This window comes from Caloenas nicobarica, chromosome 5 (assembly GCF_036013445.1).
Source record: "Caloenas nicobarica isolate bCalNic1 chromosome 5, bCalNic1.hap1, whole genome shotgun sequence".
NCBI lineage: Eukaryota > Metazoa > Chordata > Aves > Columbiformes > Columbidae > Caloenas > Caloenas nicobarica.
Genome location: NC_088249.1, coordinates 3,344,997 through 3,631,818, shown reverse-complemented (window position 1 = coordinate 3,631,818; position 286,822 = coordinate 3,344,997). Strand labels below are relative to the sequence as shown.

The following is a 286,822-nucleotide window of genomic DNA, read 5'->3' as shown; positions in this document are numbered from 1 at the left end:
TGCAACGTTCTCCAGGAGAAGAAAGGAAATTCTGCTCTTTGGGAAAAATGTCAGATGACTTTGGATACAATAGTTAACTTTCCTCATGGCCAGAGAAAAAAACAGTTCCTGGCTTGACTGGAATTGTCCATATGTGTTGATACATGTGTTAATCTTAAATCACTGGTTGGATGAGCTTCCCCTGGTGACCTGGAGTAACTGTAGAAGCCATTTTGACTCTTCTTTGATTTTCATGGCCATTCTATTGCTTGCTCTAATTGCTTCCAACATAGAGCCAGGCTTTCGCTAACCTGCAGACACATCATTGTAGCTACTACTTTTCACCGGTCTCTTAAGCATTAGGAAGAAAACAGTTAAAATGTAGAAGCAGTGGTAGTTGCGATATTTTTGTATACTACAGGTCCAGGGCTCCTGGTTACTGCTGCCTTCTGTTTATGTGACTTTTGATCTGCTGAGCAAGTATTTGTCAAATGCTATTTCAGCCCCTGCACGTTTGAAGCGCCGTGGTCTTGGGCAGTTGTGCAGCAGATGGGTTCAGTGACACAGCGATGTGCTGCGACCACTGAAGAAATGAAAACACCAGCTTTATTTTACAACGAAATGAGAAAAAATCATTTTGAAAATAACAAAATGCAAGCTTGCACAGCCATATTGCTGTAATTCTGAAAGAGAGGTGCTTTTCATGACTGAAGGCCTTATCTGTGTTCCTGGGTAGAAAGCTCTCCTTACTAGACAAGTGCTTTCGATGTCAGATTTTGTGTTCTTCTGCCACTGTTCCATGGTGATCCCCTTCACCCCTGTGGTGAGGTTCCCAAACATGTATAAATGGGGAAGGATCACAAGTATGCCAATGTAGCGCATATTTCTAACCTGACAGGAATTTCTGAAAATGCCAACCTGTGTAGCTAACGTTTACTCACTCTTCCAACTGCTGCTTCCTCTCCCCTTCTCTTCCCATGGCTACATGTGATATTTTTTATCTAAGAATCACAGTGATCGCAGCCTCTGAGGTTAGTACCTACAGACTCCTTTGCTGTTCTTTCCAAAAGTCTTCTTCAGCCTCTTCACTGACAGAATAGAAAAGTAGCAAGGGAAGGTTTGCTTGGCTTTTGCAATCTTCTAGTCTTTGGGAGTTATGGAGGTGTTGACTGTACAGCTTATCAGAGAGCTGCAAACATGAAAAGGAAGCAGTTGCATGATTTTATAAGTGTAGTTTGGAAAATAAAACAAAAATACCTGGTGAGCACTTAAAAAACAAGACTCATGAGATCGGCTTATTCCCCTGTGTCTTTGGGAAGCATGGATGCATAAGCCTCCTAAATTTTATCATTGCCATTATACTGAGGCATTCACATTAACACAAATTAACAAAGTCAATCATAACAATTCCTTAGTAATTACAGCAATTTCCTTAAAAGGAAAATAATTCTATTATCTTGGCAATGAAAGAGGAAATTTTAAATAAAGTCAACTCTTATGTATCCAGTGAGCATGCTACAAAAAAATCACAGACCTTTCTAGTCCACTGGAAAAATGATCCAGATAAAATGTATTCATATTCCCTAAGCATGAAAACACCGATAGCATCATAACTAAACTGTTGCACTCTCAGGTTCAGCCTCATGAAATTCTCGCCTACCTACTTGTGTTATTGCTCACTATCATTGCATGTAGAATTTCCCATCAAATTTCTCATTGAAAATCATGATGCTCTAACCACAAAACCAACACAGAACAAACCAAGCAGCATCTAGGATCTAGTGTAACAGTATTTATCTATCCAGCCTGTGGATCCATAGTGTCAAAGTAATATACAGAAAGCAGACGACAGCTCCTGCCCCCCACCATCCCTCTGAAAGCAAATGACCTTACAGGAATATTTCAGTGAGCAGCCCAGAAGCCATATAGTTTTATTTGTTCAATATTACACATGCAAAATCACGAGAATCTCTCTTCTTTCCTTCTCACTCATGTCTCCAGTTTGCAGGATGAATACTCACAGGGCTGTAGATATAAACACGTTATGTGAGGCTGAGGAGCGGCTGAGGGAGCTGGGGGTTTCAGCCTGGAGAACAGGAGCTGAGGGGAAACCTTCTGATCTCTGAACTGCCTGAAAGGAGCTTGGAGCATGGAGGGGTTTTGGTCTCTTCTCCCAAGTCCCAAGTGATGGAACGAGAGGAAACGGCCTCAAGTTGCACCAGAGGAAGTTGAGGTTGGATCTTGGGAACAATTTCTACCCAGAAAGGGCTGTCGGGCATTGGAACAGGCTGCCCAGGGCAGTGGTGGAGCCACCATCCCTGGAGGGGTTGGACAGACGTGGAGATGAGGTTCTCAGGGACATGGGTTAGAGGTGGACTTGGCAGTGCTGGGTTAACAGTTGGACTCAATGATCTTAAAGGCCTTTTCCAACCAAAACGATTCTATGTTTATATGCTTTGCTGAATCAGGATGAGCAGCACCCTCAGACCAGCTCTGACACCTCTATGACAATCTAGCAGTGGGAGACAGAAGAAGCCTTAAAGTTTAATAAAAGGTTGTCATCTCAACTTTCCTTTTTCAAGTCAGAACCCAAGAACAAAAACGGCAGTGAGAAGGAAAACACTGAAACACCCGGACAAGGCACTTGGCAAACAGACAGCCCGAGGCATTCTGTAGAGACAGGACAGACGAGCAGTGCCGTGATTTCCCTGGGGACATGGACAACTTTACTCACAGCCCTGCATACCCCTGTCCCATGCTACCACCACCCTATGCAGAATCAACCTGAGTTCATCCAGGTCAATAGCAAGCCCCTGCCCACCCGCATCACCCAGCAGGATCAGGCTGTGGCTGGTTGGGAAGCTCGTTACACGTGTGTGGTCAGACTTGCAAAGAGAACATCACAGTAAGACTGTAAAAGATATATTGACCTAAATTTTTCCAAGGATGATCTAACTGGGTGGGGGCACTACCAGGCTCACAATAAGCTAACGATAGCTGAAATAAAACATTTGCATATAAATTTTCGCTCCTAAAATTTATTAGCAGCAGAGTGATAATGGTGTAACTCATTGATGAAGAGTCACTATGAGATCATATTTGACTTAATGTGAAGCTTGTAGGCATTGTTTCTTGGAGGAAGTACTCATTGTGTGTAGTACAATAAAAACTGTGTTTTAAAACAAAGAGATAACATAGTTGCCTTAACACAGCAGCAGCGTTGTCATTGTAAATCTGCTGTGCCACATATCTTGTTACATTTTCATAGCAGAAGAGGGAATTTATGATGTGATACTAGAAGCTCCGCCAGCCTTCTTCTGTCAGTGGGGTACCTCTCTTAACTCACATCTAAAATATTTGCTGAAACTGAAACGTGACTGTGAGATACAAAAACAGTCTTTTACAATTCACAAGAACATTATATTCATCTAGCTTAGAGCAAAAAGAAGAAAAACAAATAGCTTGAGCATTAGTTTCTGCAAAGAGTGGACACTGTTCTGCAAATGCTTCTGTTCTATGGGAAGAACAAAGAGAGGGAACTGCTGCTGAGCCCATGCGGCTTTTGTGGGTGAAGCGGTGACACAAAGATCTTATTACTGTTACTACCACATTCAAAATTGATGCCAAGGCTGTATGCGAGAGGCTCACCTTTACCATTACCTTTTGGGGTAAGATTCACTGCACGTAAACAGTCTTTGGGCTTGAATCTCCTGTAGCCAAGTAACAACAGCAATGGGGTCAGGGCATTATATTTATTCTTTCTGGCTCATACTAAGCTGCAATATGCTCCACGTGGTCAAGGATTGAGCATTTACTTTCTTTCTGGGGACCAGTTGCAGTATATTTCAAATATGCTAGCCTAGATACAATTGTTACTTAAGCATGACAGGGCCAGGTCCGTTCTCAGCACAAGCAAAGTCTTATGATACTAAAGGTTCAGTATTGAGAACTCCCATTGATGAATTAGAAAAAGGTACGGGTGATACTGTAAATTTAATTTGACCAAAGTATTAGAGAGGTTTCTGTTTACCTTAGCAGATAAAGAACTTGGTGTCAAGAAAATCCTCTTTGGGCAAAAGAACTAAGAGAAAGAGCAACTTGGTGCGTAGCTTATCGATAATGCACTAGCAAGAAAAATCTAGTAGGTTGGTTCGAGTCAAGAGGGAAATAATAAGAAAAAGAACTTCAAAAGCATTCAGAGGGACGAACATTCCACCAAGACAAAGTCATCTGTCCTTACTTTCCCAAAAGCAGCACGATCAACACTGATTATGGGATTTCAAGCCCTGGATGTTTCTTTGCATTGCCCAAGCAGAGAATGAAAATGCTTTTGATACCAAAAGGACACAAGGAAGATCCTCAGATATTACAAAGCAGAGACCAGGATTTAATGCCTTTAAAAAAGATCTGTGCCTGCATCCCGCCCGCATGATGACGTGAGACACAGCCCATCACAGTTATGACTGGTCGTGTAGTTTTAGGTAATGCACTGATATAATACTAAACAACAACATATGCACGGCATTTGTAATGAGATTGGACTTTTAACCTTCTGAAGCAGCAAGAAACAATGGAGCTTTTAAAAATACCAGCTCAGAGGTAAGGAGAGGGTCAGCCCAATACAATATATAAATATAGAACCAGTTGCATAGCTGAGTTTCACTTTAAAACATAAATTATTTGAAAGAGTAAGAGGAAATCGGAGGAGGAGGGAGAAAAATAAAGCTGGCACATGGGGAAGAACTAGAAGACAACACAAGAGAGGAGGCATGTACAGCCCCTCACAAACAAGCCAACTACCTCTGGGGCTCAAACTCACACCCTGACACAAGAGACTCCTTGTCCATAGGCCTGAGGAGCAAACTCTGAACGCCGAAGTCTGAGGGGTGACTTCTGCTCCTCACGCACACTGAAATGCAACCCAGTGTTTGTTCCTTTCAAGTAATGACTGCTCTGTCTGGATTGATGAGCCAGATGAGACCGAAGGCAGACCCGCGGCTGCTGTGAATGGGACTAGGGAGGATCCAGCTGATTGACGCTAACCTAATGAACTTGGTGAACCTGAAGATTGTGACGTTCAAGCTCTGAGTGCCCACAGTGCCACCGAAAAAAGTTAAAAATCACTGTTGTCCTTTGCCAGTGCAGGCTGTGTTAGTGCCCTACGGATACACGGATCCACCTCACGAAGTTCATGGCTACCATGACATGCTCCTGCCGTGTCACCAAGAGGAAGATGTTTTCTGTCAGACAGGGAGTAAATCACAGGATAGGATGAGCAGGCAGCTGCCATCCTGTGACCCAGAGTGTGCACAATCCTCTCCTGCGACTGGTGATGCTCTCTTTAAATGATCTGAGTTTTGGTTACATCATGGGCCATATTTTGTGAGTGATACACGGCAAGGGAGAGACTTTGGGGACCACGCAGAAAATACCAGCAAGCGATGAACCACTATAGCAAAAGATAAGAGTCTGAAACTCACTTTCTGCCTCAAACCAACCTTGGAAAACGAGCAGGGAGTGAGCCCCATAGCAGAAGATGAGTGGATTGGGTCTGAGCTGTGGGCTGAGCTTCAGCATCAGCGTGTGCTGAAACAAGAGCTCCCCTGGGGACATGGGGACAGCAGCCAGTTCTTCCCAATTCTTCCGTTGTGCTGTCACTCCTCCTGCCTCCCCTGAGCCCATCTCTCCAAGTCAATCCCCTACAACCCTGAGATCGGTCTAAGTGATTGGCTTTGACCATGTTCTCACTTGCCAGGGCAGGGGCCTTTTTACCATGTTTCTCCCACACCAAACAAACAGGGGCAAAGCCAAGAAGGGTTAAAGCAAAGAACTCCTGTTGGACACGAGCCTTCAAATCATCAAATTCTGGCACCATTTTTGATAGAAATATTGGACTAGACAGGATCACACTGAACTTACATCTCTGCGATCTCAGCCAGCCACATAGCACCATCTATTTCAGGAGAGCATTTGCTTCACATATCATCAAACAGTACAGGCCACTCAACGTACCTAATTACCCAGTATCCTACTGAACCAACATCAGTCTCCTAGGAAAAAACCAATAGCTACAGCTCTGACTTGCCTCAGGAAGAGTAGAACAGATCACTAACGCAGCCATGGGAACTTGTTAAATCAAAGAACCGAGGAAATACATAATCTCAGACACTCTAAGTCTCCTGGGAAATGGAAGCGGGGGGTGCTTAGGGAAGGGCAGCTTCCCCAGCTTCTGTTCAAGAGCTCCCTGGTATCCTCACTACAATGACTTGTATGGCCCTGCTGTTCTCCTACAATGCCATATTGCCCAGGCAGTTACAGATTTGCAGACAGACCTGGCACCTCTCCTAGACACCTATCAGACACGGCGGGGAAAGGACTGTTGGTTTGTGATAACAACCTGGAATCCATGTCCGAGCTGCCAGCCTTGCCACCTCTACCATATTCCCATCTTGGTGCCGTCTCAGACGGTGGCGGTTTTACCGAAGAGAACTCCAGTTCTCCAAGGCTTACACACTCATTTCAGAATGCATGTCCAGAAACCTCTTCTTTCCCATTAGGCTTAGAGTTCAGGATTTTACTTCATTCGGCCTCTCCACTTCCCTTTCCTGGACCTGATTTTTAAGGGCACTTTTTGCTTTCAAATGATGGCACCTGCAACAGTGATGTGAAAGCCAGTCTGCCTCCAGCTCCCGACCAAGAAATGACTCCTGTCACCGCTACGGCACTCAGAACGTGGCACCTCCCATTCACAAGGCTGAGCAGCACTGGAAGTAGCTCAGCACTGTAGTCTCTCATCAAGCAAAATGACTCAAGGAGGACTTGGCAGGAGAAAAAGCAGCAAAATCTGACCTGAGTCAAATGCAGCTCTCCAAGAAATTCCTTTTTTACTTGCAAGCGACGTGCAGACTGGAACTGCCTTCCTGTGACTTACCACCACAGCATTAGAAAGGAGCCTGTCACCCAGGGATGTTTTTCAACAATACTTCATGTCCTCTTTTTACTGTCTTCTTTTTAAGCCACTTCTAAACTCTGTTCCCTTTGCTCCCTACTCAGATCAGACTAATAAGAACATCACCTCAGGGAAAAAGACTTGCACACAGACAGACTTCCTCTTCAGAGGATCAAACAGACCAGACTGTTCCTTTTCAAGTTTTATTAATCCTGGTTCATAATTTCCACCACATCATTAGTCATTTCCTATTATTGAAAAGCTGGTAGCAGCATCATCGCACAGTAAACAGCAAGATAACCGTGCCACCTGCAATTTCTTGGCCGATACCTACCCACAACCACATCTGGGTAAAAGATGAAGAGGTAGAATTAAAAGCCAAACCATGTAGACTTTTTTGATCTGTGGCTCATTTCTTTCATTCACATCATCTGCTCAGCTGGCTACATAAGCTGCTGCAGACCTTGTTTAAAAACAACTCCAGAAGATTAACGCTAAAACAAGCAGTTTGGAAACGTGGCGATTTTCACTGGAATTCCCCTTCCTGAGGCATGCAGGGTCTTTGGGGAGCTTGCTGGTGATCAGGGTTTATTATTCTTTTGGTTTCCTAAGCTTTTCCAAGTTTGTCGACACCCTTTAGGTAATTTTGACACCAAAAATGGGCAGAGAATTCAAGCGCCTTGAGACAATCTGTTTTCTATTCAGGTTTTCTTGCCCCTCTGATAAACCTCATTTATCTAATAATATCCTTCTTCTTTCTACCATCTGGCCCAGGAGACAAATTGGGAGAGAGTACCCTGGTCTTTTCAGTGTCATATCTACATACCTGAATTTCTGGAGTGTCCTCTTGGACACTCTTCGTTTTTCCCATGCCAAAAGGGTCTCCACATGCAAGTTGCGGGTCAGGGTCTCAGTGTGGTTCACTTTGTTCTGCAGAGCAGTACAGAGTCCCACGTCAGAAGCGTGGAGCTGTTAGAAGAGAAGGGAACGTTCTCCACCCAAGCAGCAGTGCTTCTCCTCTCTCCTTCTTCCCATTATCTCAGGAAATGTCCTTCCTCTGGCCTGCTGTTTCCCCACGTGCTCTGCAGGAGAGCTTCATGATGGCTCCATGCCAAGTTTGCAGAAGACAATCGAGTCTTTCCACCATCTCCAAGGCAAGGGATGGAGCCTCCAGTTCCCAGGACTGTGAAAGGATTTCCTTCTTTTCACTTGTCCTCGTGAGCGCATGATCACTCAGGCTGAAGTGTGACTCCAGCAGCAAGGAACGGCTTTGGGTTTATCGGAGAGGAGGTTCCTGCATGACCTCAGGCAAGAAGCCACTTGCCATTAGACTTTCTCAGCCTTGTTTCAATTCATCCACATTGTTCCAAATGCAAATATTGGTCATTAGAGGTCAGCTGAGTCCTAGGTGAAAAGAGGTAATTAAATGCCTAATGACTAATGTGTTTAACAGGCTTTTGGGGAGCACAGCACTGCACCTGCAGCACGGCTGCCTTTATCAGGGCTGTCCAAAAGTGTGATGATCCACCAACCCTGCACGGAACAGTGCTCAGGCCTGCAGACCTCTCTGACCTCTGTGGCACAGAATCACAGAGTGGTTGGGGTTGAAGGAACCTCTGGAGATCACCCAGTCCAACCTACCTGCTAACGCAGGGTCACCAGAGCAGATCACACAGGTCAGTCCAGGCGGGTTTGAATGTCTCAGAGAAGGAGACTCCACACCCGCTCTGGGCAGCGTGGTCCAGGCTCTGGCACCTCCCAGCAAAGAAGTTTCTCCTCATGTTCAGATGGAACCTACCGTGTTTCAGTCTGTGCCTGTTGCCCCTCAACCTGTCGTTTGGCACCACTGAACAGAGTCTGGTTCATCCTCTTGACACCCACCCTGGAGATATTGATCAGCGTCGATCAGATCCCTCTCAGCTTCTCTTCTCCGGCTGAACAGCCCCAGCTCTCAGTCTCTCTTCATAAGAAAGGTGCTCTAGGCACTTTCAGGTGGAGCTTGGTAAATCTAGGAGCAGGATTACATGACTTGGCTGCACAAGGCTGTGGTAACATCACAAGGAACACCCTCCCTGAGTATCTTCTGGCACTTCCTTGGCAGTGTACAGGTCCTTGACTGTGACCTGCCATCACTTTTTTCTTCAATCTGGACATGAGAAGTAGCAGGAGCTGGCAATGCCTGTCATTGCAGTTTCTCCCGTAATGCACAGAGCACAAGAATTGCTTGGGCTGTGGACTTCCTTACACACCCATCAAACACCCAGCTGTCAAACTCTCATTGTTTTCTTTTTCTTTGACCCATCATTCTAATTCCACACAAGCTTTTTGCAGCTCTGTCTCCTCTGTGGTATAAACAGAATTATTCCTCTCTTCAGCATGAGTAAATGATATCATCACACATCAAAACCACTGCATGTCCAGGGCTTGATATTTCAAAGTACTTTTCATTTTACAGCATTTTTCATGTCCTCTTGGAGTTTGGAGCTCGAAGCTCACCTGCAATTCAGATGGAGCTGAGATGATCGTCCAGAAACAGAAAGCCAGGCCTTTAGGGCTTCCAGTCCAAAGAACAATAAAAGCATCTCACTTCACACCAGACCACTGTGATAGCATCAGAGATGCATCTCACTGCCTAAATCCCCAGACCACCTTTTCTTTTCCCACTTCTCCACGTCTCACTGAGACTCCCGTTCCCCCTCTTGGTTTGGACAGTACATACCTACCCCAGAGTTACTCCACCTCTCCGCTCTCCTGGCTCCTCACAGCCAGCGAAGCACAGTTGGGGTGAGGTGGCCTCAGTTCAGCTTCACCTCATTTAACTATAGTATTAATAACTTGCCAGCAGCACCTTCATTAGGGTCCTTGAAATTTGCTTTTAGCGAGTGGAAGCGTGGATGTTCGGTAGGTTGAGTTGCCACCTGGAGGTACCTTTTTCTCTGCTCCTTGGATAAGCCAAGGGAGATGAATCAGGCAACAAAGCCACGGGGGAGTCCCTGAACTCCTTAAATTTCTCACTGTCATGCAGGCAAGCGACTTAACTCCCTACTCCCCTCCTAGTGAGTGTGAGTTGATCCTGCACAATAAAATCTTCCGTCCTTCCAGGAGTGATGAAAAGCTCTAATTAGTGTTCCTAAAGACCTCAGACTATAAAAGTGTAAAAGGCTTGTCTTCTTAATAATAGTAATGAAATCCTGGAATCAGTAACTTTGCAATAATTGTTATGTGGGTATAATAAATTGCTTTTGCCACCTCAAAATGAATTTTCATGAATTGAGGCTTTTGTTTTCACGGTCACCAAGTTATTTTTTGCCCTCCTGATGAAATTCCTGTGATAATGATGGGAGAAGCATATAATGGAGAATGATGGGCGCCTTTATAAACAAATTTGGTCACATTGAGCCATAGATCTGAGGAATGGGATTTCTGGTACAGTAACATCTCAATATCTCAACTTAAGACAGGCAAAAGCCTGTTGACCTTGATATTCTGTACAGATGACAGAGTCTTTATCTTAAGATCCTATAATCCTTAGAGTTGGCCAAAAGGAGAAAACATTTCCATTCACATTTAACAAATGGGAAATAAGGGCAGTGAGCGACTGATTAAAACCGAGGACTCTGAGGGAGGACTGGAAGCTGAGCCAGGTTTGCTTGGACCCTGATCAGGGCTTGATCTACAGGCTCCCCTTTTTTTTTCCGGTCCTTAAGGCAACCTGTGCCTTTGTCAGGATCGCAGCGCAGAGCTGCTGTGTAACTCCTCTGCGATACTGAGTGCTGCTGAACTCCTGCACACAGCACCAGCATCCAAGGGTTCAGCCCCTACCACGGTCATCGCAGGATCCGACCCTGACATCCCCATTCCGAAAGCTCAGCATCTCACGTTCCCTCGCAGATCCGAACAACATGTCTCAGTTCAAGGGAAGATCAGGCTCTGTAAAATGAACAGGGGGAAGGGCAAGGTTTATAATGGGACATAATTATTTAGCAGTGCATTGAAAAGCTCCCTGGCATAGTCTGCCCTTGCAGACAGCACTTCCTCCTCTAATAGCGATCCCGATAGCTGGAGCTGTCATGACTTTTATCAGCAGGGCAGCCTTGCACTCTGCTCGGACCCAAATGATCAAGTGGCCTTCACAGCTGCCACCACTTCCTATTAAAAGACTACAAGAGGCCTGTGAGATTAAGAAAGGATAAAAACAAGTACTTATCATTTGGGAAGTAATGTTGCTGGTTATCTACAGCAACGTAATTATATCACAAGCTTTATCTGTGAGTGGCTTTTTCCTTCCAGGGGGTAGGAATAGAAGAAGTTTTCACTTCATAATGAGTCCTATTGAAACTCCATTTTGCCCTTGGCAAAAGGCCATTATCCAGCAGAAACATGTAATCATCCTAAAAATGCATAATGGCATGGAAAACAGACAAGTAGTTTCTTGAAATATTGTTTGTAAAAGGCCTAATTTATAATGGGGATTGTTTGTGTTAGGGCCTTTTGGCATGTATGGTTAACAAGAACTTGCTGTTCTGCTGCCAGTTCGTTTAATCAAGAAGGCCTTGTGTTGGCTTCGGTCGATATGGCTGTGGAAACAAAAGGAGCTTTTTCCCCATAACTTCCCCATCATGATCGAGAGGGCACGCTGCTATTTAATCTGTTGTTGTTCTTCTTGATAGACACTGCTGCTGCCAATGCACCACATCAAAACATACACACCATCAGATTCATTGCACTGCTGGGCCTATCTAAAAAAAAATATTAGGAATGACCTGGCAGCATCGCTAATTGAGGACAATCGTACAACTATAGCTTCTTTGTAATGATGCAATTGTATGAACCGCGCCTTCCATCCAGAAGTGCAGTGGTTCACGCACAGGCAAGGAATGAAACCGCTCGGTCGGGCACTCATCTGTGCTAAGAGTTGGATCACGTGCAGGAGAAAACATTCCCCGAAAGGAAATGAGAAAGGCTGCAGTAAACACTCTTCACCTGCTTGGTTATCGGAGTCTGAGTACACTTTGATCTACAAAATAGGAGTAGAAATGGCACCATCATATCTGGTTATACTTTTGTCACACGTATTATAATAACAAATACATAGATGCACCAGGCACCCTGGTCCATGGTGCACAGAAACATCTCTCTGGTTTGCAACCTCTGCAGAAGCACAATATATTAATGCCTTTGTAATCCCTGCAAGCATCTTTCTGTTAGCAAAAGCTCGTGTTGAAGTTCTACGTATCATTTACGGCAGATCCAGCGCTTGGCCCAGATACCAGGTCATAGGAAACTTATTCGAAAGCAGAACTAAAACTATACATAACAGGCCTAGATATTCCTGCCCTGAACCTCGTGTGTGGTTGTTCACGCTAAGCAAAGTCCACAAGGTAGAGGAATCACAACGTGTTAGATGATCACTGAATCACGTGGCGGGGCTGGCTGGCTGCTCGTTAGCGTGATGTACGTAGCGTGATAATGCCACCGTGGAAGGAAAGGAGGAATCATGGATTTCAAGAGTCATAGCGCCGAGATCTAGACCTGAAAAGTCGCATCTCGTTAGGCAAACCAGCTATTTGCTGTATATATGGCAGTTCTGCCTCAAGGTCTCGGGCACAGACAAGGCCCATTGTGCCTGGCACTGTACATGCATTTATTTTAAGACAGTCCTTGCTACCGAGAGCTTAGAATGGACACAGAATGGTATTTTTAACAAAAGCACAATAATTGCCACAACTAAAATGAAAACAAAGCTATAATTTGGCAGATTGACACGGCATGAAGGCCTTCTGTAGAGAAACGTAATGCGAAGAATTTTTGTCTTTTGGGGGTTTCTGCTGAATCCATGGGTATCTCCCTAATACATAGAAAAAAGAACCTTCTTTATTTGCTCCAAAGCTGTGTTTGTACAGTAAGTGCTGAAGAAAGACTTTCTTCCTTCCATAACCAAATAAAATTATCCCTTTTGGTTATTTATAGTCCTCACGGCCCAAAGACATCACTTGGCTCCCTACCACAAGCCCAGCCGTGTGTTACTATATTAAAAAATGCAAAAATGTAATTACGGGGTACTCAAGCCAGTGTCTCAGACAAAACCTGCCAGGAGCAGAGAGACAGGAAACATGTGCCCTTCGGAGCTGCACGTGGCCTTCCCCTCCTCGGGACTCTGCCAGGACCGAAAGAGGAGGGATGGGGGCTGGCGTCGCAGGATGGCCAAGTCACATCCACCTTCCAGCAGAAAGCAGGCTGCTGTAAGCTGCAAGTGCAATTCTGGCCCAGAAAATAAAATAAAATTTCTCCTTGCCAATTCCGAGAGCCGCACCATTTATTCTGGTCACCCTGTGAGCCACGCTGTCTGCCCATGGAGGGGAAAAGGGAGAAGGGTAGGATGCAGCAGACCTCACCTCCCCTGCACAAGCCTCTTGCATCTGTCTGGGAGCTTTGCCCTTTGGGGTGAAGCAATTTCTTACGCCTTCGTACAGAGAGCAGGGCACAGAGCCTGGGTTATTTCCCTCTTGCAGCACAACACTCATGCGGGTAAAGGGCTGATGTTCCTGGGCCAAAACACTGATTTTCATTTCTTTCCTCAGCTTTTGTGTATCTTGTGTATCTGTAACCTCATCTAGATGTTCCTGCTCTGGCAGGGGGATTGGACTAGATGATCTTTCGAGGTCCCTTCCAATTCCCAACATTCTGTGATTCCTCATTTGCAAGTCTCTTCTCTCCAGCTGCTTATTACTGTCCCAGAGCTGGCAGGTACTGTCCCAGAGCTGGCAGGTACTGTCCCAGAGCTGGCAGGTACTGCCCACAGCAGGACAGCAGAAAGAAAAGCTGCCACCCTTCATGATTTAATCCAGCTGGTCCCTAGAGAGACGCAAGCTCTAGGTATCCCCATGTAGGCTCAGTTCTGCTCCTGAGCTGGGCACCATAGCCAGGCACAAATCCTGGCCAGCCTGGACCCAACCCAGGATGACTGCTCACAAGGGCTGGCAGGTTTAGGAGCCAGAGATGCTCATTCTCTTGTCACCTGTACCGGTGTCTCCACGTGGCAGAGGAGGGGGAGCAGCTGAGAGATGCTCTGGCGAAGGCTCAAGCCCCCACTCGACAGATGTGTCCGCTAAGTCTGTCCATGAGTGGATCATCATTAACTTTGTGACTCCAGATTTGCACTGGGGTGGATGGAAACCGAGTGGAGTTAAGCTGAGACAAATCCAGGCACAGCATCACTTTCTCTGAGACCTCGGGACACCCACACAAGTAGCTAGTGAAGAGTGAAGGAATGAAAAAAGCAAAAGCACTTTTCCTCAGGGCACATGGGCTCTGACAGGAAACTTTAGAGTAACTTTGGGGGAGGGATAAGTCGTTTGGATGATGAATCGTCCACTGGCCTTCCAGAGTCACTTCCAATCAAACTGTCTTTAGGAGGGTTTCCTCAGAGCTGAGCACAAAATCCTCTTCAAAATATACACAGGGAAGAAGCTGGGTGTACAACCCCAGAGATGAGCTCGGGATTAGCAAAGAGCTCACAGCCGGTCGTTCACCTGCTCCTTCCTCCCGATGTCAGTCTCTTGTTTCAACAAAACCAAACTCCATCAGTTTGTCCCCCACTACTGAATAGTCATTGACAAAAAGGTGATTATTTACTGACAGAAAGAAATGCAAGAGGGAGGAGTGGTTCTCTCAACCCAGCACTGCCAAATCAGCCACAGAAGGGCTAAAAAGGCAAAGTTTTGCCCATTTTCAGCTCAAAACAACCAAACCTTCCATCCTGTCCAGCCAAAGCTGAGAACCCCTCTGCAATGCTCACTCCGTAAATCTCCTGCCAATCTCATTCGCTTTGGGAGTTCGCAATAAAACTGTAAGTTTCAACATTTTGCACAGTCTGATTCTGCAATTAGTAAGATCAAAATCTCGCAAGTGGAAGATTAACTACCGGAATGTTCCCTGTACCCTCACACATTCACATCCAAACTGTTGTCTGGTCCACTCCTGCTGCTTGCTTTAAGCTCTCAGACCCCTGTTACCCACATAATTGGGTTTACAGTGTCTCCTAACTGTAGGATTTCCCCCACTTTCCTTCTCGGAACCTCTCCATTGCAGTATCGGCAGTGCCACCTTCTGGCCTGCGACATGAATCCCAGCCACCCAGCAAGTCCTCGCTGCACAAGGACTTGCCAACCCGCCCGTCCTTGCTGTGGCTACCAGCTGGCACGGCCACACGCCAAATCACATTTTAAGATGGTCTCCAAGGAACGCCAACTGCACCGTTTTAGACCTGCAGACTGCAGGGCTCAGAGCACTTTAGTCCTTACCTTGTGCTCAACACAAGCGACAGGACACGGGTCACTCCTCCTCTAACACACTGCACTCCTTGCTGCGGCATAACCAAGGGCCACCCTTTTCTCCAGCTCCACGCAGACCAGCTGGGGAATCCTCACATTGTTTTTCTCCGCAGGAAGATATAGAAGCACAGGGAGGCTGAGGGGAGACCTTCTCGCTCTCTATGTCTACCTGAAAGGAGGTTGTAGCCAGGGGGGTGTTGGTCTCTTCTCACAGGTAACAAGTGACAGGACAAGAAGAAGCGGCCTCAAGTTGCGCCAGGGGAGGGTGAGGTTGGATATTGGGAAAAATTTCTTCCCAGAAAGGGCTGTCGGGCATTGGAACAGGCTGCCCAGGGCAGTGGTGGAGTCACCATCCCCGGAGGGGTTGAAAAGAGATGAGGTTCTCAGGGACACGGGTTAGTGGCCAGGGTTGGGTTAACGGTTGGACTCCATGATCTTAAAGGTCTTTTCCAACCATAATGATTCTATGGGTAACCGCCAATTCTCTGCACTATTTTCTTGGCCTGGTGTCCCAGGATCTAGCAACAGGCTGCTTCTGTTGCTGCAAGCAGCTGTGTGCGAGCTACGCTCTAGTATCAGTTTAGTGTGTCCTGAAAGGAGCAGCCACACTGCAAACAGCAGTGGCTTTGCAGTCGTTTTACACATGTCAAGCTCTCACCTGGTCTGCAGAAGCTCCTCAGCTACTTCCCACCCTCTGCACATCAACAGGTGCATTTCTGTCGAGGAGAATCCCTGCTCTGGATCGCGACGTGCAGCACCATCAGCTACAAAGGAGGGTGCAAACACATTGTCAGGAGCATGTCTCTAGTATATTCACTGGACTTCAGCATTAATTCTCTACAATGTTATTTACAGCCATACTACAAAAATAAAGTGCTTTATGGAGCTTCTCTGTGGGTTTTGGCCACATGGAACAGATGCGATTTCCTGATGCTTATATCGTATTGGCAGCATTTCAGCAATTTCAGTGCATCTCTCTAAATAAGGACTTAATGCTCATTCATTATAGGCCCCATTACACCACTGCCAGTGGCTAAAGGGGCCTTGATTTTTGGCAGAAATGTCATTTACGCCCACTCTATGTCTTTTTTACAGTATTCTGATCTGGTATAAAAGAAAGAGAAGCGGCATACTGTACAGCTCCAGCTTGCATCCTGGAAGCCAGTTTTCCACTGGCCCCAGCTTTGGTGAACCAGAAAGACGTTCCAAATCAAGAGCCTAGCCTCCACTAACACACTTATTTTTCACTTTCTTGCACCTATCAAGCCCTATATGAACCTATATTAGAATAACAAGGGAAAACAATAGAGCAGAAGCAGATCTTGTTCAGATGGAAGCTCTCCAAGGCAGGGATTGCCTCCTGTGCACATGGACCGTGCCTGGGACAGCGGACTCTGATCTTGGCCGGCCACTACTACAACACACAATAATATTTGGATGAGGAGAGTTTACACACGTGGGAAATCCCACTGGCTTCTAGAAGATGTTTCCCGACGCAGCCTGGGAACTGGGATTGGGAGATGTAATCATAACAAAACTCGGCCTTTTATCTCCCAGTGGGAATCCTTCCAACTTCCATTTTTCTTAAACCTTACTCATTCCTTTGTAAAATACACATATTTAAAAAATGACGAACTTTCCAACTGAACTCACATTTCTAAATATGATCTTTAAATTCATGCACAATTTTGGAGGTAAATTGGCAAAATTCCCATGAAGCTATCACCACTGCAATTAAAGTGATTTTTCCATCTGAATATATCCCTGACATGGAAAGAAATTACACTATCACTGTATAAAGCTGTTTTGATAGATCAGTTCCTTCACTGAGCGTATTTTATACTCATCAAAACTATTTATACATCCTCACATATCAGAGCTATTCTAGGAATTTCAGATCTCAATAATAATATTAGTCATTCTTGAAAGAACAAACACATGCAGTATCCTTAGCAATGCAAAGTACAAACACCTCAGAAGAAACCGATTCCCTTTTTTTGCTTGTTCTCGTGTACACATGCACATACACGCATACACGCCTGGATCACGCATCCCAGTGGAACCCAAGATTCCACTAAGCTTAATTAAAGAGCAACAAAAGAAAGCCGTTTCGGTCTATTTTTAAACACGCGTGTTCTAAACACGCACCAAATCAAACCTCCTTAACATACGCCCCTAAGAGCTTTTGTAAAATCCAGCTTAAGGGAATTAGGCACTCGGATCTAATTGAATTTCAGTGCGATCTGGACACCTAAGTCCTTGAAGCTCCTTTGGAAACTCCTGTCTTATCCAATATAGAGTTCATTTTCCAGCTGAGAAATACCTTAGTAATGGTACACTTAACACTCAACAGTCATTTGACCTATTTTACTAATGTGTTTGGGAAGGAGGTTAATTAACAGTGGATAGCTATATCCTTAAGCTTAATTTTTCCAACAACCCTGCTCATAAAAGGAAAAATTGAGTACATATTAAAGGAAGCAAGCAATTAAGTTGCACAAATAGTGAGCTCATTGAACTGCAGCTGACTTCTATCATGTCAAAGAACAACTAAACACAGAAGCAATGAAAAGATTGTTGCCACGACCACCACTGAGAACTGCCTGGCAATAAAGATGAATAACTTCCTACTTGAAGATTACTGATTAAAGCTCTTAGAAACCAAAAGGTTAGACATAGGCATATCTGGAGCAAAATATTTTAATGCATGTTTGGCAGATGCTGTAACGTGTTTACAGTGGATTTAAAGCAAAGATTTACACAACTCCAGTAAACTCTGCTTTAAGCAGCCTTTAAAATCGTGGCCGTTCCAAACATCACAAGTACAGGGGTAACCGATTCGTTTTGATGCCTTAGGGAAGGAGCTTTCCCTTCCGTTTCCTAAAGACAGAGGTAGGGAAATGAGTTTTCCTAGGCCTGAGCATGCTGTGGAAGGGGACTGGGCTTAGTGGGATGAACGGTGGACAGAAAACACCAGGCCAGCACAGGCTGGACCATTTCCATCGAGCTCCCTGGCAGAATTTATTAATTACAAGGCAACGCAAAGATATGCAGCCCTAGAGCCTCACTGTGACTAAAGAAATCGTATCTTGGTCCTCGATTCAGCGTGACCTAAGGATGAGGAATTAATAACAACCCCCTGTGTGGCACAGTTTACTGCACTGGCTGAGCTATTGCTGGGGAACAGGAGAACAACTGGCTCTGGTCCTCACTTCCAGGGCGGAGAGGACAACCAGCCTGCCTTACACCCCAACATCCACACTTGGGATGCTTCGGCTGGTGCATTTGTTTGTCTTGCAACAGATCTCACCATCATGTGTGTCGAAAAATAATGCGTCACTGAACGGAGGACAATCTGGACAGTGCAGAGGCATCACAAATTTTTTGGGCTAATCCCCTGCTGATAGCAGCGAGTAGGAGCAGGGAAAGAACTGTAATTGTGGAACTGGAACAGAAAATGGAGTATTCATTAGTCAGAAAGGTCCTTTTTGACAGCCAGTACAATGTGATGTTAGTTACAATGACTGGGCATCCAAATGAAAGTCAAATAATCAGGTGTAGTGGCTGCAGGGAGCTAGTGCTTTGCATTGTGCATTTGCAAAGCAGCAGCGGAGCCCAAAGCCAGAAGATAAGGGGATTCCTGCAGAGCTGTCACTCTTAGCTCATGAAAATTCTGCTCCACAGTATGTATAAATACAGTTAACCAAGATCAGGAGGGCTTGTCCCCATTTCTCCCTTAACTATACCAGGAAGATCAGAAATTTGGTGGTGGAGTCACCATCCCTGGAGGGGTTTAAAAGACACGGAGATGAAGCTCTTAAGGGACATGGGTTAGTGCTAGATTTAGGTTATGGTTGAACTCAATGATCTTAATGGTCTCTTCCAACCAAAATGATTCTATGATTTTATGATTCTCTGAACTTGGGGAGCAGAATTCCCCTGCATATTCTTTCAGACACTTTTTAACTTTTTCTTGCTATGCTTCCTTGGAGTGTTTCCCCAGTAAGAAATGCTGGTTGCTTGAAAATGAATTCTGGTTTTAACGCTGATATTGCACAGTGTGTCCCTGATGTAAATGCTCAGCTTGGAGTTTCTGCTTCACCTGGCCCACCAAGGCTTTAACAGCCAAAATCCAGTGCCCCACAACAACTACTGTGATAGGAAATCTAAATTTAATGACAACACCTGTGCTTTTCCTAGTGACATCTAGAATTGTATTGAGGTAAACTGCAGTGACCTCCTCTTGCCGCACAGCGAGACTCCCGGCGTCGTGGTCTGAAAGCCACTGGCCCAAGCAGATGTGTAGAGACAACAGACATCAAACAAAGCCGTTGGGCCGCGGTGGTGGAATGAGGGCAATGAACTGTGCAGAAATGTCGGGAAAAGAGCTGGAAAGGCAGTTTGGCTGGGAACAGACAGTGAGAACATTCAGGCAGAAGACTCAGGAAAATTTTATTCAGATAAGTTCTGATTATTTGCTGTCTGTGACTAAATATGAGGCACCTGCAAATGCAATAGAGCAAAAATCTACAAAGCAGAAAGCTACATCATCCAGTGTCCCGGGAACAACTGGCTCTGTCTAGCAAAGACACTTCATTTTAGGTAGGTTAGATAGAGAATCTGTATGCAGGTCCATGACAAATGACATTAAATATGATTATTACTCTCTTAGCTCTCACTGTAAAATACTTCTGTGCATCAAAGACATGAATTTTGAGCTCACATTTTTAAAGAGCAGATCCAAAACCAGCCCATTGGCTTTTAAGTGCTTGACCTTCATTTGTCTCACATGCCTCCCCTTACTAACTCCTTGAAGTCAATTGGCATCTTCTGCCAAGTTAGGGGGCTTCTGATAATGCCCAAGAGCAAATATCTTATTATTTCCAATCACTGCGTGCTGATGGAAGCAAGACTTGCTCTTGTAGTTTTTTTAAATGTGACTTGGAAATAAATAACTTGGAATAAGACTTCCATTTCCACTTACTTGCTCCTCTGACTTGTATTCTTTTGCCCTGGAAAATTTTCTGAATCCACTTTCCCTGCAGTGCATCACATGAGGAAGTAAAAATCTGAATTGTAACACAAAAAGTTAAACAACAAGACATTACTTCATTACAGTGGAGATAAAAGGGCAAAGGATTGCTGGCATTTGCACCTCATCTTAACTCACAGGGTTTCTTGGGATTGATACAATACAAGCACATGGGAGTGCAGGGAAGAATTCTCTTTTTAATGGTTTTCTCTTAGTGCCTTTCCCTGCCTAGCTCCCTCAGCTGCAACCTTGAGTTTTGGGAAAATAGGGACACACTGACACCACGTTACCAACACAAAGCACAGAAATAAAATGACGTGTTGATTCAGACCAGGTAAGACTTGTAGAGCCAATGCGCCCACTTACCTATACTAAGGTAACAACAAGTGTTTAATTAGCCAAGGAGTGTCTCATTAGCGTGAAGGTGATAGTGAGACACCGAAACATGAAAGAGGCGCAAGACAAAAGGACAGTAGTGGGAAATATGTGAACTCTAATTACATTAACAGCAGGAAAAAGAAACCCGAGTGGTTTGCAGTGACTGTGTTATATGTTGAGTGTGTGCCATATGTTCCAGCTCCGTCCAACGCCATTGATTATAGTCCTGCCACCACCCACCCTGGCTCAAGCTGTAGGTTTCCCTGTATCTAATTTCAGAAATACCCAATATTGGCCAACATGCTACATTTTAGAAACAGCATGTCCCCTGAGTGTCCCTTCTAGCCTTAAGATCTATGAATCCTCCCGATGTTTATAGGGAGGAAGCAGTTTTTCAATAGTTAAGCCTTACTCTGATAAGGCTAATTTATAGTCTCCCCCCACCAAATGCATTAAATTGTTTAAAAAAAATTCTGCTTTGCATTTAGCATCAGCATTCACTGGCTAGTGGGTATTTTGGACAAAATAAAGACTAACATAAGGCATTTCCTATCTACGGGTGTTCAAAAAAGTAAATAGTGGTATTTTAAACAGCTTTTGCATTTTCTTTTTCATAAATAGTTTAGCCTAGAAACTTCAAATATGCCTTATATTTGTGGGGGTTTTCCAGTCTATTTAAGCTCATGTCTTCAGATGATGCATATCGACAATTTAAATTCTATTCCTATTTGTCAATACGTTAAACTGCATTTGTCTATGCAGCACTCAGTTTTGTCACAGCAATTCACTCAGTTCATCCTTACAAGAGCGTTGGAGCAAACTGATTCCTGGGATGTACCTGCTGGGACGAGAAGGGCTGGGAGGAAACAAAAGGCATCGACGCACATCACATTTTCTTTTTGGAAAATACACGATATCTCAGAACCTACAGATACTTTTCACTTGGAGTGTTCTAAGTGCACGAACAGCTACTTTTGTGCAGAACTTTCTGATTAAAAAATGTCATACTGATATAGAAAGGCAGGAAAGCCAATAAGGGTAAATGAAATATACTTCTTAGGAGGTTTTCGTGCTCCTTAAATCACATAGGCTTTCAAGTCTGCTTGCGTAGGCTCGGCTTTTCATGTCTTACTAGTTTGACAATGTTGTGAAATCCACTTGGAGCAGATAAAAATTCAAGGGGGAACCATAAAAATTGACATTAAAATAAATGAAAGGAAAAACACTGCGTACTACCTTGACCAATGGTGTTCACATGAACAGCATTTCTGGAGACCCTGCGGGATGGTGGAAGCTCCACAAAGTCAGGCAAGGACAGATCTCAGACACCTTCCATTTAGCAAACTGGTTATTGTTTGTGCTGAAATTTCAGCTAAAGCTTCCAGTCAAGGATCGGGCTTCTAGGGCTAAGGCACACACTGTTTCATCCATCGCAACGCTACAGCAATTTGATGAAAGAAAGATGAAGAGAGGTCTCTTAGGTATTCGGTATCCCGCTGATGACGAAGCCTGTCCAAAGGCCATCGGAGTGGCTGTGCTACTTTTATGATTATTCCTGAGGAGGTTTTAATCAATGGCATCTGCAGAAAGTGACACAAGTACATGAAAATTATTTTATCGCTGAGAAAACTAATTCTGTGCTGAGATAACATGGCACAAGCGGGTTCCCAGCAGACAAGACTTCTACACGAACCGGAAGGTATTTTGCAGAGCCAGATGACTTTCTGCAGCTGTTTATTTTGCCTACGATAAAGCTTCAGTTTAAAGATGTGGATTTCTGATGGAGACCTAAACTTGATCTTGTTGTTTTCCACGTAACAGCCCTCTTATCATGAAAAAGAAAAGAGTGAACTGATATACCTTAGCATAGGGGAAGAATATCACACTATACTGAAAACTGTGTCTGACTCTTTGACACTGGAAAACTCAGTGGCAAAAGTTCTGCTTACTGAGCAAGCCCGTTATCCAGCTAATTCAGGTAGAATCTGGAACAGCAGATGCAATTTTTTAAGATGGAATATAAATCATGTTTATATAATCACCCACCACATCAGCATTCCTGGCAAACAAAGGCCATCAACACCACCTTCCTCGCCAGCTCACTCTTGGAGAGGGATGAGAGACAACTCGACTGCTGCGGGTGCTTCTCACCTCCAGGAAAGCAGAATGGAAAGAAATATGAAGTATCTGCTTGTCACACTAGAAACTGAAGGGGGTGAGGGGGTAAAAGTAAAATTAATGTGATTACTGCAAAGTAACTCTTTTTGGTATAGGCCTTAGTCCTGGGCTCGTTACGGGGAACTATGAACTCAGTTTGACCACTGTGTTGGCGGGAGTTTCTGCAGGAGTGGGGGGAACTGAAGGGGAAAAAGGATATTAAATATACAGGATTACGATAATAAACAGTAAGGTTATTTTAATGCTATTCTAGGATGTTTTTTCAAGCCATTTTAAAATTCATACGAAAAATACATGCACAAAAGGAATTTCGGGTTAGATTTCTTCTTTCTCCACCCCCCCTGCCTGCAGCTACTCAGTTTCTCCTGGCCGAGCACCGTCAGTTGTGAGCGGTCTATCTTCATAGCTGTTTTGCCGGTTTGTTTGTGTTTAGCTGAAGTTTTGATCCTTTCTGGTTAGCATCTTTCACTGGTAATTACAGGCAGTGTACCGTGAAAAGGTTAGTTTGGTCAGCGGAGTGGAGGGTTGGGCGGGGGGGAGAGGGTTAGGAGAGTTTATCAAGCAATCAGAGATGCCTTGTTTGCGCTCATCCTTTGTAAACAATAAGAAATGTCAGCGTTGCTGGTTGCTGTCACTGCTGACAGTATAAAGCAGCGAGTGCAGCATTCTTTTGGAAAGCTGGTTTACTGGGAGAGGAAACAAGGCTGTGGGATGAAGGCACTTGGTGGATATCCGAGTACCTTGGGAAAAGAGAGGAGTTTGGGCTTCTCACTCAGCAACCTAATGAAAACTAGACAAATAGTCTTGCATTTAATATATAGTTTCCACCAATTCATGCTTCTTTTGTTAGGAACAATTCTAGTCTGTATTGGAAAGAGACAGTTAAATATAAAGAAATCATTTCACACTGACAAGCAAGTTTCAGATTAAGAAGCCAAAGGAAGTTTATGAAAGAGCTGTATTCGGAAAGGTAAATTTCCACTGCCTGACCTCGCATTCCTTCAACTTTGCAACAAAAAGAGAAAAAAAAATCTGAGGCCTGAACAAATAATCAAATGGTAATCAGGAAAACTAAATAAGCGGTCTGCATTACGAAACGTTGGGATACAAACAGCCACACGTAAACCAGAAACTTTTAAGCTTCTGTGAAATAGGAACTGCAGCAGAAATAGGACCAACATGAAACAATTTACAAACACAAAGTTATACCTGCAGGCAAACATTTATCTAAAGGAACAGAATGTTCTGCTATTCAGGATCTCATAGGAGAATGTGTTCTGTAAAAACACAGATACATTGCCAGGATTCAACTGGATCAGTAAATCCAACCCACTGTATTATGCAGCATTTATTATACATGGTTGATGTTCTTAAAGAAAACAATGTAAAATAAAGGCAGATTTCCTCCAAGAAAACAAATTACATGTGTTGAATTGGACTAAACAACACACTGTCAAAACAGCATTATTTCAAACAACTGACAACACTCCATATTCACTGTTGATTTGACACACAAAGTACTGAATGGATTTTGAGAGTTATCAGTCTGTCAGTCACCCTGGGAGATTTATTGCACCGGAGTCAAATAAAACTCACAGAACTGTTTAACTCCTGATCTTCGAGGCTCCGTAAAAGGAAAAGAATGAAATTAGTCTGGGAAAACAGGTAGACTCTGCGAAGCAGAACTTCAGCTGGTGTTAACAGGCACAGCGCCATTACACTCCACTCATATATCCATGGAGATAGTCCATATACCTCCACAGTCCATAAAGATGGCACTGCCACATACGTGTGCTTATAAAGCCACATAGTAAATACGCTCATATACCTGAAACACAGACATTCTGAGGCTCAGAGGTGGTAACATTGTCAAAAGTTTCGTGATTCTCAACTCCAAACTTGGGAAACCTGCTGCCGGAGCCACTATCCTCTGAAAATCACAACCCCGTCAGGTGCCCTAAACCGGGCACCAACACCGCTGTGCTTCACATGTGCCGCTGTGAAAACGTGCTTGACGCTTGTCACCGTGAAAACGATGTTGGATATCTGTCAGGGACGCTGGAGTAGAGCCCCAGTGACCCCAGCAGCCTGGAATTTTCCCCTTTATTCAGAAATGCTGTTCTGAGTCACCGTGGTTAGAGGGCACTTAAATATGCCGATGAGGCCTCTCCGCACTGACCGCTGGTTCAGGCCCCTGAAGGCAGCAACCGTGCCATGAACCGCACTGGGCGCAGGATCAGGCCCACATCTCTCTTACCCAAAAAGTGCCTTTTTTTTTCCTGAGAAATCCCACAGCCAGTGAAATCAACGGGAGTTTCACCTAAAAACTGAACAACTTATTTTAGTTTCTATTCCACAATTATAATCTCAAAACAAAGCGAGCATTATCAGCGGCCTAGTGCTGCGAAGGGGTAAGTGGAACTCTAAAATATTTCTTTTCCTTGTTCTTTTTTAATTGCAAAGTCACAAAAGGTACTCTGGCTGTTTGGATCACTTTACATGAAGTGAATCTACAGACCCAGTCTGAAGAAACAATTGTTCCTGAACTGCTTTCTGAACTAACAAATAGTAAAAATGAAATAAAATAAAAAAGATTTGCCTGTCATGGGAGTTGGTCAATAAAATGCAACAGTGTTTATTACAACATTTAAAGTCTGTGATTAAGAACACCAAAAGGCCTAAACTAGAAAGGGCTTTAGCCTGTAATTTCCCTACAGTCCTGGTTTGTACTTCCTTATGAGCTCGCTCAGCAGGGCTTTTCTTCCATGTCCATCATCAGCTTGTAATTATTGCCATTCTCAAAGCTATGCCAGATGGGCTCTTTAGAAGCCGGCATGCAGCTTGTTTATGAGAGAGTGAGCTGTAATATTACTCTACACAGAGACCTATCTGGTCCTAGTCAAAGAACCATCGTGTTCCCCCCTCCCTGGCCCTCCCCGCGCTCCCCGCTTCCCTGGACAAGCCGAGGATGGCGTGGGGGACACTGTGACCCAGAAGATGGAGGGTGATCTCCATCTCTCTATTAATTCCTCCAAAAAAAGGTATATTGAACCGGTGCAGACCAGACACCAACTTTGGGGAGATTTCCTTCATTCTCCCGCTTCCTTCCTCCCCTCTGAGCTTGTTTCTCCCTTCGAGCGAGCGCCGAAGTTTGGGGACTGAGTCTCCCACCTCGCAGAGGACAAACAGCCGAAGTTTGGGGACCGAGTCTCCCACCTCGCAGAGGACAAACAGCCGAGGTTCCGCAGCCGTGCACAGCGCCAGAGGGAGCGGCGAGAGGGAATAACCCCGAGTTCAGCTCCTTCTAGGCGGTCAGTGTTACATATCTCGGAAGGCCAAGACAGCGCTTCTATCAGTAGTTAATGAGGCAGGACTTGCAACAGATAGCCACTTTCAACTTACAAAAGCTCTTAGATGCCTCTGTTTACTTTGATCCATTTCAGTTCATTTGAGCCTTTTTTTTTTCCTTTTTTTTAAACCTTCCCCCCTCCCCACACCACCCCAGAAAAAGTGCCTTTCCCCTTTCTCCCCCCACCCTTAACTCAAACAATAGTATCATTTACCAACTTTTATACTTAACAAGTTTGAAGATCTTTAGTCAAGTTCTGCTACAATGGCATAAAGAAAAAACGTGGCTCTTGAGAACACCACCATAAAGAGAGAGGGAGGGGAATCTGGCTGCAGAAACGTAATTAAAAAATCCAACTGCCGAAAGATAAATGAAAGGAAGGGGGGGTGGGAATAACAGGAAAGGCTGCATTTTCAGGAGAGATTTAAAGTTATTTGTTCCTGATTGGGGGAACTGCTCATTCTTTTATCCCTTGTTATTTTATCCATGTGATGCCAAAAGAACTTTCTTTGTTAAAATGTTCTCAGAACGGATAAAACTAATTTGCTGGAATGTGAAATAATCCAGAAAGTAAGAGGACTGTGCCTAATGTTCACAGACTGAGAATGGCAAATTAACCGGCCATGGTTTCCAGTCCCTGGGGCACAGGGCTGGAATTTAAAGCTTCCGAAGAGAGCCCTGGTGCTAATGGATTTGCATGAAACTTGGCATGCTAATGGAGATTGTCTCTTGTAATGAGCTTTTAATTAGGTCTGCTTGGTGCTTGACCTTCTTGTAATATGGGGCCACTCCTCAGATGACAGCATTTCTAACCCACAGGTGTGGAGAACCAGAGCTCGGAAACAGACAGGACTTCCCTGGCATTTTCCAAATCTGGCTACTTCTTTCTCTCAAATTGCTCGCCTCTTCATCGGTTATTATTCCTCTTCTCCTGTGAACATCCTTGCCTCCTTGATTATTATTTTGAAAGAGGTTTTATGTCAGTTGTTTTCATTTTCTCGCCTGTTTAAAAATAATATTCCCACCCAATTGGAAAACAAAACCAAACCAGCAACGGGAACCTGATGTTGTAAGTACACATGGGCAGCCCCAGCATGGCACAAGGCTCTGAGTTCTGATTCCCACTGTCCTTCCAGAAAATAAATGTGGGGAAAAGCCTTACTTTGGTAAACAAGCAGCCAAAACAGCCATCTTTAAACACAAATGAGCCCAGTTGCTGAGGGCTGCACCTCCCTTGCTAGTCTGAATAGCCCTGAACACAAGCAGTATCTGTATTTTCGTATTCCACCAAAAAAGGATTTCTTCCCACTCACTGTGGCTCTCTGAATCATCGCTTCTGCCTTTCATGCTCGCAGGGTGCCCTTCAAATGCTGCCAAGATGTGGTAACAGGCTGGAAGGCAGCGGCGCCTTTTGGGAAATGTGTGAATCACTTCTCACGGCACCAAATTCTCACAGCGGAGCTACCAGAGACCTTCCTTTCCCAAATGCTCCAGCTCCTCTCGCAGACCTGAAAAACAAAAAACAAAAGGAAAATTTAAGAAAAGAAAAAATAAGCTGGGTGCGAACCATCTGAATATGTAGCTAAAAAACAATGGATACCAGTAAATAAATTTAAGTCCTTCTTTTGAAGCAGCCTCTGCCTACTCCCCTGTTTAGGAATATAATTAGCAGTCAACCTCAGAGGATACATATTCATAGATTCATAGAGTGTGAGGCCAGCAGAAACCATTAGATCATCTAGTGTGATTTCCTATATATCACAGGTCATTAACTTTCACTGGGTTACCCCTCTGCTGAACCCAATAATTTGTGTTTGACCGGAGTGTCACTTGTAGCTGGCTGACACGTACCTTGCACAAAGGCAGCCAGGCTTGATGTGATGACATCAAAAGATAGAGAATATATCAGTTCTTTTGCTACAATCTTTGGGTTGCTTTAATGACTAAGTTTCCCTTTCATTAAAAAAAAAAAAGTCTCATGTTCAGTTCAAATATATGTCTAGCTTCTAGCAGGTTTCAATATGCATTTCTCCAATAGAAGAAAAACCCACTACTAAGTATTTTATACCTTTGAAGGTATTTATACTTTGAGACAATTTGCTATCAATCTTATTTTGACAAGTTAATTTAATTGAAATTAGGAAGTCCTTGCTTAATTTATACCTACTGGGAAAGACCGCAGAGCTCCCTCCCAGCAGTGAGAGTGAAAAGGCTCTGAGGGACAAAATACACCAAACCCATAACCGAGGAAGGTTACTGAAGTCACTTTAGATACCTACATAGGAGACACCTACCTCTGAGCTTGTCAGGAAAACAAATGAAATACAGACAATTTAAGGAACAGATAGTCTGAGTTGTTTTAGGCAACTACTAATGAAAGAGACTGATACACTTTAATTCTCTTCATCCATTATTCTGGAAGCTGGACAAGTAGCTCAGGTGTAGACAACTCACTGTTAACATCTGCATGTGGCTTCATTTGTAAGTATTAACATGCAAGTAAAAATGACATCTCTTCATGCAGAAGCTAATTCATATCAACCTAAAACTGAATAAAAACGCTTCCCTCTTTAAACCTTCTTCACAAAGGTAGAAAAGCCTGAAGTGCCTTCCTAAATGCCCTGGCTCTATCCAAAACAACTCTTAAAACCTTATTACTGCTGCAATATGAAGCATCCTTCCTCTTTCTGGAGCAAAGGCTTCAGATGGAAAATCTGAAATTTAATACTATAATTTCAGCAAAATTCGGACACTCCTCTTGGCAAATACTTAGAATGAAGATAAAGGACAAACAGAAGACAAGTTTGTCTTTGTGGAATGAGTCACGGGAAGATCAGCTGTCAAGGCCTACAACTCATCCAGTTCTTCTTACAGATGTTTTTACGATTAAGAAAAGTGACTCGAGTGTCAAGTGGGAAAAAGAGTATTCCCCCCAGATTCATTCATTAACTCTGTCAGCAATACCCCAAGCGTCCACATCAGAGCAGGTTCCTTGACTGTTGACAATACAATAAAGAATGACTATTTACCATATGGTGATTATAGTTCAAGATGTGTTGTCCACATGGATTCTACTTTTGCTTCTTACGTATCCATACAGGCAGTTGAGGTCTCCTGGACAGCAGTGCCTATGGAAATATCTTTATGGCTGGATCTGTATTTCTTGTCTCCTCAGATGAGCTACCATGACCACCAAATCCTCGGTGAATGCCCCAGGGCTGTGAAAAGGTCAAAGAGAAAAACCCATTCTAGAATCCTAGTGAGATATCCTGACAGAGAACTCGAGGTACTTGCTGTAAAGTGAATGAATGAGCAGATGAAAGACGGTATCTTGCCACCAACTCTGTAATGAGGTATTAGGGAGGAGCATTGAAAAGACGTGGAAAGTTGTTGAGATATTCAAAACCCAGGCAGGGATGATAAATCTTCTTTTGGGGGGGGTGAAAAAAATAGCAGGAATGAAAAAAAAAAAAAAAAAAGTGGCCTTATTGTGAACTCCAAGGGCACCTCCTCTAGATCTATAAGCTTTAGTAGAATGTACAGCGGAGACAACGGAGAGTGAGCTATAGAGAGATCTTTTGTGTGAGAGTAACAGTTACTGTGCAAGTAAGGAACTGTTTCTACAATCACAAATCTATTCCTCTGCCTACTCCCAAGTGTTACCATGGCTGTAAAACTTTCTGTAGCAGCTTGGAGGCTTTGATGATGATAAGACATATTTGAATGTATTAAAATTGACAAATTATCAAAATAAGAATCTTCCTCCATAATTTTTCACCGCAGATATAAGCTCTCCAAGTATCAATGTTCCCTGGATGCCTGGAAGTCTGACAGGTAACGTCCACTCTAGATACATATGGAAGCCAAAATCGAGGTTCTCTGTACTGAAAAGTTTTGATTTCTCTTATTTTCCAATAGGCAACATGGACAGGATCTAAACTGCATAATCCAGTTAATTAAAGTGATGGTGTCTCATATATATCCAGTGTATTAAACTTGTTCCTGTCCTCGATGTTTCACAGTTCCAGCAAAAATAACTGACACACTTCCTTAAATACTAGGTGGAAATCTGTTAATTTGTTGGGCAGGAATTCAGGATGAGTCTTAATAAAATGTCTTCCCTGTAAAAAATAGAAATAAAGAGATCTACCACTACTGGTTTTCCCTCCACCCTTCCTCATCATTGCTTATAAGAAATTAGAATTTCTGGACAATTGAAAAAGAGAACAGAAGGGTAACAAGTACAAAAAGGTCTCATGAGTACTGTCAGAATTCAAGTAAAGCTCAGAAGACAACAATTCCTTTGCAGGTAAGTCAGTCCTCTTTAAGCCTTTTTTGACCTTTTTAACCGAAGTGTGAAAATATTGAGCATTTCTCAAGGAGCTGCCAGCTGAAGCTGTACTGAATTCACCAAAGGCTCATTTCCATTTCAGCAGCTATTCTCAAATGTTTTGAATCTGCCTTCTAGATGGAAACAGCAGATGACAACAGGCCTGGATAGAAAATTTCTTTTTTTTGTCTTCAAGGTTCTAATGGTTCCAGCTAAGGAGGATATTTTATGCACTTCAAGAACAGTCCCACTTTGCCTCAATGGAATTAGCGGCTTACTGGCTAAATTGTGGAGCAGAAACAGTGCAAATGGAGATCCGAAGTCCAACTATGTTATGGTGATATCACACCTTCGATGAAAAGAGCCAGCATTAGATGGATTGTCGCTTTTTGCAGATCAGAAAACCAATACTGTTTGGGCTAACAAAGACCCTCCAAATCTTCTTAATGTGTTCTTATGCCAGCTTTCTGAATTAAGAGGGGTTGGAGGGAATGTGGATAGCATTTCCAGTCTCCATAGGGAGAAGTCTCCAGTCTCCCCTGGTGAAAGAAGCCAGGATACAACCAGCTAGAAATTTAGAACTGAAACAAAATCAGTGATATTTTCTGTTACTTCAATTGCATCAAGAAACTGCTATTTCAAGAATATTGACCATACTCTCTACTTTCTCAGGAACAACATCCTTTGACCTTCTTTATGAGGTGATCTGTAGGGAGACCTTCTACCCTAGAAAGGTGAGAAACTTCAGAGATTATGCTGGTTGGAGTTTAAGATCCAGAGCTGAACTGCCTCCTCATCACAGAGATTAGACCTTGTTCTACTAAAGTACGACACTGTATGTGAATCTGAACATCCAGTGGACGGTTGCCGATAAAGCACATACCGGTGAGAAAATGAATCATTGTACTGGGTCAAATCACGCATCAATATTCAGAACTCGATACGACAGCAAATAAACAGGTAATAAATTGATTTATATAACAGTGTAAGGATCTTCTCTTTTCATCTCCACTCCCTTCCTAGTAATTCCTAACATATGATTTGGGGGGGGGTTGGGTGCTATTGGGCATATTGACATTTTCACAGAAGCATCCAAGAAATTTAGTGATTGTATCTCAGTCCTGAGTGGTAGTGGTCAGCTTAAAGCTCCTCACTTTAAATGGAAAGCCTAGCTCATTTCTCCCAGAGTGCATCTGTTCACAGTTATGTCTGTTGAATTTCACCCTCTGTTTTGTTGACCAGTCACTCAGTCTCACAAGCTCTTTTACATTCTTTCACTATCTATCAACAACCTTATTCCCCTGACTAAATCCTGCCTCGCCACCAGATTTTCTCACTGTTTGTTCTCTCTTCCTCTGACCACTTATGAATATGTTGAACAGCACAGGCACCAGCTCAGGACCCCACTAATGAAATTTTCTCTCTGCAAGAACCAATATTTTATTTCAACTTTCTGTATCCTGTTGTTTTAAGCTGGTTATTTATCCATGCAAAGATCTCCTCTCCTACCCCATGGTTGCTAAGTTGCATTCAAAGCCTTTGGTGGGAAATTTTGTGTCAATTTTGGAATTCCCTCAAGCACATTTTATCTATCAGATCACTCTTATTCACTTGTTCATTGATCCCAAAGAACTCCAAGACATTTGTACAACAGGACTTCACAGGTACCAGGTTGACTCTTCCCAAATAAGTCATATTTATGCACGTGTCCATTATTCTTTATAAATTTCCCCATACAAACATCTGTATTACACTTCTGTAGTTCCCTGAATCCTGGCTGGAGCCTTTTGAAAGACTGGTGTCCTATGCTGGAAAAGACTGGTAAAGCTGGAAGCTATGAGGCTCACACAAGTGCCCATGGAGCACTTGATAAGAGACTGTTTTGTCTTTACAGCCCACAGAGATGGCCAGAGCTCAGCCAAACGGCTCAGTTCAGGCACCAGAGATCTTAATTGTCATGATTACTGTTGCTATCTGTGTTGTAACTTTATTTACAAACACTGCACAACATCCAAAACCATAAACTCACTGCTCTACCCGGACACTGCCTGTTTACACCCTAAAATATTTAGATTTTGTAAAAGCAGACAATGAGGACTTTGTTCAAGAAAAATGTAAGGAAATCAACAAATAAACAAGACAAAGATAGACCCTGGGGACAAACAGTTCAGTCTGGGACATTTACAGCATCGCTTCAGTCACCAAGCCCAAGTGATGCTGGTGAGCAGGGCAGGAAATCTTCAGCATGCAGAGGGAGGGCAGCCGCCAAGCCCACAACACCCTTCTGTTCTTCATCCATTTCTAGGTGCTCAAAATAGTGTCCTAGAATGATACAGTTTCTCTTCAAAAATTAGGGTTTTTTTTCTAGGGGGCATTATACACCTCCTGCTCTCCCACCCGTTCCCTTCCTATGACTCCAGTTCCAACACCCTCATGTTCCTTCCACATCTGCCAAACATTTTCCAGCAAGCACATCTACCTGCCCCACCTTGGCCGTACCTCTACCCCTCTGATCCCCAAACCTAAACTACCTCATCCATTGACTTTAGTCCTTCCCAATTAGTTCATCTCCTTGGGCTCGATACTCCTTTCCCTTGGGCTCTTAAGATAATAATGGCTGACACTTCGCATTACTTTAATTCATTTTCTTTCATGTGCGTTGGTGATGAAAGGTCAGGCTATCGCCACTATTTTACATCTGACACTGAATCACAGAGAGTGTAAGTTACTTTCTGAGGTTCACAGAGAAAACCTGTAACAGCAGAAAACTGAACCCATGTCTACCAGGTTCAAAGGAAATGCACTTATCATGGACCAGCCCTCCTCGCTCAGGTGGTGACCCCGCTGTGATGGCACGTGACAGAAAAAGAATATTCCAAATTCACATACTTCACCCTGGTCTACGTCCGTTCGCATACAACACTGGTCCACGCTCAGAGCTCTGGAGTGGTCACATCCGAGATCTCTTCAAGCATGCACAAAAGTAGGAAAAATGAAGCAGTTGCAGCCGCATCCTGAGATAAACCGCTCTCAGTAGTCTGGAGCTCAGCTAAATGAAGGCATCCAAAAGAAATACATTTACCAGCAGAGCAGGGCAGTGATTTGGGATAGAATGAGTCTCAGCAGTGAGTAGCCCAGCAGCTCTGGCAGCACCAGCCTGTTTGTGCTAATGATGACAGCTGCACAGAAGAACTGGGAAAGTTTTTCACTTTGCATGTTTCCAGCTCGTCTAGTTGCCCTTTTTCAGGAGTCCCGTCCAACTGGAATGGCCCGAGGCCTCGTCTCACCCCTTCCTGAAAATGGAGAGGCAGCTGCTATATTCCACACTGTGTACCAACGGCCTGTAAAAATTAATGTTATCCAGCTGGCCACAAACAGGATGACTTTCTAAAGCAGGAGTCACGCTCTGGGACTGGTGCGTTTGCCTTGTGCCCGTGCAATGAAAAGAAGATGGGTCTCAGCCCCTGGACTCTGCTCCTGCTCATGGGTCCCATGCCCAGGGACCACTTGTTGTGCAAGCATTCCCAGACAGATCAGCGAACAAAGTGTCAGACTTCCTTAGATTACTCACATGAGCCAAACAAGCAGGATTTGGCCTGAATACAGGAATCAGTCAGTTATCCACTGCTGAAATATAGTGGATAATTGAAGATGAAAGGCAGCTGTAGACAAACAGCGGACCAGAATATTACACTATTTAAGAACACTAGGACTGAGCAGTGCGTGGAAAAGTACATTCCTATCCATATGAAATGGCAGGATAAACTTTGATAAACAGGACGTCATTGTCAAATCATGAGTCCGATAGAGTGTCCTCCACCACCCAGATGAGAGTGAATGTTGTCAGCCATAGAGGAGGCTATGCCAGGAACTCGTGCCTCTTGCCTGGAAATGGAGGTAGAGCTGAAAGTCAGGGAGAAAGGGAAAGGGAAAAGAGCTGTGAAGAATGTGGTTTGCTTCTCCTGGTGCTGGGGGAAAAGGAGAGGACAACAAGAGAGCTGCTGCTGGGAAGGGCCACCTCCTCCACACACCCCAACTTCTCCGCTCAAGCAGCAGCAGAAGAGACGGATTCCCAGAGACCTGGCACGCACCGAGTGGGCAGCAGAGCCAAGGACTCCGCCAGCTCCAGGGCAACTGCTTTGCCCAGAACTACAACCTGCCCTGGTGCAATTCAGAATTCACACAAGATGCTTGGGGATGCTGAGGAACACATCCTGCCCTTGGTTTTTCATCTCACCAACAGAGAGTCACAGCCAGAATTAAATACTGGGGAGTCCCCACTTCTCCATTTGCCCACTCACACACTGGATTTCACCCCATTTTTGGACGCCATGGGCTCAGGTGATCACTGCAGCTGCTTGCCTTGACAGCACGTCCAGAACAACGAAAATACCTCCTGTGCTGACATCCCTGTGCTGAGCCACGGCACTGAGCATCTGCTAAAAAATAGCATCCTGCCACACGTGCACCTCCCAGCTGGGCAGCTCTAAAGACCAGCCCTGGTCCGGCACAACCCTGGCTGCAAAGCGACGGATCTGAAGAGGAAAGGTGTCAGTCTCATTTACTACGAATGGCACGGCCAGCAGGGTGAGACTGAGTTGTGGCTCGAAGCCTTGAGTGTGGTCATTCCTGCACCACCCCCAAGGAGCTGAGAGAATAAAGAATGAGCTCTTCCCTGCTGCCCACCTGGGGGGAAACACAGCGGCCAGAACAGCTTGGTTTTCTCTCATTCCAGCTGAGCTCCCCTGGCTGGCACACTGTGGGAGAAATGAAATAATAAATGAAATAAATGGGAGAAATGAAGAGATTAATTTCTTCATGGCCTTCTCCACCACTTGCCTGCTTCATTTAGGTTGGACTGGATGATCTCCAGAGGTCCCTTCCCATTGCAACCATTCTGCGATTGATTCTGTGATCTCTGTGCGCCATCTCTCCTGTCCCCTCATCTCTGGGTGCAGAGAACCAGGGGCTGACACACTGGGTGGGAACATCTCACAGCTCCGAGCAGCTGCGCTACGGCTGCTCTGCTGGAGCACATACTGCAGAGATGATTCAGTCACAATAGACTCACCACAATCTGTCTTTTCCTTTTTTAAACATTATCGTTCAGTTTCCAAGAACAGACTAATAGCTTTTATAAGACCTGCAAATATTCACCTTTAAAAATACTCTCCTTCTTTCTGGAGAAATTACTTTTATGTCTATTTTTGAAATACAAAGGAGTTGTGGTTCTCCAGTTCTCCATGCGGTTTTACAGCTTATGATCCCACACATTTTGCAAACTGTAAAACATGGATGTTTCCCTAGTGGAAAAATTTCACTGTAAAAAATTCATGGAGTTTCCTGTTTTCACATGGGGCTTCAGTATTTTCTCTTAAAAAAAATATCACTCCTATGGAAGAATCTCATAGAGCTTAATGGCAAAGAAGCAGCATGCTACAGATGTGGTAAGTGTCCGACAAAACGCAATGGAAAATTATAACCTCTGTTAAGAAAACCATAGAGTAATTCAGAAGTCCCTATTACAGTTTTCATTTACTGATCTGAACAGTTCTATAGGACGTTATTTTTCTCTATGAACTGACTGGTTTCAACGTTCTTACATCTCATTTTCCACTGAGGTAGGACAGGGTACGGTACAGAACAGCATATGCAGCCCAGGGTTGCTCTGGGACACCGGCACACACAGAGATCACCCCAAAAGCTGCTCTGTGCCAGCATCCTGGTGTGTGCAGGACGTATGACAGTGACTTCACAGAGTGGGGATGACAAGAGGGACCGGGACAGTCTGTGGGAAAGGGATCAGCAGGACGCTAAGTGTACAGGAGGCTTTTGACCCACAGCACATGCTGCACAGGGTCGTGTTAGCAGAGGGATTGAAACATCTTCCCCCTCCTCTGTAAATCTCCCCTTGGTAGCACTGCCTGGAGGAGCCTCTGAGGACCAAAGGGAAAAAATATCCCACAGAACAGTAATTGAGGACCTCAGGGGTCCCCTAGGATGTCTGGGTGGCTGATGTAACTGAGATATCACTCCTTAGTCGGGGCTTAAAGTGCTTAAAGGCAAACCCTCTCCCTCCTCAACTGCTCCTTTCTGCCCTTCACTCTTCACGTGCACCCAAAAGTGGCATTTGCACTGGGGGCAGCAGCAGGATGGCTGTCCACAGCCACGGGAAGAGCAATTTGTGCAAGATGAGGACTGAGGAACAGTCTGCCTACGGTCCGGGGTGGGAACCCCTCACCTCTCTCCCTCCTGGGAAGCAAAATCCCAGATTACAGTAGTGACAGCAACAGCAGTAATACCTCCATCGTGCCTTCAAAGGCTGGGCCATTTTTTTTCTAGCTGTACAAATCGGCCTGTTGACAAATAGCACTGCTTCGCACAGACTTTGCTTCCCTTGTGTCAGTAAATCATGACAGCTGCAGCAAAGCTACAAGTGTTTGCCTCACAATACATACAGTTGTGATCTGAGCTCTCACAGCCTTTTTCGCTGTTTATTTTGATTTCAGCAACTCAGGGATACCTGTACAAACTTATGGCCTTGCTTATCACATACTTACCACATAATGCTGATCACATAATGCTGTCAGTATTTGCAGTGTAACTCATAGGGGAAGCCCACCAGCTGGGTAAGAAATCTTTTCTAGAACGTTTTGCACCTGGAATAATATCTCCAAACCTCTTTTACAAAACCTTGTGAAAGGGATTCTTTTGTCACAGAAACAGCAATTTTTTGGCTGTCACCTCTGTCATGAATTTGCCAAATCAGAAAATCTAGTACTGTCAATGGAGATCTTTGCAGTTCATGTCAAGATTTTCAATCTAGCATCAGTTGTTCAAATCTGCAAATAACATGAGGCTGCCTGCAGTACTTCAGGGGACCCAGAGCCACACTGAAATATCTCCCTTCACTACACTAGACCTCTGGAAATTCAGGTAAGGGAAGAGAGAAGTACAAAGACTTACTATAACCACACAGCCAGGCAGCGCAGAGCCAGCAAATCAGCTATTATATTTTCTTCTTTTTTTTTTTTTCTTTTTCTTTTTTTTTTTTAATTTTTGGAATTATTCCCTGCATGGCTGATCAGAGCTGGGGACAAGCAATTCTCTGTAGGCTCTTCTGTATATCTGAGCAGGACTGTGGTGCATGAGCTGGTAACACAAATCTCCACAGCCAAGGCCTCTACAAGCTCTTCTCCTTGAGCTGTGAAACAGCAGAGCTTCACATCCCAGAACTCAAACTCAATTTGCTTCCTACTGCCCCTCTATATTCATCCTCCTTTTTTTATTTTCTTTCTCTCTCTCTTTTTTTTTTTTTTAGCTGAATGGCCATAAACTTCACCACCAGATTCCATACGGGTTATGTTACACCATCACCTGACTCCAAATCAATTACAGTCCAAAGGGATAGAGTTGCAGAGAGTCTGTGAAGCCCAGCCCTGGGGTTTCCATGAGGGACAGAGAAACTACAGTGCTAAGAACAGAGCCTGGAGATCCAGCTGAAAGAACTGAGTGATTTCATGATGAAAGCATGGGACTAGGAGGCAAGAGACCCAGGTCACTGTGATCGCTGCAAACGGCCTATGCGAGATTGATCTCTTTTTTTTGTGTTTCCTCACACACCAGAGTTCCCATCCTCAGGGCTTCTCAGTGCTACCATAACACTGAAGTTTCATGATAAAGATGCAGAATGTTTTCTGGGAGACTAAGGCACTGTGAGGGTCTGAGGTTCTGTTTCAACACAATAGCACACCACTGTAGTTCTAAGAAATATGAGCACGCTGTTCAGTAAGAACTACCAGAATAAACCGTGTACTTCTCTGACATCCATCATTAGAAGGGAAATCACAGGAAGATGAAGAGGGAAGGGACTCAATTCACTAAGTTTTGTTTCCTGCTACTACAAGCAAACATGTCATGTAATCCTTTTGATCAGTCACAAGCGTTTGTTTGTCAGGTGTACCTTACTGGCCTGAGCTTAAGGTGTAACACAAGAAAGCAAACAACACTTTCTCTGCAAGCAACAGCTGTGAAGGATACAGCCACAGAGATAAGAGATTAGGCAGGTTGTGGCTGCTGTAAAACTCACGAATAAGGCTCTCTACCATCTACATGGGACGGTGAGCTCTGTTCCACACCAGCGAAGAGACGCAGAGGACATAGGGCACGTGGCTTTGTCACTTACAGAATCATAGAATCATTTCAGTTGGAAGAGACCCTCAGGATCATCGCGTCCAACCATAACATAACTCTGCCACTAAACCATGTCCCTAAGAACCTCGTCTAAACGCCTTTAAAACCCCTCCAGGGATGGTGACTCCACCACTGCCCTGAGCAGCCTGTTCCAATGCCCGACAGCCCTTTCTGGGAAGAATCTTTTCCTAATTTCCAATTTAAACCTCCCCTGGTGCAACTTGAGGCTGTTTTCTCTTGTCCTATCACTTGCTACAGGGAAAGCTGAGCACAGGGATTGCTCATCTCTCCTTCTGTCTTCTCAAGAGAGACTGGGAAAGGGTTAGAAAAGACAGTATTTCTTACAACCCTGGTACGGCACAGCACCACGCAACACCACGCTGAGATAGCAAAGATGCCTCTGAAAGAGAAGCAGGATCTGTGCAACCAAGGCAGAGCCCTCCTGCATTCGAGCCACCTCACTGGAAGTGCTCTGGGCACTGCACTCTCCAGCAAAGAGAAAATATTTTGAAGGCTGCTGCCCAACAGGGACAACTATTACAAATAGCTGCTTTGCAGTGTCTGAGACATGCGCATGTCTTAGACCTGTTGTCTGGGCAAAAATACTTCCAGGACAGCAACTGCAGCTTTTAAAAGTGGTGTAGAGAAGTCACACTGTGCAGCAGCTGTGAACAACCTGCACCACTGCTGCCTATCGGCTCAGGTCTGAAACCTTTGGGGCTCATTTGTTTTTTGCAGATCTCAGCAGAAGCTGGAACATTTCTAAGGAAATGAGGTTCAACTCCTTACCACTGAAGTCCTCTTCAGCTGCTTTAGCTTACGGTTGAACCTCCCAAGTCCAGAAAAAATCTCTGAGACTCACAGCTCTTTATCCTTCATTTATCTCACTGAATTGAGAAAAACAGCAATTACCAGGCACAGTTGTAAGAAAGAAATGGATACAGGGCCTGGTGAAATGCGCTGCGTACCTCCGTGGCCCAGTGGGGCACAGCCTGAAGTCTTGGCTCAGTTTTTAACTCAGCACAACTTGGAAGGATATTAAAGAACGGATAATGAAAGAAAGAAGTGAAGATTTCTGGATTAACCAGTGGAAGATGCTGTTGCTAAGCACCTGTTTGATAAGTTAAATAAAGAAACACGACCCATCATCCGAAAGCCTGAAGCCAAATTTCTCTCTGGCGTAACTCTACTAAATCAATCAAATTACAGAAGGAATGAACTTAGTTCAACACACCTCTGCCTAGCAGCCACTCAGTATTTGCCCTTCCCAGTTTTAGCACTGTTTCTCCAAAAGAATTGCGATGTAGGGCAGGGAGTTCACCGGCAAGTCAGCCTTTGTAGATCTGAAGTTATGTGGAGGGGAAGGGGGGTTACTGTTCCTCCCTTACCTAACCTGCCTTGAACTTCTCTGCTGCAGGAACTCAGAGATCAGCACATATGTTAGCGCCTTTCAGCGCATTCATACCAACATAAGCTCAGTAAGAAAAAAAATTCTTTACTTGCCATCTTTTGATACAAGCTGGAAAAGAAGCAGCTTGGAAGAGTTCCTTTTTCCTCAGCAGTGAAAATCGTGGTAAAGCACCATCTTGATAGTTCCCAAAGAGATTCATTTACAAAGATCAGTATAGGGGAGGCTTGTTTGGTCTCCCGAGATGTATCTCATCCTCTGACAATTCACTGAGACCTTTGCTGTATCTAGCTATATGTGTATAATTATCTGCTCTGATACCTGAGCTTCTATGCAACAGCCTTACTCCAAGTAATCCAAACTATCCCCAAGGCATGGCACACACAGAATGGTCAGGGGATGGGGGGTGGGGCAGCGGACTTCCCTCGTTTGCCACTGGAAATCGGCATTTTAGGGCCTTGTAGTCATTTCCTTGCTAGTGTGAGGAAACTTTTTTGTACATTTATATAAAATAGGAGGCCAGAAGTGCACACCCCCATCTTACTTCCTAATATATTATGTCCTCCCCTGCCGAGTCCTGGGACTTAGTCTGGATTTGGTAACTAAAGTAATATAAATGTTAGCTAAGAAGTATTCCAGCAATATGGTTCCAATTTAAGCTTGTTTTGAAGTCTAAAGGACTAATATGTCTCAGAGATTCTTCACTGGACGTTCAGCTCTAATGTAATTTGTGCAGGAGCACACGCTGCTCTCTAGAAGCCCTTCTGCAATGCTCCAGAAAACAGGTTCCTTCCCAAGCGGGATGCAGAGCAACCACGAGCCCTGGCCCTTGCCGATAACTCTCTCACCTCTTCTGAATTTTGGGGCTTTGTGGATAAACGAAAGCAAGCGGGCAGCGCCGATCACCGCTGGTTTCACTCCCTTTTTGCTCTCGCTTTTTGGGGGCGAAGCGAGTCACCTCGGAAGGAAACCGTGCCCTGCAAGCGGTTTGCACTTTCCTTCAATAACATGCTTCTTGCAAGGCTGCCTTTATTTGTGTAGACATGCATTCTCCAGGTTTGCCTGCCCCCTTTTCCTCCCTCACACCCCTACGGAGCCCCTGCCTGAATCCAAGTAATGAGCTAACCCATGGAACTCGTTGCCCTTTATCTTGCTGGGGAACGTGCACCTTTTGAACTGCCATCTGCAGATTGTGTTGATGCACTGACTTGTTAACTGTGCCATACTGTGAAGGAAATGGCATGATTTAGATCAAGTGCTCTGGACGGCTGTTCATAAGAAACACTTGAGCCAAGCTGTTACTGCTCAGGATGTGCCCTGGGGAGAGGGGTTTCGTTTCGGGTCATGCTCTTGCCTTGTATAAGGGCAGGCGCAAAGTACTGAAATCACAGTCCTTCCCTGAAGCTGAGGGGAGGGGGGAGGAGAAACATTATGAAACCATAGAAGCGAAGCTGCCAAATTAACTTCTCACCCTTTCAATCACACTCCAGAGGATAAAAGCCTAACATTTCTGCCTCAGAAACAGGCTCAGTTTACACCAAACAAGTTATTTCTCTAATTTATCAGACTTGCCAGCTATCATTCTAATTATTGGAAACCTCAGACTTTTTATGAAGTCAGATGTACAGCATTATTTGCATGGTTGTAACCTATCACTAGATATATAAGTCTTGGGGAAAGAAAGGCTTTTTAGAAAGGAATCTGCAGGTTTCTTTACGCAGGTCGGGGTTTACAAACACTATCACTGGAAAAAAAAAGAAAACAATGGTTTTGGATTTAATTTTCTTTAGAAAAAAAATGCAACTATAAACATAATGTAACATAGTTCAAGTCAACATGAGAGGAGGAGACTACGACAGAAAGCTCACCAAAAGACTCCCACTGACTTTCAGTGGCTCTGGATCAGCCCTTAATTCTTTATCTTTATTTGCATAGTAGCATAATCACGAAAAGAAGCTCCCAGCCAGCAGGCAGGCCAGGCTGGGGGAGTTGTCAGAAAGCCGTCAGACAGGCCGCTCGCCCAGCCTTTCCAAACGCAAACACTGATTTGTCCATTATATGTAAATGGATGATTAGAGTCATTCTCTAAGACAAATTTACTTTTCTGCACACTCTAAATCTGTTTAGTCACTTTCAAGGCGTCAATTATTGGAGCATGCTAAGACTATGAATTTCTTAGTAATAGCTTTAATAACATTTTGAAATGAAAAGCAGATACCTTGAAGTTGGCTTACTTTGAAAAGACATATGAGTAGATCTGGTTTTAATTTATGACCTATTCTACATCTGGAATCCCTTATAATTAAAACTAAAAGCTGGACTACTACTTCCACCTGTCAAATGATGAAAAGATGAATGCACTAATAGCTTACTAAATAGCCCAACATGATAGAGTTTACTTTCCCGTTCTATACAGTAAAAAAGGATTTTGGACAGGAGGCTAAAGGTCTTTGGTCATTACTAATAACATGCTTTCAGTATTAACCTACGTACCCCACTACCACCACCACGGGTGCCTTTTAGCCCTGAGATCTCGAAGCTGCACTTTGCATTTCGATTAGACGTGTGTTTTCACCTCAGCTGCGGCGCTTCAAGCTGCCCCAATCCACAGTTCCCCTGCCAGGTGGATTCTCTCTCCTAAAACTATTTTCAACTGCTCCACATTTTTCTTCTTCTCATGTTATTCTCTCGTTAACCACTTTAATCCCTCAAGTTTTCTATCTATATTTCTGAAGCACTCTTAGCCCAAATGACAGTTTTCCCATTGATGGGACTATCCGGACTCTATTTTTGCATGTTCTTGTGCCATTCCTTTACCATCCTGTCCCCTCCTGCTCCTGTCCATCCACCTGTCTCATCCTACTACCCTGCCTGACTCCAGAGAATTTCGGCCCATGCATTTGTACAGAATCAAACACAACCAGACCCTCAAAAGCTAAGTAGGCCCTTGAGGTACAGACAACATGAATAAAATGACAGCTGTTGGATTCACAGGTTAAAGCACAACAAAAATATTCTACAGAAATACTGAGCACTTTTTCCCTAATGTGTTGATACATGACACATGAATAGTCAGATTATGAACCTTTTATGGGAATCTATGAGATTCCAGCTCTCTAACGTGAGCCTATAGCCCCTTTTGGCCCTTCAGAGCCATTCTTTCCAAGCTTGCCCATTTATCTTTAAAGCTGCTGAAAAACAACCAAAAAAAGAACCAAAAACCAACAGAGGTGTGAATCCATTTGCAATACCATATGTTAATTTTAAAAATAAATGAAGAGCAAAGGAGTTAGTTTCGAAAGGAAAACTCTTGTTGCGTCCTTGCAGCAGCCAGCCAGCTGTGTGGGCAGTCTCTGAAGATTCATTGGCTCATCACCTGCTGTTGTTTCCTCTGTTCATAGAAATAAGAAAATATCCGATCTGGAAAACAGGACTTTGCTTCAAAAATAGTTTGGGGTAGTTCAAAATGTGAAGGTGTCTACTCTAAATAAAGCAGTCTTATTAACACTGCTGTTGGTATTACTGCTATCCTCACAGCTATTTCTATTTCCAATAAACAAAAAATAAATCCAGTAGTTCTTAAAGTCCTGAATATTCTCATACAACTGTGTTATTCAAAGGAAAATAAAAGTCTTGTCTCCTGAGTTGCTAGACAGCTGCCCAAATGCCTCCTTGGCATTTGATGCCAAGAGACGTGAATATTCCAGCAAAATGTTTTAGCTCAGACAGGGAGTTATGGAAAAAGCCGTCCCAAATATTACAAATGCGCGGCACTCAACTTCTTACGTCAAAGCAAAGAGTAATGTTTCAACTGCCCTAGCAAGTAGGAAATGATGCAGGTATTAAACATTATTACGAGAACAGAGACACATTAGTTACTGCTTATGCAGTAGGACTGTGAATGGAGCTTTTTGTTGTGAAGGATTTTCATGGGGAAAGTTAATACACTTTGTCCAGACCATGAGATGGTACAAATCAGTGTAGTTCCATCTAAATCAATGGATCAGTGTTGATTTACAGCAGCTGAGGATCAACCCCCTCCTTTTTGGCCTGCTGAGGATTGTATAACATATACTGCCTAGAAACACCGATGACAAATTTGAAACTGTGTAGGGATATGCTGAACCAAAAGCCTGATTCAAACCCAAGCTGGCTACTCTCCTTTTAAATCACTACGAGCTGCTGTCTTAAACGTTACTGTCAAACGAACATTTTTAAACATGTCTCAAAAGCCAGTGGCTGCACCCGCCGGTCTGTGCCACGATGCTGCATTCCATACAAACTCCAACCCGCCCAGTGCCGATGCATAAATGATGTGTTGGTTTAATCTATTTTTCACAGGGGGTGTTTCAGAGCAGGAAAATTAGAAACAGGTAGAAGGGACTATTATTACTGTCTCATAGTGTGCTCTTGTACATGAGGATTGGATTAAGATAACATCTGGTCCATATTTCTTGAACTATTTCCCTTTTATCACAAGAAAATCGGCAACCCATCTCACAACTGCTCCTAATTTAGATCTAAATATCACTGATGAAACATTGTACAACATGCTGTTATCTATTAAAATGATTTCCCTGAAGGAACAGTGGATACTTTTATATTTTCCAGCAAAGCCAACCATATTCCCCCTCAGCACCTACTAGTTACCTTATAGTCATGTACTCAAATGGTAAAAGCAAAATCACTTTGGAAGAAACAAATGAGCCCCCACCAAATCTTGAGCTGGTGTAAATTAACGAATGGTCACTGATTGCAGTGAAGCGAGGTCCATTTATTAATACACCATCCTCCTTATGACAATGGCTTTGATTCACATACGCTCCAAACCTGCAAGGTGCTCAGGATCTTCTGCACTAGTTGCTTTTAAGAGGACCTGATTAAAGCAAAGTCCAGGCTCAAACGCATAATTTAGCAAAGTTTTTAAGCGTGTGCTTTGGGGCTTGACTTTTACGCACACAGCAGAGGAACAATAAACAGCCCTGAGATTTTCTTTGGGAAGGAGAAAGGCAGAGCGCAGCGTACTGTCATCCCTCCCATGTGGTTCAAACAGAAAAATTGTCAGTGGAATGCAGTAATCTTTTTTTCAGCACTTCGCAGAGTTCAAGTCCCCAGAAAGCAGCCTATTGAGTCCAGCAAATAAAAACTTCTGTTTTCTTCACGAGTCTATAATTCATTTTCATGGACAGTAAATCAGAAACAGGGGGGAGAAAAAAAGTATTTTACAATCTCAAACTATTTTGCATACCTTCGCTGCACATCAGTTTTACCCATTTCCATCATATCGTTACCACTTAAAAACAGGGGAATTAGATAAGCATACGTGCCCTGTATTAACTGGTTTAATTTAAAAGTAATTTCTACCATCTGGAATTACTATTTACTGTTGTTTGGAGGAGGAAAAAATAAAAAAGAATCTGAAACTGTAGAAAAGATCATCACCGTTTCTTTCAAAGAATAACCAGTCTGAGGGAGGGAGAAGCATACGAGGAATGTATTATAATTGATCGTCCACCAGTCCCCTTGTATATTTTGGAGGGAATTCTGAGAATAAAAAGTCTCTAGCAGTTATCAGCGGTCAGACTGGAGCCATTCATTTTTCACCTGCTTGTGTTTGTTGTCTGGCAACCAGTCAAGGGTGCTATTAGCAGAATTAAGCTCCAGAAGAAAAGATTACCCTGTAGGAGGGAAGATAAAGGCTGGAAAGTGTGGCTTGTTATCAGTATCACAATAAGGACCGGGTCAGAAAGGATTCAGTGTGGGTTTCATTTCAAACAGGTAATCTCTGCTGAAATAATAGAGTAATTGTTGCTTTGAAACCTTTATGTGCTGCAGCACACTACAGCTCATTTGATACCGATTCTGGATTTAATGACGAACTCCAACAAGGCTGAAATGGACACACACAGAAAGCAAGAAAAGAACAGTGCACTAGTAGAAAATGTCTTTATCCTCTAATTCCAGGTCAATATAGTGAAACGTAAAATATTATTCAGGGCAGTTTTATACTTTGATTTATGTCTCCCCTCCTTCTCAGGCTGCTTTCTATCTGTCTATAAAGTTTTGGTCTATAAACATGCAGTAACGTAATACAAAATATTGCAAGAGTAATAACATATGTAATTATAGTACATCTCACAAATCCTGAACACAAGCAATGAATCAAAGCTTTCCAGGACTATTCCTTGAAATACAACTTTTTCTAGGTTTTATTCAAAGGTTTGCAAGCAGTCACAGGGACAAGCTGCAAGATGCACATCGCAGACAACGGACAGCATTTTATGTTTTTCTGGCAAATTGCCTAAATGTTTGTCTTGAAAAGTAATTGTTGAGTGGGCTTTTCCTGTTTTTTTCATTATGAAGATAATGCACCTTTCTCTCAGTTGTGTCCTCTAGAAACATCCATTAACTGTTTGGTGTTTAATCTGCACTTTGGTTTCTTACCGTCTGCAGAAAGCACTAACCCACGAAACTTCCAGGAGCTGAACCTCTACGTCTCGAAATACAAAGGATAAGCTGGTAAACACTGCCAAAACACAAAGGAAAAACAGGAAGGAATTCTCTCATCTATAGGCTCTAACCTTAGGACAATCCTTGGTTTCCAAGCTTTGGAGGCATTTAAAGAAAGCTCCACTTTGGTGTGGACTCTGTCAGTCTTATGCACAGTCCTTTTCAAGCCATGGCACAAGTAGGGGATTTGCAGAAAATAATTTAGGTACCAACCTTTCTATAAAACTAGGGAACTGTGGGTAACTACAAAGGGGTCAACACAACATCAGTTCCAGATAAGACTATTATAAGGCTGTGATGAGATGCAATCAGTTATAAAGCCAAAGGCTCACAACCCAGACAGTATCAGTTCTCTTGATGAAATGGAATACAAGTCTTAAATGCTTGAAATATTTTAATGATGATAATGTGGTTTTTGGTAAAAAGTAGTGGAGGTGACAGAATCCATCAAAAACACCTGCAGGATACACATCGCAAAATTACAATTTTAAACTCGTACTTTATAAGAACTAATTCATTGTCCGGTCTATGGCTTGAACATGGCAAAGAAACCACTCTGTACAGAAAATGGAGTCCAAAGGTGCAAAGAACAGAGTCTGGGAGCTCCAAGAGGCACGGCACAGGTCGTAGCATGGGGATCTCACTGTGGACAGTGCCATTTGATAATATACCAGAGTGCAGAGGAAGAGACAGTACTGCTGCTGATAAAGTTTGCAGATGACACAAAGTTGGGTGAAGGAATGAATAACAACAAGGACACATCGATTCTTCAGTTTCATCTGGGCTGTTAGGTAGGTGGACCTCATTCGCTTACACATAGAACCACAGAGTCGTTTTGGTTGGAAAAGACCTTTAAGATCATCAAGTGCAACCATTAACCCAGCACTGCCAAATCCACCTCTAACCATTGTCCCTGAGAACCTCATCTCCGCGTCTGTTCAACCCCTCCAGGGATGGCGACTCCAGCACTGCCCTGGGCAGCCTGTTCCAATGCCCCACAGCCCTTTGGGGAAGAAATTGTTCCCAAGATCCAATCTAAACTTCACAATACAACCAGATGCAGGGTCATGGCTTGGCAAGGTCAGTACAAGGCTGGCTGGCCATTAAGAGCTATTTGCTTCTTGTTTGGGACATATTAGCTAAGATTTTGCCTACTGAGCAAGACCAGTCGCTCCAAACCTGTGGAAACGTTAACGCTGTCCTAACACTGCACTGCCTACAGATAACAGATCTAAATCCAGGGAGGAGAAGGGAACCAGCCTTGAAAGAAACTCAGGCTTCCAGCCTTTTAAAGTTCATTACCAAAGAAATTACTTGCTTGTGCCTTGCATTTTGCTAACCTATTCCAACTACTTCTTTTACTTCTGTTATACCTGAGAGGCAACAAAATCACCACACAGACCATAAAAAAAAAAAAAAAAAGACAGAAAGCTCCTCATTGATAATAAAACTTAGATTCTAGAATGATCTCCGCAGGAGCAGCCTCTGGGCTCTCCTGGCTCCACTGAAGTCACTGGGGAGCACTCGGGTTTGCCCACGGAAGGCTCATGGCAGATTCCAGCGTATGAGCTGAGAGGGCTGATCCTGCTAACACTTCATACCAGGCACAGAGCCAGGTGCACAGAGATAGTCAAACTAAACCCTAATTAAGTGTCTGAATTCCCACTGAAATCCATGGGTAGTTGGATGCCTAAATATCGATGTGGATATTGATCCAGCTGCTTATCATTGTGAGTACACCACTGATTTCTAGAACAGATGATGGCATTTGCTGTTTTGTTCTAATTTCTCTTTTCTCCTTGGATGTGAGAGAAGTAAACTCTGAGGATGGCTGCACTATCATTAACTCCAACTAGCATTTTCTCAAAGGAAAAAAATTACTCTTATACCTAAGTATGAACTCGAGTGTGCGCAACACAGAGAGAAAAGTAGAACATCACTGGAAAGCACGAGACTTGAAAGTTTTGGAGAATATATACTATAAAGGCTTATAAAAGAGCTAGAAGACCTTACAGAGATTTATATAGCCTGAAACATAATGACCTATTATGCTTTTTGCTACATTACCATTGAAATTAGCTGATAAAAATATTTGGTGAATAATGCAAAATGAAAATATTCTGATTTCACACCAAAGGTATGCTCAGCTTTAACAGGAAATAAGAACCCTGCACCTATTAGATCATATCTTTGCTACCCACTCAGAGTAAATGATTGATATAACAGACATGTTGAATCAAGATGCGAGTTCATTCTTTTCTTTTCCTACACAGTCACTTTCCGCCAACAGATTTTTTTTCCCCCCAGAATATCTGTGATTCCTTAGATTCTTTGAGGTTATTCCCTTACTAATCAGAGGAGCTGCCTGAGCAAAGAGCTGCAGCACGACGCTTTCTCTCCGTTGTAAGAGGGTCAGAGGCAGAACACAGCCCGGTTGCACTGCTGCCATCAAACCAGCCCAGCTGGAGAAAACATAAACACAGTGGTGGGCAGAATAGCCAAAAGTAGGGGGCCAGGAGGGAAACCAGTCATGTCACTTATTTCTTTAACAGATTAGGGCCTGATCCAGGTCCCACTGAAGTCAGTGACACAGTTGCTAGCAAGTTCAACAGAAGGGATCTTTAAGAGCGTGTTTTCTTGCCAACTATCTGAGTAATATGGCTGGGCCCTGCAGGTTTCTGTGGCAAAGAAAGTAATCCTTCCCCACCTCCACAGTTCTTCAGAGCAGACCTTCTTTAAAAGAGCAGCTTCTTCAGGAGGTGGGATCCCTTTAGCATAAATATTCCTCCTGTCCCCAGTCACCTTCCTCTTCTTTGCACACAATCGCACAGCAGGGGATTTGATATTTTTTTCAGATGTGGGGCAGACCTTTAAAGAAAGCAGCTACTCTTCTCCACTTTGTATTTACATGTATTCACCATCCTGTGATTCTGCTACTCATACCTGGAGACAAGAGAATCTGCAGAATAATGACTAGAAAGTTATTTATCTCTGCAGAGTTTAGCAGGTGAGAATAGCTACACCAGACAGACTTCTGCAAACCATGAATAGATCCTCACAAGACACAACTTTTTTAACCTTTGGTTAACACATCCCCTAACTCCTGGCATCCTGGCTCTCCCAAACTGTGCCCAAACACGGGAAGCAGTTCTGAGCTATTTGCACTTGACGGTACTCGTGCACATGCGTCAGACGAAGGTGGGTGGGAAGTGATTTGGAGCTGTTGCTGAGGTAGAGCCCAGAAAACATGGAGACGTTTTGAGCTCATGTTGGTAGCACAGCTGTTAAATGGACTTTATACGCCAAGTTCCTACTTGTCAAAAGTCAGAGGTAAAACCTTACTTACTATTTTATTAAATTACTTGGGATACAACAAAATAGAATTGTTTCTTGTTCTTTGTGTTCCTTCACATCTTAAGGGAAGAAATGAGGTTTTATCGAATAGTAAGCGTAACGAGAATGATGCATTTGAGGAAACAAGTACCAATATCATTAGTATCAGGAAATGTGGTACATTAAGAATGTGGGAAGAAATTTCTTAACAGTGTAAAAGAGAGGGTTTATTAGTTTGGATTATCCCAAGGGGTGTTTGTTTCTCACAAGACTGCAGCAAACTCTTTTCCTCTTTCAACTCCCAAATCAGTATTACCTTCAGGAAACACCCCAGTTACTTTCTCCTACCTCTAATGCGTTCTTACCCTGAGGAGCCTGCTCTTTCTTCAGAATAAATCCTATATTTGTGAGGACTTAGTATGGATGAAAATGAATGAAACAAATAGAACAGCAGAAACAAAGGCAATGCTGTTTTCTATTGCGTATATGCCGGCTGCATATTCAGCATGTATTATCACCAATAATATTTATTCTTGACAGATTCCTGAAATCACTCCACATACTGTTGTCCTATCGCACCATGTGTTAAACAAATGTCACTCACCTGAGCGCATGCTTAAATTTACAATTTATGCTGGATCTGTGTGGATGAAGAGATAGATGGATACATGAACTGTGGGCAAAGCTGTGAGACCTCACTGTAGTTTTGAAAAATTGGATGTGGAAGACAATAATTTTTTTAAGTTAGAAAAATAATATTTGATCCACAGATGATTTTTCAACACAGACTCATGTTCTCACTAAAAATACTTTGCTCCAAGGATGCTATTTGTTTTCTACCACTGTCTGTGTGAAAAGCTTAGATCTACAGAATCTGGGCAGATCCTATAACCAAACTATTCTGAGAAAACAAATCTTAAAAACAATATAGGCAATACAGCTGTTTAGTCGTTCCCCAGGGCTCACTGGTGCTTACTGTCAGCTCTCAGCTCTTTTGCTTTAAGCAAGGAGGGCCGATCTCTTCAGATTACCTTATAGAGTATGTACGTCTCTGGTGTCTGTGCTCCATGCTTCACCCTACATGGCTCTAACAAGTCTCCCGCTGCCACATTCTTGTTCTCAGGAAGATCTGTTAACATTTTGGTCTCCTTTTGATCTCTGGACCCTTCCCCTGACACTTTTTGCAGCCACCTGAAAATGGGATTCCTAAAGTCAATAATTTGCTTATTGTCTCTCTAGTGTAAACTGAAATGTTTTTCATCTCAGAAGCTATTTTCTTGTGTGTTCTTTTCACATTTCCTATTGGATTCAAGTGATCTGGGATTTAATAACCATTTTACCACCTGAAATGAAGACTAGCACCTGCCTACTGCTCAGTAACTATCGGTATTCTGGGATTTAGATCTGATAGCTCCTTTCCTTTATAGCGTTTAATCAGTTTAAGTATATGGACGTGCTACGGCTGACAGTGGATTTTACACGCTTAAGGATGTGATAGTAGAGGAGACCTTTTCTATTCAGAGAGAGTCCCACCGGGCCTGTAAAGGTCCATGTCCTCAGACCCTGTTGCAGGACAGAAGCCTAAAGAAACCATCTAGCACAGTAAGAAAATACTTCTCAGCCTATTATATTCCCTCCCCACCCAGCACCACCACCCCTCCAATCGGTTAAAATAGGACGGTATTCTGTACCACAAAAGACTGTAATTTGTAAGGAATGCTGAGCACTTGGAAAGCACAAGGGGACACTGAGAGTGGGGAGGTCCTACCCCATAGACACTCCGTCCCTTTCAGACCATGGGAACACAGGCTGCCTCCCTAGACATGAAACGCAGCCTTAAGAGATGAATGCTGTTCTTAGCCTGGACAAAAAAATAAAAAAAAAGATGTTTCCAAAACTGCACAGCTCGCCTTTAGCCCAGAATCTTTCTTTTAAAACAATGAAGCCTTTTAGAGGTTGCATACAAAGGAGGAACATGGAAGATAAGTTTACTCTTGCTCCACAAATGAAATCTGATTATATACCAGTGCTCAGCCATATGGAATAGAGAATGTCTCAGCTCTAGGGACATGAGACCACCACCTCCCACCCTATGTGGCATTGAAGGAAGACAAAAGAAATAAGATGGTCTGAATCTCTGGTTGATAAGAACAGGAACAATCAACACAAGGACCTCTGGACATTCAGGCATTGTCCTCACGAACCACCTGCAGGAGAGCCAGCATGCATGATCATCCACAGTTTTCCAATGGTTTCCACTTGTCTCACACTATTTTAATGGTTGAACTGGGTTTAAAACCATCAAAACCAGTTTTATTCCAGACAAAATTCTGTTTCAGATGACAGAGAAGCAAAATACCAAAAGAATTAATGATGTCTGCTATTACTCATTGTACCTCTCCCTCATAAGGAAAGAAAAATGGTACAGTCACCACAGACACAGGTGAAATCAGTCCTGGTACCTTTGAGAAATTCCATCAGATTTCATGAGCTATGCAGGTCAGGCAGGACCAGGTCAGTATTTTAGGCAGCAACCTCTGAAGAACATCTGAACTGCTGTATGTGATACTGCTGCGCCAGTAGCTGCATCCTACGTTCTAAATCACTGCAGAGCAGATGACCCAAAATGGTATTAATGGCAGGTGCTGACAGAGATACTACCTTTCACATGGCATGTAAAATCCATGTACTTAACACAGCTGGTGATTAGAGTCAGAAGGTATCTCTTGCAGGAAAATAGAACACTAGTTGCACTGTTTCAGCCAAATTCCAACACATTTAGGTTGTGCCGTCCTGGGAGCAGGGGCTTGCACAGCTCTGGGAGCTTCACCTTCAGTTGTTTTGAGGCCCATGGAAAAACACCCCTGCCCAGAAGAACTCCAAAGAAACCGTATGTCTGCAATTCTTCCAGGGATAACATGAGGTAAGACTCGCACGCTGTGAAGTCTTGTGCTGTGATCTTTGGCCTTTTGGAAAACACAAAGTCAGACAAATTTCTGAGGTGAGTCTGCCAGAAGGAAAGAATCCTTCACGTCGCAATATTCTTTATTCCCTGGGACTCCCCTGACCCCAATGTGATTCACTCAGCCTGCAGGAAAGTTTTTGCTCCACCTGATCAAAGAAAAAGGGTAATTTTGTTCCAGATTGGTGAGTTGGTTCAGCTTTTACTCTGCAGTCAGGCAAGCATGAGAGCTGCTGCCCCAGAGGAAAATGATCCACATAGTTGGGAAGAAGGGTGAGGAAGAGGAGTGAGACTGTGTCCTTCACCTGAAATGAGCTGTTGGACCCGTTCAGTCTTATCATGCACCTTCCTAGAGAGAGAGAAGATGGCTCAATGTACAGATGACCTGAAGTACCATCTAGAGGAACCTCTCATCCTCGGAGGAGAGAGTAAGCCTAGTGCAATGTTCCTGACCTAAGACTGTACTTAAATCTTTTGCCTAATAAGGACAGAATTAAAGCATCTCCATTAGATGAGGAAAATATGGGCCATGGTATCTGTGCCTGAATTCACTCTTGCCAAAAGGTCGACGCAGATGGACCCAGAGGGAGGACTGCGTTATACATCTCGGCCGAAACAAAAATCCTGCTTTTCCCGGGAATACAAGTGTTCTGCTCTTCTGACCAGGCACACCTGTTTTCTCTACTAACTCACATCCTTGCAGCCACGTGTGCCCAGGGGAAGGGGGGGAGTGTCATAAATAGCAGAAGCAAATAATTTACCCAGGGAAGAGCATTCCATGCTTTCTGTATGCAAATTCTGCATAAAAATTCTACATATATGGTGCAGAACTGCTCTGAACCGAACTCTAAAAATGTTTAATGCAAACACAGCTGTTATCAAGTGTTGTTCTTTCCAAGACTCCATTCAGTTTGATAGTTATCACTATGCCAACGGCATTCCCAGTACAAATCTCTCTGAGACTTAATAACTGCTTCACACACAAGAAGTTCGCTTCACCCTGAAACTCAGTGCTCCGGATCTCTACCAAATGTGTGTTTCTCCCTTCTAAGGGTACCAAGTGATCCCAAATCAACCCTAACAGATACTGATCAAAGATATTTAACTAATTTAGGTTTTTAAGGACTACAAATATTTTTAATTTAAGGACACACTTTATAACATCTCTGTTCAGCAAAATGTTGCAGTGCCTTTGAGTACATATTCAAATCTCATTGGTGTCAGAAGAGATAGGATATATATGTTTAAACCACAGTATCTGGTAAAATTCACTGAAGTGTTTTGAATTGTAATAACAGTTTATTCAAATATCAGTTTATCAGGGCTGAGGTAGAGCGGAGAATTCCAATAAAATGTTAATGCAGCATTTTAGTTGACTGGTTAGATAGTTATTGACATTAGCTTTTAGAAAAGGCATATTTTTAATCCAGCTATAAAAGAGGTTTTTTAAGAATCAAGTCTTTTAAATTCTACAAGACTAAAGGACACAGCACTTCACTTATACTTCTTTCAGGGGGCTGATCATAGGATCTAGCTGTGCATTGTGTTCTTGAGAAAACATCCAAAATGACTCAGCGGCTGGCATTTTCAAATGTCATAGGGACAGTAAGGTCAGTCTCTTTAACCCAAATCAGGACCTGAACTGTTGATTATAGAATATGGATTAATATTATATGCATGTATGTGATTTAAAAAATCTGAGCTGGAATGTTCTTATTCATTTCACTGAATGCCTACAAGGGATGCTCCGTTGCATCCCTCATCAAATTGATTCCCGTGTAGGAAGCAGAGATGGCAGCTCTGTCAGGACAGCCGCTCTTCATCCCTTTCAGCTGGGTGGATCTTACAGGATCGGCTTTCCCAGTACACCAACCAGCACTGCAGAGCTAATGAGGTGGAGCAGGTCATCTACACACACACAGAAAAAAAGAATGGGAACAGACCTCCTTCTGCTCTGAAGCAAAGACAAGCACATGCTGCAACGTGTAGTAGTTAAATGTAGCATTAGTAGCATATCTAACACTAAATCGTGAGAAAAAGTAATTCACAGAGTGTCATAAGAGCATATATCAGTATTATTGTTGTAAACCCCAACCTTAGGTTATGGTTGGACTCACTGATGCTGAGGGTCTCTTCCAACTGAAATGATTCTATGATTCTTACAGTTCAAACTCCAGAGTGGAGTAAAGACTCCCCTCAGGACAGCTTCTTCCTACAGCTCATCCTCTCTCCCTCATTAGCTCACCAAGCAGCAGCATCAGAAGCAACTGGGGGTTAGTGACACATTGTAATTATCAACTGATAGTCTGTCCCTGGGAAAAGCAGAAGAGAAGTCTCTAATTAACGTGGGCCAGTTACTTTCCTCTCTTAATGCTTCCTTTGCTGAAGCACAAGGCGGAGCGATGGTGAGGAAGCCCAATAAAAAGCCTGATGGCTACTTGTATCTCTATGCCTGGCAGGAATTTAAGCAGGTTTGACTCCATCTGGGCACAGATATAGCTTTGAGACAAGCAGGAAACAAAGACATATGGGCCTGTCCTCTAGAAATCAACGTATCAACCTCTGATTCCTCATGGTACATGCAAATAGCCATGATTCAGGAGTCCTGGTCTGACCTGGCAGTGGGCTGAGTTCCATGATGTCCCTGCCCTCAGTATCACATATGGAGACCATGTAAACCCACCCTGAGGGTCTGTTGGGGTTCAGGGGATTGCTTTTAGGATTCTTGAGTAGTTTGCATCAGGTACAAGGAGATGCTGTAGGTTCTGACTTTGATTTCCTAAGGTTATTTGTAACCCTTGCCAATGGGATGGTGCTGAGGGAATACAAACTGGGAAAAGCAAGTGGCTGGCAGTGCAATTTCTGAGAATATTCCCAGAGTTGAGCCTGAGGCTTTGCTTTGTGGTACAGTTTCCCATCAGCGACACAGATGGACAGAGGGGTTTCAGCTCTATGCCACTACACTGGATGTGCCCAATTTTGGTTCTTCTCTCAAAAGAGACATATTTTTGCCTTTATGAGGTACAAGCTCAGGTGGAGGAGAAAGTTTATGACTGAGAGAAACATCTTTTCTCAACAGACTGGTCCAAATCACTCCACAGGGACTCCCACACTCTCCCAGAGGAATCACATAAAAAGCACAAACAAGAAAACAAAAGAAAACACGTCACAGCAAGAAGGAAGCCAAAAATCTTTACCCCTGGGTGTATTTAATTGTACCTGACATTGTAGACATATGAAGAGACCAACTTGCAAGACGAAGCTGGAGGAATCCATTGAGAATTGCCACTGGCTCAAACCAGACAGATTTCAGAGGTCGAAGACAACCCTCAGCTTGCCAAAGTCAATAGACAGTCCTGTCTGAGACCTCCGTGAAGGAAACTGATTAAGATGACCTGCAAGAGACAAAAGACAGACAAGAGAAAAGCTAGTAGTTTTCCAGGAACGAAGGCCACATATTATCACCATGAACATGGAAGATTCCAAGTTCAGGAAGGACTTCTTTGGTTACAATCCACATTGACATCCATGATGTTACACCAGGCACCAGCCCAGAGCTCTTGACAGACTGCAGAAAAGGGTTTTTAATTATCTTTTCAGAAAACTTTCCAAGCTAGGAAAAGAAGAGTAAGTGAAAGTTTAGCTCATTAAGTAAGCAGTGAAGGAGGGGAAATTTTTTTTTTTTTTTTAGCAGCAGAACAGCTTTTACAGAGAACAGGGTTTTAGTCTCACACAGAGGATTAACAGCCTCCTGAAAGATAGGCTAAAAATCTCTTATCAAACTGTGTAAATGGAGGTTGAAAATGAGATAATGATGCTTCAAATGCCTAAACGTGTATGTAATTGGACAAGGGTTCAATCAGCAAATGGCACTGCGACTTGAGGCATTATCTGGCCACCAATGTGCCACCGCTCCTTTGCTGCGGGTTACAAAATCACAGCTCAGCCAGCAAGAGATCAGGCACTTCCAAACACAGACTAAAAGGCTGGTTCACCCTCTCTCGTGCCACAGCTGGTGCTCATCTACCTGCAGGGTGAGCTGGTTTGGGGTGCAGTTACACAAGACAGCTATTTAGCTGCTGAAAAAGAGTGACAGGACTGGATAGCAGGAAATAGGGAGGAGCAGAACTACCTCTTTCAACAGAAGGTCAAGATGTTAGATCAGCTCAACTGTATCATATAACTTTATCCTCAGATTTCCTAAAAGGAGAGGAGGGAAATCAGAATTTAGGTGGTCTGAATTACTCTCTAGAGATTTCTCCCTAAATTATAAAAGGAACCTAATGTGATTGCATCTTAACTCCAAGAAAAAGTAATTTTCAATGGTTTTGCCTTCTCCAAGCTGCCTCACTACAGAGTCTGATGACTACTATAGTTTGTGGGAAGAAGGGAGTAGGAAAAGCAGAGGTGAGCCTGATGCTGAGGCAGTTCTGGTTTAGAGAGCCTAAAACTGTTGCAGACACACACTCTGATTTCATCTGGCTGATTTTTGAAGAGCTGAGGAAGAAATCTTTACATTCTAGAGGTGAAGAATAGCTAAGGATAATAATATCTAAAACTGGCACAGCTAGACCTAGAAGACAATGTCTAAAGGCATTTTAAGGTATTGTGATTTGAGAGAGACTAAGTTTAAAAACTTCTGTGTTGTAGTAGGAGGAGAAGTAGTAAAAAGGAAGTGTCAGAGACCTCCTCTTCTTTCCTTCTCTCCTTGAAGAATAAATAATTATATGGTTGAAACTTGGGGATAAGTCACTTAACCTGAATGTTAAAATCACAGTTTACATCTTATGTAAAGAAAGGAGAAAACAGAGAGCGCTTGATTTTTTCCAAGACACCTGCTAGGCTGTCAGAGATCGCACAGGAACACACAAGCCTGAATGCTTCAAAACGTTGAAGTGAGCAGTAACACGCAACCATTCAGTTGTCATCAGGGTAGGAGATAACCCGCTTGCAAGCCTTTGTCTGTAATGGAGAGAAAGAAAAACTGTATTATCATGGATGGATCACTCGGCCATTTTAAAACATATTGAAACATAACATGTAGGTTTTGCCAGGAGGATCGAAGATTGACTCAGACAGCAGTAAGGATTCCGGGGGCAATGGACAAACACAAATATCTGAGAAGCTGTGGCAAAAAAAAAAAGTTCATTTGACCGTAAGATGTCTATGAAGTAGAAGCAGAGATGCAACACCACCTCTGTACACAGATGAGACATCTATTAGAGTTGTCAGTCGGTTCTGATGCCCATTCTTTGAAGAAGGTTGGACTATTCCTCAAGTATTCAAAGTAAGGCTACAAAAAATATTGAGATCTTGAAAAGGAAAGCTTACAGCGTGAGGCTTAAGGAGTTCAGTATATTGAGCTTAATACATGGAGAAGAGACTTGACAACAAGGAATGTCTTGACCTAACAAAAGTATAACAAAATCCTGGAGCTGGATGGAGTGGAGACAGATGAATTCAACTCTAAAATAAAAAACTAATTTCCTTGTAATAAGCATTATTAAATATCAGAACATCTTAGTACAGGATTTGGCTGACTTTGTTCTTCTTAGCCTTTAAGCAAGACCAGATACAGTTGTAGTTTAATGCTTTAATCCAGCTTCCAGAAAATGCCTCATGGCCTATGGAAACGGGGTTGGAAATAGATGATCGGTGGGGTGGTCCCTTCTGCCCTGAGTGCCTATGTACAGGTAGCAGGTACTTCTTTAAGAAAATAAACAAAGACCCGCTTTAAAAGCCAGAGTGTAAACTGATCTGACTGATGTGGTCTGATGCAACAGACTACACTTTATTGGATTAACTAGCAAACTTTATCAGCTTCCCAAGAGTCCCATGAAAACATTCTAGTGCTCGCTCTTTCAAGACTGTTGCTTAAAAAGGACTTGAACATGAGCAACTGCAAAAAAGGTGGATCGAGAGATCAGAGTTGTTAACCTTTGCACACAATAGTTAAAATACATAGTTTATGGATGTACATTCACATGTATGAAGCCAATATAAGTTCATTTATAAAAGTCTGCTGCTCCTATGTGAAAGAACAACCCTTCAAGGAAATAAGCAGCAAGGAGCAAAAGTAAAACTTAAGTAAAACTTGACTTTGCGACAATAACCAGTCATTTACCTTCATTACTGAATTTCAACCTGTGATCAACAGACAAGTTTTAAGGAGTCAGCAGCATAGCAATAAAAGACACCCTATTTGCCACGGTCTTAAACTCACTGTGCAAGAGTCTGCACCTCCTCTGAGAGACTTTTCAGAGTCTGCGAGCCAAAATGTTCAGAAACCTCTAGCTTCAATTTTCAGAGGCCAACAAATGCATTTTGGATGCCTTAATTTTTAACAGCATTCTTGTGATTTTTTTTCTGGAGACAGACCAGTAGAAATATTCAAAGTTTGCTGGAAACTACACTCCTCTGAAGAGTCTTAAACACAAAAATTGAAAAATGAAAAAAATCAGTTGCTCTTTTCGTCCTAGCTAATTGTCTTTCTGTTTGGTTTTCTTTTTGTTTTCTTCCTTTGTTTTTTCTAAGGCCTGTGAATAAATCAGAAAAGCTGTCATATCGTATTTGACAAACAAGTTCTCTAAGAATGAAGGCATATGACCCCAAAAAGCAAGGTGCAAAATCTCTAACAACTGGCTCTCCTTGAGGCTGGTACATCTGCACTGTCAGCTATTCTCCAAACCGGGCAGGTTTGAAGATTTCTGCGTGCACAACACACCATGTGGGCTCCAAGCCTACAGTACAGCTCCCAAAAGGAGATTTTGATGGGTCAAAGCCATTTTATTGAATTAGCCCTTTATTGTTTACATTAAATCCAAGTGAGCTCAGAAATACTGACTTATCCTTCTGAAAGACTGGATTATACCGCGTGGCTCGGATGCAAAAAAAGATTAGGGTTTTTATACTAATTACTTCCAGCATGAGAAGTGCACGGACCAGAAGAGCGCCGACTTCGGAGACATTCTGCTGGGCATTTCAGCACAGGAATATTTGCCACCTTGTCTTGCCACAAGTAAAATAACTGCCGCTCCATAGTGTAATTTGGAATGCCACATTGTCATTAAACCTTATGTATGAGAATTGCCGTGTCTGGGACAGAGGGTAGTGACAACCCTTTCTGCTTGTTTCTGGTTGTTTTATCCGTTTTTCCACAGTCACTGTTGCTGTGAAGTACAGTGTAGCACCACCTCCTCCTACTGTACATCACTCTCTCAGAAAATCAGAGAATAGAAAAAGATTATCTCATGATTACTGAGTTTTCATTCATTTATACTTACTCAGCTAAGCAATCCATCAACAAGCAAAGTTTCCCAGACTACAAAACCCAAGGTATTTTCAGCAGTTTGAAAAATCAGAGCTGAGTATAGATGTGAGTATGTTGGGAACATGATATGCCAGGTCACTGTCATTACTGTAAATCACAAGCGCTGCACGGTCAGACAAGACGGACAGACACAAAACATCCAGAAGACTCTTTCACATAATGTGTGTTCTTCCCTAAACGAACTCTTATATTCCTCATAATCAAATGGGCACCTGCCTACACAAACAGACATTCAGCTTCTGGGCAGCTTTCGTGGCCAAAACCAGAAATCACTCACAGGTAAATCAAAATTAGCAGGGAGTTTAATAATTCGTATGGGCAAAACAGATGTCCCAGAAGCGTCCACAGCTTTCACTGAATGACTTTGCACACAGTGACATCAGATCTTCTCACCACACAAATTACTACTTGGGGCTTGAGGTCTGTTGGTATTTGTTTGAGTGATGATACTCGGTGCAGCTTGTGAAAACAGAACAAACAGAAGGCTTAAATGAGACCAAAGATTTGTGAACTCCTGATCCTACAGAAGGACACTCTATATTGCTTTAACATCCAGCAGTACCCAGTACATGGGTTTTTTACGATAGTTTTTATATATCAAGCAAAACGTGCTCAAACTCTAAGTTACAGTAAGGAAATCTCCAGATCTTTAAACTCACACAAGCTGAGATGTGGAAGGTAAGGCTCACAAAAGGGTCTTGTTTTAAATCTTGCATTCAATAAACTGCTAGAAGAACAAAATGAAAACAAGCTATTGTGTTAATCTCCAGATTAGCCCTCATAGTCTGTCAATTTAATACTGATTAGTAAACAATGTCCATAATTAAGCTGTTGTTGGAGACACAAATGCCCCACGAGCCCGAACTAATGCGTAGTATTCAATCCTTTTACAAAGGATGGCAGATACAATTCCAGGAATGTTAATGCTGTCAAGTATCCATGATGTACATAACAAAAGAGAAGGCAGAGAGTTGAGGTAATTAAGCTCACACTAGACCTTCTCTCCAACCTGTACGTGTTTATTGACTAAACGTTATGAGGTGTAGTAAATAAAATGCCACTGAGTCGTGGGAGCTGGGACCAAAAATGGTACGAGGTTTATGGGGCCGTCAAACTCTGGATTCCCCTGGCATCAAAGCACACACATACCCTGTGCTAAGGGTAGTGACATTAATGTGCATGACAGGGGTCCATGGGGCCGTGGTCCCCTAATTGTTTAGGAGACCTTTTAGTCTGGTTGCAGACTGCATGTCTTGGTATTTGTGGAGCTAATTGCACTAAAATCCGCCAGCACAGTGTTTGCGGTGATGGGTTAACTCATTTATCCTCAGGATAATACTCAGCTCTTTGTCAACCTGCTCTTCCAGCAGTGCTGCCGATGGAAACTCCCTGATCGCCCATGTGCAAGAACATAAACATTAAAATGTGAAACAATACCAATTTTTCTGAGTGTTTTCATTACTGGTAACCTGTTCGACTTCTCTCATGAGGGTCACAGAGCCAAGTCTGGAGTTTAGTCCCTGATAAACTCCAACAGTTGGGACCAGCAGAAGTGCTTGGCCTGGGCTCCTCTTATCAGTTTATTTTTCTATACTGAACCTCACAGATTTTCAGTTTTGAACTAACCTCGTGCAGCAGAGCCCAGACACACTAATGCTCTGGGTTCCCTGTGACATTCTTTTTATCCTCTCAAGAAAAGAATGAAGGTGGATGTAATTATAAGCAATCTTTTATTCTGATCTCAGTATTTTCTACATGAGGACAAAGTGGCACAAGCCATAGTCTGAAAAGTGACATAATGCAGAAAAATATTTTTTCCTAATATGGACTCTGAGATTTACAAACTTCAGAGTGAGAGGAACTAAATATTCTTTTTCATGTTTTTCCAGAGTTTTTGATTTATGGTATTTCCCCAGACTTCTTGCCCCATGTTTACAAATATGCAACTAACAAAATCATAATTATAGCAATTCAGATGGGTGGAGAACTTTCTGTCCAAGGATCTCAAACAGCTCGGCTCACACAGAGCAGCACCGTGCAAGTTTCCTATGGGATCGAATGTGTTGATAACTCCATTGTACAGTTTGGACATCCACAAATTCAGCTGTTTTGCCAAAGGTCAGAAAGAGTGTAAATTAGTGGTAGAACTAGGAAAAATACTCGATAGTATCTTCCCCACTTTCCATCCTAGACTACCCACTTAAATGCAGAACAGCACGGAGTGGCTTCTTGTTTGGACATGTGGATTTGATTAAGGCAGGCCACAAGTTCCCAGAATTTTTTGGCCAGGTGGTGACTTCGTTTCTTGGGTGTTAGAGAAACACAGCATCTCTGCCATTCCAGCCTGCAAACCCCAGCACGCAGGGAGCAGCCTCGTCCACGCTGACCGTGCACAGAAAGGAGAGGGGAGGAGATGGGAGGGGGAATGTGCGAGTAGAAGTTAGGGGTAGCAATAGAGCACACTGATTTATTTTGGCTTAAACTGCTATGGAATCACAGGCTCAGTGGAAAATGCTCCTTCTAGAAATAGTGCCAACCAGCCAGTATCCCTTGAACTGACTCACAACTAACGTTACTGAGACGCAGTGTTTTAACCTATGTATTAAACTCCCCTGCAACACCCAAAAATACTTTTTTTCCTTATGTAAGGAAAAAGATTTGCTGCCTTCACAAAACCTACAGGTTTCTGCAGAAGCTTGTTTGGAGTGGCTGTCACGTAACATGCTGGAGGCAGAAAGTGTCCGTGTCCCAGTGAGCCTGTTGGACACACAAAAAGGGTTGCTGTACCTCAGTGTCATTTCAGAGCACCTGGTGGTCCCTCAGCCCCCAGGGACATGTGGCCTTGCCAAGCAGCTCAGCAGTCACTGTATCACTGCCGAGCAGTGCTGCAGGTTTCCAAAGTTTGAGCCTTTCCAGAAAGCTGCTGGCCTGCCTCGTTCGCCCATTCTGAGCTGTCAAAACAAGAGCAGGTGAGACAACAAAGCACAAATATGCAGCTCAAATCTCACTGGGTCACACAACCGTTCATCAAAGGGAACAAAGGCAGCAGCTGACAGAGAAGGAAATTTGGGGCTGAGACTGAAGTACAGAAGTGAGAACTAGAAGGTATAAAAGTTTTTCCTATTTGATGCAGAGGAGTCACACAAGAGACTGACAGATCTTTTATTGAGCCATGCAGGAGATCAGTAGAGGAACAACCTCCTTCTCCACTTACTATCCTCCTTAGATGGGGAAAGGCTGTTTGAAGGCTCCAGTTCTGCTGAAAAAAGCATAATTGCCACATAAACCCCATTTTGAGCACATTAACAGAAAAAACAGGACTATAGATAAACTGTAGTTCCACTTCGCTTTTGAAGCTGATCAGAATAAAACAAGAATTTCTCATTGCTCAGCAGGAAAGGAATATGTGCTTGTCTCTGGATTCATAAAAGAAATGGAAGCTGATCTCACACTCCCCCGTATTCTTTTATAATAATTGTCTCGTCATGCAACATACAACTGATTTGATCACGGTTTGCAGAGAACTTGAATGTACTTAGACAAGAGATGCAACAGAAGCACTCAGCATATTTTAAAAAAATATTACCCCCTTTCTATATAAGAATATGGATAAGCACAAGAAAATTGCTGTCTCTTTTTCCTACAGGTCACAGCCAATAGCTAATGATCCATATGTAAAAGCAAAAATGTCATAATGCACTTAACCAGATGTGAAAAGCTGGAAATAGAGGTGTCGGTGGATAGCTGTCCTTAGCTCCTTACTGTTGCAATAATTTTTTTCCTTCAGACCTGAAGTAGAAGAGTTTGAAACTTCTCCATACCAAAAAAGACAGAGAATCAGTAAGAGAATTAGTACTTTTCAAAAATAAATTGTTAGCTGGAATACGCTCTAGACTAGCTGTATGCTGTTTGAAAACCTGCTCTTTAACATTCACAGAAACCAGAGCTTTCATACTGCCAAGTGTACCAGGAGGCAAATAATTACCCAAAGCACACTTCACCGATACACGCCACTGAGTTCCTCAAGCAAAGTCTCAGCACCGGAGCAAATTCTGCTAACAGTAGCTTTTTCTTGACTCTCCAACCACAGAGTGTTCAGGCCGAATGGAAATGTGTAAAGTTACTTACACTACAAACATCCTCTCCCGGATCCAGCAACACCTGTGGAAAATGGGACAGCCTCTAGCCCTGTTAGTTTCCGAGGAAAATTGTTCCTGGAAGCACTGTATCACACACAAAATTAGTGAAAGCCTGCTGTTTGCATCACTTAAACTAGCCCTGCTCCTTTAGTCTGAAACAGGGCTCACAGGAGCAGCCGTGTTGGTACAGCTGGGGTGGCACTAAACCCCTTCCCCAGCACAGCATCTGTCTCCATCCAAAGGAACCACAGAGTGGCTGGGGCTGAAGGGACCTCTGGAGATCACCCAGTCCAACCCACCTGCTAACGCAGGGTCACCAGAGCAGATCACACAGGTCAGTCCAGGCGGGTTTGAATGTCTCCAGAGAAGGAGACTCCACACCCGCTCTGGGCAGCCTGGTCCAGGCTCTGGCACCTCCCAGCAAAGAAGTTTCTCCTCATGTTCACATGGAACCTCCTGTGTTTCAGTCTGTGCCCGTTGCCCCTTATCCTGTCATTTGGCACCACTGAACAGAGTCTGGTCCATCCTCTTGACACCCACCCTGGACATATTGATCAGATCTCTCTCAGCTTCTCTTCTCCAGCTGAACAGCCCCAGCTCTCTCAGTATCTCCTCATCAGAAAGATGCTCCAGACTCCTCACCATCTTTGTAGCCTGTTGACCAGAGTACACCAGGCAGAGGGAAGTCAAGCCTCGCTGCTCTGTGACACCATTTCAGCATCGTCTTGGGCAAACTCCTTGGATCCAGGTCATTCAGGGGACTATTTTTGCAGAGCCTTAAGTTCCTATTAGGAATTAGATGCTTAAATAGCTTTGTCATCTTGGTCAAGGTTCCTTTGTGTTCCAGTTGTCCAAGTGAAAAATAAGACAGCAACCCTTCCTTGCTTCCCAGGAATTTTGTAGGTGTAAAGACAAGTCTCTGAGGTGCTAGGGTAAGTACCTACAGAAAGAGACACTTAAGAAAGTTAACAGAGCTTGTATTAAAACCTAATTTGAAAAACAGAGGGTTTAGCCCGGTTTTCTGATCATGCAGTGTCTGTTTGTCTGTCCCCTCCACGAACATCCCCACTTGCCAATTTCAGTCATATGTGACTGGACTGAGAGGTAGAGGCTTCAGGTGAATTAAAGACTTTTAAATTCTTAAAAGCAGGTACCTCTCCTCCATTATATTACAGCAGAGAGAGCCCAGTGGTGTATCCCACACTGAGGGAAACCTCGTGTACCAAGCTCAGCCCTCAGCAGGGATCAGGAACCTCCAGAGCAAAGAGCCTTTGATCTGCCCCAAAGACAGAAAAACTTCAATCAGAACATCTAACCATGAGACACATCAATACAGAAACCATGGTCAACTGTTCCACTCGTTGCTGAACTTCTTATTTAAAAATCCTTTTTGCTGCTTCAGCCTTTATCACTTTGCCTGGTGCTGGCCTCTCTTTTGTGAGCATCTACCGCTTCGTCTACATTTCATCCAGGGTGACCAGACTACAGAGGTAAATCTCCCCTTTTTCTTGGTCCACCAGTTAGCAGTAACAAGGATGCTGAACTATTTGGTGTCTACAGTCTCACATTCACTGTGCACTGGTCCCTGCCTCCTTGCCCGCTACCACCCATATCTCCTCTCCCACCCAGGCCAACCAAGGTTCCTACCCCGTGGTCTTTAATCTGGGAGGAGTCTCTACAGCCCTTCCTGGTGGATTGGAACAGTTCTACAGGATTGTTATTTTAAAAAATTAAAGTGCATTTGGCACCTTCTAGTATTGCTTTGTTTGATGAGCCAAGGTGCTACAGTTACTAGTTCAATAATTTGTTGCAAAAGAGAGAGGAAATTATTTCTGTCACTGTCCAATGCAGAGGATATGGTCTATGTGACTATTAATGGAAGAGTGTTTTTACACACATGCCTCCAAAAACCTAAAACAGCGTGATAGCCAACAATTAAAATTAAGGACAAGCAGCTCAGCATTTAAGCACAGAAGAAACAGCTTAGAAACTGGCCGCTGGGTCGGAACTAAAACCGGCTGAGTTTAGCCTGGTCTCTGGGAGGAGGAGAAGAGGGACAGTAGCAGATATTGAAGGAGGAATATCAGATACAGGCCAAATACTGTACAATTCATCTGACTGAACTGCACTGGTTTCCAGCAATCAAAGGGATGTGGGGTTTCTGGGCCAGGGTTGCACCGGAACTCTATGAATTTGTCTAAGTTCTTCAACTGATTTTCACTTTTTTCTTTCTTAAGCTGGTGGAAGGTCTGCTGTGATAAAATGTTCTCTAGCAATTCACAATTATGTTATTTGCTAAAGTTACTTCAGAAAAGGTGAATTGCCTTATTTCACGTCATTCAGTAGTTCCCAAGCAGCATGTCATCTGCATTCTGATTAGCTGTACTGAATCACTGGCTTTCACACAGTTAAGGCAAACCGATTTGAATAATTTTTTAATAATTTAGTTCCCCCTTTGCAAATTAAGATCCAGCCTTACTTCACCTTCTGTTCTAGAAGCTTCTAAGAACCGACTGTTGTTGGGTTAGCTGTAGGGCTGATCGCCCCATAAATCACAGTTACTCATTTCTCCCGCGATTGCAGAGGCAGAATTCCCAGCCTGTCCAGAGAAGTGTCTGCTCGATTGCCGGCTCACCCTTCAAACCTGACTGCTCCTCCTTCCCCAAATACACGGACATGGGAGATGCCCGGAAGGAGAAAGGAGGAGGAAACACACTACCTGTAACTTTCGGAAGCTTAGCTGGAATTAAAACTTGTAAGCAGAGGCCCGGTTAAAAGTTTCGTTATGCCAATGAGAGTTTTTCTAACAACTTCAAGGGACTTTTTAGACCACTTCACAAGAGAAATGAGCTGAAACTTTTGTGTCAGTTCTCGTTTACCAGGCAACAATCACAACAGAGGCAGCAGTCACACCCTGGAAGGGTTGAGAATGGGGGTTACAGAGCAGAGGTTTCACAGCAAGTGTCACCGAGCCCATCACCTCTGCTGACGGTTCCAGCTATTAGAAACCAAGAATGCCATGGAAAATCATACTGCATTTCCTCCTGAAGGCATTCCCTAAGGCAGAAGGAAAGTAGGTTATAATTTGCTGCTAGAAAACTGGGCGTTACTCCATTAAGACAGAAAAAAAAAAAAAGTGATATTTTAAAAGAAGATTATGAAATCAGATGCCATCTTGTGGCCAAAACCCGTGAAATTGCTATGGTAAATACAACACAGTATGCAAAACACACAATAAATACACAGACAAATGAAAACAAATAAAAGCTTAAAAGATTGGTGACCTACTATCGAGACTTTCAATCTCCAAGTCTGTAGTTCTGTGTTTAGTGTGTCTGTGTCCACAGGTGTAGAACCAACTCCTCCACACTTCTGACAGTTAAACTCCATTAAAAGACAGCTCTAATTATTGAAACTTTCCCCCACATGAGTTTTCTGTGCAAATAATTTCTGTGCATCCTCTACAAGTTTGCCCAAGTTCTGACTGAACTGAAGCAGGAGGAAATGCCGATCATAAACAACGAGGTCAGTGAGTGTTGTCACTGCCTGACATAAAATAAGTGCCTTTCCCATAAGACAAATGCTCCAAGTAGGACCTACCTGCAGACTAAGACCTAAATGCTTATCTGTTTGTAAAGATGAAAACGGCTGCACAGAGGAAACAAGGATAGTGATGATAGCAAGAGTATAAGATGGTAAATGTAAAAAGACTACCTAAAAGTCAGCTGTATAGGTTATGGAGGGAACAGAAAACACTCTGCCAGTCAGGGGTGGGAAGCAGGAACTTCTTCAAGGTCCCTCGTGTGTTACACGACCAAAGGCATGGAGTCGGTAGCTCTGCCCCAGCCCTTCTCCTGTTGAATAACTCTTTTTTCAGACCCCTCCTCCACGTTTTCTTTCTCCTTTCCAGCTGTCAACCTGTCCAAATCTCTGGATGAAGATCACTTACTCCCACAGCAGCGAGAGCTTTACAACCCGTTATCTCACACCTTCCACAGCAGGCAATGATAGGCTGACACCATTGCTAGGGAACAAGAAGAAAAGTCGCTGTTAGCTCTTCCACAACTTGAAAATTATCACATATCTATGCATAGAAAAGCTACTTTTGGCCTTTTAGGTGGTTACAGAGCAGCTTTCATGTCCCGTATGGCTGGCTGTAACTAAGGTACCTGTGTGGTCTATGCAGAATATAAAACCATCACATGCCCAGGTAAAGCCTTAATTGGCACATGTTTGAACAACTCGTCCCTGTTTCATGGTTTTGCCAGCCTTACATTGCACTGTGGGAGGACCCCAATTCCTGACTGTTCTCATCACAAATATAGAAATAAGTTTCTAATAGAAACATAGGCATCTAATGACACTGAAAATACCTTACAGAATGTGAGACATCTGCACAACAAGATGCAACTAAGGATTCGGAGGAGACCTGTGACACCTTACAACATGTCAAATGGTGTTGGGTGTCCAGGTTTAGGCAAATGAACTGTTCCCGCTCCATGAAAACATACAGGACTATCCACTCGAACATATAAAGAAATGCATTTGAGCTGGTAAAAGCAGCAGTTGTAAGGGGTTAACCAGCAGCCATTATTCTAGTGAGGAAATTGCCCCAACAGAAGTATAATCCACATGGCAGAAGACAAGTGTTATTCACAAGTTATTAATAAAAGAGACCAAAAAGAAGGCAATGGTATACTGTTCTGTTAATCTCATAAGCCCAGATGTTCATGAAATGAAAAACAGCCCAAGTACATGACCTTTCAAACTGATGTAAAGGAATGTTTAAGATATGATGGGATGTTATATATCGCAGGTTGTTAAAAGCATCGTGGAAAAAATTCAATATGGATAGCAAAAATTTGAAGAATTGAATACTTACAAAAAGATATATCTGATAAGACGCAAAAAAATCAAATCAGATTATACGATCCCACAATCACTTTTATAGACATCAATGTTTATACAATGCCAAAGTGCAGTAACAGCAGGAATCACTATGGCACAGGATTGCTGCCGTTTCTTGCACACTTCTCTAAGCGTGAAAGAAACTGCTCATTCTTGGGAAGACATGCCATGTTCTGATCTTACGCACAATAAAACATTATGCAGAAAGCACTCTGTGTGCAAAAAAAAGATCAAATAAAAATATCTATGGACTTTACTGCAGTGTGCTCTATGGACTTTACTGCAGTGTGCTCTTGGAGTCTGTTCTTGAGGTGATCATTTTATTTGGAAACAAATTAATTTGGAGAAGTGAGAAAATAAAATTTTCTCTGGGTGCTGGTCACCCTTTTCTGCTCTAGCATCAGTGAATGAGGGCGACTGGAGAACCGCAGGTATTGTGGGGAGATGAGGAGAAGTCTGTGTGTGCAGACAGCAAAGAATTCAGACATAATCCCTTGGTCTTCCCCCTTGTTTCTTTTCTTTTCAGCGTAAAACGTGTGGTTTACACTCATCTTTGTGTAAACTTCGCCGCGGTGAGTTTCAGACAGAGGGCAGTCCCTTTGTAAACAAGATGGACAAAGCTGAGACTCAGAATGTGTGGGAACATGTGTCTATTGTAGCTTTTTATTAATAACACCACCTGGTCGATGTGGATTCTGCGGCTGCAGATCAGCACGGGCCTATTGGAAGCAATGGAATAAAGGAAAAGAAACGCACCAAAATTGAACATTTTGTCCCCCACTCCCTGCATCCCCACCCCTTGCTGACATTGAAACAATCTGACCTAGACAGGGGGAGCGTGGGGCAAGTTTGGGAGGTCAGTTTACACACAGGTCAGCTTATATGTGAGTGTATACAGTATCGGGGTCTGTTTTCTATTTGCTTGTCAAATACCAACACCATAAAGAAAGGAATAGTACTAAATCCACCATTTTAACCTTACACATACCCACAATTACAGCTGAAATAACTCAGCAATTTTTGAGTTATATGAGTGCAAAGAAAGCATCTGTAACCAATCACCTATTTTTTGTTGCCTTTTTTTTTTGTTTGTTTTTGGCAATTCTATATCTTAAAAATTGTGAATGCAGTTCTATTTTTTTAAAAAAGAAAACTTGTTAAAAAAAAAAACAACACGTGCTCTCAGGCTGAAAACACACATGCCAAATTCAGCCTGGAGAGAATTTTTACGGCTGAGTTATAAAACCTTGAAAATAGGGATTTATAATGGAAATGCTGACAGACCATTAACTACAATAATAACATAAACGGAGCAATAGAATTTCCAAGTTATCTCCTTTTTGTTTGTGTCAGCATTCCTGCCCCAAGGCACACGCAGCATTCGCAGCACATCACTTGGGGTTCTCTCCCATGGCGTTCACAGAACACAGAGGAAGACCCAGCAGAGGAAGCAGCGAGGCATAATGTATGTAATGTATGTAACGTATATCTCTGGGTGCATCACATCCCTTCAAGCAACTCTAATCATGGGCTTTTTGGATGGTTTGTGAGGAATCCTGCCAGCGAGCAAAGGCAAATAGCAGCATCGCAGTTCACCTGTTTTGCTCGGTGCTTTATCAACAGGAGATCACGCCGCTGCTCGCTCAGCCCACACAAAACTTTTTGCTGCCCAACATGGGATTTGCTTCGAGTTTTCTGCGTGACCCGCAAAAGAAAGAGGGGGATGATAACCACTTACTATTAAAGATTATAACACACATCACGTGCTCTTGCTTTAAAAGCTCAAGCTACGACTTCTCTAGAAAGATGAATACACAGAAAATATGTAAACTGTCAAGCTGCTCAATATAATTTGCTCCCTATTACAGATGAGGACGAGTTGTTTAAAAATAAAATAAGCAACAGCTAATGCTACAGAATCTGTACATTCTTTGCCCTTACAAGAAAAATGTTCTTACTGGCGAAGATGTGTTTAGCCCATTGCTAGTTTATGACAAAGTACATATTCCTAATTAAAACAGAATTTCAAATTATTCTGCATGGAGTTGGCATTGGGAATGAAAGGGAATGACAGATCCTCATACAGTTGGGATTTTGTCAGATTCAGTTGGCTTCTGACTCGTTCTCTGGCTCGTTTGTCCCATGCATTTTCTACAACACCTGACATAACATGGCCAGTATTGTTATTCCCATTTTACAGATGGTTAAAGAAAGGCACAGCAGTGAAATAAACTCCTAGTTAATACATATCAGGTTTCTTCCAAAACCCAGGAAGAGAACCAAGTTCCTTCCTTGTTTTAGTAATGTCTGTTGTACAAAACAATCAATCTTTTCATTCTTTTTCATTTTAAAGGCAAAAAGGCTAAAGATGACCCATGAGTTAACATCACTCATCTGCTTCAGAAAAGCCCTGGTTCACTCCAGCAGCAGATAGCAAGTTCCAACATCACAAAAAAAAAATTTTTTTTCACAAAAATCCTGAGATTTATACAAAAAGTGCAAGTTTAAACAAAAGAAGAGCACAAAGCAGCAAAAGTCTTTTCCTGCTAACATTGTCAATGCCCCCTGGCAGTCCCTGCTACCAGCCTCTTCTGACATTCACCAGCTCCCTCAAAGGCGAACCACTCTCTTAAAAACCACTATTCTCTTCACTTATCTGCATGGAAAGAAAGAAACTAGTGGCCGAAACAACTCAAGCTGCTTTGCTAAGTACTTCTGCCACTATTGCTCTGCTTTTGTCCAACACATGTGTCTAAGCCTCGTCTATGCTCGGAATATTTGGCACGCTGACCATCCTTTGTCCCCCTAGCATGCCTAACACGCTACAAAAATGATCCCAACGGTGCACAGGCACTCACGCCACTGTTTGGATTGAAGTGCTTGTAGATGACACATAGCTCTGTCTGTTGTTTACAGCCCAGGATAATACAACAGACAGTCAGTTGTCCCAGTGTCTCGCCAAGATTAGCACGTGGAAGCGCAGGAGCTGGCTGAAGCAGAGGCTCAGCAGGAGAGGGCTTGTGGGCAGAGGGAAACGCTCCAAGGAGTGCTGCGGTTCCCTCGCAGTGAGGACACATGCTCACAGATACCAAGAGAATCCGCGTTCTGGAAGCTTTCTTGTCTCCTCATTGATACTGTGCTCTCATACAGTAACATCTGTGAGAAATGCTTTTTACCGTCCCTGAGAAGCCAAGAGTCTGCGCTACATCCGTGTGGTGACCTGGCCTCAAGAACAAATGCCTTCCTCACTTCCCATCTGCCTATGGCACTAGAGTCCATTTGGACTTCAAGTGTCGGCACCAAGAAACCTAGAATCATAGAATCATTTCAGTTGGAAGAGACCCTCAGGATCATCAACTCCAACCATAACCTAACTCTAGCACTAAATCATGTCCCTGAGAACCTCGTCTAAAAGCCTTTTGAACCCCTCCAGGGATGGTGACTCCACCACTGCTCTGGGCAGCCTGTTCCAATGCCCGACAGCCCTTTCTGTGAAGAATTTTTTCCTAGTATCCCATCTAAATCTCCCCTGGCACAACTTGAGGCCATTTCCTCCCGTCCTATCACTAGGACACCAGCTGGTACCATAGGCTGCAGTGCACCTTCCTACCCACAGTGACCGCAGGCAGATTGTGTCCTTGCTATTACACTGGCTAACCACAAAATACTTGCTTAAGTTCTCACCGTTATTTTTAAGAGACCAAAATGGCCTAAATAGAAATGGTCTACAAGACAGCCCACTACTCCCTGAAGAGCTGGGTCGCTGTTCCCAGAGGGACAACATCCCTCAGCGTCCCCAGCCTTGCTGGCACTGCACAGCAACGGGTGGCATCTCGGAGCCTGATAATATGGTATTAATTGTGTTTCTTGTCCTGCGTACTCATCGTCAAAATCAAACAGCAGTACTATTCAATATATTCATCAACAACTTGAATGAGGGAATAGAGTGCACTGCTGGAGAGAGTCCAGCGCAGAGCCACGAAGATGATGAAGGAAGTGGAGCATCTCCCGTGTGAGGAAAGGCTGAGGGAGCTGGGGCTCTTCAGCTTGGAGGAGACTGAGGGGCGACCTCATTAATGTTTATAAATATGTAAAGGATAGGTGTCAGGAGGATGGAGCCAGGCTCTTCTCAGTGACAGCCAATGATAAGACAAGGGGCAATGAGTATAAACTGGAACACAGGAGGTTCCACTTAAATATGAGAAGAAACTTCTCCACAGTGAGGGTGCCAGAGCCTGGCCCAGGCTGCCCAGGGAGGTTGTAGAGTCTCCTTCTCTGCAGACATTCCAACCCGCCTGGACACCTTCCTGTGTAACCTCATCTGGGTGTTCCTGCTCCGGCGAGGGGTATTGGACTGGATGAGCTTTCCAAGTCCCTTCCAATCCCTGACATTCTGTGATTCTGTGAAACTGGAAGAACAGGAAATGCTGCATTAAGGTAACACTTCCCCCACACAAACCACCGCAGAGTCCTGATTCTGTCCCTGTAGCAACGCCAGCCCTTGGAAATGAGATGACTCCTGGAGCTGTTTGAAGTCCTGAGCAGCCAGCTCCAAAGTGAGGAGTCGGTTCATGGCTTCCAGCCACATCTGCAACACCTCCCGCCAGTTCCTGGCTTGTACTTCACGCTCCCCAGATGCAGGTTCATGAGCCATGACAAAATTTGGGGGCAAAGTAGAACAGATGCACAGATTCATTCTCCTGGTTTGAGGTTTCGAGAGGAATGTTCCAGATGGCTTTGGGCAGCATTGAAGAGACCAGGCGGTGCTGGGCAGTGAGCAGGGCCCGGCACCTGCCCTCACCCACCACACACTCCCTGCTTTCACTGCCTCATGTTGAGAAGAACAAATATTTTCAAGTTATAGAACTATTTCTAAGTGATTTATAAGGTGCTATTATAAAGTCGCTTGAATTTCTGAAAAATAGAAGGGTTAGATTTTTTTTACATTTATTTAGTGCTTAATTGGTTTGGTTATTTGTTTCATTACAGGAGATCAAAAATAATACCGGTATTCACAATGAGCCGTAAAGGCCATTCAAATATGTTGGAATAACTTTAAAAGCAGGTGGTTACGTTATTAAGTGTTAAATATCTAGAGTTGAAATATGAGTCTGCTTCCGTCTGGGGCATGCAGTAAATGGCTTCCACATATGCATAACAGACCATTAGCACAATAAAAAAAAATTAGTTAACCAGTTGAAATTAGAGCAAACATGTACTAAATGCAAGAATTTCAAAGATTCAGTTTCATTTTATAAGCCATTGCTCCAGCTGAAGAGCCATGGCTCCCCTGATCTAAACAAATACCGCAAAATATAAATGATTCTTTTGAATTCTTTTACCCACAGTTCAGTATTGGTGGGAGGGGAGGTGGGGGGGTCAGAGAGGTTTGGACTCATCAGGTACATGACAGAGGACCTTCGAATTTCTATTTAGTAAAGAGTTCAGAGATTCCACAGGCAGCAAAGCAGCTTGCCAGGACAAGGTACTTGCTTGAATCTGCAACACGAATATAATTCTCTCCTGAAACCCAGTTTAGTGAAGCAAACTAAGATTGCTCTCAACATTTGAATGGCATACTAGCAGGTCTCACCTCTGCATGAGCAACCCATGGCAAAATTAATTTGTTGAACTTTAACTGATTCTTTTGGAGTGAAATATTCATTGGCAGGTGGGCTCTAAAGGCCTGAGTATCCAAGGTTAATAAACACGCGGTCTATCAGCTTGTATAACCGCAACAATTCCGTAGGTATTCAAAAAACGCAAAATAATTTTATTTTTATAACAACCTGTGGCAAGTCAAATAGCAAATAGAGCAGTCTAATGCTAAAGTAAATGTCCATAAACTTTTAGCCACATATGCAAAAAAATAAAATCGTTACAATAAAAGCAGTTTAGTAGTCCCCATGCATACATTGCAGCCAAAGGTAACTCTTTCAGTCACATGTTCTTTTTCTCTTGAGAGTTATGTTTTGTATTCTACACTAAATACTGGCATTATTTTTCACTTGTTAATCGAAAACCACAATCACTTCTCCAGTATTTTACTCTGTTTTCTGTATTTGCGATTTGCACTAACCGTTAAATCTTTAATGGTGGCGAAAAACCATCTCTAGATGCTGCTCAGAAAGCCCGATGGCTGTTGTGACAAGTGCAATGGCTCCGATGAGAGCGTAGCTGTCCCAGCTCTCCTCAAAGCTGATCTGCCAGAAATCTGAGTCCTGGCTGCCAGATGTAGCACACGGGTAGTTACTAGAAAGAGAAAACCTAAATTCTACAACCTGCGTGAGAACAAGAGTCCAGTGATGGCAACAGCAACATGTCTGTTCACGCCAGGGGAGAATTTAGCAGTCAGATTTATCAAAATGTGTGCATTTCGTACTCAAAGGGAAAAAATTTAGAAATAGATGCAAATCTTCTACATGACAGGTCAACGTTAAGTTTCTGGTTAAGCAGGTACTACTCCCAGGCTTGTCATAGAATACAAAACCCACTGCATAATATAAAACTTTACCGTCAAGATTGTTATCGTGAACATTGTTAAAAGCAACATTAGTTACAATGACTGCGGGACTGTGAGATTCTCTCATACACACACACACGTCTCTGTGTGTGTGTATATATATATATATGAATGTATTAATATATTGCAGTTATTGTCACATCTCAGCAACACAACTCCGATTTTAAATACCACCTCTACAAACTTGTAATATTTAATCCCATGGGAAAAGCCACCAATGCTTTCCCAAATCATATTTGGCTGCTTCAACCATTCCAGTAAGCAGCTCTTTAAAAGTTTCCATGAATAAGCCTCGTTTTGATTCTGTATCTATGGTAAAAGTACAGGACATTCCAGCCCTACCTCCCCCACCATTTAAGTGCACCAAAAGATCACCAAATGTCCTTTATCCAGGACAGCTTCCTCCATAGCCTCAAAGAATCTGCTCAGTTTCAGTTGTAGCTTTACCTTTTTTGTCCACCAGGAACCCCACCCTCCCAGTTACTCCAACAGCATGCAGGGACATCTAGTGACCAAAGAAGATATTGCACATAAATATATCATTACATCTATTAACTACACTGCCTATTCTGTTAAAAATCAAAGGAGCAAAATTAAGTGCTTGGAAATTAAGAAAAAACACGGTTTCTTTTTTGTTGTTGTTGAGATATTTTCTAGCCAGTAAACCAGCCAAGACTATGTCCGCTCATCCACTGTCTTCACTTGGTTTAACCCTCATCAGAGAAAAATGGCAGGCAAATTATTTATTTTTTAATTTCACTTTAGAAAAATATTTCATTTTCCTCCAAGGAAGACCGCAACAGAAGAAAGTTGCCTACCAAAAAGAGTTTTCTTCTTTGCACTCATCAGGCTGAATTCTGAACTCATTAAGGGGACATTCACAAGTTTTGTTTCATTACACATTTCTTATTCTTCAAATAACACAAAAAGCAACATTCTACATCACTATCGTCCTTCTTTTTCCTCCACATCTATAGAAACTGCCATGGAAATAGCACTGGTAAGTAAACCCATATTTCTGGCCTGCTGCATGTTTAACATTTCTTCTTTAATAACTCCACGAGCATGGCAGGCTCTTCCTATTAACTACATGACATCACTATTATCAAAGACGAAAGGAAATTAATTTTGTTTTCCAAAGACTTGGCAATAAGTCGGTTCTTTACTTCATCAGACATCTGCTGTTTTTCTACGTATGTCATTTGTGAAGCAGAGTTTTCCTTATGACTTTATTCTCCTAACAGTTTATCATGCGACACGGTTTACCCGTGAAATAAAGTGGAGCAGGATTTCTCATTTGCCCTGTAAAAGTGTAAAGCAAACTTAAAGCCAACATTCTAATCTTTATTTCAGTTTCAAAGACTTTTTTTTTCTGGTTTAAAATAAAGCTCAGCAAAGACAGTCATGCAAAAATAACCTCTCATGGTCTTTGCCTGAAATTTATTACTAGTGCAGCGGTACTTTGTTTTAACAGATGGGACTTTATCAGCAAATTAAACGGGCAGGCCACCAACTTCCCTCAGGAATGGAGGAGTGCTAGTATTTACTTGGGCTTTATCTATGCACTTAAAGCCATATTCTAACCACAAAATTCTATTTTCATTTATTGATATAAAAGACAAAACACAGAGAATCTTCTGTTCTGAAGCATGCTGCATTCCTAACCTTTGTCGTTCCCATGTACGTCATAGGTACCTGCTGTCAGATATTTCACAGGAGCAAAATTGCTTCTCTTTTCCTTTCTAAAGTTGAACAAACTTTGTTTTCATGTTCACCACATAACTGCATTAATGTCATGCGAAAGCAGACAATTTACATCACTCTTCAATATATTCATTTTGCTAAATAACTTGTTGTGGTTTTGTTTGGAGTTTTTTCCCTACTTAGCTACACTGTAATTTACTCTGGAAATAGTATTCTAAAATTCTGGAAATAGTATTCTAAAATTCTGATTTTGCTGATGACAAGTACTTCTAAACTACAGCCACCAGCACATCAGAAACCAGAAGAGCAAGTGAATGTATCTGGAGAGGAGCGGCCCCCACGCCATCCCTCGTGCCAGCCACTTTGTGCTATTCCAGCAGCACAGAAGGGCTCAAAACCAAAAATCTGGGTATTTTGAGCAGACAGGAGAGGGTGCAGCACTAAATACACCCCCGGCCAGGCAGTGGAATGGGAGGGGATACAAGTGTGGAGCAATCCACTCACTTCACAGCCAGCCTGGCTCGCGACTGCTCTGCGGTGTCACCTGTATGGCTGTGAGCTCCTGCTGATGCTCTGCGCGAGAAACAGAAAAACTAAATAAATAATAACTCTGCGGAAAGAAAGAAATCATGAGAAGCACAGAGCGCCACACTAGCTGCCAGTTGCTTTGCCCCATTACAGCACCTGACGTTTATTCTTATTTCTAATCAAGATCTAAATGGATCAGAATTTCTTTCTGAAGTGCAAATATCATCCTAAAAGAAGCTCTTTTGGAAATAATTTTGAAAATGTGCATCCTTTATCTGACATGACTCCATTCAGCAGTGCACTCTAAAAGGTATGGTATTCTGAAAAATATGGCACTTAGCTTATTTCAACATTTTCCTAATGAAACACTCCTTAACAAGAGTTTGAATTAATAGAAAGGATGCAAAGTAACTTATTTCAAATGGGAAAGAAAATTTTAATAGAAAACCATGTAAAAACTTGCAAAAAATCCACTGAAACATTGCAAGTGCTTTGTTCCAAATTATTGAAAATATCATTAAAACTAAATCATGCTTTCCTGTTCAGTGTAATTCTTTCCATATGGTTTTATTTGTATATGTCTGTTATAGAATCTATACTGCAGGACCCGATCCTGTAATGACTCCTATGTAGCTGTTGCTTATTACTTAACATGGTGTTCTACATTCCACCCACTTTTGCCTCTTTATTTTGCTTGTTGTTTCTACAAAGATGCTTTTACTGCCTTTTTTTTTTTTGCTATATCCTTTATAGTACCTATCCATAAAAGCAATAAAATGACTCTGAAAACATATTGGAATATTGGTCTATATTGGACTACTGGAATTTTTTCATGATACCCACCTATGAATATTAGAGCAACGCATTTAAGACTCATTGTTCAGCTAGAATAGGCTCTTTTGTTGTAGAAAGATTGTAAGTTAATTGTCAACTATAAAATTCAGAATCCAGCACAGAAATATTGTTCTGAGATACAGTTAAACTATTTTAACTACAGATAAACACAATTTGTTTTAGTTCTTACTCCTGACTACTCGGTCGTCCTCTTTTTCAACCACATACAAGGCCCTGCTAAACAATGAGACCTCCACTGCGCTCCAAAGGTATTAAACCAGATCTTGATGGCCGAAGTCTGCTTTTTTATCCCCAGAATGAATAGCTCCTATTCCTATACTCCATGGGGGACTCCCCACAAAACATGGGTGTTACTTACTGCAAGAAAATGTATCAAAAAGCAGACCTCAGAGAGTAACTTAATAATACACTCCTAGCAGAGAAAGTTTGAAAATATGCTTACTACAAAAGTAAGAGGATTTGTAGAGCAACACTGTGAAAATCTGTTAACGGTTCTGGCCAAACAATCCATAGCTGAATTCCAAATACTCCAGAGTTTGCAGATAGACATATAAACCAAACAGTGTGGTAGGCACCACCATAAGGATAAGCGTTATTTGCTAAACAATAGCTAATATAGTGCTTAGAGGCAATAAATGATTGCCAGAGCTGTAACTTGTCTGAGAGCAGTTAAGGCAAATTCCAAGGTATTTTAGCTGAATATTGCATTCAAATTCTGACACAGGAGGATAGGAACTCATGTGAAATGTGGACTTGGATTTAAATTTTTAACTTCTTGCCATTATAGTTCAGGGTACTTTTGGATCGCACAGCTCAATGCGGGTTTAGATCTCTACAGAATATCAAGTTTTTAAAGATACTTTTCATTTTCAGATGTGACAGTTAAAAAATCCTCGGTACAATAAACCATTTGACTTGGGGAAAAAAAGTTGAGCTATAAACTGAAACCAAAGTAGCTCAACTTGGGAGTGTCCCAGCTGCAGAAACCTCTTAATTTTAAAACACTTCGATTGATCCCCAATCTCTTCAAATTACAGTGCAGTAAGGACTGTGCGCCCTTCTGAAATCAGGTTATGCTTCAATTACTTCATCTGCGTATAAATTTCATTGTTATTTGAAACATATGCAAAACGCAGATACCAGTATACCCTAAAATTGATTAAATATCTACCTCATTAAAGTACAAACCCTACAGTATAAGAGGCCCTACTATGAGGGTTCACTTTGCATTAAGAATGCTAAACCTTGCCAGTGAAATACCATTCTGGATCAATCCAGTTTAGCTGTACAACATCTGTATTTTAGCAGCTGGACACTTACACTAATGAGAGCCTCACTAAGGTTTTCAATGAGTATCTGCTGACAGAGTAAATACAAACTGACTCCTAAAATGCAAGTTCGCTCTCCTCATTCACTCAGGCTGCCCCAGTGAGAAAGGTGAAGGGAAGCCTCAGGTTAAAATCTTCATCTCATGAGCCGACATTTTGGAGAACCAAATTTGGATTGGAGTATTTAGTGAATTCAAAAATGATTTAGGGAAACATGAAACCTGACAGACTATTAATCCATTCTGGGGGACTATTACCTTCCAGACAATTATTTTCAACATACAGTTCTGAGGTTTGGAAAACCCTTGTGCGTCTTCCCATGAGGATTCACAGTCTGTTGGCCAAATGTGTCTCTGCACTGTGGTACTAAGAACATACACAGCAATACTGTGTTTGCTGCCCTTGACTCAATACACCAGCAGGAGGTAAAATTCATACCTTTGATCTGAGACACTATTAAAAAAGGCAATAATTATTTTAAAATGACAGAAAAAAACTGTAAAGAAAAACGTAGGTATAGTCGATCTTGGCAAGGTAACAAACTAGGGGAGTAGTATTTAGACATTCTGGATGGACGGACCACTTTTTCCTGTCCTTCCCCTATAATCTGATGAGATTTGAGGTGCCCACATAGCAGGAACAGCACTTCCTGGGGTCTCTTGTTTTTCCAGGCACGCACACGTGTGCAGAAAAGCCTCTGATCATCCCAGTTTACCCTTGGAAAAAACAAAGTCATAGATGTGCTGCTCGATCAGTTTGCACAGCCCACCCCTGGCACCGTGCCCCACATGCAATGCAAGCTCAGGAATCCCACAAGGAAAACAAGAGCCACAATCATGGATTTTCCACCACTCAACTTCTGAAGTCAACAGTCCACCCTTAAAGCGCTCCTGAGTTGCTACCTGAAAAGGATTAATTGGTTTAATTCTTTGAGTGAGCAATATGCAACCTATGGATCACAGGCTGAGCACCATTGCAATCAAGAATTCCAGGTGTCTTGCAGCCCTATTTTTCTACTATTCTGTGAGACATGGAACAGCTCCACATTGCTGCTGCTCAAAGCAATATCTAGAAGGTGTAAACCAGCCCTTCAGTTAAGTAAGGAATTTGAATGGGTACTTGATCAACAGGATGAGTTACAGAGTTGTACCAGGTTTAAATCAATCCCTTTTCAACAGAGCACTTAAGTATGTGATTACCTTTAAAGATGTATGTTCCTCATTAAGTTGGCGGGGTTAAGTATGCCCTTAATGATATAAGAACGATTAAGAATATGCTGAACTACTTTACAGATTTACAGATGGCAAGCTCCTCTGAACAGGACCCTCATTAGTGTTCCCACTGAACTGACAAAGGGACTGGTTGTTTTTACTACACAGGAAATGGGATGTGGTCTTTCGTAATATTTCAAGTATTAAATGCAAATGCAGTCTCCAGAAGAAAGCCACTCAAATCCATGTGGACATCCAAGCTATGGTACCATACACCTTCCTGAGCATTCCAGGCAAATGTCTTCTGAGCGTGCAAGTGGCTGCAGGGGCAAGATGCACAATGTGCATTCTCGGAAGATCATTTATAAGTTTGGCATGAGGTTCGTTTTTCTAAAATGCTGCTGCAAACAATTTGTCACTGACTCTGACAAACAAGCCCCTTTAGGCTCATTCGGATAAAGATTAGCAACGCTTCACTGGAGCTAAGGATGAAATACAGGCTTCGAAGGCGTTTTTACTTATGACATCCAAAAACTACATTAAAATAACACCGACAATGCAATGCCAAGATTTCAAAAGTTGGGAAATGCCAAAATTAAGGCTTCCTGTATGAACTTCGTGAAGCCCTTTTCTGAGGGCACTTCGTGACACAGGTTTTCATTACATGATCACGCACAATTTTGTTCCACCAAACCACTGTCTCATTCATCCTGAGGTAAGGAACAGCTTGAGGAAAGAATTAGGGTTATCAAGGAGATAGCTGTCTGTAGAAACTCTCGCCCATTCAGAAAACAAGGAGTTATTCAATACTTTCTATTTTTCCATTCAACATGTAGCCCTCAGTTTTATCTTATACATGGCCTTTAAACTCCACATTTAATACAGAATTATTCATTTCCTCACAGGTATTCCTATTGTCCTATAGGCACAGCATCCAAGCGCTTCACATAGGGAAAGAAGTTTGTCTTTTGCAACAGATACATAAGAACAGAATCAACATCCTCCTCTCAGATAAGTTATTTCCTGCTGCCTTCACTTTCTATTTTCCTTCCATCTTTTCCGTTGAAATTCCCATCGGGTGCTTCTTCCATTTCTTTATCCTGCTCATACACTTCAGAGGCAGCACTAGTGGCAAAGAAAAAGAATGATGAGAAAACTGAATTTGTTCAGATGGAAACTTCAGAGAATTTAGCTGCCAAACTCTAACAAAACTCAAACATCTGGAACTGAAAGTTTTGAGCGCCATACAGCTTGGCCAGCTTTGGGAAAAATTTTATAGGGTGGCCAAGAGATCTCCCTCTGATATCAGAACAACTTCCACTCCAGATTTCAAGTGTTTGTCCAAAGCATAATTTAAAAAATATTTTTAATATTAGCAATAACAAAAATGTATCTTTCTCTAATCTCATAAACAGTGCAGCTGGGTTTAGCTATTCCTTCCAAATAGTTGAAGAATGACAATGAGAGAACCAACTGGTAACACAGTGTTATAATGTAAAGCAACAGATAACACCACAGATAGCGTTACTTATTTTGCATGTAGTTAACGCACCATAACGCTAGAATCACTGGCAAGTACACCATCGATATCTTCCAGGTATTTTTAACAATACCAGAATTAATAGATGAGAAGAATTGTTTGCCTACCTATACAGGATAACTCTTAACAGAAATAAATACAGCAACCACTAAGAGCAAAGCTCAGTATAGCACATACAGGCAGCAGTTCTGTGCCACTTTGCAAAAGTTATTAACACGTATTAGCACTCTCTCAAATTAGTGTCTTTGGGGAGAGCCTCAGCTGAGATCAATTGGAGAAGCCCCACAGAACACATGCCAGTTTATATTTAGTAAGGTTATGACCACAGTCTGCTTGAGCTAAGTTTTCTTCCAAATAAACAGAGAGGGAGCCACCAGACTCTTCTTTATGGGTATCCTCGGTTTTTCAATTCATTTCCCACTTTGGCCCACCAGTACATGAATTAGCCTCCCATGTCCCCTATTATTAATAATTTCACCTTTGCTCAGGTTGTTGAGAAAAGACTGGCCTGCCTGGGCTGATGGTGAGAATGGACAAACCTTTGGCTTGTTGGGCAGATTTGTTTGTTTTAAATAATATCTGGTTTTATGAATGCCTTTGTATTAGAGTGAATGGAGTACTACTAATTAAAACAAGTTTAAAAGTTGGGACAGATTCAGTGCAATATGTACTTAGAGCATTTGGGTTCTTCTGGGGATTTCAATTCAGATTTAAACTAATAAAAATTTCAGAGTAAGGTTTCTTGAATTTAAGGGTAAATAACATGGACAAATAGGCTAAGGTACATTAGACCTTGCAGTGATTCACGGAGTCAAGGCTTTAAGAGCCATACTAAATTATATGTGCCTTGTGATACCAAGTCTGTCTCCTCTGGTTTGTGCAGAGAAAACTGAGGAAATTCACTGACATTTTTTACCTTCAGCCTTTTGCCTCTGCAGAACTTTTATTAAAATGAAAGGAGGCAAAGCAGTCTAATCACAGGGTGTGACTCCAAGACCTCAGCAGTCTTTGTTTCCTTTCACTTTTAATCATGGTTTTGGCCCATATAAATTTCCTTTTCCATCTTAGCATCCTAAATTAATCGAAACATTGCTGGAGATCAGCTTAGGTCTGATCATTTGGCAGGACTCACTACACACTTGAGAAATGGATTTCAAGCAATAAAAGGACACAAATACAAGATGGTTTGGGACAACGTTTGCCTTAACGTTGGGCACTTTCCAAGCATAAAATTGCTGTGGAGCACCAATGAGATTCGACAACCACCTCCTGGCAGCTGAGCTTCAGCTCCATTTAGCTAGAGAACTTCACAGAGGAAACCTCGGGATAGCTGGAAAATGACAGAAAAAAAAATAGCACAATTTGAGTACCTAGTTCTTCCCTCATACCCCAAACTTCTGGGTGGCAATGAAAACATAAAAGCTAAAAAGTAATGAGTATGCCAAGAAAGCATTAGAAGCTTATTAAAGCTACTGGCAAAATGGTTAATGTTTTCCCCTTCCTGAAAATGTCAAGGACAGGTAGTCATTTCTGATGAATCTCCAGTAGAAAAATAATTACTTTTTATCAATAATCCCACTAATGATATAAAAATTAAAAATTTTCAGCATAAAAATATCTTCTGAGTTTTAGTAAAAAATTTCCATGAAAGCAGATATTTTCTACATACAGAAAGTCCATATGTTTTATCAAAAAAGAGTCAACAGCAAATTTATGACCAATGGCTACTCTTTGAGGGACCTCTTTATCTTATCAGCGCAGTTTCCTTCTGGTCGCTTTTCCAAGTAAATCCTCGTGGGCCACAAAGAACAGGACCTTTGTGATTCCTTTCACAAGAGTGACCCCAGAGGGCACCCAGGGCCCAGGATACATTAAGGTTGTTATAATTTCTTAAGGCTCTCTGGATTTATTAGTGGGGATTTCTGTCCACTGGCTCCCAAAGGCTGTTCTTGAGTATGATTCCTCCACTCAGGAAGTGAAGGTTTCATCCTTTAGGACAGATGCACACAAAGGAAAATAGGAATACTATTTTAAATACAAAGGAAGATGAAACAGTAATTTTAAGTACGCTTCTCATTAGCTTAACAATTCCTTTTAAAATTAATACATTAATTTCTTATGCTTTCTTAGAAATGAGCATTTGTGGGGAGGGCTACAGCTGAGAGACACACTGATATGAATGCAGATGCTGCTATCTAAACATATAAATCACTAAGTGTTACAAAGTACCTTCTTCCCACCTTTTAAATGGACTATTTAATCCAACTAATTAGTTTTTCGTTTATCAATCACCCCAAGTAAGCACAAGATTCCTCCCTTTCTTCTGCATTCACTAATTTAGCCAGGAATAAGGTCCCACATCCATGGCCACACACGTGGCAGGGATTTCCATTGCAAGGCCCCAATGTGGAAAATAGCCTTTCAGCAGCAACAGCAGCATCTGGCTTCTTGGCTTGTTGCACACAGTTGTGCTAACAGGTCTGGAGTTGCCTTTTGCAGTGTCACACAGTCAGGCTGCTAATGCAACGTCCCTCCCCACTTGTCCTCCTCCATGTCGTTTTTATTCTTCGACTCATTTTTAGCTCTGACAAAGCTGTGCGTGTTCGTCCCTACAGACCGATGGGCCCATATCCCCTCTATGCCTTGCAGCAAACTCAGCCAAACATCCATACTGAGGCAGCCTTCTATACGGGATTTCCTTAGAGGGTTCTGGGACTCATCCAAAACCCAGCCCTACGAAGCAACACACTTTCTCCCACACCTTCATATCAGAGGACCTTAATTCCAGCCCAGCATCACTGCCACCTCATTAAGCAGACAAGGGAGGTGCCAAGAAAGTGGTGTCCTGCCCCAGAACTCCAGTTTGTCACCACCTCAGTGTGAGTCAGTGCCATTTTGTATTATTTCCACAGATCTCTAGTGTGTGAATCTGGGACGCGAGCTGTAAACATAACTCACAAAGCTGCACTGATAAAGTATTTTTCTTACTTGTTTAAACATTCAACACACTAAATACATAAAACATCTTGTATATGAGCCTCTTCCTGTGTGGACAGACCCACTCTAGAGAATAAGCCCATTTTCTTTATGTCACACAAATGAACATCAACACTGCATGACAATCTACTGTGGACCCATTTATAATGATTTACTGAAGCATAGGACAGTGCTTTCAAAACTTATTTGATGTAACCCACCCAAGAGTCTGACCATCTGGTTAAATATTATTTTTCTAATAGATTTCAGAATGTTGCTGCACTTGGCCTGTAGATATTAATGATAAATACCTCATCAAAAAAGAAAAAAGTCCAATTACAAAAGGGCATAAAGAATTCCTGAACGAAACCCTGCAGCGTATCCTCCACTGCTATAAATTGGCATGAAGCAACTTACAGAGGGGAAGAATCTGGTGAGCTATTTAGAAATGAATGACCATAATTCCATAGCATCTGAAATTATTTTTCTAGAAGAACTCAAGCAAGCAGAGTTCAGCAGATTGAAATGAGTATGTCACAGGCATGATGCTCCAAGATAATAAGTATGCTGGCCGTTTTCCAACAAGGAACTTGAGCATGTGCTTATCTTTAAGCTTACGAGCAGTGTCCCACTTAAGTCCCATGCTTTGTGCCTGAAATGAAACATTAACTCAAATATTTTGCCGGATCAGGGCTAATGCAAATTTAAAAGCGTCAACTCCAACAGCAGGGATTGTTTTTGTACTCAGGTACAAAAACATGAGCTGACCATTGCAGGAAGGGATGAAAACACTGTTACTTTTCTGCTTTCCAGTAATCTGAGAGTATAAATTAGAGTAGATTCAGGACTATGTGAGTTTATGCTGGTTAAAATTCCAGCTTCTCTGACACTTACTGTTTTGAACAACCCCGGCCGATCGTCTCCATCCCACACATGCCTAAATGGGAGGGAATCCTCAACTGCAGAGATTTTTGCAGAGCAGCACAGAGTTCTTGGTCTTAACGAGTAAACAGCAAACACCAGACAGTCACTAGATATTCTGGATCTGTAGAGGAGCGTTAACATCCATGATGCTAATCACCCACCAGAAAAGAGCAAAAACCCCGGCTTCCTACAAATCAGGGAAAAGGAGCTTAAAGTATTAATATTTCTGTCATTTTCAGCTTTTTCACTAATAAAGTAAATGTTTTCAAGTTACTAAATGACTATCAAGGTTAATAATAATTTGCCTTGCAAATTGTAGCATATCTAACACTTTATCTCAGTCATCCAAAATAAAAATAAAGTTCTAAAAATCTGGCACAAAGGTTTAAATTGTTTTGTCAGTAACTGACTATTTTGCAGCATTAACCTGCAACTTCAGCTATTAAAGTGAATCAAAGAGAGGAGGCAGAGATGGAAATCAGAAAGAAGAATAAGAGCTACAAAATTAAACTGTTCTCTTTCACATGTGAAATTCAGTATAAAATACTTCCCCATAAATAGTTGTCAATAAACACAACTGCTGCAAATGTATTTGGTAAATGTTGAGGTCAAAGGCCTCAACTGTTTATTGCCTTGTAAACTCAAAGGCAAGTAAATTTATTGCCTGAACGAGTTTCAGAGTATTGGCCATCATAAAAACTCTGCATCCGAGGTACAAAATAGCCCATCAGCTCACACTGCCGCTATTCCACACGTAACTCAGGGGCACCGCCTGTATCATAATTCAAAGTATTAGAAAGTATATTGTTGCCATGCTGAATATACACTGCCACGGGTTAGTGCTGAACTGTCACTACTATTGGAACTACCACTTGGTGAAATTATGACATTTTCAGAATCCCTAATTGAAGCTGGAGCAGCAGCAGACTAAGCGCTGTGCAAACGCAGTGAGCAGCAGCTTTACCCCAAATGTTTGCAATCTAAGTGAAAGCTTACAGACAGAAGGGAAATATTTCCCTCTGCACTTTACAGCTGGAAGAACGAATCTCAGAATTTATGAGATTTAGGTCTTGCAGACAGAAGAAAATTACATTAATGTACCTCTTTTCCTTAATTTTAAAAAGGTTGAATTGGTTCTATAGCGTTCTATAAAATCATTAGAACCATGGTTAGTGTTTAGTGCCAAATCCTGTCCTCGGATCCATTATTCATGACTATACTTCCAAGATTAATGTGTTGAGAATCTTATTCTCTTCCAGCTCCAAAACATAAAAGGGCCAGTTCAGGAAATAAAGTGTATATATATATATGTTTTCTTGAACAGAACTCTATTCAGAAAACATTATTTTCTGTCCTCCACAGTTAGAGCTCAAGAACATTCAGCATCCTTTCTCACATGTTCCTTTCTCAAGCACTGTGTGATTATTAATGTAAATCAACAGAGAACAGGTATGAATCTGTACAAATTGGCTCAAGAAAAGATTCCAGGCTCAAACTAATATGGCATACGGTATAAAATATTACACAATCAGACTTTGTAATCCAGACTGTAAACTCCTCATGGCAAGCCTGCTGTGATCATGGAACCTGCAGCCAGTGTTAGTAACTTTGGGGATAATTCAAATTTTTTTATCCTCTTCAGTTGTGTGGTCAAAGGGAGCTGTCTGGCTGCCCAAAACTCTGCTTGCCAATTTAAATGGAACTGCATCCTGCCTTTGCTCTTTGAGTGCATTCTTGAGTAGCTTATAGTATCTGCAGATAAAGTTTTGCAGGGTGTTATTTGAGAATGAAACTGCTGACAGAGAACGAAGCACCTGACTGCATCTGCCAGTCAGCAGCCTAACTATTTACACACTTCAACGGAGAACTTATACACACAGATAGGCACATATCAATACGTGCACATATCCAGTATCCCACGCAGACGAGACACCCATAAAACAATAAAACGACAGCCACACTTCCAAAGAAAAACAAACAAACAAACATAATCTACCTCCACAGCACTGCAAGGTGAAGTAAAACAAAAATCTAAATACAAAACATTCCTGAACATGGATAGGTACCTCTCATTTCCTAGAGAACTATGGCACCAGTAAAGTAAGGTATGGAGATTTTTGTTTTTACTCTAGACAAATCTGTTTTCCAATATTGTTCCCACCAAAGAAAACTGTCTCAACTTCCCTCCAGCCATTCCTCTGAAATGTTATATGATAAAAAACAGTGCTCCATCTGAGAAACCTACCCCAGTAAATTCCATTCGCTGCCAACCTAAGTCAAAGGCACAAACATCTTGTCAAATTCAGCAAACCAAAACTTAAAATGTACCGGGCAAGGCGCTGTCATGCTGACCCTCCTTTTTCTGTTTATAGTTTTTATAAATACACAAGTAATCCAAGACACACGCAGCATATGACAAGCATAATAGTGTGATATGGTTATTTATAAGTGGGCAAATCAGAAAATTTAACACTTTTTTCCATGTTCCCAGAACAGCTTTATCTTGTGATGCTGACATCCAGGAGGCCAACACTTGTGACTGAAGCCTTCACTGGAGTAAACTCTTTCTATCTCCAATAAATTCAGTGGGGACTCTGTGCCCTTGTTGTCAAAAGGAAATGAAAATGGAAGAGACATCCATCTCAAAGAGTTAACTAGCAGCATCCCATTGCAAAACACAAAGATGCACAGGTACAGCTTTGGATCCTACAGACACAGCACAGGAAACCCAAATAGCCAGAGAGAAATGTTATTTTCTACTACCTGCAGCTGAGCAGGTAGTTGTCCTCAATTCTAGCACAGGGGCCCCTCAGTTTCTGTTTGCATGATGGCATACACCACAGTGACCTTGATTTAGAGAATCCATCACATCTATAGGATGTGATGGAAGCAGTTCTATAGGTTTGCTGTTCCTGCTTATTAAACACATGGCTCCTTTCCACGCCAGGACCAGCCTTGAACTGTAACTCCTTATTAGACCCACTGTCTCACTGCCCTCAGTAACAAGCATATAACTCATCTCCCTGCCTTTGCCCTCCCTCAAGAAGAGTAACAACACAACACCCACACAAAATGGTCATTTAGTTTGTTACGAAAAAAGATCTTTTGGAAAAGACATCCATTTTTTTAATCCTGGATGAAATTCTCCATTCATTTGTGCTGTATTGTCCAGTAAATACCAAGCTATTCTACAAACAAATTTATTCTCATGCCTGTGCTTGGTATTTGATGCCAAATGGAGAATTAGTGCCTCAGCATCAGCTGAAAACAGCAGATGATGGGAATAAAATCAGAACAAATATACTAGTTATAGTAGTTCCACTAAGGTCAGTGGAAATATTTAGTAGAATGGCTGAGGTGAAGGAGAAAGAGTTCAAATTACCAGGGAAAAAACAAGCCAAACAATAATAATGCACAAATATCAAACATTAAACACTTCTAGCTACTTCCGTCCTGTAAGTCTGTTTAGTAACAGTTAATGGAATAACAAATAAGTAATATTATGTTACCCATCCAGCACACTTTCACTCAAGAAACAATGCAGCCATGAACTTTTCTCAGCATAACATTGGATATGAATGGGGTACTGTTGCTTAATCATTCTCCTAAATGTTTATAGGATGGAAATAAGATCTTAATATAACTAGAGAGGCCACAGGAGGGACACTTTAAAGGCTGCACTACCATGTGTGTCAATACCAAGACCTCAGTAACATCTGGTTTAATTCATTTTTTGAACTGTTTACTAACTGTAGACTAGGTGTTATTTCCTCTTTGAGACAGGAAATGCCTTTAATTGATGCCAGTGCATCTCCCTCGTGCCAAACGGGCACTCATGAGACACCACGAAAACCAATTTAGCAGTTGTGGTAGAAACTGGGGCTGGGATTTGCCTGTTGTGTCCCTCTAGATCGCAGGCCCTTGGAACAAAGGTGGTTTCTTACGGTGCACGTCAGCACAGCATTTGGTCCTATAGAGCCTGAATCTGGACAAGGCTTCTCGGTGTTTCTGGAACACAAATGTATAAGAAGATGGCCATTTCCAAAATCTATACTCTCCTTTGTACAAAGAACATGTATCACTTTAGCGTCATGTTTTCGAAAACACCTTCCAAGACAAGGTACGGCCTTTAAGGAACTCTACCCACCAGTCATTTTTAGAAAGGCATTTTTTAAAAACAATCACCTGTTAGCTAGACTGTTTTGGGGAGACCTTTTGATCAGTTGGACTCAGTTGGTCTTGCAAAAATTAGTTAAACATCAGCAAAGCCACTCATGTATAATTTTTCAGAAAAACCTGTTTTGGTTTGTTTCGGTTTTTTTGTTGTTGTTGTTGGGGTTTTTTTTCACATCTGTGTTTGGCTTTGTGGTCACAAAAAGAGAAAGCAGAAACAATTTGAGGCTGTTAGAGGAAGATCAAACTCTCCTCAGATCACCTGTATCAGCTAACACATTTAAAGCGCAGCTGCAGTTTGGCTGTGTAGATCAGCTCTCTGTGCATTCGCACAAGACATCAAACCACGTTAATAGCCAGATGAACATGCCAGAAAAGGTCATTTGAAAATCATTATGCATTCATTTCTAAGAGTAACACCTTGAGGCCCCCACTGCTAACATGGCTGTACTGCAGCCATTTCTTTTCATGTCAGAAATGGTTTTTTGGAAGTTTGGCATAAGGATCACACTGATATTTTTGTTAAGAAAAATTTCACGTTCTGCAGCAGGTCCTTGAAAACAGCAGTGCAATGCAAGTCTTTGGATTTTTATCATTTGCAACCCAATTTCAACTTTGCCTTACATCACAATAAAATTGCTTCAAAGCTCATTTCAGTCTGGTCCCAAGAGAGCATTTGTCCATATCATGAAAACCAGTATTTAATTTAATACGATTACATACACATGCTCATGCAGTCAGATGCCCGACTGCAACCGCAGAGTTAAGACAGGTCAGGACAAAGGTGCATGGTGGGGCTTGGCAGGGAACCTGCTTTTAGTGCTTTTGGCTCTAGTTAAGAACATCAGTTTCTCGTTGGTGAGTTTTGACAACAAAGTGCTTTCCAAAGCAAAAAAAAAAAAAAAAAAAAAAAAAGAACAGAAATAAAAGAAATCCCTTCACAAATTCTACTTTGGGCAATCGTGTATCGCTGTCATAACTTAAAATCAAACCACACAAAGGAGGTGAATCAAAGTTAAACACATATGTGGCCTTTACATTCTTTGGTTCTATTTCTTACACCTACTTTTGCAAACAGACTTCTGATGCACCAGACTCAGCTGGCAGAAGCATTTTATTCAAGTTCTCCCAGCCAGTGCTCCTCCACAGGTATTAACTCCCCCTGGGGAATGCAGGCACAGAGGTAATAAACATATTCGTTTCATTACGACATCTTAAAAAATGTAAAAATTCTAAAAAACCAACTGTAAGCTGACCTCCAGCCAAAGTACACATTAATTATACAGCTTAAGTCAGGCGGATGCTCAAGGAAAAGAGATATAATGTTACACCCAGCTGGATACTTTGTAGTTAGCACAAATGTAATATAAAGCGTACCAGAGTTTGTCAAGTGTCTGTCTGGATTTTCAGTTTTCATTAGTACTATAATTAAAACCACATTTTCAGCTATATTACCTATAACAAGAAAGGAATGAGAAATGAGGTTGTCAAGGTCAGTCTCTTTCTGCTCTTTATACCGAGTATCTGCAGGCCACAAGTTGTTGAATTTGGTGTAAACCAGAGTAATAGGATGGAATGTCACGTTACAACCAAACCTTTGTGGTTGAAAAGACAAACTCATGAGGTCACTTCCTTCTAATTGCCAATGGAGCATATTTATCAACAGCCGTATAAGGCAGGAAGACAGGCAGGCAGATGACAGACAGACTGACAGATATATGGAAATACAAACACTCCAAACGCAGATACGACAGAGCTGATGCGCAGACACATTCCTTTTCGGAAAGCTGCGTCTCATCTTATGCTGTCATAGTCCTTCCCATTGCTAAATGACACCACTGTAAACGCTTTTTATGTCCTTTCTACGGCTTGCGACAGAGGACACGGCAAAGATGAGGAAAATATGAACAACTGATAACTTGGACAAGAACAAGATAAGAACAGTTAGACCCAGATTGCCTTTTTTATTTTTCCCCCCACTTTCAGAAAGTTCACAATTTCGCTTCAGACCTGTAAGACAAAGGGACCAGATAGCAGATGGTAAACTTCCTAGCATGGTGACATATTGTTCCAATCATTAGTGGATACCTTAATTAGAGACTGGTGGTGAAAAGCAGCATAGCTTCATCGAACTCAGCAGAGGTCAACACCTTACTAAGGATCTGGCCTATAAATTTTAGTATTAAAAAATGCAATTTTTTTGTATTCAAGTGCAAATAAATACTTGAGGCATCCAAGGCACCAGTGAGCATGTAGTCTGGAAAGCAAATACGATTTTAGCTTTCAGGAGAACACAGACAAAAAGAAAAAAAAAAGGCAGCAAAGCAGCTGATAAGTCATGTTAAATACAAATGACAGTTTGTTTGTGATACTAAAAAGGGATTTTAGCTTCATTTAAAAAAACTGCTATGAAGGAGATGAGTGAACCATTACAACACTGAAAGACTTAAAAACGATACCCCAAAAGATAACACTCTGACAATAAAGTGAAAGAGCTCACATAAAATACAAAAGGTGTGTTGTAAAGAAGGATCAGAAGGGCAGACTTTGAGCTTCATCTAGTCATAAATCAAAAGCTTGTTCTCCATCATTCTTGTCTATGAGGTCAGCTTTGATTCCCAAGCTACAATTCCCAAAGGATGGAGGTATTTCTATTGGCAAGTATGTGTCTGTCTTCCCCCGGGCGGGCTCTGCCAGCCCTGCTGTCACCATGGACTGTCATTATCTCAATCTCTTTACTGCCCAGGATTGTTCCAACCTGGAGCCACAGGGAACTATCACCAGGCTGTGAGAGGAAAACTCGGTTGGAAGGCGAAGGGCATTTGCAACAGATTAATTGACAAAGAAGTTTATCAAGACAGGCCATCTACAAGAGTTGTCATTCTCCTTCACCATGGCCAAATGCTTTAGCACGCTAGTCTGCAGGAGACATGACACGTTAGGAATACAAAATGTTACACAAAATAAAAATAAATGTGTTTAAGAAAAACCTACAGCTTAAAAACTCTACCACCAAAAAAAAACCACAACCAGAAGTACAACTTTCTACTCAGTCAAGTGCTTCATATATTTTGTGTCCAAGTAACTTAAGCATTAGTCTTTTAGCTTTTACTCATGTGGACTGTCCCTACTCATAAGAACAGTTTGTGTAAAAAGAACTACCCATCTGAATACTAGTGCCTCAATCTGCAGTCAGCTGTCTCCATGTTTACAGGTAACAGACAAACACCTTCCATACAGAAACATTTACAAAATACATTTAGAATTGTGTTTCCCTCATTTTCATGTACTGTACTAAATCAAATAATAATTAGCAGTTTTATCTACTTTTCATGAATCACAATGTTCCAATATTTTTTTATCCTAAGCCTAAAAAAAAAGTTTATTTCAGAATACTTCTTGGGTCTTACTCCATTAAAGCAGACTTTTATAGTGTTCTTGCACAGTGGATTCTATTATTTGCTCCATTAGTATTACAGTGGTTTTACTTCGGTAATTCTCACTTAATATAGAGAAACATTCCTGTGTGGTGTAAAACCTGATAGTTACTGCAAGTATCTTTAACAAAAGATAACATCTACAGAGAACAATACAGACATCTGATCCTGTAGGTTTCTAGAGATAAAAACCTTCATTCTTTTGGAAACAATTCATAAAGCAAAGGCATGGAGAGGTGAAAATTCTAAATTTTTAAGACAAGATCGCCCTCTACTGCTTAGGATACATTAAAACCAGGGAGGCTTAGCCTCACCTGCGTGGTCTTCACACAACACAGACATGAAGAAGCTCCTGACTCAGAGATGCTTTACAAACCTTGGTGGCTTCACAGCCTGGGAGTTGTTTCCCTCCCACACAAGCTGAGCTAACTCAGCGAGGGCAGAGCAAGAACTCTAGGGCGAGACATTGCCAAGGATGGGAGAAAGATTATTTACACATCCTCTCTCTGAAATCAGTACACAGCTCCCTCGAGCGCAGGGAAGCTGATGTAGGTACGTTTGCATGGTAGTCAAGCCCTACGCATAGGTCTTGTTCGTCCCTGCCCTGGTAGTCAGTGTCTTCCAGACTCATATGAAAAGGTACAGATTGCTCAACGGGATAATGTCCTTAAGTATTATCATACATACAAAAGCATCTTTACCTTAAGCGTTCTAAACTTCCTTACAAACGATAACCCCATAAGTCCAAAATCACATGGTGGAATGATAGTATACACTAAGCCAACAAGGGGGCTAGGTCAAAATTGTTCTTGTAACCAAGAGAATTGCACCAAAAGAGTGCAATTTCTTTATTGTTTCCAAAAACGATTATTACATTGGTGCAAAAGTAATTGCAGTTTCGCATCGTGAATTTTCAATAATTATAATTAGGTTAAAATACATCTTTTTTAATCAAAATAGGAACCTTTACAAGCAACACAGTTTTGCCAATGAGAAATAAATTTTTTTAATTCCTGTAGTGTAAAAATCCATGCTTCGGGATTCAACGAACTCTTGGAAAGCCTTTTCTGCATCCTGCTGGTTGTGGAAGCGTTTTCCCTGCAAAAAGCTGTCAAGATGCTTGAAGAAGTGGTAATCGGTTGGTGAGAGGTCAGGTGAACATGGCAGATGAAGCAAAACTTCATAGCCCAATTCATTCAACTATGGAAGCATTGGTTGTGCAATGTGTGGTCGGATGTTGTTGTGGAGAAGAATTGGGCTCTTTCTGTTGACCAATGCTGGCTGCAGGCGTTGCAGTTTCTGGTGTACGTCACCGATTTGCTGAGCACACTTCTCAGATGTGATTGTTTCACTGAGATTCAGAGAGCTGTAGTGGATCAGACTGGCAGCAGACCACCAAACCTTTTTTGGTGCAAGTTTGGCTTTGAGAAGTGCTTTGGAGGTTTTCTTCTCAGTCCAGCCGCTGAGCTGATCATCACCAGTTGTCGTATACAATCCACTTTTCATCACACGTCACAATCCAATCAAGAAATGGTTCATTGTTCTTGTGTAGAATAAGATGACGCTTCAAAATGACGATTTCTTTGATTTTCAGTCAGCTCACGAGGCATCCACTTTTTCACCTTTCTAATTTGCTTCAAACGCCAAACAACCATAGAATGGTCAACACTGAGTTCTTCAGCAACTTCTTGGGTAGTTGTAAGAGGATCAGTTTTGATGATTGCTCTCAATTGGTTGTCATCAACTTCCAATGCCCACCACTACACTCCTTATCTTCAAGGTTCTCATCTCCTCTGCAAAACTTCTGGAACCACCACTGCACTGGATGTTCGTTACCAGTTCCTGGGCCAAATGCGTTGTTGATCTTGCGAGTTGTTTCCACTGCTTTACAACCCATCTTGGACTTGAATAAGAAAATCACTCAAATTTGCTTTTTGTCTAACATCATTTCCATAGTCTAAAATAAATATAAAATAAACAGCAAGTAATAAGCCAGCAGAAAAAAAAAGTGAGAAAAGTGCATTAAAATGATGTATAACATAACCACGTTTATTTAAGAATGTATTCCAATATTAAACGGCAAATTTCAACAATGCAAAAACAGCAATTCCTTTTGCACCAACAAATCTTTGAGACCTGATTTCCCTCTACAAAAGCAGTGTTTACTCTTTGTCATTATAGCTTAATTACTCAAGTGCCTATTACTTCTATTTTTATTATAGCTTTGACCAATGTAATATGGTAGTCAAGCCCACATAAGGTTCTTGGATTCTTGCTAGCACTCTTCTAAAAACAGGCTTAGCATCTGTCACTTGCCACCCAGTTACCTCCATTCCATTTCAAGAAAGCAAGCTGTTTGGTGAACTTGTTATCAGATGCCTTTGAAATCGAGCGAACACCTGCTTCTACCCATTTATTCTTCATTTTCATTTCGTTGGTTGTTTGGTTGGTTTTGATGTTTGTTTTCATTCTACTGACACTATAATTTGTCAGTCAGTGAGTCACTTCCTCAGAGACATCTTAAAGAGACATCTTAAAGACATACTCCAGTCATGGAAGATTCCCAAGCTACTCTGCAAAGAACATTGATTTAAATAATTCATTTAGTCTTCAGCTTCAACCTTAACTTCATTAAGGATTCCTCTTACACCACTATCAATAGGCCATAAAAATTCTGCTTCCAATATGACTGGAAAAAGCACATTAGTAGTTTTGCATCTCCAGGGAGTTTGCTCCTCAAAATCTTTTTATCTGTGTAACTATCATATTACATTTAACTTTGGATTTTTATTCTCATAACCTAAATATGACAGCATCTTTGATGGATGTCTATTAAATTCAAATAGTGTTATCTTCTCTACTGCTTAAGTAATACATCCTTTTTCTTTTGTTGTTTTAGTTCTTCAAATGTTTCCTTACTGTCACAGACTCCATGTAACCTGCACCATAAGACCTGGAAGATGACACTTAGAGCTAAATTTTGCTGAGTGAATCACAAATTACTGTGTGCAGGATTTGGGTTTAAGAAAAAATAGTGACTGGAAGATTGCAAGGCTTATCTCCCCAGAAGTTTGCTACTGAGGTGATATCAATGCCTCTGTGAAGCACCGAACACAGCTGGAGATGGAACTTCAGAGAGGCTGGATGAGGTGCTCGGGTGATGTATTTTGCTTGCAGATATTATGATCACCACATTTTGAGCCAGGATGATTTTAAGCAGAATCCTAAATTACTCCCCTGCGACAAATGATTCTCTCTGAAGTGAAATGAATAGACATCCAGCAAAATAAATTATAAACCTGCTGGCAGTGTGTAGGTAGAGTCCATCCACTCCTTTTCCTTCCAGTGCACAAGCTTCAGGCACATATGGCGCTTTGATCTCTCTGCCGTCACCACCCAACCTCAGCTCCTGACCATTGCCATCCTTTCGTCTGTTCACAGGCTTCAACAATACTATGAAGACGGCTCAGTGAAATTCATTAGCTTGTCTTATACAGGAGATTTAAGGAGATAACTTGAAAACCCTATTGCTCCTAGATTCCCAAATATAAAAGTAAGGTTTAGGAGACAAAAAGGACTTACTACTTCTGATACTTCTTACTACACCAGCTGGGCAACCTAGATTCTTCTTAATCAAACTCCATTTATATATATACTTTTAATATTTATATATATGTAAATGAGATAACTGTGATAAACGAAAGGCAGACAAGAAACATGTACCATCTTGTGTCAGCTGCACACAATGGCACAATTCTCAACTATAAATAGCACTAGATCTTCTTTATCACTATAAAAGGCTCCACATTTCAATCCAGAATAAACAGGGATTTGTTGAAAACTGCAAGTCAAAATACCCTGATTCCAGTGACACTTACATAATAAGTTTCAATATAAGCAGGGCTGCACCTTGCCTAGAAATGTAGAAGTTCATCTCCATTAACAATTGCCAGTAACTACTATAAAACTGCACAGACTACTATTTTATTCACCTGTGTCCTCAGCAGTTACTCTTTGACACTGTTTTTCATCACCAGTTTTAGGGCCAAATCTCGGTTCTGGTTTTAATTCCATTGACAAGTAGGATTTATAGAGCTAGACAGAGCTTAAGCCTCTCTTTCTTTCAACTCTTCACTCCATGGTACCATCCTGGCAAAACAATCCATAAATCCAGCCCTATGGTGGCAGCAGCAGCATATAACACCATATTCACAAGCAAGTTGCTCCGCAAACCAACGGCTGTTCTCAGTACATAGGGTGTCTTTGTTCAGAGCTACAGAAAAATGACAGTTTTGAAGCTTTATTGACAGAAAAGACAGCCAATCCCTGAGCTTTACACTTCCAGTCTGCTGTCTGCCACAAATGTATTTGGGTTGTGATGGAAAGCAAAGAAAAACCACATGCAAGGGAAGGAAAAAAAAAAAGTTCTCTCAAAAAATTTGGAGTAGGAGGGTAGACGCTTGTTATTCTGAAATAACACAGCTTGCAAAGAATCTCCCTTCAACAAACACTTGGAGCAGATAATCACCATTCACAAATATTTCTGTCAGTGTTTTTTTGGCACAGTTTTAGAATAAAACCCCAACAAAAATATACTCAAGTGTAGCTGAAGAACTAAGTAACAATGTGGAAAACCGATGGAATCTCCCAAAATTGTGCTTGCAATTCTAAAATTTTCTTTGTTATCTCAAGTTAGAACTATTTCTCCAAACATTATGCATTTTTATCTCGTGCAGCAAGAATTTTCCATTCATATCCTCATTGGGAGGTGCAACGTAAAGTTCGTAATGTAGTGGCATTAAGTTTTCTACAAATACACAGTTTAAAGCCAAGGGTGGAAAAAAACAGGAGATGCTTGAAAATGTTGAAACTCTGTTCCATCTGTTATTTTTTACCCTCCAAAAACAACAATCTGAAAAACTGAAATTATGTCACAGGATCTTCTGGTGATATAACCAGTGGATTGTTCCCAAAGACATTACAGTACATCTCTTGGAACACTATGCATATTAATTAGTCTTACTAAAATACAACCTCCAGAAAATGAGATATGAAAAGAGAGGTGACTAAGAAGTCTTTGGCATTACATACGTTTGTTTGGAATAATCAGTTACCAATGATTTTTAAATTATTTTGATAGTTTGGACATTTCAGATTTCATTTTGGCTCCTTGCAGGAAAAGAACCTAGCTTGTTGATTAAAGGTTTATTTTCGAAAATACATCCTAAGACTATATACCATCAAGTTCATTCTCCCCTTTTTCCACACTGGTCCCTGGCTGTCTCCACTCCATACACACCAGTTCACTCCCAGGCTTTTACCCGAAGAAAATCAATTATTTATCTATCTCTGGGAAACCTGACTGCAGAACAGCAGGTAGAAGACATTACATGTATGAACCACTCCCCTGACCCCAGGACAGCAAAACCAGGTCAGGCTTAACTCTATCAGAATTTTAACACTTCACTGGTATGACAAGCAATGCACTTGGGGTGTGAAGATCTTCACTTTGTCTTTGGTTTGGTGCACATAGACTTGAGTCAGGTATAACCAGAGTAACATTTGAAAGCCAGCTGGCTTTCAGGAGCTTGACCGTTTGCTGAAAAAAAAAAGTGAGAAATAAAAATGACCCAAAAACTTTACAGGTTTGAATTTGACTGCTTTCGCAGGACTCACGATTGGGTCCATGAGAAAATTCTCAGCTGACGCACCAGACCTGTCTTGATTTTCATACACCACTTGCTTACATTCCAAATTTTGTATACAGATTTTGCTGCCAGACCATTAACCTGTTCTACGCATGTGTATTTAAAGCCTAGGAGATAGGAAAACCTTGCTGTTTGACTCAACTCACTGTAAATTATTTCTAATATTTCTGGAAGGATATTTATTACTGCATTAAAGGCATAAGTGTCTATGTCAAGTAACATAATTATCTCTCAACAAAAAAAAGGCAACCAAAAAACATAAGTCCAAGCAGCTCCCATGTAAACACAAACTTACCACTCAAATTGTTATTGATTGTTGTCACCACTCACAGTAAGCAATTATTTTCTTATATGAAGTAGAGATTTCCCATGTTCTAACTTCTGTCCATTGTCTCTTTCTGCTACACGCCTCTAAGAGGAGCATGTCTCCATGTTTTTTAGACCCTCACATTAGGTATTTGTAGACAGCAGTTCCCGGTCCAACCATTTATCTGGTTATTAACCAAAATTCTGGTTAAATCATACCTTCTTCATCACCTCTCTCACCAATGAAATAAGTCTTCCAAACTATGTATTTCAGCCCATGCCCGTGACTGTTTTTTCTTCTCTTTGCACAGGCCTCCCATCTATAAACTAACAAAAATTTCCAGAAGATAAAGCCTTGATGTTGATGCGTTCCTTTTTATATGCCAAAAGGACACTTTCTGGCAGACCAAGACAAGCATGATGATCTAGATGCTTTAGCACATTACAATTTGACATGCTGGACAACAGCTTAATTTAAGAAATAAACAATCCTAATAGGTACCGAGCTAATAAACATAATATTTGCCATTTAATGCTGCAAGATACCTAGAGTAATAAGGAATCTCACAGGACCTACCCAGGTTTGTTTCGTTGTTTGTTTTCCCAACCTTTTTCCTCCATTTACTTCAGATTTCACACTTACTACTATAACTATACATTTCTGCCACAACAGAAGCTTTAGCTGCCACAACAAGCTTTAGCCTCGCATTTTGCAGAGTCCTTGGTATTACCAGCTCTTATTATCATTTCAGATCCCATACTGACTTCTACCACATGAAGGCAGCCAAACTCCAGAGAATCCCTTTGTTCTTCTCAAAGGACAACCAGGAGCATTATCATCATTGCTATTTTTTTTTTTTTTTACCTTTATCCATCTCATGTCACTGCTTCCATAATGATATAACCCGCAGAGTTAAAATCTGCAATACCTTTCACATGAATAGGCAAAAATCAATCACAGGGGAAAAAATACAGTTAATTTCGCATCTATATCAAACAGTACAAGTGTTCCACATAATCTGCAGGGGGACAAGGGCTAAAAAGACACTGAACAGAAGCAAACAACATACCTGATCCTTCATGTAGCAGCTGCAGGAGTTAAAGTGATGTTTGCAGCTACAGTGGCTGGCTGTCCTCATGTTGCCTCAATTCTTCAGACATATTTCTTCCTGTTTCTCATCTTAGTCATCACCATCTGCAGTGTTTTAATTCTCCATTATGCTCAGTAATGTAATTTTTGTACATCTGCTATCATATTCTGGGGTTTAATAAACTGGTCTCCTCCTTGATCCCCTCATCATCTGCTTCTTCATTCCCTGAATTTACCCTAAATCCTGCAATATCAAGCAATTTGTTCCTACAATCCTTCTCAGGTAGGTTTCATTAAGACCTCCAGCTGTGGAACTAATACTATGAGTGTGGAACTAAAAACCTGTAATCTCCACACCTGGAGAACTTGCGCTGGCACTACCGGGAAGCGCTCCAAACTCAAACCATTTAAGGAATTCGCATACAACCATACTTTTGACTTTAAAAAACATCTTTGAAAGTCTCCATGACCATATTTTATCCTCTAGATCTCTGTCAAAAATCACTGTTCGTGCCTGGCTCCTTCACAACACAGTTCTACACATGTCTAAGCACAGACTGTAGAAATGCCTTAATCCAATTTTTAAAATCCAAATTCCTCACTAACAATTTATGCATTTCTTCCTATTAATTAATGGTCAGAGTTACTGGCATGATAAACCAGAAATGCTGCAACAAGAGCTCTACTAAAATGCACTAAGCACAGGCAGCAGCCTAGCTCTTAAAAATCAGGCAGCCAGAATCTTTTTTTTCCCCCTGGAGCTTTCATGTTAGTTAGGCTCAGAGAAAAACTCCGTGTAATACACTTAAAGCCTATGTGCACAAAATGTTAGAAAAGAGGCACACACGAAGAGGAGGATGTGCACACACCAAATTGCTTTAAGCCTGAGTTTTCCCAGGAGATCTCACCAGAGGATGTGCTGCAGCCGCCTTCACTTTCCTTTGCATGGAGCTGAGGAATCTGCCCGAGCAGCTGTGCGAAGGGCATGTCTGTGAGTTCTGAACACTCTCAAGAGCTGCATGTCCTACTGCTGCCACAATATTTGACACCAAGTTTAACAGAGCAAGCATTGCTCATTTTCTGCTTTTAAAAAGTCCCATTTTCTCCCCACACAGAACTGACCACCCGAAACCTCCACAGGGCACCTGTGAGTCCGTCAGAAACTCCCCTGCAGCCACAAAAACCACACTACTGCCAAAAAGGCCAACAAACTGCACCCCAAGCCACTAAACTCAAGCACATCCCTGCTGCCATGTGCACCATAAGGGAGGCCTGCATGGCTGTAGATTCTTCATCCCACAGACCCATTTTTCAAGAACACCCCTTCCCTTCAACTTCTCCCTCCCACTCCACAGCAGATTTATGACCAACAGAGCCAAATGGAAACCAAAGGCCGGCGCTGCAGGAGCTGAGGAGCACTCCGTGCTCACTGCATGCTTTCCAGCACCACACTGACCTCGGGAACAGCCTCCCAAACAAAAAGGGCTCGGGCAACCTGGAAGCGATTCACAGCCAACTAACAAAAGCCCGTCCCCAGCCCTTTTCCAGTCAGAAACCGCCTTTAAAAAGGAATTAAGTGAAGGGGGAGCCGCGCGTGCTGCCGCCCACACCGACCACCCGGGGCTCGAGACACAGCCTCTTCCCGCCACACCGTCCCAGCCAATCAGCGCAAAGATCACCACCACCCCCTCTGTTTTTTTCTTTTAAGCCCGCCTCTCCTTCACCGCCCACCAATCAGAGCGCTCCTCGCGTGAAGCGCGGCAGCTTCTCATTGGACGAAGGGGGAGAAGGGCTCTGCCAATGCGGTGGGTCGGGTGGGCGGGGCCAGTTCGAACGGGCGGCGGTGGGGGAGCGGCGCCATGGTGAAGCCGGTGAGGGGCGGGGATCGCGACAGGGAGCGGGATCCCCGGGGTCACCTCAGCCGGGGGCAGGGCGGGCCCCGGCCCCCAGGTGAGTTCCTCGCTCTTGTCCCGCCGCAGGCCTGCGCGACGCCAGCGGGAGACTTTGACTCCTCGGATGAAGAGGCCGCTGAGGGGGACCCGAGGCCTCTGCCCATCTCCTGGTGAGACGCGCCCTCGGGAAATGACCGGGAGTTGAACATTAAAGGGCGTTTGCTCTGCAAAACGAGAGCTTTTTCCCGGAGAAAACTGTGGTGACCGGTCAGAGCGGGGAGAGGGGCTGTGGCTGAACTGCTGGTGCCCCCGCAAAGGGATTCCCTGGGCTGGAGGTGGGGCCGGGGCCGCTTTTGGAAGCGTTTGCAGGTCACTGTCGGTCACACTTGATAGATTTTTTTTTCTGACAAATCTCGTGGGGATTTGTCAGCACTTTTCTCCACTTGGGCAGGGATATGTGATGAAGTACGTGGCCACATGTGAGATTCCCTTGTCTGGTTTATTCTTAAAAGTGAATTATAGGTAGGTAACTCTTCCCCCCACTAAAGGGGACCTGCAAGAAAGCTGGAGAGGGGCTTTTTTAAGGGCCTGTAGTGACAGAACAAGAGATAATGGCTTAAAACTGAAAGAAGGGAGGTTTAGATTAGATATAAGGAAGAAATTATTTCCCATGTGGGTGGTGAGAGCCTGGCCCAGGCTGGCCAGAGAGGTGGTGGATGAACCATCCCTGGAGACATCCCAGGCCAGGCTGGAGGGGGCTCTGAGCAACCTGAGCTGGTGCAGATGTCCCTGGTCGTGGCAGCGGTGAGACTGGATGGGCTTTGAAGGTCCCTTCCAACCTAAATCATTGTGTGATTCTCATAGTCCCACAGAAAAGCAATGTCTGGCAGTGAGTTTTCTGTATTCAAATAACAAAAATGTTCTGGGTTGGTTTTTGTTGGTTTTTGGGGCTTTTTTAAATTATATTTTTTATTTCCTGGTAGGTTGACTTTGTCTCCTGTCTACTCTTCTAAATTCCTGGGATTATGTTCCCTTCCAGGTAAGAAGCATTCACTGAAATTTGCAGGCATGTTTGAAGCTGAAGAGAGGTAATATCTTGTACCCCAAAATTCTGTGTTCCATTTAGTTGTTGGAGTGACTTGATTTATAATCTACCACTGGAATAATTGTTTCAAAAATACCAAGACAATTGAGAGAATATCTTAACACAAGATAATTTGGCAGAGTTTACTATTACTGGTTTACTATTTATAACAAGCAACAACATAAGTGAAACAAGACTGCTTTGACAATTAATTCCTTTATAAGATACATTTGGCTCAAATTACACTCACTCGCTCTGCTGACAGTTCTGCACTGCTCTCCCTTAGCATCTGGGTTGTACTACCATGACCAAGATATAAAAATAAACATATAAGCTTTCACTGTATTTTTAACTACCAAAACTGCAGCCATGGTGAATCTCCTGTGGTCACAGAAGAGATAGAACTGCTGGTGGTGACATTGTGAACTTTCCGTGTTTCATTCAAAGCAGTTACTTGACTTTCATCAGCCAACTGAGAAGTACAAGCTTGGGACTAACACCACATTGAAGAACTAGAAAAGAAGTGATGAATAATATTTGAATTTAAGGTATCTTGAAGTGGATGATGGCCAGTGCTGGTGAAAATCCCACTACCGCTCGAACACTGGTTAATATATATATGCCAAAAAATAGCTGCATTATGTTTTTAAGCTACCTGAGCTGTTTAATCTTCAGATGCATCCAGTCGTAGCCCTGCTGATACAGCTCTTGATCTGCAGGATTCTGCTGACTTGTTTTCAAAAGGTGTTTCAAGATACACACAATCCTGAGTGTTGTCAGGGTAGACCCGAAGATTCTGTGCCTACGGGGCTGTAAGTAAAGGAGAGGAGACAGAGGGAAGATGCAGCGCAAATATTCTGAGCAGTTACATCTCGAACCGAACAATAGCTGTGAGTATTGCAGTGCAGTATTCTGTAGGGGCTGCAAAAATGCCTTGGTAGTGTGATCTGAGAAAAAAAACAGAAGTGGGGGATACACTGAAGATTGGATAATAAGGATTTTTAATGTAATTTATGCTGACTATTACAGGACGGGGAACTTACTTTCCTACAAGTCAACCAGATAACTCTGAAGTGATCTCTGTCCAGCCCTTTTATTTGTTGGGGTTTTTTGTTTTGTGGGTTTTTTGTTCGTGGTGTTGGTTTTTGGGGATTTTTTTTGAGCTGTACCCTGATTTATAATATCCAAAACTCTTCATCTGGAAAATGCATAGCAGCTTAAACTTGGGCAGGTTTGGTTTTTTTTTAATCCTATTACATTGCAGTATTAAGCAGATAACAGAGTTTAAACTGTCTTCTGCGCTAGTGATCTATTTGCAGAAATAAGAATTGTGTTTCATATGGGGTGTGGTTTTGGCTTTTGCTTTCATTTTGGTGGTGAGTTTGTCTGTGCCCTATACTTCAGCTGTAGCAGCCATTCCATAAATGTCATTTGCCTAGAGTGGTAATTGTCATTCATAATTTGCTTTAGGTTGCAAGTTTAAGGATATTAGAAGAAATCTTCAGAAAGATATAGGTGAGTCTTCTGGCCAGTATATAAAGGCAGTAGATGCAGCAAATATCTTATATCTTAGTACTGTCACCATTATGAGCACTAGATACGACTTTCAAGTGTGCAGTGCTGCTTTCTCTGTGGCTTCTCTACCAAATATTGAATAAGTAGTCAGATAATTTCCAGGCGGGAGCTGTACAGGCTTATCTTTTGCAGTAACCACGAGCTCTGCTAAGTCACGTGCAGGAGAATCCGTCTTTAAAGCAGCTAAGACCGAGATAAATTACAAACTTGTAATCTCCTTTTCCCACAGAAAAGTGAGATTGGGATAGAAAAGGTGAAATAATGCCAAGATTTTGCTCAGTATTCATCTGTAAACACTAGTAGAGGAGAGATTAATACCAACAGCAAAACCCCACCGTGTTTGGACAAGTCGCAGCTGGAGATGGGACAGACCTGTGCTTAAGCTGGCAGCAATTAGCTGAGTGTTGATGTGCTTTTTAATGAGGCTCATCTCGAGATTCCCTCTGAACCCAGAAAAATGCTCTCAGGGGTTACCTGAAGGCAAATGTGGGTAAGACTCAGCAGAAGTAAATGCTGTTCAAAGAAATATTGCTAACTCCTATTGTCTTAACCTCAAAGATTAAACAAGAGAACCGGTACCAAGTAGCTTATCTGTTTATCCGTAAGCTTCATAGGCTTTTGTTTATTTGCAAGTGTCTTAATTTGTTGGCAGAAGAACTAAAGAACTACGGGACCCAGGATATATTTGTGCTTTGTACCAGAGGAGAGCTCTTAAAATACCGAGTACCAAACCTTATAGACACCTACCAACAGCATGGGATCTGCGTGCACCACTATCCTATTCCTGACGGGGACACTCCTGACATTGCCAACTGCTGTAAAATTCTGGAAGAGCTCAAAAACTGGCTGGAAAGTAACCGGAAAACGATCATACAGTAGGTTCTGGTTGTCTCCCTTTCACCCCACATTCCTGTAAAAGATACCAGCTTCTTTCTAGGTGCATGACCAGCTGAAAATGAACCCTGTCGAATGACAGTTGCATTCTTTAGAGTTAGTTCAAGCTGTGAAAAGCTGCCTGTTTCTCCTCGTGCAACTTTTGGAGCTAACTTGTCTTTTGTAAGATCCAAATCTCCCGTTTCCCCTTGTTCTCTCCAGCAAACACTTCACAGCGTGTGTTGAATGGTGCCACACGACTCCTCGCTGCCAGCCTCATTGGATATTGGGTGTACGATATGAGTTGCAAGCTAAAGCAGCTGTTGTTAGAGGATAACACACCCCTGGGCTCTTTATCAAGCAGTCAATGGGTTCCAGCAGTGCAAAATTCACTTGTAATTTGCCTGAGACAGGTTTAAAATAATTTCTTTAGACAGTCATAGCGGAGCTTGGGGTAGAGGGGGGGAAACTTTGCAAGTTCCGTGTTCCCTGAATGATCCTGTTGACAGCTCCCTACACAGACACCCACTGAGTCCTTGGGCTCCCTACTGACACAGAACCCTGCTGCCATCAGCAGCTCACAACTGTCATCAAAGCCTGAATCTGGAGTAGAATTTAAAGAAAACCGAGATTTTCCGTTTTTATGCTCTTTTCTGTCCTCCTGTGCCTTTGGGACTATTACCATAAATGAGGGGGAACTTTAAAATTGCAGTTTCTCTAGAAAGACGCTTAAGGAAGGTGTGAAGAATAAATACGAGATAGCCTTGTGGGTATATTCCAACTCTCTTGTACCACTGCTCCTCTTGATTAAATTAAGGCAAGAATTGTGTGGGTATATTTACGTATCAAGGCGCTCTGGGTGTTGCAGCGTAGTACAGCTCGGTACAACCAAACATTTTTATTCTCTTTTCAGCTGTTACGGCGGCCTCGGACGTTCATGTCTCAGTAAGCAGTTACCTTCCCTTTCTCAATGCCTGACTAACCCACCCCACACACCTGTTTTTGGGAGACAGCACTGTCTAAAGGAGCCAAATTCTGCTCGAAGCTTAACTGGTTACAATGCAAAGTGCCCCTGCAGGTAGCAGGCTAGGTATTATAATATATTTGGGCCCGTTTCTTGAGAAAGGTGTTGTCAAATGGTAGGAACATGAGCTGCCTGTATAAAAACTGTTTGCAGTGAGTGACATAAGTATGTCATGGTATAGCTCTGAGTGTGTAGGTGAGAGGATGGAGGGTCAGGCAGGGTCAGTCTTTCAGTGAGGCTGATAGAAAGTTCTCTCTTATTTTCTCACCATTTACACTGCAAATTTTAGTCTCTTCTGACCGATGGGATTGCACTTTCCCCTCTTCCCTGAACAACTCCTCAAGAAAAGGAGATGAACCTGTTCTTCTGCATCTTTCTTCAGCCCTAAAGCTTGCAGGGGCATTAGTTATTGTGTGTGCCCCAGAAGGTGATATTGCCAAAAAAGAAAATGCAATCAGAAGACACAAAGGGGAACTAACTGGGTGTACTGGGACTCATTCTTCAAAAGCCTAGAATTTGCCTCCTAGATGCTGCTGGAAAGGCAGAGGGGAAACTGGGAGGGTTTTCACCTGTTTCCAAAGCCTGTGGGCTCGGGCAGGAGCAGTGGGCAGATGGGACCAGGGCCAACAAATAGTATTCAGCAAAAGATCCAACAGATCTGTGACCCCCATATGACGAGTTGAGTTTTACTGGAGTGGTTTTCACAGAAGAAGCCTATTACCGCACAAAAACGGTGTATTTACTTCTCCTTTACAGTAGCTGCGTGTCTCCTGCTTTGGCTTTCGGACACACTGGCACCTCAGCAAGCAATAGACAGCCTGAGAAACCTGAGAGGATCTGGGGCAATACAGACCATCAAGGTAATGAGGCTACCACAGGTAAAATACGTGTGGAAACAAGCGCGGAGAGCTCGGACGGTTGTCTCCTTCCTTCCCAAAGGGATCCCACTGTCTTTCTGAGAAGTTCCCCTGCTGCTCTCCAGCTTCGAGCCAACTACCTTGTTCTGTCTCCTCTCAGTTCAGCAGTTGTTCTCCCTGCCTGCTCTTCGCCATCATTAGTAACTAGTTGCTTTCTCCTCCTTATCCCAGTTCATCACTCACTATTGTCGCTTTTTCTGTTGCTCACGTTCTCCTCACAACTTCTACTTGATTTTTCTGCCTTGGTTTTGTTCTGTCTCGCTAACCGGTGTAGCTGTGTTCATGTTGCGTAGCCGTGTTCACGTTGCATAGCCATCACATCCATACACTGGCAGCCTTCATTTAAGAAGCATCCCTGGCACTAGTGTTAAAACCTACATGGAGGGAGGCCTAAGTTGCTGAACATAATTTTTTTTTCTTATTTTGGTGGGATTTTTAGCTACTCTGTGTACATATTTCTGTTGTCATGAGTCTTAAACGTTACACTCTTAAAACAGTTCTATGTACAGGAAAGAGGAGCTGACATTTAAAAATTTAACAAGATAATAATTTCTGAGGGGAAAGTGCTGCCCAAAGACTGTTTCTCTGTTAGCTCTAAGCTTCTCTGGAAGGCAAATCTTGGTTAAACTACTTGTTGAGAATCAGTTTTCAACAAACCAAAGGGGCAGGTGGGGAGCAGCTTGCATCTCTGGTTGAAGAAACGGGGAATGACTGAAAAAATGTTCTAACGAGAAGCCCTCAGAGCCGCTCAGGGTGGATGATCTGTCCTTTAGCCCCTGCTGACCGACATTTTTATCTCATTTTGAACACTTGCATCTTAATACTCCATATGATGTACAAGTTGACCTAAGAACTCTTAGTGCAAACTGTTGTACATCATCACAATAACTCAAGGCTCTATTCTGCACCATGGACTCCTTACGGAGAGAGTAATGGTGATCCAAATAAAGCAGCTTGGAATTCTGACATGAAACTTCCACCTATGAGGACCGTGGTTTGCGTTAGCTTGAGCTCACATGTGCCCTTTATGAGGAGCCACATGATCCAAGCTCGGATCCATGGTGAGAAATTCCAGGGGCTTTGGAATAAGCACAAGAACAAATAAACGGATTAGAGGGTGCAGTTTTAATTCTGGGCTATCGAACAGCTTTTTAAGATGGGTAATGCCTTTTCCCGAAGTACAGAGCGCTCATTACAAATCCAATTGTGCTTTTGCAGCAATACAATTACCTCCATGACTTTCGAGAGAACCTGGCTGCACATCTGGCAACAAAGGACACGGTATTAAGATCAGTATCGCGCTAACTAATACTGGCATGGTGCATCTTTGTGTCTACCTGGCTGATGGACACCTGGACAAAACATCTCTCTCCCAACCCTTGCAGTTTCCCATCGCTCCTGCCCGTGCCACGCAGCCGCTCGCTTTAACATCTGTGTGTAAAATGTTGGGGGTGGGGAAGGAAATCTTACAGGACACACAGCATCTTCCTTAATTTAATACTCACCACCTTAAAAATACGTGGAAGTGTATTGGTGTTCATTACTGCTCTGCCAGTGGCCTGCACGCCTAACAAGCTCGTTTTCCACAGAATAATTACTCTTACACAATGTTAACCTCACGTTTAACACCACAGATATGCGTGTGCTGCCGTTTAGCTGATGTTTTAACGTTGACATCCTACGCGCTGCTTCAGTGAACTTACCAAGTGGAGGGGAGGCTGGGCTGTCAAAGCAGCGACCAGATTTCATTTTTACTTCATCTCTGTTCCATGTAGCATGAGAATTGGGATGAGCGCTTGGACATGAAGGCAAAATATGGGAGGAAAGCGAATAGTCTGTAAGTCCTCACAGCTAAGTGCGGACTTCAGCACCAACAGGCTGGCTTCTGCTCCGTGTGCAGGGGAACAACAAGGGGGAAGAGGTGAAAGAGAACTCCTTATCCACCGCCTTCGTAAGAGCCACGCTGGGAAAATGTAGCGAGGTAAAAATTACATCGAAAAAAAACTCTGCTCTAGTTCTAACTGGAGGAAAATCAAGCGTGAAAATTTTCACACTGGAGCGCTCGCGCCTTATGAACTAGTAAGAGCTTTCTGAAATGTCATGGTTCTGCTTAGTGTGTTCAGTGATATTTAGGAATGAGATCCCCTCGTTCCAACAGGAGGAGGTTTTATACTGTGCTAAACCAAGCAGGCAGGTTTTCTATGAATGTGGTAGGACGAGACACTCTGCCGTAGCTGCGTGGGTGAGTCTGGCACAGCCCTTCTGTGGACTCACACCAGAGAAAGTAAATAAACAACCCACTGTGGGCTGGAGAGAATCTCACAGCAACATCTCTTTAACAGTTCACGTCCCTCCTGTTTATATCCACTCACGAAGACCAGAGAAGATGATCAGACTCCTGAAGAAAACGTTTAAACTAGTTCTGTACTATTTGGAGGAAGCGATGATCGTCCGCTCCAGTGCCCAGGGGTCCTGGGACCCCCTGTGAGGTCAGTTTTGGCTCTGGGGAGACAGCCTGTGTCACCCACACTCTGCCTTTTGTTGTGAGACAAACCAACGGAGTCAGAGGAACTGTTGCCTGTGGGCTGAAGTTGCTGTCAGCTGTATTGGTGTCCTGTCCTCCTGCCTTGTCACCATCTGTTTCCTTGTAGTTAATGCTGTCACTCCTTCTAGGTGACACTTTTTTTCCCTAGTGCTTCAAGAAACCAGCTGGTTACGTGTCCAGCACTGAGATGGGGCGGTGTCCTGTCACTCTGAAGGCAGACAACAGGAACTCTTCCACTTTCCACAGCACAGAGTCACTTACAGAGAACATTTCACTCAAAACTTGTATTGTTCTGTCCCTGACACTATTCTCCGACACAAATCAGAAAAACAAAAGCACTGTCTATCTGTCTGTCCCTTCCCCCTTGCAACTGGAGGTATTCAGGTATTAAATATATGTCAGATGGCTGGAAACTTTCTGACAGGGAGAGAGAAATGTTCCTTATTTTCTCCATAACCTTTTGCCTCCTGGCACTCCCAAAATCAATTAATACCACAGCCACATTTTGAATGTGAAATGACTGGTACTCCAGCAAGGCATCACGGGTGCTTCTCCACGTGCTCTCACAAGGATAAAGCCAGGGTGCGAGGCGCGCGTCGCTGGGTGCGGAGGACAAGGTTCACTTCGCAGCTGGGTGGGTGCTGGCAGACATTAGCCTTTTTTTTAAACAAAAATGCTGAAACTGGTTCCTAAGCAGCATTCTCTGAAGGACTCTGCTGGGTAGTCCTCACACTTGACACACTCTGTTCTTACAGGAATTTTTAACTTGCCCTTCTGACCTTTCTCTGTGATGTTTTGACAGTTTAAAGACCTTTGAAATACGATTAAATTCTTGAGTTCTGATGTATTTAACCAGGACAGAACGCAAACAAGCATTTTGTTCTGGGGTCAGTGGTGAATTCAGCTCACCAGAACTGCACTGGGAAGCTGCTGGGCTGCTTTCACCTCTGAATTCCCCTGCTCAGGAACACTCAGATGCATTTTTATGTCGATGTGTAAAGCTGATCCTTGACAGGACAGTGCAAGTGTTGCAAACATTTTGCTAAATATTCCTGGCTAAAGCTGCTCCACAGCTGGAGGGAGTTTTCAGAAGAGGTGGTTTCCCAAAAATTTTTTTTTTCAGTTGAACTCAGGAAATCCTGCATTTATTCTGGTGTGTAACTTGGTTTAAATCAGCCCAAGTACCAAAGGAGTGAGAGGACTCAAAGGCCAAGGGGCTATGCACCAGTAAGACTCATTTCTGAAACAGATTAATAAATATACAAACATACGAAAGGGTGAATTAAATTTGCTTACGCAGGCTGAAGTTATAATCTCACTGCAGTGTCTGAAGGCCCTAAGCAGCAGGAAAATAAACATGATCCAACAGGAACAATATTCCCAAGTTTCCAAAAAGCTTTTCGAAACTTCTTTAGCTAAAAGCTCAAAATGATGATTGTGCAAGGAAGAAAATCCTCTTGTCAAACTAACAGCGGATCGACAGGGATTGCAGAACGGGAGTGATGAGTTTTTCGTGAGTCGGGGCTCCTGGCGGAGCTGCGGATGTGAGGAGGTTGGAACCCACGGCTTTGCACAGAAAACAAGGGCTGGGAGGTAACACCCGCAACTGCTGCAAAAGATCTGGGACTGTCAGGACAAAAAAAAAGACAAAAAAAAAGAATGCTTGAGCCAAAAGGGCATGAGAAATTAAATGTCAATAAATGCAAAAAAGAAACACATGAGAAAAACTATTCTATGTACGTAGTAATAAGCTGGTGAGTATTTATTATTACTCAGTAAGCAGAATTTGAAGTTATCGGAGCCTGAATTCTCACACCCCCAGTACATTATAAAAAGAAGCGAGGAATTCAGAAAAAGAGAGCAGGAAACTGCTGCTCTAAAGCCCCTGGGCACCCAAATCTCATCTGATGACAACAGTTCTGGTCTCCTCCCGCTCAGAAAAGGGAAATTTGCAGCAGAGAAAGGGTAATGACAAAGCTACAGAAGATGTTCCACTCAAAAAGAGATTAAATAGACTTGGACAAATGACATGATGGTCTATTCAAATCACCCCCAGCATAAATAAGGTGAAAAGGGGGAAATTTTCAGTATCTTAAAAAAAATAAGAGCTTAGAAGCACCAAATGAAGTCAGCAGAACTTTTCAACGAATTTTTTGGTTTGGGTTTTTTTACACATGGCAGAACTCACTGTCTCAGCACATCGTCCACCCTGGGTTATAAAAGTGCTCAAAAAGCAACTGAATTAATGGAAGAAAAATCTATTCAAGGGCTGTTCAAGATGCCAAACCTCCTGCTCAGGACACCTGTAACGTGGATTTCCAAACATCCTCCCACTATCCCAGCAGAGATGTTTGATACCTGCCCAGTGTCATCGTCTTGTTCCTCATTGTTGCCTCTGCCCACCCCAGTATCGCAATATTTGGGTTTCTGGTCGAACCCAGCGCAGCCGTTCACAACATTTTAACACCCAAGAGACCCAAAGTGAACAAAAAAACCCAGTTTATACAAAAGTGTTTTACTAGAACTGGGAAACTATTATTCTCCAGCACCAGTAAACAAACAAACAAAAATCATAATTATTACTCCTAAATTAAGCAGCTGTTGCAGTCACAATTTACAAAGCGGTATTATCAGTTTAGCTGAAACATCTTCCCCCTGCCCCATCTACGGTTTATCTGCAGACCCATAAAAAACCCCAAACCCAGGAAATCAGAGCTTCCCTTTGCCAGACATTATATGATTCAGTGCTCTATTTTTAAAAGGTAACACAATTATCCATCATAAAACAAACAGCTGAATACAGCAGGTATCTGTTCAACTTACAAACAAAACAAGGCACCAGGTAAAAAGTGTTTCTGAATTTGAGATTTTTTTTTTATTATTATTTTTTATTGCACTAAGGAACAGCAGGGCAGTTTCACAAGCTCACTTTCTGCTTTGAAAAGTTCTGTCGTTATTACTCAAACTCAGGAGTATTTTCATCATTGGACTTTACCATTGTTGTAGGTTTGTCCATTTGTTAATAAGACAGCACAGACATTAAAAAAAAAATCATTTCAATTCATTCCTTCGTGGACAATTCAACTTCTACCACAATGACACGCGCTTGAGATTAAAGCAAGGTTAATGTTTGGAGAAAATACAGAAAACTCTGAACTATGCATATACAGGAAAGATTAACCATAAAAAAAAATAAAACAAAATAGAAGTATTTTTGCAATTGTGTCCGTGAATTCACCTCTTTAAGACCAACGTCGCTTCCAGGTAAATCCCCCAGCACCTCCGCTCCTCCCCACGCGCTCAGCAGCTATGGCTGATTTACAGAGCGGGATACGCGAGTCCAAACGAGCTGCTACAAAGCCCGGCCTAAAGAAACTCCCTAGTGTACTAAGGCTGGTAGTAACAAATACCTACTTGAAGGTTACGGCTGTTCCTTATGGAGTGCAAAGTCAAAACTTCTCGAAACCTGGTAATCTTTATATTAATTGACATGTACTTCTTTAATTTCAGTGTCCCAGTAAAATGTAAGAAAAGAGTCTTTCCACAAGTATAAAATGTGGAAATATTTTAAAAATTAGGGAGTCGTCGTTTTCTAACGCAAATGTGATCATCAGATTCCGTATTTAATCTTGGTAAGAGGTTCTCGTTGTAAAGAATCCATGGTTTGTGGCTTTTGCATGCACTTAACTGGAACAAAGCTTGTCGAACGTCTTCTTAAGAGCTCACCAGAACATAAATCATGCTGGAAAACCAAAGAAAAATATGAAGATGCACCATTTATACATTTAATTATACAGTCATGAGTTTTAAGGAACAAATCTGTGTGAGGTAGATGGGTTGTGACTGAAATTTTACACAAAACACGTCAGAAGGGCTTTTTTATAAAAAGTACGACGCAAACTGATGCACCAACCAGTTGGCACTAGACCAAGGCAGACTCTTGTACCTTTGACTTCAACAAAAAGCACATTTCCTTACTCTAAAAACATCATTGTTGCAGCTTCTTAATGAAAATACTGCGGGGGGTTTGTTATATTATGCTTAAAAGAAGAAAAGCTTGAAGCTTTCAAGTCTCCAGTCATGGTAAACAGATTCAAAATAGTAATTCCGACCAAATTAAGAGTTGTGTTTTAAACCAGAATAAATGGTGATTGTGGATTCTCTTTCCGAAAAGTTTGCGCTATATTTAATCTTATCTATGAAATTTCTCTTGTACGCTGAGCCCAATTTAAAAAAAAAAAAAAAAAAAAAAATCAGACTGAAGATGAGATGAGAGACAGAGGAAATAAAAACTTACCCATATAGGTAGTAAAAAAATGATAGAAGGTAGAACGCTAATTTGCACCATCCTTCTTTCTGGCAATAGGCTAAAATATCTGCATTCATGATGGTTGTGGGATCGTACAGCCCAGGGCCGCTCATCACGGGTCTGCTCATGTACCTGGAAGCAACGCACGGTTAGTTTTGTGAGGCCGGCAATGGGAAACATCGGGTCCTGTCCCCCCCCACAACACCAGAACCAAGACACGGAGCCGCCCCCTTCCAGAAAATTCCACCAGCTCCGTGCAGGAGACGGTGAATTGCGGGAGCAACGGGAAGCACAGCACAGAAAAATAACAAAAAGAACAGAGAAAGCAAAGTGATGGGGCTCGTTTTATAGCCACGACGTCAACTTTCTTGATGTCGTCTCAAAAAGCATCTTTATTTGCCCCCAAAGACACCGAACACTTAACAGGAAGCGCTGCAACAAGAGAATGAGTAACAATTAATGTAACGAGACACCAGGCTCGTCAATATTACCTCCAAATATGATAAGCCAACAAAGGCATATTGAGACCCAGCGTAAGCCACTCTGCTGCACAGAGAAACATGACACAGAAGAAGGCGTGGATGAGGTACTCGGGAAGGACAAGCTGGAAAAGAAAAATAGGAGTTAGACATCTTGATTATCCAAAGCAAAATGTATGGTTTAATCTATTTTGGAGGTAAGCTATTGTTTAAAAATTATTATTATTAAAACACAACACTACCAAGATTACAGGAAGTGAAAACAGCAACCAGCGGTGTGTGCCTTGCTGTTTTCACGTGGTATTCATGAACCAAGAAGAAAAGAGTAAACAATTAAATGCTCAGATCAATAGTTTTTCATTGCTTCTATTAAATTAAGTGCACTGTTAACAGATTCCACGCTTTAGGTATGACCTTCATAGCAGATCAGCAAGATATTTCTGCTCATGCAACAGAGAAATATCAGTAGGAAACATGCTCCAGATAATGGCTTATAGGCAAAAAGATGTTTCATGTTTTCCTGGTTTACAGTTTTGGTTTGGCATTCGCAAATCCGTCATTTTTCCAATTCAAAGGATTTGCCGGATCCTTTCTCAAGCCCGCTCGGCGGTGACGCCGCTTGGCACGTGCGGTTTCGGGGGTTCCGGCCACCCCCGTTTCCCGTCCCCCCCGCATGCGTTACAGCCTCATGCTGCCCAGCACAGGCCCGCCAAGCCGATTGTCGGTGTACTACGAAATCACAGAAAGCATGAAATGCCAGGTAATATTAGTGTTATTAATAGGAGAAATATGGAGAGATACACAGATTAAACGCATGCAGAGAGCCAGCAAAATCTCACACCTGCCGCAAGAGGAAAATGTTCTGAAACGAGTCACCCCCCCCAGTGACATCGTTTACTCCTTTATCACATAATTCGGGAAGAAGAAAACCCATAAGCTTTTTGCTTCTCAACTCAGGACCACTAAAACTTCTCCTCTTGAAAACAGCTCAATTTCTGCCTAAAGATTTAAACTGTGTGCGCACACACATACAAACACTGCTTCTCTTTTTTGTGTGATTAACGTTGCATAGGATGACTACACTGAAATCTCAGTGTTTTCTCATTTCTTTCATTCTCTCCAAGCAGACGCTTCTTTTAAATCCCAAGAAGATCTTTCTAGAAATCTAAAAACTACCAACAAACAGACATTCTCACCACCTACTTCACTGCAACATTCTGCTTCTAGAAATGAAGAATATCAAAGCAAACTTGCATCAACATCAACAAAAATAACCTGTCATACATGAAATGTTTCGAGTAAATATTTTTCTCCAGATCCTTCTTTATATACTTACCATTTACAAACTGGCAATTATTTCTAGTGGAACAACAGCCCTATCCAAAACACCAAGCATTTGGCAGCCTGCTGAGACACATTCACCAGGTCTGAAAATCTGCAGTTTATTGAACTACACATCTCCAAACACGTTTTCTTTTATCTTGTTTATCACACCCTACTCCCACACCAGAATACCTGTCTCTTTCAAATCTACCACATCTTATCCTGCCTGGCTCTCCCAGAGAAAAATTAATTACAGCATGTTCTACTGTGATATTTATCAGAGAAGCAAGGAGGAAAGAAATCGCATTGCCAAGAAGAGATACAACTATAATAGGAGCAGGGAAGACATCAAGAGGGTACTAAGCAGTTACTATTTTGGGCTAATCTGCCTACTCAGGTGTCTCAATTCCTACCAGAGTTTTTCATTCTTTGTACAGGAAAAAACACTTCAGAGTGTTTGTCCAGAGTCATCTACCAGATCCCCTCAAGAGCGTGGATCTTAACTTCACCTTTAGTGGCTACTCTACTTTCACAATGACAGCAAATATTATGAATTGAAGATGTTCAGTCACTTATCAATAAACACTGCATGCACGTGGGTTAACAGGTTAATATTTGCATTAAACATGCACATTGTGATACTTCCCAGGTTGCGATAAGATCATAATGCATAAATGTAATGAGAATTTCCCTTCCCCGTACTGCAGCAGAAATGACCGTAGAACAGACCAAGCAAGGGAAACTGTTAGATGCAAACCTCTGAGATCCAGCCTCTGCCTCTCCCCACCTCTTCTCTTGCTGTAAAACTCGCTGTCAAGTTATGTGACGTATGTCTAACATACATTTCCCTCCCCAGCTGCTGTCAATTCATTTTTCATTTGCAACATTTACTTAATTCTTCAAAAAGTTACAGTCCAGGCCGCGCTGCTGTGCTGCCCCTGCGTCCTACATCAGCCTGGGCACACCAAGCCAAAGTAAAACCCATGAGAATAGCACAAAAAACCTGCTGTATCGAACTATATGCTTTTTAACAAGCATCCCTTTTACTATCGGTGTGTTGCAGGTGTAAGCAAATAGTTTTTCTCAAATTATTTTCATAAACCAAGTAGCGTCAGAGTCGCATCCATGAGCAGCCACCAAGAAACACCCCTGATGCTGGAACATAAAGCAAAGAAGTGAAGATAACACCTGTCACATTATACCCACCTAAATCCTCAAACGAGATCAGAATTTACTCAGTCAATGCTTAAAAATCAACTGGTCTCCTATAATCTCAGACTTAAATAAATCTCGCTTGAAAAGTTCTATTTATTTCTCTCCGAACTCACTTCAGCTAATGAAAAGGACGTGTAACAGGCATGTAACAGTTTTCCCCGCTTCACTGGGTGCGCAAGCAAAATTGTTTTGTGCAAAATATGGAAAATCCATGAAGTTGTTGTTATATCAACCCCAACAAACAGATAACGAGCAGATGAACAGGCACACTAAACAAAACAGCTTAATAGTATTACAAATGTTCCTAACAAAATGAAAGTGGCATTAAAAACATGAAACTGAAAAGCAGTACACACCTTCAATGCAATTTTGACTCTTTTAATCTTTTTGACCTTTTCAACTGTCTTTGTGCCGAAAACGTAGAAAGCAGATTGAAAGAATGTTAGTATGACAGCTGACGAGATCACCGGCAGATTAATAACAGTCAGAATATTCAATTTGAAAGTAAAGAATCAGACATTTTCCCTAGAACTTCTGCGAAACAACTAGGTTTTGTCCACCCAGATGCAATTCTGTCGCCTATTTTATCAAGATGACATCAAAACTAACGACTTTACATGTATTTCTTTTAAAAAGTGTTTAGCATGCAACTTACAGGATTGAGTGTATTACATTGGTCTATTGGATTCTTGTAATCAGTCTTCAGTTCATCAAATGCTATGATCTAGAAAAAAAAAAAGAAAAGGAAACAGTTCGATTCTTCAATCCAGGAGCAACAATGTATTTTATCCATGAACAATAACATTTTGGTACAGAGCCAAAAGTCCAACTGCTGCCACCACATTCAGGAACATAATTTCTCCCGAGGAAGTCCTAAGGTCATAAACCCACAGGTGAGACACATCTCAAACGGGTTATAAAACAAGAAAGAGAAGATACTTCAGGCATTCACATCTCTGCCCACACTCTCTATTTTCCCACCAACAACGGGTTTCCCAGATCAGGTTCAGCAGTTTTAACCCCACTCGCCAAACTTCACGAGTGACTCTTGGCTGCCGGCAGGAACTTGGCACAGGGATCACTAATGAAGGAAAAAGCAATAGCAAACTTAAAAGCAGCCCAAAGTTTTGTCTCGTTACCCTCAAAGTGAATGCTGACCCCGTATGTATGTCCAAGAGGTGCATCTATTAAAAAATCTATATATACTCCACCTTTTCATGCCATAAAAATCAAACACACAACATGAAATACAACAAAAGCTGCATCTACCAAACAAGTGTCATACCAAACATTAAAAATCTTAGAATCATAGAATCATTTCAGTTGGAAGAGACCCTCAGGATCATCGAGTCCAACCATAACCCAACTCTAGCACTAAATCATGTCCCTGAGAACCTCATCTAAACCCCTTTTAAACCCCTCCAGGGATGGTGACTCCACCACTGCCCTGGGCGGCCTGTTCCAATGCTCAACAACCCTTTCTGGGAAGAAATTGTTCCTAATATCCAACCTAAACCTCCTCTGGCACAACTTGGGGCCATTTCTTCCCATCCTATCACTTGCTACTTGTCTTAAGACCAACTTATTATCAGTATAAGATTCATTTATATTCAGTGTAAACCCAAATATGTTTACAGGACAGGGCTTATATTACAACAGAACAGTTTTTGCTAAGGATAACTACAAAGCTTGAAATGGTGCCAAGAACATCCTCCTCCTCACGTCCTTTCCTACCGCAGCTTCTCCCAGCTCAGCCACGGTAGGTTCTGGCTCTCCCTGTGTCGGGTTCAAGATAGAAAACCCTCAAGAAGCAATAATAAAGAAAATATCAAAAACTAAGTCTTAATATAAAGCATGAAAAGAGTGCAACACATAAGTCATTATTTCTACTAAATAAGGAGTCAAACTGACTTCATAATAAAGCATTCCAAACAACTATTCAAAAAAAGGAACTGATTAAAAATACTGTTTAATGAAATGGATGTATCTTATATCAGCACTTGAAAATCCATTTTATCCACAGACAAGCACTGCCACATTTCCACCTCTTCAACACAATGGTGAAGCCGGGGACCAGCTGTGGTACCTCAGCTCCCCCCCAGCTCCGTGAGCCCCGGGGGTGCCCGGGGACGTGACCTGGCACTTCAGCAGCCTGAGCTGTTTGGGAGATCACAGAATCACAGAATAGTTTGGGTTGGAAGGGACCTTAAAGCTCCCCCAGTGCCCCCCCTGCCATGAGCAGGGACATCTGCACCAGCTCAGGTTGCTCAGAGCCCCGTCCAGCCTGGTCTATAGAATCACAGAATCATTTTGGTTGGAAAAGACCCTCGAGATCATCAAGTCCAACCATTAACCCACCCCTGGCACTGCCCCATGTCCCTGAGAACCTCATCTCTGTCCAGCCCCTCCAGGGATGGTGACTCCAGCACTGCCCTGGGCAGCCTGTTCCAATGCCCGACAGCCCTTTGGGGAAGAAATTTTTCCCCACATCCAACCTCAACCTCCCCTGGTGCAACCTGAGCCCTGGGATGTCTCCAGGGATGGGGCATCCACAGCCTGGGCAGCCTGTTCCAGGCTTCCCCATCCCCATGGGGAAGAATTTCTTCTTTATTTCCAATCTAAATCTCTCCTTTTTTAGTTCCAAGCCGTTACCGCTTGTTCTATCACTACAGGCCTTTGTAAAAGTCCCTCTCCAGCCGCTGGACACCCCGCCAGCCCCCAGGCAGCGAGGTCTGCAGGGACCTCCGGCCTTCACAAACAGAACCCTTTGGGGGTTTCTCACGGACGGACGGACGGACGGACAGACGGCCGGCGGGCCCGGGGAGCAGCGGCCCCTCGGGCAAGGGCCGCACCGGCGGGACCGGCCCCGCCCCGGCGGCCGCTCCCTCAGCCCGGGCCGCGGGACACCCGCTAAGGGCCGCCCGCCCCCGCGCCGTTCCCGCACTCACATGCCAGATGGCGAAGAAGATGAGGGCGGCCGTGAGCAGCAGCGCCAACATGTAGCAGAAGGCGGCGAACGTGAAGGCCATGGCGGCGGGGCCGGGCGGCGCGGGGGCTGCCGGGAGCGATCATTCACCGCCGGGCCGGGGCCGCCGCCGCGCATGCGCCACCCCGCCCGCAGCGCCCCCTGCCGGGGCCCGCCGGCTGCGGCGCCACCGCGCGGGCGCCATTTCCTGCGAGGGGGCTGTTGGGGGCGGGGTCGGTGCTCGTGAGTCACAGCGCGGCGGGGGCTGAGGGGCCTCTGGAGATCCCCCGGTCCAACCCCCCCGCTCACGCAGGGTCACCGGAGCAGATCACACAGGTCGGGCCAGGCGGGTTTGAATGTCTCAGAGAAGGAGACTCCACACCCGCTCTGGGCAGCCTGGGCCAGGCTCTGGCACCTCCCAGCAAACAAGTTTCTCCTCATGTTCAGATGGACCCTCCTGTGTTTCAGTCTGTGCCCGTTGCCCCTCACCCTGGCGTTGGGCACCACTGAACAGAGTCTGGTCCATCCTCTGCCACCCACCCTGAGATATTGATCCCATTGATCAGGTCCCTCTCAGCTTCTCTTCTCCAGCTGAACAGCCCCAGTTCACAGAATCCCAGAATGTCAGGGATTGGCAGGGACCTCGCAAGCTCACCCAGTGCAATCCCCCCGCCGGAGCAGGAACACCCAGATGAGGTTACACAGAAGGTGTCCAGGCGGGTTGGAATGTCTGCAGAGAAGGAGACTCCACAACCTCCCTGGGCAGCCTGGGCCAGGCTCTGGCACCCTCACTGTGGAGAAGTTTCTTCTCATGTTTAAGTGGAACCTCCTGTGTTCCAGTTTGCACCCATTGCCCCTTGTCCTATCAGCTCTCTCAGTGTCTCCTCATCACAAAGATGCTCCAGACCCCTCAGCATCTCTGTGTCCCTCCCATGGACTCTCTCCAGTAATTCCTTGTCCTGCTTAAACTGGTGAGCCCAGAACCGGACACACAACTCCAGAGGCGGCCTCACCAGGGCAGAGCAGATGATAAGCAGATAAGAAGGTGTTTTTCAGGTTGAAATGCGGGAGATTGGTGCAATCCCAATAAACGTAGTGGAGAGGAAAACCGGGTTAATCTGAGCGATGTCTGGAGAAAAGGGAGACGGCAAATGTCTGTCAGGAAGAATTACTGCGGAAGGGTGTGCGGTGGGTGCCCCGGCGTGGGCAGGTTAGAGGTTTATACAGCCCCAGATCGATTCAATTTGGGCCTTGCTCAAAAAGTACAGCAAGAAAAATCGTTTGAGGAGAACATCACATATTTTCCTTCTGCGGGGTCATATAAAAGTCATTTCAGTTTTAAGCAACAATACCTTGCAATAAAGGAAAGGCTGGGTCACGTTTGTGCAATCATCTCCACACAAGCAGCGTAGTGATTTCCAAAAAACTAACAGCTGCCAAATAGTAAATAATATTTTCCAGTGATATCTGCTGGAAAGCCTATCATGCAATTAATTGTCACAATGGGAGATGAGCACTTTTATTTCCTGCACCAAAATAAGAGGGAAAACTGTAGCAAATGAGCCACCTTTAGGAAGTCAGTTGTTGGAAACATAGTTATCTTTCAGTATAAAATCACTCATCTCGTCCCCAAACTACACCCATAAAACCACCGTGGTGTCATTATGACCAATGAAACTTCAGTGTGAAACTCGGAAAACAGATTTAAAAATGAACCTTAGTGAATATTAATTAAAAGGTAAAGAAAACAAAAGAACGAGAGAGCACGGGGTGGGTGCCCCAGCCTGGACAGCTGCCCGTGGAACCCTCACACCCCCTTCCGAGGGGACCAGCCCGGGTGACCATGAGCAATAAGGACATCAGAAAAGGTTGAGCCTACTGTGGTTGCCTCCCGTCTGGGGGTGACAGGATGGATTAGGAATAACACCTCGAATCCTGGGGTCAGTTTTGGCCCCTCACACCAAGAAAGGCCTTGAGGTGCTGGAGCGAGTTGAGAGAAGGGAACGGAGCTGGTGAGGGGCTGGAGCACAAGGGTGATGGGAGCGGCTGAGGGAGCTGGGGGTTCAGCTGGAGAGCAGGAGCTGAGGGGAGACCTTCTGATCTCTGACCTGCCTGAAAGGAGCTTGGAGCCAGGGGGGGTCGGGCTCTGCTCCCCAGGAACAAGCGCCAGGACCAGAGGAAACGGCCTCAAGTTGCGCCAGGGGAGGTTGAGGTTGGATCTGGGGAACAATTTCTTCCCCAAAGGGCTGTGGGGCGTTGGAACAGGCTGCCCAGGGCAGTGCTGGAGTCACCGTCCCTGGAGGGGTTCAAAAACACATAGATGAGCTTCTCAGGGACATGGTTTAGAGCGACTATTAACAGTTGGACTCAGTGATCTCAAGGGTCTTTTCCAACTAAAATGATTCTATGGTACTTCACTTGGCCTTATTTATGAGCACACTGTTTATTTCTAACTTTGAGTAGCCTCAGGCCACACAGATACACTTATTCTCAAGGCCATTTGACTGGACTTTGCTGGAAGACCTGACGTTCAGCATTTAAACTCCCCATTTCTGGCTTTTCCTAAGCCATCCAGAAAGGTCATTTGCATCAAAAAAGCTGTGGGAGGTAAAGAAACAGAACATGTGCAGAGATGCTGTTACACCTTTGGACTGAGGAATGCTGGTTTTGCACTGTAATGTGGAAAACACTTTGATCCATTCAAGGTAGATATTTATTTTAAAAGGGACTCGGATTTAATGGCCATCGCTGGCTGTTTGAATATGCAGGTCATTGCAGCAGTAAATTCCAGCTGTTACAGATGCTGATGGGTTTGGATTGGGATGTATGATCCGTATTAGTCGGAACACGGGGAAAGAAAAGGGAACCAAATCATCTGTTCTACACCACAATAAACAAAGCTGTTGCTAATTATATTCTGTGTTCTTGTACGACAGAATGTTGTGCAATCGGGATGTGTAGTAGCAGAAATAAAAAGGTGTGTCAGCCATGTACTTGCATTTGCAACTAATACTGGTTCTGCCTCAAGGAACGCCAAGTTTTACTACCTCTGATGCTTTACATACCATTCAACCGCAATTATCTTGTCAGGAGAAATGGAAGGCAGCTGTAATCTTGTGCAACAAAGATTTGTTCATTGAGGGATTTCTTGTATTATAGATGATCTTTTTAAGACAACACCAAAGGAAATTAAAAGCAAATTCTGTAGAAAAGGGTCTAATCGATTCTCATTTTATCCATTTATTTGGGATCTCTAATCAAACAACTGAGTATCTTCTCAGAATTTTCTCTGATTAAACTTTGCAAACAGTGTAAGGAGGGCACAGTGGAGATCTGGAGGTGGCCTACAGCTTTTCAGGCGCTTTCCTCTTCGTGTGGACTCATTGAGTTTAATCCTGATTGGAATCCCAAGGGAAAATGCCAGTGTCTTTTCACCTCACCTTAAATCCCTCTCAAATATTTGTCCTTATTGAAAAACAGTCATCTAATCAGTCAGAATTCAGCGTGCTACAGTCTGTTCATAAGGAAGATTTAGCTGAAGAAAGACGACTGTGGCAGGTTGCGACAGCAGTGCTTTCGCAGGGCCGTGAGGGACGATTACAGAGCAACTTCTCTGAATTAGCATGGTAGAAACGCACGCACAGGTTAACTACATTCTTCAACATTAAGAAGGATATCCCTGGAAAAAAAATCATTATTTCAGTTATAGATATCAGGGAAAACTGTTGAACTCAGTAATTAAAATCCTGCTGATGCAAATAAAGCCTTCACTTACTGGGTTTTCAGGAGAGGAAAATCTGAGTGTTTCTCAATAGTTTACAAGAACCTCTCCGAGTACCTGTGACCCAGTCTAGCAGAGCTCACCCTTCTGCACACCTTTGAAATACATGTCAGAAGCAGCAGAAGTACAGAATCTCTGCACCCACCTCATTTATGTGCTACCAGACACCAGGATGGAGGCTGCTGGTTCACTGCTCAGCCTTTCATCGGCAGAATGAAAAGATCCAAGGGCTTGTGAATGCACCAGCTTCCTTCCAAACCGGTAAATGTCCTTTCCTGTTGCGCTAACTAACTCATCTTTAGAATCCCTGTTTAGACTCTACCATTATGTATGTGACCACATAAACAAACTCACTTTATAAATCCCTTTGCACATGAAAGAAATTCTCAAGAGAGACAAGAATCATATTTAAAACTCAATTTCAAAAGGCAGATGCCGCCAGGCATCTCCCCACATCTCATTACAGAATCTACGCGTGGCCTCAATCCCTCCAACATTTACTGTCAGATGGCAACAGGGGTTTTTTTTAATAGGCTAAACACTGAATACTCAACCTGTCCTTTTAATGACAGGGTTTGTTTTTCTCTTGCTGGGTAGAGCTCCGTACAATTCTGAGCCCATGGCATAATACGCCTGGGAGATCAGGCAAAGGGACCAATAATTGTTTTTTCAAGAACTATTTTAAAACATGTTTCAGGATTCAGCTGCCCATTAACAAACTAAGAGGGGGATTTTCCAAAACTTTCTGCGTTAGCCCAACTGCAGTAGCTATGATGCTGAAAAATGCCACCCTTAGTCTTCATCCAATAACTTTAAATTCTGATCCAATCATAAACTGATGCAGCAACATCAACCTGAATAAAGAGAAGCTGAAACCATAGTGGTGGCATTTTAAGATGGCGTTACGTCTGGTCCCAAATGACACCACCTAAAAAAGCCTCCCTTGTTAATTATTTCACTGCTAATTGTTTTAGCAGAAGCACGGTCACCGCTGGATATGGTGATAAAATTGCATCAAGGTAGAGTCAGGGCAGATACTTGCTGGGACAAACGAGGTGTTCAGTCCTCTACCAGATGTGACATCATTATTGTTTCTGCCCAAAAGGAAGGAAGACACATGCAGTTTCTGCTTTGTATCCAAAAAATCAGCTGTTCAGGGCTGTGTCTTGTCAATAGCCAGAAGACACAGCCCAGTTATCACAACCTCACACTTCCCTCAAGCGGCTCTTGCAGTCCCAAATCTGCAGCACACTTGAAAATTTAGGAGGGAGAAAAAAGAGTCGGGAGACTTTGGTCTCCCTGTTCTCCCACAGACATCCCGTGTGGCCTCAAGTACGGTACCTTTGTGCCTGATGTGTATTTACACACTTAAATCATACTAAGTAGGATTTCAACAGCCTTCATCTACATCTAAATACCTTTACAAATCTTGCTTTTGATCTCTCCAGCTATATCCGTATTATCAAAGCAGCTCAAGGCTCTCCCAGTGATGGATATTCACCCTCCAGCTGTTCTTAAGATTTAAGTGCTGCCCTTTGGTTGGGCAGAAACCCTCAAGATCATCGAGTCCAACCCTTAACCCACCCCTGGCACTACCCCATGTCCCTGAGAACCTCACCTCCGCATCTGTTCAACCCCTCCAGGGATGGTGACACCACCACCGCCCTGGGCAGCCTGTTCCAATGCCTGACAGCCGTTTCCAGGAAGAAACTGTTCCCAAGATCCAATCTGAACCTCACCGGTGCAACTTGAGGTCGTTTCCTCTCATCCTATCGCTTGTTACTTGGGAGAAGGGCCTGACGCCCGCCTTGCTACAGCCTTAAGGTCTTTATTGTCATGAGGGGCCCAAAACTGACCCCAGGATTTGAGGTTCCACACACCAGTTCCCCCATCAGTAGCCTCAGGCACAAGGAGCAGGGTGGGTGGGTGGGATGCTCACCCTCCACATCAGCCTCTCCAGGACACGTGGACGAGGTCACAGAGCCAGCAGCTCCAAGATCTTAGGACAAACTGCAGCAAGAAGAGCAACAGCAGCATCGGCAAATGGACTAAAGAGACAGAAGCTCTCTGTAAAATGAGAACAGCTCTGCTTCACCTCACAGACGGGGAAATCGGGCTTATGTTAGAACATGCTTACAGACCTTGGAATGGGCCATTCAAGGAAAACAGGGCTGTTGAGTGGATGTATCTATTTTTCCATTCTGGCAGTAATACAGCTACACAATTTGTTTTGCACTTCTGAACCAAACAGTTGCACATTCACAGCTGGAGGTAAGGTAGAAATATGGTCTCTCGCTGATCCCTTCATCCAGTCGTCCTGGCTGAATTAATCATGTTTGCAAATCAATCCAGGATTTGTCGCTGTTGGAGCAGATGGCCAGGCAGGCTGCGTTTGTGAGCAGGGCAGGCACATTCTTCTCCCAATTATCCAGCAGCATTTTCCAACGGCGGATATTTAAAATTAGACATTCTTTTGAAGAAATGCTAAATCTCTCTTGTTCCTTATTCAGCTCAATAAGGGCACTGACCCCTAACTTTCTGCTCTACTTCTGCCCTCTAAGGCCTCAGTGAAGGCATAGGATGGCTGGTGCTCCTTTCCCTTTCAACTGAACATTTTCTGCCCCATTTTCCTCTGCAGTCTTCCCATTTTCTGCAGAAAAGAGGTGACAACAACAGATGCTGTTTGGCAGGGGGATTTCAAGGGTCCATTATATTAATTGTTGAGCCGAGTACTGTGGAAAAGGGAAAAGAAGCTGCATTCATACTACTAGCTGCCTGCCATGGCACATAACAGCAGGAACGGTTAACAGTGCGCCTTTCAAAAAGCCTTGACGGGACTTCCCTGTTGCAGAAGTAAATTTGCCATGAAAGACAGTCATGCTGTTTCCCCAGCATTCGCATCTGTTCTGCATTCAGAGTCGTTCTGGCTGATAATTGCTCTCTGCTCCCCTCAGTCTCCTGCTGAGGAACGGCTGGAGCTGTCAGGGGAGTTTGAGCTGAGCTCCATCACCTTCCAGATGAGACGTCTCACTTACCAGCAAGGGTGAACATGGTTAACCCAGAGTACATTTCCAGTCCCTGAAAAAATCAAGCACAACAAAAAACAGTCCGGAGGAGACAACCCCCCTGTGGCGTGACAAAATGGACCATGCTGATTAACTACATGTATGCAAATGTATTAAAATCATCTCTTTCACTTTATGGGCACATTAAGAAAAGACCCAGAGCCTGGTCGGCCCAAGGCGAGGCTGTACAAGATACCACGTATACACACCGGAGCAGACAGCCTGTTCTCCTCACGAGAGCTCAGCGTCTTAGCGTCACCAAAAGGAACAGCAGATATAGAAGAAAGCCTACGAGAACTGGGAGAGGAACAGTGGCCAAGTTTACACAGATGGGAAGACAATTTTTCATGCAGTAGCGTCCTAACCACAACTAGGGAATATTCACTGTTTAGTATTTCACCATTTTCCTTCACTGTTTTTCACAGAATGAGAATTGAGTGTTAATAGAAAAAATTGAGATATGTAATTGCTCAGCCTTATGCTCAGCCTTTCAGTCCTGGCAGATACAAATTGTGTATTAATTGGAGAAATTAAAAGCTAATGCCAGGGCTCCTTGTGCTTCAGAATTGTGTTCATTGAAACATGGCTGGCAACTCCAAACACCTAGAATACAGCACATATCAATCCAGCCCACTGCCTTATACAATAGCCCAGAAAGAGGCTGCCAATTCCCCCATTGACTGTTACTGTGTTTTGAGAACTACAATTCCTTTTCCTTGCTAAGCTACAGGAACCCATATGCCTGCGTATCTGGTGGTTCACACCTGCTCTTTAGGAACATCAGGGCTTCCTCTTGGATCCATAAAAAACTCCCTCTTCCCCAGCAGTTACAATTCAAGCTGTGTGCCCAGGCCAGCCTGGACACCAGCTCAGCACACAGGACTGATTCCCCAGGCTCAATACCCTTCTGGAGAAGAAGGGAAAGAAGCAGTTACTCCACAAACTTGGTACCATCTCCATAGCTCTTCCTTCACTTGGTAGAGGTAGTTGTCATACATGTAGAAGCACAACCTAAGGGCTCCAAAGCCTTCTGTGCAGGGTTTCCCACATGAAGCTGAGCTCATTTTTTTTCTAACCAGCCACATCTTAGAAGATTGACAAATCCTGTTCTATTTTCTACTCATACGGGCAGCAATTGCCCCAGCTCCTCTTCCAGCTCCCCCAGAACCAACTAATTTCTTCTCTGCGCCTTCCCCAAAGACCCTGCCAAGTCCAGGGCTCCCTGTAGCAAACTCCTCCCAGTTACACAGCTGGAAAGCACCAGCTATGTGTGATACTCAGGCTACACTGCAGATTTGAACTGCTTTTCCGTTTTGTTTCCTATTTTCTTCCCTAGCTTTGACTTCAACAAGCACTCAACTGCCCTTTTCAAGTAACTGTTACAAGTCAATGACCTTTCCTGCATGAAAGCAGCTGCCCTTCACTTCATATCCCTACATCTCCTTGCAATTTTCTTTTTGTCAGCTTTTGTTTTTACCATTGCAATGATCTCGCAGCACCAGTAAACCATCACCTCATTTTCTAGTTAAGCACATTCAGTGAACAGCAGAGAATGTTACAGGACTCCACAGGTGGCCTCCCCCTCTGATGTGAGAGCTATTTATTCCCTTTATTTTTCCCCTCCTTCCCTTTAATCAGCTGTTCTTGAGAACCATTCTTCTCCCACAGCAGCTCAGCTGATTATTTTTTTTTCAGAGCTTTTGGCAACAGGTTTTGTTGCAACACACTTAGGTGACCAAGATGCCATTCGAGAGCTGAAACAGCTGCGCATTTTCTCCTTCACAGATCCATCTCACCTGAGAAGAAGGGGTTGACTTCCATCATGTTTAATCAGCATTGGCAGAAACAAAGTTCATCAGCTACCAAAGCTGAATTCCTTGTATTATCTTTAGTAGTTTTTTCAACAATATTGAAAAAAAAAAAACCAAAACTCTAAGGTCAGGAAAGGAAGAAACAGTCATCATGCATAAGGGAGTGCTTTGATCAACTAAATCTGGGGGTCTCATGGGCAGGAAAGATATGAGCCAACAACTGTGAGAAGGAAAAGGTGCAACTAAGTTCCTTTGACTCCTTCAAGCCCCGGGGTCTCCTACACAACTACTCTAACACCGTTCAGTTGGCTCCTGCACATTATATTGCATTTCACAGCTCCAGGTTACGCCAGGAGCCTTGACCTTGTGGGAGAGGTGAAACATGGAAGTCTAAGTGGCGCTTCAGAATGAAGTCGAGCCCCCACGCTGTCTCACAGCTCACAAGTATACACACCGAGTTTTGGGATGCCAAGGTGCAAAGCAGCCAGGGAGGACAGCGGTTATCCCACCGCACTCCATCAGCTCCTCTCCTTTGCTGTCACCCTTCACAACAGACAGAAAGAGGAATTATTTTAGGTAGAAGAGCAAGCGAGGGAGCACATTCAAGACTGAAGACCATGCTACAAGTCCAAAGCTAACTCTGGGAAGCTGAGAAAAGGAGGAAGGTCATACCTAGAATTAAAAGCTTTACCACTGTCAGACACTCACACTAGATGTGCTACCGTGCAATTAAAACAAGGCAACAGAACCTCTTAATTAAACATTTTATTTAAACCAATACAAGCACCATGCTTAGCAAAAAAGATTTGGTTTAAAGTAAACATGCAATGTGAACTAGCAGAGACTAAACAGCGTATGGAAGTTGTACTGGTTACTGATATTTTCATGGAATTGCCAAATTCTCAAAACTGGCTGTGAACCTCTTGCAGCACTGGTGCCAACCCTGCCATGTCACATGACACAAGTCACTCGGAGTCTGGATCACGTAACAAAAGCGAGAGTTTCACTGTGCCCCTCCTCGTGTCCCATCACATCCCCATTTCACAGTTACTAGATGTATCTATTAAAAAAAAAAAAGTTGCGTGACATTTCCTTTTTTGAGCGCACTGAAGCGAGGAACTGAACTCCCTTGCTTTTGCATGTTTGATTCAGACTCCTGTCACCAGTTTAATATTGATTTCTGGACTAGCTATTTTACAGTTAAAGATACAAAAATGGAATCCTGGTACAAATGCAGAAGATGCTTCTTTGGAGAAGTGAAAAGGTGTCGACATCTGCATTATTGCCTTGTTTGATAGATCAAAACAGCATTCATGATCCTAGAAACACACTTAAACCATCAAATAGTTTTTTTTTTTTGTTAAAAAAATTCAAACGATACAAATCCATTTTATAGGCTGACATGCAAACTCATGCTTTAATTCAGCTTACCATCAATTAATAGGATTACAAAAGCTGTATCCCGGCCATGTATTCAACATTTAAAGCAAACCAGATTAATTGTGGCAGAAGTCTCCCTTTATGAGAGACCTCTAACTCCACGCCAAGGATTCCACGGCCAACCCAACTCCTGAAAAATAGGAGCTCACAACAGAAAATGCTGACTCTCAGACTGTTAGCTACAAAGGCTCCCGTAAGTGCCATTAATTTATGTTGTTCTTCAGTTTGAACCCTCTTTAGAGATCTGAAAATTCAAGACGAATGTACGATTACAGATGGGCAACTCACTAGTAAAGCACAGTCAGAACATACTGGCCTTCTGAACATGGACACATCTGCCTCCTGCTTCTCTTCGGTACAGAAAATAGAGTTCTAAAGGTGGGAAGAGTACATTATGAAAACAAGTATGATCTGTGCAGGATTTTGACATAATTAATGCCTTTATTTAATCAAGTATTAGCACTATCTGTATCTCAAGAGCCTAGGACAGTAAGCAGCAGCCAGTTGTGTTGAAACACTGCATTAAAACCAAGAAAACCACAACGGAGCCTAGAACAGCAAACATCCTCTGCACGCTTGTTCTCCAGGTACCTGCAGCTGCTTCCTCAGCTCCACAGCTCAGAGAGGGAACGGACGTACAACTGCCAAGAAAAGCTGTTTGAAGAATAGTACTGGTGGGCTGAGCAGCATCAACATCACTTTTCACAAGAAAATGGCTTTAATGCTCTCATGGGGATTTGTTTGCTTTTTGCAATTGTGGGGCAGCACTCAAGGCAGAAAGTCCTTAAGTGGAGGCAACAAGAACGTCTGAAGAGACAAGAAAAGAACTCAGACTGAAGATACAGCCAATGTTTTCTTGGCAGAAGGTAGAGTGATCCAGAGATGAAGAATCAAATTCAACCATTTGACCGCAGCAGCTCCTCCCTTCTCCTCCCGAGAGAGAGGCCCCTTTTACAGTTATTTTTGTCAAGATCTGTGCAAGCAGCAGTTGGATGCTGGCAGCCTCCCAGTGTACAAAGTACAATAACAAAGATTATTAATCCAGTTTTCCCCACTGCCAATCATGCTGAACAGTACAAGTGGCAGGTTCCCTCTCTCCTGCGCTGTACTGACATGCCTGTGAGCACAATGCCAACAAAATGAGATCCTTGCTGTTTCAAGACTGATGCTTAGAATGACACTATTCTTTAAGCCAAAGTCTTATTCATACAATGTTTGTCACAAAAGACATTGTTTTTATTGATCTGTAGTACAGAATGATCAAGCAACAGTTTCATAATCCACATTTTTTTTTTGTCCAGGGAAGTGAAATTGTTTTTCCAGTTCACTACGTTAACACAGAAATGTAATTTTAATTACAAGCATTTCTTTCCCGCACTGAAAGACCAACTTAATTGGATCATTCTAACACGTATTTTGAAAAGCTCCTCTGAAGTCAGATTAGTATACAAATAAATGAGCAGTAACATCAAACTAAGACGAGATTTACCAACACTGAGGACCTTTGCAAATGAATTCCTTGTGATTTTAGAGGAATTAGTGTTTTAACACTAAACACAACAGATGTTTACAAACAAAAAAACCACCTTCTTTCAGCAAAGGTTTCACAGCATGAAATACTGGCCTCCAAATTTAACACTGCATTCCTTCCCAGCAAACAGATTTGTTAGCGCAGCTATATTTTAAGGTACGTTATCAACAGGAAGCTGCTCTCACGCAGATACTGATTCAGAAGCACAACAAACACTCATGAGCAAGATAGTGAGATACTGTCACATGAGCAACTCCTTTTGCCATCGCATGGGCCGAACGCATCCCACGTCAGACAACTACTCTAGCGAATACAAAACAGACCTGTAAAAAGACTGGTCATATATAAAAGTTAAACACTATTTTCACATTAGAATGTTTGCTGTTTCAAAGAGATGAACCGTAAGTAAATGAAAATCAAATTACCACTTCTGCAAAAGCTTTGTCTGGAATGTAGTTTTGACCAACAAGCAGTTAAGAAAGAGACTGTAATTACTCAAAAGCTATGTGTGGCCAGCTTTTTTAACAAAAGAGATATAAATCATTCATAATCATGAAAAGCTTTAACCTCCTGACTCCTACAAATGGAGTAGATGACTGGAATTTCAAAGAAAATGAGGTTAGCTTTTTTTTTTTTTTTAAACAAATGTCAACTGCAAGACCAGGCACTAGGAAAAAATGTTACTTGGATTCTTTAACAAAGCTTTTACCAAATTTGTAATAAGTGGCAGTGTAAAATTCTCAAGTCATTTTAAAGCTAACAAATTAAAGGCACACAGTATTTTAACAGGTGTTCATATAACAGGAAATGAGCAAAGAGGTAAAGTTCTTAACAGTGTAGTAAGTTATATATGCAAAACATCTGGTACGAGAGTAGCCAGAGTTGTAATTCAGCCCTTAGTTATCATCTAGTTCCTGTAAGACTATATCAGCATGAGAACTGGACAGTCAAAGCTGTGCCCTGAAATTTTGTAAGATTGACTCAGTCAACTGAGGAATTATTGGAATGACAAAAATTAATTCCAAGAATTTGAGAAAGTTCACGTGGACTCGATGGAAAGGCAAACGGATGGATTTGCAGTACAAGGATTTTGTCTTTTGAATATTAAATGCTTCCAGAGAGTAGTTTTCAAAACTGAGAAGACGTTAAGTCAAAAAGTCTCAAAATTAAGTGACAGTACACAATTTCTGCATATAAATGGCTAGTATATGTCATAAGGATGCATTTGTAGCTCAGAAGAAGTTAGCGTCAGCTTCCAAATTATGTTCGTAGATAGTTATAAATCCAGAACTGAACTGTTTTAGTTATAGAAATATTAGTCACAAGAGTGCAAAAGGAGTCCCTGCAGAGGAGTATTCCCTTTTAACAGGTACAAATAAGGAAACACCTGCAAAGACTTGTTACTTCAAGGAGACAGACCTGCTATTCTTTGCACAAACTTTGCACAAGAGAGATACTGCAGGAGACAGATGTAAATACAGTGCATTTTTTAGATGTAAGTATTCATGTCTGGTTCCAGTATTATCAGGATGGTACATAAATACTTATTTTCAGAGGTTTTCTTAATGGAAGAAGCCCAGTTTCTCACGCAGCCATTCTTCAGTTAGGTCTTCTGTATTTCTTATTTCAAATACCTAAACAAAATTGCATCGCATAAATTCTTGAGGTGATGGTACTTGAAAGGGATAAGCATACAATGCAATCAGTATCTTGCCACACAAGTTGTCTGAGCCGTAATAAACCAGGAACCAACCTGCAGTTTTCACGTGATTTCTTGAAAGGCTCGGTTAATGTTCTAAAGTAACATCAGTGGAAAATACACAAGACTAAGTGGGGCAAGGAATATTACTAACTTGAACAATTCCATAATTCCTATTTCTAGACTTCATTCTTCTTTAAAAATATGTAAGAACAGCGCATGTACTACATTTTAAAGTTATTCTGAAATGGCACCATCTCATATGCATTGTCTCAGCAAGATGATAGTCTGTTTGAAGAATACAAATTAATTTAACCTCTGGGCTGAATTAAGCTCAAAGTTCAGGAAATTTGCTCAGCCCAAGACACAGTTATTCCTCCTCTGAAATGACATAAATCCACAGTATCCAGTAGCATACTGTTTTCCTTGTAAGAAACCTAAGATACCTCAGAATAAAACACTTGAAAAAACACAACCAAACAAAAACCACCAACCCAAAGCTTTGTAGAAGTCTTAAACCTTGAAGCAGAAAATAAACCAAAGACACCAACATTCTCTTTACATTCCATATGGGCAAGCGATGTTTTGGATTTCTTTGTTTGGAGTTTTTTTGTTTGGTTGTTTGTGGGGTTTTTGTTGTTGTTAATATGGTTGAAGAAAGTCTCAGTTAATCATGTATCACTAGCTGGAGTCTTTGAGATATCCACAAATGGATCATCTTTTCAGAAGAGTCATGTAAGTAAATTTTACAAATCCACAGGCTTTCAAACATGCCGCCTTCTAGGCAATGAAAACAAGAAAAATACTTTCACTTGAAACTGGTGGTACTATTCTGACAACACTGAAAATAACTGATTTAGTGCTGACAGAGCTTTATCTGCCCTTCTAAGGGTATGGAGCAGAGAGCTGCAAACAGCACACGCAGGCCAAAACAATGGATGGGATTTTTTAAGACTCACAAAACAATCTTCCAGTGAACCTGCTGTTTGGAAAGAACTCCCTATTTAGTCCTGTCCTCATCCACTTCACCATTTTAATCTTCTTCAGAAAACAATTCAAGTTTTGTACCTTTTCTTCCTCATTCCCCATCTCTGCTGGAATGGGCTCTGGACACTGTTTTTTGTATTCAGACAGTGATTCACTATTATCAACTAATACTGATTTTTTAAAGTAAAAGATGAGAGAAAACACCACAAAATTTGGTGTTAAAAGAAGAGAACAGCTTAACAGAAGCTAATATGCAAGCCACTGAAAAAATAAGAGGGCTCACTTGAGTCACATGCAGAAATCACAGCAGGAGGAAGTCACAGCATGAGCTAAAATGAAACACAGCTCAGTGAGTGGGGAGAATGAAGCACATTTGAAGAACAAGTAAGCAACCTGGAGACAGATTGTCTTCTCCAGCTTCAGAAGGAAGATCATGGACCCCTCTATCCACTCCTAGGCCTTCATTCAAAAGCCTTTCAGACTGAATTTCTCCCACTTGACATGTGATAGTAACTCCGATAGAACTAGTGCCCAGGCTTACACCTTCTTCTCATCAACTCTTCTTTCTCACTCACTGAAAACTTTCTTCCTCCTGAAGGAATTCTTCCTTTCTATCAAAGATGCTAAAGTTCTCAGGCCTCTAAGGTGCAGTTTCAACAAAGTTAAAAAAAGATTTCTTGGGGCTGTACTGATTGCTTCCCTGCCACTTAGCCCTGTCAACTCGACCTCTAACTTAAAACAGAGAGGTCCTTTCTCACAGGCTACAGCTAGAAGAGGGAGAAGTTCACAGCTTTCTTACACAGCTAGAAGAGGAAGAAGTTTAGAGTTTTGTTATTGGCTCAAAATACATTTTTACTGGGATGTTAAAAGTACTCAGTCAGGATAAGGAAGATCAAAAGGGAATGGTGCTGTTGGGGAATGCTGAAGTCATGAAAAACCTGCAGTGGCCACTCACTCTATTTAGCTTTACTGGTTGAAACTAAAACTTTAAGAAATCTAGGTGCCCATTAAGCAGAGTTTTCAAAGATCTCCAAAATTACAATTAGCTGTGGCTTTTTTTGGTTCTGTTATTGCTTTTGTTTTGGGGTTTTTTTAATTTGTTTGGTTGGTTTGTTTTTTCAATATATATATACCTAGGCCCAGTGAACGCAGTGATTTATTCTGGTCTCAGTACTGGAGGAGGCAAACACAGGAAGATTTAGAATTGTTCAGTGCTTGGCACATGCGTTATTTATTCTGAAGGCTATGTTCTGCAAGCATTCAACCCATAAACCATACAGCAAAACTAGTCCACACCACACCATGACTTCAGTCATTCTTCCCATCAATAAATTCATTCACCAAAGTAAAGACATCTGCCCTACTGATGGATATTTTAGTTTTAGAGAACACTGTTCTTCCTGTACCCTAAAACTCCACAAATCCTCACATGTCACTCTCTTCAGTCTTCCTAAAACAAAATCTGTTCACTGTAATTACAAAGTCTCATAATGCCCTTCTTGCAATAGGTTCAAGCAAGATACAAAACCGCTTCTGCAACCTGCATTTAAGGGGGAGACAGTTATTTCAGCTGTTCAATTATACCTTAGTGAGTTCAGCTGTCTGTACAAGCTTATTCTTGCTTCCAGCATACATCATCTGCTGTTCAGGCTTACATCCTGTAGTTGCGTGGAAAAAAAAGAAATATAAATAGGTTGTCTAGTTATTTTGACTGCAACACTTCAAAAATAAGATTTTTTTTTTTAAATAATCCAAACCTAAAGCCAAAGTCTCTATTCAAAGAAGTGACCTATTTCTTTACACAATTCATCATCCTTGCTCTTACTTTCATAAATGGTACTTGAAAAGCATTTCCAGAAGTAATAGTTGTGCAGGTTGAATTAGCGGTCTCAACATGCACCTGTATTTCCACTTAGAGCTACAATCAAATACTGCAGCAGTAAAACTCGAATCACAACAGCCAAGCAAGCAGCCCCTCCCACCACTACAGCACTGTGCTGATTACACCACATTCAATTCTTTGCCCCCTTCCTGTTTCTGGAAGATTCTCATGTTTTCGATAGTTAAACTTATACAGATCTTTATAGTTTATGCCTTCGAGCTGGAGTTAAACTGAGAACAAACCAAGTCAGTTTGAATTTGTTGTTCTTTCTCCTAATCTGTCCCCAAATTCCCAAACTTAACTGGTAGCTTAAAACAACTCCTCTCTCACCCTCCACCACAGAGCCACTGCAGTCACAGCTGTAGGTAACTGCTGCTTAAAGTCCCAGCTAATGGTTCATATCTGACTCCAGTATCAGTCTAACCACTATCTTATGTTTGCAGAAATTTTTTTGAAACACAAAACCTCAAGAAAAAAAAAGGCTTTTCTTTAGTATTTGCTTGTTCAGAAGTTTCTAGATATGAGTGTATAATACTTCTAAATCTTGCCATCCATAAAGAGTACTGTGTAAGCTCTCTTTTCCTATGAAGTACTACAAGTCTGCCTGCTTTGCTACTTCAAGGTCTCCCGGAAAGTTTCTTGCTGTTCTAACTCACAAAATATCTTTCTGAAGAGAAGTAACACCCAGAACATTCAAAGATACTCAGGTAACTGCAGAAGAATATGCTCACTAGTTGCTAAACTCTTTACCTACCTAGTTATTCTAGTTCTGAGTAATGAAGAGTAAAACAATGCAATCAGTTTACCTTCTTCTAAGGGATAACAAGGATAAGCCAGTAATACCAGCAAGCTTCCCTATTATGATTCAGAACACAGATGGAAGCCACAGGAGCAATTCAGCTCTGTAGGAGCAAATCGAGCTACAGGTTATTTGGCTTCTATTAAAATTACAGAGTTTTCTGCACAGGTAAGTTTATGTTTAGGGCTAATGTGATGCAAGCAGAGGAACCTACTGCTCTGTATAAATTTGGGAAAATCTAAGACTACACTCTTTTTCTCCTTGACTACAGCCTGTCCACCCAGCACTTTCACCTGCCCAGATGTGGGTTCCAGAGCACTCTTTCCCTCCTTTTTCACCCCTAGTTGTGGCAATCCTTTAGACCTTCACATCACAGCACTGTTTGGGAGCACTCTCTGTTGCTGCCCATTGCATACAGGCCCCCCGGAAAACCCTCCTCTCAAATCCCATCCTAACCCTTCTACAGACTTGTTTCTTTCACGGGTAGACATGGGTTCCATGCGCTTCTGAGGAATTTCTTCCCAGCCAGTTGCTAACACCCAAACAGCAGGACAGAGATGAACAGAAACCCTCAGGAACAGAGGTGGTACCTTCCAGCCCTCTTCTCACTCATTTCCTGAGCCTTGTCTGGTGATATTTTGAGGATTCCCCAAGATTTGAAGAGAGGGTGACAGGATGGAGTTCGTATACTAGAGATTCCCCTCTGCCAAAGAAAGTCTCCAGATGCCATAGCCTTATAGCGCCTCGCTTCCAGCACTGGCATCAGCAAATCCAGCCTTAAGTATCTGAACCATTATTTGAGCGTTAAGCATTCATTTTATCTTCCATAGCAAAGAATATCCCCATATGTACAGCACACAGTAGCTACCACAGTGTTCACTCACCAACTGGACTGGAGAAGATAAAGCACAAGGGATAAGAAACTCTTCCATCATCATGTTGATACTTGTAACTATACACAATAAATGTTTTTTCTGAAGTTAAAGAAACTAAGAAATCAACAATTTCATTAGGATATAATCCTCAGTTATCAGAGCTTGATGAAGGCACAAATAAGTCTTGCATTCTAGGAGATGCTTTAAATTTGGTAGGGAGTCTCACTGTTCCCCTGTTTTCACTTCCATATTTGACTTTCAGAACTGACGCTGCCTTTACCAACCTCTAGCAGAGCTGGGTGAGAGGGCTGTCTTATTGTTTCACATCGGAGAGCTAAAAATCACCCTTTCATAACAAATATTCCTTTCCCAGCTTTGTAAAAAGACTTCCTGCACCACCAACGTGCTTAATGCAAGCCAAATTCTTTATTTGCAGACTAAGCACTTCATTGTTTCAGGTGTTTTGCTGAATTTTAACTCAAGTTTTCACTAGGACTACTGCTTTGTAGCCTCCTACTGCACTATGGTCATGAAAGGAAAGATTCAGAATGGCACGTGGAATAGTGCCAGCCAGCTTTTGAGGATAAACGAAGAAAATACCTGCCTCCATTATAACTTAAGTACTCCTCTTATTTCATCTAGTTAAAGAATAATTTACTTGCCTCTTTTTTTTCCCTTTAAAATACAAGGATTCTTCCCTAGATCACATGCCTACAGCACACCCAGAATCTGTAACTGCAGCAAAATAGCAAAGGCCACATGCTGACAAAGTACCAAAACAGGTCCTAAGTTACACATGCACTTTTCTAAATTTAGAAGTAGCCACATACAAAACTGGTACATTTTACTCACTTCTTTACATTAACAGCAGCATGGTTTCGTTTTACTTCCCCAAACTTTATCTAGTCTAGAAGAAAATAAAATCTTGGGAAAAGCTTAAGTGTTTCAGTCATTGTTTCAACAAGTGGGACAATTGTTTGGTGTATCACAAGAGCTGACCCCCAGGTTATCTCACAAATAAAGTATCGGTAAAGTCACACTACAGGCAAATATTAGCCTAAAAAGGTGAAGTCCAACTCCGAACATTTTGAACAGCTTCCAGGAGTGAGTAAGACCAAATGCCAGCAGCATTAGAAGGATATCGAGGTTGTCTCTCAGGCAGCTCATCTTTTAGCTCATCGGGAGAAATACCCTGGTAACATTAAACACAAGCAATATTTGAACAAATGACCTTGCACTTGAAGGTATACTATGAAGGCTAAAGCAGAATAATAGAACAGTGAAATAACTGTACGTCAGATGTACATCTACAGTTGAACTGATAACGATCTCTCACTCAAATTACTAGATCAGTTTAGGAGAGCAGTTTGTGTGCTAATAGATTCCTATGACTAAACACAGAATTAATGTTAGCATGAATAATCATCCCTATTTTAGGCATAATGAGTTTAGACAACATTTTTGGCTCTAGTTGGATACGCTGGCAGCTACTATGCTTTTCTAACTCCAGTACTAAACAGAAGCAAGCAAGCACACACCGAAAAGTATCTGTTAAAATCAGCTACATAAATGGTGCTTTTGAAAAACTCAGTCCTTCCTCCTTGAGCAAGCAAAAAAGAGTCCCCATTCTATCTAAATCTTACATTAACTTCTACATTCTAGGAATAAGAGATACGGTTAATGCTCAAATCCCTGGGAAGGATTTAATTTTGCCCTATGCACCATTAAGAAACACTGCATGCTGGGCTGACCTTATTATGCCACCTATCAAATTTAGAGTCTGCAGAGGATTAGCAATCCCAGCTTCTAATTGATGGCAGATCAGCTCAGAGTCAAATATGCAGATCTACGGGGAAACACAGCAGAAATCTCTTCAAAAAGCCAGCAGGTGCCAAAGATGCTTTTTACCTAGTTGTATCATAAGAGCTTTAAAATAACTTTTTTGTGCAATTAATTAGTCGATTCAATTGCTTCTGCATAGCTCCACTATTAATAGTGCTGTGCTTTACATGCAGAGTGACCATGCATTTAAATAAGCTCATGACCCAAATTAGATTAAGAGTTTGATAACAATTTGAAACTAAGGCAGTACCTTAGAGACAACAATACATTGCAGGCTGAAGATACTCTTATTTACAATTCATTTAACAAACCTCATGCTCCTCATCCAGCACCACCAACTGCTTATCCTTGTCGATTTTCACTATAAATCAAAAGAAAACACAGACCAATGTTTTTCCAATCAATTTATACAATGTATGCACAAAGCTTTTTAGCATTCCCCCATAAGTGTATTCCTTGTGCTTCCATTCTGCTTCTTTAGTCTGTCCCCTGACTTCCCAAAAATCACTGATGGCAAGAGAAGTGCACAGACTCGGAGCTGTTTATCGCAATACGCTCCTCTCAAATTTCAGACAGAAACGTCAAACTCCCCTACTTAGAGGCTACAAAATTTAAAAATTCAAAATAACTGTGACTTGACATATTTTTTTTACTATCATTTTACAACCAGCGGTAGACTCTGAGCTACAATTAAGTATAAATACTAAGAGCAGATGCAGTCTTGTATCATAAGAACAGTGTTGCTTTACTGTTCAAATTACAGGCAGAATTGGAAGTACTGAAGTTCATACAAGAAACAGCCTCTTGGCTCACATTTACCTGGTACAGCAGCAACGTTACATGAGAAGGAAAAGAGGAGATTGAGTTTTCTGCAAGACCTCGCAATTTTTGTCAGACATGTTTTTAACTTACTTATAATGGCAGCATTGTTGGTTTCTTTACGAAACCGGAATTTTCTCAGTTTCTCCACCAGGTCTTCAGCAACATCACAAACCACCAGAGATTCACTCTACAAAAAGGAAATGACAGAGGGGAGAGAAAGGTAAATCCTTCTAGTAAACCAGAAAAAAATCCCCATGTCATGAATATGTGTGCATAAACCCTGCTTTAGTGGTTTAGTGGAACTACATGCAGCTTGTTCAGTTTCAGAACATCAAACCAGAAAAACCATGGATGAAAGCAGTTTTTAAAAACACAATGAGAGAACACTTATCTGTTTTAATATCCCTCCTCAAAGCCACACAGTTAACTAGAAGTATTTTATTAGCTATTCCTGAAGTGGGATTGTTCTCACAGCTCTTAGAAGCAGACAATTTTTACAGTTCACTTGCAAAGACAAGTCCTGAAATAAGGAAGCCCCTTAATGCGGCACTAAACCGGCTAAAGTAATTTAAGTATATAAAATAACAGGAGCTACTATTAGCATTTCAGAAGCACACAGACAGTAATCAAGGGTCACTCCTTATTTTTACCTGCAAAAACACTAACTGAACTTTTGAGATTTTCACACACAGAAAGCTTTTAATACGTTTTAATCAAAAAGCATTTGTACTTCTCCCCATGTGCTTATATGTTACTAACTCCTAGTTTTCAGAATAAGTGTCCAGATAAGATATTAGTCATCACACTGAAGATAGGGAAGGAAATGATTATTTCACAAGCAAGTTATCTTCCATTAAACATGCAATTTTTAAACTGTACCAAGCCAACCACTATCATTTCCTGAGCAACATTTTATACACACAACCTCTATAGCCACAGTTAAGAGATGTGTGCCAGCTAGAAAAGGAAAAGTTATTTAACATCTCCAACTTATTCATATTGTATTCATAAATTCCTAAGGCATCAAGGCTTTTGTGCCAAAACAACTGTTTCAAGACTTCCTTGAAAAAACTGCTCAAATTAATAAAAAAAAAAAAGTTGCAAGATTACCTATCATAAGCTCTACTAAAGAGCTGTATCATTCAGGCAAATCACTGCATACAAATCAGAAGAAAGTTACTTTTTAAGCTTTGAGTTCTGTCTCCTCGCATCCAACACTGGCTTGTGAGATTTTCCTCAGAAAGCAGAGAAGCGTCTCTCCTTCCCCACTTCCAAATTCATGTTGCAAATATCCTATGTCCGTTGTTACTCCTAAAGAAACTTCCACCTTGACCAAATTCTGGCACAAAGTCTCGTGCTTCTGCTTCCTTTCAACAGCTGGAGAGGAAACCCGGCTCTGCCATGACAGGACAGGTCAGGCACCATGTGTGTAGATTCATTAAGTTGCTTGTTTCCCCTAAATTTTAAAGATTTTTCTGGGCTCCCTCTGATCCACAAAAATCATTACTATCCACTCTCGCTATTTCAGGAGGTCTCAACAGACAAACAAGAAAACAAACCAACAAAAAAACCCCACACAGCAAAATTTAAAGCTGAAGTTATATTCTGTATGAAATGCCCTTTTCTGAAGCATTTCTTGCAGTCTTCTGGGCTCAGCAGCTTCCTAACACCATCCCGCAGACACTGCTGCGTAAGCAGGGCTCTTGCTTACACCTTTACAGCCACTCAAACATAAATCCCTAAGAAAAGTTGAAGGCTGTGCCTGCGAAACACACGGTGACAGCAGATTCAGATCACCTACCGGGGCTAAGTTGGCTCACCAGTACCTGGTTTAATAGAAACTGAAGCAAATCAAGAGACAGACGGGCTGCACAGACAGCGGGCACACCTGCCAAGCAGCGCAGCAGGGGGGTTGCTGCGGGTGCCCCTCAGCCACCACTCACAGCATTATTATACTGCAGGATTTTCAGAAGCCTCGTAGCCGGCAGCCCAGCAGCCGCTGGCAGGGCCGGTCACCGCAAACAGCTGCTGCTTCGCTCTCCCCCCCCCAGCAAAACAACCCACAAGGTCCTTTTCCCGGCGGGAGAGGACAGCCCGACCTGGATGAAGCGCTCACGGCGGCTCCTTCTCGGGCAGCGTCCCCAGAGCAGCGGCTCGCCCTGAGGAGAACCGGTGCCCGCCGCTCCGTAAGGCACCTGCTCTCCCCTCACAACTTCCTCCCCCGGGGACACCGGCCTCACGTCGCCCCTCCCGCCTCAGCAGGGGACCCCCCCGAGCCCGCGGAGGTGGCTGCGTTCCCCCCGGCCCAGTTCCCAGTTCCCGGTTCCCCTCAGGCGGCGCCGGCTCCTCTCACCATCTTGCGCGCGCGCAACCGCCCAACCGCCACCGCTCACGCGCCACCAACGGAAACCACCGCCGCCTCCTAGCTGCGCTGCGCACCCCACTGCGCCTGCGCGGCGGAGACCCCGCCTCCTCCGCCCCTCTGGCCAATCAGCACCGCTGCCCCAGCCGGGCGGGGCAGCGTCACCCGCTACGGGCAGCGGGAAGGTTCAAGGATCGGCGGGGAGCGGCCCGTTGCCGGGCGCGGTCCGAGTGCCGCGGCGCCGCCGGGGAGGGAGAGAAGGGGCGCCTCACACCAGCCCAGGCTGTGCCCCGCCCCGTTGCCATGGCGCCGCGGCCCCGCCCTCCCGCGGAGTCATGGCAACGGGGCGGGGCCGTGTGCAAGGGGCGGGGCCGTGTGCAAGGGGCGGGGCCGTGTGCAAGGGGCGGGCGGGGGTTTCCTCACGTAGGGTCCGTCAAGCGCGGGGCTGCTCCTGGGGGCGCGGAGAAACGGGCTTCGAGCCGAGGGATTCTGTTTGTTAGCGGTTAATGTCACTTGAGGGTGACGATATTTAAACCCCGATTCGCAGAGGAGCCTCATGATGCCGATGCCGGGCAGGGATATCAGCCCATGCGGGGTGACCACGGTCAGATGAGGCCGTTGAGGCCTGTTAGTAACGTCACATCCTTTGCTAAAACACCAGAGAACGCACACGGAAAAATGACTCTTAAAAAAGCTTCGGCTGGAATTTCCGTCTCAATAAAGATGAGAAAATTCAAGCACGAGACAGAAATCGGGAGCTCTGCTGCTCGTGGTGCTTGTTGTTTATACAAGTTGAGCGTAATTCTGGAAGTACAGCAGGATCTGGAGCTCACAAATACAAGCAGCGAGTGTGAGGCAGCCAGTTCTCTCCCATAATTGGCTGTTGGTGGAGGTCTGCCCCGGTGCTAAGGAAATATCTGGCCTTTTTTGTGCTACCGGGGATTTAAGCTGCTGTAGCGGAAAAGAAAATGCCTTCTCGGCCATCCCATAACAGTGAGAATTGGAAAAAATCATCTCTTTGCTTGCTTGGAGTGGATTAAACTATACTTCACATCTCAGATTTGACTTCTTGCAGATTATATTAATGACTTAAATGCCAGATCTATTACATAAAATAGCAGATTTTCGGCAAGAGCTTCAGTAAGCACCACAGAAGTGCAGGATTGCCGAGCAGCTGTTGAAGCGTCACTGAATCTCCATATGCTCTTAAATGCACCTGTTTCAGTATTGCGTAGGTAGTTTGTTTATTCATCTTGTTACACAAAACCTATTTGTGTTCTGCTCTGTTTAGGAGCAGAGGTCGCGGGAGGAGGTTCACAGCTTCCCTTACTTACTCCAGCTCAGTTTTCCAAGCGCCACAGATAAGGCACTGAGATGTTTGAAGGTGGGTTGTGCAGAATGGACACGTACGCGGGGTTTTTTTGATTATTTAAATGCTCTGAGTAAACCCAGGCAGCTGCGGAAGCCTCGCGCCAACACTCGATCCTTGGCCCCGCCTCCGGCCCCGCCCACCTCCGGGCAAGCTGAGGGTAGTGGCTTCGCTCAGCTATCGCGCATGCGCGGGGCTGCGGGCCGGGGCGGGCGGCGCGGCCTGGCCTGGCGGTTCCTCCGCTGTGGGCCGGTGCGGGCCGGCCCCGTCGGCCCCATGGCTGAAGTGTTCCTCGTTATGCTCTACGAGGACTTACCGCTCTTCTGCATCACCGTGGTGTTCATCTGCTTCCTCGTTACCAGCGGCCTGGTGCTGGGCTGGTGAGTGCAGCGGGGGCAGCGTGTGGGGACCACACCGGCCCTGCGGCGCTGGTGTTGCTCGTGGAGGCCGGCTTAGGGGTGATGGGCCCCGGCTGCGGAGGTCTGACGGTGTAGTGAGGTGGCACGGTGTGGGAGGGAAGTAATGGGAGCTGGCACCCCTTGAGGTGTGAGCTCTGGGGTGGCCCTGGGGTGGGGCAGTGCTGGGGATGGCAGGGATGAGAGTGTGGGGCCTGGCAGTGGTTGGAAAATTGGGGTTGTGTTGAAGAAAGGAAGGTGAGGAGGGCCAGCACTGACCATAGGGGCTGCTCTTGTAGGAGAAGGGGAGGATGGTAAGGCTGCATCTGGAGTTGTGTGTCCAGTTCTGGGCTCCCTGGTTTAAGAAGGACAAGGAATTACTGGAGAGAGTCCGTGGGAGGGACACAGAGATGCTGAGGGGTCTGGAGCATCTTTGTGATGAGAAGACACTGAGAGAGCTGGGGCTGTTCAGCTGGAGAAGAGAAGCTGAGAGGGGAGCTGAGCAATGTTTATAAATATCCCAGGAGTGTATGTCAAGAGGATGGACCAGACCCTTTTCAGTGGTGCCCAATGACAGGATGAGGGGCAACGGGCACAGACTGAAACACAAGAGGTTCCATGTGAACATGAGGAGAAACTTCTTTGCTGGGAGGTGCCAGAGCCTGGACCAGGCTGCCCAGAGCGGGTGTGGAGTCTCCTCTGGAGACATTCAAACCCGCCTGGACCAACCTGTGTGATCTGCTCTGGTGACCCTGCGTGAGCAGGGGGGTTGGACTGGATGATCTCCAGAGGTCTCTTCCAACCCCCACCATTCAGTGATTCTGTGATGAAAGCTGTGGAGAAAACACAGTGGCTGGGAGAAGACCTGACCTTGAGTGAGGGGGTGGGGATCAGGGCAGGCTGCTCCAAGGGAAAAGTTTGGCACTGTTGGAGATGGATATCTCAGATCTTGGTGGTAGTTCAAATGAGCAGATATGGAGTAAAGTGCCTGGTGTTAGGCCAAGTAGCAGCTAAATCTGCCAAGCTTTAAGGCAGGGTTGTTACTGAGGTCTGAGACTACCCAGGACCGCTGATGGGCCACCAGGCTGTTCTGCTGCTGAAGCTCAGCGAAGTGGGTGTTTGAGGTGAACGGAACAGGGCGCTGGGACTGATATGGGGAGAACCCTTAAAGAGCTGACCTGCTAAAGTGTCTAAAGGGGTGATGAGTGGCAGACACTCTCCTATTCATGTTTGAGAGGATTCAGCAAAGGTATTACTGTTGCCTTTTTCAGAAACAGATCCCTGAATGTCTGTCTGTAGCACTGTTCCGTTTGTTTTCCTGCTAACTCAGGAGTGTCCATAAATGTAAATACTGATACTTGCCAAGTGGAGGGCATTGATTAGCAATCAAAATATTTTATGTAGGAATTGTGGATACACCACGCTTCTGGAGAGAATAAAATGGAGTTGTTGTATTTCCTCCCATTGGCTTAACATTAATAACTGTAGTGCTGTGCTTCAGTGTGTTCCTTCCTTTGTCTCCTTTTGAATTACAGATGTTTTAGCTGTAGCTGTTTGTTCTCTTGGCAGCTTATAAATACTCTGCCTGACTTTTCCTTTAGTGCAAAGTCTTTCCCTTGTTTACATCACTTTGTTAGCTGCCACTGGCTCAAACATATGCTGTCTATTGCCTTTGGTGTGAATGAATGTATCTTTTGATCTTCCAGATATGCTTTGTGGAAAGTTTTTTTTTTGTTTGTTTTGCATTGCCTCCCCTAGTGCTGGGTAGGTGGTAGTAAAGGCAAGACTACTTTTTGTTTCTTATCTGCCTGCTGGATGAAGCTCCACCTCATTATTTACCTGGAGAGAAAGGTGGTAGAAATTCTTTTCATCATTCTCTCTGTCCCAGTGCACACTGGTGGTATTATATTGTCATCCGCTTCTCTCCACTTTTCCTTTTTTGCTGTATCAGTTCTTTAAAGATACTATCTTTACCAAAAGTATACTGAATCATGATTCAAATGAATGTTCTGCATGTATATCCCAAACCACTGATCCTTTATCAATTTAATCTTTATTTACCTACTTAGAATCCACACTTTGCAATCCCCTGCTGCAAAATGTCTGAAATACAAGTCTTGGGAAACGGGAGAGGTGCCTGAGGACTGGAGGAAAGCAAATGTCACTCCGGTCTTCAAAAAGGGCAAGAAGGAGGACCCGGGCAACTATAGACCGGTCAGCCTCACCTCCATCCCTGGGAAAGTGATGGAACACCTTATCCTTGGTGCCATCTTAAGACATATCAAGGATAAGAGGGTCATCAGGGACAGTCAACATGGCTTCACCAAGGGGAAGTCATGTTTGACCAACCTCATAGCCTTTTATGAAGACGTAATAAGGTGGATTGACGATGGCAGAGCAGTGGATGTGGTCTACCTTGACTTCAGCAAAGCATTTGACACCGTCTCCCACAGCATCCTCACGGCAAAACTGAGGAAGTGTGGACTGGATGATCGGGTAGTGAGGTGGACTGCAAACTGGCTGAAGGAGAGAAGCCAGAGAGTCGTGATCAATGGGGCAGAGTCTGGTTGGAGGCCTGTATCTAGTGGAGTGCCTCAAGGGTCAGTTCTGGGACCAATACTGTTCAATATATTCATCAATGACTTGGATGAGGGAATTGAGTGCACTATCAGCAAGTTTGCTGATGACACCAAGCTGAGAGGAGTGGCTGACACGCCAGAGGGCTGTGCTGCCATCCAGCGAGATCTGGACAGGCTAGAGAGTTGGGCGGGGAAAAATTTAATGAAATATAACAAGGGAAAATGTAGAGTCTTGCATCTGGGCAGGAACAACCCCAGGTTCCAGTATAGGTTGGGGAATGACCTATTAGAGAGCAGTGTAGGGGAAAGGGACCTGGGGGTCCTGGTGGACAGCAGGATGACCATGAGCCAGTACTGTGCCCTTGTGGCCAAGAAGGCCAATGGCATCCTGGGGTGTATTAGAAGCGGGGTGGTTAGTAGGTCGAGAGAGGTTCTCCTTCCCCTCTACTCTGCCCTGGTGAGACCTCATCTGGAATATTGTGTCCAGTTCTGGGCCCCTCAGTTCAAGAAGGACAGGGAACTGCTGGAGAGAGTCCAGCGCAGGGCCACAAAGATGATGAAGGGAGTGGAGCATCTCCCTTATGAGGAAAGGCTGAGGGAGCTGGGGCTCTTTAGCTTGGAGAAGAGGAGACTGAGGGGTGACCTCATCAATGTTTATAAATATATAAAGGGTGGGTGTCACGAGGATGGAGCCAGGCTCTTCTCGGTGACAACCAACAGTAAGACAAGGGGTAATGGGTTCAAGCTGGAACACAAGAGGTTCCACTTAAATTTGAGAAGAAACTTCTTCTCAGTGAGGGTGACAGAACACTGGAACAGGCTGCCCAAGGAGGTTGCGGAGTCTCCTTCTCTGGAGACATTCAAAACCCGCCTGGACGCCTTCCTGTGTAACCTCACCTAGGTGTTCCTGCTCTGGCAGGGGGATTGGACTAGATGATCTTTCGAGGTCCCTTCCAATCCCTAACATTCTGTGATTCTGTGAAATAGGTGTGCCAGGAGATCCTTACGTCTGCACACATGTCCATTGATGCTTTTTGGGCTACATAGTGTGCAGAGGACCATCCAGATGGATTTTTATTTCAGGAACAGAGATTCTAGGTGCATCTGCACTAGATATTATTGCAGTTTATGTAAATAGATACAAACTGTCCTCACACCAGTTTGTTAAGGAGCTGTTAGTCAAGTCGATGCAGTAGCCAGGAGCTCAGCACATACAAGTAGGTGGCAGCTGCTCAGAGATATTTGCTGTAGCCGTGTGACCAAGAGCCTCCAAGCAATTTCAGCCTGTCTGCAGCTGCAGTTACAGTCTAAGTGCTCTTGAACTTGCTCGTGAAAACAACTTGATCCTTTATTTGCTACACAGAGTACTATAAATGCATATGATGTCGTATAAGTACATAATACTTGATATATTGCTGTAATGACATTTTGTTTCCCCCGTCATTTTTGGCGTCGATTGTCAGCTTGTTTTATGGAAGTGTTCGTAGTGGTGTCAGTCAGCCTGAAAAACACCAACTGCTTAGGAATCTTAATGTTTGCATTTGCAAAATCATGCACTGATTTGATGAACGTCTGTTTTTATGGCCAGCCCTGGATCCTTGTGGCTCTGCTCAGAGTCGCAGTAGGTTCCTGCACAGGCAGCTTTGTAGAGCCAGCCCGTTAGATGCTCTGGGGATGGGATTGAAGGGGAATTTAGATTAGCTCAATATGGTCCTCTGCATCATCTTTTTAGCTTAGCACTCGTATTAGGAGGAGCTGCAGGCTCGATACCTGTTTGAGGTCCAGGCGGCTCTTTGAAGAAATTTAATTCATGAACAAAACCAGTGGAAACTCCTGCCCTTTCTAAACTAGCGTTGTTCTGAATAAATTAATTTTCCCCTATACCAGCTAATGATCTGATAGAATGTTAGATCGTGAAATACATCTGTATCTCTATTGATCATTCATATCCTGAATACTACATTAAAATTTACAGAGACGCTGTACCTTACTGTTGAACAGAAAGGCCTTTCCGCCTTCAGCTGCTGCTAAAACTGTATTACAGGCTTTTTTCCGTGGCTGCTTTTCATGGCGATTATCCAGTGAAGAAAGTTTCCAAAGAACAGGGGTTTTACTTCAGAATCAGCCAGATGGTGTAAAACAGGAGGCATCTTTCTGTGCGTTTGGAGAGATTAGCTCTGCTCAGTTTTGGATACCAAGTAAGTGAAAGAGCTGCTGCACCTGGTTTCTTTGTTAAATGTTTAACTGGTGCAGTTCATTACAGCCCCAGTGAAGTCAGCACGGCTAGTTTTACTTCCATCGGAGAGAAATTTGACCCTCCATGTGCGCAAAATAAGTATGGCCGAGCGCCCTATATTATATCATTGAAGAAATGCAAATGTTTCCATCAGAATCTAGCAAACCAAAGGAATTTATCAAAGATGGACTAATGAGTATAGAATATTTTCCACCAGCTCAGTCTCTTTCCTCTTCGGTGTATCTGTGGCACTCAGGCAAGGCAAGATGTTAAACAGTAAAGGCAAATATTTGTTAGACTCCCAGGAACAGGTTGTTCCTGTTGAGAATGGCTTTGAGAATTTTTTTTTTCCTGAGATACTTTCCTCAAATTGAAAATCACTTTTGACTGATGTTTTTCCCTGTTAGTCTCACAAAGGGCACCCCTGCACCGTGAATCAATAGGAGGGAGCCCAGTGTCAGTAAAAGCTCTGCTTTTCTTCTTCGTTTGACACACAGGAGTTAGAAAAGATTTTAAACCCAGGGAAAAGTAGCAGTTAAGCCACACAATTGCCTGTTTGGCTCAGAGCTGCATTGTACATGAAATTACTTTAGCAATTTTCAAACTGATTACATTGAGGTTGGTCGTGCCCTTTTCAGCTCGGGTTATTGATGTGAGACCCATCTTACCGTAACCGCCGCTATTTCAGTATAGTAAATGGAAAAAAATGATGCAGGGAAGAGCCGACGCTTTGTGCCATTCCGAGTTTTCCAGCACCCAATATGCTGATGGCTGCATAAACCCAAGTTCAAAGCCATTAAACAGGCCATTGCTTCAACAGTACAGGTGGCAGCAACAAAAGCACAAATTCAGGAAAGTACAGCCTGAGCTAATTAATAACTGTTTTCTAAAATGCGTTAACAAAAGACTCCCACAGCCTCTGCCTGTTGCTTTACTAATGAGACGGGATGGATTAATGCAGTTAAGAAAATCTCTTCAGTCTCCAAAGTAGTCTTCTGATTGCATATCTGGGGCAGTTTCTCTAATCAGCTTTTGGTTATTGAAAGTTATTGCTATAACTTTAAAAAGTGAATTATTTTTAACCAAGTGTAAAAGACAGTCCGTCGTGGAGCTTGTTTTGTAGATCCTAGTCTTCTGTAGTGGTTCTTTTAAAAGCCTCGGGCAACATGAAAATCTTGGGTTTTTTTAATTGATGTCAGAAATCATCCCAAAATATTCTTCCTCACATTCTTTGATTTTGATTTTGATTGATAGGGTGTTTAAACTTTTAAACCTCGGATTTGTTACCCTTCTAGAGTCAGAATCTCACTTGGGCTAGCGTGCTAGTTTCAGCTTTGAAGGGTTCTTAGAGACTCAGCCTTGATTTAGAGTCTTGATTATTTTGCACTTGGTTTCTGGCTCAAAGCAGAAGCTTTATGGCCCCTGATTTAATATCAGCATATTATTGTAATTGAGGTTCATGTGGAAAATAAGGATCTTAGTCTCCCATAAAAAAAATCTTGCTGGCTGTAGTTACAGCTAGAAATATCTTAGGGCTGAATGATTTACGCATGAGGTCTTCCTTTTGAGCACCCAGCCCATTAAGGCTTTTCCATCTTTGCAAGCAGCAGGTTTTTTTGTTTGGTGGTTTTTGGTTTTGTTTGGTGGGTTTGTTTGGTTTTTGGGTGGTTTTTTTGTTTTTTTGGTCTTGTGACTGGATGTGCAGAATGTCAATTAGGAGAAAGCTCTGGCTTACCATTTACCACTAGAGGGCATTGACCATTTTATTCTCTTTCTGGAAATGAGTTTTTTCTGTGTCCCTGTGAAGACTCCTGCCTTCTGCCATGGAAAGCTGGAGTCAGATTGGCAAGCTGTACTACGTATACATCCTAGCAGTATTCTGCAAAGCCAAGCTGTTTGTTGTGCTGCTAGCTATTATATTTAGAGCTGAAGAAAAATTCAAATGTGTCAACACTAACACTTAACCCACTTGTTTTTCTTGTTTTATGTTTCATAGCTTTGGGTTGGTCGTTCCTGTTATTCTGAGAAACTCAGAAGAAACAGAATCAAGCACAAGAGTATTGAAAAAGCGGATGAGACAAGTGAAGAATCCTTTTGGGTTAGAAATCACTCATCCTGCCACAGCTTCAGTAACAAGTCAGTGGATTTCAGATGTGCTTGATTTTTGCCAGTTTGGTTTCCTGAACATAGCACTTTTCTGTTTTCTTGCTCTCACCCTTTTATCAAAATTCCTCATCAACATGCTTCGTCCCATCATTACAACAGAAATAATAATTTTTACACAGCTCATAAATGTGGTGCTTTTAAAAGAGAAATATTTGGATATTTAAGTGCAGATTAACTCTTATTAATGAAGCACCTCCTGCTGTAACAGATTTTTAAATAACAGAAACATTTGCAGATTACCAGCTGCTGTGGGCGTTTGAATTGTAGAATTCTATGGAATACTTATAGAATATATGCCACTCACGTAAATCTAAGTTGAGATCTCTAGCAGTGTTTGGAAGTGCACTACTTAAAAAATAATTTAAAAAAAAATCTCCAGATCTTTCTATCAGTGCTTGAGTGAAAACTGAATTTAAATATCTGTTCGCATCACAGTTGAAGTAGTTCATAATAGCCTTGAAATCACCCACATAGGAAGTGAAATTCATGCCCTTCTGCATCATTGGGGAGTAGTAAGCAAAGCTGAGCATCTTCCATGCACGCAGATGTGGAGCCTTTCTGTGAATAAAAAAAGGGCTGCAGCAGTTTTACTCTTGCTCGGCCGGAGGGAAAAACAAAACAAACCAAACACAAACGCATAACAACTTAGTGTTCAGGTGACTTGGATTTTTCCGAAGGTTTGAGCACTTGAATTTGGGGGGACTTTTCAAGAGTTCTGCTCCTGTTTGTGCAGTAAGTGTTTAGAAGTTAATGGCTTGAGTGCTTTGTACAAAAGTATTTACTTGAGTATCTTTATAAAAGCAGTGGAGCACATAAATGCTCCGTATCCTCCCTCTGCATGACCAAGAGGGCCTTATTCTTTAAGACCAGAGAGGGTGTTGTAGACCAGTGATACATTGGATACCATTATCTAAAGAGGGAATGGACTTTGGTCGAGGGGTTGTGCTCTTGGGTCTGCCACCAAGTGTGTAAAATGTTACCAGAAGTTAAAATTTACCTTTCATAAGATGCACATGCTACTCTTGTTAGCTTAATTAGTCATTTTACCTCTTCACACCTACTTCCTAATCTCCATGGACTTTAATAAGCACTAAACTTAGTCTAAACTCTTAGAAAACTAGATTATAATGACAAAAACCTGCGACACTGAAATTGTTTTCTGCCTGTTGCCCTTTAAGTACCTTAACTTAGCAGTTCCAGAGTACATTACTCCAGTGAGTTAATGAAATCCTTATCTTCTTTCTACAAGAGGGTATGACACTGACACCTGATTGTCTGGAAGACTGTATTCTCACATGCTACTGGGGCTGCAGTGTTCAAAAACTCCACGAAGCGTTGCAGAAACACGTCTACTGCTTCAGAATAAAGACTCCTCAGGCATTAGAGGATGCTCTGTACAGCGAATATCTCTATCGACAACAGTATTTGTATCCTTTTTTTCAATTGTTGTGACAAAATATGCTAATCTGTTGGCACAGGGAATGTTGAGACTTGTGAATGCTCTGCAGTTCTTGGCACAATGTATTTATGAACAAATATGATGAAAAACATTCTTTATGCAAACGTCACATTTGTCTACAATTGCAGCGACACTGATTATTTTCCTTGACACATATAAAGCATTAAAAAAAATGACAAGGAAGAAAAATATTGTCAGTTACCAGAAGATGCTCAAGTTGTTGATTTTGGACCAGTGCCTAGATCTCGCTATCCCTTGGTAGCATTGTTGACGTTAGCTGATGAAGAAGACAGAGAAGTATACGATATTGTAAGTAATATAAGAATATCTTTTAGGGCCACTGTATTTAAGATCTGAATGTTTCAGGAGACAGGCTTGAATAAAACAGTATCCTTTCCCTGTCCTCCAACTTTGGTCCCTAACTTTAGCACTGATGACTCCAGGAGAGCAAGAATAATTGTTATATAAAAACTATGTATGCCATTCAAAAGATGCTGACAATTTTCACAGAGCTCATATCTGCAAAAATCTCTGTGGTAAGCCCTGTGGCCAGACAAACTCAGGTTTTCACAGGTTAGTAAGCTATTACTCTGATTTTTCTGGTCACACAAACCTGTGGTGGAGCTCTTGGGCTGATACAATCTTTTGGATTACTGTTGGCAAAGCAGGAGGATTTTTTTTTTTTTTTAGTGTCTGGCACAGATATCTGAGTTGATTGCTGACTCAACTGTTAGGAACATAGAAATTACCTTCCTGCGCCAGCCCGAGGGTGTGTAATGCGGTACGTTATGTCTCACAGTAGCCAGCTCCAGGCCATTCACAGGAAAGTGTGAAGGTCCTGCAGGAGACTGAGATGAGATGCTCAGCTCCACAAAAAGGTCTCCTCCTCATCTCTTACACATAAAGCAGCTTCAGCCTTCTCACATGCAGTTCAATATCCCTGCTATACTCTAAACTGACTCATTCTTTTTGGAACGATTTGGGACACACTTTTATCTCCCATCTTTTAATTTCATTGATAATCTGTTAGCACTAACTGCCTGAACGATAATACAAATGAGCTCAGAAGCAAATTGCCTAAATCCACTCAATGCTTTTCCATATGTTTATTTGGGAATTGTGCCTAAGAAATCTGTTCCCTTCCCAAGTGACGCCTGTCCTTGGCTTCTTGTCATTTCACCTTAGGACTGTCTTCCTCCCTCTTGTCCCCACGGGAGATTTCCATCCGCCAGCTGCTTCCCAGATTAGTACATGTAGGTATGTTTAGAGCTCAGATTAGTTTAATATAAAGAGACTATAAATGTCATATTTGAATGTGCTTGACATTAACGTGGATGTGAATTTGTAACACCTCTCCTTTGTTATTTAACATAGAAGAAGGAGAGTGTGGGAGATATTTTTCCCCCGGTTTGGGAGAAAAGGAATGCAACTAGAACCTGTTAATAATCTGGCCAAAAGAGTAACTCCACCTGAACTCCTTGCCACACAAATGTCAGAATTGCATCTGTTATTGTTGAAACAAACTCGTAAAGCATAAATGTAGTGTGGAAAGGGATCTTTGCCACCCTGGCCACTATGATATTACTGCAAGGGATGGTATGGATTCTTACAGCAGTGCATTGAGCTCCATCTTGATTTATTTTGTGTGTGTTTGTGCATCCATCGCTATGGAAGGTGTTCCAGTATTTCTTTTCAGGGAGGTCTATTTTCATCCTAAGTGTATTTGCAGCCAGATGGTAGCTGTTTGGTTTTGTGTCATAATTTATCTCCACAAAACTAGCATGACCATATATAAGAGTTACAGAAATTATTTGAAGACTGGCAGGGATAAAGTGGAAGAAGACTCAGATCTTAGGCCTGTGTATAAATATAAAGATTGAGAGTAACTTGATTATGATGTGCAAGTATTTACAATGAGAGGAAATATCTGGTGCTCAAGGAGAAGGGATTCTGTAATCAAACAGCATCACATTTCTATTAGATCATAGCAGAATATATTTCTGTATATATTTCTATGCTACAGGGCAGTGTCACAGAGGAGGCAATAGCTTGAAGATCGAGATGCTTGTGTTGGGAACTGGTCCCACTCCCAGTTAAAAAGTTGCATACATGTCTGAACAAACTGTGAATTGAGAACATGCATTGTCATTGAGAAAGCACTTCAGTGGGATGACAACACAAGTACAATGAGAACTGTTAACTTTTAAGCTCTTATTATCAAAACACAAAATCTGTCATTTTAATAGAGATTTAATGGCTTTCAGGTTCCAATCCAAAGCTAATAGTGGTGTGAGGTTTGTGTGGTGTTTGGTTTGGTTTGGCTTTTTACGCATTGCGATATAGAAAAAAAAGACCTTAATGCCAAAAAACAGTAAATTCAGTTAGTATAAATACAAATGTATAGGTGCGTATGTATTTAAACTCTGCATGTCATTAGTTATATTGTGGATTTTGAAGTGCACGTCTGATTTGCCTTTAATTTTTTTTTTTTTAAACAAACCTTCTTCTAGATTTCGTTTCTCTTTTGACAGCTTCTGGGAAATACAATAATATTGAATTTCACTTTTTTTTTCCCCTGCTTTTTAGAGGCTATTATATCATTTGAGCAGGGTGAGGGGTATTAGGCACAGTGCGCAAGCTTAGAGTGCTTTTATTTTCGGAAAAGTGACTCTACAGTCAGCCCATGGGGTCCTTTCATAATCCTTTCCAGTGAAATCTGTCTTTTGCCTACTCAGTTTACAAGCTGATCAGTGACACTTCTCGATGATTTTTGGAGTCTACAACCTGCAGTCTGTGTGTTTGAGAGGGAAGTGGGAGAAAGCAGAGCAAACTTTGCCTTTTACGCGTTCCTCTGTAATTCTGCACTCGGATTTCGGCTTGAGCATCATTCTGTGTGTTGAGGACAGCTCGGGCTGCGGCTGCAGACGTTGTACTTGGTTTTAGTGCACAGAACTCCACTGGAATGGAGCAGAACCAGAACAGGTCTCTGTCTCCCTAGCCAGAAAACCCAGCTCTCCTTAAATAGGGAGCATGATGCCAATGGCGTGGAATATTCTAATTGATCAGCCTGGTGTCAGTCAAGGTCTGTCCCGTCCGTGGCCTCGCACCTGCAGATAGCACAGAACGACCTTGGCTCCCAGACAGCAGCGAAGATAACAGTGACTATTCCATTCTCTTTGTTCCAACTCAAAACCACTGGAAAGTTACTTGAAGAAAAACATTAATTCTGTCCCCTGGGGTGTTATCTTCTTGTTCTCAAACTAAATCCAAACAACGACTGTGCTAGCTGCGAAAAAGAAAGGCATGTGAAAATAATGAACTTGCTTTCAGTCAAACCAGCACAGGTGCCTTTTTGGGTTGGGGTGAGAGCAGTCAGAGTGGAGAACCAGGGCAGAAACCTGCAGCACCACGAAGTGTTGTATTGTGCCACGTCCTGTTTTTACCTTGCCCAGCATATTTTTTTGATCTGTGCTTGAAGTCAACCTTGTTGAAGTCTTGATTGTCTAAAGAAATAAGCAGGTCAGAGGTTGTAACAAAGTATGCAATTTCAAGCAAACTGTTCTAGAGGAACGATAAAACGAGAAGTTATTAAACATAGGTTGTTTTGTTTTGTAGATTTCAATGGTGGCTGTAATTCACATTCCTGACGAGAGCTACAGACTTTCCTGCAGAATATTATATCAGTATCTACTTCTAGCTCAAGGTCAATACCATGATCTGAAGGTAAGCCACATACTGAATCTTGTTTCATTTGGGCAACAGTGTTAAGTTTAGTTTAGGCAGGCTTTCAGGAGCCTGAATTAGTATAAGACTTTTATTGTCATGCAACGAACTGGATAACAGCAAAAATTATTTTATCAGTTCAGTAGTTCCAGCCAAAGTTACTGTACAGAAATAATTTATATGAAAATATTTAAGATTTCCTGGATAAATTACTCGATTCTAGTGTAGAGGCCTAGGTCCTGTCGATTTACTAAAGCGGTAGTAAGACATTAACTAGCTGTAGAATGCTTCTTTTCTACAGAACTATTGTTACCTCCTTGCCAGTCTCTTGAGCCACCACTTTATCCTGTACTGCCCTTCAATAAGCTAGAAATTGGGCCAAATTAATTCAATTGACTCTGTTAGCATTCATTTGGAAATAGATCTGTCCAAATAAATGTTTGTCCTGGCCATTTTTTGCTGACATCGTTGATCCAGGTAAACTTCCCTGCTGATCCCCTTAAGCTCTCTTTTCATATATGGTTGCCATTGTAAAAACACTGCTTAAACTGAACAGAAATAACTGTGCAGCTGCATTTTATGGCTGTCTTGGGCTGCATGGTAGTTTACTGGTTTTATTAAGAGATCACGCCCAGAAGAATTTGTGTTTCATATAAAATAAGACAAAAAGACGAAGGGGATTGTAAGATGAGCAAGAGCAGAATGGCGTAAGTGAAGTAGATCTGAGGGCTTGGTGGATACATTTTTGGTAGGAATGGGTGGAACCAACCGTCCAGGCAGAGAATGATACACCAGAAGCAGAAACCTGAGCTGTTCAAAACCTGGGCAGTTCTGTTAAAGTTCATGCATGTACATTGACTTGATGACTTACCCTCAATATTTTCCCAGTGTTCTATGTAATTTTATGCTTCCAAAATACATTTAACCGAAGGCCAGGCAACTGTGGGGCCTCATGCAAAGAGTCAGTCTGGCATGATTTGACCCAGTGCAGACCAGTGAACCTGACCCAGTGGAACTCACATTGCATGCATGTGTTCAGGTACCGGGGGAGAGCTGCTTGACTTCTAAATGTTTGTGTATATGTGTATTTTAGCAGCTCTTTATGTCTGCAAATAATACTGCACCCTCTTCAAGCGATACACCCCCTGGCGAGAGAAGCACTGACAGAAGCTTGCTAGAAAAGGCCGGACTGGCTGAAGATGAACCAGAATTGCATGAAGAAACCAGTAAAGACTGTGTTGTTTGCCAGAACGGTGCAGTGAACTGGGTGCTCCTGCCCTGCAGACACACGTGCTTGTGTGACGGCTGCATTAAGTATTTTCAGCAGTGCCCAATGTGTAGGCAGTTTGTTCAAGAATCTTTTCCGCTTTGCAGTAAAAAGGAGCAAGATGAAGATGAATCAACCCATATCTTGCAAGATGTTCCTCCTGGAAGAGTTTTTTAATGAGGGGGGAAAAGCAGGACTGGGTTGTATGCGCCAAGATTAAATGTAGAAAACAAGCATTAACTTGTATGGTTTTGCTTTTTATTGTTAGGTAATTTTCAGCTTCCTTATTTGTCTTCGCTCCATATGCTCGCAGGAACGCTAAATTTATCCATGCAATGTGGACGCAAGAAGTGCGTAGGATATCTTTGAAGGATGTGATTTTATTTATAACTTCTTAGTAGTTTTTCATGGAGTACTATTGGAGGCTATTTTGATTACTAAGTTTAGTATATCTACTAAAAAAAGAATAAAACTTGCAAGTGAAGTTGCACACAGCTCATTCTATATTTATTGTATTTAAAGTACTAGAGCAATATATAATTTTAACTTGGTGTAATTTAGAAACATGGCACTTTACAGAATGTATCACATGAAGGAAAGTAAATATTCCTCGTTGTTAAACCCGTGAATGTTTATTTTGTAGACTGTGGCAGGAGCTGGGAGTTGAAGGCATTCGGGACAGTTTCTGGCTCTTTTGAAAGATTTGTGTGTGTGCGTGAGGGACCTCAGCCAGAGCTCGTTGAATGAGTGGAAAGATTTTTGTTGATTATTGTTGGCTTGAACTAAACGTTGCTGACACTTTCAAGACTGAGCCTCTGCTGTGGCATCTCGAGACACAGACTTTCAGGCTTGTTAGCAATGGCTGCAAGAACTTGTTATCCAAGCAAATGTTCGTTAATTACTCCATAGAGCGGATACTTGGGCAGTTCTGTGGTGCTATTCTTCCATGAGTAGCCTGCTTTGGGGAATTTCCAACTCTTTTTACTTGCATGGTCAGCTTGGATGAAAAGTTGACAATTTACCTTTTATCAATAGTCCAGGGAATTTACTTACTCAAAGACAGAAGCTAAAGAACAGCAGAAAATAATTTATTTTCCACTCCAATGGTGTATTGTCAAAAGCATTAAAAATGGCTGTTGAGAAGAGAAAGCATTGTTTTGCTTCTTAAGAGAGAGCCTAATTCTCCTAAAGATAATGGGCTGGTTTTCACATCTGCTTGTATAAGGCAAAAATACAAATGCTCGTTAGGACATGTAGAAAATGGGGAGTAGCTGCTTTCTGTCCTCCCTCTTGTTCCCTTGCAGCTTTGTCCCACATCCTATTCCAGGACAGCTGCTCAGTTTCAGGGACAGAAAGCCGCGCTCTGAGCTGTTCAGCTGCGTTCTCCTGCAGTTCCTGCTGCCTTGCAAGGTGCACACAAGGTGCTGCACACCTCCAAACCAGGGAAGGATGCTTCCCCTGCTCAAAGGTATTCCATCTTCATCTTTCCATCACTCTTCTGTTTTTGTTTTCTCATGTCTCTGCTTCCAAACTCTTGGCAATTGCCTCTGAGGAAAAGATTTAGGTGATAGTGGTGGAAAAAATTGTAAAGACAGCTAGAGGTTGGGAATTGATGCACGTAGCCCCAGATTTCCAGCCAGTGATCAGTATACTGTTTGTAAGACAATTTATCTGGTGTACATCAAGTGACCTTCCTTGCCAGGGACAACTCGGGAATAAACTGCTGGCCAAATCAGCCTCTTGTTTGCACTGTATATCGAACGGGAATTAAATACCTGGTGTCTGTGGGGACTGAGCAGTGCTTGTGGAGAACTGTAGGAGACGTGGTTCTGTGTGGAAATGCTGCGATCCAGAGGGCTGAGAATAGTGAGAGGAGAGCAGAGAAGGATGTAATAGCAGAAGGAATGAGTGTTGGTGGCAGCAAGGCCATACCTCAGATAAGAACACAATGCAGATGTGGCACAACAACAGCGTGATCCGACTCGAGCAGACCCAGAGCTGCCTGTATTAAGAGAGAGTATAAAGACTGTAAATATCAAACGGTGTCTTCATCACTTGGGATGAATCACTGAAGCAGGATGAGAACTTGTCCTCTGTGTCACTACAGGCAGTCCTCACCGCTCTGCTTAGACGTGTGTCTTGGCGCTAGTGAGAATGTGAACGTGCAAGAATGAGCACGAAATAGTGGGTGAAATCAGTCTTAAAAATTACCTTCTCTTTCTAGGTGGTTTCACACTAGTTTTGCTAGCTGAGTTGCAGCATACCTGGTGGAGGCAGTTGCTGAGTTCAGCCTCCCTGTCCGTGTCTCTAGCCTTGTTCTGCTGTTACGGGGGAGCAGCTAACGTGATGTTGGTGGAACTAATTACTCTTCAGACATCTCTTCATGTGTTGCAGTTGCGAAATGGAGAGCTGCTGTGAGTTGTTCTAGGCCTCTGTGGGCTCTCAGAAAAAAATGATACAAAGACTAAAGAGCCTGAGCCACGGCAATAGCTGTTTCCATACAAACAGCTTATATACGTGGGATAGCGGCTGCCCAGCTCGTTATTCCAGAGGAGCAGGTTAATGCTGCACTGGTTCCAACCTGAAGTTGGGCACCGCTTGAGATTTAGTCGGGACTTGGTTTGTCCACGTAGATGATCAAAGAGGTGGTGTTTATTGCTTGACCACAGTAGTCCCTGACATTAAATCAATTAATTAAAATTTCCCAACAAGATAGTGTGATCCAAGCTTGTGGGCTTGTTTAGTCTCCAAGTGAAATGGTGTTCAAGTAAACCCCACAGAGAATTGCGTGGTCTGTCTCATCCTTCAACCAATCGATGCCAGTATTAAATAATAATGGCAAACAGGATGTAGTTGTGCTGAACTGCCAGGCCATGTATTTACCATTAAGTCTGTCCCAGCTTTTCATTTGTTTCATGTTCTTTTAATAGCATTTTCCAGAGATGCTGAGTTGCTTTATCAGATCTAACAAGCCTCCTTGCTGGCCCAAATCAAAGACCTGACGGGGAGTTATAAAAGGTACAGTAGCTGGTTTATTACATTTGCCTTTCTTCTAAAAAGCCACCTCAAAATACAGAGCAGGTGAGAAGGAAAAGGAGCAGCTCTAAAGCTGCCTCGTGTGTCCCTTGGTTGTCTTAAAACAGGGATTCAAGGCTCTGAGATAAAAATAAAACCTTCCCGTGACCCACAAAAACACAGTATATTGCCAGAGACTGTTCTGCTCTGTCACCCCGTTGTAATAGAGGTAATATACCATTCCTCTTCCACTCATTATAGATGATATTTGTGGATTTGGTGACATCAAGGAACATATGCAGACTTCTGGCAACAAGACTTGCTTCTTGTCACCAGCGTTGCGTTATTACAAATTTGTAATGATTTTTTGCTGCAGGAGAAAGGTGGGAGATACCTCACTGCTTGGTTTGGTTCTTCAGCTGTAGTTAGAACTGAGGCTTTGAAATGAGTTGATCCTGCTAAGTGGTGTTACTTGGGGATTAAATTTGGATACTCTCCAAATGCCAACGGACTATGACATGGACATCTTCTGTAGAACAAGTTTCTCTGGTAGGATCTTCCCTCCTCCCGATCTGCCTCGTCCAAGTAGAGGGTGGACGGTAGGAGGGAGACAGTTCAGGTCAATTAATCTTAAAATGGTCTTCCTGTTCCCATGAAGAAATCAGAATTCCCATAAGGTGCTTTGAAAACTGGCTAATGCCCTGACCCCTAATCCTCATCAATGAAAATGCTCTTGCTTCTACTACAGACCCTATGAAGTCACGGCACCAGCGCTTAGGATGACCAGTGACCACCAGAACCAGTAGCCAGTGCTGTCAACCTGGCACGGTGTCATTCCCCATCAGGGATTAAGGGGGGCTCAGCATCTCATGTTTTGCTGGGTTTGAGCAGATAAGAACCCATGTACGTGTTTTGTTCAGCTTTAAGACACGCTTCTGTGTGAATCTCATTAAAATTATTCATTTTAGGCTGTAGCATGGAGGGTGTTGGTCTTTTCTCCCATGTAGCAAGTGATAGGACAAGAGGAAACGGCCTCCAGTTGTACCAGGAGAGGTTTAGATTGGATCTTGGGAACAATTTCTTCCCAGAAAGGGCTGTGGGGCATTGGAACAGGCTGCCCAGGGCAGTGGTGGAGTCACCATCCCTGGAGGGATTGAACAGACGTGGAGATGAGGTTCTCAGGGACATGGGGCAGTGACATCATTGGGTTAATGGCTGGACTTAATCTTGAGGATCTCTTCCAACCTTAATGATTCGATGATTTACTTGCTAACATCAGGCTTTAAACCTTAAGTATGGCAAAAGGAGCCAGGAATCGGGGTCTGAGTTTCTCCTGCTCGTTTCTGCATTGCTTGGTCCCCCTGTGCCCTGATGAAGCTCTGGGAGATCCCTGCCAGGGGAAGGAGATCTGGGGCTGATGTGTGTCACAGGGAAGTCCCTGCTGTAACTGGCCACTGGTCACCATTTACACCATTGCCCTGCTATCCAGGATAAACAGACTGGCCTCTGTCACTGCAGTGGACGTGCAGCCCTTGCAAAGGTTGTACCTGGTGTCCTGTATGTTTATAGCTAATGTAATTAATGCCAGGAATAGCTGAATTTTATCTGATACAGCAAAGTCCTCCTCTGAGCTAAGCCATTAGAAAGGCTTGGTATTGTCTTGCTGGAGAAAGGGCGAAGAGAAAAAGAGGATTAAGGTTATATTTCTGGATAACTTTATTATTACTATCATTTTAATGTTGTTTTGATGGCATACAGTGGCCTTATAACGCAAATGCGCACCTGAGCGCAGCTCTCAGGCCATAATGGAGCACTAGAGAGTCCTGTGTTTTGCAGGGTCCCCCAAAACCAGGCAGACCCCGCTCCCTGCTTTGCCACTGCTCTCTGAAGCAGTGTAGCCACCATCCCCCAGGATGTTTGCTGAGCTGGTGACCACAGAGGGGCTCGCAAAGTCCCTGCTGAACAGCACGGAGTCACTCAGGCATCTCTACACGTTGTTTCTGTATTGGTTTTACTCCCCTGTGTCCGTGAGTGATGTGGGTAGAGCGATACAAGCTTGTAGTGCAGCGATGGTTATGCCTGTAAAAAAGGGGCTTCGACTGGTTTGGTTCCATAAATTAGTAGGAATGTGCAACACCTACATAAAGGCACCTTTGTCTGGATGCTGCTGCATCCAAGCTAGGAGAGCTCCTGCTTTAAGTAAGCCATTTCATGACAGGAATGACTTAAAACGGTAAAAATATTGTATGTAAACATAGCCTTAGGACTAGGTGAAGTCTTCAACGGAGTCTGATGTCCAAAGTGAGGAGTCGCTCTGTTTCTCCAACAGTATTTTGAAAAGCAATGACATTATAGATTAATGCTGACATTACTGACCCTTCATCGGGGTTCAGAGAAACCTAAAAAACTCTGTTTACTCCTCCTTCTCCCTATGCACAAACTCCTCAGCCATAGAAAGGGCAATACTGAGATGTTTGCCATAGTCATGACATGAGGAGTCGCTGCATTTCCATTCCTTAGAAACCTGCTGCACTACCTGCGCACTGTCTGGTTGCCCCTGAGGGTCGAGTGAATCCTAGAACTACTTCTGTGGGGCCAGCAATAAATTATCTTGACAATTAGTTGCTATCTGTTTTTTACATCCTCAGTCTGTGCCATCCTTGCATCAGAAGATTTGTACCTAAAAAGCGTTTCTAGGTTTCACATGCCTCCTCCAGCCTTTTGTCTTCATCAGATGAGGATTTTTGGCGGTTCCTAATATTTTTTTACTCTCCTATTGTGTAGCCACTTCACATCTAATAGTTGTTGGCAGATTTTGCAATAGTAGCTGTAGTCAGGGGACTGGTGAGGAGTCTAATGCATCACTTATCTCTCTCATAGTGCTGTTTATTTCAGTGTCTATCAGCTCCTCATGAGCAATATTTTATCAAACAGACTAGAGGGAGTATTGCTAAACTGTGAATGATTTTGATAGTTGTTCCTCTTCTTTTTTTCATCTGCAGACGCTCTTTTAAGTTGGGAGGCAGTGAGACCCCGGAGATCTAGCAGGGGTCATCATGCATCAATCTCCTGCCACCAGAACTGACCGTGAGATGTTCTGTCACTTCTTAGCTGGTGAAATGCTCGAAGCTATTTGATTTTGGTCTCTGGGTCCTGAAGGTCCTTGATTTCAAGGGTTTCCCCTATAGGGAAAGAGCCTGGACTGCAAGCTCAGAACACACCAGCTTGCAGGAAGCCTGGGGTGGGATCTTGCTGAGGATAATTATGGCAAGCAGGGAGCCCCGAGGGAGTCGGGCACTGTGTCTTCTCCTGCGGCTGCTCGGCTTGCCAAGGTTAGCAGACCTCTTTGTACAGCGGCACGTTTCATTGATCAAAGTAAGAACAAGGCAGCGATTTATGGTGTACAACAGCTTGAAAAGCGATGCTTTTCACCAGACGCTGCCGTACATAGAGACAAGATTGACAACCCAGCTGCTGCCTTTCTTTTGAAAACCGGCTTCGGCGGTCAGTACCAAACACCGGTTGGAGTGGCTGCAGCATCATCCAAACCCTCCTCTGCCAGGACAGCTTGGGTAACACAAGAATTTACCTTTACATTTTGCTCTAGGACCAAAAGAAAGATGTTTCCCAAGAGCTGGTGGATTCACATTTAAGAATGACTATAGCTTTTCCAGTCTTTCGATCTTTAAGTGTCTTCCCAGAGACATGAAAATGTGTAAAATAAGTCTGGCAGCTCTGGTTTTCCCTTTCAGCGCCAACTTAACGACAAAGACTCCAAGTCCAACACCATTTAATGCTCTATGATTAACAAACCATTTGCTTTTCTCCTGCCCTGCAACGCCAGGCTGGAGGGGGCTCTGAGCAACCTGAGCTGGTGAAGATGTCCCTGCTCATGGCAGGGGTGGGACTGAATGAGCTTTGAATGTTCCTACCAACCCAAACTGTTCTATGATTCTATTTGATAATATAAAGGACTCCTGACCCGATGACGTGTTTTGATGGGGTCATTTATATCCTCATTAAGCCATATTTTCCATGGTGTCCTTAAATGTTCCTGGTTGCTGCACATTGAGCATCATTCTCCAAAGGTTCCCACAAAAACCATGTTCTGCAGCGCTGCCAGTATTTCCATTGTCCCACATAGTCTGAAAGCCACTGAAAGAGGTGGTGGGGACAGAGAGATGGCTGGATACTGAAGTTGGGGACAATCACAAAGTGTGGTAGCTTGTAAAGCTTTGCCCCGGAGCCGGCACCAGTTTTAAGCCCAGCCATCTACACTAGAACACGACGCGTGATCTTGTGTGTGAACTACGTGGTCGTCTGTGCTTCAGGGAGCGGGACCAGTCCATACAAGGGCAAGGCGAACCCAAAAACGTAGCCACTGGTTCTTGATCAAGAGCTTTGTTTTTCCAAAGAAGCTCCTGAAAAGCACAAGGGTAGGAATGTTTTTCAGTCTTTTTTTTATGTCTCTTATTTGGAGCAATGTGATCCTTTGTAGCAGGATTTAGAGATGGACCCTGGTCCAGCTGGGTGGCCTTACCTGCCCAAATCTGATCTAATTTATCCCCTTTTTGCATCTTCTCATTTCCATGAGAATCTCCTCTCTCCTCCTCTCTCCTCCTCTCTCCTCCTCTCTCCTCCTCTCTCCTCCTCTCTCCTCCTCTCTCCTCCTCTCTCCTCCTCTCTCCTCCTCTCTCCTCCTCTCTCCTCCTCTCTCCTCCTCTCTCCTCCTCTCTCCTCCTCTCTCCTCCTCTCTCCTCCTCTCTCCTCCTCTCTCCTCCTCTTTTCTTTTCTCCCACCTCTTGCAAATAAACTTGTTGATATCCACGAAGACAGGAGTGGCGGTTTGGGGGCATTTTAGCAGAGCTGCCAGGGTTCCCCACACCCATGCCAGACTCCTCGTGGAAGCGGTGACCTCCTCTGTCCTCTGCTGGGTGGTGGCTGGAGACAAGCTGGGGTAGCTGAGGTCGGTATATGCAGAACCACATTTCCAATTTTACATATTTATTTATTCTCCATTTTCAAGAAAACAGGTAAAAACTTCTGAGCAGCAATTTAAACATGTGGCAGAGAGTTGCACAACCAGTCTGGCTCATTGGGGAGTTGGGGCTGGTGTTACCCAGTTTGCTGTTAGTCCTTTATAGACGTGCCAGCCTCCATTTATGGAGGTCTCCTGAGAAACAACCTCTGTACCAGGGTGAGTAGGTGGCATCCTGGGCCAGTGAGTGGCCAGAGATGCGGTGAGATGAAGAAGAGACATGCAGACAGTATAAAGGACACAGCTGAGACTGGATCCAGGATCTGGATCTGCCAAACCCATCCTGCCTCCTAAGCACACGCAGACTCTCTCCCCAGTTCACGCAGTTTCCATGTCTTGTCCCCTTCTTGTTGCTTCTTGCAATGTCTTCAGAGAACTTGAGCAAAATGCAGAATATCCCTTAGATCAGCGGATCATGTCTATTTAGATCTATCCTATGAGTATGTGCCCATACTCATGTTATGCCTGTTACTTAGGCAGGTTTTGCAGAAAGCTGCATGTTTGGAGCCAGGAGCAGGAGGATCAACGTGAGCCATTTCCCCCAATGTTTGCCTTTCATGCTTGGATCCTCTGCTATTTTATCGGGTGAGAGTGTGAAGGTTTCCCTTCACCCCAGCATCCTGGCTACATCTAAAACTTCACCCAGCCTGGCAACTCTTCCACTCTCCTTTAAGGAAATTCTCCTTAAATTACCATCATTTTGTCAGCACCAGGCACACTTCATTATTAATAATTAGGTAGGAAAACTGTCTTAGTATCAGTGCTGCTGACATGTCTTGAGTTGGAACCAGAATTGCTTGAAAGGGGTAGTTAGGGAAGCAATTTCTCACTGGTGCGTGCTAATGCACATCTCCAAGCCCATCTTGGAGCTGCTGGAGCCGGGGAGTCGAGCAGCTCCGTTGGATGGTGCCTCCTTGGGGATCAGCGTCTTGTTTCATCAGGGCCATCTGCTCGCAACGCAGCCTCAGTCCGCTCCAAGTCCTACAACAAGCTGCTTTCATTGCTGGCTGGAAATGGTTTGAAAAAATCTGAGTGTTGTAGGTAAACATGACGTGAGGCGATGGGATATAGCCATCCAGGGAGTTCTCCCGCCAGCAGGCATTTACAGGGTGTTAGCACGTGAGAAGAGGGGCCCGGAGCCGCTCAGGCATCTGCCTGCAGACGCATCCGAGCTGTGAGCTGGAGTTGTGCTTGTGCCGGAGGGGATGGGATGGGACATCTCTCGTGTGCCGCACAAACCAGCACGCCAAATAACCAGGCTGCCCTGAAGGCCCAGTGGGGCTTGAGTCAGGCTTTGCCTTCAACACACACAGAGGTCTGTTTTGCAAAGACAAATTCTGCTTACTGTCGATGGGACGATAAGGTTTTGCAATGCAAAAGCCTGCAGTTATATTCGAGGGGCCGTTTGAAACTGGAAGAGCCCAAAGAAACTTACTGCCTGCCTGGATAAATAAATCCTTTGCATCCTCTTCTTCCTCAGCTCCTCTTTGTCACCTGATTCTGTGCACATCACCAGGCTGTGGTACATTTGCAAAAATTTGGGGGTTTTTTTTGACAACCATTAGTTAAGCTGATTTATTTTGTTGCCTCTGTGTCCCTGGGGTCCCTGTGAGCCAACTCATCGATGAGCAGACCTGACGTGGCTGGAGATGCTGGTGCCCTCACAGCACAACACGACGGTGTTTCCAGGGACGAAACTGCATCTTCTCAAAGCAAACCCTTGAGAACGGCTTAAGAAATATAATGTGAGCAGCACTCCCCATGCTATACAGTATTTCCTGTGCAGATCCGTGTCCTCCTCCCCCAGCCTCAAGCAGATCCACATAGGACAGACCTTGGAAGATCTCTGCCCCTTTCACAGTGAATTCAGACCCAAGGTCATCTCCAAATCCCAGAATGGGCACAAGAGTGTGAGTATAAGTACAAATTTTTAATGGCTGCTCCATCCAGTTTGGAAATGTAGGCCCATGTAGGTTTTATTGTTTACTTTTTATTTTTACTTATATTTCTTATTTTGTGCGATTCATACAAATAAGCCCCGTCAAAACCAAACAGCCAAGGTAAGGAAAACACTGGCATCCCAGCGGCCAATTCCCACACCTTGTTCAGGAACAAATGGAAGAGCTGTTGTGTTTAATTATCTCAGCCTGCCTACCATGATATTTTCACTAATATTTGGGTTTAATGAGCTAGGAAATCTGGGCCATTGTGTGCTGGTGGATACACTCATCCTTTCTCCAGCTAAATATGCAATCGGAGAGCTTCCACGGAGATGAGCAACTGCTGCCTTTGAACCCAAGAGCTGTCAAGATTCACTAATTTGCTTAGACCACCTGCTTGGCTAATATTACTGCAGGCCTCTTGTTTTCTCTCTGAATAGGTAAACAGAAATGTAGATGGTGCCTAGACAGCACGCGTGTTGCCATACCAAGCCACCTTGGCACGCCAGGAGTTCTGCCCCAGCCAAAAAAACGACAGCGCAGGCGACGCCAAACCTGGTAACAGCCTCCGCTCTCTGCCCCGGGACTTGCAGCCCTGTAGAAACGGATCCATGAAGATCCCAGGGGCCCCCAGGAACTGCCATATAAAATAGAATTATCCTGCTTCTCCACTCGCTCTGGCTTGTGTTTATACAGAGCTGGCATCTCTGCTCGCAGGACACAGTGTCTGCACATCGAATGCTCCATCCATGGGGAAGAGAGTTGACCACGGAGGTGCTGATGAGTCCTTCCACCCCAGCCAATTAGCCCCACAAAGGAGATTTGCCTCCAGCCAGCTTGGGGATCTTTATATCAAAATGATCTCTATGGGCATCCACCCCACAATCCTGCAGCAGGGTGTTTCTTCCACAGGTCACAGATATATTTTTTAATTACCATAGAAACCTCCAAACATCGCAGCGTATGCTGTTACGTCAGGATCTCACTCATCTGTGTCTGCTTTGTCAGGACGCAAGGGGGAATAGGTGCTTGTAATCTCCCAAGTGGCAGATGATTATTTCTTGTTTTATTATCAGACACTCTCTTGATGTCTTCTGGAGCACAGGACACACTCCATGGCTTCGGTCCTTTTACTCTCACTCATTCGTGACCTGCCGCATGGCAGGGGACACGGCTTCCCGCCGATCTGCCCAGCCTCGCAGATGTTTCAGCCCTAAAATATTCTCCCGGTCGCTGCTGTTACCACTTTAGATGTGCAAAATGCAAAACCTGAGAGGCGTTATCAGCAAAGCATGCTTGGCAACCCTTAAATTAGCAACGTGCAAGTGTGCGGCGTTCTGCCCGGAGCTCCTCGTGCCGCTACCGTGGATGGTTTGACGAGCCTCACTCTGTCTTCCCGTGCAAGACATACACACCAGGGTGGCAGATGGTGCATCCTCGCAGCTCCGCGGGCCGTCCCTCGGCACGTCTGGACGGCGGGAGGATCGTCGGCACCGTGGTGAGGGGCGAGGGGCTGTTTCGATTGACCATTTATTTAGGATGGAGCCAGAGGATGAGACAGATGGCTGGGGTTTGTTGGCAGGGAACTCCGCTCCAGTTTGTTTAATTAGTCACCAGATACACTGAAAGCTGAAGCACGTTACGTGCAAACTCGTAAGTGGGGTGAGATGGACCATTTGTGCTTGACGGAGGAGCTGCTGGAAGCAACTGGTTGATCCTCATCTTACAGTCTTGCTGCAGGGTCGATGCTCCTGCACATGGGACCTGGTGGCGCCGGGCAGCCTTTAGCTCCCTGCTACTGTTTTTCCTCCAAAAGGGACACGTTCAGCCACCTGTGTTGCTTTTTAAGCCGGAGGGTGCAAAAACCCAGAGTTTTCCTTTCCCTGGCACCCACCAGAGCATGCAGACACTTTTGGGGAGCGGATTCACCAATGGTAGGGGGGCAGCCCCTGGTTTGCCACCATCCCGTCACATCTGCACGTGTCTTACCCCCGAGCTTTCCTGTCCGCAAAGCAACAGGGACCAGAAATTGCTGCAAAGGTACCGATGTCACTCGTTCCCCGAATCCCGAGCCGTGCACGGGTCAGACACTCGACATCCTTTGGCCGTGCCCACAAATAATCACACTTTACACCTTTATTTATGCTTTATAGGGCGTTAGATTCTGTTCAATATTTGCTGCCTTTTGGAAAAGCTTGTGTTTGTTTGGTGTGTTTTATTGTTGTTGTTGTTGTCGGGTTTTTCCCCCCTATTTTGGATATTCCTTATTGGATATCCCTTATTGGACATACCTGTGTCCTCCTGGATACACCTGTACCACTCACCCCTTGAATGCTGAGCATGCTGACATGCAGAGATAAAGTCATTTAAATAATATTAACTAACTAATTCTAAAAACACCTTTTCTTGCTGATGTGATGTTTGCCAGCGCAGAAAGTAGCATTTCCCCCCCGCCCAAAAAAACCCCAAACCAAACATGAGCAGTGTAGGGGAGGGACCTGGGGGTCCTGGGGACAGCAGGGTGACCATGAGCCAGCACTGGGCCCTTGTGGCCAGGAAGGCCAATGGGACCTGGGGGGGATTAGAAGGGGGTGGTCAGTAGGTCAGAGAGGTTCTCCTGCCCCTCTACTCTGCCCTGGTGAGACCGCATCTGGAATATTGTGTCCAGTTCTGGGCTCCTCAGTTCAAGAAGGACAGGGAACTGCTGGAGAGAGTCCAGCGCAGCCACGGAGATGCTGAAGGGAGTGGAGCATCTCCCGTGTGAGGAAAGGCTGAGGGAGCTGGGGCTCTGGAGCTTGGAGGAGAGGAGACTGAGGGGTGAGCTCATTCATGGTGATCAGTATGGAAAGGGTGAGTGTCAGGAGGATGGAGCCAGGCTCTTCTCGGTGACAACCAGTGATAGGCCAAGGGGCAATGGGTGGTGCAAACTGGAACACAAGAGGTTCCACGTAAATATGAGAAGAAACCTCTTCACAGTGAGGGTGCCAGAGCCTGGAACAGGCTGCCCAGGGAGGTTGTGGAGTCTCCTTCTCTGCAGACATTCCAACCCGCCTGGACACCTTCCTGTGCAACCTCATCTGGGTGTTCCTGCTCCGGCGGGGGGATTGCACTGGGTGAGCTTTTGAGGTCCCTTCTGATCCCTGACATGCTGTGCTTCTGTGAAACCCACGAAGCTGCCATTACCCCACAGCCCACTAGGTGGTGGTTTCCTCCACCATCCGCACCTGAGCGCGGGGCGGGGGGGGGCGCGGGCAGTGACTTCGTGGTGAGGGCTTTTCCCCCCACACACCCTGGAGCGGAGGATCACCCTAATTTTTGCAATGGGGTTTTGGAAGCGGGGACGCGCGGAGGGCGCCGGGGGGGGGGTGGGGGGGGGTTTGGGACGCGCGCTTTGCGCGCGTCCCAAACCCCCCCCCACCCCCCCCCCCGGCGCCCTCCGCGCGTCCCCGCCCCCATGACGTCACCGCTATGCAAATGAGCGGCATGTGGGGAGCGGGGGCTCCGCGCGCCGCCGGCCTCAGTCTCGCGCCGCGGAGCCGCCGCCGCCGTTCGCAACTCCCCCCTCCCGCTCCCCCCTCCCCTCTCCCCGCCATGGCACGGCCCCCCCCGGCGCCGCGCCGGCCCCCCCCGCGCCCCGGGGCCACGACGAGTCAGGTGAGTGTCTCAGTGTGCGGAGGAGGGGAACTTTTTTTTTTTTTTTTGGGGGGGGGCATACCCCCTTTTTAACCGTGCTTTACTGCAGTAGGGATACCCCCCCCCCCCCCCCAGCCGGGTGCTGGTTGCTCATTCCCCCCCCCCCGCTGCGGTTTTGCATGCATGGGGCGTTGCTCATCTCGGGGTGTTCAATGCATTGAGGGGGGGTTGCTTATTGCACCCCGTTTTGCTTATTGCACCCCATGGGGGGGTTTGCTTATTCCCCCCCCGCCCCGCCCCGGGTGTGCTGAGGGGGCTTCCCCCTGTGCTTGGCTGCTGTGGGTGGGGAGTTCCCTCCCTCCCCCGGGTGCTGTGTGCGGGGGGGGGCGTTTGCTGACAGCCCCCCCTCCTCCGTGCTGCTGGGAGCACCCTGGGGGTTACTGGGTACACCAGGGGGTGCTTCCCCCCAAACCGATGGGGGGGTCGCTCCCAGCATAGGGGGTGTCAGAGATCTCATTTTGGGGGGGGGGGAAGGAAGGCTGCAGTGCCCGGGCCGAGCCTTCCTCTTCCTCCTCCTCGCCACCCCCCTGACGCCCCCCCCTCTCTTTTCCAGGTGTGAGGCCCCCACCGCTCCCCACCCGCCACCGCCTCTCGGGGGGCAGCCCTGACACTGGGCTTTTCCTTTTTTCTTTTTTTTTTTTTTTGGGCCTTTTTTTTTTTCTTTGGCCGCCCCCCACTTTTCCTCCCCCCCAGCGTCGCCGTCAGGGAATCCAGCGCTGCACCGAAGCCAGAAGAGACGGAGCAAAACCCAACCCAGGCCAAAAGCCGCGTCCAAAACAAAACCCACCCTTTTTATCGCAAAGGAGATTTTTTTTTTTTTCCTCCCCCTCCCCTAATTTTTATCATTTTTTTTTTTTTTTTAAATCCCGACCCAAGACGTAGCGGCGAAAGCAGCGTCGGGGCAGGGGGTACCCCCCCCCCCCCCCCGGTTATTTATTCTCTCCCCCCGCAGAGGTGCGTCTCCTCCGGCTCACCATGATGTTTCGAGACCAGGTCGGTGTCTTGGCCGGTTGGTTCAAGGGCTGGAACGAGTGCGAACAGACTGTTGCGCTGCTCTCGCTCCTCAAACGCGTCAGCCGGACCCAAGCTCGCTTCCTCCAGCTCTGCCTGGAGCACTCCCTGGCCGACTGCACCGAGCTCCACATCCTCGAAGGCGAGGCCAACAACCCCGGTAAGTTGGGTTTTTTTTAATTGCATTTTATTTTTTTTTTTTTTTTCGCTGCAAATCTTCTTGAACGATGCCCTGATGCAGGCACAATTATTTTAAAAAAATCAGCAAAATTATTAAAAAAAAAAAAATCAACAAATCACCCAAGAAAAGAGGGGAGGCAGGGCTCCCCAGCTCAAACGCATTTAACACCTTCCCATGTTTTATTTTTCAAACGGGCGATGGCTTATTTCAGTTTGATTTTTTTTTTCACAGCAAAGTACTCCGGTCTATGGCGTGGTGTAACTACGGCAGCATGAATGATTGGTGGTTTTTCTTTTTTTTTTTTTTTTTTTTTTCCTTTCCCCCGTCCTCCCCCCGCTTTCCTCCTTCCATGCAGTTTCCTGTGAAATAAGTAAGTCAGGTCACGTAGAGTCTGGATTTTCTAGGCTTCTTTTGGACAACGTGGCTTGCTTTGCTTTTGCAACATGCAGAACAAGCCTATTACTACCTTAAGCAAAGCGTTATTTTCTAAAGGTCTGGGTGGCTGGGTTATCCGTTTTTTTTTTTTTTTATTCTAAATGTGGCAATTCCTATTTCATCATTCAGATCCTGTTTGGACGCATTTTTTTTCCTGCGGCTCTGAATACCCCCTTGTGTTTCAGTGGAGCTCTAAGAAAATACGAGTAGGCTGTTTTATGTTACTGAACGTACAGGACGCATTGCAAAAAAATGTGCTTGGCTACAAAAGTATATTTGGCTTTATTTATGCACCTTTACAAGTTATTCAACTCTGCAGAAGTAAACGGAGTTAGAGCAGGATGAAAATGGTATAAGCGATGTGTGAATTGCGCTCTGCGTTAATGTATTTATGGGTGTATATGTGTTGCATTTGTGTTTGTGCAGATGTGCGCAGGGATGCAAGTCGCTTTAAGTGGAGTTTGTGAAATAGAGTGCGAGTAGAGAAGGCAAAATGTGTTTTTAAGTTGCATAGTTCTGTTAGGAAAAAAAAAAAGGCAAAGCAAAAAAAAAAAAAAAAACAAACCAAAAAACACACCCTGTTGCAAAGCATCTTTTTGTTTAAAATCCCAGGGTGCCCCAGGAGCTTTTGCTTTTCGGGCTGTGCATGTCAAAGTGGTGCTGGGGAGCAGCCCGGCTGCGTTTGGGGATGGGTGGAAATGTTGCGGGCTGGCGGCCGGATCCCGAACAGAGCCCCCAGTGTTGCTGGGGACGGGAGGAATGCAGGGTCCCTTTCTCCAGCTGTTCCCTATTAGAGCACCGAGCCGGCAGGATTTGGCAGCTGCCTGCGCTGCCATTTGATGACAAGGTCCAGCCCAACGCCGTGTTCCACTGAGGATGGATTTTTTTGTTTTGTTTTTAATTTTTGAAATTTTATTTTTAAGTCCTTCTGCAGGAAACCGAGCCCGGGGGCTGCTCCAGCGCGAAGGGCTCGGGGCTGGTTCTTGGGGGAGCGAGGCTGGAATTGGCCGTTCCCTTATATAGCCCGCAGGAATGAGAGGCAGGAATGCTGCCGAGTGCGTCTGGGCCCAGCGCTGCTGGTTTTTATAAACAGCTGAAGGGTCGAACTTCATCCATTTGGGTGGGGAGGCCCCGGGGAGGGGACGGGGAGGGAGCGTGTTCTCTAAACTCAGCTGCTCCAGGAGAAATGTGCAGCCTCCCATGCCGGCCTCGGCACAGCCTTGCTGCCGTTCCTGCTGCAAGTCAGCCTAAGCAATATATTTTTAATTATTTTCTTGTGTCAGCATTGCAGTTTTTCATTCAAACTGTGTTTCTGGCAGTAGCCGTGTCCCGTAGGTTGGTCAGGTAGAGGAGGGGTGATTTACCTCGTGACTGCAGAAAAGGTGAATTATGAAGGAAAACAGCTTTTTTAAGTCTTCCCGGATACAAAGTCACGTACGGCCATCTGTGTGGTGGCATCTCAATGTAAGCCAAGGTGGCAACCAGGGGTTGGACCCTTCCCATCGCTGCTTGTGCGAGCAATCACTGCTCGCCCCTGTAATCCCGTTGACCTTGCTTGGCGCGAGGGTTTCTCCTGCGAGCAAAGTTTGGCATCCAGCCTGTCCCTCGGTGCCTTTGTGGAGCTGCCCGCACTTTCCCTGACATTTCTTCCAAAAAAATCAGCTGTTCCTCCAGGGCACTTGCAACGCCGATAGCAAAACCAGCATCCATTGAGTTCCTCTTGCCCAACGCCTCTCCGTAGGGCTTTCCAATGGGATGGACATCTCCGTGTGTCCTGCAGAGCAGGACTTGGGCTTTCCCAAGCTGGGCAATCCTGTTGCGGTAGAGGGAAGGGTGGCTGAGGTTTGCAACCAAGAACTGTTAGGAAATACCTTTTAGTCTCCAGTGTTAACGCTGCCTTCTTAAAACCACCCGTGTATTTTAAATTGCTCTTATTCAGTGCCTATTTCGAGTGTCTGACATGTGTCACTTGCCTGGCAATGGAATCGCACCAAGTTCTTCTGAAAAGCAGTGTTGTTGTCTAAACTTGCGTTGCTCTTTGCTGGTTGAATCCCATTATTTGGATAACTAACTTGAGTCCTTCCCAGACTCTGCTTATAGGTGTCCCACCAGCATCCTTGTTGACGTTGGCGACGTGGTGATGGTGGTGTGCATGGGATCGTGGGGTGGCAGGGGGTGTGGGAGCTGGCTGTAAGATGTGGTGTGGTCGCCTTCAGTAAGGTGATTTGGATTGGATATTAGGAGCAATTTCTTCCCCAAAGGGCTGTCGGGCGTTGGAACAGGCTGCCCAGGGTAGTGGTGGAGTCACCATCCCTGGAGGAGTTGAACAGAGATGAGGTTCTCAGGGACATGGGGTAGTGACAGGGCTGGGTTAATGGTTGAACTTCATGATCTTGAGTGTCTCTTCCAGCCAAAATGGTGATATGATTCTATTCTGTGAAGCATGGGTGAAATCCTCCGTCTGGCAAGGGGTGTCACCGTGACTTAAGCAACACTGGTCTGAATGCAACGTGCTGGTCTGATGTGCCACAGCAAGTGTTCGAATTGACTGAATGGTGGGTCCTTGTGAAAAGCGAATTGTTTTGTACATGCAAGACCTGTTGCTTGACCCAGCCCTCTTGGGAGGTGGGAAAACTTGAATGTTACCTCTAGTTTACCGCTGTTAGAAGAAGGTGGCAGTCCCGCTGTGTTCCTTGGTGGATGGGCACTGTTCTTGGGAACATCATCACCAACAACTGAGATCAGGAGGGGGCCTAAAAGGAGACTGGAGCATGAAATCCTCCCTGGCTGGTAGAGCTGGACTCATGAGCCTTTGGGTGTGTGGACCAGGCGTGGAGGAAAACTTCTCTCAGCAAAGGTGTCCGGGTTGTTTCTTGCCTGGTAGACACATCTGCTGCATGGCAGGTGAGATGGGAGAACCTCAAAGAAGAAAAAAACTCTTTTTAGCTAGTTAATTGACATAGAGAAGCAAGTATATTTATTTTGAAGGAGTTGTATCTTATTTTTTTTGCAAGTGTAAGGATATTTTTGAGAATGACAGCCAAGCCCTCCTCATTAGGACTGCAAACCTGATGTGGCTCTGCTGTGAACAGCCAGGTATGACCCTCCAAAAGGCCTGGGGAACCTCTTGCTTCTGTGGCTCTTTGAATACCTGCTCAAGCGTGGAGAGGTGGATATAACCACGTTGCCCACCTCGGATAAGAGACATCTTGTAGAAAGCTACACTGGTGTCTCTGAGCACACCGGAGATGTGGTGACTAGATATGGTGCAGGGGCAGCAATCCGTAGAGCATTGAAAGGTGTCGCTCGATTATGAAGGTAAAATAGAAGTGAACATGGAACGAAATCTATACATTTCTTCATTAGGTGAAGCGTACAGCTCGTGGTTATCCTCCATGGTCACTACAAGTGGCTTCACAGAGCTTTAATTGTGTAGCTGGTGAAGAATGTGGGTTGCTGCTAATTCAGTTTGAGTGTGAATGGCTTGGCCTGCCTTGCGTGGAGAAGAATATGGAAACCATATTATCCATGCACCGAAATAGAAGTTTCAGGTATTACCCAGCGCTATTTAAAAGCCAGCTATAACTTCCTTCCTTCCTTCCAGCCTGGCCTCGCTGGGCGGCTTCGCTCCCAGCTGCTCGGAGCCATCAGGACGCGGCGACCTCCTCCGAGCCACCAGTAAAGGTCAGGCAGGAGGGAAACGGGACCTGTGGTGGCAGCGGGACCCGTGGTGCTCCTGTACCCACCAGGACACCGAAGGGTGCTGGTGTGGCTGCTCCGCAGGGTACGGACCTCACGAGGAGATGGGGGCTGCAGTATCCACCAGACCTGGTCTGTAGGCTTTTGGCATTGAGTGTGGGATGTGGTTCTGCTCCCACCTGCTTGGGTGTCCCCTCTCTGATGGCCAGAGGTGTTACTGGGGGTTTTCTTCCAAAGCAGTCCCATATCTCAGTTCTGCCTGCACAAGAGAAGCTGAGAGGGATCTCATCAATATTCATAAATATCTCCAGGGTGGGTATCAGAGGATGGACCAGACTCTGTTCAGTGGTGCCCAAGGACAGGGTGAGGGGCAATGGCCACAGACTGAAGCACAGGAGGGTCCATCTGAACATGAGGAGAAACTTCTTTGCTGGGAGGTGCCAGAGCCTGGCCCAGGCTGCCCAGAGCGGGTGTGGAGTCTCCTTCTCTGAGACATTCAAACCCGCCTGGACCGACCTGTGTGATCTGCTCTGGTGACCCTGCGTGAGCAGGGGGGTTGCACCGGGGGATCTCCAGAGGTGCCTTCAACCCCAACCAGCCTGTGATTCTGTGATCTCATCCCATCAGCCCTGGCTTTGGAGCTCCCACAGCTTCAGCACTCCTGCAGTTTCTGCTGGTCAGGGGAGATGCTCAAAGGCTCCTGTGGGTTCTCCAGGCATCCAAACACCCGTTGCACCGACAGTAGCAGAGTGACAGCTTTAAGTTCTTGCTTTTGAAGGACAAGTAGCTTTCTTTGCGCTGCGCACAGGACATTAACTACTTCGCACGTTTAGGCCAAAATCTTTATTTCATTTCGGCAGGCTGTCAGGTATCACAATGAGGACATCAGGATGACCTAGATTTCTCGTCCTGGGAAGGACTGGCTGGAGGAAGAGACAGGGGCTGCAGGGAGCGGTAATGTGTTTAATTAGACCAAGTGATGCAGCTGGAAAAAATGGCCAAGCACGAAGGTGCACCAGCTCAAAGGAGAGCTTGTGTGGTTGTGAGGTTTGTTGTTTTTATTTCCCCGACTGTACCAGCTGGTCTATTAAAAGGTATGACATGTTCCTGCAGACGTTGCCTCTCATATCCTTAGGTGGTTGTGGCTCCAGCCCTACGGCTGTTGCAGACAGTCTCCCAGCCCATCGGGAAGCTGCCACCCCTCCACCATGCAGATTTCACAGTGACCCTCGCTCATGGAAAATCATCTCAGTGCCCAGTTTGGAGATGGTTCCCACTTCTTTTTTTAAAAAAAATTTTTTTGGTTTAGTGTTGCATTGCAGTGCTGAGCTCTGGTTTAAATGTCCTTAGGCCATGCGAGAGCATCGCTGGGCTGTCCTGTGCAGGTGTCCCGGGCGGAGGAGGAGGATGGGGTGAGGATCTGAGCTTCATTCTCCATGGGAGCACTAGGAAGTGGACATTGGCATCGTGTGCTCCCTCTGCTCCCTTGTTTCAGCCTGGAGAGGACTGTGAGCAGCCCTGCTCATTAAAAGTCATGAGCTGGGACTCTGAAATGGAGAGATCTGCTGAGAAGTTGGACGCTGGCTTCTTTTAATCTGCATGCTGTTGCATGAGCTGCTGCCCATGCGTCTTGCCCACATTTTGTTTGCAAACTTGAGCGCTAAAAACCATGTGTGCCGGGTTTTTTGGAGAATAGCAAGGGGAGGGGAATAGAGGTACAAAGCAATGTTAGCCAGGGGTTTTGAGCAAGGTTACGCGCCAAATATTCTCTTGCAATTTTGCAGTTCAAAGGTCTTTATTTTTAAAGACGCTTTTCAGAGTAGCTACGGGAATCACCGCACACCAGCGTTTGGCTCGTGCCAGCCCTGGCTGGGTGTAGGTCTGTGGGGCGGTGTGACGAAGGCTGCCCTTCATCCTCCTCCTCGCTCTGCCTGCGCTTCCCTTGACGGGACCGAGAGGAGACACCTCTGTACTTCTATATTTTCTGCTCTTTCCTTAAAAACGCTTTCCCTCACCGTTCCTGGCACTCACCCCTTGCAGTCAAAGGAGGGAGAAGCTCCCAGAGCACCGGCAGTACGAAAGGTGAGGTTTGCTCCATGGGACAGAGCTAACGAGGGCTGGGTCGTTTGGGTGGCAGGTGTGCCTCTTTCAGGGGAACTTTTTTTAGGTAGCAATTCTTAAAATCAGAGGGAGAAAAAAGTTAACTAATGAGAACAGCGTGGTTTGCTGCCCTGAGCATCGTGCTGGTGCAGGCGGGCTGCTCTCTCCCAAAGAGACTTCCCCATACTTTGCAGTGTCCTTTTAACAGTTTTGTCATATAAAGTATGTCTCGGCGAGGGGCATGATGTCAGGATTAATTCCCCCAGTGACCGCAGTTGGGAAGAATCCCACTGTTGAAGTGCATGTAGAAGATGCAGAGAAGCATTTCATGCATCGTTGCAGACTTGAGCTGGAGTTTTCTATATGGACCAGCGTGTTTTCCCTTGATTTCTACCCAATTGCTACCCTTCTGTGCAGATATCTTGTGTTTGCACTTGGAAAAGGAGTCGAGATTAAGTTATGTCCCATGGCATGTGAAGGGGAGGAGGCATCACTGATTGTTTATGGCAATATTCAGCCTGTCAGGATACAGCTGATGGCAGATGTCAAGGATAGCTTTAAATCAGGAGCTGAATAAGAACTACCTGTAGAGCCATCAATTAAAATAATCTAGTTTGCAAATATCTTCAATGAGATTTAATGGATGAATGGGGAAAGTGCTCTTCTCATAGCCCAGGCCATTGCTGGCGGATGGTCGTCTGTGTGGTTACGTCCTTTGGTGTGTTAGACCTCAGCATCTGAACGGAGCTGTGTGCCCATCTCACCATTTATATTTTAGATGTTTACCTTTGGGCCAGTTGCTTTGGAACCGCTGATGGTCAGCCAGAGTTTCCCTGAAGCAGTTGGTGAAGGTGTCTGTGGACCAGGAGGATCGTGGTGTGAATTCCCGTCTTCTTACAAGCCCTGGCCTTTCTTCTCATCTTCCATCAAAAAATCCCATTATAAGTTAATATGTGGCCCATCAAAGCAATTTTTTCCCCAAGCTGGGAGTCATGTTTGCAATCAGAGTGAGTAACTGAAATAGTAATTAGTGTGAATACTTGCTTTATTTTAAGATGCGTTCGTCAGTGCTTTAGCTCTCCAGCTTCGTGCTTGTGTCTAGTGTTACTTCAGATAACTTTGGAGAAAGGGCAGCCCTCGTGCTACCGCTGTACCCAAACCAACAGCTCCTCAGGGCTTGGATCCACCCAAGGGCGGAGAAGCTGCTGGGCTGTGTTTTGGGGTTCCCACCTGCTCACCCAGCTCCCCTCCCCACTTCTGGCATGATGCTGAGCAAGTGCAGGAGCCAACGGCAAAATCATCGCGTTTTCAACCCTTTCCGTCTGCGGAAACCCAGGCGCGGGGCTTAAGAGTTGCGGCCGGAGCAAACCCTGACATGTGTGGTGTGTGCGTGCATAGATACCTCTGAGTGTGCATGTGCCCTTTGTATTTTCTTTCTATTTTCAACAAATAAACAAGAGCATTACGTTTTGCTAACTCTTGGTTCCGACGGAGCTGCTAAGGCAGCTGAAAGATGTTAAAACCAGGTGGGTCCCTTCCAACTCAAGACATTGATTCTATGAAGGCCCCAATATGTTTCTTTTTGCAGTGCTCCGGTCCTGTGAAGGAGACCCAGAGGTTTGCTTAGTGTGTTTGGCAACGGCAAAGAGCCGAGCCGGTGGCTTTCCATTTTGGCCTTGGTAATTGCAAATAAAGTTGAGGTCGGAGCGAGCGGATCCGTTCCCGACTTTCCGCCTGTGAGTTTTTTCCTCTTCTGCAGCAGATGCATTGAGTGGAGGGGCAGGATCTCGTCAAAACAAGGAAACAAGGTTGGGATTGTTTCTCTGTTGGAGAACATGATGCTGGTGGGTTTTTTTGGTTTTCTTTGGTTTTTTTGGAAGGGTTTTTACAGGCAGAGGGAATTGCATTTCTGGCACGGGGGGGATTGCAGGATGGGTCTCCTCTCCTGCAGCAGAGGGCTTGGGACGGTCTCACCCGCTGCACGGCAGCCGCGCAATTTGGTCTGCTCTGATTTTTGGGAACTGAGCAGAAAATGAGCCCTTTTGGGGCACAAAGACCATTTCTGGAGGCAGAAACCCATTTTGCTTTATAGCTGGCAGGGGTCAGCATGTGCTCCCCATGCAGGAGGCAAACAAGTCTAAAGCACAAGCAGATGTGAAGGATTTATGAGCACAGATTCACCCATCCGATTGTGGTTCACAGCTTGTGCTTTTATTGGTGTATTTGCACGTGGTGGCTCCGTGAGATGGGTGTATCAAAGATTTTGGTGCAAGTGTCTGAATTGTAACGTGTTTTTCTGATGGGACTCATGCTGCAGCACCTTGTTGAAGGTTTCTCCGGCTTTGAGCTCCTGCCTGGTGCAAACAAAGGCTCCTCTTGCTCGGTGATGAAATCTGTGGACTTCTGATCTCTTGGGTTCAAACCAGGCTGATAACTGCGTGTTTTGCGACTATTAATTCTGGCTGTGGCTCTTTGCAGATATATCAGGGCATCTGCAATGCTTGACCTGGAGCACAAAAACTTTCTTGTATTATATAAAAATAATCCATGGGGTCGAAAAAGACTTTCTCCTGTGCACGCTACCGTACTTGAACGAACTTTTGGTCATTTAGTATTGTGAACGTGGGACGTTCTTCTGGAAGATACAGAGGGATGGTGCCAATGGCTGAGCCGTCTTCTGCCGTGCTTCATCCAAACCTTCCCTGGCATTTGCAGGACTGGACGTGGCCCAGCACCTTGAGCTCTCATGCCTGAAGATGTTATTTTACTTAAAGTAACGTTAGTATTGTGAGTGTCATCTGCAGGATTCAGCAGCTTTGCTCCAAGGCAGCCCTGGCGTGGAAGAAGCACAGGGCGCTTTAAAAAGCTTCACTTCTGTTACTGATCCTCGCAAGTAATTCGTTCCAGATTTCTCTTCTTTCTTTTTTTTCTTTTGATAAAACTTATTTCAGATAAACCACAAATTTGCTTTAATTTTAACCAGTTAGTTCTCCTGCTCCTTGTTTACACCATTGCCTGGTAGGATATGGGCATATGTTGTGTTTGGAGTTTTAATTTTTATAAGGAGTAATTGAGTGGGTGGATAGAACAGGGTTTTACCAAGTTTTGCTTGAAACATTTTAAAACTTGCGTTCTGTGCCGCTGCGTATTTTTTTTTCTTGTTTCTGTGTTTTCAAAGAAGAAAAAACCCTGAACATCACAGATCGGTGGTTCCTGTCCTCAGGTTTTTCCTGTTGGCTTTTCTCTGTCTCTTGTCTGCAATGGGAAGTGAAGAAGGAAGAAAATGGCGAGAGAAATGTGGAGGAAAAAACCCACAATTTTTGTTGTGGAGAAACTTGGCTGATCTGAGGTTTGCAAGCAGAACACAGTGTTTCTGCAGCAGCTGTGGTCTGCGTTCATGCATTTCCCTGGTTTTTATGTTTATCCTGTTGGGATATTCCCCTTTTTTCTCGTGCGGCAAACATCTGTGTGATTTTTCTACCTTTTTTCTGTGTATTCCCCAGCGTGCCCAATGGGGTCAGCTTGGCTCTGGGTAGTGGTGGGGTTTTTTTAAAATCTTAACATTCCAAAGAAGTGGATTATTTAGAAAAAATACAAAGTCCCCAGGCTGTTTCCCTCTAGATAATGCAAATGTAGATGAACTGTTATAACTACCTGAGTGACCTTTTAAGATAAGAATTGTTATTGACTGGCGGCATTATGTTAAACTGATAAGAATTCTTTTTAAAAGAGGAGGAAAAAAAAAACCCCAAACCAACAAACCCTCCAGTAACCATAACAACATACTCGGCAGTGCACAGCTCCTTCCTGATGCTGGCGCCGGGGTCCTGAGGGTCACCCATGGGGATCCCATCCACACCTCCCCAGAGCTTCATGTTGGTGCTGCAAGGGACACCTGAGGTCACTTGGCTGATCCTGTCGCTGTCAGCCCCCAAATTTTCATCACCTGTAGGGAAGTTTAGCTGGAGAGTTGTGCTGGGGCTCAGTCCTGTGCTGGTGAGTCCGGTGCTGTGGGTTTGGGTTGGATGTGGGTGGATGGGGAGAAGGTGCTGAGAGCAGGAAGGATGTTTTTGGACATCAAAGGAGGATGCTTTTGGTGGTCCTTAATTAAAAAATAAGCATTCAGGCAAGGAAGGTTCTTTCTTCCCATCACTGTGCCAGCAGGCACAGCGCAGCCCTTGGAGCCCCATCGGGAATTGGGTCCCATCTCTGCACCCCAGGAGAGGTGCCAGCTGCTGGTTTGGGTTGTTATAGCAGAGTTAGGAGTCTGATGAAGACATACACGTACGGAAAGCCTTCCTTCACCCAGCTGAGCCCTGCTTGGTGTGTTTGCACATGCTGTTCCTGGGGTTGCTGTCAGTTTAAAGCAGAATTCACATTTTTGCCATGGACTTGGTTACCTTCTGTTGTCAGGGCTTTGCCTCTGAGACTATTAGAGCTAAAGAAAACCAACCGTGAGCAATTGATTTTTCTTACCACCTGCTTTTCTTCTTCTCCCATCCCTTTGCATTTGTATTACCTGCGTGACGTGGGTCCCCACATTTTATGGAAAGCGTGCATTCCGTATTTTGTGGAAAACTCATGGCTTGCAGGTGGGGGTGAGCCAAAAGGTGAACAAGCAAAGAAGCAGCAGCTCAAAGAGCGCAGAGACCCAGGAGGTCTGAAAGGAGAGGGGATAAGCCTGATAAAAAAATACTCCAAATGTCTTAGAATGAGGTCCAGAGAAAAAATAAATCCATTTGAATACATACCAGCAGCAGAGGTAAAGGTGTGTATCTCGGTGTGCCTGTTCAGGAAATCAATTACTTAAACACGCTCGGTTAAAAGAGTCATCGCAGCAGCATGAATTCTTTTAACGATAGCGCCGTGCAAAGGTGTCTTCTCGGCCTGTGCTCGCTAACCTTTCATCACATTATTTGGGAGCAGTCAGTTGGATGCTGAATGCTTTTTGTAGCCGATGTCAAATCTCGGTCAGCCGGAGAGCCTTTATAAATAAAGGTGTCTGCTTGTATTCAGGCATATGTGGATAATAGCTGCTGTAATTCAGCTGTCCAGCTCAGCTACCCGGCTTTTATAAATGACCGATCAGAGATTCCGCTGAGAATAAGTATTTAAAGGGATGGAGTTGCTAAAAGTGGTCTCTGTACTGATAAGTATAGCGAGTCTCTATCCCTGGACAGGTGGCCAGCGTTACCCTCTGTCCACTCATGTCCCGGGTTTATATTTCACACAAAGCGAATGTTGCATTAATAAAATTATTATTTTGTGGTTAGCTTGCAGGGTTCTGCATTAATTTTTTTTGCAAGCTGCACTCGAATATTTCAGTTTGTCATCTTTTAAAAAGTTTTTTTTCCTTTTTTTAAATGGGAGTGTGTAAACACTTGGAGATCTCTCTGGACAAGCCATAGCAGCTGGAGGATACTGGTTTCTCTATGGAGTGGAGGAATTTCATCAGAGGAGCTATTGTTCGACTGTGTTCTCAGCATTTTGGCAACTGTTCTTGAGATTAACCCTACAGAAAGGGGAGGGTGCTCTTTGCCGGGTCTGAAATAATTGCAAAAATGTGGGCAGATGCTTTTGCATTGTTAGAAGTCGATACTGGTTGGTAGTGGGGAAGCATGGTGTGGGATTAAGGAACGAAGAAGCCCGAGTTCTTTAAATCCCTCCTAAAGCCAAGTGTTAGCATTGATGTTCAGTTGTCTTCTGTTTCTAAAATAGAAATAGTTCATTTTCTCTCCCCTGCCCCGAGCAGTCAATAATCTCGGTGTGTAATACCTGGGGGTCCTGCTGAGGCTTTGGGCTGACACCCCACAGACCCCTGAGGTCTGATTCTTTTCTGGTGTAACGCTCCTGATTTTGAGAGATTTGCTCCCACCGTGGATTTGATGCTATCACGATCTCTTTCGCTCGGCAGCGGTTCCTGGGTGCACCACTCACTTGCAAGGTGGTACCTCGCAGGGAGCATCCCCTGTCCCCTTCAGCTGGTGGCCCAGATCTGTGGCTCTGTCCCTTCCTCGGAGGAAGATGCTGAGAGCTGCTGCAGAGCAAGTTCCTTGCTGTGAATCCAGAATAATCCGTTTTGCTGGGCACGGGATCTTGTGCTTGAAAAGGAGGAGGATTCAGTACAAGCAAGCATCCCGCATATGGCTTAGATATGACAGGTGGGGAAGAAAACCCTCCTCTAGCTCCAAAATGTTTGTGCCTGGGTTACCTGTGTGTCGAACACTTGTAACATTTATTCCTCCCTGCATTTATTTATTTGAGTCTTGACTGAGCATTTTACATCGCTGTATATCCCTGTGGTGTTCCCCAGCCTTTTTACCATTTGCATCCTCTGCCTCTCGGCAGAATGTGCCTTTTCTGCGGTGGCTTTTATTTGCTTTTATTTTTTATATTAAAAAAAAAAAAAGAGTTGCTAAGGATTTTTCCCAGGAGACACTCAGCACTTCTGAGTGACTTCTTGCATTCCCGGGCTCTTGTCCCCATCCTGCATGGGAAAATTTGCCAAGAAAGGTTGGACCAGATGATCCTTGTGGTCCCTTTCAACCTGGGATTCTGTGAAAGCTGATGCTCGTGCACCGGTTCCTTTTCGGTCTCCCCCAGGCTCAGATCCCTGTGCCCTTGCCGAATTGTAGCATGAGCGAGTCCCAACTCGAAGACGGAAATGAAGAGGGATTTAGTCTGCTGCTTGATGGACCACCCTGCTGAAGTCAGTGATGCTTTTAGCTGGGTTTAATTCCAGTGGGTGAGTCCTACTCACTGGTGAAATGGCTAAAAAGATAACAACTTGGGTGTTTGCATGTAATTATTCTGAATTTAGCCTGCTGAATTTGCCTACCTGGCCCTGGTGGAAAGTGGAAACAACCTCCTTAGTCCTTCTAGGGCCACTGTATCTGGCAGCAATCTCCTTGATCTGGAAAAAACGCTTTGTGATGCTGTCTGCCTTTTTCTACGAAGGCACATCAAGGTGTTCTTGAGTTAATAAGTAGATGTTGCTGGCAAAAGCTGGTGGTTCTGGAGAGGCAGAGCTCCTCGCTGCAAACCTGCCTGGCTGCAGAAGCTTGGCACATGGCCCTTTCTCTCCTGGGCAGGCCAGACTTGGTAGAAATCACAGTATCACAGAACAGTTTGGGTTGAAGGGACCTTCCCAGCTCCCCCAGTGCCCCCCCTGCCATGAGCAGGGACATCTGCACCAGCTCAGGTTGCTCAGAGCCCCGTCCAGCCTGGCCTGGGATGTCTCCAGGGATGGTTCAGCCACCACCTCTCTGGCCAACCTGGGCCAGTGTTTTCCAGAAATGGAGGTGGTGTGGACATGCCGAGCCCTGGATGAGGAGCTGCGGCTGTACCTGGTTTGGGTTCCCTTCCCATGTGTTCCCTGTGCTGCTGGTGAAAGCCCTGGGTTTCAAAGGCGCCCACCTTACCCGGGGGCTTTCTCGAGGCCATCAGTGGTTCGTGATGAATTTTGCTTTTTTGGCTTGGCGGGTGGGGAAGTTTTACTATGAACCTCGTGCTTCAGCTTGCGGTGTGAGAGTGGCAGCGTCCAGTTCACCAGGGCAATAAACTGCTGATGGTAGAAAGCAAAGAACCCGCGTAACGGGTTAGGAGGTGGCTCGAGACAGCCAGACCGCTGTAAATCTGGAGGGGTGAGCAGTTCCCACCATGAACTTGCTGTGGACCAGCAGTTGCACGGTATCCTGGGCTCTTACCTGCGAACACAAGGATTTGCTGCCCATCTGTGACCAGTGTGGTCCCTCGCAGGGGACCCAGGGGAGGAACAGGAGCCCCATAGCAGTAGCCGATGGATGATGAAGCTCCTCACTCACCGTGCAGCATCTTCATCCTCGGCAAGCGCCTGCAGAGCCGAATTCAGCCCCCAGCTGCAGCACTTGCCAGCTCTGCAAAACATAACCAAGGGGTTGGTTTCTTTTTTTAAAAAAATCTGATATACATATTTTGGTTCAGTTTACCCATACAATTACAGTAATTTGCTTTATTATACACAAAGAGATTAAAAATGCATCTGGCAGAGAGGATTAAAAACTAGTAATCTGGCTATTAAGAAACGGGCGATGATTTAGGATTTCCTTTCTAGGTGTGCAGAGCTCTGTAGCATAAGCAAATCCGACCCTTTGTAGTTGGTTTTCATAGGGAGAGCTCATTAAAGCTAGCATGATTGTTCAAGTAAATGAGAAATGAATGAATTTAAAATGTAAGAGTAAATCCTACCACATTAAAGCACTAGTCATGATTTAAGAGCTTGATTTTGGTTTGTTTTGATATATTTTTTTTTAATGTGAACCTGGAGCAATAGGGTTGCTTTACCTCTTAAAGCATTTAACAAGTTGCTGTAATTTTCTTTGAATGTTGCAGTGCTGCAAAATAATGCAAGGTCAGACCGAGCATCACTAATTCCCATTTGAAAGCAGAGGGCAGCCTGTTTCTCAACAGACTTACAATTAGTGCAGCAACACTCCTGCCTTTGAAGGGGTCATAGCAGGAAATGAGACAGTTGGCATATTGGTAAATAAAAATATGTGCTCGAAGATTTATTTTTCCTCCTCTTTTTTTTTTTTTTTTTTTTGGTACGAGGAGGAGGGGAACCCTATAAAAGCCGAGGTCTAATTTAATTTTCCTTGCTTTCATGTGTGTTTCTGACTCAGGAGGACTCATAGCAGGAGGGCAAGAGGTGGTAAAGGTGTCCTCGCATCCTTCATCAGGGCTGGCAAACCCCTTTAAGGGTGCTGTGTTTGAGTCCTCATCACTCGGTATGTCCAGGTTTCCCCATGGCAGGGTCCCAAGGGTGCCAAGAGCTTTTTTGCCGGGGTCTGGGAGTCACTCTGGTGCTGTGGGGGCTCTGCTGCTCTGGCCCACCCGCCGCTGGGCTTTTGGTGACAATCCCTTTGCTCTTCTGCAAAATGTTTTTGTTGCACTATTAAGATTTCTTGTTGTGAATATTAGCTTCAGCAAATTGATGTCAAACAAACAAACCCCCAGGGTGTTTTCACATAGCTCTTGGTGAGCCACATGACAAGAAGCCAAAAGCATCATCCTGCTTTTCCTGCAGCGAGCTCCACGGCGTGCGTGTGCCCAGAGCTTGTCTTGCTTTAGCCAGGTCATCTTTGGGATGCTGCAACCTGTCCCCGCTGTGGAGCTGCAAAGAACTGTGTCACCTCGGTGTCTCAGGTGGTGCCCAGGGTCCTCCACTGCCGTCACTAGAGGTGATGGCCAACTTGTCCCTCACTGCATGCGGTAATTTCACTTTCCAAGTCTGGACCGTTGGCACAACCCGTGTATGTCCCTTTCTTCCACACATCGTGGTCTCCTGCTGCTGGAGGTGGCTGGTGACACTGTGAGCACAGACGGGGAAAGGGGAGCTTCTGTGCCCTCGCTCCTGTTCACCCTCCCTTTCCTTGTCCACAGAGGCTATTTTCATGATACAGAGGTTGCTGCTGATCACACTGAGCGTTTGCTGCCACGTGCCCAAGGGGACACACTGAGGACATGTCCCATTTGCCACCAACAAGTGAGGGCTGCCCCATCGCCGCCGGGATGCGGGTGCTGGTCCCTGGACCGCTCTGACTCTTCCCTGGGTGGGATGCAGCCGGCAGCCTCCCGTCCCCTGGGTGCCACGGGAGCCCTGCCAGCGCCACCACACCTCCCGGGGCATCCCCTCGCACGGCCAAATAAAAACCATTTTCCTTTCTCCATCTCCTACCTGCTGTGCGACTCGGGGAGGGAAAGAGATGGGGCTGCGGGCACCTCTCCAGCCGCGCCTTGCTCTGCTTTTATCTCCCTTAAAACGTCTGCACACCCTGGTTTGCAAGTGCAGTCAGCTCTGCCTCACTCCAGTGAGTGTTTTCTTCTATTTTTGTTAACTCCTTATATGCCCCTGGCTGATATAATTCAGTCCATCGTGGTAGAAATCCCAGCGTGTGCTCTGTGCTCACGCTCTAGTTTTTTTTCAGCAAAGACTGTCTGTTGCAGCTCCTGGGAGAGACTCAAGCAGCGTTAACTTCTTATCTCTGTCATCGCTAATTTAGGGGATGAGAAAGTGGCCTGGGTCTATTTTATAAGAACTGGGCATATACTGATCGTACTGGTGTTGGTACTAAATAACTCAATAAGCTGAAGAATGCAGCAATATCTAAAATTAAATCAGTTCTTAATTGCTGGGTTATGAATGGCAGTGTTTTCTCTGAATGGAATTAATTTATTATTTTTCAATTGCTGAAACGACTCAGCAGCACAAACCCCACAGTTAGCATGAGTACAATAATAAGGTGCTTCCAAAAGGTGTGTTTGGCATTTGTAGCACATAATACAATCTAACAAACCATAAACTATGTCAAAATACTGCTAAGGTGGTAATTAAAACTTTAAAAAAGAGCATAGAATAGATGAGTACATTCCAAATTGTGACTTTTCAATGAAGCTCTTTCATAAAAAACATTGTTACTTGCCAAAACAAATTCAAAGGCATTTTTGTAATTTCTGTTGGGGAAAGGAGGAGTGTTTATCCAGCCTTTCATGTTGGCTGGGCGTTTTGACTTTTATTTTTAAAAAAGGCAGTGCAAAAAGAGGTATTTTTGTCTGAATGTGCATTAAAAAGTCTCGCTCTCGTCCTTTCCCCAGTGATGTGCAAAGAGGGGCGAAGGCTGGCGAGCGATGCGCCTCGGGGGTGCAAGGCTTTCTTGAGCATCACGGCTGAAATCCAGCGGTGCTGGGATCCAGATGTGGGACCCAAAGCAGTTCCTAACGGCACGAGGGTGCCGGGGGTGCTGCCGACATCGGTGGCTCCTGCTTTTGGGGGAGGAATCCCCCGCGGGTGCTTGGGATGGGGTTCCCCCGCTCGCTTCGCAGAGCATCTTCTGCAGCGACAGGCATCCAACCAGTGCACAAAGCAAAACTGCTTGAGGTATTTATAGTTTTCCCTTCTGATTTTTTTTTTTTTTTTTTTTTTTTTAATCCTTCCAATTCTGGACATGTTTTTGACAGCTTTTTACCTGCTGAGTCACCATTCATCCTCTTCCACGGGAGCTACTCCTGCCATACCAATTCCCTGAGCAGGCTTGAGCAACCATCATTTAAAAATAAATCCTGTCAAGGAAGTGTTTTTTTCCTTTTTTTTTTTTTTCCTTCATATCACCAACTGCTTTTCCTGCTGTGTGTTTGCTTTCTTACACAAGATGGCTATTTTATAGACGCGATGCCTTCAGGTTGCTAAGGATGGCTTTATGATTTATGACGTCCCGCCACAGCTCGCCATATGGAGGAACTGTATGTTGAAACCAGATAACGGCGCAACTTTTGAAGATAACTGTATCTGATTCTGCAACAAGCGCTCTGGTTTTCCTAAGATGGATTTTTTTTTGGTGGTAAACCACAACTTGAGCACAAACTGTTTGATTCTCGCGGCTCGGCTTAATAAATAACTCCGTGTCCACAGCAAATAGCTGCGGCTGTTACTTCTGGTGCATGGGAAGGGAGGGTTGGTCCTGCCAAGGATAACCCCGATGTCCAGGTCAGTTTTCTTTCCCACTTACCAGGTTAGAATCATGGAATGGTTTGGGTTGAAGGGCCCTTCCCAGCTCCCCCAGCTCCCCCCCTGCCATGAGCAGGGACATCTGCACCAGCTCAGGTTGCTCAGAGCCCCGTCCAGCCTGGCCTGGGATGTCTCCAGGGATGGTTCAGCCACCACCTCTCTGGCCAACCTGGGCCAGGCTCTCACCACCCTCAGGGCCAACAATTTCTTCCTCATGTCCGGCCTGAATCTCCCTCCTTTAGTTTAAACCCATTACCCCTTGTCCTATTGCAACAGGCCCTGCTGAAAAGTCTGTCCCCATCTTTAGTATAGTACTGGAAGGCTGCAGTAAGGTCTCCCTGGAGCCTTCTGTTCTCCAGATTCAGATGTCAGGACTGTTTACTGCTGTTTTTGCAATGTTGCTTAGTGCTTAATCTGCAGCACTTGCTTGCAGACTGTCTGTTGGTGGCCAGACTGCAACAGCCACCTCTCCAGAAACCACTTGGAAAGACTTTGGATATGTGCAACGTTGCTCATTTGGGGTATCGAAGCACCCGCCTTCACTTTGCTTCACACATCTTGGATTTATTTGCTTTACTTTATGAGCTGTAGTTTTGTGCATTGGGTGGTAAATGTCAAGAATATCGTTAGCTCGGTCCTATCTCTGTATTCTCACCGACTCTAGCCCGTGCTGAAGCTGCAGATGAAGGGGCATCGCTTCATGGTGTGCATGGCTGTTTTGCATTCTTTATTTTGTGGGTGCTCCCACCTTCCCCCTTTATAAATAGACTGAATATTTACTCGGTCTATTTATAAATTTCAGTCTCTATATCAATCTGTCTATATATTAATCCCCCAGGTGGTTGCATTTCACTGTAATACAGCTGCCAGTGGGATGTTAATCTTGGTGAAAGTCTATTTTAGCTTTCTCCTGCTCGCACAGCCCGCTGTCATCCCATGGGGGAAGAGGAAGGGAGACTATTTAACAAGGAGCGATTCGGGAGGGAACAACTGCAGCTGAAACCGAAGCCGGGTTTGGGAAGGAGCTATTTCAGGGGACGGCTTTGGTTTTGAGCACAGAGGTGCCTTCCACCTCCTTCGTGTAGGATGGTGGCACTAGTTTTGGTGCACGCAGTTTAATGCCCGACTCTTCATTGATGCCCTTGTGCAGGGAGACACAGAAGTGGAGTGTGGTGTAGGTGCCTTGCAGGTTTGGGGGTGTCTGGTAGGTTTTGCGGCATCCTTTGGGGTTCTGCTCACGTGCAGGTACATCTTATGTACACACAGGTGTTTAACATTTACACGTGTTTTGTATTGCATGCCTGCTCCTTCGGGATTTAAATATTTTGTCCTGTCTTCCCAGGGGGTTGGATCACAAGCAGCCTCTTATCTGGAGTCTTGTCCTGTTTGCAAGCGTACACCTTGATTTCTTTCTTTTCTTTTCTTCTAATGAGTGGCCTGTCTTCTCCGTAACTTAACTTCTGATGCCCTGGGGATATGTTGTATTAATCAGCCAGAAAATCTTTGACCTCAAATTCAGCAGGTCCCTGCAGGAGTGGGGTTTAAGTGTGAAACCCAAGGGGTATATTTGCAATCTTGGATGCACTGTTCTAGCTCTTACCCCCATAGTTTTCTTGATGATACAGAAGACGACAAGCTTTGAACTTCTGCTGCTTTTAAATCTGAATGAGTAATTCAATAACAAATAGCTATCACTTCATTGCTTTCATGTTAAGGAGAAATCCTGTCCTTTTAAAGCCTTTATATAAGAACTGGATAGTGAGCTAATTTCTAATCTCGCATGACTAACCAGTACTTGAACATAGGGCTTCCATTTATCATTGCAATCTCTTTTGTTACAGCAATCTTCAGCATATGGTTTTTGGAGAATTTAACATCTAGCTCAGACACACGGCAACACACTCTTAGTCCTCTCAGTGCATTTAAGTCTAAAAATGGTCTTTTTTTTTTTTTTTTAGTTTCCAGGATGCTTGTGAGTACTTAGTGCTAGAAAGGAAAACAAAAGGCCCACCAACACCAACAGTTTTTGCAAAAGAAGGTTTCTAAAAATGCATCTCCTTTTAGTGAGGAAAGCACGTGTGCCTGAGCTAGAACACAAAAATTGTTGACATGTTTAGCTAAATTTGCTAAGGGTTTTTCAGTGCGGGGGATTTTTTAAAAAAAGGCTGCAGCGCCTCCAGCATTAGGTGTTTTTCGGCAGGGTGGAAATGCTACAATCGCCATAGGGATGTTTAGGGGAAAGAGGGGGCTGTGGTGACACTGGCTGTGCCTCCCCACTCCTGAGCAAAAACGGTTTGTGGTTCCAGGAAAAAACTTTCAGGGTTGTGGGATGAGACTGGATGGTTGGGTCTGGGGCTGCTTTGGTGTTTCTCCCTCTGCTAAAGGATTTCAGCACCCAGTTATGGATCAAATAGAAGGCGAATGGGGCAGTACCGTGTTGAAGTTGGTTTTGAAAAATCAGCTTTTCCCCAGTTACTGTTCATCCTTCCCCTCAGATGTCCCTTTGGCTGGTGATGTGCAGTAAAGAGGAGAAAAAAAGGAGAAATCCTACGTAGGGATAAAGAAGAGTATTTTGTCCCTAGCACCAGAGCCAGACAGCGAGGAGGACTCGCATGGGATTCATTGCAGCCGCATGTTCCTCAGCTTCATCCACACAAGCCACACAAATATCTCAATTTTCATTATTGCCATGATAGAGGAAGCATTTTCTGTCTGAAATAACAGTTGTAGGGGATTTCTTGGGTAGTTTAGAGGGATAAAGGGTTTTTTTGACCTGTTCTGAGGCCGCAGGAGCCCCATGGAGTAAAGACTTTGGGCAGAGTTCTCATGTCGCTGAGGATGATTGTGCATATCTGAAGGTTTGGATGAAGGCCTTGCCTGGTGGGTGCCAGAGCTGGTCCCCCCATCCAAGACTGCAAGATCAGGCCAGACATGAGGGAGAAATTGTTGTCCCTGAGGGCGGTGAGAGCCTGTCCCAGGTTGGCCAGAGAGGTGGTGGCTGAACCATCCCTGGAGACATCCCAGGCCAGGCTGGACGGGGCTCTGAGCAACCTGAGCTGGTGCAGATGTCCCTGCTCATGGCAGGGGGGGCGCTGGGGGAGCTGGGAAGGGCCCTCCAACCCAAACCACTCCATGATTCTAAGATAAGCTGAAGGAAAGCGTGGGGATGTATTCCCTCCCTCCCCTGGCACGCACGTAACCCCGAGGCTTGGCTGTTGTTTCAAAGCTGCTCTTTGGCTGGTTTAAATTTAGGAACCGCCTCACACAGGCACGGGCCGTGTTTGTGCTGGGGGCAGGAGCGGGACGGGGCGTCCGCAGCGACCAGATCTGCTTCTCCTCCTGCAGAATTCATCGCCCTCCCCAGCCCAATTGCGTATTTCCACCTCACCTGTGACAACCTCGCTCCTGCTTTTGAGCCAAGTCATCAAGAATTAGGGGATCTGGGGGAGCTTTTGGTGGTGGGGGAAGAGAAGCAGCAGTGAGAACAGCACTTTATGGAAAGGGCTGTGGGGCATTGGAACAGGCTGCCCAGGGCAGTGGTGGAGTCGCCATCCCTGGAGGGGCTGGACAGACACAGAGACGAGGTTCTCAGGGACATGGGGCAGTGCCAGGGCTGGGTTATCGGTTGGACTCGATGATCTATAATTCTTGCAGGGTCTTGAGATCTGTGCAGCCACATCGCTGCCTCCCCAGTGTATGACCTTGTTCTGTAATTGTGTTCAGGCTGTAAAACATGCTGTTTTTTGGCTTAAAAAGTCACGTTGGTGTAGACTTGCAGAGCACACAAGCACATAGCTCCTGCCTCTGCAGGCATGGGCTGAAGTCAGAGTATCAGCATCAGTCTTGATGCTTGACCTTTTGGGTGCTCTCTATTGCAAACATACTTTTTTTTTTTTGCAAATTCAGGGGAAAAAAAATAAAAATACATAAAGGTCTGTGCTGAAGGCAGTCCTGGTGGAATGGCCTCGTCTATAGCTCCTGTTTGTTTCTTGGTCCTTTCCTCTCTCTGTAAGAGGACGATAATCTACCTGGCAAGGGTACTGGGAAGCTGAATTAATTCATGCTGAGGTCTTTGGATAGAAAACACTGCAGTAAGCACAAAGTGTGGGTGTAGGCACAGAGCTGTATAGTGCTCGGATGGCGCCTGCGAACCTACACATAGAAATGTGCTGATATCCTTCAGCATGGCTTTAAAAATTGCCTGTACCATTGAAAGTGTAAATATAGGAAGAATAATCACCCCATTGGCTCTCTCTGCAACCTCCAACTTCCGAAGCAAAGCCTTGTCTTTCCATTTTTTCCATACCCCTGTCCTCATCTTGCGTTACAGGTCCTTGGTTAGGACATGCACTCGCAAGACTCTTTTATTTTCCCTGTCTGACAGTCACAGAGGATTGCAGCTCTTGGTCAGGAGGCCTGACCCCGCGCTCCTGCCATCAGGTAGCAAGATTTAAATGAAAGGAAAGTTTCTTCGGGTAGAAAAAGATAAATAAGGCATCCACTTGAATTTCCTGAGGTTTTTTTTTGGTCAAGAATAGCCTGGAACGCTCCTTGCAAGGAACAAATAAAGACTGAGGTGTCTGAGCTGAGTATAATTTATCTGAACGGAGTATAACAATTTATTTTGAGCTCACTAGAAGCAGGAGGCTGCAATAGCTCTACCTGGCTTTGCAACCCTTCACACGACTGAAAGGAGGGAGAGCTGGGGATGGGGATTTCTGCTTTGGGGTGTGCCTGGGTGCACATCTTGGCCAAAAAATCTGAGATCCTCCCGTTCACTCAACGTGCAAGAAGCGTTGCTTTGCCTCGTCACCATGTGGGCGGTGGGTAAACACGAAATTGCTCCACAGACCCCTCAGCTGCCCTTGCACTGAGGTTTCCTTGCGTATAAATCTTGGTGCAGCTTCTCAGCAGAGATGGGAGTTTCACCCTGTAGGAACAGAGGATCTTTGAAAATAAATAAGTACGGTTTTGGTCTGGAAAATACTTTCAGATCCTTAGATGCTCCGGCCAGAAGGGAACATGCAGATTCTCCGGTCTGGCCAGACAAGTGCGCTCCGTCGTTCCCGTAGCTGAGCTCCTGGTTTTTGGGCGAGCTGGATTTTATTTCAGCATTTTCCGTCGACTCCCTGAAATGGGGTCAGCTCTTGCCTGCCGCTTTCTCCAGCGGATGATGTTCTCCTCTGGCAGGAACTCTTCTGTGCCTGACCTGGCTGATGATACATGTCAGCAGCGCGTAGGGCTTTTATCAGAAGATGAAAACAGATGCTCAGCGCTGGGGGGGAAGGTGCTTCCTACGTGTTTGGCTCTCCCCATCCCTTCTCCCACGCCGGGAAGAGACGGTGATGGGCAACAGCATCATCCCGCCTCCCCTTGCCCCTTGGCTGCTCATTTCCAGGGGGTCCCATCCACATTCATGGGAGTGAATAAATGCAGCCGGGGGGGTCCCTGTTTGGAGCGACCAGACGGATCGAAAACACCTCGCACCAGTTGCACAGACTTCAGCCGGGGCCAGCGGGTTTTCTTCTGCCAGAAGAGCCAGGTTGAGCGATAAAGGCCCCCTTGTTAACACGTATTGCCTTAAGCTATGTTTCCACAGCTTTCCGTCTGTTTACTGAGAGTATTCAGACATGTAATTCCACCGGATCTGGCTGCTTACGGAGCAGGCTGGATTATTTGTGTTTCATAAATAAAGCCAGAAAACGCAAGGTCCAGAGCACTGAAAGCCAACTCTGCATTGCTCCTAATGAGATTTCTTTTTTGGTCCCACTCTCCTGCCTTTTGCGTTATTTAAATTTTTTTGTTTTAATTTTTAACCATAGTCCCCCTTCCCTTTGTCCCATGCGTGCCTCATTATCCATGTTCTCTGCCAAAACTTAGCAAAACCCTAGAAGCCAACCGTGTTGCCACAGAAGAAGGTATTTCTGCCCTGTTTCCACCCCTTCTGGCTTAAAGGGCTGTTTTTTAGCATCAGCTCCTGCCTCCTTAAACCTTTTGTGGCTTCATGTCACACTTGTGCCCCTCTGGAGGAGAGTCTTACATGGGCTCCCTGCTCCCCATGGCCCCTTTCACTTGGGGGGTCCTTTTTCTGGTTTAATCCTGCTAATGTTTTTTTCTTTCTATGGTAAAATCTTATTTTGAGAGGCTGGTTTACACCGGAACCTGTATGAAACTGAGAGCTCTGTGTCCGTCTGTCTCCCATGGGACGCAGCGTCCCTCCCTCGCCTGCCCTGGAGCCCACGAGAAAAGCGGCTCTGTGAAGGTAAACGAGCAGTTTGGTTAATTAGAGCTCTGGTTAATTAGAGCTCTCTGGGCCTTTTCCAGCTGGATGTCCACGGAAGCAGGGGATGGCTTGGGTCCTCGAGCCGGGCACCTGGACCAGAACTCCAGGGCTTGCACATGGACATCGCAGTGATGATCAGGCTCTGCAGTGGGGGAAAAAAACCCCTAAAGCTTATTTTTTTTCATAAAAAGGTCTCTACTGATAGTTTAGCGGTCCAACCTGTCCTTAAAGCACCTTGCAGGAACTATTAAAGCAGTGCTGGTACAAGCGCAGCCATATGTTCATCTGAACAGGGGGGCGTCAGTTCAATTAGCAGAAGTGTTTGGAGGAACATCTGTGAAGGAGTAGGAGAGATTTCCCGTTCCACCGGCACTGCAAGTCCTGTTCCTGTCGGACCCGTGTTTGGTCTCCAGGACTGAGCCAGGCTCCTGCTGTGAGACTGTCTCACCGAGATGCTGCTGCCTCCCTCAAAATTAAAATAAAAATCGGGGTTTTTGCAGCCTGCGCTGCTGCTCAGGGTGGTTTGCAGAGCAACCAACGTGTGCAGCAATAGCACGGCCCGTCCTTCAGCCAGGCGAGCCTTGGTTTTCCGAAGTTGGAAAGAATTGCTGTGGATAAATGTGGTAAAGTCTGGGATTCGTGTCCCGTTGGAGCCGGTGAACAGACGCCTGTTGTTTTATGGAGCTGTGGATGAAAACTTGAGCTCTTTCCTTTGGCCGTAACGTTCAGGGCTGAGACCTGGGGATGCCCCAGGTACATGAGAAGCACCGAGCCGGGGTCACTTATTTACCTGCTCTGTAATTCGTGGTCCTGGGACCCTCGGTGCTGAAACTGGGGAGGCTAAAGGGAGCCTGTGCTGTATCCTTTGGTGTGCAACCTGCATGGTGCCGCCTCCTCAGCCCGATGCGGGATTTGGGCTGGGGGCATCCCAACGGAACGTGTCACCAGCCCTGTTGATGACCAACTAGCAAATCCTCGGAGTCGAAGGCCTATAAAGTGATGCTCTCCCAGTATAAATTCTCATTTTCTGAAAACCTGGCATTTCTGGAGACTCCCTTAGGTTCCATCCACACTGACTGGGCTGAGATGTAAGTTTGGGAAATGGACCCCATAAGCAGAAGAACAATGAGAAGCTGTTCAAGCTACTTCTTTTGTAATGGAAAACAGACTTAAGGACTTTGTTGCTTGTTCTGGGGGAAGTAAGTGAGTCTTTGAAGCTTTGCTAGCTCTCTGTCTGACTTTTCAGCATAGCAATTAATATAAACCCCCATTTTACATGTAGCCCTAGTGAAGAGCATCCATGGTGTCAGACCATAAATTTAGGGGTGATGGATCATCATGACCGTAGAGCAGTTTGGGGATGATGCCGACTGCACTTGGCAGCTTCTGCCTTTGCTGGTCAGGGCTGCAGCAGGGAGGCGATGGAGCTAATCCTACAAAATAACGATGGGCAAAGAGTCCGTGCTTTGTACCTTCAAAGCATCAGGCAGCTATGAAATAGTTAACGCCAAACTTTTATCTGCTCCGTCATGAAATTGTGGACCAAATTGCGAACCCCAGGGGAGCAACGCAGACCTCGAGTCTCGCCTGGGCTCGCTTTTCCCCTGGCTTGATGTGCAGCTGGATATCATGTCACATCCCAAAGGCAAGGAAACTTGTGAGTCCGTAAAACGTTTGACACCAGAGATGTGTTTAGGAAGACGGGACCCTCCAGGCAAAGATTTGGTGCTGGTTTGAATTTGTGAAGAGCAACACGTGAGCTGTATAACCAGTTTAATCATCAAGGAGGCTATGTCCAAGAGACCTTAGATGCTGATAATAAACCCAGTTAGACTCTTAGGATGTTTGTTTGTTTGTTCTTTTTAAATGCCCCCATGTGATGTTTCCAATGGCACTTTATGTTTCAGACTTCCTGGGCAGGACAGCGGTAGGATCTAGAAATATCCGAGGCATTAACTGTGTCTCTGTCTCTCTTCCTCTTCCCATCCAAAGATAATAAGAGCTGCAGGACGAGCCCTTCCCCCAGAGCTGCAGGGCTCGTGTTGCTTTTCCTTGCATATTTCAGTTTGGAGAAAATAGCCTTGAAGTATGGCAAAAGGCAGAAATATGTCAGAGCATCAGGAATCACACCAGTCTCTTTGAGGATGGAGTAAGAGAACAGAAAGATTTTTCTTTCTTTCTAAAGGCGTTACGAGCAAAGCTGCCTTTTTTCGGGATGGAGGATCATAAAGCACTTTCCTGGACCGGAGAAATGATTCCAACTGACAGATTTCGAAATGAAAACAAAACTGGGGAGAAGCTGAATTTTTAAGAACCACTGCTTGCGTCGTTTAAAAACAAAAAAAACCTGCATTTGCTTTGCAGCTTTGCTGACATTATTTCTCAGGCTGTGCATTAACGATTTGACTTCTTAACTATTCCATTGGTTTTAAAACCGGGTTTTGCTGGACAGGGTGGCTGGTTTTTTTGCCTTTTGTGCCCATGTACATCAGCGTGGTTGCTGTGGCTCTGAGCTGATGGGGGGAGCTGGTGATCCCCTAACGGAGAGGGGACCGGGGGCTCGGTTTTTGCTCTTGTGTGATGCCCAAGGTGTCTTGGGCATTGAAAAGCCTCTGGGAGCAAGAAGCGTAGGAGAAGGGTGAACTTGCTGCCTTGTGTGGACAATCGCAGTCCTTGGTGGCGTATGTAGCTCTGCTGGGAGGACAGGCTGAGAGAGTTGGGGTGTTCAGCTGGAGAAGAGAAGCTCCAGGGAGACCTTATAGCAGCCTCCGGTACCTACGTGCTAAATGGCTTAGTGACAGAGTCAGGTTATGGTTGGACTCCATGATCTTGAGGGTCTTTTCCAACCAAAATGGTTCTATGATTCTGTGCTGGTGCCAGGAATCTCTCAGCTTCATGTACTGAAGATACATGCAATTCAAAAGCGTGTGTGATTTTTAAACCCGATAGTGTCACTCAACTGTGAGCACAGAGAAGATAAAAAGATAAAAAGCAGGCGAACAAAAAAAACCCAAACAGAATGATGCATCTTTGCTCTTTTATTTTTTTTAAATGAGACCTCGTTAGCTGGCAGCACTCGTCCCTGCTGCGGCTTTGCAGGGGGGGTTGCAGTGGATCTGGGGGAGGCAGCACGAATTGGAATTGGGTAGATAGGATATTAGGAAACATGGAAAGGGCTGTGGGGCATTGGAACAGGCTGCCCAGGGCAGTGCTGGAGTCACCATCCCTGGAGGGGTTTAGAAAACGTGTAGATGAGGCTCTCAGGGACGTGGGTTAGTGCCAGAGTTAGGTTATGGTTGGACTCAATGATCCTAAAGGGTCTGTCCCAACTGAAATGATTCTATGATTCTGTGAAGGGCAGCGGCAAGACCCCCGTCCCCTGGCCACACTGAACCGCAGGTCCCCCTGCGTGGGCGTCACTGTCCTCGCCGCAGGCTGTCACCCCGGGGAGCAAGCACAGGGCGTTTGGGAGCTGGCAGCTTGGCCTCTTCCCTTTCCCCAGCCCGCGGAGCATCGCTCGGGGCTGACGCAAGGCTGTGCCGCGCTTGCAGGGGATCCTGGCCCGTCCCCGGGGCCATGGTGCTCCGTGTCAGCCTGGCATGTTTGCACTGCAAACAGCGCTGCCGGGCACAACGCCGCCGCGTGGCGTCGAGGACGTCCGAGCACTGCCTGCGGTGACACCCGCTCCCCGTCTCCGGCACCGCTCGCCGAGGTCGGTGCTCCCGGCGTGCCCGTTTTGGGCTCGGGGTGGGTGTTTTATGTTCTGTCATCAGGCAGGAGCGCTCCGGCGCTGCCGGGTAAGCCGCTGATCATCTGGCACGGCCGCGGCTCCCGCTGCTCCCTGCAAACCTGGCTCAGCTCCATCGGGAGACGGTCACGTCGCCAGGGGCTCCAAGCACAGAGCTTACCCTGGGAAGAATATATAATGAACTGGCACAGGAGAGCCGCTTTACTGCGTTGTTTAATGGATATTCAATTTTTTTTCTACGACTGTGTCTATCACCATGACTCCGGAGTGGCTGCGGTCAAGCAGTAAGTGCAGTGAGGAATGTCAGATCAGGTCGGGGCAATCCCAAGTGCAAACACCGGCTGGGCGGAGAATGGATTGAGAGCAGCCCTGCGGAGAAGGACTTGAGGGTGTTAGTTGATGAGAAGCTCACCATGACCTGGCAATCTGTGCTCACAGCCCTGAAGACCAACCGTATCCGGGGCTGCATCACCAGCAGCGTGACCGGCAGGCGGAGGGAGGTGACTCTGCCCCTCTGCCCCGCTCGGTGAGCCCCCCCTGCAGCGCTGGGCCAGCTCTGGGGCCTCAGCACAGGACACACACGGACCTGCTGGAGAGGGGCCAGAGGAGCCCCAGGAATGACCCGAGGCTGGAACAGCTCTGCTGGGAGGACAGGCTGAGAGTTGGGGTGATCAGCTGGAGAACAGAAGGCCCTGGGGAGACCTTTTAGCGGCCTTCCAGTACCTAAAGGGGACCTACAGGAAAGCTGGAGAGGGACTTTTTACAAAGGCAGGTAGTGATAGGACAAGGGGTGATGGCTTTAAACTGGAAGAGGGGAGATTTAGATTAGGTACAAGGAAGAAATTCTTCGCCATGAAAGTGGCACTGGCACAGGCTGCCCAGAGAAGCTGTGGATGCCCCGTCCCTGGAGACATCCCAGGCCAGGCTGGACGGGGCTCTGAGCAACCTGAGCTGGGTGAAGGTGTCACGGCCCATGTCCAGGTTGAAAAGCGCATGAAATCTGTTGCAGAGCTTTTTGTGGCACTTGCGATGCACTCCGTGAGTTGCTCCCTCTCTGCTGTCACATCTTTTGGTTTAGTTTCCCTGCAAGCAGCGGTGCATCCATCGTACGGGTTCACTCCTGAGCAACACCGAATTGCCTCTGTCTGCAATTCGTCTTTCTGCAGAAGGATGTTTTTGCCAGTTGAAAAACAGATCTTCAGTCTCTCAGAGATGAGGTGGCTTCAGACGCCCACAGGTTTTCTTGGATTCTTTTTTTTTTTTTGGCATGCACGCTTCCAAAACAGAGTGAGAATCCTTCCACCGTAGCTTCAAGTTTTGGGAAGCTTTTTTATTGCTAGTTCTATAGATGCTGTCGCTCATTAGTGATGGCAGAGAGCCTGCAGGTATTTATCACAGCATCAGCCGTCTGGCTTTGCCGCAGCAGCTCCCAGCCTTTGAATAATGCTGGGGAATTCAGGCAAAGTGCAGGATGTAAATACAGAACAGGGCAGATAAATAAAAATTAAGAAAGCCCCGTTTGTTTAAAGCCTTTTTTTTTTTTGGTAAGAAAAGAGTGAAAATTAAACTTCAAATTATTACAGTCTGCATTACGATAAAAATGTGCCACAGTGAGTTGCTGTGCTTTGTATTAAATATTCAAGCGCCGCTTGTTTGCTGCCAGGGTGTTAAAGTGTTGGGGGTGAGGAGTCGATAGCAAAGTACCTGTAAAGAGATTATTGAAGTGCTGAATTTTCTTCCTTCATGTTGAATTGCCCAGTTCTGTTCAGTGGCAGGTCCCTTCAAAGCAAAGACGGTCACCAGGGGGTGAGACAAGGCTGAGGATGTTTTCCTCTTCATCCCCCAAGTTAAGGTGAGATCCGCTACTTCTAAATGCCTGAGATCAACCAGAAAAAAAAAAGAAAAAGAAAAAAAAAAGAAAAAATTAAAAAGCAAGGAGCAAGTGAAATAAGCTCCGATTCCCTTGGTTTCTCCATATATATTTCACAGTGCCGAAGGTACCTTGTCATTCTACTCTTTGGTTTCCACTTGAGCGAAGTTTAACACATCGCTGTGAAGAATGAGCGCGTAGTAAATATAATGATTCATCATTTCTACCGTAGTGAAAAAGGGAGGTGGGGAATGTCTGTCAAGTTCTCTAAGTCCTTGAATTAAATGTGTAGGGATTTTGAATAACCTCCGAGTTAGCAAATAAAAGCACTAATTTTAGTGGCGAGATGATATTTAATTGAAAAGCAACCAAAGGGACATAGTCAGTTTTAGGCAACTAACAAAAAAAAAGTATAAATACAAAAGTTTAAAATAAAGTAATTGGATATTAATTGAAATTTAATTTTAATTAGGTGCTCGAAATGGGATCGTCTGGATCCCTGGGGGTCCTGTGTCTGTCTCTTCCCTTTTTTTCTCCCCTCTGTAAGGCAAATGCCAATTAATATTTTAAAAGTGCTTTAAATAACTTCATGTCTGTAACCTGTTGCGAGTCAGTGAGACTCAAATGTTCAGAGGTTTAGGAACCTGTGTGCAGTTGTAGTTACAGAATAACTGCAAAGGGAGTGAAGTGTCCAAGGTCTTTGTGTGTCTTAGATGCCCAGTTTTCCTTAAAAGCAGCAGAAAAAAAAATACCATTTTTCTATTCTGCTCTGGAATATGACCTGTACTGGTTGTCTTCTCCTGGCTGGAGAGAAGAGGGCATGGTTCAGACCTCTTAGAGAAGATCTTGCATGTTTTTCTCTGGATGTCTGGAGATGCAATGGTTTGCTTTCCCCGGAGAGTGTGCCAGGAGCTGTGTGATGCCTCCAGCTGCACTATGGTACAGGATCCACCCTTTGTCCTTGGGGGCTTCATTTCCACCTAGCAGGGGTCCTCTCGGGTGTCTAGATGGGCTTTTGGTCAACCCTGGTGTCCAAAGTGTCTTGGAGCTCCTGGGGCTGGAGAAGATGCCCGCGTGTTCTCCTGCCGCAATCTCCGTGGTCCAGGGGATGCAGGTGCCAAAACTTTTTCTCAGAGCATCGTTGACTTTCCTGGGAAGATGGAGATGCTGCTTCTGGCTGCTCTGAGGGATTTCACGGCGGATCCTGCCCTTGGACAAGTGAGGACAGGGCTGGTACCAGCCGCTGGGCTGGTGGTGGGGCGAGGAATGTCCTCCGTCTAGACGGATGGGTCTGACTCAGGGGTTTGGGGTTTTGGGAATGGCCTCACCGGCTCCCTCGGGGCAGGGCTCAGGTGCGCCCAACCGCTGCTAGTTTTGTACCTCTGCAGGGAGGGGAGGCTTACGGCTCCTTCAGGCGACCAGCAGCCAGACAAGCAAGATGCTCCAAAGACAAGCAGATGCTGGAACCTTCCACTGTGCTCCAGCCAAGCCGTCCCCTGCTGTGGCATCCCCAGGGTGGCTTTGTTGGGGGAAAAAAGGCTAAATGGGCACAGCCTGCAAGCCTGGGAGGGTTATGTGTGCTGGAAGCGTTTTGTGGGGATACCTGCATCTTTCCCACCTCCATCGTGTGCCTGGCCTGGGTCCCTGTTGGGTCGCGGCTGCTCGGGGAAGCCGGCAACATCTTCTGGCTCCTCGCCGAGGATGTATCTTGATGCATATTGACTCCAAGATGCCTTAGTCGTGCTCGGTCAGAGAAACGGTGTCTAAAAGGGGCATCTTTAATCTACGTGAGGAGCTGTCACTTAACGGCTCGGAGCTGCAAAGCTCATTACTGTTGCTTAAAAAGAAGGAAAAACTCAAGAAAGAAGGAAAAGCAAGTTTTCTTGTCCTTGTGCTGCATTTGCAGGGCCCGAGCTGCATCTTGTGTGGGTCATACGTGCACAAGCTGGCACGCGTGACGTGGTGGGGACGGGGACAGCGTATGGAGGAGCAGGTCTCCACTCCCCTCGCCCGCGTGTCGCGGAGTTCAGCCGCTTTCGATCTGCTCCTCAAGTCGACGCCGTTTCCTCCCACCTCTCAGAGCTCCAGAAGAGATGGGTTTCGCTCGGGAAGTCAGAACGGCCGCGTTATTTATAGAAGAATTATTTGTTTGGACATTAATAACCTCAGCGTTCGTTGGCAGCAAGTCGGAGATCAGCTTCCCCGCCTGCTGTGTTCCTGCACCTTTGCAGCCTGGGGGAGACCCTTTTGGATCCCGGGGGGTTTTCCTGGGCTGGATCCCTCCCTCCCCGTCCCCCCCATCCCGGGATGCCCCTGCACCCGCCTGGGTACCATCCTGGGATGTCCCCTCCGTGCTGGCTGTCCCCTGATGATCACTGATGCTGTAGCATTTGCTGGCGCACAGCTCGGAAATACTCTTTAGAAGCATCTCGCCATGAATATTGGGTAAGGCATTCCGCCCAAAAAAGCTGATAAAACCCCATTTTTCCCTGCAGGCTCATGAAAAGACACAAGCGTATGTTTAGCTGCATCATACTCATTTTGCTGGTTTCCCCATTTCAGCTCTGAAGTGAAATCATCCCTCAGCCTTTAACTAATGGAAACTTGGTTTAGGTGCCAAGATAGAGGCAGCAGAACCTGAAACTATTTTTCCAAAGCACTGGAAACATTGTGCAGCTACAGCTACCATAGGGGAGGCAGGATGGAAACATCCACATCAGGTTTGTTACCTCCGATACCAATTTTCCAGAGATAAAATTTAAGTCCCCTGCATCGTTCTGCAACAAAGTAGATTTGTTTGTCGATTCAATATAAAGATTTTTGGTTTTAAGCCAAATCATTTCATTTTAGCTGAGCAAAGGACCCTCGGAAGATGAATGGATTTCTTCTGCGTGCTTTCGCTGTGCTCTTTTTCATTGTCAGCGCAATGTAAAGACTCCTAAGAGTAGTTAGGATTCTAGCCCATTGTTTTCCTTCTCTTTATTCTTTTTAAAATTAGGGGAGAGGGCTCATTCCTCCAGTTCAGCTGAGAGCCCACATGAAATAAAATCTCCCAGAGTGCGGCGTAGGGTTGAGTAATGTCATGCGTAATGCCGACTGGAGCATCTGCCTCCCCTAACATGCGAATTGAGAAGAAAACAGATTTTTTTTTTTTTTTCTCTTTTTAAAACGAGGTGTGTGGTTTGTTTGTGGAAGGCTTGGAAAAACTTCTGGAGCTCCTTTGCATGTATATGCAATCCTCAGGCATACTTGCCTGACTGTCCTAGCTGCTAATTTAAAGGTCAAAATCTTGGAGGTTTCCCAATGTATATCGTCTACAGTGATGATTTTTTCCATATTAAAAAAAAAAATAAATTTGCCAGTAACATTTAATTATTTTCCAATTCATTTAAGCTCTGGCAGAGGGTTCTATATTTGCACTAGTGGGGTATCACCCAAGTGAGAGCAACATGTCCCTCTTGAGCTGCCTCCGGTGCAGGGGAAAGGCTTTTATTTTTCATTCTCTAAACACGATTCGGGTCTCGAGTATGAAAGTCTGATGAGGGGAAATACTGCACCAGAACATTTGCTTGTGGTTTTTTTCTCTTCTCTCCCTCCCTTTCCCCGTGCGTGCCTGCGAGAGAGGGAGAGCGAGGGTTTGTGCGGAGGGAGGAGGAGGCACCGGCCAAAATTTTCCAGCGCGGAGCTGCTGGGGCTTGGCAGGCCTGGTGCTGCTCGCTAGGATATTTAGAGAGAGGTGGAATAGCTGAAACAGGAGTAATTGAGCTTTAACTTACTGCTGTACAGACAGCAGCTTCTCGAGATGAGCAGCTCTCCCTGCCTCTCCGTTTGATGCGTGTCCCCCAATTTCCCTCTAAGCCCTTCTCCCCCCATCACCTCGAGCCTACGTGCGTTTAGGTTTGGTCCCAAATGGCTTTGCGTTTGGGGTGGGTGAAGATGAAAAGGGATGGCAGCATGGGATGGGGAAGGGGTGTACCAGCCCCCAAGGTGGATGGTACCACACGCAGTTTAGCTATGGCAAGATTAAAGGAAGGGCTGCTTATCTCATTACTCCAAAGGATAATTATAGCAAGGAGCAGAAGTTGAGGGAATGAGCTTTCTGGGTCTGACTCATCCACTTTGCTCCTCTCCGGCAGAGCGGAGTGGGTGGGGATGTCCCCAGAGATGCTTCCCAACCCTGTCACTGTCCCTGGACACGGGGCGGTGGCTTCACCCAGACTCTGCCCCCTCTCTGGAGCCAGGGGACCCGTGGGGGTACCTGAGGATGCAAGTCCAGCTCACGACCCTTTAGCTCCAGCAAACTTTGAGGGATGCGGGACTTTCGCTGGGTCATGTTTACAGCTGGACTCGGTGATCTTAAAGGTCTTTTCCAACCTAAATGATTCTATAGTTCTATTGTACAGCCCTGGGAGAACCACGGGAAGTCCCTTTTTCTCTTTCAGGCATCGGTTTGGGTTTGATGTTTGGGGTCCAAGGGAGGGAGAGGGTTTGCCGGCGTGACCCCTTGCGTAACGTGGGGCCGGAGATCTCCGCTCGGCCGTTCCCCAGCCGTGTCCCTGCCTGTTCGAACTGGGCCATCTGCACCTAATTAGGGCAGAGTTTTCTTCCAAGAAGCTCGTTCTTGAATGAACGCTGTCGAAAGGTGCGTTCGTTATATAAGTACTTGTTGTACGTCCTCCGGGCCACCCGTGGGAAGAGCCTCGAATAAGAGATGCCGATTGCCCATCCAGTTCATTTTTAAATTTGTATCTCGTTCACTTATCACCTGCTTTCTCAGACCCCTTCGTTAAACGCAGAAAGATTTAAAATGCCAGATATCCCCCCCCCACAAAGCCGGTTTCCCTAGCCGTGCTTTATAACTGGATAGCAGTGATGTACCCACGAAGGAATGCCGGGAACCGCTGCCGTTCGGGATCTTCTCCCAGCCCACGGAAACTCCGCATTCTTCGGCCAGCTTGCGGCACGCCAGCACATTCCTGCTCCATGAGGTGGAAGCAATACTGGTAGTGTGAGCTGTGATTTCTGCGGCTGGGGTGGGGAAGCGCCGCTTTAAAAAGCCTCTTAATTATATTCTTTCTCAGCAACGCATCAGCGCTGTTTTTAGCCCATTACGAACGCTGCATTTTTTCTCTTAAATCACGCCTGTTAGCTGATTGACCTAGTTCTTTTTTTTTTTCTTCTTCTTTTTTTTTTTTTTTTTGCCATCGCAAAATGTTCTATTTTCAGCCACTTTACAGCCCGTGAAGAAGAAGGCGGGGGAGTAAATTAGGAGCCCAGCCCTATTTCATGCCCGTCTCCTCACTCGCCTGCCAATGGCTGCGTTGGGTTCTTCACCTGAAAGCACAGATACAGTGCAGGTCCCTGTGCAACCTGGTTCCTTAAACTTCTCCTTAATCACCTAATTTCCTCAGGCAGCGACGCTGCCGGCAGGACTCGTCCCCGTCCGTGACATTTCATCTGTCCCCCCCTGCACCCGGTGTCGTGGTTGTGCTGCAGACCATGCCCCAGCAGTGTCACTCTGAGACCTCGTCACTCTCTACAATTACCTGAAAGGAGGTGGGAGCACGGAGGGTGTTGGTCTCTTCTCCCAAGTAACAAGCGATAGGATGAGAGGAAACAGCCTCAAGTTGCGCCAGGGGAGGTCCAGATTGGATGTGAGTAGATATTTCTTCCTGGAAAGGGTTGTTGGTCATTGGAACAGGCTGCCCAGGGCAGTGGCGGAGTCACCATCCCTGCAGGGGTTTAAAAGATCTGTAGATGTGGCATTTAGGGACGTGGTTTAGTGGTGGACTTGGTAGTGCTAGGTTAACAGTTGGACTCCATGATCTTAAAGGTCTTTTCCAATGTACGCGATTCTGTGATCTTTGCGTACTTAGAGCTGGGTGCAAAAGGGCGCAGCTCCCGTTGCCCACTGTGCAGGAGAAAGCAGGGAGACCAGGCTTGGGGGGGAGATCTAGGGGTGCTCATGGAGGTGGCAAGGGGTGATGCTAAACTCCCTGCCAAAGGAGAAGAGCATAATTGAATTTTCCATATGGGTGTGGAGGTGGGAGCGAGGTTTTCACCTCTTTGCGAGCTCTTTGCAAGCAAAGGTGAGGCTCCTCCACACCGTTGCACCCCACGGTGCCACGGGACACATCCCCCCGGGATGCCAAGTTGCATGCGGGTTGTACGTCTCGAGGAGGGCAGGATGGGAGAGCTCTGCCCTCCGAGTCTTGTAATAAATTCCCTTGCAGCAAAGCCAGGCTTTGGGAAGGTGTGTTGGCTGCCGGCTGGGAGGGCACCAGCTGCTGGAGATGCTAATCTGGAATCAGATGCACATCGGCGTGATGGACCCGCTGGGTTTGTGATCGATACGATGGGTGTATTTATTGTAATTCCTCCCGTTGTCATTAGAGCTGGTGAGTCAGAGCCCCGCTGTGTGCCGGCATCGACTTGCTCTCCTTTGAATGCCGATGAACTTGAATGGAAAGTTGATTTGTGCCATTTGCATATTAAGCAGCGGATCCTTCGAGGAAGCTGTTGAATGCAGTCGTTACTGACGATGCGGGAGGTCGGGGCCTCTTCAGCCGGGGATAAAGCAACGAATAAAAGATGCGCTGCCTGAGGGATAAATCTCTGTGTTAGTCCCGTGTCAGTGGATGGTGCACCTGGGAGAAGTATTTGTGGCAGCCTGCGTTCAGGGGGATCATTAAGGAAACTCGTTCTATTTAGTTTATCCAGGAAGACACAAAGAATTGATCCATCTGTGTATAAATACCGACACAGGCAGTTTCAGCGGTGGTTCGTGGCCAGTTTTAAAAACTCGAAGAGTTGGAGGTGGATGCTGGAGGCATTCAGGCTGGAGATGAGGTTTGGGTTTTTAGCTCCTTGTGTAATTAACCTTTGCGGCAGCTCACCCGGGGCTCAGATGGATTCGGCACGGGTTTCAAGTCGGGGATGTCCTCTTCCCGCAGGGTACCTGCTGTAGATGCTGCAGGGCTCCCCAGCCGTAAAATTCTCTTTAATCCCTTAATATTCAGCAAATCAAAGTGATTGACCACAGTACAGCCCTTCCTGGCCCTCACTTCAGCCAGCTCATGAATCTGTTAATAGTCTCGTAATGTGGTTTTTGGGTGGATTTATCTTTTTTTAGCGGGCTTGGGAGGCGTCTTTCCCCAGACCTGCTGCATTTCTTGCCTCAGCTCCGGCCTTGTCTCAAAATGCATGTTCTAAAAATACTGATGCCTTTTCGGGGAGAAGACGGGATGTTACAACCTCGTGGCGGGCCCTTAGGTTCCTCGGCGGTGACTTTAATCTCTCTTTATTTCTTCCCTGCAAAGTTACCTTTATGCAGTGCCTGGCGGGACCTTTCCTCACACTCTGCTCTCAAATGTGCATGTTCCAGACAGGTCGTACTTTTTTCCCTTCCTACCTTATGACAAGCAGATCAATAATTCTTTGCTTTCGATAGGGTTTTTGATCCTTTCAGCCGGGGAAGACACTCGCTCATGCTCTTGCAAGCCCTCTCCTCTCCCCGTGGGGAGCACGGTGTTGAGGGAAACCTTCTGGCTACAGCCACCACGCTCCTTTTCCTTGCAAAAGGTACTAAAATGAGCCCAAAGCAGTGATGCCCGAATAGCCTGTCCCACTGCTGGTGCTGGTGCCACTGGGTGAAGCAGCAAGCTTAGTCCTTCCCTAAGGATTGTCCCGTGCAGATGATGGATGTTGCACAGATTCATCTCACGGGGCTGGTCTTTCACAGTTGCAGCGTTCGGTGGGTGTGAAAAGACAAAGAAAATCCTGTTGCAACGGCTTCATCCATCCTGCCCCCCTCCCGGATCTATTCTTGGCCTGCTGTGATACCGAGAGTGTGTTTTTAGATTTACAGTCATGTGTTTGCTGTATCTAATGTGCTGCCGTGCCTCCTGCCCAGCCGGTCACAGGGATGCGGATTTCCCTGACAGGTTACCAGTCTTTGGGGTCCTTTCCCTGAGAACGGGTGGCTGTTTAAAAAAAATTTTTAAAAAATTAAAAAAAAATAAAATAAAACTTTAAAGGGCTCCTAGCAACATGTTGAGTTGTAAAATCGAACTGTGAAGACAAAAGCATCCTATTTGTAATTATGCATCCTGTACTGATGTGTTTTAAGAATACATTGCAATACAAATGTGCTCTGTCTGTAGATGTTTAGAATGATCTTTTCCTGGGAAACTTGCCTAGTTGTCCAAATACATACATATATTATATATTTACTAGCTGAGACTGCACATACCAAGCCTTTTTGTTTAACATCCTTTAATCATGGTGGTCTTGCATATTTATTCTAACTATTTGCAGATAACTGCCTGCCTGAAAACTGTTTGTCTGATAAAAATAGAATTGTTGAGTTGTTGGTATCCATTTTCTCCTTGTGCCCTGGAAATAGGTGATTTCTTTTGAAGGATGCTAACGGTGGGAGCTCTGATTCCTTTCCTGTCGAACACATAAAATCCACTCGGATGGACACCCTTTTTTTCTCCATGTAGAGTCTTACCTGCAAGCTGCTGTCCTACCTGTGCAGACATGGAGATCTTAAGGGAAAGGGCAGCACAATACGAAGAGTGTGTCAATAAGACAGCTATAAATCAGAATATATCCATTCAGAGTGATGGAAAACCATTCATAAAGCACTGGAGGATCACACATACTCCAGAGGAGCTGCCCTAGACAGGCATCGTACATGCCAGACAGGTAGATGGGACTGTAACATTTGCTCAGGAATAAGAAATGGAAAAACCTCACCCCAACCTTTTAATACTTACGCCTCTAAATCACACTTTTATGGACTTGTTTAAAATATGGTGCAGGCAGAATCTGTTTCTCTAGAGTGACTTATGCTGGAGTTAAAAAACAGAAAGCAAATTTTGTCTGCCAGCCAAGTAAAACTTGGATTGGCTATTAAAACCAGGATTTTGTTGGCTGGCATTGTATCTGATTACATGAAAGTGTGGGAGCTAATGCTTTCTAAAGCTAATTTTCCAGCCTTTCAGATGCTCGGTCGTATCACCTACGGTAGCCGGTCAGCAAGGCCCCAGTCGCCCTGCGCCTTCTCATCAAACCCGCACACCCCAGGAAACTCAGGAAAAGCACTTTTTGCCCTTCATATTTATTAAGTAAACGTAGCTGTTGTTCTAGACAAATAATCTTTAAAACAATTTTGCCGAACTGAAAAGGAGGCGGAGAAGCTTGCTGATTGTAAGCATCCCACCGGCTTACGTGGTTTCCGCTGCCAGAGGTGAGAAAGCATCTCAGCAGGTATAAATGACCCTGTTTATGCTGAATGACTGGGAGCTGACAGCCCAGCTCAGCCGAGGAGGATCTCTGTGGAGTGAAATTTAACTTCGCCATTGTAGAAGATGCCTGGGAAGGTGCACGGTCCTCACTTGTTGGTAGAGGGAGCATCAGCTGGTGGGTGCGGGATCCTCGAGAAGAACAAGGAGAGCAGCCGCCCCTTGAACTGGTTAACTTTCAGTTTTTGGAATGAATGTTTTTATATTGTACGTAAAGTTACAGAAGGTAACTCCTATATAGACTACTGGAAGTCATTGAGATGACTTATTTTTCTTCGTGAGGAGTGCTGGGCCATTTTGGACACACTTGTCTTCTCTGCTCTTAAACTTTTCCTGTGAAGAAGAGTAGTTCAGCCTGGAGAAAAGGAGGCTGAGGGCAGATCTTATCGCTCTCTACAACTGCCTGAAAGGAGCCTGTGGTGAGGAGGGTGCTGGTCTCTTCTCCCAGGTAACAACTGATAAGATGAGAAGAAACAGCCTCAAGTTGCGCCAGGGCAGGCTGAGGTTGCATCTGGGGAACAATTTGTTCCCCAAAGGGCTGTGGGGCATTGGAACAGGCTGCCCAGGGCAGTGCTGGAGTCACCATCCCCGGAGGGGTTGGACAGAGACGAGGTTCTCAGGGACACGGGTTTGCGCTAGGGTTGGGTTATGGTTGGACTCGACCATCTTGAGGGTCTTTTCCAACCAAAATGATTCTGTGATTGGCCCAGCTCCTTGGTCCAGTGCTTTTGTGCCCTTATTGCAAACAAATTTCCCCTAATGCATAAACTAAGGCTCCTTCCACCACGTTGCACCGAGTCCTCTCTGTTTTCTATCTGCCAACCTTTCATTAGAAGGTGAGGACAAGTCTCTGGGAGCCGTGGTTTCTGCAGGACACCCGGGGCTGTGGGTGGGAGACTGAGGGGGTCAGACTTCTCTGTCTTAACTGGAAATTACCTCTGTGGGAGCTGTGAATTTTGCTGCTGTGGATGTTGGTCAGTAGAGATGGTGTTTTCCAGTGTTGCTTCTCAGGGTCATGAAGAGCTTTTCCATGAAGTATGTGTCTTTGGGGCTGGAGTTATCTTTCTATCCTGTATGATAACAGGCTTAGCAAGGGGGTCTTGGCTGAAGCAAAGGTTTTGGTTTGCTACAGTGATGCAGTGAGGATGATGAAGATGGCCTGACACACTTTGCTGGAGGACTGCAGTGTTCAAATGGCAGAGATGCTGATAGCTGGGGAGGATGAACAAAGTTTGGGTTGATACTGTGAACATGCTGTTTATTTTGGGAAATTCAACAGCAAGCTGAGATGTTTAATTACCTTTTTCATCCCCTGAGCTAGGTTTTGTTTATGAAAGACAGATTTCATCAAAGAGATGCTACAGGCCTAACGTGAGATCAAAAGCAAGTTTCCAAATGCTGGTCAGTGGGGATTTACGTGATTTCATATAGTGATGGAGGTGTTTGCTGCCTTCTTTTTCTGCCGGCACAGAGTGTTTTCTCCAGCTCTGGATGTGCAGGAGATGTGATTCTCTGAGATGGAGCCAGGTTGGTGGCAGGTTTCTCTTGGCGTGATGTGTGTGGCCAGCTTTGAACCAGAGTCTGGTTTTGGGCGACGCAAGACAGCGTTGCCCAGGTCCACATCTCCAGGGCTCTGCAGGGCTGTGACCAAGGTTGGGAACCATATGTGCTGCACTGAAAGACAGCACTGACCACCTGGTGGGCTTGGCTTGGACTTTCCTAAAATAGTGGTCTATCAGACAGGTCCTGTCTCGCCACGTTGGCTCATCAGGCACGGCACTATCACAAGAGCAACACCCAAGTCTGCAGCAAGGTTCACTTTCCTGTTGTTGGGTCTTGGGTGAGGTCTTCTTGCCTGTTGGTGTGGAAGTTTGAAGGGAGTTGGTGCCCACAGCCTTGATCTCTGTAGCTGACTGCAGTCACCTTGGCAGAAAGCTTTTTTTTTTGTTTTCCTTTAAGGCATCACCCTATGTGCTGTGAAGGTGCCCGAGGCACAACCGTAGCCACAAAGCTTGTGAAATAGGCCAGGAAGAAATGACAAACATGTCCTTACTCAAAGTCATGCAGTGGCTGATCAGATGCTACTTCTTACGCTGGCAGCCTTGGCTTCTTGTAGAAGTTTGGGGAATCTTGGACTGTAGCAAAGAAGATGCTGCAGGACCAAGAGCTCCCAAGGACAGCCCAGCACCATGTCACTTGGATCTCAACAGCTCTTGTGGGTCTTCTTTGTGTGAGCTGGAGAGTTGGTTTGCACTGGAAGGTACGAATCATGGAATTATGGAATCATAGAATAGTTTGGGTTGGAAGGGACCTTCAAAGCTCATCCAGTGCCACCCCTGCCATGAGCAGGGACATCTGCACCAGCTCAGGTTGCTCAGAGCCCCGTCCAGCCTGGCCTTGGGTGTTTCAAGGTTTTATGGGTTGCATTGATCCACGGTCAGAAAAGGCCCAAGAACCAACGTGCGGTGTTGCAACCCATTAGATGGTTGGGTTGCAAAGCTGCATTGCATCCATCTGAATAATGCAGAAAATCTAAACAAGCAATATGTGTATAGGAAGTATTTGGAAAGATGTTTTATCTTTAGAAGCAAGGATGCTTCATTAATCTCGTTGAATAATACTAAGCCATAAATTATATTCATAATTGATGTATTTACATAATGAAAAGTAACTTCACTTGGTCTTTACATGAATAAAGATTAGAAGCAAGTGTATTTTCAGGCAGCCCTGTCCATCCCTTAGAAATAGAAATGCTGAGAGGTCAGACAATGGAAGGGCCCAGCTGAGCCCCAGAGCTTGTGTCTCTTCTGCAGCATCGTGGAAAATGTGCCTTCAAAAAAAAAGCATTCAAGAAAATCGCCGGGACTTGCAGTGAGCTCGCCTTGCTTTCAGTGTCAGAAAATATTAAAACCAGCAGCCTGTGCAGTCCAGACCACAACAGAATTTCGAGGCCGTGGTGCAAGTATCCAGGAAACTGGTTTTGTATGGTCAGGCCACGGATCTGTAACCCAGTAATCCCCGACGCTGGGAGAGCTGGAAGTGGGTTGCATTTCAGTGTGGTGAAGTTGTTTAGCCTGGAGAAACCGACTTTTCCTTGCAAGAGCAGAGGAGGAAAAAGCCGATTTGATGTAAGCTTTGCACAGGACACAGCAGCTCTGAGGGGCTCTTGGGTACCTCTGATTTTCATGGGTTTACCCAGAAAATGCCTCAAACAAAAGAAAATGGGAGAAGTGTTCTCAGAGGTTGGATTGTTTTAATTTTTTTTCCCCCAACGTTTGAATGTTGTTTTCCTCTCTCAAAACCCAAACCTGCCACGTCCCCTTGCCACATTTGTGGTTCCTCTCCTCCGGCGGGCAGTTTTTGGTCCCTGCTGGAGGGTGTGAGTTGCCACAGGAGCAGTTTTGGCTGGTGGGCACCCGCGTTAGCCCGGTGGGGGGGCTGGTTCCCGATCCCGGCAGAGATGCAGAGCCCTGTGCATCACCAGCGGTGGGTGATGCCGTGAGCGGTGATGTGCGTCCCCCTGGACATCACCCGCCCAGAGGCAGATCTGACTCACTGGGGGATGATTCTCAACCGCTTTGTTGGGCTGTTACTTGTACCGGTGAATGCGATGGATAAGGAGGAGGGAATGGGGTTTTTAACCCAATTCTGCATTTGTTTGCTAAGGCAGAAAATCATTGTGATAGGAAGCAGTGGGAAATGACAGCCTGGATGTCGAGGAGGACAGCAGGGCTTGAAGAGCTCTGACTTTGCCACTCATCTTCCATTTGACATCTCCTGTGCCACCGCTCAAAGGCACAGGAAGCTTTAAACTCCTGTCAAAGTACTTGAAAGAGAGGAAAGGCTGGGCTGAGGATGAAGAGAGGCTGCTGAGCTCCAGCCTTGCAGCTCCACAGCTTTTGCAGGTAGTTAGTTCACTGAGCGCTAGCGAAGCAGCGAGATCAGTCCGTCCACATCCACTGCTGCGAGCAGGAGTCCCCGTGCGTGGGCCGGGCTCAGCGTGGCGGAGGGGAGGGGACGCTAGGAAGTCATGCAGGAGGTGAGAGTCCGCTGGGATCTCTGGAGAAAAGAAACAATCCTTTTCTTTTCTTTTCTTTCCTTCTCTTTTCTCTTTTCTTTTCTTTTCTTTTCTTTTCTTTTCTTTTCTTTTCTTTTCTTTTCTTTTCTTTTCTTTTCTTTTCTTTTCTTTCTTTTCTCCTTTTCCTTTTCCTTTCCTTCTTCTCTTCTCTTCTCTTCTCTTCTCTTCTCTTCTCTTCTCTTCTCTTCTCTTCTCTTCTCTTCTCTTCTCTTCTCTTCTCTTCTCTTCTCTTCTCTTCTCTTCTCTTCTCCTCTCCTCTCCTCTCCTCTCCTCTCCTCTCCTCTCCTCTCCTCTCCTCTCCTCTCCTCTCCTCTCCTCTCCCTGTTCCTCTTCCTCTTCCCCTTCCTCTTCCTCTTCTTTCCCTTCCCTTCCCTTCCCTTCCCTTCCCTTCCCTTCCCTTCCCTTCCCTTCCCTTCCCTTCCCTTCCCTTCCCTTCCCTTCCCTTCCCTTCCCTTCCCTTCCCTTCCCTTCCCTTCCCTTCCCTTCCCTCTTCTAATATATTTCTTTTCCATTTCTATTCTGCTCCATTTCCGTTTCTAATTTGTTCTATTTCTTATTCTATTCCGTTCTGCTCCGCTCCATCCTATCCTATCCCATCCCATCCTATCCTATCCTATCCCATCCTATCCTATCCTATCCCATCCTATCCTATCCTATCCCATCCTATCCTATCCTGTCTTGTTTTCAGCAGCCCGATCCTGTCTGGTTTGTCACCGTGGGACACGGTGGGTGCAGGTTTGGGGCAGCCGGCAGAGCCGGCACTGCGCTCCGGGCAGGTCCTCGGCAGCTGCATCCTGGGGAGGGCAGCGAGACGCTTCTCCTGGCCTTTGTGCCGGCTACCCCAAGAACCGATCGAGTTTCACCCCAAAATAACTTTCTTCTGCAAACAGTGGTGGCTGTTATAAGGTCTGAAACCTGAGCGCAGCCTTGCATTGGTTGCTTTATCAAGCTGGGAATTTATCGGCATCTATCTTGCCTCCCCAAAAACTGTTTTCCAGTTTTCCCCCAGTGGTATTTGGTGGGAAATGAGGGCTTCTCACCGCCTTTCCCACCTCCTCCCTGCGCTCTGCAGGCTGGTCCTGTAGGAGATGGTGCCATTTCATGCTCTGAACCGATTCTCAGCATCTGATGGAGAAGCATCTCTGGGAATAACATTCCCTCCTGCTGCATTTCCGTATAAAACTTCTCACTATTTATTTTGCAGCTTTGCTTGTCAAACTGAGAATTACAATTTGTTATCTAGTGACTGTATGTGCATGTTCCACAACATCAAAGGGACCGTGGAAAATGGCAGGTCAGGGAATTTGTTCCTGATGTCCAATTTTCTGCCTTTAACACGTCTCTTGCTGCGTTGCTGTTTGTAAAGTAGCCCAGAAGAGGAGCAGAGGCTTTGCAAGCATTACTCGTGTGAGTGCTTTTCTGTATGGGATTGCCAGTGTGCGGCGGAGCTGCAGCCTCCAATTCCTCTCTGCTTAAGGCTTTTCTCCTCAAGGAGCAAACCTGGAGCAGCTGGTGGAAAAGAGTTGTCCACAGGCTTTAGCGAAAGGCTGCCCGCTGCAGAAGTAGCCCTCTGCATGAAATACTGTACTGGGTTTGCATTAGCTAAGAAATACCATCTCCTAATACCAGGAGGAGACACTGTGGAAGGGCAGAGGAGACAGATGATAAATTTGGGTTGTACAAACCCCATCCTGAAGTGCGTCTTCACGCCACACAAGGAGAGCTGGAGACCTGGGGGATCTGAGCAGTTGTAGGAAACCCTTCCAGCTGGGAAGTGCTGGAGGTTCGTTCTCCCCGTGGGGAACCGGGATGTAGAGCAGATCTCCCCCTGAGGTGGAGGTTGCAGAAGCAGCGCTGAGCAGGACGAGGCTATTGCCATATCGTGACATAGCAAAGCCTTTGTCTGGCTTTTCTGTGCTGGGGGGGTGCGGTCCGCATCTGTCCAGCCAGAGGCTGGAGAGAGAAGAAAAAAGGAGAGGAGAGAAGAGGAGAGGAGAGGAGAGGAGAGGAGAGGAGAGGAAAGGAGAGGAGAGGAGAGGAGAGGAGAAGGAAAGAAGAGAAGAGAAGGAAGAAGAGAAGAGAAAGAAAAGAGAAAGAAGAGGAGAAGGGAAAGGAATAGAAGAGAAGAGAAGAGAAGAGAGGAGAGAAGAGGAGAGGAGAGGAGAGGAGAGGAGAAGAGAAGAGAAGAGAAGAGAAGAGAAGAGAAGAGAAGAGAAGAGAAGAGAAGAGAAGAGAGAAGAGAAGAGAAGATTTCAGTTGGAAGAGACCTACAATGATCATCTAGTCCAACTGCCTGACCATTTCAGGGCTGACCAAAAGTTAAAGCATGGTATTAAAGGCATTGTCCAAATGTCTCTTAAACACTGACAGGCGTGGGGCATCGACCACCTCTCTAGGAAGCCCATTCCTAGAGGTGTTTGGCGACCCTCTTGGTAAAGAAATGCTTCCTAATGTCTAGTCCTCAAATCCTGTGATCAGATTTGGGCCCCTCACGCCAAGAAAGGCCTTGAGGTGCTGGAGCGAGTTGAGAGAAGGGAACGGAGCTGGTGAGGGGCTGGAGCACAAGGGTGATGGGAGCGGCTGAGGGAGCTGGGGGTTCAGCTGGAGAACAGGAGCTGAGAGGAGACCTTCTGATCTCTGACCTGCCTGAAAGGAGCTTGGAGCCAGGGGGGGTCGGGCTCTGCTCCCCAGGAACAAGCGCCAGGACCAGAGGAAACGGCCTCAAGTTGCGCCAGGGGAGGTTGAGGTTGGATCTGGGGAACAATTTCTTCCCCAAAGGGCTGTGGGGCATTGGAACAGGCTGCCCAGGGCAGTGCTGGAGTCACCATCCCTGGAGGGGTTGGACAGAGATGAGGTTCTCAGGGACATGGGGCAGTGCCAGGGGTGGGTTATGGTTGGATTCGACGATCTTGAGGGTCTTTTCCAACCAAAATGATTCTATAATTCTATGATTAGGGCTTGGCGCATCACAAGGACAACTTCCAGTGACGGCCAGACAGGATTTACCCAGTGCAAAAAACCAGGGAGCGTTGGGTAGCTCTCCTAATTTACTAGATTTCTGTACATTTACTGTGATGTCACTGTAGATCGGCTCAGAGATGCCTGAGGAGCGTGCTTGCTGATCGTCTGTAATCAATAGCTTGGAGGGTAAGAGAGGGGTCGGCGGCTTCCAGAAATCCCGTCTCTTCTTGTGTTCATCACTTCGGAGTAGTGAAGGTTGAATCTTTTCTGTGTGGGTTATTGCAACATATTGCTGCTTTTTAGGGGCAAACAGCAGGATGCACAGGAGGGGATTTTCCTCTGCAGGAAGACCTGTTCCTCCCTCTCTCTCTCTACAAAAATACCTGGTTTCCATTTTACTGAAAATTTCTTCCCAAATATTGCAGAATTTGGTGAAGAAAATGAAATGTCAAATCCTCCTTGTCATTTTCTTTTTAGTTGAAAATGGACATTTTAGCCACGCAGGGGAGGAGGAGGAAGGATTTTGGTTTGACTGAAAATTTGCAATAGCTGGTAAACGCTTTTCAGATTTCAGGCACTAAGAAGTGTCGAAGTCATATTGCTTGGAGCTGGGAGAATAATTGGTTTTCTACATCAGTCTTAAGGCTCAGAAACATAGTGTTAAATGGAGATTTTACAATCAAACAGAAAATGTTGTCCTGCTGAAGCTTTGCAATATTTCTCTAGGTATTTAAGGGTGACCTTCGCTTTCTCTCCTCCTTTGCTGGCTGCCCTAAAGCTGGTGGTCAGTGTTGATAACATCAACGCTGGGACCACCATTAGCTCTTGGAGCTACATCAGCTGCTGCCAAACATCCCCAACACCCATTAGTATGTGAACAGCAGCAAAACGAGGCCACATGAGAGTTTTTTGGGCTCCTCAACGTAATTTTGGTGACTTCCATGAGCAGCAGCAGTTATGGGAGAGGAGCTGGTGCCTTCAGCACCGTGCGCGGCCAAACCAACCAGCCGAGCAGCGGGAACATGTAGTTGCAAGGATCTGCTGTTCTTCTTTGTTTTTTAAGTTAAATGTCCACGTGGACCCATGTCGTGTTGCGTTCACGGTGGAAAGGGCATCATGGAAACCTTCCCGGTGAAATAGCTGTGACTGCAGCGCCGCCAGATTGTTTTATCCCCTCCCCGCCCCAAACGAAGCCTTGCAGCTCCTGGGATGTTTTCGTGAAATATAAATAAAAACCGGGCAAACAGCAGTTTTATTCTGAAGGAACAATGTCACTCTTTGTTTTGAGGTCCTGCAGCGTTTCTTGGGTTTACGAGAAGCAAAATGTGAGGCTGGTTATAAAGGAAGGACAAGCCGGCTGCCTTTACGTGCCAGCCGCGGGCAGCACTGAAACACGGTGAATTCCCTGGTGAAAGGTGCGTTTTAAGCTGGTGTTTCTGCCTTGTGAATGCTTGTTACAGCTGGCAAAGATACAGGGAGTCAGCTTAGTGCTGGTACAAGCTGTTAACTGGTGAAGAGTCAGCTTTTACGGTCCGCTTTTTAAACATTTTTTTGGTTTCTAAAAACAAAAACCGGAGTTTCACTTTGCTTTGATTGTCGCCGTTGTAGCTGCACGGATTTTTCCCGTCCTCCCTGACTCGGCCCCCGGCTCCCCCCATCTCTCCTCTTTGACGTGGGCACTTCAGGGCAGGATCAAATTGGGTGAAATGAGAAAATCTCCTCCTTACGGTGACTCAGTGCTGGCTTTGGTCAAGTGCTTTGCACTGGGTGACGTGAACAGCAGAGAGGGGAAGGGGTGGACGTCTGCATTGCCTAAATCCTTGTCCTCGCTTCACAGCCAAGCCACTGCAGTTTCCTGTTCATCGTCATTTAAAACCAAAGCAAAATATGTCCATTTTTACCCAGGGAGGATATCTTCTCGAATCTGAGATCTGATCCGCTCAATTAAATTGTTTTTTCTTTTATTTGCTGCAGCGAGATTGAAGCGACGAGCAACCAGGTGTTTCCCCAGGCTCTGGTGGGGCAGAGAGTTACCGCCAGCCAAAGCCAGGGCTTAATTTTTACACCTCAAGCATTGCACAGGAATTTTATTTTATTTAACTCCTGTATATGTTTTCCTTGTGAGGAGCTTGGTAGCTCTTGCTCTTCAGTGCATGGGGCGCGAGCAGCAAGAGGGCTCCCCGTACAGATGTTCTCTGTTGTCTAACGCTGGTTTCCAGCAATAAACCCCATGTCCCTGTAGCTCCTGAGGTTCACAGAAGAGCTGAGAACTGGGCCACATTTCAGACTGAACCACGACTGAACCTTAACTTCCCTTAAAACTCCTCTCCTTTTTCTCTAGGCCTTACGTTTCCTCTTAATACGTGGAAATTACATTATTGGCCGGTGCGGTTCCAGCATTTATTTTTATTTTTAACATTTCCATGTCTGCTGTGGGACAGGAAGCAATGGTAGCAGTCCCTAGCATCCAAAGATAGGAACTGGTTTGTTTTATCTTTACTTTGGCTGCGTCAAATTTTGCCGAGCACATCTTGGCCGAGCTCCAGGATGCTGGACCAAGCCCACCATATTCAGAGAGAAGTGAATAATTGCTACTTTGCGGTGGTAACACGGGGAGGAGCGAAAAAATGTTTGCAAAACGCTTTGAAGATAATGACAGCCCGCAATTTTACGAGTCGGTGTTGCAGAGCATGCTCGAGATAGCTGGGTAAAGCTCGGTGATTAGAGGACCAGAGAAGAAACACCATTTCCAAGGGTGCCCAATTTGGACTTCCTTTGAGAAGGGAGTGGTGAAAGGGAGGGCTTAGCCAAAAACAAACGAGCATCTCCAAGGTGGACGGAGATCACAGACCTAAAATTACACCAGGAGGGCCGGGCGGGATGAAAGGAATTAGCATCTGGTGACAAAGGGCGGGCAGTGTCACCGCGCAGGGTGGGTGACCAGATGGCCTGGGCTCTGTTGGATGTCCTCCTGCAGGCAGTTTCAACCTTTTCCCACGTGCAGACCTCAGTGTATATATATATATATATGTATATATATATGTATATATGCATGCCAGCCCCAGCCAGAGGAAAACCCATAAAGGTTCAAGCACCTGGTTTCTCAATAAATGTGCAACCGGTCACCTGATTTCTGTGGACTCCTTGTGCTGTCCTAGCTGAAATTGGGTGCGATGAGCTGCTGGTTGTGGCTGCTGCAGGTCATAGACTAGTTTGGGTTGAAGGGCCCTCCCCAGCTCCCCCAGTGCCCCCCCCGCCATGAGCAGGGACATCTGCACCAGCTCAGGTTGCTCAGAGCCCCGTCCAGCCTGGCCTGGGATGTATCCAGGGATGGTTCATCCACCACCTCTCTGGCCAACCTGGGACAGGCTGTCACCACCCCCAGGGGCAACAATTTCTTCCTCATGTCCAGCCTGAATCTCCCCTCGTTTGATTTAAACCCATCACCCCTTGTCCTGTCGCAGCAGACCCTGCTAAAAAGTCTGTCCCCATCTTTCTTGGGGCACTTTCCTCCAGCTGTTTCCCCGGAGCTTTTCCTCACCAGCTGTTCCCCGGAGCAGCGTTTTGAGGTGCAGAGGGGACAACACTTCTTTAAAATGGTTTTTTCCCTTCTCCGCTGGAGCACCGAAAACTTTTGTAGAGCTGTGCTATGAATCCCATCATCAGTCCCATCTAGGTTAAAATGACCTTTTTCAGTTTATTCCCCCATCCTGATGTTATTTTTAGCACAGAGGAGGCCGATGACCTGGTCCGTGGCACAACCCCCCGAACGGTTGTGTCGGAGGGGTGGGGACGTGGAGCCCGGTTCACGGAACCCCCTGCACCCCAATCCCTGCCTCAGCCCCACACCATGGGTCGCTGCAAGTGCATTTCTATAGCGTAGCCTCTGACAGTATTTGAAAATAAGGTTTAAAAGCACTGTTGCAATGCAAGAGAAAACCTAAGAACTAAGATTTAAATCCCTCTCCGGCTCCTCGCGTATATGGGGGATATGGGGAGGAACTGGTTTTGGTCCAAGGTTTGTAGATACTAATTGTACCATATATCATCCCAATTCTGCAAAGCACAGGGCAGAAATCTCTGGAAGAAGTTGCTGACTGGTGGGGGTTTGCCTTCCTACGTAACCGCATTTATTTTTATTTTACTTTTTGAGCTAGTATTCCAGGAAAGCCCATTAAAAGCTGGCAGCCGCTTGCTAGCGAGCAGCTTGCCGGAGCCGAGCGCCGACGTGTGATGCCGGAGTTTCTGCGCCGACGGTCGGGGATGACTGATGGCGCGAGGTGTCGGGGGAAAGGAGGGGAAAAGGGGGATGTTCTCACTCCGCCGAACTTCCTTCCTTTGTGTTTCCTATTAAGCGGAGGGAACCGCACTAACGTGGCTTCTTTTGCAGCCTTCCAAACTCCAGTTTAATTGTAGATGATTTCATCCTTGCCTTTTTATGTCGAAGCCAGTGGCCTGCGTCATGCAGCAGTGAGTTTAGGCAGATTTTTTTATTTGCATGTGAGTCATTGAGATTTTCCAGCTGAATGTCACCAACTTGGAATTTTCGTCTGATTTTGTTGTTTTGGTTTTGTCTCTTGGTGTTTTTCCACCAGGCTTTTTTCCCTACCCCCTCGCTACCTGCACCCCCTCGTCCCTCCGCAACCCCCCAACAACAACAAAAAAAACCAACAAAAAAGGAAAAGGCTAAATGTGAGTTTGAGTTGGCATTGCGAAAGGACGGGATTATGGATGTTCGGGGAGGGGGGGGATAAAGGATGCTTTATGTCGCTGGGAGGGAAGGACCGAAGCCAAGTCAAATTAAGGGCTCTAATTTGGGAGCGGTGTTATTACAGGTCAGAGGGAGTCAGTTACTGGCTAAATTGGGAGAACTGTCACATGCGGGAGCTGCAAACGCTGCTCACGTGGTTGGGGCACACAGGCTCCTGGGCAACTCGGTTTGGTTTTGTTGACAACGCTTTAAAAGAAAAATAATTTTTAAAAAAAATCTGTTTATTTTCCCTCAAAATATCGGCCCTGTAGGAGGGCCCGCCGTCCCCGCTCTGGCTCGTCCCGGCCCTCGCCTGCCCTTTGCACAGAGAAGTTTATAAATAGACCAACTCCTCCATTATGTGCAGCTTCAGTCTCTTTATTTTTATACTGGAATCTGTTCAATGATTAACAGTTTAAACCATGTGCTGTATATCAATACCTTACATACCCTTCATAACTTATTTTTAGTATTTTTTTTTCCCTCCTTCTAAATCCTTTATCCATGTTAGGCAACATAGTTATGACATTCAGATAGTTTTATTGCTTTTTTAGCCTTTGAAGAAACTTATCTGCATTTCAATTGAGAGCTTTTGCTAAAAGGCTTTTTGCAATTGAAATTAAGAAGTCAGAGGAGTATTTCCTCTGTGCCTGTGGTTGCGCCTGTAGTCTCCTCACTGAAAGCCAGGAAGATTTGGGCGTTTTTATGGATTAGGCTCAAAGCAGAGATACAGAAACCTCATGTTTTATTTCATTGGCTTTCTGCATCCTAGGAAATTCCACTGAAAATCTGTATTTGAGGGCGTGCGGAGGCATTTGAGCAATAGAACCCCAGTGCACGTGAAAGCAGGCAGGGTGCTCGTATCTCCCACCTGTACCCCCGTGTCCCAGGAGCAGCAAATCCAGCAGCATTTTGCTCTTGCTGGTTTTACTGCTGCTGAGCTCAGGAGCTCCGAGAAGCGATGGGACTTCTGGAACCAAACTGCAGCACCCTGTTTAATTATAGTTTTAATCCTTGCTGACCATTGCCATGGGCCAAGCTGCTGCTGCGGGCCAGCGAAGCTCAGCTCACTTTGCACAGCAGCCAACAAAAGCCACTTGACCCAGGACCTCGTCGGGATATCTTTGTCCATCAGACCTGGCACAACTGCTGTGATATTTCTGTCCCCTTGTTGCATGCACAACAGCTGGTGGATCCCTCCCTGCTCCTCCCATTATGGCTCAAGAGCAGCAGCCCCCCTCAGGGACAACATTTTGGTGTCATTTCTGCTGCAATAGCTTTCTTCCACCCACCCTTTATGGAGGATGCTCCTGCTTTCTGCTGCTCTCCCCCACCAGTGGGCAGAGGTGGAGAAACATCTCACCTGATGGTGTCAACGCTGTTGATTGTGGTTTTGAAGTTTTGCACGCTCTCCGTTGTCAGGTGGTACCCAAGCACTATTTTCCTACAGTTTCAAAACACCATTCTCCCCATCTAAAGTTTGGGAGTGTGATGCCCCTGATGCCCAGGAGCTTGTGTGCTCCAGCAAGTAGAGACGAACCAGTCCTTGTCCGGTATCAGGGTGGCTTCACTCTTCAGGACAGCTTCCACAGAAGGTTGGTTGGTTGGTTGGTTGATTGGTTGGTTGGTTGGTTGGTTGGTTGGTTGGTTGGTTGGTTGGTTGGTTTGTCCACCAAGTGTCTGTCCTCCTCCTGGCCTCTGGATGAGAAGCAAGGAGGTGGTACCTCATCCTTGCTGATGCCCCATCTGCCTCTGAGCTCTCATTTCTGACATTGAACCATTTCCTACATTTTTCTGCCCAAGTACCGAGCGCTTGGACAGAACTTGGGGGATTTTCACTCTTTTTTCACACCCGTTGGCAGTGCCGTCATTGATGTAGTCATCGCTCCACGAGACCATGCCGATTGGGCCGCGATTTATGCAATCAGTGAAGCAAATTTGTCTTTTCCAAGGTGTTCTCCATACCAGCACTGGTCACATCACGTTGAGGAGCTCAAATGCCGCTGTATATGCAATGTAGGTTCCCTTGGCACCTATGAGGCTTTTGATAAGGTTTCCCAGCGTGTCGTCTTTGCTCTGAGTCAGTGAGATGCTCCCAACATTGCAAAAGCTCTGCACTAAATTAAAAGTCATGTTGCTAGGGAGTGTTGTGATAATACATGGTATTACGCTCCATAGCAGAAGTGGGCAACAGAGCTGGCCTAGAAAACAAATCCATGAAACCTCCCATCAGATGCACATTATGAAAATTGGAGTGCGCTTCAGCTTGGTATTAAATATGTCACGAAAAAAAGACTCTCGCTCCTTCTGAATTTCCTGGAAGTCTGCTTTGGGCTGAAAATCGTTGCGACTACAGCCAATTTAGAGGAGGAAAAATCCCCGCTCTTGTTGCTGTCTGCAGAAGCACACTTAATGATCATGCCCTGTGATTCTCCAGTGCTAAAAATATATTGCTTCTGGGTTTGTACAAACAGCCTCCTAATAACTGGAGCTCTGGCAAGCTCACAAGGTAGGGGGAAAAATAGTGTTGAAAATAGGAAAATCTTTTTTGTTTCTACTCGCTCTGCAGCACAGTAGAGCCGGGCTCTTCTGTCCTTGCGGCTCTCGGCATGAATTAAGGGATGTTTTGTTGAGGGATCTCCAAGTTAATTCTGTTTCTGACCAAAATAATGGACGTTTTGCTCCTTTTTGAGTTTACAACTTGGACGGACAGTGCTGAGCTCCCTGCCTTGCTGCTCTGTCTGCTGGGGTGGATTCGTCAGCCTGCTTGGAGTGACAGGATGAGAAGATTTCATCGAGGGTTGTCTTCAAGGTTGGCTCCAGTGCCAAAATTCCCAACTCCTGCTAACACAGTCCATGCTGTGAGATCTAGTAGTCCCAGCTTGAGATGCTTAGCCTGGGGACATCCATTTCTTCCACACAAGGAAAGGACCAAAGCTACAAAATGGCCACTTGACGGGGCTGCTGTTGCTTTGGGGAGCTTGATGGAGAGAGGAGCTTCCACTAACGAACAGCTGAACTTGCTGCCCCAGAACTGCCTTTAAAGGGGCAACGAGTTGAGTAGCGCTCATGTCTTATCCCCCATACGTTGTTTTGGTTTTTTGCATTTCGTTTGTTTGTTTTTCCGCGGAAGCTGTGTATCGTGCGGTTGCCTGCTCCTTAGCCTGGCTTCCCAAGAAGAGCTGCAAGAAGTTGGCTGTTCTTCAAAAGCAAAGTGAATTCAAGATGCAGCAACCACCTCCCCCGAGCTCTTCCACATCTACCTCACCCCTGCCGTGATTTCCGAGCACTGCCCAGCCAGGACACACATTTTATGGAGCACAGAGAATAAGGCAAAAAATGGCCAGCGTGCCTCTTGCAGCTGTGCTGGCAAACCCTCCACGCTGCCTTGGCAATGGGCGTTGAAGGACTTGCTTGTTGCACGCAGGGAGATGCTGGGGACGGTTGCAAGAAGGTTGTGTCTTTTGGACAGAATTGTTTTCAGTGGCTAAACTCACACTGTTACATTTAAGAAGTCAAAGGGATAATGCATAGTTAATTTACAGGGAGCTTCTTAAACCTCAGTCATTAAAGATGAAGAAGATGGAATCATAGAATCATAGAGTTGTTTTGGTTTGAAAAGACCTTTAATATCATTGAGTCCAACTGTTAATACTGTCAAGTTGACCTCTAAGAACCTCATCTCCGTGTCCGTTCAACCCCTCCAGGGATGGTGACTCCACCACTGCCCTGGGCAGCCTGTTCCAATGCCCGACAGCCCTTTCTGGGAAGAAATTGTTCTCAAGATCCAACCTCAGTCTCACCTGGTGCAACTTCAGCCATTTCCTCTCATTCTATCGCTTATTATTTGGGAGAAGAGACCAACACCCTCCATGCTACAACCTCCTTTCAGGTAGTTGTAGATGCTCCTATGCGAAATCCTCTGCACTCCTGTCATTGCTCAATCCTGCAATATAATTGGAAACACGTTGTGTTTGATGGCTGTAGGGCTCTTCTCTTTTTTTTCCCCAAGGAACCAGTATTGCCTGCAGTGGGGACATCCCCAGCCACGTCCTTGTGCAGTACATGCTGTGCCTATTGCTCCATTTTTATGGCATCTCCTCCCTGCATCCGCACTTGTCCGTTCACCTCCCTTCCTGCTCAGAGCTTCTCTGCAGCAACCACTCGAGTGGAAAAGGAACATTGAGAAAGTACCGAATGTATTTTTAGCCTCTTAGAATGTGATGTAGCTGCTGGAAACACGGAGGACAGACAGCACCCTGTGAACTGATAGGTTGCCGCGCATCACCGGCAAATTTTCCGTCGAGTGCTGGTTCTCCTTGGCACCGTCGCAAAGCCAGGGTGCAAGGTGGAAAAGGGAGATTGTGCGCGTGCCTTGCGTGATACAAGGTGCAGATTGCTGTCTGTCTGTCCTCTCTGTATGGGTGCTGATGAAGAAAAGGTCCTTCTGTCCTTCAAAGAGGTCATCTGCACTTAAATCTGTACAGAAGCTGACCCACTAAGGAAAGGGGGGATTCAGTGATTGCCTTTTTGTCTCTCGTTATAGAGTGAAGGTGCTGGGGTATCGCTGAGCTGTGCAACCACCTGGGACCTGGAGGTTCAGAGCTGTTGGGGTGGGCGCTCCAGGAGGGAAAGTGCAGAGCCCTGATTGCCACGAAGAGCGATCCCCAAACCCAGGGCTGGTTTGCAGACATTCTGGCTGTTCCTACCTCCTAGACAAAGTTTGTTACAGGGAAGGAACTTTGCCACTACCCCACAAATATTTTCCCAAATTGGGCTGTTAGACCTGCATGGGAGGGAGTGAAAGCAAAAAGCCAGTGGCGAGGTTTTCATGGTTTTTCCTCTGTCAAATCCCACGTTATCTGCCAGGACAAGTGGTTTTGGGGAAGAAGCGATCCCACGGATGTGTGGTGGATGCCCCATCCCTGGAGACATCCCAGGCCAGGCTGGACGGGGCTCTGAGCAACCTGAGCTGGTGCAGATGTCCCTGCTCATGGCAGGGGGGGCACTGGGTGAGCTTGGAAGGTCCCTTCCAACCCAAACCGTTCTGTGATTCTATGCAGACCTGGCCTCTCCCGGCCGCTGCAGCGCGGAGATGCGGGAGGTGCTGGGAAGCCGTGGGTGCCTTATCCAGCAGGCAGGGATGCTGTTTGGCATGGATGCTGTTTGGCACGGATGCTGTTTGGCACGGCTCCCGTTGCCTTCAGACGTATAGGATTAGGTCCTCCCGCTCCGCGCTGAAGTCAGCTCTAGCACAGGCATAAATCCAAACCTGTTTGAATGTAGCAGGGGGAGGCTGGTGGGGTTTACACACCGCGCTGCAGCCTCCCGGATGTAGTTGTGATTAGGAACATCACCTGTGTGTTCTTGCCTGTGTTAGCTGTGGGTTTGCGTCGATTCTGATGAGAGGAGGAGCAGGATTCAGGTTCGCCAGCGTTACAGTGTCAGCATGCATCTCTGTCTTGTGCAATTGGCAGGTCTGCAATAAACTTTATCGTCGAGATTTTTTTTCTTTTAATTAGCGTCGGTTGCAATAACGAAGAGGCACATGCTGAAATCCTTATTATTTGGCCTCTTGTGGAGGGAGAAGGCTGCCAGGTTTAACAGCGAGGGTATTGATGTGCTCTGGATGGGGTACAGAGAGGGTTTCCAGCAGGGTTCTCACTTTGTTTTCTTTAATGTTGGTCTTTTGAGTGAGGCTGATTTAGGAAGAGAATGATGTAAATTTGCCCAGACAAAGTCTTGTGAATGGGTCAGCGTGCAGGTGCTAATTACTGCAAATAATAATTTAAATCACTTCGTCTGGAAACACGCTGTAGTTCACCTTCAATTGAGCTGCTGCAGCAGGAGCCAGGGCAGAGGTTTGCATCCACAGCAGTGTTAGAGACAAGATTTGTGTGATGGGTGGCGGGGGGTTGGACCATCTTGCAGACCAGTAAATCCAGTTGCAGGAAGGCTGGGACTGGCAGCAACCTGCCCTTGGTGCAGATTCACACTTGTGGTTGAAATATCTTCATTTTTTGCTCTTATGCTTTAACTTCACTGCAAACCATGCTGTGTGAGATGGAATATGGTCTTTCTACCGCACTCATGCTTTTCACCAAGCCAACTAAGACCCAATTCACACAGGTGCTGGAAGTCATAGAGCTGACAGAAGTGTCGCCATGGGCTCAGGATTGACGAGCGTAAAGCCACAATCTATTAGTGGCAGGACATGGAAGGTGACTTGAGTGCTGAGTCCTCAATACCTTCGTTTGAGAAAATGCAAGACATTGAAGAAGATTTTAATTCAGATTAGAATTTGGAAGCTGAAAACGGGTAAATTAAAGCTTAAACCTTATAAATTCAACTGGAAACTTAGGCAAACTGAAGTGCTTGGGAGACTTTGGAAGAAATAGCCAGTAGATGTAGGGTTGGGGTTTGTCTCTTGGTGGCTGTTCACTGGGAGATGACATTTTGGACAGAGGTTCTTGGGCTGCGTTGATGTGCAAGGTCGGGTTTCTCCACCACTTTTGACCTGGTGAAGACAGACATGGAGCTGTAACAGGTGTTAGATACCAGGGCTGACTCTGGCGATGACCTCGATTACCGCAGATTTTGAGGATTTCGATGGAAGCACCACATCTCACATGCACGTATGGGGCTGCTGGTGGGTAATGATGTGTTGCTGGGTCTTTATGAAGCAGGAGGAGTCTGGGCACTGATTTTTCTGCTTCTGTCTAAAAAATGGGTGCCTCCACATATCTCTGCCCAATGCCCAGAGCCGGTGCCACATCAGTAATCCAGGAAACGGCGAACAGTGCGAAGCTCTTCTGGGAGCTGCTGAGGAAGGCCTCCTGCAAAACCTTCCTGCAAACCCTGAAATAGCCATCGCTTGCTCTGGGGCCATCGATTTCAGGCCCATTTGAAGCAGTTGCAAACTCCGTAACGGTTTGATTGCAGGGCAACAATAAACCATGGCAGATGCTTTCTGTCAACCCCAGCCCCCTGTAGCCATCACCTCCTTCCCACTAAGGAGAGGCGATAGGAGGAAAACAGAGACAGACTTGCAAGTTGGAAAAAAGTTAAAAATGTTTTACTAATGCTACTAATAAAATAGAGAAAATAATACAACATATACAAAACCAATCTTGAATTTTCCCGGTAGCTCAGCAACTGAGCAGCTGCAGGGCAGGCACCTGGAAGTCCTGGGTTGGACTCTGCAGCAAACCAGAACTGGATTCAAGGATGCAGGGTCTGTCACTGGGCCTCAAATCACAGGGACAGCAGACAGGGTCATCCCCAGATGCCAGCCATAGTCCAAGAGAGAGCGAGACCCTCGTGATTGCCCGCTTTTATATGGTGTTATGACGTGGATGGGATGGAATACTTAGTTGGTCAGTTTTAGTCACCTGTTCAGTTCACTCCTCCTTGCCCCTTTCACTTACAGGATGTGCATCCTTATCAGAGACCTTGCATTCCATTGCTATGTCTGCCAAAACATGTAGCCAAATTCAGAAAAGTGCGGTTACTAAGAAGAACTTAGCTGGAAGAAAAATTCACGAAAAGAGAAACTGGTCTTGTTTTTAACAAAACCAGGACAAACTCCCTAAGCACAGATTGGATTTCTGGTTTGCTGTTGGCCATCCAAGACATGAAAACCTTGGTGTCATCCATCCCTAAAAGGGCTTGGTTGCTGTCCAGGAGCACCCAGTTCCTCCCTCTAGTCCCCGATGCTGCAGCACGTCACTTTGCAAAGATCAGGGATCCCAGCCTAAATTTTTGGTACAAACTCCTGGGTTTTGTCCCTGTCTGAGAGTGCTGGTCCATTCAGCCTTTTGTGAGGGTGCTGTGTTCGGTGGGCACCCTTCAGATGCACATATCTAATTCTTAGTCATTTCTTGCTTGGACAAATTATCTGAATGGGCTTTTGAGAACTTTTTATGGAAAATGTTGTTAAATGGAAAACAAGGGTATAATAAAACACTAATTTAAGAGCAATTTACTGACAACTGGAGCCCTTAAATGCACTGACTTACCATTGTGAAGCAACAAAACCAAGCCTGCTATTTAAGTATACTCTTTGTCACTCGGAAAATGCTTGGGCAGTTTTTAAAACACTTCCAGTCTTTAATTGTTGTCCTTGTTACTCATGATAAGCTGTTGTCTAGCTCATAAATTACACATCATTCATCTCAACCTCTTCACCAAAGCCCCAGTCAACATATTTCTCTGCTTCACTTGTGAGATGTGATAAGTCATGACAACAGGAGGATAATGCAAGCTCTGCTTTCAAAATGAAAAGGTTTGTCTTGGTTGGGGTTTTGTTGGTTTTGGGTGGATTTTTTAAGCACTTGAGAGGTATCATGCACTGCTGCTGTTCCCTGGAGACGTCTCACCTGGTGAGACAGACGCGTTCGCGTGCCTGTGCTGACAGCTCCCCTCTGCCATCCCTCCGGGCAGGGTCGGTGTTTTCAAGGTGGAGACTGTAGGTCTGTTTGCAGAAATCAAAAATGGAAGAAAAAAAGCCAGGCAGTTCGGTACTTAAAGATTTCTAAATGCAGGCACCAGTGTTGGTTTTTGCAGATGTCCGCAGGGGCTGCCCGGCCCTACCTTTATCCATTCGGGTTGGCTTTACCCTTCAGAAAGCTGCGGTTGTTCCCGGTACATCATTAACGGCTTCGGGAGCTCCGTGTCTCTCGCTGATGGTTGAAATAACCCCGTCGTCTGTCAGGAGGTTCAAAGCAAAGGCAAGAAGGGCTGTCACGCCGTGCGGTGTTAGTGGCCAGACCCATCACCACTGGACATAAGGATAATTAACAATTTGCAGGGATCCAGAAGTGATTAAGCAGATTTTTGAAAGAGAAAGCTGTTGAGCGCTTATTAAATTGACAAACATCACCTCTTTCCCAAGGCAGAAAAGCCCAGTTTCGGGGATAGTATTGGACCTATTCATAGCGCAGCACAGGTTTCAGCCTTGGAAGCAGGACCCGGCTGTATCTGGGGCTGTATTTATACACAAACACCCTGCACATGCATCAGATGTGTTGCATGGCAGCGAAATTATATGGATTAAGCAATCCTAAATTAGGAGGTAGTTTCACATCCCACCTTCATTCAGCTTCTCACTCAGGAAAAAGAGTCCCGTGGTGAAAATTGGGATTTTCTGCTTCAGGGCCACCAGCAGCTCCCATCCCTTCCCAGCCTGGGGGTCACGGGGCTGGGAGGGGAGCTGGCTCCTTAGGGTGCTCATGGTCAGTTGTTATTTTAGCTCATCTCCAAAAGGAGATGTGGCTGCAATGACAGCAACGGGCAGGAGAAGGATTTTGCAGAGTTTCAAAGCAGCAAGGTGGAGTTTCTAACTTTGGGGTTTTCTGTACACTCAGATTTGCCTGCTGCAAGTATTGATAGTCTTGCCATCATTTAGAGCAGCGAAAGTCTTGTGATGGAGAGCATCAGGCATCCTTGACGCAGCACCCAGGGCACTGATGAGGCTGTAATTTGATTAGTTCCCACCACCCTGTATACCACCGCAGGCAGCGTGCCAGGACCCTGGGATGTGGGAGCCCAAACCCGGGGTGCATCCTCACCACAGCTGATCCAGGGGGGCTTATTCTGGCAATAAAGCCATCCCAGATGTGTAGGAGTGCCTGGCAGCGGGCAGGGGGCTGAAACGGGGCTCCTGTGTTCAGGGGGAGGGTGGAAAGGGGTTTTGGAGGGGTCACCAGCCCCTCTCCCCCAACCCAGAAGCAGCTCCAGCTTTCCTCCTCCTGCGCCGCCCTCTCCAGATCCCTCCGTTTTCTGACAGATAGGATTAAGCCTGACCTTCCGCCACATCTCGGAGAGAGCCAAACCTCTTTCAGATCTAATTATTTTCCATTTTTGTTTAATTGTGCACATCCTGCTGCTGGCTGAGGAGGAGAGCGGCTCCTGCTCCCAGCCCCTCGCCAGCCATGAGCTTTCAGATCAATGCTCCATCTTCTGGGGGCTGTTATTTCAAACCCCCAGATCTCTTGGAGGTCTAAGGTGAGTTTCCCAAGGAGCAGCTCTGGCATCATCCTGTGTTTCTTCAGCACTGACCTTCACCCTCAGCCACCCCTGTGCAAGGAAGAAGAATCTGCCCAGGGCCACCCGCCTCCCCCATCCTCCTCCTCCTCCCCGAATTGCCCCGACAGCCATGATAAAATGTGGGGGTGATAAGGGGAGGGGTGACATCCCTCTGCGAGAAGAGGGGAGAAAATAAGATGGGTTTTCACCTCCCAGGCAGCCGGCCAAGAAGCAAGGGAGAGAGGGGACAGATAAATCAGATTAAGCATGACAGAAAGCTTTGCCTGCAGCAGAATTACATCTACATATGGAAAATATGGCGATGCTCTGGTGGACAAATGCTCAGCCTTCAGCTGGTGCAAGAGAAAGGTCTGAAAAGAGTGCCCCGTGTGCTGCAGGTGTTGTGCGCAACCAGTAGCGTCTCAAAATCGAGCAACCTGCCCAAGGGACTTGTCCACAGTAGGTGCTAAACAGTATCGTGTTGTGTCCATGTCTGGCATCCTGGTGCTGGCGGTCCCCATGTTGGGGCTTGAAAGCGGTCACGGGAGAGGTGGTCAACAGTGACTTGTGTCAGGCCTGAGCTGGTGCCGTTCGCAGTCGTCCTTGCAGCACAAATCTGCCTCCATGAGTTTTATAAACTAATGACGCAGGCGCATGTTGACTTCTGCACTCTCTGAACTTACATAAAAAATAGTGATGGCAACGTGAAACAGCCATGAGATGGTTCTGTGGCCAAGACCAAGCATTTCAGAAGGCAGAGGCAAAAACCTCGTAGGCTATTCTTACAGAGAAAGCGTTATCCCCGATTCCCACCGGCAAGGGGGGATGGGAAAGCAGGGATTGGAATCCACACCCTGCAAAGAAACATGAAGGATTTGGGTCGTATTTCTCCCTGCCTGCAGCTTTGCCTCTGTGCCAAGTCCCCCCCACCTGGTGGGGTATGTAGTGAAAGGTGCCATATGGACAACCCAATGGTTGCATCCGCAGAAGGATTTAGATGCCATGTCCCCCCTTAGAGCTTCCAAAAGCAAAAGGTAGTTAAGGCTTTCCTCTTGCTTTCTTGGACAGTACATGCACTTAATTATTCTGTGCAAAGCAACTGAGCTGCTCCAAAGTGTTTTGAGGTTCCTCCTGTCGAGAATACCCTATACGCAGTTGATAGAGCCTGGCGCAGGGTGGAGAGGTCCACAGAATCATAGAACAGTTTGGATTGGAAGGGACCTTCAAAACTCATCCAGTGCCCCCCCTGCCACGAGCAGGGACATCTGCACCAGCTCAGGTTGCTCAGAGCCCCGTCCAGCCTGGCCTGGGATGTCTCCAGGGATGGTTCATCCACCACCTCTCTGGCCAACCTGGGCCAGGCTCTCACCACCCTCAGGAGCAAAAATGTCTTCCTTAAATTTTGTCTGAATCTCCTCTCCTTTAGTTTACACCCATCACCTCTTGGTGATCACAAACTCTGTTGGTTGTGCTGGGATCTCCCAAAGGGTGGCTTCAGTCCCACTGTGCTTTTGGCAAAAAATATTGGCCAGCTGGAAGGGCTCAGGATGCTGAGTTATGACCCAAGATAAAAATGGCTTTGCATTGCATCAGAAGGTTTACGTCACGTTCCTGCTGTGGACTGGACCTCGCGTTCTGCTACACTTGTGTAATTTTTACAGCTTCACTTAGGCTGAGTATTATTTTTCCAAATCCCATTCTTTAGCACCAAAACAACCTCTCAACATCTCCACGGGTATGGGAGGACACCCAGAGTACCAGAACTCGCCTCTGCTGCACATGAAGTGGTTCCTTCTCCACCAAAGCTTGTGCCTCTGGGTGCGGTGGCACGGGATGGCTCGGGCAGGCCGGGTTGGGAAGCGGCTCTGGAGGTGGGATGGGTCTGTGGAGAAGTAAATACCACTGCAGAAAGTTCCAGTGAGAGCCAGTGAGTTCCAGAGAGTCGGGTGTTTCCAGCAAGCCATCTAGTGGCTTCCTATTAAAATGGTTGCACGTCCTGAAACTTGGAAGGCGAAGCTGGAGGGGCAAGTGCTGCTCACCCCGGTTGGGTGGAGGAACCGACCTGCAGGGTTTGGCCCTGATTGGGAAAAGACCCTCCTGTAGTAGCCCCCTTCTGGGTGACGGGGTGGTGGGGTGGTGGAAGGGCTGGGTTAGCCGCTGGACGCAGCGTGGGTCCTCCCAAGAGCAAACCTGATGGGTGATCCTACAGATGGACGTCCGGATCTTCGTTGCGCTGGTGTGAGTTTGGTTACCCTAGCTCAAAAATAGAATCGCAGAATAGTTTGGGTTGGAAGGGTCTTTCAAAGGTCATCTAGTCCACCCCCCCCTGCAAATGAACAGGGACACCTTCAGCAAAAATACATGAAGGGTGTAGGGATAATCAATGATTTAGAGCAGCTTCTTCTCTTGTATGGATAGGAGACAGCAGACAGGGAGGGAGAACATACGGTTTTGGTGTCTCTTTTAATAATATGAGAACTGAGGGCATTTCATTTGGTGAAGTTTTGGGTAGTGGTTTTAAAGGAAACAGAAGGAAATCCTTTTTCACTGGATGGTTTAGCTGTGGCACACTTAGACACAGCCTGCTACAGGGACTGAAAGTTTGGTGAACACTGGAGGAGAGGCTGATCGGGGCTGGGAAGTGTCAGCTGGATTGTCTAGATAGATCCTGAGCTATCTTTGGCTGGTGTTTGTATAAGCTGTTCAGAAAAACCTCGGGTGATGGAGATGTCGCCATGTACGTAGAGACAGTCTCTCCCTGCATATCGCTACCCCAGCCTGTAGGACATAGTTTCTTCATGTCCAACCTCATTCGCCTTTGCTGCAATTCCAACCTATTACTACAAACCCCCAGGAGACACGGCGAGCGGATCGACCACGTCAATCTTCCACCTCTCAGACCGATGACGGGCCGCTCGGTGCCGTTTTTGTGTGCAACGTGGCTTTTTCTGACGGATGTCCAGTCTGTGATGCTCCCTAACCCCAGACTCTTCCCCGCCTGGTACCGCACAGTGATTTGTTCCCACCTGCATAAAAGCTGAGCTGGTGCAGATGTCCCTGCTCACGGCAAGGGTTGGACTGGATGAGCTTGGAAGGTCCCTTCCCACCCCAACTGTTCTATGATTCTGTGTTTGCACCTACTTAATACATCTGAGTTTCTTCTGACTTTTCTCCCAGTCTCAACATTATTTGAGTTCTAATCCACTTTTCTAGGGTGTTTTCATTTCTCCCAGCATGATACCTGCACATTATTCAATAAGTAATAACAAATGTATTCGCATTTATCACATCACCCGTCTCACCGGTGACACACCGGGTAGTGTCACGGCCAGGACACGTCTCCTGGCTCAGCACGTCCTCCCAGCCTGTGACGGTGAATCACCAGTAACGACTCTCTCCATATGGTTTCCCGATGAGTTGTATGCCCACATTAGGGTAGTTTCGCCTGAGCGTGTTTCTCTGGTGTGCTGCTGAGGAAGCCGCGTGCGGCAGCACCTAATGAATATCAAGATATACGGCGCTGCCTGCTTCTCCAGCTATTCACAGGCCAGTTACTCTGTCGCAGAAGGAAATTAAATTGTTCTTGACAAATAGGCGTCGGCAGTCACTTATCATCTTGTTATCTTCTAAGTGCTTACAAATAGGTTGTTTCATTATTTGTTCCATCAATTTTCCAGGAGTTTGAGTTAAGTGACCGGTTTGTAATTCCTTGGCTTTTTCCTTTTGCATATTTTTAAAAGCTAAACCCTATGTTTGCTTTTTTTTTTTTTTCTGGTCTTCTAAAACCTCTCCTATCTTCCATCAGCTAAGAGAGGAACAATAGCTGCTTTAGCTGAGCCCTTTCCTAAATACATTTGTGGCAGCTTATCGCACTGGGCTGATGGATGGACCAACACCCCGGGTTGGTTCTTGTCCTCCTGCTGAGATCCTTCTTCCTGTCACCCTCCCTGCCTCTTGTTTATGTTAGATCGTTTGAACCTTGAGCTTTTCCATTTTCCAACCAGTGATTTTAAAAGGTTAGGTTTATCCATAAAGTGCTTTTGTGTAGTGTTTTGTATAGTCTGCAATGATACAGAAAATTTGGGCTGAACTGCGATTTTGATTGACATTGGAGCAACAGCAGTGGAGCTACGTGGCTGTACAGGTAGATGTAATTCGGCTTTTTCAATGGATTTCAGGAGTGTCTGGTAATTCTGGGCTTCCAGTTCGACATAACTTGCCATGACCTGGATTTTTGGAGAGTGGCGACCCCCCTGCCTGGGAGATGCTCCCTCAGTGGCATCACGCATCAGGCATCCCTTTGGTGTGTCGTATTTACCCTGCCAGGGCCTATTTATTTCTTTATTAGCTGTGTTTGCCGATTTCTCAATTCCCTTCTTGTTTTTTTTTTTTTCTATTCCTTCAACAGGAATCATTAACCAATGGCAACAGGAATCCAAGGATAAAGTGATTTCCCTATTGTTAACCCACCTGCCTTTACTGAAGCCCGGAAACATCGAGGCAAAAGTCGAATACATGAAACTCTTGCCTAAAATCCTGGCCCACTCGATCGAACACAACCAACACATCGAGGAGAGCAGACAGCTGCTGTCCTACGCCTTGATACACCCCGCCACCTCCTTGGAGGACAGGAGCGCCCTGGCCATGTGGCTCAACCACTTGGAGGACCGCACGTCGGGTGGCTTCGGCGGCCAGAGCAGGGGTCGGTCGGATTCGGTGGACTACGGGCAGACGCACTACTATCACCAAAGACAAAACTCCGATGACAAACTCAACGGATGGCAGAACTCTCGAGACTCGGGCATAAGCGTCAGCGCTTCCAGCTGGCAGGACAAAAACCTGGCGTGCGAGAACGGCCATCTGCCCCTCTACTCCTCCTCCTCCGTCCCCACGACCATCAACACCATCGGCACTAGCACAAGCACCAGTAAGTACCCACGGGAAGCACCGGGGACGGCCACCCACAGCACGGTCCTCCCATCCTGCTGGAAAAGATTGCTTTGCCGTGGTTAGCAGAGGGGCTGGGTTCATCTGGGCCATAGAAAAACTACCTTTTTCTTTTATTTTCTTTTCTTTCCCCTACCTGCTTTTTTATTTCCTGCCTGCCTTTTTAAATTTTTTTTTTTTCTCTCGTCCTGTGGGATTTTAAAGACCGGGCAGCTGGAGAGGAGGGAAAAAACAGACAAGAAGCTGTACAGTAAATATGTGTGTTATTGAAGGCAGCTCTTTTTCTTTCATGTAGCTCCATCTAGATTTACAGTTCACATTTCAAGTGTTCCTAAAGCAAATGGGGAGCTGATGCTTCATGTCCACAAGTTTGCTGGGGGACTTGAGACAAGTTCAAAAGTGAGCTGGGGGCTTACTGGGGGGAACTGGGATTGGGGGGCCCCAAAGCGCAGGCATCGTTTTTGGAAGCAGGGTTGGGATCCACGATATTCGGGGTGTATCCGAAAACGTTCTGTTGTATCTGTAGTGCATAGAGGTGTGAAGGTGGCAACGATCCAGGGGATTAGATGCACAATCCTCAGTGTTTTCCAGGAGACTTGGGTTGTTCTTCCCCCGTGGAGGTCCCGCCAGGCTTTGGTGGGAGCGGTGGATGGTGCAGAGCCCAGCCCCAGGGCTTGGACACTCGGGGACGCTGCAGAGCACCGTGGCGGGAGGTTTATCACTGGTTTTGCGTGGAGATGTGGTGCAGCTGCTTTTTAAAGCAGCTGTTGAGGCCTGTGAGCCGTCCTTGGGAGAGGAAGAACAAAACATCTTCTCAGGGGGGTCCAGGAGCTCCTCTGCTGTCACCTGCGGTGACTGTCACCAGCTCACCTGCAAGGCTGGATGTCCTCCCTCACTGTGTGGCGTTCAGAAGGTCTCTCTCTCCAGGATGCTTGGCATCTCCTTAGATACAAGGGATGCAGAAAGCACTTCAGGGAGAAGTGGCTTCCTGCGGCGAGGGCGCTGGCTTCTCTATCAGCATGTGGAAAGCCACAATTAAAGAGCTGAAAGCTTTAAAATGGTCAATTAAGGCTTCTGGGTTTTTCCCTCTGCTGTAATAAGCGCTTTTTTTAGGTGGTGTTTCAAATCGACAATGGTACAAAGCGTGGCTCTGGGTTTAGTGCTGAAGCACCCCGGTCCCTGCCTGTCCAGGGTCCATCCTTGCAGGCAGCACTGCCTGCTCTGCCACGTGGGGATTTAGCAGAAGGGTCTCAGCTTCTCCGCTGACTCTGAACATCATCCCCATCTCATCCTCTATCTTTCAAGCCCTGGCTCCTGCTGCCATGGGATTGTGTGTGGTTCAGCTTCTCGGAGCGCTGGGTCCCTGCACTGCGGAGCAGAGCTGTTCCAGGGTGAAAGGCTTGACAAGGAGGCAGGGTGAGAAGAACTGCAAATGTATTTGCAATTAGTCTGTTAAACCTCTCCAATGATTTTTTTTGTGGGGGTTCTTCCTCGTGCTTCTTGCATTCCCCTGGTGGTTTGGAGGCTTTGGGAGGAGGTGGCTTCAGAAGGGACCTGGTTGCAGCAGGTTCATCGCTGACAATGGCTGGAGCTCCGCGAGATGCCTTAGGTCTCGAAGGACACTTTTCAAAAACCTCTTTGTGTTTCTTCGAACCTTTTTGCGTGCACATACCTCTTAGTGACCCATCTCTGGCCCAACAGGGTCCTCAGGTATTAACACAAAGTGCGGAAACCCAGGCAACAGCTGAATTACTCAGCAGTGCCCGAACTGCTGTGCTGCTGCGGTTTTCCCTAAATTCAAAATTTTGGTGGCAGCATGTTCAGACAACCTGTGGGCTGAGCTGGAGACGACCTGACCACACTTCATATGTTAGTTCATAAGCTTCCTTAACGCAATATTTGCTCAGACACAAGCACAGTAAGTCCACAGACAGATGCTAAAAAATAAACATGTCTGTCAGCCTTTGTCCCAGCCCCTTGAGTCAATCAATACGTCCATTAATCTTCTATTCCAAAGCAAAGCCGTCAAACCCTTCCTGTTTGTTTAGGTTTTAGTGTTATTATTTTTAAATTCTGTCTCTTGGAGGTGTTTATCTGGGCAGGGGCTTAATCCAGGAGCACCCCACAGGGCACAGCCTTCCCCAGCCCACCTGTTCCTGATGCCAAAATGGGGCAAAGTCTTTCCCGGAGGAGTAACGTGGTGATCTTGCTCGAGGTATTTTCACCTGATTTTGTGGCATAATTAGATGTAACGCTATTATGGTGTCAGGTTTAAATATGGGTGGCTGAAGCTCACGTGACACTTTGCTTTGTGCTGTCCTCGTCTTTGACTTGACCTAGACTCAGGCTTTGAAACTTGGTTCAGGCTTGGTTCATCTCCAGCTCTCTCTTTCTTAGTGGCACTGGCTGATGTTAGACGAGGTTTGAGGAGACGGTGGAGTCCTCCAGCCTTTGCAGGGAATCGCTCTGGATTTACACCAGTGATGGTGATCCAGGAATGGGACCAGCATCGTAAGTGATGGATTTGGGTCTGGAGCAATCTGAGGGTACAGACTCACCCAAAGCTCTGAAAGTTCATGCCCATCCGCTGCATCACCCTTACGGCCTCTCTCTGCTTTCTCAGCCCATCCCGCAGAGCTTGACCTGCAACTTTAAACCCGGCTTTATGTGCCAGGAGTACAAGTAGCCTCGTCCTGGGCTCGGGAGCGTGGGTGGGCAGGAGGCCAGAGCTGCTCCAGGCGTGGTGGGGCAGGGTGAAGCCCAGAGCCCCGGCTCTGCGGCCGAGTCAGGCGGTGGTTGCAAAACACCCGGGTTGCACAATGCCTGTGCAGTGAAGATGGGACCTGGAAACTCTGAAAGGACAGAAAAAAGCAGCTGGCGTGCAAAGCTGCAGACCGAGAGCTTCTTGGATGGAGGCTCCAGCTCCTTTTCCCCGGGTAATTGGTTCCACTTGAGTACGATGTGATGTCAAATTGATGTCAAATGCATTTTGGTTGTCAAATAGAAGTACAGCGTAGCTTAACCCTCTGTTTTCCGCCTGCTCAGAAGGGAATATGTACAGAGGAGAAGGAGGGTCTGCTGTTAAATACACTTGTCCAGCACTGAGAAGGTGGGATGCAGGGACACTGGTCTGAACTGGACTGTAAGGTCTGTGAGCAAGAAAAAAGCACAAGGTTTGGAGGGAGTGATAGCTACTCTGGTTGGCAATAGCGAGCCTGTTGAACCACAGCTAAAGAGGTAAGGATATGGTTCCTGGCTCTGACATGCATCTGCTCGACAAGTCTCTTGGTCCTCTGCTCCCCCTATATAACCTGGGGATAAAAATATTACTTACTTTATCAGTGTAGTGGTTTTAAACTGAAGGAAGGGAGATTCAGGCTGGACATGAGGAAGGAATTGTTGACCCTGAGGGTGGTGAGAGCCTGGCCCAGGTTGGCCAGAGAGGTGGTGGCTGAACCATCCCTGGAGACATCCCAGGCCAGGCTGGACGGGGCTCTGAGCAACCTGAGCTGGTGCAGATGTCCCTGCTCATGGCAGGGGGGCACTGGATGCTGCTTTTCTCCTTTACTGATGGACTGTGAAAAGCTTGTTTGCCTTTATTACACTTGAGCTTTTCAGTGGTGGTAGATCGGGGCATCTGTTGTCTTGCTAATGCCCTCTAGTGTTACATGTAGCCATCAGAGAACATCTCGAAGAGTCACCCACATTGCCAGGGTCTCATCAATACAATAGCTTGCTAATCCTGTAGCTTAAAAACAGAGTCGTTGTACAAAAAGATAACGTGTGAGCAGAGTTATTTCCTCAAATCCATACAGAATATGCACAAATACAACAGCAAATGGGAGCGAGAGCAAGGATAACATAGAATCATAGAATTATTTAGGTTGGAGAAGACCTTTAAGATCATCGAGTCCACCCATAGTCTTCTACTCCAGCTCTGACCAGCAGATAACAGATTTCCTGTCCCCTCTGTAAATTCAAAGCACTTGGTCCCTTTGAGATACCATCACTCAGCAAGCAAGGGGATGAACAATCACCTGGCCTCAGCCTGGAAGCCATCAAGCACTGGAGATGGTAGCGGTGGCCAAGGACAAGAGCGATGGCTTTTTGGGGTATCAGCAATGCTGGGGAGAATCTGCTGCTGCTCTTGAGTGGTCCCTGCAGAGCTGTGTTTTATGCCCAAAGTCCATTCCTGCTGTCGAGGACGCTCCGTTTGCCGTGTCCCTCACCCTTTGGTTAGCAGGGAGGTGTCCAAAATCAAACCAGAGCAAGCTCTGCCCATTGTCCGTGAGCTGGTCGGCTGGCCAGGATGGTTTTAGTTGGTGTGCTTCTGCGTACTTGCTCACAGGGGCTCAAGGTGAAGATGCTTGATGACATTTTGTGCAGGAAACTGGGCTGGCCCAACCTTCTGGTCTGTCACCATTCAGCATCCGTGTTGCTGTGTTCATTGTTTCCTAACCCAGTGTACTGAAGTGTCTTGATAGACTCTTGTATTTCAGCAATGGTCAGAGCTTGTTCTGCCCTTGAGCCTTCCCATTGTCTTCTGTTCCTCCTTTGAGCCCATTTTGGCACATTCCCTTCACCTCTTTGCTCCCAGAGGTTTTCTCTTCTCTCTGTGTCTTTGGCCAGAAAAGGGGGGTGACCAACAAAGGGCAACTTGGTGCTGAGGTCCCACCTGTAATGCATCTCCATGAGGGTCTTAGACTGACATCAAAGCTAATGAGCCTGCCTGTCGTCTTCCCAAATATCATGCTCTGCACTGGAAGGAAAAAAAATGAGGGGATTCATGTGGTGGCATGGAAGTAACCCATCGACCCCTGGACTGGGCGCTGGTGAAGCCGCAGCTTGAATCCTGGGGTCAGTTTTGGGCCCCTCACAAGAAAGGCCTTGAGGTGCTGGAGCGAGTTGAGAGAAGGGAACGGAGCTGGTGAGGGGCTGGAGCACAAGTGTGATGGGAGCGGCTGAGGGAGCTGGGGGTTCAGCTGGAGAACAGGAGCTGAGGGGAGACCTTCTGATCTCTGACCTGCCTGAAAGGAGCTTGGAGCATGGAGGAGGTTGATCTCTTCTCCCAAGTAACAAGTGATAGGACGAGAAGAAACAGCCTCAAGTTGCTCCAGGAGAGGTTTAGATTGGATATGAGGAACAATTTCTTCCCCAAAGGGCTGTGGGGCATTGGAACAGGCTGCCCAGGGCAGTGCTGGAGTCACCATCCCTGGAGGGGTTGGACAGATGCAGGGATGAGATTCTCAGGGACATGGGGTAGTGCCAGGGGTGGGTTAATGGTTGGACTTGATGATCTTGAGGGTCTCTTCCAGCCAAAATGATTCTGTGGTTCTGTGACCCTTGCCAAGCACTTGGCTTTGGACGTAGCCCCCAGGCCAGTGTGTTAGATGATGTCTCTCCTGTTCAGCCAAGACTTGCTGTTCACAGGTAGCGTCTCTCCCAGGGCATGCACGGCCTTTGGGGCAGAAGAAGTTTGTTGCCTGCAGTTGATGCCTTTGGGGGACTGCGGTTGGCAGAGCTGATGTTAGCCCAGGCATCAGCCAGCACAGAGACAGCGATGAAATCCTGCCTGCCGTACCCGCTCTGCTCTCGCACAGGAGCAAGTGACACCAGGGGACACAAATGCAGCCTATAGCAGGCAGCACTTTTGGGCTGTGCACCCATCAGGGGCAGAGTGTCGAGCAGATGGAGCAGACAGGGAAGCGAACATGTTGCCCAAGGATGTGCTGCAGTGGACGCTGGTCTGGATCTCGTGGTCCTGCCTCTGCTTGGCGCCTCATCAGCCGTGATGCCCAGGCAGAGATGTCACCGAGGGGCACAGGGGTCCTGCCGCGGTCCCAAAGGAAAAGAAAGGAGGGGACTTCAAGGCCGGGCTCAGCGGTGACTTGCACCAGGTGATACCGTGCGTGGCACGTAAGCATGCATGGACATCACTGGTTGCTTTTGGCTGCTGGTAGGTCCAAACCCATGCAGATGCTTCTAAACCAGCCCGCTCAGCACCAAACGGTGCTTTCAGGCACTTAAATAACCTGCCATTGCAAACAGCCCCATTGTTGGGAAGGCGGTGAGGATGCTGGTGGTTGGTCTGGGTGGCTGGTGAAGAGGAGGAGAAGCACTGGCCACCCCTCCCTGAAGAGCACGTCACACGTGCATCCCCTGGGACCGCTCCATTGCTTCCTCCAAACCTGGTATTAATACATGCAAGGTTTGATCTTGCACGTACCCACACATCTCCATACTGGGCACCGCTCCCAAATTCACATACCCTACGCACAGAGCGATGGCTCCGTGCATTCCTGGCTGGAATGAGGCCACCTAATTCGGGAACCTCTATTCCGGTAGCACCCGGGGACACTGCCACCCTCTCGGCATATGAAATGCTGGTGCAATCACCAACGGTAAGCGTGCCCTGGTTTTGCACGGCCGTTAGCACGTTGCTTGTCCATTGGTGCTGGGGGTAGGACACCATCCTCGACCTCCAAGTCTGGGTGGGGGGAGAGCTTGAAACTTGCAGCTCCGATTCTTCCTCCGCTTTCCTTACGGCAGCACAGGTGTCTCGGGGAGGGTCATTAAGAAGCAGCAGTACTTAAAGGGAGCTTATAAGAAGGATGGGGACAGACTTTTTAAAAGGGTGTGTTACAACCGGACGAGGGATGATGGTTTTAAACTAGAAGAGGAGAGATTCAGGTTAGACATGAGGGAGAAATTGTTGGCCCTGAGGGTGATGAGAGCCTGGCCCAGGTTGGCCAGAGAGGTGGTGGAAGAACCATCCCTGGAGACATCCCAGGCCAGGCTGGACGGGGCTCTGAGCAACCTGAGCTGGTGCAGATGTCCCTGCTCATGGCAGGGGGGGCACTGGGGGAGCTGGGAAGGGCCCTTCAACCCAAACTATTCTGTGATTCTATGGTTTTCTGCATTATCCTGTGGTTCTTGGGATTCCTGTCGCCAGTGAATCACGCTTCCGACCTGGAAGTGGTGCTGAAGCCAACAGTGCAGCTGATTGATGCTCTCCAGGCTGTGGAGCAAAGTCAGACATCCTCAGTAATTCTCCGGACCCCTTGACAGTCTCACGTGTCAGTTGACCAGGAGGTTTTGTTGATGGATGGACCCTCCTAGACCCAGGTATATTTTACCAGCCATCCTGCTGCCCAGCGGATACTGGCGCAGATGACAGAAAGCTCTGTTTTCTCATTGCATAAGCGCTTGTTGCTCCCCTGAGGGAAACTTTGCTTTTCCCATCGCGCCGTGAGCACCCTTGGGTCCCCCTCTGCAGTTTGTGTCACCGCTAGAGCCACCGTGCGTGTGAGGCCAGGGGCTCCGTCTGGGAGCCAGGTACCCAGGGATGCTGCTCAGAACCTCTGCTATTAACTGAAGAAAAACCCCAGATTCGTGATGTTTTCCTGTGCATCTTCATGTGGTGAGAAAGCCCTGGAGATAATTGCCTTCCCATGGGCTCATCGTTTGGAACCGTGCGACTCTGGGCTTTGGCAAGTAAAGAAATGGAGACAGATGAGCTTCTCCTTCCCCGCCCCGCCATCAAACAGCAGCTGCAGGGAAATGGCAGGAGGGCAGCGGGGAGGGAAGGGGGCGCTGGGGTTTGGATTCGTCCAAAGCGACTCCAGTCTCCCTCCCGACTGCGGCGTTGCACAGGGACTTGCTGTGTTCCCCTGACTCAGTAACATGCTGCTGTTTAATTAACTTTTGACTTCTGGTTTGAAGGAGCAGTGCACAAAATAGTTATTTACTTCATTTGGAAATTCTTTTAATCGTTACCATAATTATAGCTTCCTCCTCTTTTATTTTTTTATATTTTTCTTAGTGGGGGAAGGGAGGGAGGGGGAATATTTGCCACTCTCCTTGTGGTTATCACATCCTTCAAATTACTAAAAGAGGCTGGGATAATAGGTCTGGTGATTATATATAGGCACCATCTGCTCTGTGGCTGCTTCCTATCAAAGTGCAGTTAGGAGAGTGCAAGAAGGATATTTTCTCTGCAGCTATATTAAGACTTTGTTTCCATCTCAGCTCCACAGCAAAGCTCTCTGCATGCAAATGGATCAAATGCACTGTAATCAATGGCTCTGTTTTGGCAGCCTTGAAGCTGAATTTTTTTTAATTTTTATTTTTATTTTGCCCTCAAGTTTGCTGTTCCCATTCGTTATGCAATTTTATTTGAGGCTGGTTGCTCTGAATTTGATGTTTTCTTGTAACCATAGTCCCCCCGCTGTTTGCTGAGCAATGTAGTCTCTGGTTAGCCGGCGCAGAGATCTGTGTTATAACTCAAATGCAAGGCGATATCTGAGCAATCAGCAATGTTTTTGGAGGATGATGAGAGCGAATTTTTAAGGATGCATAAGCCCTTGGTTTGTAGAGGAGGTAGGAAGCTGAGCTGAGTTAATTTGGGGCAATAATAGGAAAGAATGAATACGTGTTGTGTGATAGCAGCTGTGCTGTCCTATTCCTATCTGTGACCAGTAACCACCCAGTATTATTTACATCTTCTCATGTGGGGAACTGGATACTGCATTTACCCCTCAGAGACCCAACAGGCTTTTCTTCTCTCCTGGAGCTGGTAAGATTTTAGGCTGTTGGAAAAAGAAGAACAAGAAGAAGAAGATAGAGGAGAAGGAATAAGACATCGGCAGCCTGGAGGGAGGGTGCTGGGAATGGGCTGAAGGCCAGAGGAATTCGTCTTGCAAAATCCAGGTCATGGTGCCTACAGGAGAGGAGGACTAAATGGCTTTTTTTCAATGAGCGAAAGTGGCTAAAAAGAAACAAGGGGGGAGTAAATCCCAAATAATTCAGTGAGGATGCAAAAAGCTGCAGTGCTGTAGCAAAGTCCTGTTTCTTTCTGGGTGAAATTTCCCTGATGGCGACGTTGTGGGTTGCATATCAGATAAGACACACGTTGTCCTCCTGTATATTTTCACTCCTGAAGGCATGCCATCTCCTTGTACGCACTTCACAGATTTCTAACAGCTCCAATGGTTTATTGGGTCCCACTTTCTTGGGGCGACTCTGGAGGTTTCACACTCAGCTGTTCCACTCGCCTGGCTTGAGACCCTGCTTTTCTTACTCCCAGTTTCCCACAGGTTGTATATTGCTACACAGAGGTTGTATGTCTTCCAGCTTGGCCTCCAGAAGTGATGGTAACTCATAGAGGGGTTTCTCCATCTGAAGCGTGACGCGTGGTAGAAAGCAATGCTGTCGGTGGTCTCAGCAGGCAGATGCTCCTCAGACCAGGGATCTTAGTAGCAGCATGTGGAGGCAGCCTGAGTGGACCAGATGCTCTTGGACATCTCCTCTGGGTGGAAAAGGACCACAGGAAGGAGAGTTTCTGCATCCCAGCGCCGTTTATCTGGCTTGATCCGCGAGCAGGGGAAGAATTTCCCCCAGGAGCCCATAGCAAAAAAAATCAGTGAATTCTGGGATAATTACGGAGGCTTAGTACAGCACAGCAGCATTGTTATTAACGGGCTGGGATTCCCCAGGGGCGAACACTGTTTTCTCTGTGGTTTGTGTATAAATGTAGGAGAAAAACCACATTGACTGGCCTGGAGATCAGGGCGTTGCGTTTACCCAGAGAGCAGCATGGTTTAGGGCAGCACCTTTTAGGACAAGGGGTGATGGTTTTAATGGTTTTAAACTAAAGGAGGGGAGATTCAGGCTGGACATGAGGAAGAAATTTTTTTACGCTGAGAGTGGTGAAACCGTAAAATTTTTCATTTTTCTTTACACTGAGGGTGGTGAGAGCCTGTCCCAGGTTGGCCAGAGAGGTGGTGGATGAACCATCCCTGGAGACATCCCAGGCCAGGCTGGACGGGGCTCTGAGCAACCTGAACAACCACCAAAAGCTGCCTCTACACCTTTTTAGATAGAACCCCTCTCCTGCTGCCACACAAATGAGTAAATAATAACAGAATATAATAACAACAACCCCTACCAGAGCCAATGAGTGGCTCCACGTGTGCTCGTGCTGGGCAGGGGCTGGCGAAACCCTCTGGGGTCAGCAGAGACGTCCCCGTCCCTGGCCGAGCCTGGACGAGGCCTCGTGTGCCCTGCTTGGAAAGAGCAGCAACAAACGGGTTATTGTTTCTCTGTCCAGTTTCTTGAACAGGAAACTGTGATTAAAAACATCATTTTTTAAAAAGGAAAGTTTGCTTGACAGGCTTTTCTTCAGTCTGTGCTTCTTCCTAATTTCTCTGCTTGAGGCAGAGCTCTGCTTATATATATATATATATATATATGTATTTTTTTTTCCTAATGCACACAGCTACTCGGTGGGTATTTGCATTTAGGAGCTTTGGTTTCACCCCCTATGGGTTATATCAACCCGTTTCAGAGGCAAAGAACATAGTTTATCCGGTACTGTACGAACACAGTTAGAAGTCACAAAAAGGGGAAAGAAAAAAGAAAAGGCACAAAATAAACGCTCCAAGGGTTAGGGGACGTTGTGCCGAAAAATGTTCCATCGGGTTCTGCTTTGGCCAAGCTGGAGCTGCCTGTGGTGGTGTGGGGAGCGGGTGAATGGGGTGCCCAGGAAGGAGGCCGGGTGCCAGCCGGGTAGCGTTTCCAAGGGTCCCGGGCACAGAAACGCTGGAAAAGCCGTGAGAATCGGTCTGCCAGCGCAGGGAAGCCTTCCTGGAGCGGACGATGCTTCGTGACCGGGGTAGCAAGGAGGAGGCGGAAGAGAGGACCCGATTGAACTTGGCGGTTGCTTTGCAAAAAGGGGGTTTTGCAGGAGCTGCGCAGGATTTCCCCTCCGTGGAGGTGCCTCAGGGCTGCACAAGGGACCGTGCGGCCTCGGTGGATTAAAAGCATCCCCATTTCCTACAGCAAATCAGGGTCAAGCTGCTGCTCCAGGTACCTACAGACCAGAAAAGGAATTGTACATGATCGGACACTGCCTGAGGATGCACCTTAACCAACTCTGCAGCCAAGAAGTGCCGTTTTTAGGCTAAAACCAAACAAAATCTCTAAAAGAGTTCAGTATGCAGCACTTTTTCCTTTCTCCAGCCATGGAGAGGAATTATTCTGAGTTGTAATCTGCTGTATGGATGGTGCACTGGTGAAAGGGTTGTGAGGTTGTTGTCAAGGTCCTCTGGGTGTCAGGGACCCAGTGGGGACCAGAGATGGTCTGAAGGTGCCTCTGTACCCAGCAATGGGTTTGGCTCTTGGTGGAGATGCTCATACCAGCCCCATGTGCGTCTTGTCAAGGACTTTCGCAGCACTTTAAGCCAGGTATAGTGAAGGGTGCGTCGGGGTACAGGGAAGCCTTGTCGGCCCTCGCACACCGCTTGGAGGAATGTCTGTCTGCAGAGCCCAGTTCCTCAGCTCTAGTGACAGGAATGGGTGGCTTTTCCCTTCTCAGGCTGAAAAAATTGGCCGAAAAAAAATTGGCAGAGAAACCACAATACAAATGTGTGACGCTGTTCCACATGGTCTTCTGTGAACAAAACCCCTCTTGAAATTAGCCCTAGCCTACCAGAATAGGCAACACCACTTCAAAAAGGAAGAGAGAAAAAAAAAATACACTAAACCCAGGGCTTCACTGGGAAATCACTTGCAGCCTCAGAGTTCCCATAAGCATGTTCTTGTGCCTGCCAGTCCGGCCAGTGTTTGATCCCTGGTGAAGCTGGTTTTGCCCGGGGAGGCGGTGGCCCCGCAGGGATGCTCCTTGCTGCTCCATCCCTGACGCAGCGCGGTCTGCAGCCGCCTCCTGCGACGAGTTGCCCCGCACACCGGGACGGTTGCATCGTCACCATCACTGCTTCTCATTCCTCGTAATGTTTTTCGTCTGGGAATGTTAAGCCGAGCTTGGTTTGAAGCCTGAGAGCACTTTAGCAGCACCTCATACAGCAGCCCTTTTGAGCAGGGCCTGTTGCGATAGGACAAGGGGTGATGGGTTTAAACTAAAGGAGGGAGATTCAGGCTGGACATGAGGAAGAAATTGTTGGCCCTGAGGGCGGTGAGAGCCTGGCCCAGGTTGGCCAGAGAGGTGGTGGCTGAACCATCCCTGGAGACATCCCAGGCCAGGCTGGACGGGGCTCTGAGCAACCTGAGCTGGTGCAGATGTCCCTGCTCATGGCAGGGGGGGCACTGGGGGAGTTGGGAAGGTCCCCTCCAACCCAAACCATTCCATGATTCTATGATATATCTCAGCAACTCTGGCTCCAGATTATTTATCACATTTATCCCTAGGATGCAAAACATCCCAAGCTCATCTCAAAGGCGTTCTGTTTAACGGCAACTGCAAGCTACCAGCCGACCCCAATCCTGAGGCCACAAGGAGTTTTCTTGCAAGGAAACACGTTCTGGTGTGGGCTGAGCACAACCTCTGTGGCTGTGTAGAGCCGTGGCGGTGGAACAAAGAGGTGATACAAGCCCATGTATCTTGGGAAGGACCGTAATCGGCTCCAGTCCCCATCCCATTGGGTACCCGAGTGTAAGGAGCTGGACTGGGCATTGCCTTTGCAGAGTGATGGTGGGTCCCTGGGGAGCAAATGGCTCTTGCACCATCTAATTGAGCCCACGGTGGGCAGGAAAACACTTGTAAACCAGAAATGGGACACACAAGTCGTCGGGGATCCATGTGCCAGCATGGCGTGGACTTCAGAGTTTCCTCCCTTTGTTTGTCCAGCTCACCCTGCCACGGTGCTCATAAAGGCAGGCGTGCCTCTGGCTGCCTCCTGGAAGCTTATCTTACCCTCAAATAATATATTAGATTTCCTTTTTAAATTAAAGCTTAATGTTTTTGTAATTAAAAAAAAAATTGCTTGAGTGTAAGGTTTTAAACTCTCGCTTGTATTTCTTCTGCTGAAGTTAAGCACACGTGGACCATTTGTTTTAGAAATAGCTTGAATAAGTGACTTGTTCCAGCTCGGCCGTCAGCAGCCCCGGTTTCACCTTGGATCATCCGAAACCACGCAGGATTGTCAAAAGCGGGGAAGGAGCTACACTCAGCTGACACTTTGAAAATCATTAGCGACATCCTCTATTTAAAGCAACTGAGGGCTTGAACGCAAGCAGCAGCATTAATAAATATGCGTATTTGTTAATCCCCTTTCTGAGGGTTACAAATTGAAAGAGGGAGAGGTGTGTGCACAGCAGGCAGGTGCCATCCCAGGGTCCGCAGCATTTTTAAGCCTGAGTGTCTGTTACAGCCAGAGAGGCTTTAGCAGAGCCTGAAGTTAGGCCAGTGCTAAGAGCTCTTAAATAATCTATGTCTGGTACCCAGAGTAGCAGGGGTGGTTTCGAAGAACTGGTGACTTTCTCTGCTCGTAGCATCCTCTGCAGAGGAATTGTGCCCGCTGCATCCTGTGAAGTTGTGTGAATTGACTTGCAGTTCCGTGAAAATGCTTGTGGTTTAGTAAAACATGGCCTGTTGGACTCCAGCGTCGCGTTATCTCAGGGAAATAAGTGGAACAAATTTTTACGTGTTGCACTGGATGATTTCTGATTGTTCCTGGCCATCCTGTGGAGTTGATTATTTCTCCTCCAGCTGACACCGGCTTCTAATTAAGGGACCTAAAATTAAGATGAAAGAGCAGCAGTTTGTAAGGGTATTGCTGCTCAGGAAGGAATCTGGTCTGGATTTAAGCCAAATATATCCTCTTGTTTGCAAGATTTTGGTGGGGAGAGGATGACTTAAAGGCTGCAGGGTACCAGCTGCTGCGGACACCCTGTAGGAGGGAGGACTGACAGATCAGCCCTTTGCCTCCAAAAGGGGGCAATTAGCTCCTGTCCTCCTTGCCTGTTCCCCCGTATCTCTCATTCATCCAAAAGCCACAAATATTTCCTAAACCAGAGGTTTTTCTACAACGAATTCAAGGTGGCTTTTATCCCCCAGGCCATGCAGCGGGGCACAGAAGGGGCTCTGAGTGGTGCCGCTGCGATGCTCAGCCCTGGTGATGCATTTCAACTGATTTGTCAGATTTTTTCCCATATTTCCCACCATGTATATTTTCTTTTTAATGCTAAATATCTTTTTTCTCCTGGGAGGGTAATGTGACATCTACAGAGCCCCATTAACGATGCTGCTTTTGGGGCACAATTGCAAAGCCAAGAGCTAAAACAGAATCATAGAACAGTTTGGGTTGAAGGGCCCTTCCCAGCTCCCCCAGTGCCCCCCCTGCCATGAGCAGGGACATCTGCACCAGCTCAGGTTGCTCAGAGCCCCGTCCAGCCTGGCCTGGGATGTCTCCAGGGATGGTTCAGCCACCACCTCTCTGGCCAACCTGGGCCAGGCTCTCACCAGCCTCAGGGCCAACAATTTCTTCTTCATGTCCAGCCTGAATCTCCATCCTTTAGTATAAACCCATCACCCCTTGTCCTATCGCAACAGGCCCTGTTCAAAAGTCTGTTCCCATCTTTCTTATCGGCCCCTTTTAAGTACAGAAAGGCCGCACTAAGGTCTCCCCGGAGCTTCTCTTCTCCAGCTGAACAGCCCAGCTCTCTCAGCCTGTCCTCCCAGCAGAGCTGTTCCAGCCTCGGGTCATTCCCGGGGCTCCTCCGGCCCCTCTCCAGCAGGTCCATATCTGTCCTGTACCAGCCTGGTCAAGACCTTCCTAAATCCATCTATTTCCCCATCAGGATGCACCACAACTGTAGGAAACATACCACTGCTCTGAAGACAATCCTGGGTCCTCATTGACATCCTTTTCTGCCAGGAAACTTCTGGTTTTATAGCTATTTAATGGGAAGGGAGCAAATTCCTCTCTCTAAGCCTTCCCCTTGCACAGTGTGGTGTTAGTGTGGTGTGCTGGTAAAAGAAAACACTTTCAGAAATAGGAACGATTTAGACATTGCAGAAATCTGCAGGTTTTTGGCCTCATCCGTCAGCTGTGCGTGGTACTGGCTGCTTTTTTTTTTTTTTTACAGGTGCTTAATAAATGCAAACGAGCTTTGGTGTTTTTCTCTCCCCTCCTTTTATAACCCAACTACTTGCTCATTTTCATTCTGCTTCTGGTCAGCAGCGGTGGCTTTGATGGTGTGTTTTCCCCCAGGCTTTAGTTGGGAATTAAACCTGGCTTAACTTTTACAGCACAGTACACCTGGCTGGGAGTTTTCCATGAAGACTCATTTATATTAGGAAATTACATGTGGAGGAGCCGTAAGTGGTCTTGATGAACTTCTACCAATGCAAAAAAAGGGGGTTAGGGAGCCTTGGTGTTTTAGGAAGAAAAACAGTGAGAATGATGAATTTCCTCCAGGTTTTGTACAGATTTAAGAAATTCGATTTTGAAAGAAAAATTGAAAAGATTCTGCTTCTGTTTCTTATGGGCTGAAAGGTCATTTTAGCCCTTTTGACCTCAAATTTCCCTGGAGCAGAAAATCTGCTTTTCATTTCATCTACCCAGCAATGAACCTTACAGCCGCTGATTTTGGGAAATTAGTGTCTTTCTGCAGAATTTGCTCTCGCCCCCAGAAAGGAGTCCTTGTTAACAGAGCGGTGCAGATGTTTTGTGAACCATCGTGATGTGAACACTACATCTGTACCCAGAGGCACATTGGAAATAGCACTGGCTTGGGTTTCGTGCAAACAAAAAAGAAACTTCCCATAGCGCTGGATCTAGAACTTGTCCCCATCATCCCAGCAAGCGATGAGACACGGTTCGGCTGAGCAATGGCTAAATCCGGAGATTTTTTTTTTTTTTGCTCTGTTATCAGGAAGCAACCCCCATGAAATTCAGCTGATTTCATTGAGAGTAACTGCAAGAAAACATTAAACCAGTGTTTTATATCCTAAATCCGTACATTAAAATACATTAACTGCATTTATGGTTTAGCCAGCAGCTTAATGACTTTGTGAATTACAGAATTTGAATTTTTTTAAGCCAACGGACCAATCTTTTAATATATTTTTCATTACAGGAAAGATGGCTCGTCCATCTCCGTCTTTTCCTATAAATACCATGTATTACTCCACTACCTAACAGACCTGAGAAAAAGATATATAAATCTTTGAGAAGATAAATAAAAATGAATGAGACAGTATGGAAGAAGAGTAGTGAAAAATGGAGACCGTTCAGTAGAAATTGTGTTTAAAAATCTGTTGCGACACTTCTACCAAAAAGTGTCAGAAAATCTATGATTTGGGGTTTTTTTAGTACTTTAGCCTGCATAAGACAAATTCACATACTTGCCTGAAAGGCAAGGAAATACCTACCCATTGTCAAGCCCTCCTCGAGAAATAACTCCCAAGTCACAGGAGGTGCTGCAACGCACTTTTCCTAGTGGTGTTAAAGTTATTTGTTAAAAACCGATCGAACTTGGTAGTATCAAAATTTCAGCCAGAAAATACAAACACATGGAAAAAACATATCCAGAGCTTTCCAAATATAATTTGAGGGGGGGATTCAGCCTCACCTCTTTGTCATGAGTGTATTTTCCCCGTTGCTTTGGGTGTTTGTTTCTGTAGAGGGTTAAAAGGCAGGTGCTTGGAAGGGCACGTGATGGGTGACTGAGCTGAGATGCTCTTCTTGCTGGTGACAGCTCAGCTAAGTGCAGGATCTTAGGCTGAGGGGAGACCTTCTCACTCGCTGAACTGCCTGAAAGGAGGTTGGAGCATGGAGGGGGTTGGTCTCTTCTCCCAAGGAACAAGCGATAGGACAAGAGGAAACGACCTCAAGTTGCACCAGGGGAAGTTTAGATTGGATCTTGGGAACAATTTCTTCCCGAAAAGGTCTGTTGGGCGTTGGAACAGGCTGCCCAGGGCAGTGGTGGAGTCACCATCCCTGGAGGGGTTGGACAGAGATGAGGTTCTCAGGGACACGGGTTAGTGCCAGGGTTGGGTTAATGGTTGGACTTGATGATCTTGAGGGTCTCTTCCAACCAAAGTGCTTCTATGATTCTATGATCTTGGTGGGACTCAACAAGGCTTAGGCGTTTCTATGGATGATAAATACCTCTGCAATGACATTAGGCAGATGTGTAAATGCTCGTGCTTGAGGGCATAAGTCAAATCCTAAACCCATAGGCAGATGTGTAAATGCTCGTGCTTGAGGGCATAAGTCAAATCCTAAACCCAAAGGGAGAGACAGAGAAACTTCCCCTGGGTCTGTGTGAGGACATTCCCACCCTGGGGATTTTTATGCCTTTCCCAGAAAGATACAGGTGTGTATTGTTTTCATGGGGCGAGTTTCATGTAGTCACTTCAAAATTCCCATTACAGCCGCAATAGCAGTGGTTCCTTCCCTGCTCCAGGGATGGCGAGAGGCAGCAGCCGAGCACCCGGTACGGTCCCAGGCTTAGGTTTCCTGTCAGGATGTGACTCCACATGAGGAAAACCTCCAGAGCTGCTCTTTTTTTTTTCCTAGAGATCCAATCCGCGCTACACCTTTCCTTAAGCGCCCTGACACAGCTCGTGCAACCCCATCTCCTTGCAGGCGCTCCCATCCCCTTTGCTTCCCGGGAGGCAAAGCAGAGAGCTCAGGGTAGGGTTCAGGTAGCTGCGGCCACCACGAAGCCATCAGCAAAGCACCTTGGCCAACCACCACGCATTTTACAACTTCATTTAATTTTTTTTTATTATTATTTTTCGGGGGACTCTGCTGCATCCCGGGCCGCGAGGGTGTGGGGAATAACCTCTTTGATTTGATTTTTTTTTTTTTTTTTTTTTTCCAGTTCTCTCAGGCCAGACACACCACAGCCCTTTGAAACGCTCTGTGTCCCTTACCCCACCCATGAATGTGCCAAACCAACCTCTAGGACATGGATGGATGTCTCATGAGGACTTACGAGCTAGAGGACCCCAGTGCATCCCTTCCGATCATGCCCCCCTGTCTCCACAAAGCAGTGTAGCCTCTTCGGGAAGTGGTGGGAGTGAACATTTAGAAGATCAGCCTTCTGCTCGTAACACATTCCAGGAGGAAGGGAGTGGGATGAAAGGTGAGTGAAAATCCAGACGCCTTCCCCCATGTCCCCAACCCGGCACCCAGAGGCAGGAGGGGAAAAGCCGTTTTCCCGGCAGCGCGGGGCTTGGTTGGTGGTTTTGGGTGAGAATCCTCGTAACCAAACGGGGCCTTTTGGTGTTTCTTCCTGGCTTAGGAATTTAGATTTAGGGGAATAAGTCGGATTTTCTTTTAAGTAGCTGCTGCTCCTGATCTGATGTCTTACTGTTGGGTGCCAGTGGGCTGGTTTTGTCCCAAAATCCTGCAAGCTGCCAGCTTTCCAAAAAGCTGGATTTTTTTCCATAGCCTGTGGCTTTTGGCTGCGTGTGGTACTCTTTTTCTTTTTCATTACAATGAAAAATAGCGTAAGTTTAGCAAGCCACGTGTGATTTACCATTGCAGTGTTTGGTACCCGTCAAGTTTTGGCTTAGGATGCTTGTTTGCAGTGAGTTTATCCTGTGTTTTTCAGTTTTTTCCATTACACCTACGTCTCACAGATATTTTTGCGATAAAGATACATGGTCCTGTTAGTAAATAAGACAGAAAGGAAACCCTATTGCTGCAGTCAAAGATGGAGAGCAAACTTCAGGCTGTAGCAAAATAAATAGATAAAAACTCGGCAAACACAGACTGTATATTCCTGTGAACAGACAAAATCACTGAAAATGAACCCGCAGCTATCAGAGACCGAGTTAATCAACTGCAATTTTCATTAATGCAAAGTAACTCTATTGTGTAAAGACTGATGATGTATCAGAATAAGGAAACAATCATATTTTTTAAATAGTCACAAGGTCTGATTTTATTCTAATTACAGGCAAATCTAGATAATGTATAAACCTCTGTAATGTAGAACTGCCTTTGACTTGGCACTATATGACTTTGACGTGCATTAAATAAATGCATGAAAACCCCCCTGACGGTTCCCCATGGGGTGGATGCTCAGCCCTCTCCCAGGCTGGGCTTTGCTCTGTAGAGAGTTTTCTGAGCCAGGCTTTGCTTCTCAGCCTAAAAGTTCCTCAAGGCTTTCTGTGCCTGGGGATGGATCCTGCAGTCTGTCAGACAAGGAAGACCCTTTTTGGGAGCAAGTGGTGCAGAGGGGTCTGTTTAACACGACATTTCTCCGGGTTTTTGCTGATGGAGACCGCCGGGAGCTTGGCTCCCTGTGATCCACAGCTGCAGCTCCAGGACCTGCGTGGATAGAAACTTTCCAGTGCAAGGCAATGGATCTGTACAGCTAAATCTGCACACCCCAAAAGTGCTATTGCCTAGGCTGTCCGTGAGCAATAATCAATTAAATTAACTCCGTGTATTAAGACAGCCCGTTGCTGCTGCATGCAGCCTGCCCGGAGGAGGTGGCCGCCCTTCCTTGGGCCTTCCCTCCTGAGCATCCTCTTTCTCTGAGGGAAGGTTTGCAAATATCTAAACCTGAGGAGGCCACAGAAATGACCCGAGGCTGGAACAGCTCTGCTGGGAGGACAGGCTGAGAGAGCTGGGCTGTTCAGCTGGAGAAGAGAAGGCTCCTGGGAGACCTTATTGTGGCCTTTTAGTGCTTAAAAGGGGCCCATAAGAAAGATGGAGACAGACTTTTTAGTAGGGCCTGTTGCGATAGGACAAGGGATGATGGGTTTAAACTAAAGGAGAGGAGATTCAGGCTGGACGTGAGGAAGAAATTGTTGGCCCTGAGGCTGGTGAGAGCCTGGCCCAGGTTGGCCAGAGAGGTGGTGGCTGAACCATCCCTGGAGACATCCCAGGCCAGGCTGGACGGGGCTCTGAGCAACCTGAGCTGGTGCAGATGTCCCTGCTCATGGCAGGGGGGGCACTGGGGGAGCTGGGAAGGGCCCTTACAGCCCAAACTGTTCTATGGTTCTAAACCTGATTCCTTCCATTGCTGAGTCCCGCTGTCAGGGATGTGTGGAACAGATGTCTGCAGCCTCTGGTGTCTACGACTGTCGTGTCCTCCCCCCTCCACTGTATTTTCTTCAGATTGAACGAAACCAGTGTCTTCCCAGATGTTTTTTTCTAAGCTTGAGGTTATTCTTTCTTCTCTCCGCCAGGTTTTTTCCAGAAAGTCCTTATTTTATTGAAGGTGTGTTGCCCAAAGCTGGACTTAGGAGCAGAGTTGAGACTTGCTTGCTCTACAGTGTTCCTGTGGCTGTGTAGCTCATCGTCCTCAAATAACACACCACCGCGGGCTATGTATGACCCCTTGTATCCCCACAGCTTTCCTGCAAAAAAAAAAAAAGTACTGCCCGTTCCCTGCCCTTAGTTCGTGCCGTTTCTTGTTCCTACAGAAACGCACAACTTTGTGCATATTTATTCGGTTGCATCTTATTTCATCCAGACCGGTTGCTCGCTTTGCCAAGTCCCTTCTCTGAATTGCAGCCACGTCTCCTCGAGCGCCTGCAGGCTCTTGTGGCTTCGTGTCACCCGCGTCTCCGGTCAGCTTGGTCCTTCTTCAATACTCTCCAGGACATCCAGGAGGATGGTGGGACAACCAGACCCACAACAGACCCCCATCTGATGTGGCTTCACAGTTCACCTCCCCTAATGTCACCTGTTTATCTTCTTTCCAAAAGTGCCTTTTACCTTTTTCCCAGCCCCTGGTATCTCCAGGAGAAGATGTGGACGCTTTGTTCCCTGCAGACCGCGTCCGTCCGTCCGTCCCTTCCCAGAGCACAGCTCGGGGCACACCAGGAGCGGGGTTTGGGTAGGGCTGGGGGGTTCGATTGTATGTCCATGGCTTAGCATGGTGTGCCATGCAGGCACTTCTGGAGATGTCCTGTGTATACATTGTCCTGTACATTATATATATATATATATATATATATGGCAGGGTAGATTGTTTTCCTTCTAAATTTCTTCTAAATTTCCATGCCAGCACCCAGATAAACATGTACCGGCTGATCCCCAGTATTTAAAGCCTACAGGGGACAATGGATGTGAGCAGCATGGAAGTCCTGGCGTTGCTGCTCACATCAGACGCAGTGTTTCTGACAGCCACGCCATGACTTTGCAATTAGCTCCCAGTAATCGGTGATTAAAGAGTAGCTCCGTGGGTGGGTGACTCACTGCTCCATGGGGAGCGTTAGGAAGTTTGACTTTCTCATGACCATGACCACGAAATCACCTGAGATGACTTCGCACCTCCTGGTTGCATCTTCCCCGTCATAGCTCCCCAAAATCGGGAGGTGGTCCAGAGGGGCTGATGCAAAGGGAAAGAAGGGGTGCTCCTGCGCTCTGACCCTCTGCAGAGATTGGAGGTGGGTTTTCTGAAGGGTTTATTGTCTAGATGAAGTTGCATCTCTCTTCTGAAAGTATCCCTGTGGGCTTTGCCATCGGCACACACGAGCACCAAAGGCAGATGTCCCCAGGGGACACGGGATCAGGTCGACTTTTAATGTGTCGTCACTTAAACGGTGTGGTTTTGTGTTAAAATGAAATTGAGATTTGAGTCCGCCAGTCCCTGCACTCCCCATCTGCGCTGGGGACAGACGGCTTTTTGCTAATAGCTTTTAATGGGTTTTCTGCTAATAGCTTTTTTTTTTTTTTTAAGCAGATTGATTTAAGAGACCTCTGTTTTTAGGACTGTTTAGGCTGTTGTATGTTGGGACTTTAGGAAATCAGCCCGTCTATGCTCGGTAACTGCTTCGCCCCTACGTTTGGTGTGGGGTTGATCACTTCTTGTGCAGCGCTTGAGGAGCTTCCCTGCAACACGAATCCTGACCTGTGTCAGAGGACAGAGAGTGTGAGCAAAAAGCAGCATTTTGGGGCTATTTGCAGCACCTCTGCTCAGATGTGGTGGGATTTGGGGTCAGTCCAGGCAGCAGGAGCCTTCTGGCTCACGTAAGAGTTGCCTTAGGGGACCAAACCAATGGTCCATCTTGCCCTGTCCCCTCCAGCGCTGAGGTGGTGGTTTGGGAAGAGGTGTGTGGCGATCCTTGACTTGCATCTGGCACTCAGCAGTGTGGGGCTTTCTGGACAGAGACGACCTTCACCATGGGGTGCCCCAGCAGTGGGACCATCTTCCTCACGTCATCCCATCCCTTTCCAAAGCAAGTCTGGCCTCACACTCTGCGGTCAGAGCAGCCTAGAAAACCTTTGAGGTTGGCTGCTTTAGTGAAGTTTATTGGACGTGGCGGTGAAGGTTGTCCTCATGGTGGCCTTGGGGATGGCGAGCAGAGCACCAGCACCCATAGCAGCCCCAGCCCAGCAGCAGAAGCACACAGTGGCTAAAAATCCCTCCCAAAAATGATGGAAGCCCATATTCCTCCTGCCGCCTTGGTGGGCACATTGGACAGAGGAACCCCATGAGGGTGACCTTGCTGCCAGCCACCGACCCTTCCCCTCAGGCTCTCCTGCCATGGGACCTGTGGTCCACCACCCGCTCGACACGTACCCCTTTATATGGACTTGGGAATGATCAAAGAGAGGGGAAGTGTTGTAGTTAATTTGTATTTAGCCCCAAAAGAGACATTTCCCGAGCCTCCACCTGCTCTCTCCATTCCAGGTGTGGCGTTTGGGGCTGAAATGCTGGTTTTTCACTGTTAGTGCACCCGGTGCAGGTTGAGACGGGTCTCTGGGGTGTCTCGCTGGTGGGGAAGGGGACAAGGGCTAATGGACAATGGTATTGCTGGGAGCAGAGCTCATGAGCTGGGTAGGCTGAGGCAGAGCTATTGTTGGCTTGTAGGTGCTAAATAAAGCAGGTCTTGATTTGGCACAGCGTGTGAAGCCTTTAGGATGCAAACCAAAAGCATCATCATGTGTATGGTGGTGTGCTGCGGCACAGATATCCACAGACACTCCAGCCTCCCTTGTGGGGTGTCACCATGGGCCCCCAAACCTGCAAAACTGAGCAGGCTGGAGCTGGGGAGGCTCATATCCCATTGCCTTCTCCATGTGGGGACTCCCCATCATGGGATCTGGTGGTGTTTTGCATGTTGCAGAGGAAGGATCCCCCTCCCAGCTCCCTCCCTGTGAAACCACATTCGTGTCAGGAGGATGAAAATATTTTAGGGTACCCATCCAGCTGAACACAAGAGGTACTACGCTGCAGATAGTGACTGGGGAGGAAGAAGTCATTTCAACTGATGCATTTTGAGGGCACAAGTCACCTTTCTGAAACAGTCTGTGGGGCCATTGTTGATGGCACATCATTTTTCCGTGCTCGAAAAAAAAGAATCTCTTTATTTCTCTTTAAGTGACCATTTACATTTTCAGCACTTACCATCTTCCTTCGTGTGTCTGCCGCCTGCAAAATGGCCATTTGCTCCTCTGAGGCTCAACCCCACCGTTAGCTTCGGAAAAGGGCAGTGAGGAGCTTGCCCATGCTGTGGGGTGACGCCAACTCCCCATGCGGTGTCATGAGTTTGCACTGTCTGCACGTGGATGTTTGTCTCAAGGTGGCCAACCTGTTTTTTGGCCAAGCCTTCACGTTGTTTTGTTAAGTCCCTCTCGCTAGGTCTGTATCCACCAAGCTTGCTGGGACCCTTTGTCCTGGCTGCAGCAAGCGCTGGGACAAGCTGGAATGGTTTTATTTTTGGTGTAACGCTGGTTTGAGCAATAGAGGTTGGATCAGAGAGGCTTCCTGGGCTAATTCATGGTGTCTCAGCTGCAGAAACCTGACCTCTGAAGATGTGTCCTCATCCAAGGGCTGGTTCCTCCTACCACCCATATCCATAGCACTATGTCCTCCAAAGGGTCTGTGAAGTTCAGCAAGGTGTCTGAAGCAACAGTGGGGTGGTGGATGGCACCTAATCAACTCCTTGTGTTGCCGTTGACGTTCTCGCGCGTGGTTAAGCGGTGTCATGAACTAAACAGGAGCTTTCATCCCCTTGCCTTTGTGCTGCAGATGTCCCAGCTTGGCTGAAGAGCCTCCGGCTGCACAAGTATGCTGCCCTCTTCTCGCAGATGACGTACGAGGAGATGATGGCCCTCACTGAATGCCAGCTCGAGGCACAAGTATGTCCCGCATCGGTCGTAAAGGGATCAGCCGCGGTCCCAACTTTTGGTAGATGAGACGCCTCCAAAACCTCTTTCTAGGTCTTCAGGTGGAAGGTGTTTTGCCCACAGGTGGTTGGGAAGCAAACAGAGAAAGGAAAATTGGGTCTTGGGAAGTGAAAAAAAACCACATTGTACCTGGAAAAGGCCTTGTCCCGGATTTCTTACTGGAGTCCCAGCATGAAAGTCCCATCACTGGGAGCTGCACTTGGTTTTTTCTCCAGCTGGGGTTAAGTTCAGGAGTTTCAGAGGCACAGTCTGCAGTACCCAACTGCTTTAAAGTCGGGGTGGGGGTTGGTGGCCGAGTGCCTTGTTGACCTTTGAAAAAGTCCCCACTTCCACGTTTATCTCTGCGTTATCCTCAGGGTGAAGAGGGCTGCTCAGCACATTTACTTTCACTATTTGAGATGTATCAGGGAGGGGCAGATTATCTTCAGCAAGTCTCTGAGTGGCTTTTCATACCCCCTTCTAATCCCTGCACTCGGAAACTTGGTTAATTTATATCGCCGCTGTTCGTTTAAGGGAGGATTTGGGCTGAGCCAGCTGTCCTGTGGAAATGTTAACGCCAGGTTTTGTGCTGGTTTTTTTTTTTGCAGAACGTTACCAAAGGCGCAAGACACAAGATAGTCATCAGTATCCAAAAGTTAAAAGAGAGACAAAACCTACTCAAATCTTTAGAAAGGGTAAGTAATAGCAACCACTTTTGTATTTCAAGAAACCAGGAATTAATTCTGGGGTGAAGAACTCTTCGGTTACACATGTTGTTGGGATCTTTTGCAGAGAAGTCTGTTGTTGGCTTTGCCATGTCTGAACGGTGCCTCAAGCACATCTGTACCAGATGCAGGTTTTATTTGGGGCTATATTTTGCAGAGTGGGTCCTAATCTGTCTCCAGCACTCAGGCAGCTGGTTAAACCCTGCAGCACTGGTACAAGCCCTGGCCGGCTCCAGGGTGCTCAGGATCACCTGAGCTTGGGGTGCTGGAGGGCACCAGCCCAGTGACACCAATAGGAAGGTGGTTCCCCGTCCTCTGAACCGAGGTGCAGGATCAGCTCCAGCCACAGCAGCAGCCGTGGTCCTCTCTGCTACTGGAGATATCCCAAAATAAATGGGATCTGTCAGGTCAAGGGCCATTGTGCTTTTCCGGAGCATCATCTGGGCAATCTGTCCCTGAATAAAAAGCCAAATATACCCATGGCAGTGTCTGAATAACAGCTTGAATTTCCAAGGAGAACAAATAGAAGCTTCTTTGTCCCTTCAACGAAAGCTTAAACTCTGCAGAAATGGCTGTCAGAGAAGCAGCAGCACCACAGACTGGCTGGGAGCAGCTCACCCAACCTCTCGCTATTTATTATCACAATATTATATTATATTTAATTGCACCGTCTTCAAACAGCAACTTGTAGAGCCTCCCACTAGGGGCTTTTAAATACTTATGTGGTGTGTTGCTATTTATTGGTGTTTTCGTTACCTCACTGCTTCACTATTTATTTATAACATGGGATTGTACTCAGAGCAAGGCAGGAGCTAATAAAGCCATATTTACCTCCGTATATTAATAATAACTATTAAATCCGAGAGACAGCCCACTGGATTGAGCTGGCCTCGGCAATGTGTTTTCCAGGCGATTGCACGGCCTCTTCCCCGCCGGGGTTTTGAAATATGGTATTGATTGACTGGCGTGGTGCGGGAGCTTAAGCCCAGCTCAGCTGACACAACCAGCCACGCACGCCGTAAAATAAGGGAGAGAGGTGGCAGGGGCTGCTTTTGAGCACTCGGGGGTTGAATTTGGGCTGTGGGACCGTGTCCTGCTTTGCTGGGGCTCAGAGCTGCCCATGAGCTGCTTTACTTGGGAGGAGACGTCTCTGTTTTTTCCACGCTTCCCATCCAATTTTTTTTTTTTTTAGCTAAACAAGAGCATATGTAGGACTTGATTTTTTTCGGGGCAGTGTCTCGCTGTTAAAAGATTGCTGCTTTCTTGGAAAGAGCTGCTCCACCCCTCTGCTGGTTAGCAGAGCAGGATTTTTTTCCCCAAAAATAGTGCCCAGCAGACTGACGCCAGGTCTTCGAGAGAAGTGCAGCTAAGACGTCCAAGAACGAGCTGGGGGGTGCAGCAGGAATTAGGGTGAGCAACCATTTCAGGGCTTTGGCTGGCTCACTCACAGCCTGTGCACATGCTTTCTGTCTTTCCCCTTGGCACAGCCAGGACTCACCCCAAAAGCTGCCCCTTCCCAAGCAGCGTTGCATGAGCCAGACCCTGCAGGAGCCTGCGATGAGCTGTTCTGCTCCAGGCTACATTAAGAACAAAATGCAATTATTTGCCGTCAGATTTTCAATGTATGAGAAGGATCTGACCATGGAAAGGGATGATCCACACTCATAACCAAGAGGGAGGCTGGGTCTGTACCCAAATCCTCTCCCTCCCAGGTGGACCTCCTCCAGGATCTGAATATTTTTGCTATGTGGATATAAGTTTTATAGATGTGTGTGTATTTATATATATAGGGATATCAGTCATAGGGCAAGAGGAAATGGCCTCACGTTGCACCAGGGGAAGTTTAGATTGGATATTTGGAACAATTTCTTCCCCAAAGGGCTGTTGGGCATTGGAACAGGCTGCCCAGGGCAGTGCTGGAGTCACCATCCCTGGAGGGGTTGAACAGAGATTAGGTTCTCAGGGACATGGGGTAGTGCCAGGGCTGGGTTAATGGTCGGACTCAATGATCTTCCAACCAAAATGATTCTATAAGTTCAGCTGCAGCCTCATGGTCTCCCCTTCTGCGTCTGACCACAACCTGCCCTGCTCCTCTTGAAACCCTCCCTTTCCCCTCTGCATCCACCCTCCCACTCCGTCCCAGTATGGACGGGCACGTCCCCACTTTGCTGCTGCAGGACGGGTTCCTGCGTCCCAGCGTGGTGCTGGACTTCCTATCGATGGTGGCAGGGGATAAGGATGCTGTCGCAGGCTCTTTGGGGCAGGGCAGTTAATGGAGAGCCAGGCTTGAAAGCAGTGCTGGGAACTGGAGACAAGTCGACATTAAAAAACAGAACTGAAAATAAGTAGGGCTGAAATACCACAATTATGGGATTGCTGGGGAAGGAGCAAGATACCCCTGGTCTGGGCGTTGAAATCTCGCAGGCTCAGTCGCTCTCATGGGGTTCCCATCTTCCTGGTGGAAATTTGGAAATGCCGAAGCTGCATTATTTCTGGGTTTGGGTCCCGGTGCTTGATGGGGCAAAATTATCTCTGGGGATTGAGGTCTGAAGACATCCACGGATAATGAGGCACAGTCCCTGCAGCAGCTCCCTGCTCCAGGTTCACCCTGTGCTTTTGGTGTATGAAACGTGGGTGTTGAATGTGGAGCTCAGTGGGGTCCTGGGGCAGGAGCAAGGCCATCGGCTTTGCTGGGGATTTTCGGGTGGGATCTGATTTGCAGGTGCTGTCCTGTTGTCCCTGCAGAGACAAACTCTCTCCGCTTGAATCCACAGGACATCCTGGAAGGTGGCAACTTGCGCGTCCCACTGCAGGAGCTACACCAAATGATCCTCACCCCCATCAAAGCCTACTCTTCCCAAAACTCCAGCACGGAGGAGCACAGCCGGGACGCGGATTCGCATCACCCCTCCTCCCTGATCGGCTCCGACAGCCAAGGCTCTGACTGCAAGGACTCTGCCGCGGGGGGGATGCAGCAGCACCATTTACCGGGATGCGAGGGGGAGTCGGGGGGGGCCCCTTTGCCCGAAGGTGACCTGCCCGGCCAGTTCACCAGAGTGATGGGGAAAGGTGAGCGACTGTCACTTCTTCTTGGTGTCCTTGCTGGGGACAGCTGCTTCAGGGCAGGGCGCCCTGCCCCGAGGTGCTGCAAGCCACAGGCATAGATCATAGAACAGGTTGGGTTGAAGGGACCTTCCCAGCTCCCCCAGTGCCCCCCCTGCCATGAGCAGGGACATCTGCACCAGCTCAGGTTGCTCAGAGCCCCGTCCAGCCTGGCCTGGGATGTCTCCAGGGATGGTTCAGCCACCACCTCTCTGGCCAGCCTGGGCCAACAATTTCTTCCTCGTGTCCAGCCTGAATCTCCCTCCTTTAGTTTAAACCTATCACCCTTTGTCCTATCGCAACAGGCCCTGATAAAAAGTCTGTCCCCATCTTTCTTCTAGGCCCCTTTTTTTAGGCTGCAGTAAGGTCTCCCCAGAGTGTGAGTGGGGAGATGGGCAGTGACTTTTGGGGAGAAGCAGTGATGGACGGGCTGCCTCGCCCCAGGTTGGGGACGGATAGCAACCTCACCTTTCCCATTCAGAGCCCTGGGGACATCCTGCCGGTCCGGATGTGTTTTCAGCAGCATCCCTCGAACTTGCTGTGGCAGTGGTGCATGAGCTGGACATGAGCCATCCTGAGTGCAAATCACCTGAGTCCAAGCCCCTTTTTAAGCCCCAATTTAGATGCAGGACATCCAAAATGCTCGGGTGCCGTTCCGTGCCTGGTGCAGGCTGCATGGCTTTGCATCGGGATTAACACTCTGGGAGGTGCACAAGAGCGATGTGAGGTAGGGACCGACCTCCTGTGCCATATACAGGGCTCTTCTAGTAAATTTGTATGAGCTTGGATGTGTCCCAACATTTGTCAGTGGTACTTGAGGTGTCGGTGCTGACCACATGGAGGGACATCTGCCTGGTGAAGAGGGGAGTCTCGTCTGCAGGGTTTGCACAGGGGACCAGGAGCAGAAAGAAACTCATTGGGGTGCCACAAAGAATCACAGAGTGGTTGGGGCTGAAGGGACCTCTGGAGATCCCTCGGTCCAACCCCCCCGCTCACGCAGGGTCACCAGAGCAGATCACACAGGTTGGTCCAGGCGGGTTTGAATGTCTCAGAGAAGGAGACTCCACACCCGCTCTGGGCAGCCTGGGCCAGGCTCTGGCACCTCCCAGCAAACAAGTTTCTCCTCATGTTCAGATGGACCCTCCTGTGTTTCAGTCTGTGCCCGTTGCCCCTCACCCTGGCGTTGGGCACCACTGAACAGAGTCTGGTCCGTCCTCTGACACCCACCCTGAGATATTGATCCCATTGATCAGATCCTTCTCAGCTTCTCTTCTCCAGCTGAACAGCCCCAGCTCTCTCAGTGTCTCCTCATCACAAAGATGCTCCAGACCCCTCAGCATCTTTGTGTTCCTCCCATGGACTCTCTCCAGTAATTCCTTGTCCTTCTTAAACTGGGGAGCCCAGAACTGGAGCCAGTACTCCAGATGAGGCCTCACCAGGGCAGAGTAGAGGGGGATATCAGTCCTGTAGCAATTTCAGCCCGTTTTTGCAAAAAATAGATGGGATGTTTTCTACATAAAATTTTGGTGCAGGATTTCTCACCAGCTAATGGAGTGCATGCACAAACGTAGGTTTCTGGCCCCATTTCCAACCCACTGATGAATTCAGCCCATGACAAACGCCTCCGTCATGCACGGAGCTGTACGTACGGCACAAGCCTTGCCAGGACGAGGTGTCCTGGACCGCAAGGCATCCCTGGCCAGCGGTTACGACAGGAGAGAGTCATTTCTCTGTGAAATCATTTCCACTTGCTTTTATGGCACTAATTCCAAAAGAGGTTAAAATCCATCAGGAAAGGTGGGAATCCATTTGCAGAAGCTTGAGCCAGTGGTGCCTTTGGTGTATTGTAATTAGGAAAAGGGAATAATCTTGTGCCCCTGATTTGCTCAGGTCTAATTTTGGTGATTCCAGCGATGTTCTCTGGATTTACACCAGTGTAACAGAGAACAAAATCTGGCCCTAAATATAGGATGGCACGGCAGGAACTGGGGAAGGGTGTTTTTTTCTCACTGATGAAAAGAGCTGCCCATGGGAGAAGGTAAATGGGATATCCAAGGCATTTGTTGCACCCTCCACACATCAACCCGGTGCCCCCATGCCCATTTCTCTTTCTTTTTTTTTTTCCAGTATGCACACAACTGTTAGTTTCCCGACCTGACGAAGAGAATATAAGTTCCTATTTACAGCTCATAGACAAATGTCTAATCCATGAGGTGAGTCGTGATGGATCATCTGAAACTGTTGTTCTCATCACTTAGAAACTGTTTCCAAAGTGTCTGTTTATGTCAACCTTTTGGTTTCTAACACAAATATTTTTGGGGGGTATTAATAGTAATTCTGACAGAACAGGGCTGGAACCGGGCGGTAGCTCCAAAGTGGTGGATGGAAATGTTGCTCTCCCCAGCGCTCGCTTAACTACCAAGACCTGGAGCTGGGAAATTCATCTGGCTTGTGATGGTCTGGTCAGCAGCTGGATGGCAGGAAAAGTCCCGGGGTGAACGTGCAGACAGCCCTGGCGATCCCTTGGCATTGCTACCTCCTGTTTGCAGCACGTGGTCCTGGGATTTTTGCAACGGGGGCATCTGTTTCTGCTCCCGGTGATGGCTCGGGATGGCCGAGGCTGTGCCGCAGGGCTCCTGGCTGGTGACAAGGGATGGCCGGTGTCCCCGGTGTCCCACAGCGTTTCGTGCCCGTGCCGGCTGTACCTGGAAGAACAAGCTGCTTCTCATGGCCTGCCCATATGGCAGGCGTCAGGAGGAGATCGCGCACCCTCTCGCAGGAGCTGCAGGCTTTAAATGTCTCTCAGTTACTTGTTTATTAAAAAATATGCTATCAAAGCACAGAGAAATCTCCTCCGGAGAGGGCTGGTGGCTGCAAACCCCTGAACGTGGTGCAGGGCATGTGGGAGAGGGAGAGGAACTGCTCGCAGCCCCTTTCCTTGCAGCTGAAGCCGGTGCCGGAGCTGTTTGTGCGAAGGTTTGATCCGTGCATCTCTGCAGTGCAGAGCACAGGGGATCTCGAACCAAGGTGAAATAGCTGGATACCAGACAAGGGCGGAGCGAGGATGGTGGGAGCAGATGCCCGGGGCTGGAGAGCGAAGCCAGGAGGACACAGAGCTGCCGAGGGGCTCGTTTTCCAGGAGCGCCTGGGACAGACGTGGTGACACCGTGTCACCCCAGCCTGTGTCCCCCAGCCACCGTCTGCACCAGCTCCGGTGTAATCAGTGTCAGGAAAGATCGTCCCCTCTGGAGGGGGTTCACAGCAATCGGGTCAGGCACTAATTAGCCTCCAAATTGTCCTCCAGAGACCTCTGCTCCCCTCCGCCGGTGGCACGGAGATGCTGGGTGTCTAAAGTTAGCGGTGGCGGGCACGTGGGTGTCCCTGTAACCCACCCCACCTGCCTGGAGATCTGGGGCGTTTCGGGAAGACATCTGTCCCCTGCATGGGTGACCTTCGCCGGGAGCCTGGGGGGGTGACAGGGTCACCCCGGGTGACATCCCACAGAAGCCGTGGGTGCCAGGAACAGACCTGAGCTCTGCCCAACCCCAGCAAGGACGACAGGACGCGGGATGCCGCGGAGCAGCTCTGCTTTCCAAATCCCAGCATTTTCCAACCCTGGTGGCATGTTCTAGAGCCACATCCAGGTGACAAGTGTCACCACAGAGCAGGGACCAGCCATCGAACCCCACGGGGAGCTGCGCTCGCACCCCCACAGCGAACGGGGAGCTGGGGCTCCGAGGGGCAGTGGGGAGGCTTTTGGGGAGCCCCGCTCTGCCCAGGGGGGTGGCAGCCTTGGGGACAAAGTTGGGCCATTGCCCTGGGGCACAGGGGACGCTGCCAGAGCATTTTCTCCACCTGAGATGAGTAAATCCTTGAGCAAGACCAGAGTTTCCCTCTGGACTTATTCTTCACATGCACACCCATACACGCATCCCCGCTCGCTTCGTCCAGTAAAATATTCATGTTTCCTTTTTTTCTTCTTTTTTTTTTTGGGGGCAGGCGTTTACAGATATCCAGAAGAAGCGGCTGCTGTCATGGAAACAGCAGGTGCAGAAACTCTTTCGGTCTTTCCCTCGGAAATCCCTCCTGGAGCTGTCGGGCTATCGGCAGCAGAGGAGGTACGCAGGATTTCGGGAGGGGAGGGATGGATGCAGCAGCTGGGGGAGACTGGCAAGAGCATCTGGAGTGGGACCGGTGTCTCCCAACAGGGAAGGACGGATCCTGCCAGGTTCAGAGCTGTGTTTTGGGCAGAATCATGGTTGGAAAAGCTTTGGCAGTAAAACTTCAGCCGTTGCCTGTATGGTCAGAGCTGTCCCCACTGATTCCCACCTCGTCTCCCCTGGCTCCGAACCCGGCGCTTCCCAGCTGTGCAGCGTATCCCCAGCACTGGGCAGCCAGCTCTGCCCTTTGCTAATTACATCAGCACTGGAGATTGACCAAAAAGCTGTCAACTGGCAAAAAAAAAAAAAAAAAAAAAAGGCTTGAAGCCTGCAGAGGGTGCAGAGCCGGGGGGGCTGTGGTCAGAAAGCCTGGGGGGGATGTGTTGTGAACACCGTATTTGGTCACTTCTGAGGTAACGCCGGATTTTGGGTGATCCTAGAAAGCATTAGGGTTATGGCAAGAACAGATTATTTTTAGATTCAGTTTTAACAAGAGCATCAGCCTTTTGTTTTGTTCTGCTAAGGCTGTTCTATTGCAGTCTTGTGCAAGTTCTTGTTTGCTCGAAAGGAAAGCGGTTTGGTGGTAACCGGGAGCATTAGGAGGTAACTGAGAGACTTGAGACGTAACTGGGAGCACTGGGACAGCTGGGATGTGACTTCAGAAGGAACATATACAGAGCCAGTGTTCCCCAGTGCCATGAAATGAAATATTTTGGAATGGAAAAAAACAAGCAGTTTCAGTGCTCACGGCAGGATCAGAAGCAGAACAGACAAGAGCAGAGGGTTTTGATGGACCCATTTGCTCCTGGCCAGCACCGGAGCAGCAGTTTGGCTGCACATCCAGGTCTGAAATGATCCCAGTCCCTTTCCTGGGGCCGCCCGGGATGCTCCCAGGTTTCGCTGCTGCTTTTGGGTGGTTTGCATTTTGTTGTGCTCCTGGGAAGCTGCGGGCGAGGAAGGAGCACATAGCCAGTCCTGCTTTTCTCTTGGGGACTTAATGGCAAGAGCAGTTTTTTGGACGAGGTTTAAAGAAACCCCGTCATGCTTCTGCCTAATAAATTAATCCGGTTTTGGGATCCCAGCGTGTTAATGTTGTCTGAAGCACGTTTGCAGCCACCCACCCAAGCAGGATTGATGAAGGCTGGGAGGAAGATGAGCTGAAATGTCTGGGAGGGTGATGAAGTGCTGGAGAAGGGCAGGGGGGGACGGGGAGCGTAAGAGGAACCGCAGCGGTGGATTTGCAGAGTTCTCCTACCCTTAAAACCCTCTGCTTTTAAGTGGAAAAATCCATATGGGGAGGGATGGCGACATGTGTGACCATCCCCAAGGAGGAGGAAAGATGGTTTTGTGTCCTGAGACTGGTGTTTCAGGACATTTGTGGCCACACGGTCTCAGGTCCGCATGGTTTTGCTCTGAGCGCAGGGAGGTGGGTGAAGGTTTGTGGTGCCGAGATGGAAGGAGGTGCAGAGCACGTCCCTGTCTGCATGAACGTGCCTTTCGCTCAGCCCCTCGCTAGGGAATCTTGGACTTGTTAGGTCATTTTAACCTGGTTTTACAGAACTTGAGAAATCTCAGAGAGGACCAAGTTCATAAAATGAACCTTCTGGAAGGGAAGAAGGTCCAACCCTTCACGCATCCCCAGTAAAAAAAATCCAACATCACGAGCTGAACCTTTAGCAGGCACTAGAGAATCCACACAGGAGAGATCTCTTTTGTTCAGCTCAAAGGCATGATGAGTTTAAGTCAACACCCAAGAGATCAGATGTCACTAGCTCACCCAGGGAATTACCTGTGTTATTTTAGTTTGCATTTAAGAACAGATCCATTTTGCAGGAGTAAAATAAATTTTAAAAAAAATAATCATAATGTGAATCTGAGAACTGCAGAAGGGCAGGAAGGTGACTGGTAGATGGGAAGAATGGCGGGGAAGTTGCTGTGATGTGCCCAAACCTCCTTCCCACCGCACATGCAGGATGAAGGGACATCAGCAGTGGGGTGGAAGGGTTGGGGCAGGAGCAGAGCTTCTGGTGAACCCAGGGGCTTGGGGTCTGGGACATAGAATCATAGAATTATAGAATCATTTCGTTGGAAGAGACCCTCAAGTTCCTCGAGTCCAACCGTTAACCCACCCTGGCACTGCCCCATGTCCCTGAGAACCTCGTCTCTGTTCAACCCCTCCAGGGATGGTGACTCCACCACTGCCCTGGGCAGCCTGTTCCAATGCCCCACAGCCGTTTCCAGGAAGAAATTGTTCCCAAGATCCAGTCTGAACCTCCCCTGGTGCAACTAGGGGTGGCGAGCGTCAGTACGTGCCATTGGGGTGGCGACCATCGGTCCGTCTCACCCTCCGTGTTTTCTCTCTCCGCAGCCGAGGCTTTGGCCAGTCCAACTCCTTACCGACAGCCGGATCAGCTGGGGCAGGACTGGGACGGCGAAACCCCCGCCAGTTCCAGCTCCCGTCCCGCAACCTCCCCACGGCCCGGCTGGGGCTGCTGGGTCCCAGTGGGCTGCTGGGCACCCCCCAGCGCAGCCCGGCCGCCAGCCCCGCCATCCTCAAGCAAGGCAGACAGGTTGGTCGGCATTCACCGTCTCTCCAGCTTTTCCATTCCTATAAGCTTCCTTAGCTTTTTCTCCCTTTTTTTCTCCCTTTTTTCCCCCCGCTCCTTTTTTTTGTGTTTTATTCTTTAGTTCAAGTCAAGCAAGCGAAAGGAGTTTATTCTCTCCGTGCATCTGGGTGCGGAAAAGGGACTGGCAGGATGGAGGCAAACCGGGAGGTGGAGAGAGGAGAAATGAGCCCAAGGGGGTTATAAAAACATGGCATGGAGGCCTCTGATTTACATCCCTTTACATTTTCTTGTTTCCTTCCCGCAGAACCTCTGGTTTGCCAACCCCGGGGGCAGCAACAGCATGCCCAGCCGGAGCCACAGCTCGGTGCAAAGGACGCGCTCGCTGCCGGTTCACACCTCCCCGCAGACCATGCTGATGTTTCAGCAGCCAGGTAGGAAGCAGAAATTTGCTTTTTTGGCTTATCTGCAGCACAGCACGACAAAGGGAGGCCGCGTGAAAGGAGCCACGCTCCTGCACCCTGGCAGGCACGCTCGCAGCACCGGCTGCCGCAGCCTGAGCCGGGTGTCTGTGACACCAGCTGGGTTACCGGGATGACTGAACCGGAGACGTCACTGGAGGGATTTTTGACCTGATAAGGCAAGGGGCAGTGGGTTCAAACTGGAACACAGGAGGTTCCACTTAAATATGAGAAGAAACTACTTTGAGGTGCCAGAGCCTGGCCCAGGCTGCCCAGAGCGGGTGTGGAGTCTCCTGCTCTGAGACATTCAAACCCGCCTGGACCGACCTGTGTGATCTGCTCTGGTGACCCTGCGTTAGCAGGGGGGTTGCACCGGGGGATCTCCAGAGGTGCCTTCCAATCCCTAACATTCTGTGATTCTGTGATATAACATCTTGGCCCTATATATAACAGTGCTGGCGCCGTTCTGGCTTGCTTGTGGGATTCATGTCAGGCGGGGAAGGCAGTAGCTGTTCCATCACCTTTCTTGCTCCCGGCATGGAGGGACTGCCTTCTTGCACTCGAGGGAAATTCATTTCACAACGCACATAGAAAGAAATGTTGCCATGTCGGTGTTTCCTCCCAAAAAAGCGAAAATATGGTCCCGTATATAGGAGCATCCTCTGATTCAGAGCAGTTCCTGCTGAACCTGACCCCGAACCTGGAGCATCCGTCCCATGAGGACATTCATGGTTTTTTTCTCATTGTATCCCTTCATAGAATCACAGAACGGTTTGGGTTGAAGGGCCCTTCCCAGCTCCCCCAGTGCCCCCCCTGCCATGAGCAGGGACATCTGCACCAGCTCAGGTTGCTCAGAGCCCCGTCCAGCCTGGCCTGGGATGTCTCCAGGGATGGTCCATCCACCACCTCTCTGGCCAACCTGGGCCAGGCTCTCACCACCCTCAGGAGCAAAAATTTCTTCCTCATGTCCGGCCTGAATCTCCCTCCTTTAGTTTAAACCCATCACCCCTTGTCCTATCGCAACAGGCCCTGCTGAAAAGTCTGTCCCCATCTTTCTTATCGGCCCCTTTTAAGCATGGAAAGGCTGCAATAAGCTCTCCCCAGAACCTTCTCTTCTCTTCATTAGCCTTTAAATGTGCTTTTTCTTACCAACTGACTCACCATAACAATTTATACTTCAGGACAGGGATTTACACTCCCCCAGTAAACTAAAACTCATGCATAAGCTTCCAGCATGGTTTCAGCTTGGCAACTCCCCTTGCATCGTCTGCCTGCGGTGTTTTAACTGCATAATTTAGGTGGCAAATGTCCTGTACAGCAAAAGCAGTGTCTGTTCTTGAGTATTGATTAAACACCAGGACAAGGGCACATTTCTTCAGGCGCTGAAGGAGAATTAATAGGTTTCTTTTTTGCGTATTAGCCTGTGGTAAATCAGGACGTCGGAGGATTAGGGAGATGAAGATGCAGACCAAGTCGCGAGGAAAATAAGCAATAATGTGGGGTTGGGCTCCCAAAACACTTTTCCTTGGGCTGTGGGGACCTCAGCCCTCCTGGACTTCATCCCGTGTTCCTGTGAGCTGGTGGCCAGCAGGAGATGTTGTCCATCAGTGGCAAAAGCTGTATTTGCAAAGCTTTTTGCTGCAAAGGGGAGGGTGTTTTGGTGCTGTAGGATCAGACCAGGGCATTGCAGCACACCAGACTGCCTTTTTTTATGCTCACCCCCTACCCGGGGACGTGGCAGCAGGGATGTGGGCGACCAAGCGGCGGCCAAGCTGGCCAGGGAAGAGCCGTTTGGTGGCTCTGCCGGTCTGTGCTGCCATCCCACGTCCGAGTGTCACCCTGCCTGCGCGCTGCCTGCACGGGCAGCTCCCGGCCCCGCTGCTCCCTGGGGCTGCTCAAACATTTTAGACACATAGGAGATTTTTGCAGGGCCTGTGCAAGGGCAGGGGGTCCGGCTCTCGCCCCAGCTCCCCCTGCAGCATCTCTAACCTGAACCTCTCATTTCCATCCACCTTCCACTGCAATGCCATTGACTCCCCATAGATTTACCCCTTATTGATAAGAAAGAGGGGGATGACGACTATTTTTTGCAAATGTCCCTTACTGGAGGTGATTGCATTGGGAAGCAAAGCACTGCCATAGTCAGACCCTCCTGGGGCATCTTTCGGGTGGTTTCCTACCCCACATGCACCCACGGGCCGGGGGTGTGGGGGGCAGGCAGGGTCCCTGCCGGATCCCCTGACCAAGGTCTCGTGTCCCTTTGTCCCTGCAGAGTTCCAGGTGCCGGTGACAGAACCTGACATCAACAACAGGCTGGAGTCCCTGTGCCTGAGCATGACGGAGCACGCGCTCAGCGGTGAGCACTCCCTCCTCCTCGGGCTCTTCCAGCACGTCCACGCCGCCTCCGCCGAGCCCCCCGCCACCTGCCCCGGGCCCCCAAAAAGCTGGGACAGGCTGTGGCTGTGAGGGGACGGGACGGCGGCGGGGCTGGATGCAGGGATGCTCCCGGAGATGCTCCCAAGGGGAGCTGGATGGGGACATTGGCTTCTCTTGGTGAGGCAGCCGGGACAGAGGGGTAAAACCCAACACAGCACCCAGCACTAGTGGAGTCCGTGCTTATTAGCCACTAGTTAGCTTGCTAATAATAACTAGTATTAGCTCGCTAATCTATTACTAGTTTCTTGATAAAGCCCTTGCCACCGGAGCGCTCGGGTGTTTCACGGGCTCTGGAGGATTTTACCTTTCTGCCACCAGTGTCCCCCGTTTGGCGGGGGGGTGCGGGAGCTCCGAGGCCGAAGGCTTGCTGGGTGCTGTGCCGTGGGTGCCGGCGGCTCCTTCCCGGCACGTGGGGCGGCTGCGGGTGCCAGCCGGCGTGAGCGGGCACGGGGAGGGAGGATGATGCAGAAAAACAGGCAGGGAAGCTGGAAAAGGCAACGGCAGCGTGATGGAGAGGCTGGCACGGCAAAAATCACCAGTACCAGAAGCACCCGCTGCCCCTTGCCCACGCGCTGGACCCCAAAATACGGACGATGACCCTTCGGCGATGGGATGAGCGTGGCCGCCAGCATCGCCCAAACCCTGCCGAAAAAACAGCAGGGGTCTCGCCCCCGGCAACCCCCGGACTGCGTCGAACAGCTGAGGATGGGATCCTTCGGGGAGGATCGTGCCGCCGGGTTCCCAGCACCGGTGCAGCTCCGGGCAGCAATGCCACAGCCCGTCCCAGGGCCAGGGACGCCAGAGCAAGGACTGTGAGAGGCAGCATGGCCCTGGCAGTGCCACTGCAGCATCCCCGGCCGGGAAAACAAGGACACTTGTGTCACCCGAAGCGTTTCTCCAGCATGTGCCCAGGCGAGGCTTAGCTGTCTTGTTCCTCTGCAGGGTACTGTTCCTCCGAGTTATTTTTTCCAGGTCACATACCCTAAGCCTCTCCAAACCGGTCGTGCTATAAATAGCTCTTAAAAAAATAAACCTTTCGGGGGAGAAAAAAAAAAAAAGGCGTAACAAACCTGTTTGTTTTTAGTCTTAAGGAGGGAGGTGGTGGTGATGCCCTGGGTAGCGTAACAGGGGGTGCTGTGTCCGGGGCTGCCCCCCCACCGCCGCTCTCCATTCTGGATATGGGGGTTTGGTTTGGGGACGGGGGGTGGCCAGGGCTGGTTAAGGGCTGGAGGGTTGGAAATGCTGTTTGGGGTGTTGATTTCTGCCCCCAAAAGAGCTGCTGGTGCTGGCGAGGGTGAAGGAATGGGGGCTGCTGGCAGCGGGGTCATTGGTGCGGCTTTGGGATGGGTCGTGGACCCCTCGCTCCTGGGCTGGGGGCTGTGGCTGGACGTGTCCCTGCTGTCACAGGGCGCTGGGGACAGGGCCTCTTGGGGGGAAGAAACAACCCCTGGAGACCTTTTTTCCTGCCATTATCCTTGGAGGAAAATTTTGAATATTCTGCAGCGCAGGCGTTGCAGGGCTGGGTTTGCTGGGGGGCGAGGTCCCCCCTGGAACCGCCTCCGTCCCCGTCACCCCGCACCTGGGCAGTGGGTCATGAACTTGTCTCGCTGTGGGGGGGTCCCAGACTCGCACCCACCTTGTGGCGAGTCCAGGCTGCCCAGAAACCCCCCCAGCTCCTGGGAAAGGGACGTGGCAGGATGCCCAGACTGGTGTTGGGGCAGGGACTCGGCGGGGGCTGCCATGGGGACAGACGGTGGCACAGAGGCACCACCAGAGAACTGACACCCCAAAACCCTTCTGCACACCCTTGGGGAGATGGCGGGAGGGGGATGGCCCCGTGGTGCCACCTCACCGCAAGGACCATGAATTGGGGATGCTCTGGGGGTCCATCGCCCCCGACTCGGGGGGTACCGGCCGTTCACCGCGGGCTGTTCCTAATCCTCCTTTCCCCCTTGCAGATGGTGTCGACCGAACCTCCACGATCTAGAAGGCGTCGCGGCGGGGACGCTGGCCGGGAGAACAACAACTGCTGCGGGTCCAGCGGCGAGGTCGGGGCTTCCCGGGAGCCTCAGCGAGCGCTTTGCATCCTTTCTCCTCTCTTTCCTCTTTCTCTCTCTCTCCTGTTTTAATTTCGTGAATGTGTAGATTGTCCTTGTGAACATATCATTAGACTTTGGAATTTGTGTTGTCATTTATTACATCCATGCTAAAGGGGTTGGGGGGCGAAAAAAAAAAATGGCAAAAAAAAAAAATCAATGATGATGATGATGATGCAAACGCATGGGGAGGGTGTGGGGGATGCGGCAGGAGAGTGCTGACAATGGGGGGTTCACCGGAGCGCCGTGGGCAAACCCTGTTTCTGGACAAGGATACGAATTAATATCAAATATCATATGGGTGTGTGTGACCAAAAAAAAACCCCTTTGGGGAGGATATGCCTGTCCCACCAGAGCCTTCGGGGCCAGTGGTCCCATCCTTTGAGTTTCGCTGCGTTGCGAGCCCAGATTTAAAAAAAAATAAAGTAAAATAACCCCAAAATTTCCTTTCAGTTTAGCCAAGAGCATCTGCAGGTTCGAGGCAGCGTTGTGCACGGGGCAGCGGAGGGTCGGTGGCACCTGCCAGGCATGGGGTCGGTCCCCCCATCCCTGCGGCCCCGATGCAGGTTGGGGTTTAGGGATGGGGGGGACATCTCGCCCGGCAGGGGGTCCCGGGGGATGTCGGCAAAGCCGGGGGACGCTGAGTGAGTTTCTGTGTCTCTTGCCTTGCCTGCGCGGGTACCGGGAAGATGCTGCATCCGTGGCTTTACACATCTCCCCCCCGCCTGCCCAAACCCAGCAATGAGGGACTTTTCCAGCCCTGGGGTGACCGAGAAGGGATGAAGGAGGCTTGGGAGTCAGCGTGCAGTTTTATTTAGTCAAATAAAATTAAAAACCAAAATAAAAACCAAGCCCCAAAGGGCAGCAGAATGCAGCTTCACGGCCCCATTTTCTCGGTATGAAACATATGCCGGGGAGGAGACGTGGTTGGCAGTGGCGCAGCTGCGTTGCTTTTTATAACAGGGAGCTAAATTTGGTCCGAGGGCATTAAACAGGTAAATCCGACACGGCGCTGCTCAAGCTTGGGCTCAAAGCGACACCGGGGCCAGAAAAGCCGTCAGCACCCGCAGCGATGCTGGGCGTAGCGACGGCTTCGCTCCCGCTGGTCCCGGTGGTTAAATGATAAAATTAATTAACAAAGGGAGGTGATAGGTGGGAGCGGCGATATTCCCAAAACACGGTGAGCGCCAATGGGCTGGGACCGACCGGAGCAGGGCTGGGGGCAAAGGGGAACTGGCGGGGATGGGAGATGTGTGAATCCATTTGCAGTGCAGCACTTTTAGGTTCTTTTTTTTTTTTTTTTTTTTTAAAAAAAAAAAAAAAAGTGCCCAATGCGATGTTTAATGTTTGCTGTTCCTTGGTGTCCTGTTTTCTGGCTGGCATGGGATGGGGAGAAGTGCGGGGAGGGGGGAGCGTAGAAGGGAAAACCCGAAAGCGAGGGAGGTTTGACAAGGTATGAGGAGGTGAAGGTGAAGTGGGGACCGGGGTGGGGACACCTGGGTCACCCCCCCGAGCACCCCGGGGTGTCCGAAACTGAGGTGTGAACACAACAGCCGTAGCAGGAGCCTTCCCCAGGGAAGGCTCAAATATATTTAGGGAGCTGAATTTCTATTTATTCCCTCGCTGACTATAGAAACAGAGGTTATCTGATTGCTGAGAGATATTATTTTGGATATATTTCCTATTAACTTGCTATGGCTGGTAACCATGATAATGTCTGTTATTAACAACCACCAAATAATTCAATTGTTTTTTTTTCCTTTTGTTAAAAAAACCAAAAAGCTTATTTTCCATCGACAGTATATTGGTTAATAATGACTTAGTTGTGTTTGCCGTTTCTTGGGTTTTTTTAAGTAAAAAAAAAAAAAAAGTGGCTTCAGTTGTGTTCTGCCTGGCTCTGGGTGCCTGTGCTGAGTGCAGGCAGCAGAGCTCCAGCCTAAGAATTTAAAAAAAAAAAAAAAGAAAAAAAAATATTTATAAAAAGAAAAAAAAGAAAAAAAAAAAAAACCCACACAGTTGCATGAGTGAGGCTGTGAAGTCAAATCTTTAGTAATAAAGCGGCAGTGCCTTTCTTTTTTCTATTCACCCATTCACCCCCACGTGCAACTGTTTTTGTACCACGTGCGCGTCGTGGCGAGGGACGTGTCACCTTGGCCTGGGGTGGGCATCCCCCCCGCTGTCCCCAGTCCCCCCAGCACCCGCCGGGGACCTTTTACTGGTGCTGTTCCCCCGAACCGTCCCCGGCTGCAGCGGGGGGGCCGGGCAGCTCAGCGCCCAAGTGGCCTTGGGTCCGGCGGATGCTCCCAGGGAGAGAGAGAGAAAAAAAACAAAAGACAAAAAAAATAACAAAAATACACCTTTTCTTTCAAGGTGTCCTTCCCCTCCCTGGGGCCAAGGCCTGAGCTCGACTGGACTTGAGCTGGGCTTTGCCTTGCTTTTGCTCAGCTCATTCAAAAAATTGTAAATGGGGGGGAGGGGGTTAAGCCCGGCCAGCATCCAGCAGGAAAAAAAAAAAAAAAAATCCAAAACTGTGATTTTTACGTGGAGCAAAGCTTGAGTTTGGTCAGCACTTAGGGAAATTCTTTCTGTTGTCACCTTTCTCCATGTCGGGGTGCGGCCGTGCCCCAAGTTTGGCTTTTTTTGAATGTGCCTGATGGAAAGTGGGTCCTGCAAACGTCTATAATTTGCACACAGCGACGATAACACTAAAGTTGATTTTATACGAGTCATCAGAGTTTGCAAAAGTGAGTTTTATTTTTTGTATTCCTTTATCTTTACTTAAAGGTGAATGTGTATTCCTCTGGGAGGAATAGGAAGAAAAAAAAAAAAAACACAGGAATGTTAATAATGTTAAACAGAATACTTCCTCCCTTATTAATATATATAACCCTTATGTATTTATGCATATTGTAAGCTTACTTTAAAAAGCTTTGAATTCTTTTCTGTTGCATGCCGTTCCCGGGCAGCCTTTTATTGTACATGCATGCCTTTAGTCCTGGTTTTTCTGTACAAAGTTAGTGCACAAAGAACTATTTTTGCCTAGTTAATGTTGCCGAGCAATGCATATTTTTTAAAGCTTTTTTTTTTTTTTTTTTTGTCATATATGGAAATAGCATGTTTGTTACATGTAAAAGCTTTCCTGATATAAAGAAATACTAATGTTTGGAGATGCCGGTCTTTGCAAGTGTACAGTTTTCAAATGTTGTTCCCAGTGAAAACACCCTTCGTGATTTCCACTTGCTCCAATGTATTTATTACTCATTTCCTCCCATGTAACTAGGAATCATGGCTATATTTCATATCAACGGCATATTGAAAGTGAAGGGAGATGATTAATACAAGGTTTTGTAACACTGGGGTGTGGCGCCTCCTTATTTACGCTTTTTTTTGGCAGGTGGCCTCGTACTTTAAGAAAAAATAATAGAATAAAATAACTGGCCGGCCCCGTGGGGTACGAGAGGGGAGGGGAGGGGATACGTAGTTCTGCAGGGGGGGTTATTATCTTTATATAAAGCCCGTGGCAGGAATTTGGTGCTGCCGAATCCCCGGCATTCCCCACGCAGCCGCGTCACTGCCCCTTTGGGACGCCCACACCCCGGGAGCTATTTAGAGACGGGATTTTTTTCTATTGAAATCAGCAGGAGTTGGGGCTGGAGCTGTGGAGCACACGCAGGAACCGGCTTGGCCAAGAGCCTTGGAGTGTGCGTGGAGACGCTTGGGTCGGGTTTTAAGGCTGGGCTGATTCTAGGCTTAAAATCTGCACGTTTCAGACATGGTTTGGGCCAGAGCCGAGGCGGGGAGGATGCTCTGAGGCGGCTCTTCGCCACAGGGGGTGACAAGGACACAACCGTGACTTCTGGCCCAGGTTTTTCCGTATTTTCTCAGCTCCGGGTCCAGCACAGACTGGTGTTCGCAGCGTCATCTCCTCGCTGTGCGTGGTGCGACCCTCCCTCCCAAATCATCCCATCCCACCCCTGCCCAGCACAGGATGCTCGGAGAAGGGCTGGTTATCTCCGGGGTGGTGGCCACACAACCTCTACGTGGTGCAGGGTTAGACCATGCTTCTGGTTAAAAAAAAAAAAAAAAAAAAAAAAAAAGCTTTTTCTAACATTTAAATTGAATTTCCTGTATTTCTGCTCATGGCCGTTGCCTCTTGTAGCTCTTTTTTATCCTCCCCCATCAGATACATCAATAAGATCCCCCTCTGCTTCTCCAGGCTGACCAAGCACAGCTCCTGCAGGACCTTCCCACCAGCTCCAAGCTCTAAATCATCATTCCAACCCAAACTATTCTATGATTCTGTGCACACTGGCTCCCTGCACCCACCGTCCATCGGCCCTCCCAACACCGTGAATAAAACATCGCCCAAACCCCAGCGAAATGCCGTTTCCTTCCATAAACACTTTGCCTTTCCACGTACGCGCGCCTGCCAGCCAGGGCTCAAAACGCGGGGTTGTTGCACTAATAGAGAATGAAAAGGGAAAGGAAAAAGCAAAAAGCCCTGGGATGGAAAACTGGAGCTAGAGGGGCTGAAAAGGCTCCAAGAAGTGTCCCCAGTGGTTAGGGGACTCTGCGGGTCCTGCCGATGGGTGACCTGGAAAAAGGCTTACAAAGGGAGAAGGGGAAAAACAACATTTCCGTGCTGTCAGGAGCCGCTGGATGGCTCGGTACCGGTGACTAAAGGCTTTACCAACCTGTGCTCCCACGTTGCACCACATCTGAGCCCCGTCCAGCCTGGGGGAGCTGGGCTCCTGTTCTCCTGCCCCATGGACACTGCAGCCCACCTCCCACCCAGCTCCCTGGGAACAAAGACAGGGGCTGGTGGCCACTGTTTTAGCAGCTGTGGGGGTTTCCACGTCATCCCTGGTAGGTGTGGGATGACCCCAGGTTATCTTGTTAACAGGGTCTTTTTTACACCTGCCCCAAAGGGTGATCGTAGAATCATTGTGGTTGGAAGACACCCTCCAGATCATCATGTCCAACCATTAACCCACCCCTGGCACTACCCCACGTCCCTGAGAACCTCATCACATGTGTCCAACCCCTCCAGGGATGGTGACTCCACCACTGCCCTGGGCAGCCTGTTCCAATGCCCGACAGCCCTTTCTGGGAAGAAATTGTTCCCCAGATCCAATCTGAACCTTTCCTGGCGCAACTTGAGGCCGTTTCCTGGGTCCTGGATCTGCACTGGCTGCCGTGGGCCCGCTGGCACCACCGAAGGGAGCAGTTGGTGGTGGATGGTCCACGTCTCTGTCCCTGCCGGGGACGGAGCCCAATGCCCAGCGCAGGCAGAGCCTGGAAGAGCAAAGCAGCCGTTTGTTTTCCCTCTTTTCTCTAAGGAAACATCCCCGCTGACAAAGCCTGGTCAGAGGAGAAATTGCCCAACTCAGCCAGAATTCCCACTTTCCTACAGAAAATAGATTTTTTTTGGCCAATTTTAAATGATAATAATAATTTTAAAAATGCATCATCATGGAAGGTTAGCCCCCACTTTTTGACGAACCAGCTCCATCTCCGTCCCTGTGAAGAGATGGTGCAGGCAGGTGGGCATTTGCCCCCCCAGGGCAGCATCCCCAGCAGCGGGATGCAGCCGAGCGCTTGGGTCCCCTTCTCCCACCCCCCGAGCCCCCAAACTGACACGGGGGTGACCCCAGACCTCCCCCAAAAAGCATTTCCAGCCTCCGTGAAAGCTCTGGCTCCTCTCCCACGGTGAGCAGAGCTCAGGGCGGGCTCAGCAGAGGGAGCCACAGACTGTGCATCCCCAAGCTGGTCCCCAGCCGGGCCATCGGTCCCCTCCGACCTTCAGCATCACCCAGCCAGAGCCAGGACCTTCGCAGCCCCCGCTCCAGCTACCCCTCCTGCAGCTGCTTCCCCACAAAAACCTTCCCCGTCCTCCTCTTTCCTCCAGCTGCATTGGCTCCTTGCGATAATATCCTTTTCCCTCCCAGTTTACTTTCCCAGGTGATGAGAAGAGATTGGAGAAGGAGGGTCCAGGCCAGAAGAACATGAGGGTGCAGCCTGTCATTCAGGTCCCCATTGGGGCTGTCGCCCTGCACAACTTCAAAACTAAACGAGATCCAAAATGAATTCTACAGGTACATTATGAAGGTGACACCAATGAGGCAGTTTTTTAAGGCAAAGGTTTTGGTTTCCAATTATTAACATATCTATGAGCTACAGCACTGGATCAATATCACAATATTTTTGGCTATGGCAGAAAACACGCAAAGGACGATCTCTTCCTCCCTGTAGTATGTAAAATAATAGGTAAAAACTAATTTACCATTTGTTTCCTCATAAAGATACCGCCCCACCAGTCATTCCTTGGCTAATCTGCTTGTATACGGTCACCAGTGCTGGATGCTGATAACGATATTCATACAGGAAAAAGAAATTTCGCCTTTTTCCTTACGCATCGATGCTCTGCAGCGTGTCCCGGCTGCGGACGTTGCAGGACAAGGGAGCTGTATGGTGAGACGCAGCTTCTCCAGGGGAACACCGGGGATGCTCAGAGGGTGTGTGGGTGCTCACGGCCAGGGTGGGATGGAGATGAGGCATCAACATCCTCCCGTAGCACCCAGTAAAGGGTTCCCCGGGTCACACGTGACAGTTGGGTGGCGGGAACCCCCCCAGGAATTGCTCCCTTGGCAGCATCCGTACAGCCCAGGCGAAAGCAGCACTGTTGTGGTTTGTCTTAGCACTTCTTGAAAGAGTTGGCAGGCCTGCAGAGCTCATTTGGCCAGGCTGCTGGTGGATTTTCAACCTTTGCTTTGCTGTTGCAATCTCAGGACAGAGAAGCAGAGCAAATAAAGGTAACGTGGTACAGTTCACTCTGCCAGCACCACCCCTGCAAAGCCCCAACATCA

The 286,822-nt window shown here is 45.8% G+C and overlaps 5 protein-coding genes and 1 long non-coding RNA gene across 11 annotated transcripts; 4 read left to right on the top strand and 2 right to left on the bottom strand.

The window, feature by feature from the left end:
• Positions 1–103,461: 103,461 nt before the first annotated feature.
• CDKN3 (cyclin dependent kinase inhibitor 3) lies at positions 103,462–114,701 on the top strand. 4 transcript variants are annotated; one of them, XR_010606320.1, is made up of 9 exons: positions 103,462–103,485; positions 103,594–103,676; positions 104,490–104,545; positions 106,818–107,040; positions 107,952–107,983; positions 108,819–108,922; positions 110,198–110,260; positions 110,755–110,960; positions 111,322–114,701. XR_010606320.1 is itself a non-coding variant. In XM_065636303.1 (8 exons), exons 1-8 carry the CDS (start codon positions 103,474–103,476, stop codon positions 110,818–110,820), a joined length of 639 nt encoding a protein of 212 aa, XP_065492375.1. In that variant the 5' UTR covers positions 103,462–103,473; the 3' UTR covers positions 110,821–114,701. The 4 variants fall into 4 exon arrangements, 3 of the variants coding, with proteins under 3 accessions (XP_065492375.1, XP_065492376.1, XP_065492377.1); XM_065636303.1 differs by having other exon boundaries at positions 110,755–114,701; XM_065636304.1 differs by lacking the exons at positions 103,462–103,485; positions 103,594–103,676; positions 104,490–104,545 and adding exons at positions 105,290–105,480; positions 106,061–106,105 and having other exon boundaries at positions 110,755–114,701.
• On the bottom strand, positions 114,375–121,918 carry CNIH1 (cornichon family member 1). The gene is made up of 5 exons (XM_065636306.1): positions 121,799–121,918; positions 119,506–119,574; positions 116,325–116,437; positions 115,822–115,965; positions 114,375–115,266 (listed from the first exon to the last, which is right to left on the bottom strand). Exons 1-5 carry the CDS (start codon positions 121,877–121,879, stop codon positions 115,239–115,241), a joined length of 435 nt encoding a protein of 144 aa, XP_065492378.1. The 5' UTR covers positions 121,880–121,918; the 3' UTR covers positions 114,375–115,238.
• A 9,303-nt stretch (positions 121,919–131,221) lies between these two features.
• GMFB (glia maturation factor beta) lies at positions 131,222–144,791 on the bottom strand. Its single transcript, XM_065635660.1, has 7 exons — positions 144,703–144,791; positions 142,440–142,536; positions 141,839–141,888; positions 140,828–140,877; positions 139,695–139,777; positions 137,714–137,787; positions 131,222–135,077 (listed from the first exon to the last, which is right to left on the bottom strand). The coding sequence occupies exons 1-7, from the start codon at positions 144,703–144,705 to the stop codon at positions 135,006–135,008; spliced, it is 429 nt and encodes a 142-aa protein (XP_065491732.1). The 5' UTR covers positions 144,706–144,791; the 3' UTR covers positions 131,222–135,005.
• A 1,490-nt stretch (positions 144,792–146,281) lies between these two features.
• On the top strand, positions 146,282–161,031 carry CGRRF1 (cell growth regulator with ring finger domain 1). The gene is made up of 6 exons (XM_065636356.1): positions 146,282–146,460; positions 153,287–153,426; positions 154,706–154,883; positions 155,077–155,224; positions 158,531–158,638; positions 159,732–161,031. Exons 1-6 carry the CDS (start codon positions 146,357–146,359, stop codon positions 160,080–160,082), a joined length of 1,029 nt encoding a protein of 342 aa, XP_065492428.1. The 5' UTR covers positions 146,282–146,356; the 3' UTR covers positions 160,083–161,031.
• A 12,414-nt stretch (positions 161,032–173,445) lies between these two features.
• SAMD4A (sterile alpha motif domain containing 4A) lies at positions 173,446–283,309 on the top strand. 3 transcript variants are annotated; one of them, XM_065635974.1, is made up of 13 exons: positions 173,446–173,552; positions 174,145–174,762; positions 239,992–240,510; positions 258,159–258,422; positions 264,276–264,385; positions 265,021–265,107; positions 267,912–268,206; positions 270,367–270,452; positions 272,239–272,357; positions 274,768–274,969; positions 275,271–275,397; positions 277,697–277,780; positions 279,819–283,309. In XM_065635974.1, exons 2-13 carry the CDS (start codon positions 174,567–174,569, stop codon positions 279,845–279,847), a joined length of 2,118 nt encoding a protein of 705 aa, XP_065492046.1. In that variant the 5' UTR covers positions 173,446–173,552; positions 174,145–174,566; the 3' UTR covers positions 279,848–283,309. The 3 variants fall into 3 exon arrangements, with proteins under 3 accessions (XP_065492046.1, XP_065492044.1, XP_065492045.1); XM_065635972.1 differs by lacking the exon at positions 279,819–283,309 and having other exon boundaries at positions 277,697–278,924; XM_065635973.1 differs by lacking the exon at positions 279,819–283,309 and having other exon boundaries at positions 173,447–173,552; positions 174,544–174,762; positions 277,697–278,924.
• LOC135989258 (uncharacterized) lies at positions 178,477–183,083 on the top strand. Its single transcript, XR_010606306.1, has 4 exons — positions 178,477–179,002; positions 179,778–179,964; positions 180,053–180,999; positions 181,796–183,083. It is a non-coding gene; the product is annotated as an uncharacterized LOC135989258 (long non-coding RNA).
• Positions 283,310–286,822: the final 3,513 nt, after the last annotated feature.

What these genes read in the sequence shown, in the direction of transcription:
- SAMD4A (XM_065635972.1), top strand. Translation starts at nt 174,567, where the DNA reads ATGATGTTTCGAGACCAGGTCGGTGTCTTGGCCGGTTGGTTCAAGGGC. An exon ending in TACTCAAATCTTTAGAAAGG is followed by an intron (nt 265,108 to 267,911) that starts GTAAGTAATAGC and finishes TTGAATCCACAG; the next exon opens with GACATCCTGGAAGGTGGCAA. An exon ending in GCTGATGTTTCAGCAGCCAG is followed by an intron (nt 275,398 to 277,696) that starts GTAGGAAGCAGA and finishes TTGTCCCTGCAG; the next exon opens with AGTTCCAGGTGCCGGTGACA.
- CDKN3 (XM_065636303.1), top strand. An exon ending in GGGATTATGTTCCCTTCCAG is followed by an intron (nt 104,546 to 106,817) that starts GTAAGAAGCATT and finishes ATTTGTTGGCAG; the next exon opens with AAGAACTAAAGAACTACGGG. An exon ending in AACCGGAAAACGATCATACA is followed by an intron (nt 107,041 to 107,951) that starts GTAGGTTCTGGT and finishes TTCTCTTTTCAG; the next exon opens with CTGTTACGGCGGCCTCGGAC.
- CNIH1 (XM_065636306.1), bottom strand. Translation starts at nt 121,879, where the DNA reads ATGGCCTTCACGTTCGCCGCCTTCTGCTACATGTTGGCGCTGCTGCTC. An exon ending in TCTTCTTCGCCATCTGGCAT is followed by an intron (nt 119,575 to 121,798) that starts GTGAGTGCGGGA and finishes TTTTTTTTCTAG; the next exon opens with ATCATAGCATTTGATGAACT. An exon ending in AATGTAATACACTCAATCCT is followed by an intron (nt 116,438 to 119,505) that starts GTAAGTTGCATG and finishes TTTCTTTTCCAG; the next exon opens with CTTGTCCTTCCCGAGTACCT.
- GMFB (XM_065635660.1), bottom strand. An exon ending in CAACAATGCTGCCATTATAA is followed by an intron (nt 141,889 to 142,439) that starts GTAAGTTAAAAA and finishes TTTGATTTATAG; the next exon opens with TGAAAATCGACAAGGATAAG. An exon ending in AGACAGCTGAACTCACTAAG is followed by an intron (nt 135,078 to 137,713) that starts GTATAATTGAAC and finishes AATTTTGTTTAG; the next exon opens with GTATTTGAAATAAGAAATAC.
- CGRRF1 (XM_065636356.1), top strand. Translation starts at nt 146,357, where the DNA reads ATGGCTGAAGTGTTCCTCGTTATGCTCTACGAGGACTTACCGCTCTTC. An exon ending in CTCTATCGACAACAGTATTT is followed by an intron (nt 154,884 to 155,076) that starts GTATCCTTTTTT and finishes ACACATATAAAG; the next exon opens with CATTAAAAAAAATGACAAGG. An exon ending in GTCAATACCATGATCTGAAG is followed by an intron (nt 158,639 to 159,731) that starts GTAAGCCACATA and finishes TGTGTATTTTAG; the next exon opens with CAGCTCTTTATGTCTGCAAA.